Source organism: Tenrec ecaudatus, chromosome 4, assembly GCF_050624435.1.
Source record: "Tenrec ecaudatus isolate mTenEca1 chromosome 4, mTenEca1.hap1, whole genome shotgun sequence".
Lineage (NCBI taxonomy): Eukaryota > Metazoa > Chordata > Mammalia > Afrosoricida > Tenrecidae > Tenrec > Tenrec ecaudatus.
Genome location: NC_134533.1, coordinates 55,746,418 through 56,034,775, shown reverse-complemented (window position 1 = coordinate 56,034,775; position 288,358 = coordinate 55,746,418). Strand labels below are relative to the sequence as shown.

General features: G+C 42.2%; 2 protein-coding genes and 1 pseudogene across 2 annotated transcripts; 2 read left to right on the top strand and 1 right to left on the bottom strand.

Moving 5' to 3' along the window:
- Positions 1-80,551: 80,551 nt before the first annotated feature.
- PDE3B (phosphodiesterase 3B) lies at positions 80,552-230,492 on the top strand. Its single transcript, XM_075546017.1, has 16 exons — positions 80,552-81,572; positions 182,077-182,127; positions 184,737-184,985; positions 188,676-188,818; positions 202,484-202,590; positions 206,579-206,789; positions 207,593-207,663; positions 210,541-210,692; positions 211,491-211,628; positions 212,432-212,543; positions 215,668-215,781; positions 220,357-220,556; positions 222,509-222,712; positions 226,014-226,175; positions 227,700-227,958; positions 229,753-230,492. The coding sequence occupies exons 1-16, from the start codon at positions 80,616-80,618 to the stop codon at positions 229,965-229,967; spliced, it is 3,345 nt and encodes a 1,114-aa protein (XP_075402132.1). The 5' UTR covers positions 80,552-80,615; the 3' UTR covers positions 229,968-230,492.
- Positions 126,201-127,002, top strand: LOC142446679 (transcription factor BTF3 pseudogene; annotated as a pseudogene).
- A 15,698-nt stretch (positions 230,493-246,190) lies between the features above and the next one.
- On the bottom strand, positions 246,191-267,675 carry CYP2R1 (cytochrome P450 family 2 subfamily R member 1). The gene is made up of 5 exons (XM_075548437.1): positions 267,438-267,675; positions 255,615-255,756; positions 249,575-250,207; positions 248,665-248,994; positions 246,191-247,143 (listed from the first exon to the last, which is right to left on the bottom strand). Exons 1-5 carry the CDS (start codon positions 267,660-267,662, stop codon positions 246,968-246,970), a joined length of 1,506 nt encoding a protein of 501 aa, XP_075404552.1. The 5' UTR covers positions 267,663-267,675; the 3' UTR covers positions 246,191-246,967.
- Positions 267,676-288,358: the final 20,683 nt, after the last annotated feature.

The window sequence follows — 288,358 nt, the reverse complement described above, 5'->3', positions numbered from 1 at the left end:
GACAAACCACCAGACTGCTCCTTATAGGGAGGAATGATGAGATCTACACTTGCTTCCTTTGGATACATCATCGGGAAAGATCAATTACTAGAGAAGGACATCTTGTTTGGTAACAGACCAATGAAAATGAGGTACACTTTCAGCCAGACGGATTGACACAAAAGCTGAAATGGTGCACTCAGCTACACCACTCATCCTGAAGATGGGACTGCCCTGGGCCGTTGTACACATGGTGGCTATGAGACAGAACCGACTTGATGCCACCCAACAGCACTTCAATTGGATGGAGTTTGTAAGGGACGAGAATGCTGAGAGCAGAGCAATGATGCAGATGGAAGAGGGCTAAGCACCATGTAATATGACAGCTGCCCTGTCCCCCCGCCCCCAACAACCAAAAAACACAGTAAAATCTGTCAAACTCAAATGTTTCCTTGAAACTTTTAATTGGGGTGGTGGTGGTAGTGCTAATTAAAGGGTTGAGTTTTCCTCTTGGGTTTAGAGCAAAATAGAAATAGCAACACTGAATGCAGATAGATGCCTGGAAATGGAAGTCAGAATTCTCAAAAAGCAGAGGAAATCTGCATGCTACCCAACAGTGTGGAATCAGGTAGTTGAGGTGATCACATTTAACTTATTGGTCAGGAAGGCCCCAGCTTTCATCTGGATTACAGCAGGGAATAAAGAAAACACATAAGACGGCCTATGAACCTTGATCCCAGCATCCCTGACCTTTCGGCTGGCCTCAGGAGTCCCTCAACACTCAGGAGCCTCTCTGCTAATCTATCCTGTGTCTGAGGCTGGCTCCCTTGGTGTTTCTACCCTCTCATCTCCAGAGTGGCCCTGTTGCTTGTCACTTCAGTTCTTACTGCCACCCAAGGAGTGTCACCAGGAGATATGTAGGGGAAGAGAGACTTCAGAGGAAGCCTGGTATGTCCCTAGGGGAGGCCACATTAAGGCAAGAGGACAACAGGCAAAAATAGGGTCCAGACATAGAAACATCTTTGGGGAACAGAAATCAAAGGTCTACATAGCATTTAGAGCATGGTAGAGACAAAAGGAAAGAGTGAATCTAGGAATTTATGTCAGCAATTAGATCTGTTACTGGAACCCAGGCTCTTGTCTTACCAGGAGAAAGATTTACTTTGGGAAGACATATAGCATCACAAGAGAATTTTATTAAGAAACTTCTAGAATGAAATTCTTCCCAGCCATCATGGCAGGTCTCAGTATTTCTTGTCTCCTGCATGTATGCTCAGTGTCTTTAAGAGTTTGACTGGGTCCCATTTGTTTTGGGGGAACTTCCAACAGGGATAGCAAGGGGTTCTGGGAAATGTCGTCTCAAGATGTTGTCAGGGATTCAACACATGCCCTCTCCAAATCTCTACCTTCACTCCTGTGCCCTCTCTCAGATCTTATGAGCCAATTTGGTGGTACGTCCAAAAAACAAGGAATGGAGAAAAATGGGGCAAGAAACCCAATGTCAAGAGAGAATATGCACGGGAACAGAGTAGAAAGCAGTGCCACCGTAGGAACAAAGCAAAAGTATGGATTTCTAGTTGCAGTGCTAAGCTGTTTGGGGTCCCTTCTTCTGAACGAGTGGTAAAGGTTGGGGTGAGGGTGGGGGAGGGGCATGACACAAATATATGTCCAGTCCATCGAAGTGTACCTTTTTACTATCCTTTCAAAGTTCCTAATTATCATCTTGTCAGGTGTGTCCCTAATCGTGCCTCTACTAGGGTTTCAATGACACCAACCCCTCGTTGTTCATTTGCCGCTGGTCTGACTGTCCGCTCGATGGGATGCTTGCAGTCAAGCGGAAGGAGGTCCACTCTCTCCCCTCGGTTGTTTCCGCTACTGTTGACATTTCCCCTTTCTGGTCCCCAACCTCCATCTCCACTGCCAACGCCCTCTGTTTAATGGCCACAGCCCTCACCACGGGTTTCTCACGATAAAGTTGGAACCTTGTGGGAACAAAGGTGTAAAGTGTGGGTAACATACAGGTCAGTTTGGATAAGTATTGACCGGAGAGATAGAAAATTATTTAAATAATATAGTTGATTTTTTTTCTCCCATGTGAAGGCATTTCAAAAAGTTTGTGGAAAATTGGAACTAAAAGATGATGGATATATATATTTTTTCCTTAAGCGTTTTCATTCTCTCTCATGTAAATCCTGTAGTACGTGAGTATGAACTTTCAGCCTGGTGGGCCTTCTACGTCATGGCCTTGGGGATACCGGCACATCGCATGCTCTATCGATGCACCTGCTTCCGGAGGAAGTTGCCAGAAGCCCCCGTACAATGTTCTGCTTGTCTTGATGGACAGAAACTTAGCCACGTGGCCACATTTAGCTGCAAAAGAGGCTGGGGACTTTCCCACAGCCGTGTGGCCTGCTAGAAATTAGGAATCCTATTACTATGAAAGAAAGGAAAGGTGGCTTGCAGGAAGGGGTACAATTAGGATGCTTTGTTGCTGAAGATGTTTATTGTAAAGAGCGGAGCATTCCATTCATCAGCACTGACTATTTTTGGTGCGGTTCTTTTAGAGATCACTAACAGGACACATAGGGAACCAAAGGTGAGAAGGCTACATCCCCTGAATGAAGAAAAGTGGCTTTTATTTTACCCTGTGGTCATCGTGAAGATGCCTTCTTGTCTAGGCACCGTGACCTGTGAGCACTGACTCACACAATTCTAAGTTGCTATCTCCTCCCCAGATTTAAATGAGTGAGTTTTGATGGGGCTTTCCTTGGCTTAAGCTTATCTCTGGTGTTCACTGTGAATCAATCCATGCCATTTGGTAATGTGGCAAGGCAGACTTTCAGATTGATGTTCCAGCCAGATAGAGTCTCTGAAAGGGGAGATTTTCAAAAGACATAGATACCCCATTCGCCATCATGGGAAGGGTTTCCTTTTGTATAGCAATTTCCTCTGTCTGAGGCCTGATCAAACCCATCTATAACAGCGGTTCTCAACCTGTGGGTCGTGACCCTTTCAGGGGGGTTGACCGACCCTTTCCCAGAGGTTTTAGGAACCGAGACACCGCTCCTCTGTCCATCTCCAGTAGGGTCCTCCCACATGCAGATATGCCCACATATGAGGACCCATTGTGAAGACCTACCCATGCTACACCATGACTCAAGACAAAATTTCACTTCTTTGTAACTAGAAATAAATATTTCACAATATATACTTACATATTGTTTCTGCGATTCGTCACTATGCTCTGATTATGTTCAATTTGTAACAATGAAAATACATCCTTCATATCAGATTCATATTATGATTCATAACAGTAGCAACATTATAATCATGAAGTAGCAACAAAAATAATTTTATGGTTTCGGGTCATCGCAACATGAGGAACGGCATTAGGAAGGTTGAGAAGCCCTGCTCTATAACATATTGTGACTTCCCCTCTGTCGTCAGCTCCTATTATGACGGTGGTACAGACAAGTGCCTGGAGGATCAGATTCTTTCCTGTTTGAACTATTTTCTGCATGGCTCTTCACCTGAGACGCATTGCATGATCTCTTCTACAATAGGGAGCTCCATCCCCCACAAATCCTCCAGGGCACATCAGTCAGTACAAAAGACATTGGCAAAACTGACCAAGTAACTGGAAACCCCTAGAACAGATTACCCAGAATCACTGTTGCCACCATAACCCAGTCTAATGGCCATTTGGAGGCAATTTTAGTAGATCACATCTCACCTTTTGATTTTTTCCTATTGAAATCTTATGCAGTTCTTTTGAGAAAGGTACTAGGAGCTGCTGTACCATGTCTGCTTCTATCGCATTGGCCAGCACTTAGTCAGATGGCCACCCTTAGCTGTAAGATCACAGTCGTTCGTTACAATAAGTGAAAGTGATCCGAGCAGAACGAGCAGGTCTGGCCTGTCGAGGGAGGGGTGGGGATGGGGCATCTCAAACTCAGCCCACCCCGAGACTCTTGTCTCCCATCTGTGCGTAGAACCCAGCTCACTCTCCTGGTCTCAGTGTGAACATTCTGAGCCCCTTGTTTTAGGAGCAGATCAGATAAAGGGGAAAGAAAAGGGCTTTGGAACCAGACAGGCCAGATTTCAAAGATCGAACTCTCCCTCTTTCTAGCTGTGTGACGCTTGGACCTCAATTTTCCTGTTTGTAAAATGAAGAGGATATAAATTGCAGATAATTCTCTTGTTGTGAGAATTTAAGTGGGATTATGACTCTAAAGTTCCAGCAGAGAGCAAGTTCTCAATAAATGTCAGCTTCCTTCATTTTGCTGCCTTCCCCCACAGCGCCAATGCAACAAGCACACATCTAACAGATGTGTGTCCCCGTCACGCTGGCCACTCCTATCTACGTGGGTATGCATCTACGTCGGTGCCTCAGAAGTACAGGTCACCTCTGTTTGTTTCAGGCAGCTAGAGATGATTGTCGTTAGTGTAAACTGTCCCTAGGCTTTAATCGAGTTAATGAAAGCCCTATCAGATAAGGTTGTGGCATAATATGGGTGCATGGAAAGGCTTCTTTTGTTTGAAAATATTTATTAAAGAAAAATTACATCTATTAGTCTGGCTATCACAATCAGAATCTGAAAATTGTTGAGGAAATAAAGAATAGTTTCTCCTGCTGACCAGTTTGGGCACAGAAGCCCGAGTACCTTCATGCTCAGAGAAGGTACTGTGGACCACTTTATGTAAAGGTCAAATTGGGGGGAGGGAAGAGGAACAGGACCAGAAAGGCCAAACAGAGGCCAACTCTCTTGGGCATGGATTTCACAGACATCTTCACAAATAGGCCAGCACAACCCCCGTATTTGAGGGAGTTTACTAGTTTCAGTTCCAGTTGCAGAATTAGAGAGCGAGACAAATAGATAATAGCTATGAGATGGAGAATCATAGCCTCTCTAAAGATCTCAGTCTCTGAGATCCATGAATATGTTACATGATAAGGGGGAACTGAAGTTGGCAATGGAAATAAGGTTGCCAATCAACTAGATACTCCTCGGAGTGCGGATGGGGAGACAGGAGAGAGCAGCCCTTGGACAAGGGTTGAATGTTTGGTAAAGTGGAGGGGCAGCGAAAGAGAGGAAGATCCTTGATGGAATGGACTCGCATCGTGGCTGCAACAGTGGGCTATAACAACCACTGAGGTTGCTGTAGGACTGGGTAGCGTTTTGTTCTGTTCTGCATGGGGTCGCTATGAATCAGAGCAAATGATGAATACGCCAGCAACAAGCAGATGACACAGGATCCTGGTGACTACAATAGTCAAGAACAAAGCTGTTCACTTAAAATGTCAGTCATTCAAACCGATCAGTGGCTTCAAATGGGAAAAGGCCCAGCAATCTACCACTGTAGAGATTCTGGCCTAGGAAACCCGATGGGCAGCTCTGTTGTCTACTAGAGCACTAGGAGTTGCTATCAAGTTGTCTACTTGATGGCAGACAACAACATCAATAAACTGACATTAAAATGAGGTTAATGTGAAGGCTGAGCATGATAGTGGGACAAGAGGAAAGTAAAAGGAAATAGAGGAAAGGACTAGGAAGCAAAGGGCATTTATAGAGGTCTAAATACAGGCATGTACATATATAAATATATTTATGACTATAGGGAAATAGATCTATGTGCATATATTTATAGGTTTAGTATTAGGGTAGCAGATGGACATTGGGCCTCCACTCAAGTACTCCCTCAATACTTTGTTCTATTAAACTGGCATTCTATGATGCTCACCTTCCCAACACAATCGCTGAAGACAATGCAGGTGAATAAGCAAATGTGGTGAAGAAAGCTGATGGTGCCCGGCTATCAAAAGATATAGCGTCTGGGGTCTTAAAGGCTTGTAGGTAAACAAGCAGCCATCTAGCTTGGAAGCAACAAAGCTCACATGGAAGAAGCACACTAGCCTGTGTGATCATGAGGTGTCGAAGGGATCAGGTATCAGGCATCAAAGAACAAAAAAATCATAGCATTGTAAATAAGGGGAAGTACAGAGTGGGGACCCACAACCCATCTGCAGGCAACTGGACATCCCCTTATAGAAGGGTTGTGGGGAGGAGATGAGCCAGTCAGGGTGCAGTGTAGCAATGATGAAACATACAACTTTCCTTTAGTTCCTAAATGCTTCCTTTCTTCCCTCCCTCTCCCCAACTACCATGATCCCAATTCTGCCTTACAAATCCAGCTAGACCAGAGGATGTACACTGGTACAGATAGGAATTGGAAACACAGGGAATTCAGGACAGATGATCCCTTCAGGACCAGTGGTGAGAGTGGCGATACCAAGAGGGCCGAGGGAGGGTGGGGTAGAAAGGGGAAACCGATTACAGGGATCTACATATAGCCTCCTCCCTGGGAGATGGACAACAGAAAAGTGGGTGAAGGGACACATCGGACAGTATAAGATATGACAACATAATAATTTATAAATTATCAAGGGTTCATGATGGAGAGGGAAGAAGGGAGGGGGGGGGGGAATGAGGAGCTGATGCCAGGGGCTTACGTGGAGAGCAAATGCTTTGAGAATGATGAAGGTAAAGAATGTACAAATGTGCTTTATACAATCGTGATGAGTTGTATGAGCTCCCAATAAAATTATTTTAAAAAATTAACCTGGATTTTCCAAATGGGTCCAAAGCAATCACCTCTCTCCTTGTATATGGAAAAGAAAGGCTGCGAGTCTATGTCAGAGAAGGGAATGGGATGCCAGAACAGAGGTTGGAGAAAGGCTCAGCCCACCATTGGCTTTGGAGATGGAAGGAGGGCAGCCTAGAAGACTAGAAAAGGCAAGTAAATAGATCCTTCCTGGTAGGCACCTGAAAGGAGCACAGCCTTGCCAACACTTGGACATTTTGGTCATTTGCCCCTAGACCTGTAAGATAGCAAGTTGGTATTGTTTAGCCACTGAGTTTGTGATAATTTGTTACAGCATCAATGCAAAATCAGCACAACGGGCGATGCACAAACACTGGGGCATTAGAGAGTGTGGGGGTGGGTATCAGTGGTCCTAGCTGGGAGACACCGAGTCTTACAGAAGGGGGGTGGGGTGGGGAGGGAGGGCAAGGCTGTGTCAAGGCTTCCAGTGGCTAATAGCCATCTCTCTGGCTCATTGGTACAAGGGACTGTTAAAAAGTTTGTGGATAAATTTGTCCTAGGTTTTAATAGTTTCTGCTTCCGTTTCGAGTGAGGTTTTTAATCTGTTTTACTTTTCTATTCTTGTTAGGTTTTTGTTGCTGTTTGTTTATTTTAATGAAATCTAGGATAAGTAAATCTCTAGAGATGTAGCTGGATTAATCGTTCCCCAGGGGAGGGTGGGAGGAAAGGGGGAGCTCATAACGATGAGTAAAGAATGAAGAAAATGCTGTAAAACTTTGCTGATGATTGTACAAGTCTTCTCGATGTGATTGAACTATTTAATTGTATGATATGTGAATGGTAGGCCAATAAAATGGTTGAAAAAAAGGTAAATGGGATGAAAAGATAATGCCATTTTCCCATAAACTTTGTGAAGCCACTGTAGATGGTTCTGGAGACGGTCATTTCTCACCACCTGGACCTGTCCCAGAAGTCGGGCAGCAGGCACTGGGCAAACTTCCCAAGGCTTTTCATGCTTATCTTGGGGAGCTATCCTATGGTCTCTTGAAAAAAAATTATTCATTATTTTATGGTGGGGGGCGCTCTTACAGATCTTAAAACAATCCATAATTCAATTGTATCAAGCACACTTGTGCATATGTTGCCATCATCATTTCCTGAACATTTTCTTTCTACTTGAGCCCCCCTCCCTCGTGAATCCTTGGTCAATTATATATGATTATTGTTATTTCATATCTTACACCATTCTTTGTCTTCCTTCAACCACATTTCTATTATTCGTCCTCCTCGTGGTGGTGGTAGGGTGTTAAAATCCAACCTTGTATCCTGCGGACTACACCAAAAAAAAAAAAATCCAACCTTGTGATCAGCTCCCCCTTTCTCCCCTTTCTCTCTACCCTCATGGTATCACTACTCCCACTACTGTTCCTGAGGGGTTTATGTGGTAGTTACATAATCTGGTAACAATTTGAGGTAAGAGTGTAGGGGTGGAGTCTAGTCTGTCAATCAGGTCCTAGCCAATGAGGCCTCTGTGTGGGCATGGCCTTCCCCTGAGGATTCTGGGAATCTCTGTATTTCCTCCTTGGAGCCAGGAGACACTTTCTCTGCTCACTTTCTGAGAGACGCTCTACTGACAAGACACATGGCACTATGCTGATAGACCCCATGCCCTGGGAACTGGAGGAGCCACATGGAAACTCCTGCCAGCACTGAGATGCTTACAACACCACTGGATCCATAAGGCTTTGTCTGTGATCTTCCTGCATTTGGCATCATTGCATGTGTTTTGTGAGTCTGAAGAGGACATTATAGATTGATATTGGACATATGGGCTAATCTTGGATTTATGGACTTGATCTGGACTGGGTTGGGATGCTTTCTCAATACTCAATTGCTCTTGTATATAAAGCTCTTTCCTATACATATGAGAATGTCCATGAATTTGTTTCTCTAGTCTACCCTAACTAACATAGTTTATCTGTCCTGGATTCCACGTGTTGAGAGATCTTATCTGTGCCAATGTACCTGCTCTGGTCTAGCCGGGTTTGTAAGGTAGAACTGGGGCATGGTAGTGGAGGGGAGGAAGCAATCAAGAACTAGAGGAATGCTGTGTGTTTTGTCGGGGTTAGACTGCACCCTGGCTGAATCGTCCCTTCCTTGTGACCCTTTTGTGAGGGGATGTCCAATTGTCTACCGATGGGTAAATGATTGATCCCCAAATCCTTATCTTCTAAGGGGTCCTGCAGCCTTCCTGACACCTGTAACAGTAGGTTTGGTTTTTGGACACAGACTCACAGGATTCTGTGAGTTCCTGCCTTCCTCATAAATTCTCAGAAACTCAGTCTATTTTGCTTCCTTTCTCAGAACTGAGAAAAAAGGAAATGCATTATCATGTGCAAATGCATACCACAAGGTGATAGTAGTATTCATGACAATTACAGATCGCACTTGAGTTTTCTAAGAACACTTACAAAAAATTGACAGACTTAGTTTGTTTGAACCACCATAATCTCATATTGTGCATACAATTATTATCTACACTTTACTGCTTGAAAAAAATCCATCCCTAAAATTAAGAACTGTTAAAGAGTCTGCCCAAGATCATAGAGGTAGTAAGTCGAACTCAACTCATTCTTATTCCCAAGTACTTTCCTACTGCTTTCACTGTTTTAAGTACTATATTTGGTGACCCTATGTGTGTTAGTCTGGGTAGTCTAGAGAAACAAATCCAGGGAGAATCATACGTGTATAAGAAAGAGCTTTATATAAAGAATTATTGCATATTAAGAAAACAACCCAGCCCCGTCCAGTCCAGATCAAGTCTATAAGTCCGACATTAGCCTATATGTGCGATACCAATCAATAAAGTCCTCTTCAGACGCATGAACTCATGTAATGATGCCGAATGCAGGAAGATCACAGGTCAGTCCATGGGAAGTCTTGTGGATCCAGTGGTGTCATAAGCATCTCAGTGCTGGCAGGGGTCTCCATGTGGCGCCTCCAACTCAGGGCACTAGTGTAGCTTCATGTGTCTTATCAGCTACAATGTCTTCCAGGGAGTGAACCCGTGTCCTTCCTTTAGCAAGCAGTACCTCCAAATGAGGTCATCAACCTGTGACCTGTTTGACAGGCTAAACTCCACCCATTCACTCGTAAGTCTCAAATTGACACCAGATTGTGTAACTACCACACCATGTGTGGGGTTTTAAGGCTGTGAAATTTTGTGTCATCAGGCCAGTCATTTGCGATATCTGCATGGATTTGAACCTGTAACCTTTCAGCTAGTAGTTGAACAATTACACACTCAGGGACTCCTCCATACTATACTACTTTTACAGAACTAGCTGCAGTTTGGGAACCTCCTAGCATCCTATAGTTCTTCCAGCACAAGAGCACAGGTTTTAACTGAAAATTGCTTCCAGAAAAATCAAGGTTATAAACAAAAAATATGCATCCGAAGTCTGGTAATATGCTATATTGGGATAGTCCCTCCTCTGTTAAATATCCACCTCTTCCTGGCCTGACTTCTCATCCTCTTTCTAGCCCCTTCCCAAACCAATTTGCCATGGCTGATGGAGGAGAGCAGAAGGGAAAAGGAAATGGAGCAAGGGAAGAGGAAACGGCTGGGCAGGTAGAGAGGTGACAATCCTGAGCCCTATGCAGGGCAGGTTGAGAATGGGCAGATCTTGTGCCCAGCACATCCAGAAGCTGAAGCCTGAGGCCCTTTGCTTCAGAGCCAAGACTAGATCCCAGCTCAAGTAGTATGCCTCATTTGCATGCCTCATCCCCTCTTTTTCTACACACTTCGACTTCATCCTGCCTGAACCTCCTGGGTTCATCTTAACCACAGTGAACAGGTCTTCTCTAAGAGGCACTATTACGTGAAATAAGAAAAGAAACAGTGAGGTTTAATACCGTGCTTTCAGATCAGTGTCATTTATCATCCCTGAGGACCTGCTCCTAAAACCTCACCTCCGCCAGCGTGGCTTCATGGAACACCTGTAAGCCTTCCACTTGTCCCTGGTCGACCTCACAACTCACTCTTGCTCTGGAAGACAGTTGTTAATGCAGGGGCCTTAGTATTCATTCAACCATTCTCCTTCATCACCAGAGTTAGACCAGATACTGCTCTAGGTGCAGGGGACTCACAGGTAAGCCAGAAAGATGTCCCCCTCAAAATGAATCTCTTGGGATTATGCCTGAACCAATGGAATCCAGGAAGCCTCCGTACAATGTCAGTGGAGACAACTCGGGGCCATCAAACAACTCGATTCCTGAAAACGGACGGGGCAGCTGCTTAGACTTACAGTTCCGTAAGCCTGGCAACTAAGATTTCCCGCAGACCAGGCTGGACTTTAAAATGAACCGGTTCATCAGGGAAGGAAGACAAGGGCTTCATCTCAGATGTCAACTCTGGTCAACTGGTGGGGGGTGTCTGGGTCCTGTTTGAGAAAGATTCTGCGCTCGGCAGGCAAAGAAGCTGTGATAGATGACCAACATCGACCACATATATATAAGAGATGAGGGATGGTGAGCACATCCCGTGTTACCCTCTGCGCCCCAGGGCAGGTGATTTCACTCTTTAAACAGTTGTTTCAAACCTGGTCATTTCTCAACTCTGCAGCATGTTCCAGGGAAGGCAGCATTTTGCAGGGAAGAACTCTGGAAGCTGTACAGAGGATCTTTTCGTTTTCGTCTGAAAGTCAACATGGTGGGCTGGGGTGAACACAGGATGCCCACGCGCAGAGCGGCATGGCTACAGATAGAGCTGGACGCTCTGCTCTTCCACAGATGGCCGGGTCCTGGGCAAATCACTTGACTTTTGGGAACTAAAATTTCTTCATGTATAAAACAAGGGTACTGGTATAAAAAATAAACAACAACAAGAACACCAAGCCAGTTGCTATCAAGTTGATTCAGACTCATAGCTATCTTATAATCCTATACAACAATATAATCCTTGTGTGACAGAGTAGAACTGCTTCGTAGAGTTCCTGAGGCTGTTAATCTTTATGGGTGTGAGGCCTGGTGGCATAGTGTGTTACCCATGGAGCTGTTTACTACAAGGTCAGTAGTTTGAAACCATGAGCTGGTCTGAGGAAGAAAGATGAGGCTTTCAACTCTCCTAAGATTTACAGCCTTGGAAACCCACAGACATAGTTCTATTCTGTCCTATGGGGTCACTGTTAGTCAGAATCAAGTCGATGGCAGTCAGTTTGGAAGTTGTTTTTTGTTTGTTTGTTTGTTTGTTTTTATCTTCAAGTAAGCAGACGGCCACATCTTGCTCCCTCTGAGAGCCTAATGGGTTTAAACCTTAACCTTTCAGTTAACAGCTGAGTGCTTGCCAACTGTGCCATCAGAGCTCCTTGGGGCATTGGCACCCCCATCCTACAGGCAAATGCTTAGCATGATTCCAATTCATCATTCTAGTTTGTGCAGTCTCCCTGTGTCTTTGAACTTTTCACCTTCTGTGTTTTGTCTTCCAAGCCCAATCCTGAGAGTTAAATTGATACTGAGCCGCCTCCTGCCAACGACACCGACACCCTCTATACCCTGATGGAAAACCTACTCATTCTAGCTCAAATAGAAAAGGAGGCATTTTGAAAGGATACCAGGGGCCGTCTCCTGGGGCACTAAAGTGCAGGGTCAGCGCAGACAGGCCAGCCTGGGAGGGGACCGAAACAGGAAGACTGAAAATCAGCCCCATCCCTCTTGTGTCTGTCTGCAAGGCCTGCCATTTGCGCTTCTCCCGGAGCGAGTGGCTGCTTCCCTTTTCTGCTTCTGGAGCAGATGGGTCGCCTCTGCTTTCTCTGGCCTCCTTGCCGGCTCCTCAGTTTGGCTCATGTGGAGTTCTGGCTTCCACAGGGCTGGCTTCAGCCAGGCTTGAGCTGGCTGGTGTCTGCCTGCTGGTTTTGTCTGTCCGGCACCATGCTCCCACTTCTGGTAACCGAGGGGCTGGCTGTAGCTCTGGCTCCAGGGTTCCCTGTGTGTGACCGAGCTCTCTTTTTGTGGTTGTGAGGTTTGCTAACCATCTTCCAGCCCTTCGGCCCCTGCGCGGGCTCTCTCTCTCTTTCTGCTGCCTGACGGCTTTGGTTTGCTCAGTGCGCCTGTTTATTCATGGGCTCTGCTTACTCAGGAGGGCTGACTAAAGCTTTCTCACTGTGTATTGCCGCTCCTGTTCTCACAGATGTTTTTTTCCCCCTTGTCTCTCCAATTCTGATTCTCAAAAAGAAAAAAACCATGTATTACTAGCATTATTAATGGCCATTTATGTGGTCAGAACTTTTATGCCAGGAAATCCTATAGGCGAACGTCTGGCCTATAGATCCTCATGTACATGCCCATCATCGTCCACCAAGCTGCGGCCAGGATTACAGGCACAGGAATGGTATGCTGGGTCATGAATGTGCCAGCTGTGTCTCAGGATCCGTCTCAGGCTGGTGATCTAGATTCTTGTGTTTTCTTATACCGCATAGGCGGTCTCCAAAGAGAGCCGATAACCTATGTTTACACTCGACTCCCTTCCCAGCACTCTACTGCTCCCCTCTCCTCAAGCCACACTCCCTCTCATCAGACTTTCATCGGCACCACTGCTCGCCACTCACCTGGCCACTCACCTGTTCGCCGAGAGCCAGTGGGCGTCTTGGAAAACCTGTCCAGGTCAGCTCATTCCTCAGCTTCGCCTCCTGGAATGGCACCCATCTCCCTCCATGTAGAAGCCCAGTCTTCATCGGACCTCTCCTTCATCCCTTTCCCCTTGACCTATACTGTGCGTAGACAGCCCTGGAGGCAGGTGAGGGACTGGGTCAGTGATCTGAAAGTAGCAGGGCAACGAGGCTTGCTTCCCCTGTAGCGATTTCACAGCCGAAGGAAATGCATAGGGCAGTTCTCTGCCGAGTGCTGCTGGGTTGGGCTCCACTTCGTGGCAGGGAGGTGACCCATTTGTCCCTGCACTCCAGCCACACTGGCCTCCTGGCTTTTCCTCAGACACTCCAAGCGCCCCCACCTCAGGCCCTTTGTTCCAGCTGGCCTACATGTGTGGAACACACGTGTTCTTTTTCCCCAAAATAATTTCGTTACAACGCAATCAGGTTGTCCTACCATTCAGTGGTTCTGTCCTGTCAAGCAGTGTTCTGTAATTGCTACCACAACCCATTGGAAAACATTTTCTTCTTTGTGTACACCTTGCTGTAAACTCTGCACGACCTTCCCCTCCCCTCATACCCACCTGGGACCTTTAATCGAGTAATTGTCTCGATAGATTCACCCACCCTGGATTTCGTGTACCAAAAAACATAGACTAATACATAACAGCAAGTCAAGAAGGCTACCATCAATAACAAAATACAAAAGAGATAAACCCCAATTTGGAAACTAAACAAAACCAAAAATATTAAAAATCAGATCAAGTTCAAAGTGTATCAAAAGGGCGATCAAATGACAAAGCTTTGAGCACTTGAGTCAGAACCTTCTGTGTAATTTACTGTGATCCTGTCTCCAACGCTCTCTGCCTGACAGCCCTGTTCTTCCCAACCCACAGGTGTGGTCAGAGAAACAGAAATCGCCAGTGGCTTATTCCATGTGTAGAGCCTGAAAATTTATTAGGGCTTCCCCTGTCATCCACAGCCTTCTACAAACCAGAATTTAACCATTTAGACTCTGGTACCCTTCCCTCCTCTGATTTGGATTATATTATTTACAGTCCTTGGATGTCGGTGTGCTTCTTCCATGTGGGCTTAGTTGACGTCTTACCTAGATTGCTGCTTGTTTGAAAACAAGTCTTTAAGATCCCAGACACTATTCTTTCTTCTTTTTCTATTTTTAAAAATGATTTTGTTGGGGCTTTTATAACTCTTATCACAATCCATGCATCCATCCATTGTGTCAGGCATATTTGTACACTTGCTGCCCTCATCATTGTCAAAACATTTGCTCTCTACTTGAGCCCTTGGTTTTGGCGCCTCATTCCCCTCCCCCACATTCCTTTCCTCATGAACCCTTGATAATAATTTTTAATTTTTTTCATGTCTTACACTGACCGATGTCTCCCTGAACCCACTTTTCTATTGTCCGCCCCACCTGGGAGGGGGTTGTATGTAGATCACTGTGATTGATTCCTCCTTTTTCCCCCCACCTTTGCCTACCTTCCCCGTATTGCTACTCTCAATATCAGTCCTGAAGGATTTATCTGTCCTGTTTTCCCTGTGTTTCCAGCTCTTATTTATATCAGTGTACATCCTCTGGTCTAGCTGGATTTCTAAGGTAGAATTGGGATCATGATAGTGGGGGAAGGAAGCATTAAAGAACTAGAGGAAAGTTGTATGTTTCATCAGTTCTATACTGCACCCTGACTGGCTCAACTCTTCCTTGTGACCCTTCTGTAATGGAATGTCCAATTGTCTACAGATGGGCTTTGGGTCTCCACTATACACATTGATATGAATTTTCTCTCTGGGTCTTTGATACCTGATAACTGATCCAGTCGACACCTTGTGATCACACAGGCTGGTGTGCTTCTTCCATGTGACTTTGTTGTTTCTCAACTAGATGGCTGCTTGTTTATCTTCAAACCTTTAAAACCCCAGATGCTACATCTTTTGATAGCTGAGCACCATCAGCTTTGCTCACCACATTTGCTTATGCACCCATTTTGTCTTCAGCGATCGAGTCAGGAAGGTGAGCATCAAGGAAGGCCAGGTTATTAGAACAAAGTGTTCTTGCGTTGAGGGAGCACCAGACCCTCTTCTTTCTGATACTCAGGCACCGTCTAACATCTTCACCACACCTTCGCCGTAGCACTGATATAGTCCATGTTTCCTTCATGAAGGTGCGTATCGAGCAGAGTAATGTCATAAGAACCAATTGTTTTTAGATTGGAGATAAGATTAAGTATGAACCCCAAATCCATCCCTATATCTATGTTTTCTAATTGCCTCTGGTTCACCTTAAAGACAGCCCAGTTGAGAATCTTATCAATCATCTCTCTGGAGCATAACATCCTTCTTCTATAGTATTATTGATTTAGTCCATGGTAATGTATTTTTTAAAGTTTTTTTTCTGCTTAAACATTTTATTGGGGGCTCTTACAGCTATTGTAACAATCCATACATCAATTGTATCAAGCACATTTGTATACATGTTGCCATCATTATTTTCTAGACAGTTATTTTCTTAAAAAAATCATTTTATTGGAGCTCATACAACTCTTATCACAATCCATTCGTACATCAATTGTGTAAAGCACACTTATACATTCATTGCCCTCGTCATTCTCAAAATTCGCTTTCCACTTGGGTTCCTGGAATCAGCTCCTCATTTTCCTTTTCCCCTTCCCTTCCCTTCCCTTCCCACTCCCCCCTCCCTCATGAGCCCTTAATAATTTATAAATTATTAAGGTAATGTATTTTAAACACAACTGAGAAAAGGAAATTTAACAAGTGTAGGCTAACTGCAAATCACAATACATGTATTATTGACTTGTACAGATCAAATCCAATGAGAGTTGGTGGTCGGGGAAAACTTACCATAAAATCCACTGACAATGTCAGACCCAGCTCTGCCAGAATAATACATATCTTAATGAAGCAAGTAGTGAGTAAATGTTAGTCTGCCTACCAACACTCCAATACTTTGTTTGGCTGTCTTCTTACAGATAATTGCTTGGCTGACACCTTTTGTTCTTTATTTCAATTTCACCTTCCCACAAGGCATATCTGGCAATCCTACTGAATACTATAGCTGTATTATTAAATGAAACATAGTAAGTGTTATAGTATTAAGTACTACAATTTCTTACATACCATTTGTTCTCAATCTTCAGCACTCCCCACCCCTACCTTTATCATATTGTGATATTTTCTTCTAGCACATTGCATTTGTTTCCTAGGGGTGTTATAACAAATGATCACAACTTGGATAGCTTAAAACAACAGACATTTATTCTTTCACAGTCCTGGAGGCTAAAGTCATGAAAGCATGGGGTCTTCAGGGCCCTGCTCCCACTGAAGTTTCCAGGGAAGAAACCTTTCTTCCTTTCTCCTTCCGGTGGTTGCCAGAAACCTTTGGCATCCTTTGGCTTGCACTTGTATCACTCCAGTAACGACACCCTTTATCATGTGGCCTACTTCACTGTTCTGTGTCTCCAGCTGTCCCTCTCTTTGTAAGGTCACCACTCCTTGCATTTAGGGCCCGCCATAGCTCCGTGTGACCTTGTCTTAGCTTGCTTCCATTTACAAAGACCTTATTTCCAAATAAGGACACAGTCACAATTTCGCATCCTTTTAAGGACACAATTTGGCCCACACACATATTATATTATGTTTATTATTTATTGTCTGTCTCCCCCAGCTAGGACGTAAGCTCTACAAAAGTCGGGATCTTGGTTGATTTTCAGTGACTGACCCAAACATTCCATAAATGTTTTGTGGGATTGGATTTAATTCCTTGGTGGGGTGCATGAACATGGTAGATACACCAAAGCCCTCCGTATGAGAAATGAAATATCTTTTTCAGAACTAAATGCATCTATTAGAGAAGAAGAAAAGTCCCAGTGAACTAGAAGAAGAGCAAAATAAAACTAAAGCCGAAGGAAGAAAATAACAAAGATGAGAGGTGAAATTTCAGTGAAGTTGAAAGAAAAGGACCAATAGAGAAAATTAATGAAATAAAGTGCTGGATCTTTGAAAAGAACAATAAGATTTATAAAAGATTCTGGAAATAATAACCAAGAAAGGACTAGACACAAATTACTAATTTAAAAAATGAACAGGATATCATTATAAGTCCTACAGACTGTGAAAGTATAGTAAAGAAATAATATAAATAACATAAAATACATAAATAAAACAACTGAGATAAAATGGATCCATTTCTCCAAAGAACACAAATTATCCAAGCATACACATACACACAAACACACACGTACACACAAACACACACATACACACAAACACACACATACACACAAACACACACATGCACAGTACACATATACACAGGCACACACACACACACACAAAAACACACGTACACACAAACACAAGGCTCACACCGTATGTGAGCAGTACTAAAACTATTAAGGAAAATCACTGCACATCTATTGTAATGACTAGAATTTAAATACCATGCTGGTAAGGACACAGGGGAATCACATCACTCATGCAATGCTGGTGGGAGTTTTGGTATGGCTACTCTGGAAAACTGATAATTTCTCAAAAAAGAAAAAAAAGGACCATAAAAGTACTGTACAACCAAACAAGTGCACTCGTGAGCACTTATCCCAGAAAATGTATACTTAAGTTCGTACAAAAATCTGTGCAAAGATGTTTGTAACAGCTTCATTCATATGGCCCCAGACTGGAAAGAATGCTGATGTAGTTCAGTGGGTAAAAAATTAAATACACTGTGTGTGTTAGACAGGGTTCTCTAGATAAACAAAACCAGCATGCTAATAATTATAAATAAATATATATTTATTCATATAGATATGTAACACAAGAAATAAACAGTTAATTAAATTATAAAGCAGTACAAATGGGTCAGTGCAACTCATTCCCATGAGACAGTTGTGAGACACTGGCAGTCCTTCAAGTCTTGAGGGCCACCGGGTAGTCCTCTGTAAAGCAATTCAGGCTATCCGGGCACAGGCAGCAAACAGCAAGGCAGGTCACCAACAGTCAGCTAGATGACAGGGTCTGACAGTTCCCAGATCAAGAAAAGTAAATTCCAATGGTGCGGTGAAGCAGGTCCTGAAGGAACCTTCAATTACAGCGACACAGTCCATGGGTTAGCTGTCCCACAGGTAGTGTAACTTGCAAATTGAGGCACAGGACAAACAAGGCAGCCACACACTGGTCCGATGATCAAAGAGCAAGAGACAAGAAAGGCAAGGCTTGCTGAGCCATTTATCTATCTACCCTTCAATTAATCCTACATGTGTTTATCAGCCAGCTTGACACAATAAACTAACTACCTCACTGTGGTATAACCATAACATGGAATTCTACTCAGTAATGAGAGAAAGAACTAAACTACTAAAACATGAAAAACCTGATGAGTCTCTAGAGAATTATGCTGAGTGAGAAAAAGCTGAAAGTTAGTAATATTGTATGACCCATTTATAAAGTATTCTTTATAAATAATAGAAATGGAGAACAAATGGTGATTTCCAGAGTTGAAGGACCAGGTAGGGCTGGAGAAAATAGGAGGGAATTGGATTTGATTATAAAAGGGCAGTATAAGTGTGTTAGTCTGGGTTGATTAGAGAAATCCAGAAACACTCATATATGTGTAAGAGAGAGTTTTATCTTAAAGAGTAATTGTATATTAAGAAAACATCGCAGCCTAGTCCAGATCAAGTCCATAAATCCGATATTAGCCCATATGTCTGATATCGGTCTATAAATTCCTCTTCAGACTCAGGCAACACATGCAATGACACCAAATACAGGAAGATCACAGGCCTTGTGGATCCAGTGGCGGTGGAAGCATCTCAGCGCTGGCGTGGGTCTCCATGCGGTTCCTCTAGCTTCAGGGCTCTGCTTCCATCAGTATAGCTCCATGTGGCTTGCCAACAAGAATGTCTCTAAGGGAGAGTGTGTGTCCCACCTCCTGGAGGGGAAGACCAGAGTTCCCAGAATCCTCAGGAGAAGGCCATGCCCACACAGAGGCCTCATTGGCTGGACCTGATTGACAGACTAGACTCCATCCCTTCATTCAAGTTGACAGTAGATTATGTAAGTGCCACAATGAAGGATCTTTGTGATGATCTGTATCAATGTCAACATCCTGGTTGTGATAATGTGTTATAGTTTTAGAAAATGTTGGGGAAAGGAAGTCAAGGTTCCAAAGGATCTCCCTGTATTATTTCTTACAACTGCATGTAACTCTACAATGATGTAAGCACGAAAAGTTCCAATTCAAAAGGCATAAGCCTGACTTGAACAGTTAAAACTTGTCAGCCGATTCCTCCTATGATGCATGCTGGACTTGACTGGTTTCCCAAATTGTATGCATTTTTTTATTGTATTGTTTTACTTGGTTTTTAATTGTACATATTAAGGGGCATATCAGAAGTGTTCTGTTCTGGGGGTCACCCTCTTTTTGGTGTATAAACACCAGGACTGATGAACCTATAGAGTCAGCAAGTAGAATAAGGGTTCTGGCAGGAAAGGGGCACAGAGGTGGGGGCAGGGTGAAGGGTGATGGCGTCCAGGGGTCCACATTCTTATACGGCATGTTGGGAAACTGATTGTGGTAGCAAATGTACAATTCTGCTGGATGTGATTGAACTATGGAATGATTGAATATATGTATTAATCCAAATCAATAATAAAAAATAAAACCTCTCTCAATTCTCTACCTGATAGCACCTAGCAATGACTTTCTTTTAAGATACCAGGGAGTACATTTAGTTCTAACTATTTTGGAGGGAGAAGATAAAAGCATAATAAAATTTAATAATTGATTATAAAATGCATCTCAATTTTAGAATGTTAAAATATGAAAAGTTATAGCTTAGAAACCAGGAAAAATAGTGAATATACATGATTTATTTGCATAATGACACATATCAGACACTGGAAACAATTTGGAAGAAAATATACCAAAATAATAATCATCTCTAGATGGTAAGATATGGATATTTAAAATAGCATTCAAATCTAAAAGGTAAGATTATGAACACTTGCAAATATTTTTAGTTTATCTGAAATTTCCACAGTGAGCACATATGTATCATTTTAAAATTACACTATATTTTTGAAGACATTGCTTAGAATGGGGTGGGGAATTATTTTTTCCTGCCAAGGGCCATTTGGCTATTTATAATATCGTTCATGGATGGAATGATTTAATATCCTCTGATAACAATTTTAAACTAAGCTGTTACATTTGATCCAACATTTAGTAACATTCATCCTGAAGTGATGGTGGAAACGGCTTTTTTAGATGAGGTGTGAGATGTTAGCTGGGATTGATGCTTTCTCAAGCCGTATGCGGCCCGTGGGTCGGACAGTCCCCTTCTCTGGTTTAGATCAACCCTTAATCCATTGTTTAACACATGCGACGAATCATTTGTCATCTTGGCCGTTGATGTCATGGAACCCAAGGTCCTTCAAAGCAGCCCAAACCAAATCCCTGATTGGATTCCAACTCACGGTGAGTCCATCAGACTGAGTGGAACTGCTCCATCTGCCTTTCCAGCCCATCACCTTTACAGGAGCAGGTTGCCAGAACTTTCTGCCCCTGGAGCTGCTGGATGGATTACAATCGCCAACCTTGTGGTGAGCAGGAGGGTGCTTAACCACTGTGACGTCAGGGCTCCTGCTCAGGCAGCACTAATTAGTAGAAATAAAGAGTTATTGAAGGTTTAAGGGCACAGATTCAGCCCCAGAGCCAGACGGTTATGTGGCTTATTCAGGTAGGAAAACCCTAAGAGCAGACAGCCCGTGTGCCCCACAAGAACCAGGTATGAATCAAGCATTGCACACGGAGACACGGACCTGTGGGAGGGAGCAGGTGCTGACGGCCCCTTCTTGCACTGGACAATGGCACGTTTCCTCACATGGTGTTACCGGCAGGAAACATCGCCGATCTTAAAAGATTTGTGACAACAAACCCTTAGGAAGGAAAATATACAATGCCTTCTCTTAACCAGTCAAGGCCTCAGGTCCCCATTAAATACTTTAATATCAGTCTAATAAAGAACTGTTATAAAACTATAAAACCTTAGTGACCCAAAGAAGGAAATCAGATTAGATGGCTCATGCTGACTCATCACTGGAAAAGCTAAAGAAATGATATTATGCCCTCCGTACTCACAGATTACATGCAATGCTGATCAATGGCGTAGTAAAAGTTTCATAAAATAGAACCTGACAAAAGAATGGCTAATGAAAAGAAGGTTAGTGTTCTCGGAGGCAAAAAGGGTAACCTTCCGGAACTTTTTCCTGAATTTGAAAGCACTGTAACATTAGAAAACAGCTATAGTAAAACGCTTGGATACTTCAGCTGCTGAAAGGCGAGGCTGCTCTGAGTCAGCATGGTAAGGACAATGTAAGGGAGGAGGCCAGACTAAAGACATTCCGAGACAACGGCTGTTCTGTAAAATCCGCTACCACCGATGTGGCTCAGCCTCATCTCAACTCCTCTAGGGGAGTTCAAGGTCGTGAATCTTTGCAGGAGCAGCGAGCAGAGAGTGGGTGTGAGCCTTGCATCTTTCAGTCACTGTCCAATGCTTTACCCAACGTCGCTGCCAGGGAGCCTTCATGTTTGTCAACAAACCACAGGCTACTGCCGTCCAACAGTTTCCAGTTCTGCTCCATAGAGAGGACTTCCAAGACCTTCAATAGCTTTATGGGAGCAGATCGCCTCAATTTTCTCCTCAGGAGAGGCTGGCGGAGTTGAGCTGCTCGCCTCATTTTTGGAAAAGAGGGGTTAATCAAGGCCATAGCAAGATAGCTTACTTCATCTAGGACCAGAAACAAAGAGCTCTCTTCTACCCGTCAGAGCCCTTCCCGGCATGCCTTCCCCCAGGGTCTGATACTCCCATAGCCCTCAGCTCCAGCCCCGGGGGCAGTGGCTGCCCGGGCAGCATCCAGACCACCCCAGCCACTTGTCTTCTCCTAGCCTTAGAGATGGAAGCATGCTCAGCTGAGTCTCTCGCTAGGTCCTGGCACCGCGCCCACACTCATGGCCAGTTCACAGCCAAGGGCTAGTTCATGCTGTGGATTAAGCATCTGACTACCCAGAGAGGCTGGTCTTTGTGCTGGGCTCCTGGGAGAGAATCTCTCCCAAGGCATTGAAGTGTGTTGGGTCAGGCCTCTAGATCAAACCGAGGGTTTTATTTTAAGGAGGTGCTGCTTGTGGGAGAGAGCGCGCGCGCACACACACACACACGGCCAGACAAACCCACCACAGAGGGCATCTGATACAATTAGCCAGGCCTCTGTACGAGGCTCCAGGGGAAGCTCTGCACAAGAAAGCTCTGTGGGCTTCCTGGTTGGTGACCGAGCTCAGTGCACGTGGGAGGGGGACACATCCCATTTGGGGACACGCTAGTGCCCTCTCTCCCACGCGCTGTCACCCTCCAGACCCTGCTTTCTTCTTTTACAATCGTAACCTTCACTATAGCATGTTCGGTGACTTCTTTGAGTCACGCTAGTAAATGATTGAGGCCTGACGGTCAAGGGAGGGGAGCTCTGGACACCCCATGTCTTATGCTTGGCAAACTGAAGGGGGCTTAGTCGGAAGACAAAATTTATAGTCAGCAAGTCAGCATCTCCACGGGAGAAAGGCAGGGTTTTCTCTGAAGAGTCCCAGTCTCAGAAACGCACAGGGGCAGGTCTATCCTGCCCTGTAGAGCTGCTGTGAGTCGGCATCGACTCGATGGCAGTGAGTTTTGAGGGTTTTTTTGCAGTTAGAAGTGAAGCTGTGGTGGGGACTCCCAGCCTGAAGTGAAGGTGTGGTGGGGCCTCCCAAGCTAGTGGCTGACATCTGAGGTCCCTTTCACCGGTGACCTCTGACCTAGCTCCAGGTGGGAGGAAGAAGTGTTGTGCACGAAGCTGGTGTCAGAATGGAAGGAGACCAGAATAAAGAGTGAATTGATTTGCAGTGATGAACACACCTGGTGACTGGTCAGTGGGGTTGGAAGAATGCCCACTCTCTGCCCTAGGCAGGACGATTCCCCAGAGGCACATCTCCCTCTGCCCAATCCTACTTCATTCCTCTCTGAGTCTTGACTCTCAAGACACCCCCGCATGAACTTAGGGGTGCAAATCTCCATATCAGAGCTGCTTGCCAGAAACTTTATGTGCCACACCTGCAGGAAGGATTTGTGTTTGTTTAAGCAGACACACTATGACTATTCAACACTTACCCCAAACCTAAAGTGTGTGACTGTATAGAGAGATGAAGCCTGGGTGATCTATGTCCGGAAAGCGCCCGAATTTCGCATTGATGATCTTTCTTCACCTCCTTGGGATCTAGCTTTTCCAGAGTCCATCGCATGTGCCAAATACCAGCAGCATCTGGGAATCTTCTGGGTTCTGCTCTTCCGCCTTCTGGTCATCCTTGTCTCCTCAGTTTTCTGGTTGGGTCAGGCCCTGAATCTTTTCTGGAAGCCACTGGTCCCGCTAGCTGTCACTTGTCTTCTTCCACCGATAGTCAACTACGCTTTAGGAGTGTGAGAGTCTCTTTGGTGTCACCAGGAGGAGGGGACAGACATTCCTCTGGCTAACAGTCCCGGTCTAGTTTTTCTGATTCTTCCTCTGACCACATCCCTTTTTCTCTTGTGATCATAGTTACTTCCTGACCCCAGTGTGCTTTCCAGTGCCTCTGCCTGTCAACGCTTGTTTTCCCTAGAAAAATCCCTGCATTCGTGACTTATTATACTTTCAAAGTTCCGAATGACTAAGCCGTAAGTGGTAACTAAATCCTTTCTTTTGCCTGCCTTCCTTCCTTCCACACATGTTTCTTGATCACCCCTGAGCTGAGTCATCTCTCAAGTGAAGCTATGCTCTACCTACCACCTTTAAAGGTGGATTTTAGAGTTGATTTTCACCCCTTCTCAAGCCCACACTAGTAGCCCAGGTTAGCAGTAGATTGCTGGGCTGATGGAGCCTGGTGGCAACCCCACCTGAACAATGACCCAAAGTCTATGCTGTGGGGTGGAGAGTGTACTAACAGCACCAGGGGATGAACAGCATGTGTGGGAAAGCCTCCAAGTTTCGTGAAGGCTCACCATTCAGTGCAGGAAGCATGGACGCCAGCCAGGCTTCAAAGGCCAACTGCATAGAAAGGCTCAAAACCACAACTCAGCCCCTTCCCCAGTGGCTACTTTAAGACATCAGAACCTCTTTCACGGTTTCTAAATCAAAACCCACATAACATTCTAACTTTTCCATTCTCACATTGTAGCTGACCTTGGTTGTGAGTCCTGACATATTCCTCTACCTTTCTCCAAGGTCCAGGTTTCTGACCTCAAAATTACTTCCTTAGATATTGCCTTGCTTTTCCCCAGAGCCAAGGGAGGGGCAATCTGGGGTTAGCACATTATCCCCAAGGACATCACTCCCCATGAATGTCATGACTCCTCCCTGACAGAGGGTGTCTTGTTTTGCACATCTTTTGTATTTGATATCGGCACCATGTCTCCAACCTTCACTTCGATTTTTAATATCTCATTTTTGGTTGTTGGAAACATTTATTTATTTGTTTGATAACACTTTTTAAAACAATTTATTGGGGCTCATACAATTCTTATCACAGTTCATACATATACATACATCAATTGTATAAAGCACATCTGTACAGTCTTTGCCCTAATCATTTTTTTCTCCTCTTTTCTTTTTTTACATTTTATTAGGGACTCATACAACTCTTATCACAATCCATACATATACATACATCAATTGTATAAAACACATCCATACATTCCCTGCCCCAATCATTCTCAAAGCATTTGCTCTCCACTTAAGCCCCTTGCATCAGGTCCTCTTTTTTTCCCCCTCCCTCCTCTTTCCCCCCTCCCTCATGTGCCCTTGGTAATTTATACATCGTTATTTTGTCATATCTTGCCCTATCCGGAGTCTCCCTTCCCCCCTTCTCTGCTGTCCCTCTCCCAGGGAAGAGGTCACATGTGGATCCTTGTAATCAGTTCCCCCTTTCCAACCCCACTCACCCTCCACTCTCCCAGCATCGTCCCTCACACCCTTCGTCCTGAAGGTATCATCCACCCTGGATTCCCTGTACCTCCAGCCCTCATATGTACCAGTGTACAGCCTCTGTCCTATCCAGCCCTGCAAGGTAGAATTCGGATCATGGTAGTTGGGGGGAGGAAGCATCCAGGATCTGGGGGTTTAATATCTCTTTTGAACCAGAATTCATGTTTTATTATATGATTCTGCTACCTCTGGTAAACAGATAAGGTCTCTAACTGCCTATGACGACCCTACTCCAGCAACTATTCAACCCTTTATCCCTCTTTCCCCTCTTACACTGTTCATTATCGACTCCCGCCCTCCCGTCTTGCCTTCTCCATTCCTTCCTACATTCCTAAAGGGTTTAAGATACAGAATTCAAAGGTAGGCGAGGATAGGTCAGAGTAAACATGAACTTCATGTTTTGCTTTGATCCCCATAGAAATAGCATTATAATAACAAGAAAATAACTTCATTAACTGAAATCCGCAAGAGTAAGATAGCAGTGGAGAAGACAGGACAGGAGGTAGAAATAATATTTTGGAAGTGGGAAAGCAGAGAAGAATTCATTCTGATGGAATAACTCAGAGAAAGGTGAGGGAAGCGTGAGAAATCACATCACCAAACTCACTCTACACCCACTGACATTAAGTCACTTCCAACTCATCGTAACCCTCCATAGGATCAAGCAGCTAGCCTCGACTTTCTCCCAAGGAGCAGCTGGTGCTTTTGAACCACCAGCCTTATACATCATCACCCAGAACCCTAGAAAACTAAACTTGGAGGCACCAGGTGTCTCTGAAGAAGGGGCCATGCAGTGAGCCTGTAACAGAAGATTGTTGGAAAGTTTTCATAACTAATTAGACCCCAATATAGCCCAAGATACTGGAAGAAGCCTGGAAGTTTGTCTTGAAAGGCCAAGTCAAAGTCTCTGGGCCTCTTACAGCAGGCAGAGCTAAATATAGAGGAGTTACATGGAATTCTGAATCATTAAAACTGGCCCACACTCCCTCCCCAAGCAGTTCCCCCTTGTTTGTAAACTCCCAGGCCAAAGGATCTCTTGGAAGGGACCTGAATTAGTTTGAAAGACCTTCAACTCAACAACTCGACTGGCTGTCACCGAGTAGATTCTTACTCCTTACTCCTCGCGATCCTAGCGTGCTGAGTAGGACTGCCCTGTGGGGGTCCAAGGCTGTACATGTGTAGTATAGCAGAAAACCTCCTCTTTCTCCAGAGGAGCAGCCGGTAGGTTCAAACTACTGACCTTAAGATTTGCAGCTCAAGGGTAACCCACTACACCACCAGGACTCCTTCCGAACAACGAAGAACTGGACCCTGCTATGAAGTCCAACAGCCAACAAGCTCTGCCCACACGCAGAGTGCATTTCGTAGTCCCATTCCTAAATCAAAAGAGGCAAGGCCTCAGGAAAAGGCACTAACAAAGACAAGCAAAAGAAATTCAGAGGGAAATGAAAAGGTCACAAACAGAAGAAAACTTTGGAAGCAAAACAAAAAAGGACAAACCTTCTAAGCATTGTCCTTCAAGAGGTAAAAGAAAATACTGAATTTATGAAACAAGAACAGGTTGTTGCTTTAAAACAAAGCAAAGCAAAAACCATGGGGGTGGTGTGGGGAAGGAATCAGAGAAACAGAAAAGGCTTCTGGGAAAGAGAAGAGACAAGAAATATAAAAATTCAATAGGGAGGTTAGAAGATAATGTCAGGGCCGTCTTCAAGAACCCAAAATACAATGACACAAAGGAAAAGTGAGCGTGGGGCGAGGGTGAGCCCGAAGGTCCAGTCACGTGATTCAACGACCGAATTTGCAGTGCTGGAAAGGGAGAGCAGAAAAATGCATACACACACACATATAAATATATACGATAATTTCTCAGAATAAAAGGAAATGTCTTTTCAGTTAAAGAGCCCGTTTTGCTAAGAGCCCATTCCATATAATGACTAAAGAGACCGATCCCAAGGAAGAGCATCCTGATATATCAGGACAACAGAGATGAAAAGAAAAACCTTCCTGTGAGGACAAAAGCAAACCAACTCCAGGTCCCGCAGGAAGTGTTAAGACCACCTTTCCCAGCGGCCCTATGGACAGCGAGGGGACAAAGGTGCGTGCCTTTACAATGCTGGGGGAACATGATTTGCCACCTAGAATTATGTACCCATTCGAGTGTGTTGATAAATAAAGACATTTTTAGGCATGGCTGGTGCCAACCAATTTAACTTCCCATGCTTTTCATGACAGGAAACCATGGCAGGATAAGCTCCCCAAAGCAAGTGAGTCAATCCAAAGGAAGACATGAAGTCTGGGGAACCGGAGCGACACAGAATGAATGCCCCAAAGGAGGAAACAGATAAATTTCAGGATGAGAGCTGGGCAGCTGACGTAGATGGCGACCAGAATCCAAGAACAAAGCTTCAGGTGACACCTGGAAGAGCTGTCCGTGTGAAAACAAGGAGAACCGAGAGAGTGAGCGATTTACAATTCTGTCAGAGGGGCTGGGGACAAATCGGTGATTGTTGAAGGACAACTGACATGAAATAAAGACCATTAGTAACCTATGGGGAAACAAGATGACTGGATGACCTAGGAAGTGCATCCTTGTGGACAGCATTTCTAGAGGCATGATGATGTGAGCATTGAAAATGGATTTTACCAACAGGGGAAGTAATTTTACTGCGCTAGGTGAAGGATGTGTGCTGTAGACTGTGGTGTCGGGAGAGCTAACAGCTCCTCTTCCACACAGGCAATCGAGAGCTACGATCCACAAGAGGAAAGCCAAGGAAAGGGAAGAGTCACAGCACCAGAAGAGAAGGCTACACGGTGGGAAGATGGTCGGTGCTGCTGGGGAGCACCGATTGGAGCTGGAGAGGAGGAGGCAGGATTCTGTTTTCAATGTCAAACGTCTCGTATTTTGCTCTTTATAGGATGTTCCTGTCTATTTTCATTTTAGGTTTAAAAATAGGTTAGAGAGGAAGTAAGGGAGAAGAGAAAATTAGAGTAGGGGGGAAAATCAGATGAAGTCAGAATTAATATTAGATCCAGTACACATCATCGCTAAAGATAGGCTGAAATTTCGGTTCAGAGCTTTTTAGCAGCCAGGACAGAGTGGGAAATGTAATCATTTATACAATTTCACAATGTCCACGAGATAAAAACAAACCACTCACTCAGGAGCAATGCATCTATTCCTGGTACTGGACGCTGAGGAACATTCTCCCCATCTGCCCTCTTCAAGAGACCACCATGTGACACATTGAACCACATCCTTATCAACTTGCCCACAATAGTAAACGCACGAATCCGTGATGTGGAGATTTCTTATCATGTCCTGCAACATAGGTCGATGGCAAGATGCCAGCGCAGAGTCCAGCAAAAACAATTCTTCCACGAGATAAAAATCAGCTCACTTCAGAGAGGCAAGGAAGCCTTGTGGTCAGTGCAAAGGACTGGGTTTCCAACTGTCTCTCAACTACTGATTGTATTCACTTTTATCATCTATAAAAGGCACCTCACCAGGTTTTGTGGGGATGACTTGAGTTGAAGCATTTAAAATGATACCTGGCATATAAAACACTAGGAGCGAGAGAAAAGATAGCTCCTATTTTTTTTTCTTTTTAAAAAATAATTTTATTGGGAAAATAGCTACTATTAAGGAAAAATATTATCTACTTAACTATGTACAAGTATAACATGGACATTTCCATGCTAACCACTTTCTAGTGTATACCTCATTAACATATAATGACTGTGTTAACATAATGACAATTATATGTTACACTCATCGTGTTTTGCTACAGCCAACAATATCCATTTCCAAAGGTTCTTCATCAGCCCAAACTGGAATGCAGGATCCCTTAAGTGATGAGTCTCAGTTCTTCCCTCTCTCCAGCCCCTGGTTACCACAGATAAACTCTTGTCCCTCTGCATTTGCTTATTTTGGATTTTCTCATAGGTGGGATCAGGTGGTATTTACCCTTGTCTGCTGATTTTCTTCATGCAGCATACTGTTTTCAAGATTTCACCTGCAAGGTGGCGTGCCTTAGAATTTCATTTCTCTTTATGGAAAAATGAAATTGCATTGGATGTTTGCATTTGTGCAATATTGTGCTTATGCATTCAGGAAATTTTATAAAATGGGTCTTATCAGCAAAGACCACAATAATCAAAACAATGGCATTTCTGGCAGAGGGATGTCCACATAGATCAACGGAGCAGAATAGAGAACCCAGAAATACAACAATCCAAGGAAGGCCAACGGACTTTTTTTTTTAAGCAAAGGAACAAAAACAATTAAATGCAGGAATGCATTCTTTTCTACAAGTGGTACTGGATTAGACATCCCTAGTAAAAGACAAAAAATGAACTTCAACATGAATCTCACACCTGGGGTAAATATGAACTCGAATGGATCATAGATTCAAATATAACATTTGAAACTATAAAACGTATGGGTGAAAACATCAAGACTAAAAGCACAGTCCAGAGGAGAAAAAAATAGATTAATTGGCTTCAACCATCTTAAAAGTCTTTTACTCTGCAAAAATATCCTATTAAAAGAATGAAAAACAAGTCATAGAGGCAGAGAAGGTATTTCCAAACCAAGTATCTGACAAAAGAGCCAAATCCAGAACATATAAATAACTCTCAAAAATCTGCATTCTAAAAACAAAAAGTCTAATCTGAAATTAACAAAAGACATGAAAAGGGATTTCAATAAAAGAGATATGAAAAAATCTAAAAGGCAAGCAAAATATACTCAACATCCTTAACAATTAAGGAACTATAGATCAGTCACAAAAACTATAACTACACCCCTATTAAAAGAGCTAAAATGAAAAAGTGAAAATACCAAATACCCGAAGAGGAGATGAATCTTCTATACAGTGGTGCCAATGATGTAAATTGAGGCTGCTATCCTGGAAAATAGTTTGACAATTTCTTTAAATGCAAGATGTTCATTTACCACATGACCCAGCAATCTGGGCACTTGCCTGGAGGATAAAAGTTATGTCCACAGAAAAATGGATACAAGAGTGCTCACTGAAGTTTTATTGGGAATAGCCAGAAATCAGAAACAGCCCAAATGGTCTTGAATGAGTGAATGGTTCAACAAACTCTGGTACACCTGGACCATGGAACACTACTCAACAGAGCAGGAAATGAACTGTTGGATCAGGCAACGACTTGGATGGGTCTCAGGGAATTATTTGAATGAGAAAAAGCCAATCTCAAAAAGGTTACGGAAAATGTAATTAAAATAAAATGGAATTTCCCCACAAATTTTTGAAGTCTCCTTATATGACTCCCTTTACACAATATTCTTTTTTTTTAGGAATTACCAAGATTTATTAAGTCAGTTTCAACATATTTATAATATATGTGTATTATACAATATAATATATTTTAAAAGTTTAATTACTGTATATTGCTTATCCTTCTTCTATAGGTAAAAACCTGAGGCAAGCTAAGGATAAATAATTCAGCTAAATAACAAACATGCAAATAAGAATTGAAATTACAATTTGAATCAAAGTTGGTACTTGATATTAAAGGTTCAGAGAAAACAAGAGCTTTGCACCAAAAGGTCCACAACTTGTTGTAGGTCTTCAACTCAACACTACAGGTATACAGATATAAATATGGGGGGAAAACACCATGAACAGCTCAACATGCATAACTAAAATCCAATTTCAATTAGGTAAACTTATTTTATAAGCATTTAAATGTCAATCACAGAAAGTACAAATCACTAACTGTTATATGTCCCTGTAAGGAGCCTGGTGATGCAGTGGTTAAGCACTTGGCTGCCACCCTAAGGTCTGGTGGTGTGAACACACTAGCTCCTCTGCTGAAGAAAAGACCTGTAAGTCAGCCCTGGTAAAGATGCCAGCCTAGGAAACCGAATGGGTTTACTCTGTCCTATGAGTCAGCATGGATATTCTTAAAATAACAAAGCTACAGAGCTAGAGAACGCACTAGTGATCCCCAGCCATCAGGGCTGGGAGGAGGGGCAGAGAGAGGAGCCTGGGTGTATCTGTAAAGGGTAGTGGGAGGGACTCAGGGTGGTTGGTGCTAGAGCAAGCGTATAGCTTGTGAAGCTACACAAATGATAAAATTGTGTAAAACCACACACACGCATGCCTATAAAGCTGATGAAATCCGACAGATGCATCAGTAATCTAGTATAGGACAGGCAAGTCCATGACATTGCCTAGATGAGAAAAACCCATGAGGCAAACGTGTATATCCACTACTTAGCTGTCAGTTGGCTGTGCTGTGGCGTCCTAGGTGCTGTGATGCTGGAGGCTCTGTCACTGCTATTTCAGAGGCAGCGGGGCCACCGCAGTGAACAGGTGTCAGCAGAGCTTCCAGACTAAGAACAGACTGCGGAGAAGGTACAGGCTGGTTACTTCTGAGGAATTAGCCACTGGACACCTGATGGACAACATGGAAACCTCGTCAGATACTGAAAACCTCAGGAATAGAAGCAGAGTGTTGTCAGGGAGAGTGCCCATCCTCAGGTTGGAAGACACTCAAAATATGATGGAGGAAGAGCTGCCTTCTCAATGTTAACCAGATGACCGGGGCAGAGGAAAGCCTGTGGGAATAAAACTTTCGGGACCTTAATTTGCTGATGGAACGCACTCAAAAGAAGAATCAACCACAAACATCAATTAATAATCAGAACCTGAAATGTACAAAATATAGATCTAGGAATATTGGAAGTTGTAAAAACCGAAATGGAACACATAAAATATCATTGTTCTGGGCCAGTGCTTCTCAACCTTCCTAATGTCGTGCATGACCTTTTAGTACATACAGTGCCTCATGTTGTGGTGACCCCCAACCATAAAATTATTTTCATTACTACTTCATCACTGTCATTCTGCTATTGTTATGAATCGGGCAACCCCTGTGAAAGGGTTATTCGACCCCCAAAGGGGTCTCGACCCACAGGTTGAGAACTGCTGTTCTAGGCATTAGTGAGCTGGAGTATTGACCATTTTGAATCGGAAAATCATATGGTTGGACTATGACGGGACTGAAACAAGCCAGGGAAGGGCGTTGCATTCATGCCAAAAAAGACATTTCAAGCTCGATCTTGAAGGATAACGCTGTCTGTGATTGTCTGATGAAAGGAGGACAAGTGCATTATGAGGAGAACTTTTCTACACCTACCCACTGATCACAGCCACTTTGACGCATGTTTCCTTTGGAATAACCCCCTGCACATATGGACAGGACCCACCCTTGTACGTCAAGATTTATTGCAAGGAAATTGCTTACACAGGTATGAGGCTGGCAAATCCCTAATCTGGGGTCTGGCGCTTGGGTGGATGTTTCTTCTGACCCACAGGGTTGCATTGGCTGACAAATCCAAGATCAGTAGGTCAGATGGCAGGCTGCTGGCAAATCCCCAAACCTGCAGGCTACTGACTCCAATTCTAGGAACTGGCCGGCAGAGCACAAAAGAGAGCGCAAACTTGGCCAGAATAGCCATATAGATTGAATGCAGGTTACATTCCCAGGGAAACTGGTTGGCTTTCAATCGATGGATTGCTCACATCAGATCACGAAATAGAGGATGATTGCGTTTTATTACTTTATGGAAGAAAAATCAGACCAAGATCTGCCAAACCTCTGGGAATCATAGCCTAGCCAACTTGACACATAACATTAAGCATCATGACTTATATCCTTAAACTATTCACACATGTGCATCAAGCTTGGAAAGTCTGCCCACCCACCCAAACACTGAGCATACTTCTCTCAAGTTTGAGCTTCAGGTGCCTTGGACTGATTCATAGCCTTGTGTCGCTCCTCTTCCTGTCCTGCATAGGCTTCCTGATATGGTCTTGCATTCCTCCTGCTCCTGAACTTCTGTTTACTTGCTGCTTTTAGTACAGCAGTTTCCCCTTAGATCTCACCTGCGATACAGCCACTCTGTGACTGACCTTTGGTCCTCTTCCGCATTTGCTATTCTGCCTTTGCCCGGCCAGGCCCTGTCATGCCTCCAGCTGGCATTTGCACTGAGCCAGGCTGGGGTCCCATGACAAGGAATCAGATGTTAGTCTTTCTGTCTCCTTTCACATGGTTAAATGGTCTGGGATTATTTACTACAGGGGAAAACAACTTTACACGCCACAGGAACCCCTGGGGTGAGATTTATACTGGCTGGGGACGTGGAGAAGGTTACAGAAGATCTTAGCACCATTGCAGAGGGCAGAGTGTAATTGAGTAGTACAGAGATCAGCTCTCCGAGGAAGGTCAATTACCATTTTTATTGATTAACTGGGTCACAAATGCTTCTTTGGAATTGCCAACTTTCCAAGCTTCACAGCTAGGTCCCTTTGTGGGCCCCTGTCATATCCAGAAGGAGAGTTGATGGGGCAGTGGTTAAGCTCTTGACTGCTAGCACAAAGGTTGGTGGTTCAAATTCACCCAGTGGCTCTTCAGGAGAAAGCCTAGGCAATGTGTCTGGGAACGATTACAGTCTAGACAACCCTGAGTGGCAGTTCTCCTCTGTCATACATGGTCATTATGAGTTGAAATCAACCCAGTGGCACCACACCACCAATTTGCCCAGGACAGATTGCATAGATGTCTTTTTTCTCTCTTCCTCTTGCTTCTTCCCTTCTGATTCATAACTTCCCATCTTGTAAACTTTTCTTTTTTTTTTAATCGTTTTATTAGGGGCTCATACAACTCTTATCACAATCTATACAAACATCAGTTGTGTAAAGTAACTCATCATTCTCAAAACATTTGCTCTCACTTAAGCCCCTGGCATCTGCTCCTCATTTTCCCCCTTCCCTCTCCGCTCCCCTCTCCCTCATGAACCCTTGATAATTTATAAATTATTATTTTATCATATCTTGCACTGTCCAATGTCTCCCTTTACCCCACTTTTTGTTGTCTGTCCGTAAACTTTTCTTTCTGCCTCAATAGGCCCATTTCTTCATCTCCATAAAATATTTTTAAAGGTTAGTTAATGATGTAGTGGACTAAACATTTTGGCTACTAACTGCCAGGTCAGTGGTTCAAACCCACCAATTGCTCTGGGGGAGAAAGATGAGGCTGTCTACTCCCCCCAAAGACTGACAGTCTTGGAAGCCCTGGAGAGCAGTTCTTCTCTGCCCTACGTGTTCTCTGTGAATTGTATTCTACTCAATACCACTGAGAGTTTGGATTAGTAAAGCCTAAAACTACAGGGACACAGTCTATATGTAGGAAAAGTATCTTACACATCTCAAGGGGTAAAGGGAACAAATACCCTTAAAAGTATCATTTTAGAAGCATGGTCACTCGTGTAAAGCTGTAAGAGATATGGCAAAGGATGAATCATGTATAATAAACACTCCAGTGAAGTACAAACTTTTTGGTGCCATGGTAAGAATTTCAGAGAACCCTGGACAATCTTATGTTCTCAGTAACCCAGCCTTGCCTCTGTCCAGCTGGATTGTCCCCTATCCTCTCTGGAACACACCTAAAAGCCAAGCATTCTCTGATTTGCAGGCAGACATTTTCTTCCCTCTTTCTACCCCTCCTGCTTACCCTTTGCTCTGTTCTATTTGCCCTGGACCTACGACCACGTGATGTCAGTTAGTGCCGTGATCCTTAATTTTGGCTAGATGTTAGAATTATCCAGAGAACATTTAAGAAATTCTGATGCCAGGCCCAAATACAAGCAAGTAAATCAGAATTTTGGAGGCTGAGGCCCAAGCATGGATTTTTTTTCCTTCCCAAATTTTATTGTGAAAAATTTCAAGCATATATAGAGGTGACCAAAATGTACAGGTTTCTTTTGTACCTATCATTTAGTTCTACTATTAACATTTTGATCTCTATGTGTGTTCATCGAGGAATCTTGATGGCGAAGTGGGTTGGATCTCGGGTCACTAACCACAAGGTCACTAGTTTGAACCCACCAGCCACTCATGGGAGAAAGAGAAGGCTTTATCTCAGACTTTGTCTCAGACGCACAAAGGGCAGTTCTACTGTGTCCGTTGGGTTGGTTTGAATCAGAATCAATTCGATGGCCTTAACCTCACTGCTACTGAGTTGATGCTGGCTCATAGCAGCCCTGTGACAGGGTAGAACTGCCCCTGTGAGTTTCTGAGACTGTAACTCTTCACAGAAGTAGAAAGCCCCATCTTTCTCCTGAGGATCAGCTGGTGGTTTCAAACTTCTGATCTCGAGAGTTGTTTTTTTTGGTCTATCTATCTATTAGGGATCCCTAGTGGTTAAGCATTTAAAAGACGAGTGGTTTGGACCCACCAGCCATTACCATCCGCTTCCTTAAAGACAACGCTCTTGGCAAGCGTTTGGGGCAGTGCTCATCTGGGACTCTGCAACGGGAAATCAATGCAACAACAATGGGACCGGATTTGGTTTTGTCTACCTCTGAGTTAAAAAACCAACAACACATGCTTCTTGCTCCCCATGTAGCATAAACAGTGAGTACTCACCGGGAGGTTCTCAGCTTAAACCCAACCAGCAGAACTGCGGAAGAAAGGCTGTGATTGTCTCCCATCAGGGGGTAGTCAAGAAAGCAATACGGAAGGGTTTACTATGCGTAGGAATTGACTCCTTTAAAAGCAAATTGCAGATCATAGTGTTTGAGTCCCTGGAGTCTGTTGCTAACTCTGTGAGTGGGCTTCAAACCGTTCATGGAAAAGTTCCATGATTTTTTAATTAAAATTTCCACACATTCTTAAAGTTCCCTCGTATTTATGAACCCAGGCAAGGTCCTTAGTGTCCTCTCTAAACGGAGGGTTGTAACGATTCATTGGGGGTGCTGTGCGCGATCAGTGATAGATTACACGGAAAGCACCGGGACCGCAGTCAGGACCCAATGAATCCTTGCTGTTGTTCTTAGAGGCTGTCCAGTCGGCTTGGGCTCATGGTGACCGCATGTGCGAGAGAACAAATCACTGCCGTCCTGCACCCACTCATCATTGTTCTTATGTTTGGGCCGAATGCTGCAGCCACTGCGTCAGTCTTTCTCGTTGAGGGCCTACCTCTTTTCTGCTAACCCTTTACCGGACCAAGCAGGATATCCTTCTCCAGGGATGGTCTCTCCTGACACCAGCTCCAAAGTATAGGCGCTAAAGGCTCACCAAGGAGCATTCTGGCTAAGTTCTTCCAAGATAGATTTATTTTGTCTTTTGGTCATCCATGTTACAATGAATAGAAGCCTCCATTATTGATTGATAAGCAATCTGACAACATGGACATATTCTTCTTTGGCCCCGTGTTTATGTAAAAGTGTTTGCTTTCCAAACTCAGTTCACCAGCCACTTTTTTGAGCTATGTGATAGCAATTGTAAAAAAGCATTAATTCTAGAAGATATGTCCAAAATACAGTCCCTGTCTTCAATGCGCTTCCAGTTTAATGGGAGTGAGAGACATGAGAACAGTTAAGCCTATAGAAAGTCAAGCTGACAGACACTAGGAACATTGGGTGCCGTTTCAGAGAGTAGGTATCTGCTGGCTATGAGGGAAGGGAATGCTCTAGCAAAGAAGGCAGCGTCGGGAACTCGGACATGAACCTGATGGTAGGTTATACTCATGCCTGTACATTCAGAGCACAGTTCATTCAAAGGGACATTTGGCACCTTTGAAAGAAATATGTGAGAGGAGACCTAAAAGGAGACATTGCTATCCTTGCCAAACTGTTGGGCTTGGACTTAATCTACAATTTGAAAAATTGGGGAGAGGATTGATTTGATCCACCAATGACTTATGGAGCAAAAATGTTCTACATCTTACTTTGCTGAGAAGCAACTTGGGTCTTACAAGTTTATGAGCAGCTGTAGAAGGTGCAACTATTAGTCTCTCCCTGTCTGGAGGGGAAAAGAGTGATGACAATAGGGGACAGGTGAAAATAATTAATCCAGTAGACTAAAGGACCTTGTGGACATCAGTATCTACAATCCTGAGGCCAGAGAAAAACTGGATAACGTTTGACTAGCAATTACTCTAAAGGGGATTACATTAGAAAGTCCTGGATAGAGGTGTGGGGGGTGGAATTCAAGATCATAGAAGAGTCCATCTTATTGGCCAGATAGAGGCTGGCAGGACACTGAGACTATGGCCCTTATTCACCTTTCAAGTTTAGAATTGAACTCACCTTCAGGGGCTCAGTTTTCAGGCAAATAATAGAAAGGTCTATAAAGGAACAACACTACTAGCGAAGTACATACACCCTAGAATAACCAATCACTTGGGATCAAGGGCGCAGCATTTGCCCACGGGCAGGATTGGGATGGCTGGGGAGGAAGGACCAACGGAGACAGGAGATACAGGGAGGAGGGAAGGGAATGAGTGGTGCCACCTTGAGGGCACTGCAGTGAATACGAGGAAGCAAAGGTGTGTGAATTGTTGGATGCAAAATGGATGCTCGGCCTGTAACCCTTCACCCAGTTCCCAAGAGAAAGTTTTTAAAAAAAGAGGTTAACATACATAACATATTCAATGAAACAAAATTACTCTCTTAGGACTTTCGAATTGGTTTTTGGGAAAAAAGAGTTTGAAGATCAGTGCCAAGTCAAGACCTTGACATGTATCAAGTATTTTTTTAAAAAATTAAATGAACGACTGTACAAAACACTGCACATTAAAGATTTTCTTGGACTAAGTCACCTTCTTACAGTAACTCCAATTAAATAGCACTATTAGACTCCCTTTTTCTCAGGCGAGGAGACTGATTGACAGAATTTATACAGCTGAAAAAAGAGAAGACAGACCCAGATGGAAATCCAGATTATTTGAGCTCATAGCTCGTTCTGTTAATTTATTTGGCTCTTGGACTTTCGAGAGCCTCCTGAATCTACCTTCTACAAGAGTGACAAGCGTCTTCAATAGTGCCCGGACTTTGTTTGCCACGGAGTCCTCTCTTTCGGTGGAACATTGCCAAATTTTTATGAATATACTTTTGGAAATGCTGCCATGTAGTTTGTAGCTCATTTGATCCAGAAGTTGATGGAACATTTTTTTTTTTTTTTTGCTGGCCATTGATGTAACTGTAGGAATCTCTTGTGTCCTGCTATGGCTTATGCTTAAGAGATGGGGGTGGGGAGAATAAAGGGTGGGATGAGGAAATCAAGCCCTGTTAAGTAGGAAGCATTGGGCTGTTAATCCTAAAATCGTTGGTTCAAACTCACCAGCTACTCTGCAGGAGAAACATGAGGCTGTGTACTCCTGGACAGAGTTGTAGTCACCGAGCCATAATGGAGCCGTCCTACTCTGGCTTACAGTGTCCTTGGGAGTTGGGATTGCCTCCACACCACTGGGTTTGTTCCCAAGACCCCAGTTACCAACAACTAAAGCAGGATGTAGAACACTGTCTTTAGCTTGATTGACCTAGCTGTCTCCTAAGACGATGATCCCTAGCCCTCAAACCTAATATCTCAATCCCAAGAGATCCTGCTTAAACTAAGAGGTTTCCATGACTGTGCCCTTGTGCCCTCTATTATATATATGGTGTGCTAAAGCCTTTTTAGGTTTTCTGTTACTTGTAGCCAAAGCAGCTCAACTGATACAAGTAGGAAATAGTTATTCAAGAAAGTGAAAAATCACAAAGGCAGGCCAGGCCCGAAGCAACTTTTCATTGTCCTGAAATCAAGGGAAGAGGAAAGGTGTCTAGGCGAGAGAGGGGAAAGGCGAGCCAAAAAAGATGGTGCTGGTAAGAGAAAGGCCCCAAAGCCACCTGAAGATCACCTTTCCTTCCCTCAAATGTGTGATGGTTTCGCACGTGGGCTCGAGGTCACACCGAGAAGCAAGCCTGCAGCTCCTCGATGGATGGCAGACAGACGTTGGCGATGGTTTACTGAAGATCTGCTCTCGCTCTTCCTCTTTTCTACCCGAGCCCTGCATGTGCTCCCCCTTGTCCTGCGCCCGTCTGTCTCCCCTCAGCTCTGTGCTTTCCTAAACCAAGCCCGGTCACTCACTCGTCTCACCAGCTCATGGTGGAGAAGGGGAGGCGTAAAGGCAATGCGACATTAAGGCAAGTTCTGGGGACTTCTAGAAAGAGTCTGTTCATGGACAAGAGAAACACAGGAAGAGGTATTGTATCTGCACGTGACTCCGAGGCCTGGGCACTGAACCAGCCTAAGAATGTCAGAAGAGAAGACTGCAAAGAGCCTGGATTCCTTGCGCAGCCAACTTACATCCTCATCTGGACGGCTTCTAATGTTATTATATGTGATAACAAATGTTTTTCATTTTCAGTGCATATGTGTGATTTAACATGGTGGTTTAGGCGAAAGTTGACAAATCAGTTTCCCGTTCGGGAATTTAGACCCAGAGAATTCTGGACATTGGTCGCAGTCCCACAGTACAGTCCTATTTGCACCTTGGCAGTCCATTTTCCAGCCTTCTTAACTTTGCTTTTGGGAAAATACTGTCCTTTTGGTCTGACCCTGTATATACTTGAGTAAAAGCCAACCCGAATATCAGCCAAGGCACCTAATTTTACCATGAAAACTGCATCAAAATGTGCTGAAAAACTCAGCTTACACACGAGTATATACGGCAGATGGCTGATTGTCCAGAGGTGCATGAGCCTCTTGGGTGTTATTGTTCAATTTTCGGCCTGAAAAGTGATTTCTAGGAGGAACTTCTGTTTTAAATTAGAAGGCTGTCTAAGGGCTGCTTTTGGCGGGACAGTCCCAATTTTTAACAATTTTTCCCGCATCCCACGGCATTTTAAACAAGTCCCAATTTTTGGAAAGAATGCACGACAAGCTAGGGTATATGGTTTTCGGCTGCCATGTGGCTATTTCACCAGGATATGAGTTTTATCAGTGGTGTCCCGCTTTACCGATGTTAAAATCTGGTCACCTTATTGTAGTCTCCAGGGTCCCACCAGCCTCTATCACACCAGTAACTCGGTTCTGTTTTTATGAATTTGAATTTTGTTCTGCCTTTTTCTTTCACTGTCCGATACCTTGTTTTATGATCCTACTCAAGGGTAGTGCTATCTGGCACCATCTCGTTCTTCTGGTCTCAGGTTAGTGGAGGCTGGTGTGGTCCTTAAGGCCTTTAAACGAATTGTTTTCTTGAGACTTTGGTTTTCTTCAGACAAACGGAGACCAACTTGGATGGCTACTCACATGCTCCTAAGACCCCAGTTACTAATGACTAAAGTAGGATGTAGAGCATTGTCTTTTTGTTTTTAAATAAGTTTATTGGGGGTTCATACAATTCTTATCACAATCTATACATCCATCCATTGTGTCAAGCACATTTGTACATTTGTTGCCATCTTCATTCTCAAAACATTTACTTTCTACTTGAGCCCTTAATATCAGCTCCTCTTTTTTCCTCCCTCCTCCATCATGAACCCTTCATAATTCATAAATTATTTTTATTTTGTCATATCTTACACTGTCTGACGTCTCCCTTCACCCACTTTTCTGTTACCTGTCCCCCAGGGAGGAGGTTATACGTAGATCCTTGTAATTGGTTTCCCCTTTCTACTTCACTTTCCCTCCACCCTCCAGGTATGGCCACTCTCACCACTGGTCATGAAGGAGACATCTGTTCTGGAACCCCTGTGTCTCCAGTTCCTATCTGTACCAATGTACATCCTCTGTCTAGCCAGATTTGTAAGGTAAAATTGGAATCATGATATTTGGGGGAGGAAGCATTTAAGAACTAGAGGTAAGTTACATGTTTCATCGTTATTACCCTACACCCTGACTGGCTCATCTCCTCCCCACAACCCTTAACTAAGGGGGTGGCCAGTTGCCTGCAGATGGGCTTTGGGTCTCCACTCTGCACTCACCCTCATTTCCAATGATATGATTTTTTGTTCTTTGATGACTGATACCTGATGCCTTCGACATCTCGTGGTCTCACAGGCTGGTGTGCTTCTTCCATGTGGGCTTTGTTTCTTCTGAGCTAGATGACTGCTTGTTTATTTTCAAGCCTTTAAGACCCCAGATGCCTTATGTTTTGATAGCCGGGCACCATCAGCTTTCTTCATCACATTTGCTTATGCACCCATTTGTCTTTAGTGATCATATTGGGAAGGTGGGCATTGTATTTAGGTTGATTGACCTAGTTGTCTCCTGAGACTATGATCCCTAAGCCCTCAAACCTAATATTTCAGTCCCAAGAGATCCTGCTTAAGGCTAAGAGGTTTTCATGACTGTGCCCTTGTGCCCTCTATTATATATATGGTGTATCAAAGCCTTTATAGGTTTTCTGTTACTTGTAGCCAAAGCAGTTCAACTGATACAGGGAGGAAAGAAACTATTCCTATTCCCTCAAATCACACGTCAGAGGATGGTGTGGGGTGCATTTGGAAGGAGCATAGCACCACTGAAGAAGCCCAAGTAAAGAGATTCTACACGATGTTGGGTGAAGGACACTGATAAATCTAGGAAATTGGTAGCACAGGGAAGGCCTTATATTTCTCTTATGGCTAGGCCAAGCCATGTAGCTTCCCAAGCAAAACATAATTTAGCATTTTCACCCATTATTCTATAAATAGTTTAGTGTTTATTTTATATAGATGAGAATGACTGATTGCCCATTCATTTGTGCTTTGCCTTAATCCCTGTGTCACAAAGGTTTTCTGATAAATGCCTGGGGCAAAGCACTCTTGACAGAGAACTTCCTGCCAGAAGATGCTCAGCTTTCTCATTCATGGGGTTGGCAAAACTAGCTAATCAGTTGGTCCCTGCTGCTGCTTTTCTTGTGACCTTTCCGACGCCTTAGCGCTCTCTCGTAGTAGACGTCTAGGAGGTTCTCAGTGCAGAGAAGTTGGGTCTGAAGGGCACACTCTTTCTAGTTCGCTTCTAGTGAGGTCCTCCCCACCAACCTCAGGGATTGGCTCCCTTTAAGCTTGGAGGGATGAGGAAACTGACAAATCATCTAGGCGGGTTTCGTGTTCTTTATTTGCACATTGCCGTCCCCTGAACGGGTTTCATGCACCTTACTTGTATTAGTAAGCTGTCTAATTCCTTGTGTCCTTTTATCCCGGCCCCATCTAATCGTTTTGTGGGGTCACAAGACCATAGCTAGAAGAGCAGTACAAAACCCATTCTGGGTTCTGTATTCCCCACCCCATGCTATCCGCAGCCAGTTTGTGAAATTACATAGTGCGTTAATTTAGGCTCCCGGAGGGGCAGATGCTAAGAAGGAACTAACCACGTAAGAGACTCACTGGGGAAGGGAAGAGAAGGCAGGAGAAACCTGCAAACCACATGCAGGTTTGACAGCTGTGGAAGAAAAAGGGAAGACGGGGGAGTGGGTTGGAAGGCTCTCAGACAGCAACGCAGTTCCTAGAAAGCTTCAACCTGGATCCTGGGGAAGCCATGAGCCAAAGATACCTGTTGCAGGGCTTCTATGTTTCATGGGCATGGATCTGCTCCAGTCCCTTGCTGTCCTCAGTCATTTTTTAGAGAAGCGGACCAGCAGGGCAGTTCTCTGACTGCCGTTGAGTTGATTCTGCTTATGGTGACCCTATAGAACTGAGACTGTAACTCCTCAGGGAGTAGACAGCTTCATCGTTCTCTCTCAGAGCAGCTGGTGGTTTTGAACTGCTGGCCCTTGTGGTTAGCAGCCCAGTGTCTTACCTACTATGCCACTAGGGCTCAGGGAATAGAAAAGCCCAGGTTAGAGGGAGGAGTGTGCCAGGCATGTTTCAGACACAGCAAGGAGGCCTGAGTGGCCGGAGCAGAGCAAGCAAGTTGGAAGCTGGCAGGAGATGAGCTGAGAGGTCAGAGAAAGACCCGACCAGGTAGGCTTTTCCTTGGATGAGATGGGAAATCCCAGAAGGGTTCAAACAGAGGAGCGAGGTGAACTAACAAGGTCATCCTGGGGACTGTGTGTGGTGTGTACGGGGTAAAGGACAAAAGAAAGAGAACTGCTTAAGAAGTGATTTCAATAATCCAGGCAAGAGATGACAGCAGCCTGGGCCTCGGTGACAACAGTGGGAAAAGTGACAAATGATTGGGTTGGTCACTTTTAGGGACATTTTCTAGTGTCTAGAAATCGTGAGCCTAAACTTACTTGGCAGAAATCTCTCATCAAGAAGTCGCTTTTCCCTTTCCGTGCTAGAGAGCCACCGTCACACTTCTGAGTCACCTCAGGGCTTAAATTCTGAGCACAAGGCTTGCAGAAGCCCTAAACCCATTTTGAAGTCTCTACGTGGCTCTAACCTGAGAGTTCTTTCTGACCCTTGACTCAAAAAACTCAACCCACTGCCATGGAGGGATTCTGACCCATTGCAACCCTCCATAGGCGTCTGAGGCTGCTAATCTGTATGGGAGCAAGTAGCTCCATCTTTCTCCCTTGAAGCCACTGTGGGGTTGAACCTCTAACCTTGTGGTTTGCAGCCCATTGCTTATCAGGGCTCCTTAACCACTGACCCAAAATGTGAACAGCCTTGCCCTCAGGCAGCGTGTGTGTGAAAGTGGATTATTACACTCCTCTAGCTAGCTTAGAGAGGGTCAGCTTCACTCAGTTGTCTTGGTCCTAGGGCCAGTACCAATCTGGTAAACTTTTCTAATCTGCCTCGGTGGCTGAGTGGGTATGAACTGGGCTGCGATCCACAAGGTTGAGAGTTCAAAACCATCAGCAGCTCCGGAGGGGGGGGGCGGAAGGGGGAAATGGCATTTTCTATGTCTGTCAACAGTTACAGTCTCAGAAACTCACTGGCAGTTCTACCCTGTCCCATAGGGTCGCTGTGAGTCAGTAGTGACTCCCTGGAAATGAGAGAATCTGCAATCATGGTCTCTTTGCTGCCTTCAAGAATCGATCAGCAACCAATCATAATTTTGTGACAATTTCTTTAGTTCTGTGCGCCTGACCCAAGCCATGGTATTTTCAGTTGCTTCATCTGCATGTGGAAGTTGGACTGTGAGTAAGGAAGACTGAAGAAGAATCGATGCATTTCAGTGATGGGGCTGGCGAAGTACCATGGACTGGCAAAAGAACAAACAAAGCAGTCTTGGAAGAAGTACAGCCAGAATGCTCCATAGCATCATGGATGGCGAGACTTTGTCGCGCATAGTTTGGACAGGTTATCAGAAGAGATCAGTCCCTGGAAAGGACACCCTGCTTGGTAAAGTAGAGGGACAGTGGAAAAGAGGAAGAAGGCCTCTCACAAGATACTTTGATAAAGTGGTTGCAACAATGGGCTCAAACTAAGAGCAGTTGTTCATACGTTCAGGACCCAGCAGAGGGTGGCTATGAGTTGTAATCGACTCGAGAGCACTAACAACGGAATGACAGCAACACTCTAAGTCTCTCCTACACTGTTTCCAGAGTTATGATCTTGGTGGCAGCAGACTGGTAACATCTTCCTCCTGAGGATGGGCCGGTGGGTTCTCAATGAGCAGGTGAGAGCTTATCTGCTGTATTACCAGGGCTCCTCCATCATCCTGAGGTGAAGACCTGAATTAAAGCTGCTTTTGACCTTGGCTCATTAACTGCACTCAAGTAGCATTTCTTTTAGCTACCTATTTTTCTGCAGGCCCGACGTGTTACACAGTTCTCTCCTTTTCTCCTGCTAACGCTTCAGAATTATATGGATGTATGCATGCAGTCACAATGGCCAACCAAGCCATGTAGGGCTTTTACTGGCTGGCGTCCCTGAGAGCGGACCATTCGCCTGCTTCCTGAAGCCTCGACTATTTGAAAAATGATGGAGAACGAGAAAGGAAGAGTAGAGGTCATTGCCCTTTAACAGGTGTGCTCCTTCTGCATCTCAGACGCATCACAGTTGCTTCTCTGCTGGAGGGGAGGTAGGGACGGCAATGGACACGGGCCAGAAGGGTCACGCTCATGGATGTTTCCCCATATGGCAGACAAATTCAGGAGTCGAGAATATGTGTTTCTCCATGAAACTCTGTAAAGGATGAGGCACAATGCCTGAGATGAAATTAGGACTCCATAAAGGTTACCTGTTATAGTAGAAAAATTACTTTAAATGTTGCCATGGGATATTTACAGAAATAGCCAAGGGGGAAAGCCAAATGACAGAGGTAGGAAAACCAAGTGAAGTAAGTCTACAGTAGTGAATTTTTTTTCCGTAGAAGTTTTTAGAATAAAACTCTGTGCCCTGAATCGTCCTTTTAATAATCATTTGTGAAACGATATACTTCAAATCTTGAACCAGTTTCTAGCCAAATAAGCATGGTTCGGTCAATTTTTCCCCTTGGATCTCAGGACTACATAAGCGAATTCATGACATATATCCTCCCCATCGGGTCTCTCCTCTGCCTCTCCTCCCCCTGCTTCCTCCCTCCCTGTCTTGTCTCCCTCTCTGCCTTGGCCTGCTTGCTCCCTAACTTGTCCCCTCTTCCGGGGAGTCATATAACATCAAAGCTTATTTGAAGTGGGATAGAACTTTGGAATTCTCTTATCCCAATTCTTTCCCCCTTCCAGGAAATTGTTTTTCTTTGTTGTGCTGAGTTTGGAGTTTTAATAAACATGGAAAGTGACAGATTTGCCACATCTGGAGGAAAGGAACGGATTTCTTTTGGTTTCCCCCAGAATTCTAAGTGCATCGCTGAAGCTCGAAGGAAGGGTGTGGTTTTGTCTCACACTTTGCCCTGTTTGTCAACCTCAGGGAGTCTGGGTTGAGTTAGGGGAATGTAACAAAACCTGACCATAGGCAAGTCTGATGTGGTTAGGAGTGGTAGTATGAAACTGCTGCATAGTTCTGCTTCTCTACCCAGTGGTGTCATAAGAAGGCAACCCAAGCACTCAGTTCAGCGTTTTTCTAACCATCTGTTTAGTATTTAAACATGTACTCCGATTCTTAATTGTTTTATTTTAAAAGGAGTGTCCATTCATTAGGGAAGAATTAGATAACACAACCATTAGGAAGAATGCAGCGTGAAGACGTCGGGGGAGGGGAATTAGGAAGAAGGAAAAATCATACATGGAAAAGTTTCTTCATAATTTTATGAAAGCAATGGATACGGTGCTTGGTGCTGGGGAAAGTTTACTTTCTGATGAACACAGATCACGCCCTCTCAGAGAGAAACATAAATAACATACCAAACACGCCACCGACGGACACTGGGGACATAAATCTGACTCATAGCAATCCTGCATAGATTCCTAGGCTTCGTAAATCTTTGCAGAGCAGACAGCCTCCCCTTTCTCCCACAGAGTCGCTTCTGGGTTTGAACTACTGACCTTCTGGTTATCAGTCCAACATTTACCAGACAGTGTCACCATAAATATGCAGCAAAAGGTTAAAGTTTGCCAAGTGTCCTCAGCACTACTGAATGCTTCTGTTACCTTTAGCACAGTCACTTAGAGGCAAGCTCTGTTTACCCAGATCACGTGATCTGTGAGTCCCTGGCCGTGTCCTGGTTCAACGAGAGGTCCCGTTCTCTGCAGACCACTTATTTCTGCACTTCCTTCTCTGGAGAGTCGGGAGAGAGAAAGAAATATTTGTACTTTTTACAAGGGCTGCGAGGCTAGTGGGGACCCACGTAGAAGAGAGAGAAACTACATTAATGTGAAGGTATATTAATAACTCATTTCAAATTATATAATAAAGGCAACCACCAAAACAAGGCACTTTTTCCTAAAGTTATTTTGAAAAAAATTTTTTTTAAGATTTTAATAGTCCGATTAATAATTTTGCAGTGCATTTGAAGAATATTAAGTGGCATTGGTCATGTATAGGGTTGAGTAAAAATAAAATAAACTTGTACTACTTGAGCCTCATTATGTGATAGATTTCCATTGGCTTTGGAGAATGAGAACTATTTCTAAGGCTACAAAATAATTTTTCTGGGGACTATTCAAAGGAAGTGTAGTTGGGGGACCCTATGCCTATGATCATTTAGCATAGCAAAGATTATAAGAAAAGGACTTCCCTTCTTCTTAAATAAGATTAAAAAAATAAATCATTTATTGGGGGCTCTTACAGCTCTTATAACAATCCATACGTCAATTGTATCAAACACAATTATATATACGTTGCCATCATCCTTTTCAAAACAATTTCTTTCTACTTGAACCCTTGGTATCAGCTCCTTTCCCCCCTTCGCCTCCCCTTCCTGAACCCTTGATAAATTATAAATTTGAATTGTTTTCATATCTTACACCATCCACTGTCTCCCTTCACCCATGTTTCTGTTGTTTGTCCCCGTAAGGGGTAGGGGTGGGGGAGTGGTATACACTGATCCTTGGGATGAGTTTTTCTTTTCTCCCTCTTTTCCCCTCACCTTCCCCCTACCCTCGCGGTATCGCTACTCCCATTCCTGTTCCTGGGGGTTTATCTGTCCTGGGTTCTGTGTGTCAAGAGGACTTATCTGTATCAGTGCTTAAATAAGACATTTATGGCAGCTGGATCCAAGAGAAATCGATAATTGCCCAATCTAGATCTTTTCCACTGAGGAAGCATAGCAAAACCAGACAAGTGCTAAGTCTCCCTTGCTTATGTTTTTTACATACTTGGATATGCATATCAAACTCATAACAAAATGACACCACTTTCACACAACCTATTGCTTTCATTTGTCTGTTTCCCCGTTCTTCCATTAATATAGTAAATATTTATTAAGTATCTACTATGAAGAAAACCACTATACTGAACACGGTGTTATCAAATGCTGCAATTGAAGTATAATTGCATGTCATTGAGGTACCTGTCTACATGATAAAATGAAGCTGCTATCACAGAGTAAGTGATTTTAAATTTGAAGAATAAATAGCACTTAGTTTTTTAAGATGAGATTTTGTTTGTTTGTTTGTGTTTTAACAAGCAGCCATGTAAGTGAAATGTCAAGTAAGTCCACATGGAAGAAGCACACCATCATCAGTCACTGGAGATTGGTAAACCATATAATCCGAAGTCGAAGGAGCGACTAATATCAGAGCCTAACTTGTGAGAAACCGCTGCTCGGAGGGCTGAGGTTGACAGTGGGAGCCCAGCATTCATCTGTGGAACTGCATAGAAACTAAGTCTCCAGAGCACGCCCTCGTCTACAATTGAGGGACGGGAGAACTTTGGAGCGATGAGTATAGAAGATCAAAGGCATAAATCTGACTTGAACAGTTAACACGTTGTCAGTAGATCCTCCCTGTGCTGCAGGCTGCACCTGATCTGGTTTCTAAACTGTGTGTATCTTGGTGTGTGCTGTTCTGTTTGGTGTTTGCTTGTCCATATTAGGGTGCATCTCAGAGGAGTCATGTCATTGGAGGGCACCCTCTTGAAGTTGTGTTACATGTTTCCTGCTTTTCAATATATGAAACCCAGGATGGATGAACCTATAGAGACAGCAAGTAGAAAAAGGGTGTTGTGAGAGAGGTGTTCAGTGGTGGGGGGGTGTGGTGAAGGGGACATGGTGTCAAGGAGTCCATGTAGAAAAATAATGTTTGGGAAATGGATTGTGGTAGCAATTGTACGATTCTGCCTGATGAAATTGAACTATGGAATGATATGATGTGTGTGTACATACATATATATATGTAATTTTTAAAAGAACATTCTTAAGCTACCATATGATTCTGAGCAATGAGTTTCTCTTGCTAATAAGCAAATGAAATACCCTTATGTAGTAAGGCGCATAAGCAGTGGATTTATTTCTGACTCTCGTTGCAATCATTTAATTACAGAAGGAGCCCTATTTTACCTTTGTTCGTTACAGAGTGGCTTAGTGAAGTTGCTCATAGTTAAGAACCAGAACCAGTAATAAATGCTGTTGCTAGGGGCCCCTGAGTTGCTTCAGACCCATGGCGCCCGGGACAGCAGAATGAAACACTGTGCAGGCCTGCACCCTCGCACATTGCTCCTGTGCCTGAGCTCATTGTGGCAGCCATGACGTCACTCCTCCTTGAGGGCCTTCCTCTTTTCACTACTCCTCTACTTTACCAAACATTTAATATATATATAATATTTAATATAACACATACAATATATACCATATACGCGCTTCAAAAAGTTCATGGCAAAAATTGAAATGAAAACGGAAAAATAGAATGAAAAGATAATGGAATTTTCCACACTTTTTTTGAAGTCCCCTTGGACGTGGAGAGAGAGATTGACATTTACTTCAAGGAGTTGGCTCGTGTGTTTGGGGAGAGGGAGAGGACTGGCAAGCCCCAAATCCACTAAGTTGAATGATATACTAGAACTCCTGCTGACTATGTCCCCAAATCCAAAGGGTAGGTATTAAGAAGAGTGAAGAATAAGTGTGTTCTGGGGAGAAAATGTCTTCGAAGGGGGGTGGTGGGTTATGCATTGGGCTGCTAACCACTAGGTCAGTAGTTTGAGACTGCCAGCTGCTCTGTGGGGGAAAGATGAGGCTTTCTACTCCCACAAAGATCTATGGTCTGGAAACCCAAGTGCCGCTGGACTCTGTCCTATGGGGTTGCTGTGTGTCAGCATGGACTCCTGGCAGTGAGTTTGAGAAGGCTCCCTAGGGAAATTCCCTCTGTGCTCTTAAGGCCTTCCGCTGATTGGCTGAGGCTTGCCCAATCACGAGAGGTCATCTGCTTCCATAATGATTTATTGGGTAAATCTGTTGCAAAAAGATCTTTTGAAAGTGCTAAAAAAATGTTTTTTAAAGCAATGGTGTCACTTTGAGAATTCACATGGGCCTGATCTAAACCAGGCTATTTTTGCATCGCCTCATATGCATGTGAAAGCTGGACAATGAATAAGGAGGACTAAAGAATAATTGAGTAATATCGGATATACTGTGGATTGCCAGGGGAACATACAAATCTGTCTCAGAAGAAGTACATTCAGAATGCTTCTTAGAAGTGAGGATGGTAAGACATCTCACGTATTCTGATCAGTTTATTAGAGGGAACAGGTCCCGACAGAGAAGAACATTATGCCTGGTCCAGTAGAGAGTCATCAAAAAGAAGGCGCTCAGCAAGATGGATTGGCACAGTAAATGCCACAATAGCTCAAGTACGTCTAAGTGAGCTGTCAACTCACTCCACATGGAAGAAGCACGCTAACCTGTGTGGTCCAAGGGTTATAAGTAATAAAAGCCAAATCCGGAGAAAGGAACAGGATTAGAACTTAAATTCTGAGCATCCAGTTTGCAGAAAGCTTTGTTTGCAGGGGCTCCGTGAGGATTAAGGTTTTGGCCATAGTCCAGAGATGTAAACAGGCTTGCTGTCAGACAGAGAGTGTTGTAAAGTTGATTGTGGACGATGTAGTTACCGTAGGTTAAAATGTAATACCTTATCATTGATCTCCCTTTTGACCCATTTAAATTTCTTTCAGTTTTTAACATCTTATGCTTTCTTTTCCATTGAGGTTTTTCTCCATTTTATTTCCTCATTATTTCTAATTTTTTGTGTGTTGATTTTGGGTAGTATTTTCTCTGGAAATGAAATCTGGGAGAGGTAAAGCTATAGTCAGTAACTGGATTAAAAATTACCTAGGGGCATGCCAGGGGAGGTTGGGAGGAGCTGGGGGCCTGGCAATGGGTGCAAGAAAGAAAAGGTCCTAAACCGGATTGTGGTGATGCTTGCCCAACCCTTCTCAATCCGATGGGACTATTGAATTATATACGTGAATGATATGCCAAAATAAGAACATTAACAAACAGCGAACTCAAGTGGAGTCGTGATGGTGAGGATGACACAGGGCAAGGTCAAACTTCATGTTATTGTACGGGGGGGGGGGGCCACTAAGTTGGAAAAGACTAGACCACACCTGATCACCACCACCACCACCACAGCATTCTGCTCACCTGAGCCCAGTGGAGTTCATCCTAGTGAAGTGGGCTATAGTATCAACAAGACAAGTTTTTACTACATAGCCTGGCACCACAGCTGGCCAAACTAGCACATAAAATGAACGACAACATAGAGCTTGAGTAAAACCTGGTGACTACGTCTTACATAGGTGACATATAAATTGGTGTTCCCAATCCATATGTGTAACCTTTAAATCTTTCTCTAGAGTCCTGGGCTTATAATGTAATTTACCAACCAGACATTTCCCTTTAAATGGGCCACAGGCACAGCAAAGGCAGAATGTATAAGACTGAATTCCACATTGGAGTCACCCTCAAATCTCCAAAACAGAACCAAAAACTCACTGCCGTCTGATTCCGACTCATAGTTACCCTATGGGAAAGAATAGAGCCACCCCTGGTGGGTCTCAGAGTCTCAGAGACTAATTCTTTATCGAGGTAGAAAACCTCTACTTTCTCCTTTGGAGTAGCAGATGGTTTTGAACTGCTGACCTTGTGATTACCAGCCCTACACATAACCACTTCATCACCAGGGCTCCTCCCACAAGCCTAATCTTCGTGCATTCCCTTTCCTATTGATAGTACCACCATCGGTGTTGCTTTTGCTTTTCAAACTGGAAGGGGGATTCTCATCTAGAGTCTGGCCCTTTCTGGTACTCCTCATAGCTCTTAAATCCTCAAGGTGTGTGGGTTGTATCTCCAGAACATGTCTCTAGAATTCACTTTGCTGCCACTTTTGTACCACTCATCTTCATCTTACGTGAATAATTACAGACTTCCAAAATGATCTTCCTGTCTCTGGACTCTCTCACTCCATGCATCATTCCTTGATAGCCATTAGAACCATCTTTTCCTAGCTTAAATATGCTCAGTTCACTCTGTCCTTGAAAGTATTTGAATGCATCCTCATTAACTACAGGATTCAATGATCTTAGCCTGGTGTTTAAGAACCTTTAAAATCTGATCCTTTCTTCTCAGGCCCGTCCCTCCCTAAATCTCATAGACCTCTGCCAAATGGGACTGCGCGTCTAAATATACCAGGCCACGCTCTTTTTATATCCGTGAGCTATTGAATCTGCTATGCCTTTGCCTGGAATGTCCTTACTTACTTCACCCGGTAAGTCCCTACTTCCCCTTCAGGACCTAGCTCAAAGATTACTGCCTCTGAAAGATCCTCCTTGGAGCCTTCGGGAAGAGTCCGTCTCTTTGCTCCCGGTGCTCAGTGAAATTTTACGTCTGCTCTCGATCCCTTATCCACCCTCCTCTACCCTGGCTTGTGCCCCAATAGGCTGACATCTTTGGTCCACATGAGGTGGGTTTTCTTGCCTTCTCCTTTCTGATAAATGTGAACAGTGGGAGGCTCGGGAAGAAGATCACAAGGAGAAGACAGGGAGGGTTGTAGTAATGTGTCTCCAGATCCCTCACATCCAGGCAGATGTTTCATTAATAAAGCTGAGGCAGTATTCTTGTTGGGACATCTCCTAGAGGCGGAGCTTTTAATCAATTTTTGCCTAATTTCCTTCCTTCTGTCTCTTCAAGTGGACTGCTAATTGCAAGGTTCAAACCCACAAGCAGCTCCAGGGGAGAAAGGTGGAGGAAGGTTTCTGCCCTCTAATAATCTACAGCAGTGGTTCTCAACCTGTGGGTCGCGACCCCTTTGGGGGGTGTCGAATGACCCTTTCACAGGGTTACTAGATGCCTAACAGTAGCAAAATGACAGTGATGAAGCAGCAACAAAAATAATTTTATGGTTGGGGGGGGGTCACCACCACATGAGGAACTGTGTGAAAGGGTTGCAGCAGGAGGAACCACGGATCTAGAGCCTTGGAAACCCACAGGGGCAGTTCTGCTCTGTCCTGTAGGGTGGCTGTGAGTCAGAGTTGACTTAACCACAGTCGGCTTGGTTTTTGGTTTCTTCAAGAGGACTGAAGCAATTTCTCAATATTGATACTTCATTGACCCTCGCCCTGCCTCCTTCTTTCTAAGTCGATAGTTTATTAAACACTCTTTGGGTGTGCAGTTGGAGTCCTCTTCGCGCTGGTGTACTCCTGGGGGGGGGGGCACCATGTAGGTATCTCTTTAATTCAGCTGAACTCAGTGCCTTCCGTTTATTTTTGTCTACCTGTCTGTTTCCCTCAATAAGCTTTAAATTCCTTAGGGGCAGATTAGAACCCACAAAAAGAATTTACTTGGAAGGAAGTTTGCAATGACCAGAAGAGACACGGGGAGGTCAGAGCAGTGGGTGGGAAACCTGAGGGACACGGAAGTGCTCTCAGAGAAGCAGGTAGGGAGCTGCCTGCATTCATTCCCCATGAAGATCAGAGCAGTCAATCTGGTTGTAAAAGGTGTCTGTGCTGAAAAGGGAAGTCAGAACCCAGGGACTACGAGGGACTGACCCGACTAACTAGGTTTGCCAGCCTCCTCTAACTTGGGTTCAAGTCTGATGCCCTTGGCTGGCATTCCACATCCACTGAGAGAGGCTTCCAGATTCCATAGATTAAAGGGGCCAAGAATTACAGACAAAAGAGCAAGGACTCCAAGAGCTGTGTAAGATGGCTTCGACATCCACAACCATCAGAGGTGAGGATATGAGGATCCCGATAAACAGCACTTCTCCATTTGGGCGAAGTACCCATCAAATTGAGAAATGAACGATGAAGACAGTTGGAGGCCAAAAATATAATGATAACAGTAACGAGAGGCCAGGCGTCCAGAGCACTTCCTGGGCACCAGGCACCATGTGTGCTCTGCGTACATAGCTCACTCCGTGCGACCGACAGAGGCATGACGAACCGGCGCTTTCCCTTCCATTTTCTCCAGGTGGGGAGACGGGAACATTGAGAGGGTAAGCAACTCACCCAAGGTCACGTGGCTTTTAACAGACAAATCTGGGGTGTGGACCAGCTTAACGCCAGAGACTATTAAGTACTTACCACACGACACAGCCATTCTTCGAGAGAAATAGCACATTGTTAATAAAACTGATGTCGGGGAAGGTATCTGACATCTAGGAGCCACCGAGGTTGCTAATGGTGAACCTCGGGTCAGAAGAAGTACTGGACTTGTCCAGGCTTCCTTTTCGGGGCGGAGGTGGGGGAGGCCCCTGAGGGCTGGGGAGAGAGCGCACACAGCGGTCACTGCTGTAGGTCCACTTTCTGTTTCCAGACTTACAAATCAAATAAGCCATGTTCTCTCTGCAAAGGAAAGCGTTGAAGGGGAGAGGAAGGAAGGCTAGCACACTAGTGGCGTCCTCTGGAAAGAAACACCCGGAACTGGGAAAGGTGTTTTCCTCCCAGGTCACTTCCCCGTGTTTATGACTTTCTATGGCTTCGAAGTTCCTGATGTCAACCCCACCTCACACCGTAATTACTTACTTGTCTGTCTCGACCTCTTCTTGCCTCTCTCGACGATTGGGCACACTAAGCACAGAACTTCTTTCCCCTATTAATCACTGTACAGCTAGTAACGGGCACATGGCAAGCACTCGATAGTGGCTTGTTTAACGAAAGAATGCGTGGACAGACAGTTCTAATTCACAGCAAAGACAGAAGTAAGGATTTAATATACCCTCGGATTAGGTTTTAGCTCAAAGATGAATTAGCTGCTTCAGAATTGCAGCTCCTTGGTTTAGTTCAACCTTAGCTTCTTTATTTCCTGACCTTTTTTTTTTTTAATGTAAGGGCTTAACTGAGCTGGGCAAGCTGAAAGCTTCCTTCTGTCGCCTCTGCAATTCACAGCTCTACTGGAAGTGCAAACAGAAGAGACAGCAAAAAGCAGCTTAGCAAGGCAGCATGGCCTGTCTCTTAGTGACTCCCTGCCTGGCAGAAAGGAGGACAGTCAAGAACATGGGCTTTGGTGTCATCTAACCAGGCTTTGAAAACCTGCTTGGCAGTTTCCTAGCTTGTAACCTTGGACAGAGTAGGCTGGTAGCGTATGAGCTATAGTCTAGTAGTTTCCAGGCAGTTCCTTTCTGTGAGGACGTCATCTGCTTTTCAGAAGGATTCCCACTTGACCGCTTTCACGGAATGACTCATGCCCTGGACCGTGGCCTCCTTTTCCATGTTTGAAATCTGCCTGCTTTATCTTCCAGACATCAGATTCTGCTGCCTGATAGCATGTGACTATCTAGAAATGCGATTATTCCTTTTATTTCTTTAATTTGTCCTGTTTTTCTAGTTTGTGATTGTATCTCAATTAACCATTTCCTTAGTTACTGATTGACTTAGTGGAATCCGGCTTCATTGACATAATTTCTGAACTTTGGCTACCACTCACATCTATTGGAGCCACAGTAGCTTGTCAAACGGCCCTGATATTTTTATTGCCTCTTCTAGAACCACTGAAGCTTACTACCAAAGGTAACTTCAAAATGCGTCAGTTATTTTTTGCCTCTCAGTCATTATCCAAACGTGACATGTGTTTCCTTGGCCAATCAAGCCTGTGTATTTTGTATCTGGTAACATGTATTTCTGGGCAGGCTACATCAAGTTATTAAAATTCTCAGCATCTAAAGATAGAGTCCTTTATAAATTAGGTACTGAAGCAAGTCTTTGAAGAAGACCTCTTAGAAAAGCCTAGTTTTCCCCCAACTGGACTTTCACTGTCTCACAGGACTTTTATTTTAACTGCTTCCATTTACTAATTATTACACGGGCCTCCTATTCCAATGAGCCAAGTTTATTCTTGTTTTCACGGATTGTTGATTCACAAATTCAGCAACGACTCCCTGAAGGCTGCAAAATAATAAGCAATCATGACATTTGCTCGAATTTATGTAGGATTTCACCATTTATCGAGCGATTTCACATGCATCCTCTTAGTGGATGTGCGTTCTAGACAGAGGATCTCTGTGCACAGTCACTGTTGAGTGACTGGAATCGTGGTGCTTCATTTGAGATCGGTTGCATCCTCGGTGTGTTTCTGCTACTAAGGTCATTGCTCATTACTAATTACTCAGTTCAACTAGCAGGTACTAATCCCCCTTTGCATCAAACACGGTGCTAGGGAACACTGGATTTTGCATTTAAACCAACAAAAAATGTATAAGAATTAGCAACAATGATGTGTAAGGCCATAAAGTAGATTTATTTATACAAAGGGACACAAGAACATAGCAGACAAAGAGGTGAGTCTGTCCGTTGGTAGTAAAACCTCAGAATAAAGTAAGAGTAATTGAGATTAACTTCCGTGGGTTTTGTTGTTGTTAACAATAACATCTATCATAGCGCCATATCCCCCCCCACCTCCCACTTTGGAGGCATGGGGATGGTGTGCCAGAAGGGGCAGTTGTGAAACTTAACAAACAAGACAGGGTGTCATAACTTCAAAGAGGTTGGAAATCATTGCCTTAGAACCTTAGAAGCTCAAGCATTAGATTTCTCAGACCTTGCCATATATAATTCCTAGGCAATAAATATTGGGAGAAATTTGGGCCAAATAAGTAGGATTGAATAATAGCGATTATTAGTAATCATGATAGAGGTGACTCCCTGGCATTGGACTGAAAGCTTATTTCCTATTCCACAAATAGAGACATTTTAAGTTTTATAACTGAAGACTACTGAGCAAACATTGTGAATTCTCCTGTCCCTAGCAGTGATGACAGCAGCCATGAGCCATCTACTTGATTACAGATAAGTTGTGTGTGTGTGTTTTAGGCATTATAAAATGCCAGATTTCCTTACTTACAAGCTCTTTTTAAAAAATCAACTACAAAAGAAAGAACAAACAGGATTTCCTCTCGAACTAATATTGACTGAACTTTATAGGGTCCCAGGCCTGAACTCCTCTATTTATTCATGAAACACATCCAGGCTATTGGTCCACTTGGATTTACTTCCAACCCTCACAGTTCAGACTGTGCAGCCAATTTGAGTGCTGGTCCTTCAGGCGACGTGACTTACAAGGGCTGTCGAAAGGCCATAGCAGTGCTGAAGAGGTTGCGAAAGAAACCCTTGCCCTGGCTCATGGCCTAGCAGACTAGAGTCCTTCAGCAAAATTGGTTACACCTGGGAGTTACCCCCGAGGCAGCCTTTGTCTCAAACCAACTGGGTGTCAAGAGTGCTAATAAGTAACTAACTCATTGGCAAAATACACTCAGCCTGCTGGTTCGGTTCTGTTCTGGAAATCTCTGTAATGACAGACCTGCCGGCAACGAGGCCTTGAAGCAGTTTCCTAAGTTCTGATGTTGCCTAAGTGTGGCTGGCGGTTGGCATACTGAGCGCTGAGAGGAGAACCGGAACCTTGTCACAGTGGCTCAGTTCTTCTTGTAGGTGGAAGTTAGTCTGCGTAGCTCTTGTCTAACAATCGCTTTCCCACTTCTCCCGAAAGTAGCCAGTGTGGACGCCTTCTTAGAAACCCAGGACAACCATGTCTGTGTCTCTCACTGTGACGGCTGCTGGTAAGGTTCAATGCGCCTTGGCAGTTCCCCGGGCATCATGAAGATCATTTCAGTTTGACCACTAAGCTCATGCCAGAGGAGAGCTGCTTTCAGCCCTTTCTCTCCATCACACTGTTACATAAGAAAAATGACATTTGTCCCAATGAAAACGGCAAGTGCACTTTTTTTTAAAAGACAAGTAGACCTTTAAGGAATGGAAAAGGTCGCTTTTGTCAGGTGGCCACTGTGGACACAAACACATGCACTCCCTGTGTTTCAAGATCATGTTTCCCATCATTCGAGAGAGACATTGGTCACGGATTTCAACTTCAAAACTCCACGCATTATCTTAAGTTTAGCAAAACTGGCAGTGAATTGACACACGATGGCCACCTTCCTCCCTCCTGCCCGTGAGCTTAGCTGCCAGTTTCTGTAAGTAATTATTTCTTTCCAGATTTACAATAATTTCTTGTTCCAGTTTTCTTTGGAAACATCACAGGCCCTTTCACTTTCAAAGACAACGCATCCATTTCGTAGTTCAAACTCTGTTTATGGACTGAGCTTTATGTCAGCTCTCTTTATAATATCTGATGGCCCTCTACAGCCTCGAAAATGATATTGACAAGAGTTACTGGGGGTCAGCCACTGTCTACACACTTTACATTTTAGTAACAAATTTAATCATAATAACCTTAGAAGTTAGGGTCAGCTCACCCAGACCAACCTAAATCGATTCCAAATTCGCTTCACCCCCAGCTATTACAATGAGACATCTCAGAAACAGAAGCAGGGAACTATCATCCAGGAAGATGAGCCAAGGGTGGAGCAAGTCCCTTGGACCCCACGGTCCCTGCACACTGAGCTTCCTTGGTCCTGGAGACAGAGCTGAAGCACTAGGGAGTGGTAAAGGAGCAGCAATAGCAGAAGCAACAGCACAAGACAGGTAGCGGGCTTCCTGGCTCATGGAACAAGGAAAGCTGAGTGTCTTTGGATAGGGGGCTTACTTGTGGAATGGGCTGCCTCTAGGCCAATGGTTCTCAACCTTTCTAATGCCTCGACCCTTTAATACAATTCCTGAAGTTGGGGTGAACCCCCAAACAGAAAATTATTTTCTTTGCTAGTTAACAACTGTCATTTTTCTACTGTTCTGTATTGGGTGACCCCTGTGAAAGGGTGGTTCGACCCCCAAAGGGGTCATGGCCCACAGGTTGAGAACTGCTGCTCTAGGCCCTTCCTTGGGGGAGCTAGGAGTGGTGACCCAAAGCGTGCCTTCCCCTGAGGCTTCCTAAGTGCCGAGTGGAGAGTCTTGAGGCATTTATCAAGAGTGCCAAGGAGCTCAGCAGAGACCAAAGGGCCACTTGGCTGCGAGGCCAAGGACCAGAGAGAGACCTATCTTCAGGCATGGCTGAGAAGTTTTCCTAACGGAACAATGGAATCCTGGCCATCTTTGACGCTGAAGTGTAACCTGCTAACTTTCCTAAGAAACTCAGAACTGAAAGTGTTGTTTGTGCATCCTGTGTGGCTGTGCCACCATTAACAAACCCAGCAGAGAAGCGGAGAGTGCATAGGAGGGGTGCTTGCTGTCAGAACTTGTAAAGATGGCTGGAGGGTAGCGCCTGCCTGCCCCCCACCTTAGGAACAGACCTTGGGTGGAGGCTGGATTTAGTTCTTTTTACCCCTTTTGAAGGAGCCTGGGGATGAGGCAGTTTCTCATTGGGTTGTGATCTACAAGGTCAGCTGTTCGAAACCGCCGGAGAAAGACGGGGCTTTCTGCTCCTCTCACGAGGCACAGCCTTCCACTCTCACAGGGCAGTTCTAAAGGGTCTTATAAAGGGTTGCTATGAGTTCACATCAACTGGATGGCAGTGAGTTTGACTTCAGTTTACCCCTTTGGAAGTCAGATGGGCTCCTCCCCAGACCGTTTCACGTGAACTTTCTTCTAAGTTTTCCCTCAGGTGGAGAGGCCAGATCATGGAAGAGATTGGTTCCCCAAGTGTGCCAAGTCAACCTTCCAGGTGCGGACTGTGACTGAGACACCGCAGAAAGTGTGCTGCTCAATTCTCTGCTCTGCAGACCGTCGGTCGCTGCTCATTACTCACCGTTTAGACTCACTGTTTCTGTCCTGGGACAACACTTCCCTGGGTCGTCCTGGGGGGCCACCGCAGCTTGGCGGGATGCCGGCACAGGCCTAATCTTGTGAGAAGAGGGATTCCTTTAAAGGGTGACTTTAGCTGTAGGATTCCCACTGGTCCGGTGGGAACTTTTCTCAGAATGGTGCTGTGTCCCAGGCTTATTTCGCCCCAAACTCCCTCCCTTCCCTAGCTCTTTGACGGCTGTCACACCTGCGTCACGCTCCGAAGTCTCTCTTCTCTTTCCCAGCTGGCCCCTCCTGCACAGACACGGCCCCCAATGAGCTCTGTGGATGTCTAATAGCATGTTGGCCGCTTCCTTTCAGAGGCTGCAAACTCAATGAGACCTTCGCTAAGAAGAACATGGGCGACCCTAAAGAAGACTTAGGATCTGCCCTCTCGTACTGGATCTTTGGGAACCACTCTTACAATGATTGCGCTGTCATCTGAGAATGCCAGTCCATAATTTCTTTATTTATTTTTGTTCCCCTGAGTAAAGAGGAAGTACCAGCAAAAGAAAAACAATCACTTCCTCTATCTTTAACTACACTTTACGTTTTTTTTCTATTTGCATTTTTTATTATTGCTTAAGCTGTGGTCCATCATACAGTTGGTATCCTACAAGTTCAGTCATTTGGAATCTGAGGAATCGATTTCCACTCGCAGGAAACTACTCAAAAATGCCTCTCTGGATGGGCAAAAATCATAATCTTAATCCATATAAATGGGATTTTATTATTGCTTATCCAGTTGCTTGAGAAGAGAATGAAAGGTGAAAAACCTTATATAATATCTGTTCTCATCTTTGTTATTAATACTTGGACACATAGCTTGAATTCCTGAACCCATCTCCTTTCTCATTAGAAAAGAGGCATAAAGGTATTTATTCCCTAGAGCTGAAGACATTGCCCCCGTTTGGGTATTTTATAGAACCAGGCTTCATGGTGTGTGTGTGTGTGTGATGTAATCTTTTTTTAAGCTTATGATTCGGAGAGTCAGACAAGCTGAACTCAGCTGCACAGCTTGTATGAAACCCAGCTAGGCGAGTCCTCCTGCCTCACTGAGCCTCTTGCAAAGTTCAAGTGCAACAGAGCATGTGAATGGGCTTTGTAAATTATAAAATGCCATATAGATGTGAACCTTTATAAGAGTGATGTAATTGAGGGATCTTCTTTGGGACAGCTCCTGATATATGACAGATGAATATAGCTTAAGGTATGCAGGAAGTTAATTTAGCTCATCATATCATTAAGTATATTCAAGGTCATTCTGGGTTCTACTCAGTATTGCTGCGGACTACAATGTGGTGCCTGGACCACACAGTAGAAGCGTGGCAGAAATGCAGATTGTTCGACCTCCACATTGCAATCACGGAACCCCCATGTTTGTGGGTGGAACTCTGCACGTTTATGATCTAGGTAGACATGGTCTAGGTTACTCTCCTGTACCACAGGCCAAGCACAGAAGGGTTTTGAAGGCCCACCCCACTTATCAAATTCTGTCTGCACTAGCTGTGTGATCTTGGCAAAGTTATTCAATCTCTCTGTGTCTCAATTTCCACATTTGTAAGATGATGATTGTTACTTCCTGCAGATGGTGATGAGGACTGGGGGTGGGAGTGGGGCGACTGACATGGAACAGCTGCTTTCTAATATTTTCATTTTTACCTTTATTCATTACTCTACCAGATGTTCTGATAAAAAAGTGGATCCACGAGCACTTCATTTGCTCTCTTCGCTTTCATGCCCCTCCCCCGCAACGCTGTCCTTTCTTATCTCTAAACTAACGATTCTTCGAGACACATAATACACATAACACATGTCACCTTTCCTGATCCCCAATTGAAATCCAGCTCTCCCTCAGAGTATTCCTTTTTGCGTGATAGTTATTTGTGGACGTCTTTTCCCCCACTGCTGGTGACAGCAGACCCAACCCCGCCACAGCCGTAAGGACGTCCAGAACACTGCCTAAATTAACAAGTGATTGCCGAATGGAGCCCAACCCAGGAAGGAGATTTTTTTTAAGCTGGTTGTCCTGCTAAATTCTTCACAAAATTCTGATTCTCCACGTTCATATTATCTTCCAAGTGTTCATTCTTTCAGCAATCCACGGTTCGAACATATCAGTGCTCCCCTCTCGTCCTTCGCCAACGTTGGCAGGCATATGCAGTGACTGGAAAGACCATGGCTGTATTTCTCAGAAGTGCAACTAGGATTTTCTTAGCAGTGACGATGGTAACATTTCAATTGGTTTAATTGGGCTTCAGGAAAGACCAATTATTAGAAAAGGACAATATAGTTGGTAAAAGGTCACTGAAAATAGGGAAACCCTCAGTGAGCTGGATTGATACCAAAGCTGCAACAAGAGACAACAACGTGCTGATGACCACGAAGAAGCCACGCGTCAGGGGCATTCTGGTTTACCATTAGCAAGGTTGCCGTGAGTTAAAGCCGGTTCGGCAGCAGCCACAACGGCATGCCAATCATGTTAGAAGTGGCTCCGAATTTAGAAGCTGGCACTGTTCAGGAAAATTGGAAACACCATTTGAACCAAAGGTAAGCCTATGTAAAAGATGAAGGTAAACCTTTATTTCATTCTCACACCCCTCGAAGCTAGTAGAAGTGGAATTCTTAGTTATTCTGACTTGCGGTGTAGCTCAGGAAGAGTAGAGAGGTTACAGCAAGTTTGATGAAGGTTGAAGGCATTTTGGTTGTTAGAGAACCTATAAATTATTTTGACATTGTTTTTAGTAAAGGTTTAGTCAGGTTCATTCTTTAGATTGTTTCAGAATGCCTACTCTATTTTATAACGTGGTTATTTCATCTAACTATCTGTCTCAGGTTGTTAATGAGCATTCTTCTAATTCCATATCTGAGTTCTCCATATAGCCTGGCTTCATGGATTATTTGCTCAGCAGACAGACTGAGTAAGTATGATGAAACGGTATCACTCTGGCACACATCTTTCCTGATTTCAAGCCAAGCAGCATCTCCATTTTCTGTTCAGACAACTGTCTCTTGGTCTATCTACAAGGTTCCACCTGAGTACAATGAAGTGTTGTGGAACTTCCAGTCTCTACAGTAGCATTCATAATTTGTTATGACCCATGCGGTTGAATGCCGCTGCATAGTGGATGGAGCACAGGTGAACATCCTTCTAGTATTCTTCTCTTTCATCCAAGATCTGTGTGACATCAGCAATGCTACTACCTTCTGTTTCAGTCCTCGTTGAAATTTTACTTGAACTTCTAGTGATCCAAGTGCTGCTGCTCCCATTCAAAAATGATCTTCAGCAATAACACTTACTTGTGTGTGATAGGAATAATATCTTTTGATAATTGCACTTTCAATTGGATCGTCTTTCTTTGGAATGGGCATGGAAATGGATCTCTTCCAGTCAGCTAGCCTGGTAACTGCCTTCCAAATTTCTTGGCACAGGCAAGTGATAAGCAGATGACACAAGCCTTGAAGCACTTACTTGTGGGGGTCAAAGACTACATCGCCTCCTGTAGTAAACATACAGTAACATAAAGCAAACAGACGTTCTCACAGGGCACCAATGAGCGACTTCATGGTAAATGGAAGACAGATTGAAGTTGACAAGGATTCCATTTCACCGAGATCCACAAGCAATGCCCATGGAAGCTGCAGTCGTACACACCCACAGTACGTAGAGCCTGGGACACATTGGTTTGAAAAATTCTTTGTAGTGTAAAAAGCAAAGGTCTTGCCCTGAGTTCTAAGGTACATGTGACACAACCGTGGCATTTCCAAGTGCCTCAAATGCACGTGGAAGCAGGACAGTAAGTAAAACTGGAGACTAACTGATGCATTTAGAGTATGGTGCTAACTGCAGCCAACAGCTAGGGAGGTGGACATAGCTGACCCTGACCTGCTCTGGCCTCCCTATTGCTCTGAGGCGGAGGCTAGGTGTGCCTCCTCGCTGCATCCTTCTTCACCTATGCTGACACCACCCATTCTTCCCACAGCACTCCACTTCGCTGCTAGGGTTGGTAATCTGCTGCAATGACCGCACAGAACTGACAGATCACACTCATCATCAAGTGAGGGAGCCCTGGTCGTGTAGTGATTGTCAGGTGCAAACCATGAGGTCAATAGTTTGACCCCACCAGTTGTTCTGTGGGAGAAAGACAAGAATTTTTACTCTTGTAACAAGTTATAGTCTCAGAAACCACAGTGGCAATTCTGTCCCGTCTTTTAGGGTCACTTTGAGTCCATGGCAGTGAGTCTTTTGGATTAGGGGAGTTCGTACATACCCACAAATCGGGATCGGCAAATAGTAAGGATACCATTATTGATTTACAGCAATACCTCTCCTCAGCAGGTGCCAGGTTTCTCTCTCATCTGCCGTCTCTCAGCCATGTGGTCCCTTGGCATTTGTTTCCACGGCCCAGGAAGCCAGCCCCTCAGTCACTCTGTTTTACAATCCCACAGCCTCAGGCCAGATGAGACGGTCCCAGAGTCTCAGTGCGGCTACTCCGAGTCTCTGGGGCATCTGGTCTCAGTGGCTTCTGCCGCTTCAGACAGAGATCTTACTCTTACAGCCATGGGTAGCAACAAAAACCGGACCATTTCCTTCTAGGAGTGTTACACAGGCCATGTTGGCATGGCCCCACTCCATCATTCGGTGGGAGGTACAGAGACTTGGGAAGTGTCATATTGAGAAATATCACACCACCATCCGGGCAAAGAAGAACCAACAAATCTGTCTTGGAAGACGTACGGAAGTTAGCATGGTGAGACTCCATCTCAAGTGCTGTAGCAACGTATCAGGGGGGCCAGTCCCTGGGGAAGGACAGCGTGCTTGCTAAAGTGGAGGCTCAGTGAAAACGAGGAAGGTCCTCCATGAGATGGACTGAGGTAGTGGCCGTCACGGTGGGCTTCAGTGTCTCAATGGCTGTGAGCGTGGTGCAGGACCAGTCAGGACTTTTTGTTCTGTGTAAACGGAGTCACTGTGAGTGGGAACTGCCTTGACATGACAAAACAGTGTTTAGAGCACGACAAGTTCTCATGGTTTCCTGCCTGGCCGGTATTTGTTGAAAGAGAATGAGTTGCTGGTCTGGACAATATTTTAGATGTTATAACGAAAGGAAATCTGATGTAAACCTTTTCACCTGCTAAAAGGAAGGCTCATGAAGGCATACAACTCAGCCATAACCATGACATTTCCTGGTTAAAAGTCATAGTTTTGGCTTGTTTAAAGTCCTGTTCATTGGGTGAATGCTACTCATCCTTCCGAACACTGTTATGTACCACAAAAGGACAATATTAGAGCTTTTCATTTACATAAGGGTTGTTGTTGTACTTGGAAGGTTTGAACTTACTTGTAAGTTATCAAAGCAACCACCCATATCAGAGTTGCCACTGAAAGCAGTCCAGACATAATTCCAGTGAAGACTGATGATAGGTTAAGATATGGAACATTGCAGTTAATCCCAGCTACTAAGCAGGAAAAGCACATAAAATACCCTTGATTCTTTTTTTTTTAATCTGAATTATTGGACCAGATTTTTAAAAAAATCCCTGTCAGAGGAAGCCAGCCTGCAACAACTGAAAGGCCAGTAAGTGCAGGTGTACAGTGCTAATATATGAATATTATAGTGACATCATAGAGGGTAGGAAAGATAGGAGAATACAATAAAGGAGTCAGAAAGGACAGGAGTGGAGTCTAGCTTGTCAATCAGGTCACAGCATGGTGGTACCTCCTTGTGGGCATGGCCTTCTCATCAGGAAAGCCCTGGGAACCTCTTACTATCTCTCTGCCTTCATTCCTGCTGCCTGACCCCGATGGCTGCAAGAGCTCCGGTGATGTGTACACAGCCATCGGATCCACACGACTTTGCACCCACTGGCCTGTGATATTCCTGCATTCGGCATTGTTTCATGGGGCTTTGTGAGGCTAGAGAGGAACTTATGGACTAGTGTAGGACTTAGGAACTTGAGTTTGCCTTGGCTGGGATGTTTTCTTCATATATAATGCTTCTCGATAGAAAGCTCCTTCTTATACACACATGAGTGTTGCTGGGTTTTTTTCTCTAGTCAACCTGGCCTAACACACTCACTTTCATCTTTTTTTTTGTAGAGCTACTTAGCTTTTCATGTTTATTCTGCTGAGCCTTATATATTATTCCCAAAATTAAAAAATTTAATGTAAAAAAAAATAAAATAAAGGAGTCAGACACATTTTAGGGTAGCATGCTCACCTCAGCCCCTCTTGATGGTCCACAGGCAACTGGGAGAAGAGAGAGAGCCTTTACTTGCTTGGGACGTTTATAGGTAGCCATAAGACATGCGTATTCAGTAGTTATGTGTGTCATAAGGTGGGTGGTATCCGCAGTAAGGCCCCTGAGCTCACAGGTGAGGAAACCCACTACCTGCATTGGGGGAAGGTATGAGGCGGGTTGGGTGGCAGGCAGGAAGAGAGAAAGGGATGTCTGCTTTTGGAGGGACCCAGGAGGCTGGTTTCCTCTGACCGTCTATTTCTACAGGGAGATAGAATCAACCACGTGCTCACTGTAAGGCAGCATAGCTGTTAGGGGAGAATCTGTAGGAATGATATTTAAAGCAGGATAATGTACTTGGACTTTACCTCTAACTTACCTAAGTGGAGGCTCTCTACCGTGGAACACCAGCTTTCCAGATTCCCTGTGTTTTGTTAGGGAATAGAGTCCTCGTCGCATTTCTCTCAGTGTTAGTTTCCCATAAATGTACAAAACCATAACTAGTTTTTCATGAGTAGATCTAATTACTTGTTTATCTACTCATGAAACAAACAAACAAACAAACAAGGGAGAAGCATATAGAAGCTAAAAGGACAAACCTATCTGTATTGGAAGAAGTTAGGCCAGAGTGTCTCTTGGAGGCAAGGATGGCAAGACTTTGTCTTACACACTTTGGACATATTGTCAGGAGACACCAGTCCCTGGGGAAGGACATCCTGTTTGGTATAGCATAGGGCTAGTGGGAAAGATTGTGTTAGTCTGGGTGGACTAGAGAAACAAATTCAGAGACACTCATGTGTATAAGAAAGAGCTTTATATCAAAGAGCAATTGTATATTAAGAAACATCCCAGCCCAGTCCAGATCAAGCCCGTAAGTCCATTATTAACCCATATGCCCAATACTAGTCTATAAAGTCCTCTTCAGGCTCACGCAACACATGCAGTGACACCAAATGCAAGAAGATCACAGGCCAGTGGATGGAAAGTCTTTTGGATCCAGTGGCAGTGGAAGCATCTCAGCACTGGCAGGGGTCTCCACGTGGATCCTCCAGCTCCAGGGCTCTGGCTTCATCACTGAAGCTCCAGGTGGCTTGTCAACAAGAATGTATAGCAGGGAGAGTGTGTCTGGCCTCAGTGAGCTATTTATCTCCTTCGTGCCTCCAAATGAGGTCATTAAGCTGCGACCTGATTGACAGGCTAGACTCCACCCCTTCCTCAAGGTGACAGTAATTTATGTAACTGCCAGAAAGCAGAAGGTCCTCTATGAGATGGATGGACACAGTGGCTGTATCAAGGGGCTCAGGCATAGGAACAATTGTGAGGATGGCGCTGGAGTGTGAGATGTTTCGTTCTGCTGTGCATCAATTCTCTATGGGTTGGAGCGCCTAACAACAGATCTGGTGGCTTGTTTATTAGGTATGAATATATTAAAGCTTGAAAAAGGATGGCAAATAAACCATTAAGTGGTCTTATTATATGAATCTTTTTTTAAAAAAACAAAACACCAAGATTTCTCATTGATGTCAAAAGGGTACAAGATAAAAGGCTTGGACTAACAATGCATAAATTAATGAATCTGGATAATAACTTTCTATATTATACAGAATCTGTAACTTTGCTGTTATACTTATTTGTAGGACACCACTATGATTTCTAATAGGTGCTGGTTTCTAATATCTAATACCTTTTTGTTAAAATATAGGGAAGACTTATAGATACACCAATAAGGGGAAATGCTTATGTCAAATCTCCTTTTTATACAGAAGAAAAACATGTGGGTGTATGGCTCTTATATTGCATCAGGTATTTTTATCTTGCATTCATAAGTTATTTCTGTTTTTAAATGAAAATGAATCAAGGTAATGGCGAAATTACAGGTAAAGTGGTTTCTTGCCTATTTTTTTTCTAGAATGGAATGGTCTATTCTTAGTGTCGACATCGACCATCATTCATTTCTTAATCCACTGCCCTGCGATGGCATTGTGCCAAGTTAGGTCACGAATAATAATGACCTACTGTGGACCCTTCTCTGGCCTCATCTGAGAATCTGGCATTTTAGGTTTCCAGTTCCTCTTCTTGACACACCCCAATTTGGTGTGTGACATAACACTTGCCTGCTGCTCTTTCTAACTTGGACACTTCCTTCGCAGTCCTCGTCCCTTATGTGTCGGTGTCCCTCAGCACCCCGATGTTGACCCTCTCCCCATTCCACATGACTTATTGTATTCTTCTTGAGAGTTCCACACCTACCGATACACTACAGGCTCCCGTTTCTCCAGGTCTGGTTGCTTTCTTGAGCATCAGAACCGCCCAGACACAGCTCCACTTGGATTCATTTAGCTTGTTCGAAATGCAAATTATAATCTCTTTTAATTACTCCTTATACTTTTTTCCTGGCTCATGGTCCCATGAGGAACTAATCAAGTCAAATTCCGTGGAATTAAACAGAATGCTCTGTTACAGCCTGAGTTTCAGAACTTTATCCTTCATTTGGTCTATTTTAGTTGTTTTGTCATTCCCCCTCCCCCCCCTCAATTTTCTCTCTGGCTTTAGTCTTAAATTCTTCCAAACTATTCTTCCTATAGAATGAGTATTGAGTTTGGAAATTCACAATTAAAATGTATCTCTGTGTCCCCACCCATAACCCACCCTCCCCCAAACACACACACAATGACCATCCCGTGGTTAAAAACCTAACTGCTCCTTATCACCCACAGACTAAGTCTAGGCTCCTCATAATGGTCTACATAGCTTCCCATGATTTGGATTGTACTCTTCTATCCAGCCTCATTTCTCCCTGTCCATCTTCTCCCCACTTTAAATCACACTAACCTGGTCACAACCCCCCAAATGCCAACATTAATTCATGCCCACATGCTGTACTTGAGCTTAAATTCTCAAGCACTTGGTTTGGGAAGGTTGCAGTTTATGGTGGGAGCCATAACTTCATTTTGAGACTTGGCATAAGATGAGATTCCACTGGAGTTCTTTCTGACCATTAACCCGCAATGTGGCAGCTAAGCCCTCAGGCAGAATGTATTTGAAGTAGATTACAACTGGGTGTGTCCTTAATGATTTACAGATGTATGTCATCTAAAGTTGTGGTACTGGCAGCTATGACATAGAGACTCATGGTCATGAGTCAAACCCTGGCCACTGAGTAGCCAGGTGGTCCCAGCCCCAAAGCCAATCCTGCAACTGGTTTAAATCTGCCATCATGTGCACATCCAGTCCTGGCCAACTCCCAACTTCTATAGTCCTGCTTGAGACAGCGATGATTGATCTTCCACCAGACAGGATTTTGTGGTGGTTTCTTTTGTTTTCCTTCAGCTATAATTAGCCCCGTGGCTATAAATTCACTTGGAACTCCATCTTGTTCTTATGCTGATGGTTTGCCTAATCTGAATGATTTGTTTTGCTTGTCTGTGTTCTGTTGTAGGCTTAATAAAAGGACCTGAATAGCAATGGCGCTGAAGGTAAGCATTGGATTGCTAACTACCGATTTGGTGGTTCAAACCCAAGGTTCGAATCAAAGGGATCCAAGGGAGAAAAATGAGGCTAACTGTTCTCAAAGAGATTAACAGCTATGGAAACCTTATATCAAACACCAAACTCACTGCCATCAAGTTGATTATGGTTTCTGGTGACCCTATACAACAGAGTAGAACCGCCCCTGTAGGTTTCTGAGACTGTAAATCTTTATAGGAGTAGAAAGCCTCATCTTTCTCCCTTGGAGCAGCTGGTGGTTTTGAACTGCTGATCTTGCGGTTGGCAGCCCAACGTATAACCACTATGCCACCGGGGCTTCTTGTCACGATAAACTGGAATCAAATTGATGGCAGAGAGTTTGGTTTTCTGGTTGGTTATAACAATTAATTCCACCCATTAAAAATGGTGAGAACATACAACAGAGTACTGTGCATCGCTACAGAACTGCGATGACACTGTGAAGCCCCTCGTGGCATAGATGGGCTTGGAGAACATCATCCTGGGATCCCACTGTTGTAAAGTGAAACCCAAGACAAAGGTGTTTGTGCCAAAAGAAACATAACTGTGTTGGTTACGGGGATGTGGGGACAGGTGGGGCGGGGGAAGGTGAAGCACTAGGCTGCAGGGAGACAGGTACTAATTTGGGAGAAAGGCAAGATAGTATTCTACAAAAGAAAGAAGCTGGAGTGAGGAGGGCAAGCTATTGGGAAGGTCAAGTATTTTAAGGTATTAAATACAAAATTGATGATCTGAAATGTATATCCAAACCTGATTCACAATAAAATAACATTTTTAATAGTTAAAACAAGAAAACATTGATGATTATAAAAGCCTACTCACTCCTTCAGCATGTGCCAGGTCCCGCCCTCTATAAGACCAAAACCAATCTCACTGCCATCGAGTCAATGCTGACTTGTAGCAGCCCCCCTGCGGGTTTCTGAGACCGCAACTCTTTACAGGAGTAGAAAGGCCCTACATGTAAAGGGTACGAACATGACTAAGCTATCGCCCCTGCCCTCAATTTGCAAGAGAAAAGATGCAAGCAAAAGCAGGACAGTGGAAAGGTTCTACAAATGCTTTTCACCATGTACAGTGTGGGACAAGGAAGCGTCTAGAGCTGAAAAGGCCCCAAACCAGCTACCAAAGGAAAAAAATAGGGATTTCCCCTGTAGACCCAAGGGAGGTGTAGCACTCCAAAGAAAGAGTTCTGAAAGGATGGGGGAAGAATAAAGAAGGTAATAAGATGTGAGAGAAACACCCCACAGCTACATTTACTGGGCAGTGACTCATTATTAGATACTTTGCAGGTATAATGTTACCTAGCCCACCACACCCTGTGAGGTTGGCATTTACTCTAGATGAAGCGATGGAGGTGGAGGCATTCATCAAGTATTGCATTTGTATGAACAGATAAGTTTTTTTGTAAGCCAAGAGCCCTCCTCCCGTTAGGCGCTTATGTGTGCTTTGCACATCATACTGGGAAACACTGGCAGCTTCCAGTCTTGTCATTTGAAAGTGGTAACCAGATCCGAGTGAGGCTACACATTGCTTCCTTCACGTGGTGCTGCGCTGTCTTTCAGACAAACTCCCCAGACAGCTGTGCTGGTGTATGCAGCCTCGTAGAGCGTACACACAGGCACACTATTTACTCCTCTTCCCAATGAGCCTATGTTGGTGGTTCACTTACAACCCAAACCTACTGCTACAGAGTTGATTCTAATGCGGAGTCAACCCTACACAGGGTTTCTGAGACTGTAAATCTGGGTGGGACCAGATCACCTCATCTTTCTTCCTTTGGGTGACTGGGGGTTTGTAAACAGCAGGCTTGTGGCGAGTAGGCCAATGCCAATCCAACAATGACACCAGGGACATTGAGTGATTCACTTAGCAGAAAACAATGACATAACTGTAATTTTCTTTCCTACCCCAATGTCTACTTTAAACGTTTTACTAATGTCACATTAATCGATAACATTACTGAATGAATTGCCTGGATCTTTTTGTCCATCTCTTGCTACAGGACTTGAACATATTTGTGGCACAGTGTTTCAGTGCCAGGCTGTTCACTACAAGATGACCAGTTAAACCCCCAGCCCTGCTCTGTGGGAGAAAGAGGTGGCAGTTTGTTCCATCTTTGGAAACTCTACGGGATGGTTTTACTTTTTTGCCATGTAGGGTCTCTATGAGTCAGGATCCACTTGATGGCAATGGAAGGGGAGCAGACAAAGTATGCTGCAAATTTTCACTCTGGTGTGCCCTGCCGCTGGCTCTACTTGGAACCCAGAAATGACTGCAGTCTTGGGTGAAAGGCAGTTTGCTCTTGCTGCCTCCCATAGATTGCTTGGCCTGGCAGTTTGTCACTCCCCTGGGCAAGTCTCCAGTTTGTGGTAGTGAGGTGGTTTTGTGGCAGAACTCCACAATTAACCACAAGTTCAGTGTCCACGGTAGGCTGCCACCATCGTGGCTGGGATCCTTCAGATCTGCTGGCTTAGCCGGAGCAGAAGAAACTACTGCTTGTCTAAGGAGGGAGCAGGAAAACTTGGAAAGAGTGTGCATTGCTGTTTATTGTTCAAGGTTCAGGTTTTAGGCTTAAGACCTGAAAAAAATTCAGGAAATTTAGATGAACAGATTAATAGAGATCTGATCCTTCTGTCGTCCCCTTCTTCCCCCCACAGGCTGTCATATATTTCAAAGTACAGGGTGTTGGTGTTGATATAATTATTGCACTGAAAACTAGAAACATAGAAAGGAAAATTCTAAAAGTACTAGAATATACTCTTTCATACCACAGGAAACCCAGGTGCCACCTGAGTTAAGAAAGAAAAACCCCTCCAGAACAAAACAGAAAACCTCCCACACATCTCTTAACCATCTATGTTGGAAATGAAATCAGACTTAGACCTCTGTATAATGTTTTTTGTAAATTTCAGATTTTACAAGGTTCTGTATATCTATTTCAGTGATAGTTATCTGTGCATGTGGGTTGTTAAGAAAGAGTCTTCAATGAGAACATAGTACTTTCCCCTGGCAAATTGCATTATTAAGGATTTCTATTAAAAGTCATTAACCACTAAGGGGGAAAAACCAAATGGCATACAATGAAAACAATGTGAATATACTATTGCTTATCCACTGTTCCATCCGGGCTTCTTTTTACACACACACGCACACACACACACACCAATCTTAGAGCACTCACTGTGCGCTGGGCACTGCTCTAAGTTTGAATAAGAGCAATTCCTGTGTTTGAAGAGCGCCGTGCAGAGATAGCCATATAAATGAACACGTAGGATAACAGAACACACAACTTTACCTGAAAAGTAAGACCAAGCTCCGGTTCCATTCAGCTCCATTCAGGCCACACCGCCTCTCTAGCTCACTCCTGCTCTTCGTCCCTTGATAGCGTAGCTCCACGTGCACAATGGCTGCGGTCCTCCAGATGTGGGCACACGGTTGCTTCCTTTACATGATGACCCTTTCTCCCTACTGCTTTGTTTCCAACTCACCTTTCTAAACCTAGCCCAGAAATCACCTTCTCCAGCTCCCCGGGGATCCTTACTCCTTTCCTATGACTCCCACCTCTACCTGGATTAGGCAGGTCCTCTGCTGAGCTCCTTGGGTGGTGATGGTGGGGTCGTGGTGGTGCGCGGGCTTACTTACCGTAGTCCTTCACTATTGTGGTTTCACTTCCCTTGGTGTCAGGGGCTCACGGTCCACTGGTGGCCAAAATGTTCAATGAGTATCCTGATGAAAGCTCATGTCACCCCGCTCCATGGTGCCTAGGAAGTCAGCCAACCTTCGGTCCAGAATATCCATGATTGTTGGTTATAACAATGAATTCCATCCACTGTAGCATTAAAACATTGTGGAAACATTGATTACTGCTCTAGCCATCAGTCATTGTTGCTGATCTCTTACAGCGCCCCTTAGGTATTGTTGTAGATCGCTTCCGGTGCCTAATTTAGAAATTACCCTGTATCGTATGTATGTGTAGTAAGCATCTCGGTGGCACAGTGGGTAAAGTGTTGGCCTACTAACTGTAAAGGGAACAGCTCAAACCCGTCCATCACTCCTCCGGAGAAAGATGAGGCTGTCTATACCAGTAGGGATGCACAGTCTCAGAACGTCTGTGAAAGTTTTCCTCTGTCTTCTGCAGTTAAAATTCACTCCATATGGCAGTGGGTTTGGCTTTTTTTTTCTTTTGCTTATGTCTGTATAAGATAGAGTAGTCTAATAGAGTTCCCTTATGTCTGTGTAAGACAAAGAGTAGTCTAAGAGAGTTCACTTATGCCTGTGTAAGACAAAGAGTAGTCTAAGAGAGTTCACTTATGTCTGTATAAGACAGAGTAGTCTAAGAGAGTTCCCTTATGTCTGTATAAGACAGAATAGTCTAATAGAGTTCCCTTATGTCAGTGTAAGACAAAGAGTAGTCTAAGAGAGTTCCCTTATGTCTGTATAAGACAGAGTAGTCTTTGTAGGGTTCTGTACTATCCATGGTTTTGGACATCATGGGGGCCTAGGCACATATCCCTGAGGGTACCCACTGCCATCAAGTTGATTCTGACCCATAGTGGCCACATATAGGATTTCCAAGGCTGTAAATCTTTATGGGAGCAGACAACCTCATTTCCCTCCAGCCGAGTGGCTAGTGGGTTTGAACAGCTGACATTTCAGGAGGCAGCTCAACCCGTAACTTATAGTGTCTCTTGTCGCACAGCTCCTAGTACAGCGAGTTTTAGTGGTCTTTGTGCTCTTCAAGCTTCTACTGAACTATAAACCCTTAAGGGCAGCATGGTGGAGTGAAGTTGCTTAGGAGGGTTCTTGCAAGCATCATCTTTGTAACTCTCACTCAGTCACTAGTTGGGAGTAGGCAAACAAGGTGTAAAAGACTCTCACTTAGTGATTGGTCAGTTTTGCGATTTCTCTGAATACAAATGAGTCATCTCAGAAGCAGGAGGAGAGGAAATTCTTAAGCCCTTGAAGAAAGAGGACCCACTAGCAAAGCCTGTGAGCAATCCCTGCCTGGATTAGTGGGGGCACAGGGACACCCGTGGTCACCGCTGTATGGTGAGACCACAGACAGAGCAGAGGAGTAGAGTTGAGATAGGCTGGGCAATGGGTTTCCTGGGCCACCGAACAAGGCAGACAATGTGGCTGTGAGGAAGCTGAAGACTAGAGAGAGACATAGCTGTTGACAAAAGACTGCATCTTTCATGGTTTCTGAGGGCGACTTGTGGTAATTTGCTAATTTTCCTAATAACCCCCCATAAGTAGTGTCTGCGAAGCCATTGCAACGGATTACTGAATGCAGCAGAGAAGTAGAATGCCTTGGAAATGGGTGATGTAGTTTCGAATTCTTCTCCCTACTGAAGGAGCCCTGGTGGCCTAGTGGTTAGGCATTGGGCTTCAATTTGTAGGGTCAGCAGTTTGAAACCAACAGCAACTCCATGGGAGAAAGACTGGGCTTTCTACTTCCATAAACAGTTACAGTCACGGAGATCCAGAGGGGTGGCATTAACTCCATGGTGGTGAGTTCTCCCTACTGAAGCCAGAGAAGGTCAGATGTGGCTCCCATGCCACATCTCAGGTTGTGACCATGCCTTCCCTCAGTGTATCCCTGTCACCGAGCGCAGTACTTAGCACAATGCCAGCCATGTGCAAAACACTGAATGCATTCGTTAGGGGAAACGGGTTAAATTCTGGTAGAGGAGAGTGGTACATGGATGTGAGAAAGAAAATTAAGTGGAAGAATTAAGTGTAGAGATTTAATTGAAATGAAAGAGAAGTGAGGGGCGAGGGGAGGAGGGAGAAAGACAAGGAGAAGGATGGGAGACAATAAAGAAATGTAACTGGTAAAAGAGAAATCATGACATCAAAAGAGACTGATTCTTTCAGAACAATGCTGAAGCACTGCTCTTAACAGTGTTCCTTTATTCTTTTGTTCTCTTTAATAGACACTATAGGCACTAGCCCTAGCCCTCAGAGAAAGCTGCAGCTCTGGGAAAGCTGGGAAGTGCTGGGGGCAACTCTGTTTCTCACGAGTGTTACAATATCCGTCTGCCTTCCCCTGAATCTCAGCCTCACTTTGGGTCTCCCCTTGGTTTATCCCAACACGTATTTATTGAGTGCCTCTATTTGATCTGCACGTCGAGGGCACACACTCAGTAAATGTGTTGAGGGGAACGAAGGAGAAAGTCAAAGTGAGGCTCAGCTTTGGAGCTTTTATTTGGAAGGCAAAACAAGCATTGTAACCCGTGTGAGTTACGGAGTTGCTGCTGGCACTTGGAGCGTGGTATGATCCTTTGTGTATGAGACACTTATTTTCAAACACACAGTTGTGAAAGTTGATTCTTGCATGACTTGCGTAAGATTTTCATGTAACTTAGAGACTGACCCTAGTTTTAGAATTCTAGATTCTCAGTGGTACTGGTTAATTTAGAGAGTGATCCTGAAAGTTTCCTTGATATTTAAAATTTGTCCAAGTACTTTATATCCTTAGCCCTGAGGAGTTAGGGCCATTTTATTTCTGAATCTTGGAAGACTGCATGTAAAAAGAGTACTCACTTCTTCCAGGCGTTCTTGCAGGTCCAAATAAAATCCATTTTAGTGTCTATTTCAGAGGTTCTTGTTTCCGTTCCTTTCTTTCTTGTGTTTTGGAGCCCTCGGGATCCTAAACAGGGCTCCAGGGTAGAAGCTGTCAGCTAACTGTAGAGTTGTCAGGCTCAGAGCCTGGACACCTCTTTTCAACCAGAACAGTGTACTTTGATCTGCGTCACATTTCTTTTGAAGAATGTTTTTTTTTTTTTGAAGAATGTTTTAAAACCTTGGTTGAATGATGACAATGTAGACTGGGAACAGTAACAAAAAGTCCTTTAAGAGCTGGTAACCACCATTTGGTGGTTTTCAATAAATCTTTAGAGGTTTCTCCATAAATCATCCTGAGAGTCCCCCAATCATGAGTCTTTTGTGTGACCAGTGATCCTGCCTGACCCATCCTAATCCTCATCTACCCGCCTGTATGTGTGAGTTAGGCTGGGTTATCTAGAGAAACAAATCAAGTGACATTCATCTATGTATATGAAAGAGCTTTATATGAAGAAGTAACCTTATCTCCAGAGAATGTCTCAGCCCTGTCCAAATCCAGTCCCTAAGACTGATGCAAGCCAGGGCCTTCTTCAGACTCACATAGATGCAGGTTGATGGTGCTGAAAGGTGAATCTGTATGGAGGAAGATCACAGGCCAGTGGGTGAGGAGTCAACTGAATTCAAAGTCCGTGGAAATGTGGCAAAGCACCAAGAGCTCTCAGGGGTGGGCGGCCCACTCGGGACAGCCCTTGGAGGCCGGCAGAGACCCAGCAAGCATGAACGTAATGGCAGAGGGAGAGAGAGGGAAATTCCCAGTTTCTCCCTTATAGGAGATGGCCACACCCCCAAAGAAGCATCATCAGTGACCTGACTGACAGGTTGGACTCCCCCCCCTTGTCTGGAGTGTCTAGTTGACATAAGATATAACTACCACACTCTCTCCCACCTCTCTTATGCCTCCCGCCTCTCTTATGTCCCATTATATTAAGTCCAGAGAATAACCAATAGGTGGCGTGATAAGATTCACTGAAAATATTTAATTTTAGGAAAAAGATGTATGAATACTATTCTAGACATATTTTTTTTACATGTTGGTTGAAGAGTTAGGGAATAATCCTGTTCTTCTTTTCAAACAAATTGAAAGCATGGATTGTGATGAGTTGTATAAGCCCCCAGTAAAATTATTTTTTTAAAAATTGAAAGCACACAGCATGGGAGTAAGAGTGTTATTTACCAGAAGACCTCTGACATAAGGAAGAAGAGCTGACCCTAATATGAAACTCATCCATTATTCTGGCTGCCTTGAGAATGAAGATTCTGGAGAGGGCAAGGAGTTGAGGAAGGAGAGTGATTTCCATCTAGCAATGCTTAGTACCCGAGGCCCTGGATAAAAACGTAAGTTCTAGCAGTTGGGTTGAGTCCAGTAATGAGACATCTCAACCAATGCTTGCAAGTTGACAGGTGGGAAGGCAGGCTGTATCTGGACTGTCCATCAAAGATAACAAGGTTATCAAAGCCACCAAACCTGTGCTTAGAGATACAAAGTCAGGGCCTGTGCCTAATAAGATTTGGGCAGGGTTTCATTTCTTGCAGGAGAGCCCTGGTGGCATACGAGGTTATGTGTTGGGCTGCAAACTGTAAGGCTGGCGGTTGGAACCAGCAGCCATGATGAGGGCAAAAGATGAGGCTGCTGCTCCCATAGACAGTTACAGCCTCAGGAACCACGGATAGGGCCATTACGAGTCAGAATTGACTTGGTGGTGGGTTTGGTTTTTAGGTTTGTTCTTTCCAGTGAACTTGGGCATTTGCAGCTTATTGGTGTGGGTACTTAAAATGTGGAAAAAGGCAAAATCCCCATCTTATAGAATAGGCACATGGGAAGACTTGATCATTGGAGCTTCAGGGCAAAAACCCCCACCAACAGAAATGAATAACGTATAGGGGATGCTATATGACCAATAGATAGGTACTGAGCACAAGATCACAAGACTGTGGAAGGGTATTTCTAGGTGGTGAAATCACAAGCAGGGAAGACAAATGAGTCTGGGGTGGAGAGGTGCTGAGAGGACGCAAAGGTATATAGAGACTTTAGATCTGTCCCTTTCCCCTTCAGCTCCCCCCAGCATCTAGATGGCCATAAGAACTTGAGCCCAAAGACAAAGGCTAAGTAATTTTATTGGCTTTGAGTCTGGCAGGAAAATAATTAAATAATTTGACCTTTGAGAAATGTGGCCTAGTAATAATCTTCAACAAAGACTGTAAACAAAGAAGGGAGTTGCTATAAACATAACTTGCTCGTTCATTTTGTGCATATTTTTAGTTAAGTTCAACTTCTGAGGGTCTTTGGTCACATCCTTACATTTTATTTTGGAATCCTCTCAGGTGCTGGGTTGGCATTCGGAGGGACCTGCTGCCGTGCTGAGTGCGAGAGTTGGGCTTTTAACCACACAAGGACCTGGCAGGACAGAAGCCTGAAGAATGGGCAATGTAAGAGAGTTTTCGGGAGAGGGCTTTGGACTTTTATCTGTCACTGATACGAACGCCTTCATTTTTATTGGTCAGCCCTGAGAGTTTGGTTTAATTTGGTGGTACAAATAACTCCAAGTTTGCTCTTGGCACCCTGAAAGGTGGATCCTGAGGATGCCTATATATTTTTGGCATATCGAAATTATAGCTTTCTAAGACTGGAGGGGACCTTGGAGGTCATCTAAATTAAATTGCTTCATTTGACAATTGAGAAGAGTGAAGTCTATAAAAAGTAGGTGACTTGCTTAGGGTCAGGATGAGTGGCAGGGCTAGAGCTGGAAGGCACTGGTTCAGTCCACGACCCTTTCCATTACTATGCCTCTATTTCCTATGGTAGTCCCAGGTTACCACATAATGATTAGTTTGCGCTAATTTTCTAATCAATGTATGATGTTCTACGAGTCTATAATGGGCATTTTATTAATGCTGGTGCTCAAGTTTGTCATGCTCTTATGTGCAAGCCCTTAATGGATTTACTGAATTTCCTTCCTTCATCTTTGACTGGTGGCGATGAATTGGTGCATTTTGCTTTAAAATATATTTGTAAATTTTGCAGAAATTATATATGTACACTTGGTTTTCAATTTTCAAGGTAGAAAAAGAAGGCACAATGGATTTTTCTTTTAGGATGAGAGTTTGAGAGATCAATTTGAATACAATTTTTTCCTCCTTTATTCAATATACAGAAAAAGGAGAGGCGTTCTGTTTTTTAAATTTTGGTCAAATTCTTTTGCTAATTTTTCACTGATTTCTACTTACATGTGCACCGTGCCCATATACGAAAATGGTCTGTTTTAGGTTATGCTGTGGGCAGAGATTAATTGGTGAAAAATGGGCCTGTTTGTGGGATTTACCACACAGTAAGGTTTCTCATCTCCCTGGAAAAATGTGCAATTAGCTCTTTGAGCAATGCAGGTCTGTCATGAGGTTGGAGGGAGCGTTTTGGTGGAGGGAAACACAGTTCACTCTCTAAGGCAGTTATGATTGGTCCGATTCCAGAACAGCCCCATTGCAACAGCTGAGTTCCTTTCTTCCCGCTTTCAAGTCCTGCGCGCCGCTGGTTTCATCACAGATAGCATCTTAATTGGGCTTCTTTCAAAGATCAGGGATCCAATGGTTTGGGGGGAATGGTTTTGGGGAAGAGGCCTGCTCTCCTCCCCACTCCCTCTGCTCTCTAGAAGGGCTAGACGGAGTGAGACAGCGTGAACTTGGCACGGAGTGAGTTTGTGACAGTCCATTTTCTACGCAGCATGGTCAGAGGCGCGCGCAGACGTGGGCCAGGGATTATGATGGCTAGGGTGCAAATCAGAGGATGGGATGTTGGATCCTCACCTGTGCAGATGGTTCCCGAGGGAGCCGGGCTCGCAAAGGCTTGGGTGGGCCCAGAGAGCAGTCCACGTGCGCTCTCCTCCCGTCAGAGCCCCTGCAAGCGGCCGGGGCCTGCTCCGTGGCCCGCGAAGCCACATTGCAACGGAGGGCGGGCGGGCAGACCCAACCGCAATGCTGAAGCGTTTCTCTGTGTCCCACAGCTCGGCTGGAGCAGTCTGGGCGCCCACCCCAACGGCCCTGAGGCCAGACGTGGCATCCCTTCTCAGCCGGGTCTGCCCCCAGGCAAAGGTCCCCTTGCCCCGCGAACTGTTGGATCTTGGTCTAGTGTCACAGACTTACCCCCGAGGGGAACCTGCCCGCCTGGGAGCCCAGGAATGGCGGGCTCGCCCGCTTCCACCCGGAGGGGCGCCCCGCGCGCAGCTCCCCCGGCCCCGCGAGTCTTCGGGGTGCCGCGCCGCGCTAAGTCGCGCGGCCCGGCCGGAGGCTGCGCCCGAGGCGGCGGGACCGGCGGCGGGGGCGCGGGGGCGCGCGGGCGGCGGGCGGGGCGCGCGCCCGGGAGGGGAGCCGCGCGGGGGAGGAGCGCACGCCTCCAGCCCGCCCGCCCGCGCGCCCAACGGACCAGGCTGCGGCCGCGAGCTAACTGTTGCCGCGCCGCGGGAGCCGGCCGCCACCGCCGAGTCTCCCTCCAGTCCCGAGGGGCGGGCCACGGGGGCGCGGGCGCGAGCGGCCCCGGAGCGAAGCGCCTTCCGTTCCCGGCGTCCCCACCATGTCCCGGACCCCGCCGCTCCTCCGCCCGCGCGGCGGGGACCCCGGGCCGCGGCGGCGGGCGCAGCCCTGACGCGCTGTGGAGCCGGGGGGCGCGGGGCGCCCCGAGCGCCAGGGCCGGGGGTCCCGGAGCGCGAGCGGCCGCGGCGTCCGAGCCGGGCGCGCTGAGAGCCGGCCATGCGGAGGGACGAGCGAGACGCCAAAGCCATGCGGTACCCGCCGCCTCCGGACGGGGCCGGCTCGCCCGGCGAGAGCCAGCGCAACGGCTACGTGAAGGGCTGCGTGAGCCCCCTGCGGCAGGACCCTCCGCGCGGCTTCTTCTTCCACCTCTGCCGCTTCTGCAACGTGGAGCTGCCGCCGCCCGCGCCGGCCGGCCGCTTCTCCCGGGCGCGCCTCGCGCTCGGCGGCGCCTTGGCCGCCTTTGTCCTGGCCCTGCTGCTCGCCGCGGGGCCCGGGGGCTGGGCTGCGGGCGCCGCGCGCCTGCGGAGCCTGCTGGGCGTCTGCTCGCGCAGCCTCAGCCCCCTCTTCAGCATCGCCTGTGCCTTCTTCTTCCTCACCTGCTTCCTGACCCGGCCCCAGCGGGGCCCCGGGCCGGCCCGGAGCGGCGGCGGCTCCTGGTGGCCGCTGGCGCTGCCCGCCTGCTGCTACCTGGGGGACTTGTTGGCTTGGCCCTGGTGGTCTCCGCCGGGGGCGCGCGGAGATGCCGAGCCCCCCGAGCCGGCGGCGGCGGCGGCGGTGGCGGGCAGGCTGCTCCTGGTGCTGAGCTGCGTGGGGGTGCTGTCGCTCGTGCCCCCGCTGAGGCTCCGCCACAGCATCCTGGTGCTGCTCTTCGCCAGCTGCGTCTGGTGGGTCGCCTTCTCCGGCCTGGGCGCGCTGCCCGCCGCCCTCCGGCCGCTGCTGGCCTGCCTGGTGGGGAGCGCCGGCTGCCTGCTCGCCCTGGCGCTGGATCACTTCGTGCAAGTCCGGGCGGCCCCCCACCACCCTCGGCTGTCCAGCGCCGCCGAGGACAAAGTGCCTGTGATCCGGCCCCGGAGGAGGTCCAGCTGCGTGTCGCTCGGCGAGACCCCCGCCGGTTACTACGGCAGTTGCAAAGTGTTCAGGAGACCCTCGTTGCCTTGCATTTCCCGGGAGCAGGTACGGGACCCCTAGGGGAGGCTTGGTGGGGAGGGGAATTCGAGTCGGGTGAACGGGTTTGCCAGCGAGCGAGCAGGTCAACTTTCAGGGAAGAGGGGCGGGCGGGGTGGGGGGGTGTGTTGGAGGAGAAGGACGGGGTGTGAGTTGATAAGCTTTTTATACGGGATAGAATTCCCCCAGCACAGACAGTTTTACAAATATGTTGAAGCAAGGACCGTTTGCCTTGGGAGTGCACCGTCCCAGGACACTTTTCCCAAGACTTTGTTTCTGCAGCAGCTGAGTTCTCAGGAGAACGAGCAGGATTATCTGTGGTGTAATTGCTGCCTCCGACTTGTGGCCCAGACACATGCATGTGTTTGGGGGGGGCGGGCTCTGATCTGTGATAAAATTAATTTCTTAGAATGAATTTATATAAATATGAGTCTACATACACAGATTTTTAATCAATGTGGTTTTGTTATAACTAATAGGGGGTTGGAGAGCCTATAATTAGAACATGGATATGAACGTTTGAACTGAGACCTGTTAATTCAGAAGAAAAGTCTATTCGAAAGAATTTTTATTTTGGGAAAAAAAATTTTCCCCCCTTAATTCATTTAAGCAATATAGGCAAATGCGATCTTTTATAAACTCATGGCTCCTGTTAGCTTGTTGCATAATTTGGAGATATTTTTTCCCAATACAATTTAACCTTTAAACTTAGTAATGCCTGGACAGATGTCAAAAGCATTTTTAATTTGCTTTTGTAGTTTTAAGTTGCTTTTAAGGGAATTGAAATCGTCATCAGGGAGTGAGCATGTTTACCTAACCTTGGAAAATAGACCTGTTTTACTTCATGTGCAGTACAATCTATCACTTGTATATGGTCTTTCTGGCTGTAGTCTTGCAAATCCCATCAAAGGATTTCATAGAAAGAAGAGCCAGGAGCGGAGTTTATCCTTTGGATCTGGAATCCCTGTGCTGAGAAACTCCTAGACTCGGGACAGAGAAAGAACTTAAGTAACATCAGAGGTGGTGAGCCAGGGACAGCGGCAGAGAAATGACAGCAGCAGAGGCAGTGGAACTAGGAGAGGGTCAGGACATGGTGAGGTGGCCAGCACACAGATGAGGAAGCTAAGTGTCTTCAGGATGGAGGGTTGATGGCACAGTATGGTGCTTCCAGGCACTTGGTGGAGCTAGGCTTTTAAACCCACAACCCATGGGCCTTCAGGTCATAGACTGTTTGGTAGAATGAGGTGCCTTTGGGATTACATAGGGAGAACTAAGAGGCTTTGCAACACTTACCCAAAGGGAGGCCAGTTGGCCCCAAAGGCTGAGAGTCAGAGGGCCAGGGAGATGCCTGCCAGTGGGAACAACTGATAAGCTAGCTGTCTTGACCAAAGAACTGTACCCTTAATCATTCCTGATCCTGAATTGTACACTCTTACTTCACCAGTAACGCACATAATCGTGAGTATTATCTGGGAGTTCTGTGCAGCCATTGCAATGGATTTTCCAACCCAGCAAAGTAGAGGGTGCCACGGAAGGGACAGTTGGTGTCAGAATTGGCAAAGAAGACTGGAGACAGGAGATGTATTTGACCTCTGCATCACAGGAATTAACCTTGGGCTGATGGTGGTAGTGATTCTTTGGTCCTCATGAGGAATTACAGGAGGTCAGACACCCTCTGTCATGTTATTTTCACTTCAAAGAGTGCAAGAAGTATAACCACCGTTCATTGATTATTAAATACAAATTGTTTTGCTTATATTCTTGGAAATCTCCATAGGAACCCTGTTTGGTAGATGACATTAACCTTATTTTAGAGATGAGAAGTGGAGAGATATTGAGATTACCCTGCTTCGCACATCTATTTTTTTCCAGTTCTGCCCAACAAAAAGGTTTTCTTTAAATAATACTCTACTATAGACACCATTAGTTTTTCCCTTTTAAATTTTTTAACAGTTTTATTGGCACTTCGTCCACATATCATACAATTCAGTGGTTTAACCCTTTCAAGAAGAGTGTTCAGTCGTCACCACAGTCAACTTTAGAACATTTTTTCCTTCTTTGTACTCAGTTATGATGTGATTGTTATTATTTAATTGTGGCAGAGATACACACAACAAAACCATCTCCAATTCAACAACTTCTACATGTGTATTTTCGTGCCAGTGGTTATATTTTTCGTATTGTACAACCCTTATTAAGCCCTTTTCCAAATTATTCCACCACCATTTACACGAACTCAGTGCCTCCTAAGCAAAATCGCTTCCTCCTTTACCCCTGATAACCATAGGCCAAGTTTGGTTTCTTTCTTTTCCTGTAGTTTTCTTGATATAATGTGCACATATCATACACTTCCATAGTTAAATCGCTTTAAAAAGTGTTGTACACACATCCTCACAATCAGTTCTAATGCTCCCGCTCCCCCACCTTCATTGTTTGCTCCCCAACTCCCCTCACGCTTCCATGCCCACTGTCTGTATCAGTTATCGTCTCTGTGTGTCCACTCGTGTGCATCATAAACACCAATAGTTTCATACTCTTTAGTGACTGGGTTTTGCCCCAGAACCAGAATGTTTGAAACAAGTTTCTTGCCCTTAAACTATAGCCAATGCTTCTTTCCCTCTCCTCCCCTTCCAAATAATCTGCAGGCAGGCTGCCGCAGTGGTTGTTCTGACATGGCGGATTCAGAAAAACCCTCCGAGTTAGACACTGACCTGCCCTCTTCCCTGGGGAAGACACTTTCCTGTTTGAAATGGCTTTCGAAGCCCCTTTTGTTGTACTCACTTGGCCAAGTGCTTGAAAAACATTCTTAGGCTTTTTTGGTTTCTCACTTTCCTACTAACGATAACTGACAATGCTTCGATAAATGTGTCGGAGGAAAACTTGTGAGGAGTCACTGCGGAGCAAAACAGTACCAGCTGTTTGTATGGAATGGACTAGCATTTGGCATTTGGCTGTTTGTGACTAGACTGCATTTTTTTTTAAAGACTGGAAAAGTGTTTAAGTGGAGTTCCATCTCCGTGCAGGCCATTTCCTGGAGTTGTGCAGCATTACAGTAAAAACAAAGCTTTCATTGCAGTTCATTGGTGCGGGCCCTTATGTCTGTTCTCTTGCAGATTGAAATCCCTCGTCTTCCTGGGCCTAGTGGGATGCTCTTTCAGTCACAGCAGCCTCTCCAACCTGTAAACTAGAGCTCTTTGCTGCTGTGCTAGGTGGCTTCCTCAGCCCTAGCAGAGGAAGATGCAGTCTGCGCTGCTAAAACGCACATTCTCTTAGTGCAGAAAAGTCTTATTATTCACACTCCATTCTGAATGGGAACATTTTGGGGGGATCTTAAAATACACACTAACAGTTTGGGGGTGTATGTAGGTCACAAAATAATAATACTCTGGCATGCAAAGAAAAGAATATTTTTAACCTCGCAGTAGTGGACATAACTGGAATTTTTACTTAATGTTTGTTTCATATGAAGTGCATCAGTGGGTCTGTGGTTTGTTTGCAGGGCATATTCATGGCACAGAAGGGCGTTAGGAGATCAGTACTTTCATGGAACTAAAAGACCAAGAGACTTGCTCGTTTCCAAACTGCTAGGCTTTGTATCTGACAGTGGTAACAAACAAACAAACAAACACCACAACATTGTCTCACAACGTGTTTTTTGAAAGTCCTTGGGTAGAACCTTACTTAGGAGAAAATGCCCTGAACTCATTGGACGATCGAGGGTCAAGTCCTGGCTTTTACTGCTTGTTATCTGGACGGGCCAGGAACCCTTCTGTGCCAGATAGCCTGTCAAACTGAATTTATTAGCTTGCATTCTAAAAGGACTTTCACCTCCAAGATACATTCATTTTCATCCGTTTACACTTTTTGCAAAGTATAAACACAACTTCAAAAAGTATCGTTGTTGCAATTTTACTTACGTGTTGAAGGTTATATCACTAACCTCTATTTTCCAATGTGTAGTAATTGGAAAGTGAGCCGCTATTTTTAAATTTCTGGATAGAACTTTAAAAAGCGTATGTTGTTAGTGGCCGTTGAGTTGAATCCAATTCATGGGGCCTCAGCGTGCAGAGAAGAATTGCTGTGTTGCCGTGCTAGTGGTAACTTCACCTTAACCCAGGAACCTTTTAAGAAGCACAGGCGAACTCATTTTTGCCAGGATTACAAAATTATGCCTGTATTTGCTTAAGAATTAAACATATTCATTCGCTTTTTAGAAAACCACCTGGAAACTCATCACTGTCATTATTTTTTGTTGTATGAGAATAGATGTGAAGTATTCACTAGGATTTATGTTGGGCATGGGTGGGGGCTTCTGTGTTGGAGTCGACTTGATGTGAGCTGGAGAGTTAGGGACCATATGGAAACATAAGGACACACTTAGAAATCATTACGTTTTCATGATTAGGTTGATAATACATGCTGAAGTTGCTGTTCATGTTCAGTGCTTCCCTTCATTAAAAAACATTTTAATCAAAGGATTTTGAGAGTCCAGGTCTAAATCTGGTTCCTACTGACTCTGCCCTCCTTTGTGAGCTAATCCAAAACCATATGGAAGGAAGCATTAGTTTGTAGTATGTTTGTCAGGAGTCGGCTGAGATGAGTGAATAGGAAATTAAAAAAAAAAAATCGGTTGTCTGAATAGAAGTTTTGACCAGAACTTTAAAACTACATTTTCTGCCATTTTAATTGTATATTCTACAACTTAATTTTCAGCTTTCAGCCAGATCATTTTACGTGTGATCGAGTAAGTAAATATGAGGTTTTGAAAGACATAAGTTAGTGTGTGAGATATTTTTCTATACCTAAAATGCTAAGTGCTTTCTAAATGGTTAGGTAAATATTTAAAAGTTCTGTGGCCTTAAAGCCTGTAAATATTATTTAAAGTGTTAATTTTATTTGAAAAAGGTGCACACATGTAGTGTGCAGGCAAAAAAATAAAATTAAAGTTTAAGTCATTTTCCTGCCTCCTACCCAGAAGAGTTTACAAGGCACGTCATACATATCCCACGGTGAATTTTGAAGAATACTATAGTGTTGGTGAAATGTTTTATGAATTCATTTAGTTTTATTCAAAATCATGTCAATATTAAGGACAGGGTAGACCTGCCCCTTGGATTTCTGAGGGTGTAATTTTTTACTTTGGAGGAGAAAGCCGAGTCTTTCTCCTGAGGAGCGCCCGGTGGGTTTGAACTGAGGACCTTGTGGGTTGCAGCCCAATGCAGCGACCACGCCACCAGGACTCTGTAAAATGTCAGTTTGTGTAATAACCTTAGATTCTGCCTAGTAGCTATTGTATGTACTGTTATTGTTGCCTTTCAAAAACAGATTTGACCAAATAATTTCTTCTGTCTTATGGGCTCATTGTCCACAGGTTAACATTCATGCCCTTGAGCCTGGCTTCATAAACAACCTTTAACTTTTTTTTTTTTTAAGCAGATAAAAACCTTTTCATCTCCCTACATTCATCCTTTGCTCTAGCTATTCAAAGGCAGCTGTTACTACTGAGCCTGTGAATTTTTACCTTTTACTTCGCATTCCCACTGGTTACATTTCCTTTTAGGGAACCCAGGAGATGAAGAAATCTTACCCATCACAGTGATACGAATATATATATATTCACTGCCAGCCAGTCAGTCCTGACTCACAGAGACGCTATAGGACAGAGTACAGCTGCTCTCTAGTTTCCCAAGGCTATCCTCAGTTGTGCCGGCTAGCTCCAAATATATGGTAAAAGGTCGTACCCCTGGGTAAAGGAGGTAGGAGAGAGGCAGAGGAACAAAAACAAAACAGAACAAAAAACCCTTTTCATGTAACTTAGATAAAAGTTGACCGAACAGATCACCAGTTTTATATTCAGCAGTTCATGCACATTTTCTTTGAGCTCGTCCATTGCAGTCCCCTCAGTGGACCTTCACTTACTCCATCTTCTCCCTGGGTTCTCTGCTTCCATCCCTCCTTTCCTAACCTGCAATACTCTGTCTTTGGATAAAAGCAGCCCTTTTGATCTTAAATGGTTGGTTATTCTAATGTAGGTTGAGGGACAGGGGGAGTTCAGCTCAGACCTGACCGGTGACTAAGAGCCAGTCTTAGGGATGTCACCGGTCTCTGACCAGGAAGCCTCGGCTCTTAAGATCTGGGTAGTGTTGTCCCACCCGTTCCTCCCACTCTAGCCGGGACCTGTGGATGCAGTGTCTTTCGGAGCAGTTGGGGATGGTAGCTGGTTGCTATGGGTTGGAACTGATGTGATGCACCCAGCCACTACCACCACAACCAATTTCCCTAGTTCACCATCTCTTTTATTAAGTTTCATTTATTTAGTATATGCATTTATGTCCCTTTTTCGAAAATGACTTTTTAAATTGTGAATTGGGTGGAGGCCGTGTACATTGCAGACCGTCAGCTCTGCATTCAATAGCTTAAATCCCTCAACATCCCACCCTGACCCCATCCTGTATCCTGATCCACTGCTTCATCTTCACACCCCGGCCATTCCTCCCTCGGGAACCTTCCAAGACTGTGTTCCTTTTGGCATATATCTTTGTCTTGGTTTTTATCCTTACTGTAGGGGTCTCCTATGATACCTCTGCTTTTATGATTGACTGATTTCACTCAGCCTGAAGTTCTCCTGGTCCATCCATGTCATGAGGTGTTTCCTGGTTTCACCATTGTGTTTTAGCGATGTTTTTAGTTTTTTTACTATTCTCTTCTTTATCCATTCTTCTACTGATAGGCATTTGGACTTTTTCCAACTTCTTGCTCTTGTGAACAGTGCTGTGGTGAACACAGGCATGCATATGTTTGTTCTTGTATGGCTGTGTGTGTTTTTTGAGGGTAGATACACAACAGAGTGCTGGCTGGTATAGAATTTCTATTCGGGCCCTATTGATTCCCACAATGGCTGTACCTGTTCCCTTTTTTATTCCTTATGTTGTTTGTGTCTTTTGTTTGTTTCTTCATCAGCCGTGCTGGAAGTAGGCTTCCTTATTTGTCTTTAAAAACAACAGCTCTGTAGCTGGGTTGGTTTGTTTTCTGTTTTATATACTTCAAGTCTTTGTTTTCCCTTTTTGCTCCAGGTGGGAAAGGCCAATAGTTGCCGCTAGATAACTTTGTCTTTGAGGACTCTGGTATGCCAGTTGACCTCCTTGTTCCCAAAGGCGATAGTCATTTTGGCAACTCAGTGGACACTCTGTCAATTCCTGGAGCCACGTTTTTCACCACTGCTCTCAGTACCGCTCTGAGCAGCTTCTTGCAACATCAGCCACTCTTGATCAGTGCAGTCTCCTTAAATGGTTGAACATTAATTTGTTGTTGTTGTTGTTGTTGTTGTTGGGGAGAGGTAGTGCCATCTTATTTTGATCCTTCTATGTCATCCATGGCTTTGCCCATAGAGTTTTTCAGTAATGCAACTGGAGGCTTGAATTTTCTCTTTGGTTTACTTCAGCTGGAGATATGCCAGTCATGTCCTTACCTCGTATTTTTTTAATTCCAGGTTTATGTACATTTCATCACCTTCCTTCGTCTTCTCAAACGGTGTGTGTGTACACACACGCTCAAATACTGTTTCCAGACTCACCTATAAGAGGATGCATTAAAAAACAGATAGGATGCATTACTTGTTGATATGGTTTTATTTATAATTTTAATTCTTTCTGATCACATTTGTATATTATAGTTTGCTTATATTGTCTTTATGATTGTCATAATTACTAAACTTTTTTTTCCTTTTTTTCAGCATTGCTCTATGATAGGTGCTCTGGGAGAAATAGGGGGATTAAACGTAATATCTTTTTAAAAAATCTATTAGGCACATATGGGTAAACTTGCTTACTATGAGAGAAAATTAAATTAATGCTATATTTCCAGTCTGAGTACCTTATTGTGGGAAGGGAAACACATGATTGATTTTTAATGAGCATGTACTGAAAATCTTCCTAGAGGAGGCATTTGAAGGATATATAGGACTTGATTAGGTAGAGACATACATATGTTGTGACTGATAAGAAACAATCTGACGGTTAAGAAGAAGTTCATGGCTTTCTTCTGGACAGCTACTAAGTAAGGGGACTAGGATTTATGTTGGAATGTTACAGGAATAGAGATGGGAAGATGGCTGAGTAATGTATGTAGGGGCTTGAATGCTATCTCCAATTTTTAATTTTACTTTGTTGGCAGTAGAAAGCCATTGGAAGATTTTCCTTTATCTTGGGGAGATTACTGACAATGTGGAGGAGAGATCAGAATCAACATTTTGAGGTCAGGGAGGCTCGCTACGCATCCACATGAGAGCCTTTGAGGACAGTGGAAGTGAAAAGGTGTGGTGACTGGTGAACTAAGGGGTCCTGAAGGTCGTGTTCCATGTGTGGGGAACTGGAAGGTGGTGGTGGTAGGTGGCTTCATGCTGGTCTGACTCAGTGACCCTGTGCACAACAGCAAAGCACTGCAGCATGGCTAGTGGGGCTGTTAGCGGGGCTGATCGGGAACATGAGAAAAAGCCAGTTTGGGAAAAATGACACAGAGTTTGATTTTCTTGATTAATACATGCTGCTTTTAAATGCATGTGTTTGCTTTCTCTAAATAAGCTCCCTGAATACAAGGATCGAACATTTTGTTCTAGCTTACCCACCGTGTATTCATAATGAATATCTCATGTTTACTCTTACTGTCATTTCCCGTAGTAGCACCAGGTTAACCTTGGGTGAAGGAAAGAACCAGGAGTAGAGACGAGTCCTGCTTGATTACCCTCTGTGGCATTTCATTAATAATACGCAGTGTTGCACAATGGTGCAGCCAGCCACCAGACTGCCTGAGCTTAAATGATACCACGGCCATTTTTTAAGTTCTAGAAATGGCTATGCCATTTAATTTATTTGTATCTCAGTTTCTCTATGTATGAATTGGGAACAATTAGCAGTATTTACTTCATTGAGTTGCTGGGTAGATTAAATGAGTTGATAATTTGCAACATTAGTATTTACTTCATTGAGTTGCTGGGTAGATTAAATGAGTTGATAATTTGCAACATTCTCAGAACCTTGTGTGACATCTGGCCAGCTTCCATTTGGTTAGCTGCTATTGATACTATTATTGCTGCTCTTATTAGAAGTTGAAATAATTAGCCTCAAATTACTTGGTAGCTTATACCAAATTACTGTAAAATAAGTGATCAAATTATTCGTTTTCTCAGACAGTTCCTTTTCATTGTCTTTATATTTTCTTCCAACCAGTATAAAGTTAAAATGCCTTTTTTAGAGGGGGCAATTCTTTCAGCAACTTGTCAGTAAAGAAATGTGATGATTTCAAGTGTGGTCAAAAGAGTTAATTTAGATACCTTGTCTTTGGGAAGTTCAGAGTTGAAGGGGAAGTAGCTTTGTTCGTAAGAAGAACTATTTGTCAGCTGCTACCAGTGTAGCTCACTGCCTCTTAAGCTGATTGCCCCAGCCTGTCGCTCTGGTGCTGGAGGTGTGCTGGGGCTTCACACTGTCACCCTGTAGGGTGATTCTTGCTTCCTAGTTAACTGTCTGCTAAACTTGTCCACTGTGCAGCAGCCCCACCCCAGGGATGGCAGGTGAGAGATAGGAGAGAAGGGACTGATGGAGCCCCTCTGCCTCCCTGCCTCCCCGCAGTGTTGGGCATCTTGTAGTGCTTGCTGAGCTGGGTGCTTAGATGGCACTTTTTTTTTTTTATTTCTAGAGAAAACAGTATCATCAGTGAAAATTTACTAGTTCTTATAGTTTGCCAAGGAATACGATAGTAGTAAATTTTTTAGCCACAATTATCTAACAAACTGCAAATGTCCTATTTTTAGTAAAGTACATCCACCTGCTCACCCAGATATCTACCTGAGGAATGCCTTTTTAGTTTAAAGATACTTTTTTTAATGATTGTGTTTTCTTATCATGTTTATACCTGTTTTGGCTTACTGAGCAGAATTTACTATTTCCTCTGCTTACTGAACAGGTGAAAATGATTATTTTCATGCTACACAAATGTTTTCATTTTTGACACAATGTATCTTTTGTGCTGTGATACAACGATGTCTTAATTGACTTGTGAATGGTTTCTGTATTGTTAATCTCAACTTCCTGTGTATTTTGAGTTCTTATTTACCTGCTTTTTAAATAGATATTTTCTTTGTTACTTGCTGTTAGCTGAGGAGCCCTGGTGGTGTAGTGGTTACAGTTGGGCTGCAATCCCATGGTTGGCAGTTCGATGCCACCATCCGTTCTGAGGGAGAAGACTGGGCTTTCGACTCCCTTAAGCAGTTCTAGTCACGGAAACCCACAGGGGTCGCTGTGCGTCAGCATTGACTGGTTGGCAGTGATTGCTGTTAGAGTCTATTTCATACTGTCACCCATCTCTCATAGACTTTCTCTTTCCTAGGTTGTTATAGACTTTCAATAGTGTGTCAGGAAACTAGTTAACCTACCTAATTAGAGTTGGTTGTAAAAATAGGGATGAAAGGAATGAAAAAGTGTTTCTCAGATGTAAGACTTAGTGATTTTGTAACATTTATTTCAACTACTCAGGTCTATTTTGCTTGTTTTGTTGAAGAATTTATAGATAGAAGAGGTGTTACCTAAATTATTTCAACATTTGTTGCCTGATATTGGTTTATTTTCTTCTTTATTAGGGAGATATACTTACCATAAAGCATACAGTTTAACGAATGTTCACATATATATTAAGAAGCCAAACTCACTGCCAGGGACACGGTTCTAACTCACAGAGTAGAACTGCCCTTTTGGGTTTCCATTACTTTACATCTTCATAGGAGTAGAAAGCCTCATCTTTCTCCTGTGGAGTAGATAGTGGGTTTGAACCACTGACCTTGCAGTTAGCAGCTCAATGTTTAACCCATCACACCACTAGAGTACTTTCATGTAATTAACCACTCGGATTTTGAGCTGAGACCAGAAGTATCAGAGACTGAGGCATGGAGACTCAAAGAAGCAGTGTTGAGACTATGGGGTACCTTCACCTCAACTGGCCCAAGGCTATGGGACCTTGAGACAGAATGACAGTGGGGCTGGCTTCCTAGCCCACAGAGGAAAAAGCCAAAAGACCACGTAGCGGAGAAGCTGGGGACCAGGGAGAGACTTGCCTGCTGGTTGAGGAGAGGTGTTGCAGTGGTCCAAAGACTGTGCCCTTACTCTTTATTGATCCTGACTTGTAGCAACCAATTAACTTCTCCAGTAAACCCCATAATTGTATTTTCTGAGTTCTGTGTGTCTATTGCAATGGATTATTGAATCCAGCATAGAAGTGGAGTCTTGTGGGAGAAACGCTTGGTAGTCAGATTAGATCATGAAAGATGGAGCGTGGAGGCGTGTCCGACCTCTGCCTCATGGCAATAGGGAAGCCAGAGGAGATGGCCCTCCATGCCGTTTACTGCAGTTGCTATTAAGTTGGCCTTTGTCTCATGGTGACAATGGGATTGGACCATTGTGATCCATGGGATATTTATTGGCTGATTTTTGGAAGTAGACCACCAGCCTCTCTCCCTAGTCTGTCTTAGTCTGGAAGCTCTACTGAAGCTTGTTCATCTCCATAATAACATGAATCTCTGCTCACTGATGGGTGGTCGCCTCGGTTGAGGTGTGTTGCTCAGGAATTGAACCCAGTCTCCTGCATGGAAAATGATAATTCTACCACTGAATGACTTTGACTTTGTGCAGTGGCAGTTTATATTCCTTTTTATTACCATTCCACCATTCTTTTGATGTAAACATTTGGCATACTTCTAGCTGATGGCAGGCAGGATGTGAAGCTTCTATGGCACTGGCGGACATAACTTCGTTTTAATAAGTATAAACGTTCCCAAATTTTAGATAACATTTTTTTTTCATTTTGAAAATATTGCAAATAGATCTTAGGAATGAATCATTTGTCTTCTTAGCTGGACAATTCTTAGAACTTATTTATCAGTCTGCTGATCTATTCCTTTTTCAGAGACCTAGGTACCACCCACATTTTTTTCTGACAGCCGTGTTCTTAACTACTTTTATGCGCTGGTGTGTGAGCTGCATGGTCTGCAGTTCGAAGCCACCAGCGGCTCCTCGAGAGCAAGACTGGTCTTTCTCCTCCCATACACAGTCACAGTCTTAGAAGCCCACAGGGGTCGATAAGAATCATCATTGACTCGATGGCAGTGAGTAACTTGATGCAAGCTCCCTGTTGTTTCCTTCAAGAATTTACTCGATGTTCTGTGCCTCAGATACCGAACACGCAGTGTCTGCTTTCACATGACTCTTACAGATGCATTGTTCACACTCCAAATTTCAGATTCCAACTGGAGACCTGTTCTCATCAACGATGGTGTTGAAGGAGAAGTGACCTTATGCAGACCTTATCTTGTCAGGCAAGCTCTGAGCAACGCCCCTTATCATGTTCTGCACACAATCACAGATCATGTGAACTGCTGCTGGGTCTTTTTTGTTCCTGCCATTTGTGAACTGAAGCATCTTGGCCGTTCCCAGGAGTCTGGAGGTGTACATTGATGTCATTGAAGTCTTGCTTTATGGATCCTCAGGGGCCCTTCCCCCTAATCCTGCGTCGTGTCAGAGTGATGTCAGTGTGGTTGATATCTCAGGCGTGGACTCCATTCTCCCAGCAGTTGTGGCAAAGTTCTGCACTCTTTGATATGTTATCAGGACTACATTTATTGGGCATGCTTGCATAGCCCTGGCTTTGGAAAATACTACCCGCCAGCATTCTAAGATAATTTTACCAGTATGCACACCCACCACTACTGTAAGAGATTTCCAGTGTTTTTGCTAACCCTGTGCAAAAGGTGAGGAGGCCAGGCTTGATCTCCTCCAGCCTCACAGGGAGAAGGAGAACCCACCTCCTCATCAACCCAAGGTGATGGACACAAGCAGAGGGCAGGCATGCCTCCACCCTCCATCCTCTTTACCCTACTCTAACGCAGCTGCTTCTTCCATGGCGGCACTCTACCTCTTTACTGGGTTTGATACGTGATCGTAAAGAACTCACTGACAATACTCAGGATTAAGTGGGTTTATTAGGGAAGTCAGGATCTATAACCTGTAAGAAGACGGATGGCCTTTGGTCCACAGTAATACCTCCCTTCAGCCAGCAGCCAAGTCTCTGTAGTCCTTAACCTCTCAGCTATATGGGCGCTAGGCCTCTCTGCCTCTCTGGACCAGGGAGCCAGCCGGACGCTATGCCTCACAGTCTGATGGTCTGTCTCTGTCCCCTGGTCTCCATGCAGCAGCCCCTGGTGCCTCTGGTCCCTGCCCTCCCCTCTCAGACAGGATTTTAAATGCACTCCACAGGTGGCCCTTTCCCCTTGTTGGTCCAGGGATTTCTCTCTGTTCCTGCTTCTGAGGCAGCTTATTCCTATAGTCAGGGGAGTGGCAACTAAAACAGACCATTCCCCAATTGTTACTTGTTTGCATCGTCCCACTCCATCATTTGTTGGTTGTTACAGAGACATGGATCAAAGAACCATGTTAATAAATTTCACTTCCCCACACACTTTTAATTCTAGCCATTCTGGTGAGGGCAATAGTATTCATTATGAATTTAATTTGCCTTTCCCTAATAATGCATATATTAAACATTTTTTTCTGAGTTTAATTTTCCTTTCCCTAATAATGCATATATTAAATATTTTTTTCTGTGTACTTCTTAGCCCCCAGTACTCCCTTTTGTAAAGTGTGTATTCAGAGATGGTCTGCTGTTCCCTCTCCCTCTCCTTTTTACTTTTTAAAATATTGGACTTAACAATTTTTTTTGAGTTCTATTTTATATCCTGGATAATGAGTCCTTAAAAAAATATGTTTTACAGATATCTTCTCCCACTTTGTGGCTGCCTTTTCACTCCCTTCACGTTGTCCTTGTGGAGCAGAATTTCTCCATTTAGTGAAGTTCTACTTATCGGTATTTTCTTCTGTGTTTAGTGTTTCTGTGGTTTAATTAAGGAATGTTTGCCTGACACTGTTATCTTCTGAGAACTTTATCACTTTAACTTTCACATTCATTTTGAAGTAATTATTGTGTGTGACATGAGGTCGTGGTCAGAATGCATTTATCTCCCAAATGGATACTCCATTTTTTAAGGGCCATTTCTCATCTGTGAATTCTGTGATCCTTTTGATCACAAATTAGGTAACTGTTTATACCTATTTCTGGGTTCTCTGGGCTCTGTTGATTTATTTTTATTCTATGACTATGGGAAACTTTTTTTGCTGGAGTTTTATAAGATGTAACCTCTAATGGTGTATGTAGATCTCCAACTTTGCTGTTCTTGGGTCTTTTTGTGCCCATCCAGGTCCTTTGCATTTCTTCCTACCTTTTAGAACTAATTGGTCACCTTCAACAAAACATTTACCCACTTGTTGGCTTTCGTTTCTCCCTACAATTATATCTGGGATTATTTTATTTCATGCAGTGCAGGCCTGATGGCACAGAATACTTTCAGGGTTTGATTAAAATAACTTAAAATTTTTTCACCTTCATTTTTGAAGCATATTGTCACGAGGAATAGAATTTAGGTGGGCTGTTGGTTTTTTCTTTCAGTGCTTTAAAAAAGCCATTCCTTGTGTTCTGGCTTCTATAATTCCTGATGCTTCTTTGAGGGACTGTGTTCCTGCCCCCACCTTCGCTGTCTCTGGCTGCTTTTAAGACTTTCTCTTTGGTTTTCAGCATTTGACTGTGATGTTCCTCATGTGGTTTTCTTTGTATTTATCTCCTTTGGGATTTGTTACAGTTTAATTGAAGGATTTATATCTTGCATCAGTTCAGTTTTTAAAATTCCTCTCTTCAAATATGACCTGCACTGCTCTCTTCTTTCTCTTGTTATGATTTTTATTTGTATTTCTCTTGAATTTTAGCATACTTTTAAATTCATTTCTCAAATTTGCCTAGTATTTCCTCTTAAGGAGCCCTGGAAACAGAGTGCGATGTACGTCAACTGCTAACCACAAGGCTAGCCAGCATTTCGAAACCACCAGCTGCTCCACAGGGGATAGACGAGGCTTTCTGTTCTTGTAAAGATTTACATGCTCAACAGCCCAAAGGGGCAGTTTGACTCTGTCCTGTAGAGTTGCTATGAGTCAGAATTGACTCAAGAGCAGTGAATTTGATTATTTTCTCTTCTGCAGTTTTTTCATTTTTCTTTTATTTTCCAGTTGCTTAATAAGAAATTATATATATGTGTTTATATCTATATCTAGAATACTTGGTCTTAGAAAAAGGTTTTCTAATTTGAGTGAAGGTTTACAAGCAGATCATCCGTTGTATATTCTATCATTTATTGTTTGAACACATCTGTTTCAGTCCCATCAGTGTCCCATTCTTATACCACTTCCGTCCAGCAGTTCCTATTTCTATTCCTCCTCCTCCAGGAACCCTCTGTTCTTGTGTAAATGGTTGCTTATTCTAGGAGGGGCATGAGTTCCGTTCCTGCCCTGAAGAAAGGGGGAATAAGGGGTACAGTCCAGGGGGGCCTCCAGTCTCTATCTGACCAGTGAGCTTGGTCACTTTTATGATGTTGTGTTCCACATTTTCTCCTCCTCGATCCAGGATCTTGTGACCCATTTCAGAGCAGCTGGTCGTGGTATCTGAGCACACTCGTTCTTCTGGTTTCAGGGCTATGCTGAGGTATGCCTTCATTGCCCATTGTTCTATTGCACTGTTTCCAGGTGCCTTTTGAGTTTCATCATTCTTTGCTTCACATGGGGAGAGACTCCTAGTTGCATCTTAAATGGCCGCTCACGAGCTTGTGAGACCCCAGTCAGTGCTCACTGAAGTAGGAGGTAGACCACTCACCGTCTTTGTGAACACTGCTATGCCAATTGACCTTGGTTTCCCAGAGACTGTGGTCTAGATCCCCCAGGCCCATCAACTCATTTTCTATTCTATTCTATATGAAGTTTTTACAGCATTGTCCTGTGTATACTCCAGTACCTGGAGGGATATATTCACCGCAAAGGTAAAATACACATGTGCAGTTTCCTCTGCCAAACCTATAGATGTATTTATGGTTATATTCCCGCTCGCCCTCCCACACCTGTGCAGCCATCAGGTCTACCTGTCCAGGCATCTCCCGGTAGATCACCACGACTGTAGCAATGTATTTGTCTCGGTTGCCTTGAGCTTTTGCAAGCCCCCATTGTCTTCCCTTGCCTCTATTATTTTTCCCTTGTCTCCCTCTTACTAACGTTTCCTTCACTCAGACACGAATATTTTTTGGTTTTATGTTTTTCAATGATCTTTTCTCAGTTTGTGACTTGTCTTTCTGCGTTATTTATATGTCTAAGTTAAATTTGCTTATCTTGGGCTCTTTATAGTTACATTAGTGCTCTTTATATTTGGGTAAGCAATCCTTTCTAACCCAATGGTCATAAAGATGATATTTTTTCATTAAAATTGTTTGTTTGTTTTTTATGTTTATCTTTGGTGTATTAGGAATGAAATTTTGTTTATAGTAAAAAACAATTAATTTTCATTTCATCAGTCAATTATTAGACTTTGGATAAATTTTGGGTTCTGTATACTGTGCCAGGTTTGTAGTTGCATGCTAATACTATTTTGTCATAATTACCATTTTCTTAGAAAACATGTCGATGTCCGGCAGGGCACATGGCCTCCCTGCTCTGTTCTTCACAGTGAAATTGGATACTCTTTGTCCTTTGCTTTGATCAAATTTCCCAAAATAATCCATCGAAATTTGGTTTGATGTTACATTTGGTTTATGATACTAGCTGTTCTTTTGCTGACTTCCGGGAATAAAATAAATTTTGATCTCATATTTTGTTCCTGTCCAACCTGTTAAACTCATATTATTTCCAATACTGGTGTGTTGATTTCTTGTTTTGTTTTGTTTCCGTTTTCCATTCGTCAATGTATACACATTTTGTTTCATAATTCTTGTTGAAATTCCCCGAGAGTCACAGCCTTCTTCCCACTGCCCGGGTTCCCTGTGTCCGTTCTTCTTTCTCCCATGCCCCTGCTGCTCCTGGAGCTTTGCTGTCGTGCACGGCTCTCCCTCTGGCCTTGTGTGGCTAATGGTTCTGAGGTGTCTGTTTCCCGTGAGTGTCGCTGTTCACTGCATAGGTCTGTCTGTTGTTTGGACTAACAGTGTTCCCGGAGCTGGGTTCATTTCCAGGTTAGGGGGATATCTCAGGGCTGTGGTCTCAGAGATTCTACTAATCTTCACCAGAGTCTAGTCTATTTAATAAGATTCTGAGTTATATTCTTAATTTTTCTCCAATTTTCTACCAAACATGATATGGTCTCAAACAAAGCAGTTGGTAGTGGCAGCCAGGCACCGTGTAGTTCCACTGGCCACCAGGCAGTGGAGGCTGGGGTTCATGTGATCCATTATTGATTTGGACTAATTGTTTTAATTTTTCCCTCTCCCTTACTCTGGTGGTGACAGTTGTTACCCACCACAATAGGACATAGAACATTGTCTATATTCTATTTTTTGCCAGTTGACCTCGATGCCTCCTAAGACTGTGTTTCTCAGTCCACATGCTTCTCAGTGCATTCTTTCAAGGTGTTTTGCTACAGCTAAGACATTCTTGTAACGTCCCCCCTTGTTTGCTCTGCTGTATACACTTGTATATATTTGCAGCGCATACAGCGTGTATGTAGAAATATTCCCTGCCAGACCTATATTAGAGGACTTCAAAAAAAGTTCTTGGAAGAATCCCATATCTTTCACAGTATCCACTTGCAGTCTATTGATTGTTGCTTGCATATTCAGTGTAGACAATCATGCTTTGTCTCTCCTTTTCCAAACTTGTTCCTGTTATTTCTTCTTCATGTCTTTTGCCACTTAGCACTCTACAGATTTTCAGAATACAAACAGTAATAAAGGGCGTCTTTGTCTTGCTTTTTATTTATGTCTGTTTCACAAATTGTGGTAAAATGTACACAACATAAAATGTGTCATTTAACTGTTTTTAAGCATACAATCCAGTGGGGTTACTGTATTTTTACACAAATAATTGGAACTCACCTTCTGCATTTGTTTGCTAACCGTGTCCTCACCCCGAGAGGTATTTTCATAAGTGCTCTGGGTGTTTTTATATGTTGCTGTAAATAATTTCACCGAGCACACTTCTGAAAATACTTGGATGGCGTATGCATGTGTGTTGGGGGCGGTGGGGCGTGGGGTGGGGAGGAGGTTGCAGCTGGCAAACAAATGTAGAAAGTTGGCATCATTTGTCGTAAAAATATGGTAGTCATATTCACAGTGTTATTCAAACATCACCATTATTTGTGGCCAAAACTTTTTTTTATCACCCCAAACAGAAATACAGAAATGCGATAGCTCCCCATTTCTTTCACCCTTCGAGCTCATAGCAACGCCTAATTTCTCTACATACATTGACCTAGATATTTTATTTAAATGGGATCCTACAATATTTGTCCCTTTGTGCCTGACTTAATTCACGAAGCATAATGTTTTAAGGTGCACCCATGGAGTAGCATATTTATAACTGTTTTCCTTTTTGTGACTGTCTAGAGACGTAGTGGGTTATCCACGGGGCTGTTAACCACAAGGTCAACCAGCCACCAGCCACAGGACGCTTTCTGCTCTAGTAGAGATTTATAGCCTCAGAATCCCAAAGGGCAAGTTCTGCTCCGTCCTGTAGGGTCTCTATGAGTTGCAGTTGATTTGATGGCAGGGATTGTGGAGGTTTTTTGCTTTCGTTTTGTTTTTTAATGGCACGTGTGTGCATTTCCATTGCATGTACAGTTGACCCATGATCAGGGTGAGGGTTAGGAAAGCAGACCCCATGCGCTTGAACATCCACACATTATTTTTGACTCCCTAAAAACTTGACTACTCATTGCTCACGGTGATCCGAAGCCTTACTGATAGTAGAAACAGTCAACTAACACAGTTTTTCTTTGCTGTATGTATCACATACTGTGCAAAGCTTCACTTTCAATAGCAGAGTAAAAGATCTTTTGTAAAAGGTGCATCGCTGCAGTGACAGCTTCATGGATTTCCTTTTTCTTTCTATTTTTGCAATGGTTTAGTGCTGGATTATATCTTGAAATGGCAGGCAACCACAGCTACAGACCTCAGTTTATGTTCCATAGTCAAACAACGCAGCATCATGACTCCTCTGCTCAGGGAGCACTTCTCCTTCACTAATGGCACTCTCTGTGGCCCCATAGTGTTACTAAACTCTGTGACAAGTATATGATCTAAACTCTGTGACAAGTATATGAGAACTGCTGACGATCACCTGGTATTTTGATATACAACTTACTGGAGAGATGAGCAGCTCACATGGAGATGAGAAGTGTGTTACACAGCATTCTTTAAGAAACCCACATAATAATGGACTTGCATCGGTCAAGGGCCCAGGGCACATACTCCACATTTTGTTTTGCCTTTCATTTGTTGATGGACACCTGGGCTGTTTCTACCTTGTGGCTCGTGTGAGTTACTGCTGCCGCAATGGACCCTGGTGTCGAAGTCTCTGTTTCAGGCCGTGCTTGCAATTCTCTTGGGTATATATGAGGAAAGGAATTTCTGGGTCATGTGGTAATTCTATGTTTATCTTCTTGAGGAACCACCAAACTTTTCCGTAGCAGCTGCACCCTTTTACATTGCCATTGGCAATAAACTAGGGTTTTCATTTCTCTACCTCTTTGCCAGTACTTGTGATTTTCTGTTTTAAAAGAATAACCTATAGTGCTCTACTGTACCCTGATTGACTCATCCCCTCCCTGCAACTTCTCTGTGGGGGGATGTTCCATTGTCCATAGATGGGCTTTGAGTCAATCGGTGCAATAGAGCACTAAAGGGTCACTCAGTATACTTCTGATCCCTTAAGACCGCCTCACCCCCGGCTATCATGACCCCACTGCCACTTCCCAATCTAGACTAGACAGGAGCATGTACATAGGTACAGGCAAGAGATGAAACTCACAACATGGAACCCAGGAACAGGAATGGGAATAGAGATACCAAAAGGGTAGGGAGAAGGTGGGGAGGGAGGGGGGCACCGATTACAATAAATGGCACATAACCACACACCCAGTCAGGGGGAAGAACAAAAGAAACCAGAGGGGAAGAGAGACAGCAGTCAGTGTGACATTTGAAAATAATTAACAATCTACAATCTATCAAGGGGCCACGAGGGTTGGGGGCGGCGAGGAGGGAGGGAAAGAAAGAGGAGCTGATGCCCAGGGCTCAATGGAAAGTAAATGTCTAGAAAAGAACGATGGAATATATGTACTAATATGTCAGGATACAATTGATGTATGGATTGTGCAACGAGTTGTAAGAGCCCCTTATAAAATGATTAAAAAGAATAACCTAGTCGGTGCGAAGTGGCATCAATTTACATTTCTCTAATGAACAATGCCATTAAGCGCCTTTCATGCGCTGTTGATTCTTCTGTACAGTGTCTTTGGAGAAATGTCTGTTCAGATCCTTCACGCATTTTGATTGAGTTGTTTGTATTTTTATTGTTACGTTGTAGGAGTTCTCTGTGTATCCTGGAACTCCTATGTGATCTATGATTTCAAAATATGTAATCTGGCTCTTTTCACTTTCTTAATAACACCCTCCGACGCACATCAGTTTCAAATTTGGCGAAGTCTTAATTTATCTCGATTTCTGTTGCTCATTCTTTCAGTGTCTTATCTGAGAACTTTCAAATAGACACCCCTTTGCTTTTTCCCCAGGATTTTATACGTCTGGCTCTTATGTGCAGGTCATTAATGCACTTTGGGGTTAATTTTTTTATATGGTGTGAAGTAGGTGCTCAAGTTAATTCATTTGCATGTGGAAATGAGTTGTTCCAAAATGACTTAGCCATGGAGGAACCTTGGTATGCCTTTGGTGAATTAAGTGACCATCGATTTATGGGTTTATTTGTGTACTCTCAATTTAGTCCATTGCTCTATATGTCTTTTCCTATACTGTTTTGGTTCCTGTGGCTTTGAAGTGAAGTGTGGATACTCCTACTTTGTTCCTTTTCAAGATTGTTTTGGCTGTTGTTTACAGTTTTTAAAGAAATTGCTTGTAATGTTAGATCATTAAGACTGGTATTAGTTTTTTGGTAGACATGCCATTTGCATTATTTTTAGTTTATGAAGATTTTTTAGAAGTCATAAATGGGTATTGAACTTTATAAACTTCCTTCATCTGGCAACCTGTGAATTATCCTTTAACATAGATTCATTTGGTAATTATATTATTTAAATTTTTAAAATCTTGAACAGTTTACATTCTTGAGATAAACTTAACAATGATGAATTATGTTTTTAATAATGTTTATGTTTACAAATATTTTAAGATTTGTTTTTCTCTTTGCTAGTGAGTAAGCCTTACTTGAAGTTCTTGTTCTGCACTGTAAGGTGTCCTGGTGACGTACTGGCTTGGGCCTTGGACTGATGACCGCACGATTGGCGGTTCAAACCCACGAGCCATTGTGTGGGAGAAAGATGAGAATGTCGGCTCTGAGACTGATGTAGAGGCGCAGAGGCCTTAGGGAGCAGTTTGACTCTGACCCACAGGGCCCTTCATGACTCGGAAGATGGCACTGGGTTTGGTTTGATTCTATCTTCAAAAGGCTTTACCATTAAGTTTGTATAGGTCTCATAGTATGACTTGATGAGCATGTTCACAAGAGGAGTTTCTACAAAACAGGCATCATCTCTGTTCCCTGAATTTTGGGCAGAATTTGCCTGTAAATTAATATTAGAGATTTTTGCATTTCCTTCATAAAATATAGAATACCACTTTGTTTTTCCATGCATAGTTTCTCACCAGTGGCACTGTGTACATTTTGGGCCAGATAATACTTGGTTGTTGAGGGCTGTCCTATATATTGTAAAATGTTTGAAGCACTCTCGGCCTCTGCCCACTAATTGCCAGTAGTCCTTCCCCTTAATAAGACAACCTCAGATATCTCTAGATATTGTCAAACGTACTCTGAGGAGTAAGGTGGCCTTTATTTATATTGGTTTGATGGTTATAGAACTTAGGCGTTCTGTATCCTAGTAGATCTAGTTAGAGATCATATGTTTCTGTGACCTAGCTTTACCTTGTAAGGTACAGCATGTATGTAGGGTAGGTACAAGGGTAAGAGAAACAGAATTTGAAATTTACAAAACCAGAAGCTAACCTGTGGAAAATGTTTTCCAAATCTGGTAGCTCATAAAAGGAAGAAAGAAAAAGGAGAAAAGATAGGTTTCTCTAAATTTGACAAGATCACAAATATTTCATATGACATTACCAGTACCACGGGTGGAACTAAGAAAAGACAGTTCTAAAATGTGAACCGTAATTTAAGTTTTTTTGGTTTTTAAATCTGTATCTTTAACAGTCCTTCAAGGTTTTGTTTAACTGGAGTCCTCAGACCGTCCGAGCTGCCTGTTTTCGAGCTTAGAGAAACATGGACACACTGAATCCTAGCAACTGAAGGCAGACAGACAGCTACGTCACTGCCACCCCGAGGTCAGCAGTTTGTCCTGTTTGCTTGCGAGCGCTTTTGTCTTAGCGGTGTGTTTACAATGAAGTCTTTGAGTGGACTGGGGCTACCTGACTGAATACGTGCTCTGTATTGTCTGACTGCATTCTGTGTACAAACGCTGAGACATGTGGAGGACCGTGTTTATTGTTTTGTAGTCATTTGCCACTGGCAGCATATTATATTTAGTCAGAGGCCATATGGTCATATGAACATGCCCTACTTTTCTTGACACTGCAAGTATGTGTATGTGGGTAAGAAAGGGTAAGAGAAACACAACTTGAAATAAGCAGAGCCAGAAGCTGGTCTGGAGAAAAACTCTTCCGAATCCAATAGCTCATACGTGGGAGAAAAAAAGGATATGTTTTGCAAAATTTGGCAACACCACCAAAATTTGACATGGCACTACCAATAACAACTTACAGCTATAAAGGAAACATTTCTGAGATATAACACAATTTTAAATCTTTTGAAATTTGAAATCGATGTCTTTATTACAATGCATTTTCATAGGGAGAGGTGATTTAAAAATTTGCTAGAGAAATATTATAGAAGTATGCCAGGAAGTTTTTGATAAAATTATTAATGTTATTTTTCTGATGAAAAATTTTTTCTCATTGTTCATATGCACGAATATACTTAATTTCATACGTGTGGTTTTGCATTTTCGTCTTCAATAGGACTCCTTAAACTGTATAAACATCAGGCCCGACTTCCTAGAAGGAAAGGTGTAGAAACACAGAATCATGGAAGTCAAGAAATGTAAAGATGTTCAGTTTTAAATGATGCGTTGAGGTAGGTGAGGAAGGCAGTCGGATTAAGGGACTCTTGATAACCTTCAGAGTGAATATGAGTAGGGGAGCTAGGTGTTAAGGGATAAGTGAGAGGTGAAAAAGTAGCGATTTCATATTTTCTAAAGAATGTAGCAGTGGAGTAAAAGAGGACCAGTATTGGAGGGGTGGGGGCAGCAAACATGGGCGAGAGAAGCTGTGTGTCTTTAAGGTTAGGTGGAGAACTAACTACACGAGCGAGGGAAAGGGTCCCTACAACACAGTCAAAAAACAGAGACGAACAAGAGCGATTACAACAGAGCTGGATCAGTAACAAGGGCAGAGAAGCTGACACAGGAGAAGACCACAGTGCATTCCGTGACGGGGGCAAACATCCATGTCGACCTACACCCGCCAGTTGCTCTTCGGTCACTCAGTGCTTGCCCTTTGCTCATCGCGCTCAGTGTAGTAATTGCTTTTCCAAAGGAAGGCCCCAAGCTATTGGTGCTAGAAATGACATATTTCTTGGCTTCAAAATGATACAAGGTTAAAAATATGTCTATTCAGATGGTCAAAATTAAGTTTTTTGAAGATAATTAATCTTAACATGTTAAATTTAGTCTTCCAAATTATTTTTGACTACAGAGAGTGGTTGGCCAAAGGCAGTTTAAAAATATGTTTCGAGTTGTTTGCTGATAAGGTTACATAAACTGTTATAGAGATCATGAAAGAAGGTTATTTTATCTTAGTCGTAGAACAAGATAAGGCCTTGATGGTCAGGCAGGATATTTTTCTTTCCATTCAACCGATATTTATTGGGGATCCGTCTTTATTATGTGCCGGTCACAGGTCTCAGTCCTGGGGCAGAGCAGAGAGAACATGGGCCGAGTCTGTGCCCTCCCGGCCGTTCACATTGGTGGGGGAGAAGAAGAAAGAAGCAAATCAACCCGTAAGCACATAATGCATCGCCAGATAGTAATGTGTGCTACGAAAGAAAAGAACAATATGCATTCACACACCCGAGGAGGTTTCAAAGAGTTTTTGGAAAAATTACATCATCTTTTCAATCCATGAACTTTTGAAGCCCCTTGAACACATTCTGCTTGATAGTGACCCTATAGACAGGGTAGAACTGTCCCTGTGGGTTTCCGAGGCTGTAAAACTTGATTTTTATGTTTAAAAACAAAAGCTTGTTACAAGCCATCATGAAGCTTCCAAAAAATTGCCTCCTGCTTCTCTCACCTTGATAGGGGCAAGGAATGACCTTGAAACACAGGCCAGTCCAAGTTGGACCGGTGACAACTACTGTGAGTCAATGGACTGACACTTTAGGCGCACCAAAACATGGAACACGTGTACCTTAAGTTACAGGCCGGTCTTCAGAAGGACAGTCAGTGTTCACTGCAGCTGATGGTGCCAAGAAAGTCACAGGCACCACACCGAGAACACCAGACCACCACCACGTCCAGATGAAAGAATGAGTTCTGCTCGAGTGAGGGCTGAGCTAAGACTGAGGGCAAGGCCGGAGGAAGCCTCTCTTGCACTTGGAGGCACGTGCTCTGGACACAGAGTGCTCACGGGGACCCCGCGCCCTCCGGCTGAGAAGGACTGGGAAGAACGTGGCACAGCAACAAGAACAGCCGTGTCTGTTCTCCCCTGCCCCCCAAGGGAACTGGGAAGACGGGGGATTAATAGGAAATCTGACAGAAAACATGTATTGTGAGCATAGATGTAAATCTTCCATTATGACAGGTATGGACATTCAGCCAAGGTTATGCAGGAGTTCCAGGAGTTAAGAGGACACGATGTTTTTGGAAAGAAAATGTAGGTTTACAACACAGAAAGCCCATGTAATTTAGCCAGAGCTCTGAAGCTGTCACTTTTATTTTAGTGGGTAGAGACCCCGTGCCTCACCCCAAGGTTGACTTGGCTTCTGGCTCCTATTTTAAATACGACCACTTTTACAGTCTTTTTTTTATATGGAAAAAAAAATCAGTTGCTGTCGTTTTCAGCTGTTCTGTTGCCTGTGTGTTTGGAAATAATAACAATACTCTCCAAATTAGCAACCTTTCCCTCTCTTGATTCAGGATTAAAGAACACAATGGCATTCCTACAAAGATGTCTGCCGACCAGACATCGCTGCAAAGTGAGTTTAAGAAAGAAAACACACCTTTAGCAGACAGGCTCAGAAGCCTTCTTTCAGCTCACTTCACTTTAAAAACTGAACGTCGGACGTGGATCCTTGAAGACTGATAGTCCCCCCACTCCTCCAGTGCAAAGGGAGCAGGCTGGCACGGAGTGGAGGAAGGAGAGAGGAGCCGAGGTTCCCTGTGTGGCAAGCACGACCCGGGGCAAGTGAGAAGAACCCACAGGGCATTTCGTATGTTTTCCTTTGCAAAAGTATGTCTGGGGTTGCCCCCCTTTGAAAACAGACGCATGGTGTGGCAGACACTGTGTTAAAAGCATGAAGCACAGGCCTGTCGGCCGGTCTTCAGTTGGTCCTCCTGAGCAAGTCACATCCCCTGCTTCCTAACTTGTGCAACACGAGGACGGGGCTGCATGCCTTCGAAAGCCACCTTCCGCTCTGTACCTGGGAGGCTGAGGCTGTACATCTTTGGGGGAATAGAAAGCCTTACCTTGTACAAAAGGAAAGGACAGTCGGAAAGCTGTAGCTGCAGCTACACCAGCAGACATGAAAACCTCCTACTTTTAATGAAATAGCCTTTTACCCTATTTTGAAAAATGTGCTTGTATGTCAGTGTAATGTTTAATGCATGTGAAATAAAGAAGTCAGTGCTTAACGCCTCTATGTTTGGGGGAAGATTACTGGTCAACGGGAGGCTTACTACTGGTTGAGCTTTTGAGAAGTCAAAAATTCTATGGAGATTTTCAACTGTTGCTGGGATTAGTGCCCTCCCTCCATCCCACTGCATTGCTCAAGGGTCACCTGTACATAACAAGGGGCTTCAAAAGTTGGGGGAATTTTGAATTAATAGATAACGGAATTTTCCCAGGAACTTTCTGGAGCTCCCGTATGAGTGTGTGTGCGTAACCCTGTTGGTGCTGTAGAGTAAGTGTAGACTGCTGGTTTCAGGATCAGCAGTTCAAAGCCACTAGCTACTCCATAGGTGAAAGATGACGCCACCCATTCCTGTAAAGATTCACAGTTTTAGAAACCCTGTATAGCAGCAGTTCTCAACCTGTGGGTCGTGACCCCTTTGGGGTTGACCGACCCTTTCATAGGGGTTGCCCGATTTATAACAGAAGCAAAGTTACAGTAATGAAGGAGCAACAAAAATAATTTCATGGTTGGGGAGTCACCACAACATGAGGAACTGTGTGAAAGGGTCGCGGCATGAGGAAGGTTGAGGACCACTGCTGTAGAGGGTCCCTATGAGTTGAAATTTACTCAGATGGTAGTGGGGTCTGTATGTGTGTGTCTGTGTGCAGATAAATAGATAGACGAATTTAAGGGATTGATTCATGCAATTATGGGGACTGGAAAGTCCAAAATTTATAGGTAAGGCAACAGGCTGGAATCTTCTGTTGGCTTGCATGTCAATAGCAATAATTGAGCGCAGAAGAAAAAGAGCGAAGCTCAGTGAGTGAGCTCTGCCACACTATTTAGAGGATAAAGGAAGGCTATGTGCACCCCAAGGAACTGCCCTGTCAGCAGTTGATTATGTCGTCTTAAATTCTAGGAAAAACAAACAACTCATTGCCATCGAGCTTGTTCTGACTCAGAGGCCCCTACAGGATAGAATGGAACTGTCCCTTTGGTTTCTGAGGCCGTACATTGTTAGGGGAGCAGAGAGCTTCAGCTCTGCTCCACGGAGTGACTAGTGGGTTCAAACTGTGGACCTGTGGTTAGCACCCCAATGCATAATTCACTTGCCACCAGGCCTCCTCACATGATAAATGGCGATTTCATTACAATGCATTCGACTGCATTATGGAACAGCAGCTATAGTCTAGTCTGGTAAAACCACATATAGAATTGGACGCATGAAATGAACCATAAATTTTATCAAATAAGTTGCATACGCAATGATTTTAGCATTTGTTTTGTTCGTTGAGTCTCTTTTGAAGGTTGATCCAATATTATAGTTTTGGAGTAAATCCTAGTCGGTCATGTTTATTGAATTAAAAATATATATGTATTTCTGGAATTGATTTAGCTAAATTTTTTTTTGGGGGGGAATGTTACCCATTTTCGTGACATAACGGTTTGCTTTTTTTCCCCCCTGTCAGATGTTGGTAGTAGGGTTATACAATCACTTAGTTAGGAAGTGTTCCCTTATATGTTTTTTCTGAAAACATTGTGTAAGGTCGGTTTCTGCTACCTTAAATTTGCATGAGTCTCTCTTAAAGCTCACGAAGGTGGCCATCAGTATAGCGTGTGGCCGTCATCTTTTACTGTGGAGGAAACAGTTGAGATAGCTTGGAGAGATGAAATAGGCTGAGGTGGCGGCTGGCGGACACCGATCTATTAAAAACCAGCTCATCTAACTTCAGAGCACATGCTTTGTAGAGCACCTGGAAGAAGAGGACTGGCGTGATGTTTCTGTGGAGCTCTGAGGACTGGGCAGGGAGCCTCGGTGGCGTATTGGTCACTTGTTGGCAAGGTCTGAAGCTCGAAACAACCCGCCGTACCGTAGGGAAAAGATGGGGCTTTCTACTCCCGTAAACACTTAAGTCTTGGAGACTCATAGGGCAGTTCGCCCTGTCTTAAGGGGTCGCTAAGAGTTGGCTTCAACTCGATGGCCGAGCGTTCTGGTCAGGACTGGGCAGTGTTTCGTTCTTGGTACTGCAGGTGGATTTGAGTCAGAACGGGACTCCGTGGCACCTGGCAAAAACAGCAAGCACTAGGAGCCCTGCTGGCACAGTGAGCCCTGCGTTAGGCTGCCCCCCCAGGCCTGCCGCTGGGCCCACCAGCGGTTCTGCTGGAAAAAGATGAGCCCTTCTGTTCCCATAAAGATTACAGCCTTGGCAACTCAGGGGAGCAGTTCTTCCCTGTTCTGCAGGGTCATTCTGGGTTGGAACGAGCAACACGGAAGGGAGTGTGGTTTTAGTTTTCAGAAAGATTGTCCTTTTGAGAATGGAGGTTGGTACTTTCTGCCAAGCACGCTCTTGAGTGCTTCTTGGTTGTTTGTGAGGGTTTCCACTAACACTTTGTTGGCTCTGTCGACCGAGAAGCCCAGGATTCGAAAAGTCAGCTTTATTTCACTGTGGGAACAAATGGCTGCTTGGGATTTACCAGGATTCCTCATTTTCCAAATCCATATAATCATGGCAAAAATCCTCTGGCTTGGTAGAAGTTCGCATAGTTCCAGCGTTCCCTTTTATAATGGGCTCGGGGGCTCAGCTCATCCTAGGTTGTCAGATCCTGTGGGGAAACGACAAGATGATTTTTAAGATTTATATGGTACCTCATCTTCCTCCAACATCAGTCATTTTTTTTTTTTAGAGAACTATTCTTTCTGGTTTGTTTTTTTTTTTGAGAACTTTTCTTATAAAAAGATGGTTTAACTTTATGTAGTATTTTTACCTTCTGTTCAGTGATGCCACAAGACACACAAAGAGCTAGGCCTTTTCTGTTGATTACAGAGTTCGAGCTTCAAGCAATCCTTCATCACTTCTTATTCTACAGATATTTAAAATTGTTTTTGAGGGTGGCATTAAAATGCTCAGCTCCATTTTTTACCATTGTAATGCTGTTCAGTCATTAAAATTTTTACTATGCCAATGACATTATTGAAATCTCAATAAGTGCGTCTCATTTCCAGTTAACTTAATTAGAAAGTCTGGCTCCCTTTGAAACAGCTTCTCATTTTTAAAGCACCAAGTCTTCTTTAGTAACACCTGTGAAAGACTAAGGCTAGAGAAGACAGTACTTTCTAGCTGACAATTTTCTGTTAATGTAAACCTCAAAATAGTTTAGAGCTAGAAACTTTATGAGTTCCTTTAATATTTAATCCATGTACTGCTGTTAGTGATATTGTTCTCTAAATGGGACTTTTCCATTAAATATTGTATGTAATGCTTTTTATCATTTATTAATTATAGACATCTTTAACAAAGGAAATACAAATTTAATTTAAATAAAAATGTCATCTTTTTAGCTGTGGTCACCTTAAAAATTCAAGTTAAGATATTAACCTGCTGGATATTTTCCCTTCCCTTAAGTTCTGCTGGTCATAGTAGGTCTTTATTCTCTTATTTTTTGGTTTCATTGGTTTTTATATGAAGTATGATAATTAGTAAGATTAATTATTAGTATGTAAAGATTTACATAAAGCTATGTATGAATGGACTTGGTAAGCAAATGATTATGTTGAACATTAAAAGTATAATTTCTGGAAGTTCAGTATGTCAATGGAATTAAAAAGACTGTCTTAGAAGTTACATTGAGATTCTGAGAGAGAAAGAGGGAGTGGAATTTTGTTAGAATAATGGTGTATAACAGGAAAAACAAAAATGTATCAAGGTGAGCTGCTAAGAGTACTTAAATGATGAATTACTTAGGAACTGACAACTGTAATTCTTTGCCTAAGATTACAACCAGAGTAAAGTCTTTAGAAAGATCTCTGTAATAAAGGCTTCCCAGCCCCAACCATGAGGAGGGAGCGGGGGGGTGGGGGGGGGAGGCCAGCAGGAAATGGGGCGCCAAGGACAAGGAATAAAAAATAAAAGCCCTTGCGTTGGTTGTAGTGATGGTGGCACCAGTGTGATTGAACTGCTGCAGTGTGTGACAGGAGACTTCTATGTAACAAACACAAACACAAAAAGCATCGCTACACTTTCAAGTGACATTTTCCCTCCAAATAAGCTTTCTGCCTTTCTTCTGTGTGTCTTCACTTCCAATATTCGAGTGGCAGTAGGTGTGGGAGGCTGCAGCAGACAAGATCTTCTAATGGAGAAAATTCACTCTATTCTCTGATGATGGCTGCCATTGCTCCCCTTTCCTGTGGTTCATCCTGGCTCATTAATTGCATGGGAATCTCTCTGGGAGTGAGAGGGCAAAAGTTCAGCTGGGAAAGGGGGAAAAAAAGGCGAAACTGAAACTAAAAGTGGTTAAATGTGTACTAGAAACTAGATTTCTTGTGTATTATCCGTTGTAAATTTTAAATTTTCACTGTCTTTTTTTGTGTGTCCCAGGAAGGATTCTGGTTCTTGGTTTCATTCCTTTGGTAATATAGTTAGCTGATTTGAATGCCAATTATATACATACATTTCTGTGATTTTTCTGTTCACTGAATGTGCAAAAATGACTAATTTATTTTAATATTAGTCATAATTTTATTAACCATAAAGAACTTAATCTAACTCACAAATTTTACATCTTATATTTTAATGGTAAGAGTAAATGGATTCCCCCCCCCCCACTACATACAGCTTCTTTCTATGGGAAGGAAGGAATAGGTTTAACATTATTTTCTGTTAGCATTTTTTGAATGTGTATTGAATAAGATTAATTCAATGAATAGGTACATTAACTGTATGGTGATTATCTGGGTTTCAGTTATTTATAATATTACCTTTATCATCGAAAGTGGTTTCAAAAGCTTGACGATATTTATTGTAAGTTTTTATTCCTTTTGAAGCAACACATGCATATACCCAAAACCCAAACCCAACTCACTGCCGTAGAGTCGATTCCAACTCCATAGCAACCGCAGCAGAGAGCCTTAGCTTTCTCGCTTGGAGAAAGTTTGATGGGTTTGACGTGTCAACCTTGTGGCTAGCAGTCCAGTGCTGACCCAGCAGCGGCCACCAGGGCTCCTTCATGTATGCAGTCAAATCACCTGATGCTAAAAGACATGAAATACAAACACAGTCCCCTCTCCAGCTCTTCCCCACTTCTCAGTCGTGTTCTCTAGTGACAGGCCTTCCCGGTTCTTCCCGGTTCTTCCACTGATTCTTAGGGTATTGAACTACACAATTTAAGATTATATGACTCCCTAATTTATTTATGTAAGCAATTCCTTTATGGCAATTGAGGATTTTATCCTGCTACTATGGATGTATCACAATTAAAAAATATTTTATTGAGGGCTCATACAACTCTTACCACAATCCATACATCCATCCATGTGTCAAGTACATTTGTTGCCATCATCATTCTCAAAACATTTTCTTTCTACTTGAGCCCTTGGTATCAGCTCCTCATTTTTTCCCTTTTCTCCATCATGAACCCTTGATAATTTATAGCTAATTATTATTTTTTCAGGTCTTAAACTGTCTGATGTGTCCCTTCACCTGCTTTTCTGTTGTCTGTCCCCCAGGGAGGGGGTAATATATAGATCATTGGGATTGATTGCCCCTTTCTCCCAACCTTCCCCTTACCCCCCTGGTAATGCTACTGTCATTCTTGGTCCTGAGGGTTTTATCTGTCCTGGATTCCCTGTGTTTCCAGCTCTAATCTGTACCAGTGTACATCCTTTGGTCTAGCCGGATTTGTAACGTAGGATTGGGATCATGATAGTGGGAGGGGGGGAGCAGCATTAAAGAACTAGAGGAAAGTTGTATGTTTCGTTGTTGCTATACTGCACCCTGACTGGCTCACCTCCTCCTGGTGACCCTTCTGTAAGGGGATGTCCAGTTGCCTACAGATGGGTTTTGGGTCCCCACTCTGCACTACCCCTCATTTACAATGATGTGATTTTTTGTTCTTTGATGCCTGATAACTGATTCTATCAACACCTCGTGATCGCACAGGCTGGTGTGCTTCTTCCATGTGGGCTTTGTTGCTTCTGAGCTAGGTTTGCCTTCAAGCCTTTAAGACCCCAGACACTATATCTTTTTATAGCTGGGCACCATCATCTTTCTTCATGACATTTGCTTATGCACACATTTGTCTTCAGTGATCCTATCAGGAAGGTGAGAATCATGGAATGCCAGTTTAATAGAACAAAGTATTTTTGCATTGAGGGAGTACTTGAGTGGAGGCCCAATGCCCATCTGCTACTTTAATACTAAACCTATAAATATATGCACATAGCTCTATTTCCCCATCACCATATATAAATATATTTACATATGTACATATTTGTATTTTGCTTCTTAGTTCTTTCCTCTATTTCTTTTTACTTTCCTCTTGTCCCACTATCATGTTCAGCCTTCATTTGGCTTTCAGTATAATTCCTCTCGGTTACATTGTCCTTGATCATGTCCCACCAGGCTTCCTACACCCTCCTGGTCATTGATTTTGGATCACTTGTTGGCCCCTTGTCCTGGGTTTGTTAACACCCACTTCCTGCCCGCCCTCCCCTTTCCCATGTCCTCCATTTGTTTTTCCCTTCAGATTGTTTATCCCGCCTATCTTATGTAAATACACCTGCAGAAATAATATGCACAAAAAACAAGACAGGAAAACAAAGCAACAAAAGAAAAGAAAACAATAAAAAAACCAATGACAAAAAATAGAGAAGCCTGTAAATAGTTCACGTCCTTTAGGAGTGTTTTCCTGTCCAGTCTGATGGGGTGCCTCGCCTTGGCCCCAAAGGCTATTTTTGGTATTCCCTGGGGACTCTGTTGCTCTGTTCCCCTTGCTGTTCTGTTGCATGCCCTTAGTGTTTCGTCTCAGTGTGCTGGGATCAGTTCAGGCACAATTCCTGCACTGTGTCTCCAGTGTTGTCCCCTGTAGCACCATAGGTTAGTGAAGGACATCTTGTCTCGTGGTGGGGCCGGCCCTATGGTTCTCTCTGTGCATTGGCTGCTCTGAGGAGGAATACCGACTTCAGGGTTTGGCGGGCCAGAATGTGTTCCACTCTCTTCCTCCCCTCTTCATTTGCTCCTTGTGCCCTGATGAGGCTTGTCCCTCTCCCTGAGCTGTAGCTTCAGTGCTGTCCTCTGAAGTGAATTCTGTGTGTGTGTGGGGAGGGGTGGGGGTGGTGGGGGGAGGGCTGTCCACGTAGTTGGGACTGGGGCCAGCCCCTCAGACCTTTCTATTGGCACCATTTTAAAATTAGTGTTTGGTATTTAAGTTCTTTGAGAATGACACTAAGGTTTGCTGTTGAACCAAGCACACTTTTCTGTTGGTTTTTCTTTAAGCACCCAATGTTACTATGGAAACTTCCCATAGCTTTCTGACTTCGCCTGGAACTTTAGGAATTACCCCTAACCATGGTCTTAGCACATTTTATGGTGCTACCCTTTGGTGTGTGTCTTTTTGTGCTACTGTGCTGGACAGTTGATGGGCCTTCAAAGCCCTGGTGCCGTAGAGGGTTTCGCTTGGACTGCTGACCACAAAGCCGGCACTTTGAAAACCGCCAGCTGCTCCACAGGACTGTGGCGGGGCTCGACTCCCCGAATCATGTATAGTCTTGGAAGCCCATAGGGCACTTCCACTCTGTCCCATGGGTTCCCTGTGAGACAGGATCGACTCGATGGCAGTGAGTTTGTTTTGGTGGTTAGCAGCCGAGTGCTTAGACCCCTACACCACCGGGGCAACTGGTGAGCTGGTGAGTTTGGTTTCGGAAGGAACCTTGGTGGTACAGTAGGCTGCTAACTGCAAGGCTCGTGGCTCAAACCTACCAGGCACTCCATGAAAGAAAGATGATACTGTTTGCTCCCGTAGACGGACATCCTCAGAAGCACTAAAGAGCACTTCTACCGAGTCTCGTAGGAGTGTCAGGATTGACTTGTGGTCAGTGGACTTTTATTTAGGAGATAGGGATCTGTTTGGCAAATACTTTCTGTATTTGGGGGAGTAATTTCCCTCCTCCCACCCTGCATTACTGCCTTTCTTAACTTCCTGTGAGTTGGACACTGTATCTCCTCGATTCTCTAGTTTTTAGAACCCTTTTCCCCTCACGGTCCATCTCTGAGGCTTTGTGTCTTGTTTCTAGCTTTCATTCACTCTATCTTCCTGTCCTTCTACTGAATTACAAGTTTTTTGTTGCCGTAATTTTTATTTTGTGTAAGGCTTACTGTAACTGCTCTTTTAAGCTTTTTGTTTATTAACCTGAATAAATACAGATTTATTTTACATAGTGCAGAATAAGTGAGGCAAGGCAAATCTGGGAGTAAAACTGGAGCCTTAATGTTCTGTGATTTCATTTAAATCCATATGGATGGTTACATTATGTTTGAATGGCGGAGTATATACCCAGTCTTGACTAATTTGCAGTGAAATAATTTGACCTCAATTGTGACGCTACATATGTCATAGTTGCATTCTTTGTGTTTATAATCGAGACTATCTGATAGCCAAATTAGGTGGAAAAATTATACACAATTAAAAAAACTGGGTGGTTAATAACCACTTTGAGTCTTTTGTGAGCTTTTTAAAGCGAAGAGCACATTAAGTATTGTTTTGTACATGTTGAATTAGGTGCTGAGCAAGCTAGGATGCACTGACTGCTAATAGATGCCTACGTGCTGAATACGGCACTCCAGGACTTTTCACTGTTGTGGAAAATTTGCAGCTAATTTGCTAACAATTACCTTCCTGGTGATGGCTGTTGTTGTTAGGTTTTGTCAGTGGACTCCAACTCTTAGTGACGTCATGCCCAACAGAATGAAGCAGTGCCTGGTCCTGTGCACCCTCAGGATTGCTCTGTGTTTGAGCCCATCAGTGTAGCCACCGTGTCAGTCCAGCTTGGTGAGGGCCTTCCTTATACTTTTCGATTTCTTCTAATTCTCAATCGCAGGGGGTTCTTTCCATTTAAGATTTGCATTTGCTTTGGCTTGTGACCTGGGCTCACTACCAGCATGAGACTACTTTAACTGAAATTCCAGATTGCCCTCGGCTTACAACAGATTCGTGTTTCCATGAACTGCGTTTAGGGCGGTCCGTTTTCTGTTGATGTTTTTTACACGTTATCTTTAATAATATATACTATGCAGCATGTTGCGGTGCGTAATTTCCTGATAGTCACTCAGAGATGTTCATGTCTACATTTTGCTGTTTGAAACCACTGCGTAGCAGAATATGGATATGTACGCACACACATACTTACATAGGTGGAATTTGCTGTTAGGTCAGAATTAACAACGGAATGAGTGGTCAGGATGGAACCCTGCTGTCCTATGAGCCAAGGACTGCTGGTTTAAGGTTGAGTGTGTTTTTTTACTGCAGTGGTAGGGTGGATTCATTTTACAAATCCGTGAGCGTTGTGGCTGGTGGTTCAAATTCATAGGGGAGATTTTACTCTTCCCTCTACCTAAGGTCAAAATTGGGAAGGTCAGTTTCTGTGTCATTGCTTTCCATTTTCGTACGTATACCTCTTCTGTCAGAACTTTATTCTGGTGCGTCTCATTATAGTCCTCATCTTGGACATTTATTGTGTGTGTTGTGTGCTTACTTATGGAGACATATATAAACAATCACAACGAGGCACATTTCCCCTCTTGCTAGCGTTCACATTGTACCTTTTAAACACGTGCTCCTGATGGTATGTTCTTTCTCTCCATGGTCTCACAGTATCTTTAGCCTGGCCTGAGCTAGCATTCCAAAAGTAAAATAACATCCAACTTAATGTAATTCGAGTTCTCTGAGCCATTTGTTTTGGGAAGAGGCTGCTCTGCCTCCCTCTGCAAAATCCACAGTGATTTGGGGTTAGCGGAACGTTCGTATGATAGTGTAAAGCAGGCTCGCCACGAGCTGGCCTGGAGGTGATGGCAGTGAAGTGTGGCTTGATCGTAAATTACATCAATGATTGTACGGATGCTCTGGAGATAGCGCTGGTGCTGCGTCGTTTGCAGCTTAGCTCTCCTGGTTGCTTGGTCTTCCTGAGCCTTTGTTTTCTTCTAGAGATGGGTTTGTTAATGTTGGCATTGATGTGAATTGCCGTTGACTCAGCGGTGCCACAAAGAGACCATGTGTATCACAGAACAAGATGCTTCCCCGCCCTGCGCCGTCTTCCTGGTTGCTGCTGTGCCTCAGTCCATTGTTGCAGCCATTCTGTCATCTCACTGACCTTCTACTTTATAAAACATGATGTTCTTTTCTACTAATTTGATCTTTCCTGATGAAACGTCCAATGTTCCTTGACCTCAGTCGTCAAAGTCCTGCTATTCTTGCGTCGAAGGAACGTTGGAGTTGTTTTTCTTCTAACATTGGATTATTTGTTCTTCTGACACTCACAGTCTGAGGTGGCTGTCGAAAGTTTGTGGGAAAATTAAGTGATCTTTTAATTCCATTTCCCCACCACCAATTTTTATTTTGGGAAGCTTCCTAGTATATCCAAAGAAGTATTTTTAACAACACCTCAATTCAAAAGCATTCCCTTTCTTCCAGGCTTTAAAAATTTTTTCCTATTGTCCATTTTCACATGCGTATGAGGCAATTGAAAAGAATGTGTTTGTTGAGCATTAGTACTTAACGTACTTACTGATGAACATCAAGGAATATAGACTTCTATGTGAATTACACCTGACTGTGAAGGAGCTGACCCATAATAACGTCATGACAAATGGAGAAGAAATATTCTCAACAGTTTCAATCTATGTGATCAAAAATTAACATCCATGGAAATACAGGTCAAGCATACAAATGATGGAAAAAATTCTTCTGCAAAAGACTTTAAAGCTCTTGGTGGTTTTTTTTTTTTTTTTTTAAGGTTTCTAATGAGATAGGATGGTGTAGTGGGCTCCACATTGGGCTGTTAACCAAAGGTTAGCTCTTCACCTATCAGCTGCACCTTAGGAGAAAGATAAGAGTATTCCCGGAGAGATTTACAATCTCAGAAACCCTAGGTAGGGTTGATTTAAGTCTGAACTCACTCTACGGAAGTTACCTGTGTGTGTGTGTGTGTGTGTGTGTGTGTGTGTGTGTGTGTGTGTGTAGTTTAATAAGAAAATGTACGGATAGGTGTAGAGTGGTGGATGGCACAGATGCAGTGCTGAATAGATGGTAATTTTATTTTTTGTGTTTGTGGACTTCGATGGCTCTTTGTTTTTGCACAGGACATCCCCTGCGGCCCAGTCCCTCTCCTTTCGGAATTATAGCTTGCCTGCCCTCCATCTCCCAACCACCAAGAGAGGTGGGCATTCTTCCTGGCCAGTCTTAAGCTAACCTCCTCAATGCAGGTCTAGGTGGACAGGGGTCCAAATCTATCAGAGTGCTTTCCAGGCAGGGGTTAGTACATAGGTCTTGGGGAAAACTCTCCACTGGGATCACCAAGGTGAGATTAAGTTTTTGGAAAGCTGTTGGCAACTGCCTTCTGATTCTGTATGGAGATCTGTTTATCTAAAGAAGGCGAGGGTAGACCAAATAAGCAGGGGAAGAGGGGAGTGGGGGAGAGAACGAGAGAGAACCCAGGTCCCTCCTGGGAGGCCTTTCTTCCTGCAGCTGCGCTTTCAGAGTTTCCTCGCTCTGTGATCCCATAAACACTTTCTTTTCTTCTTAAGGAAGTTTAAGTGGACTTTCTACCACTTGCAACAAAGAGATCTGAGTAATAAGATGGTGATACTATTTGCATATTGATCCATTCTTGCCCAAAGAACTGCCATTGCTTCTGTGCTAAGTAGTCAAATACAAGTGTGTAGGCCACTGAATGGAGGATTACTGTGTGCAAAGAAATATGCTTTTCTCTTTTTTGATCATTTTATTGGGGGCTCATTCAACTCTTAATCACAATCCATCCATCCATTGTGTAAAGCACATTTGTACATTCGTTACCCTCATCATTCTCAAAACATTTGCTCTCCACTTAAGACCCTGGCATCAGCTCCGCATTTCCCCCTTCCCTCCCTGCTCCCCACTCCCTCATGAACCCTTGATGATCTAGAAATTATTATTTTGTCATATCTTTCCCTGTCCGACATCTTCCTTCACCCACTTTTCTGCTGTCCAACCTCAGGGAGGGGATTATATGTAGATCCCTGTCATACGTTTCCCCTTTCCACCCTACCCTCCCTCCACCCTCCTGGTATTGCCACTCTCAGCACTGGTTCTGGAGGGATCATCCTTCCTCGATTCCTTGTGTGAAATATGATTATCTTAGGAACATCCTAGAGTTAAAAGTTGTTCTCCTCTATGTAATTCCTGTCCCCCCCCTTCTGAATCCAGCTTGTATGTCACAAAAGAATCTCAGCCCATTTCAGTTTTCCTTTTCCCTTCTTTTTATAGCCACTCAGACCAAAGTTTAGATCAGAAGGGTGAGGACTGGGGGGCGGGTTTCAGGTTGTGACCCCCCCCTGTCTCTTTGAAAAAAATTGACTTTGTTTTTGTTGATTTCTATATTTGTTTATTTTCCCTTTTGCTTGTGGAATATAAGAGATACAAAGAAAAACGGATTCGGTGCATTTGCACAGCCCATGTCCCCGAGTCGGGGAAAGTCTCCTATGAACCCTTCCCATAGGTTTATTTCCCCCAGCCCCTTTCAAACTCTCCTCCCTCCTTCCCTTCCGGTCCCTGGCCTCTGCCCCTGCCCTCCCTGGACCTGGTCTTTTCATAGTCTTTAAAGCCTTATCCAAACTGTCTCGTCTAGGGCCTGTCTCTTTACCACTGCCCCTCTCCCAAGCATGGTGCCTTCTCTAAGGAGTAGTCTCGCTCTTGACAATATGCCTAAGTGTGTGAGACCAAGCTGGTCATCCTTGTCTCTAAGGAGCACTCTGGTCTGCTTCTTTCAAGACAGACGTGTTAGTTCTTTGGGCAGCCATGGCATTTTCCGTAGTCTTCACCAGCAACGTAATCCAAATGCATCGATTGTTCCATCATTCTTATTCATCGCCCAACTTGTACCATACCTTCTAGAGGAGCCCTGGTGGCATAATGGTTACACATTGGGCTGCAATCTGCAAGGTCAGCAGTTCAAAACCACTAACCACTTCCTGGGAGAAAGACAGGGCTTTCTACTCCCATGAAGAGTTACAAGCTTGGAAACTCACAGAGGCAGTTCTGTCCTGTCCAAAAAGGTTGCTATGAGTTGGCATCGATTCAGTGGTAGTGAGTGTCCCCTCTTCTGAGTCTGACCCGAACCTCTGCCAGCTCCCTGTCCATGTGCTGCTGCAACCATTGTTGGATGATCCTCAGCAAAATTTTACTGTCATGTGATATTAATGTCACTGTTCTATAATTTGAGCAATCTGTTGAGCTACCTTTCTTCGGAATGGGTATAAATATGGATCTCTTCTAGTCAGTTGGCCAAGTACTTGTCTTCCAAATTTCCTGGCACAGGTGAGTGAGTTCTTCCAGTGCTTCATCAGCTTGTTGGAACACTTCAAATGGTATTCCATCAATTCCTGAAGCCTTGTTTTCGGCTAATGCTTTCAATGCAAGAACTTCTTCATTCAGTACCATAGGTTCCTTGCTCATGAATTTATCCTTGTATTAAAACCTGTAGTTTGTCCCTGTTTTCTCACTGATGGTCTTTATAATTCTAGGGTATATGTTTAAGTTTGCAATTAGTTCATCTGGAGTTTGCTTCTGTACATGGTTTGAGGTATTGGTCCCGTTTCGTTCTTTTGCAGGTGGAGATTCAATTTCTCTGGTACCTTTTATTGAGAAGGTTATGTTTTCATATCTATCATTATACAAATACCAAGCTGTTTTGATTACTGTGGCTGAGTAATAGGTTTCTAAACTAATTTTTAACTTTATAGTGGACACCAGGGTACAATTATTAGCAAAGTGAAACATTTTTAGGTATTCATAGATCTAACTTTTGCTGTCTTTGTTTCCGTGAGATGATCTGAAGTAGACGTTGGGGCCCATAGTGCGTCTGAGAAGACTGGAGGGGTGAGGAAGCAGTGTCGGCATCCGTGGCTGGGGAAAGGTTTTGTGTGTTCTCAGTGAGGAGAGTTAGTCTGGACAGGGGCCAAGAATCACAGTGTGGCCACATTCACATGGAAGTTTGTAATTTGATTAGGACTTGAGAACGTGTTAGGGATGGAAAATGTTCCTCTAGAATCATTGTGCAGACGGAAAACCCATGTAACGAGAATGGTAGGTTTTAGAAGCTGTATACATGACATGGCAGAGGAGGCGTGTCACCTCCTCTTCATGATGGCAGAGAATCACCATCAGCATCGGTGCAAAGCTGATTCCTTGACATGCTGCTTCTCTGCTGTGGTGGATCATGTTTGCAGTGGCCACACAGAACTCAAAGATGATACTCGGGTTCTGGGGTTTATTAGGGAAGGAGTAAGTTACAATTCAGCTCCGGAGAGTCTCTCCCCGACTGTGCTGCAGCCAACTAGCTGGTCCTGGATTGCTCAGGCAAGTGTTCCAAAGCTCTGCTCATCACGGATGATCATCGGGTCTTCTCGTCGAAGGCACTCTGCTTCCACAGCAGGTCTCCTGCCTGAAGGCACTGAGCTTTCCCAGTCGATGGACGAGAAGCTCCACTTCTGTTCTCGTGCTGCTGCTGTCTCCAGTGCTGAAACGCTTTCTCTGTCTGTCTCTGGATCTAGACGGTTTCTGGTGCAGGTATCTTGGATCTCCTGGATCTGGGATCTCTCTTCTAGCTCTTCTTTTTTGGTGGCGTGAGATTCTCCTTTTATCTTATACCTAGTGGGATGGCATAATGGACCAGTCCCACGTTAGGATTCTGTATGCCTCATTTACATAATCCCATTCCTACAAGAGTGCCATGTACCTTATCGGCATCATTATACCAACTAGCTCTCCAATTCCCTTGGTGGGCTACAAGCACCTTCCATCTTCATGGTCCTACCCATGATGGGGGCCATATTCAATGACTCACTGCACCACAGATGTGAAGAAAAAGTTCAGTTATTTTTCCAAGTCAAGGTTGGGGATGTTTTTTCCCCCTGCCAATGGCCATTTCGAAATTTATATCATTGGGTTTGGGCTTTACAAAATTATCAACTTAAAAATTTGCCTACTCTATTTGGGCAGACATTTAATTACATAACCCACTCATTGGGCTGCTATTCTTGAGGTCAGCAGTTCAAAACCATCAGCCACTTCTTGGGAGAAAGAGGAGGCTTTCTACTCCTGTACAGAGTTACAATCCTGGAATCCCATAGGGACAGTTCTACTTTGTGCACTGTTGTTGCTCTGAGTTGGTATCAACTTGATGGCAGTGACTTTAATACGACGGCCGCAACTATTTCTGTTGGTGATGCCTGTGATGTTAGCTGCTACTGATGATTTTGAGGGCCTTAGATGGCCTGCAGGCCGCCGGACATTCTCTACTCTTGCTCTAAGCTAAGGGGTAGCTGCATTGAGATGGTAGTGTAAGGAGTGCATTTACCCTTGTGTTTAGAGGCTCGTTAATTGTTATGGGTTAACTTGTGTTCTCATAAATACATGGGTATTTGGCTGAACCATGGCACTCAGTGGTTTGACAGGTATGCGACGTGGTCGTTATGTGATGGCCCCCCATACTGTGACCTGCGAGATAAGCCAGTAACAGAGTTAGGGATGGGATGGAACACCCTTAATCCTTTTTTAAAAAAAAACTCATTTTATTGGGTACTCTTACAGATTCACAACATTCCATAGTTCCGTCACAGCAAGCAGCATCCTATGATTGCCACCACATCGGATTCAAAGCATGCTATTTCTTCTTCAACTCCTTGACATCAGCTCCCCTCCATCCCCTCCCTCCCCTATCCTTCCCCCCAAGAACCCATCTTTATTTTATTTGCTGCACCTTACACCATCCAATACTCTGACTCTTAATTTCCATCACAGCCCTAATTTTATATAAGAGAAGTTTCTCTGGGACGTGGCCTGCAGCACCTGCTATTTTATGAGACATAAAAGGAGATAAAAGTTAGCATTGTGAGAGGGACTTATTGCCTCGGGTAAAGAAGACCCAGGAGTGGACTGGGCCCCTTTGACCTGGAGTCGCTGCACTGGGAAACTCCTGAATCCAGGAAAGATTGATGCCAAGACACATGGAGCTATATATATGAAATTCTGGGCCTAGAGGTTGAAAGGAGATAGGTCCTTTCCTCAGTTCCAGAGATAAAGCTGTCTCCTAGAGCCAGCACTTTGAATTCGGACATGTAGCTGGTGAGGTAGGGGGTTATATTTTGGACTGCTAACCACAAGGTCAGAAGTTTGAAATGAGTAGCCACTCTGCAGGAAAAAGATAGGGCTTTCTACTTCCATAAGCAGTCAGTCTCAGAAACCTCAGGAGCAATTCTGTCCTATCTTGTAGGGTCGCTATGAGTCAGACTTGACTCAATGGCAGTGAGCTGGACATTGCTTTGGGGTTTTATTGAAACGGGGAGAATAGATTTCTCTTTGTTTCAGTTTTCAATCTGTGGTGTTCCTATTCTAGTAACACTAGATAGCTAAGACAATTAGTATTTAAAATTTACCCAAGATTGGAAAAGTGGCTTATCTGGATAAGCCTTTAAGTTGATGCTGACTTACATTGACTCTCTGGGACTGGGTAGAACTGTCCCCATAGAGTTTCTTAGCCCGTAATATTTATAGGAACAGCCCATGGTCGTTTCAGACACATGCTTTTCAAAGAGATGCTAATCCTGTGGATTGCTTTAGCTAGCTGTCTTTGCAGGTGATTGCTTTGGAGAAGTAGAGCCCTCCTGCTATTGTCAGACATACTGTTTTAATAAATGTCTTAAGTACGGAGCTGCGGTACAGGCTGTCCCATGACCCCTTTAATGTGCCTCATAAAATTGTACACAAAGAACAGGATCAAGGTCTTTTGCTGTCTGGTTCATAGTGTTCTTTCATTTAGTATTTATGTTTAAAAAACTGGAATAGCAATTATATGTAAGGCCTAAAGGATAATGAAGTAGTGTTTGCCTCAGGAAGATTATATTCTCATAGAGATAAAATATTTACACCGTATCTGTAACTCAAAGCACTGTAAAAGTGTATTCAATGTCTTGTGCTGAGTGTGATCTGTATGAAGGTCTGAGGGAAAGATATTATCGGAGTCCAAGTGAGCTGACCAGGAAGATGTCGCCCAGAAGGTAAAGTTGAAACCAGGGGTGAGCTAGTATATAAGTCAGATTTAAGTCGATAAAGGTTTTGTTTTTTTTTTTAAAGCAGAGGAAATACTCTGTTGGATAAAAGCAGTCTCAATGTCACTTGGCCGGGGTTCAGGGTGCTTCTACAGCTCTACTACGTTTAAGAGGATTTATGGGAGGATGCCAGTTTACCACCACTTTATATACATAGGGGACTGTTGATAGTGACGATGCTTTTGTTTGTTTTTCATTGCTGTGGTAGGTGACTAGATTATTAATGAAAGAGAAAGCCTACTTTCTCAGCATCCTAGCTAATCTGTGATCTCTGATAATCATTTACCATGCTCTAGTCAGGGGAAAGCCTCAGAAAAAGGAACTTGATAAATGAGTGTGTGCTTGCATGTATGTGTATGCATGTGTGACTTTCTCTTTGCATCGATTCTGATAGATTGCAAACTCAAATGAATATGAAGACATTCTTTTGTTGACTCCAATTAAAAAAGAACAAGCCGAATCAATATAGAACAACACCATATAACAACAAATATGCTATTTAAACTCTTTCAAAGTGTGCAACTCACCAACGTTAATTATGGTCACCCGGCAGAGAAGGGGTGTGAAGGGAGACTCCAGATAGGGCAAGATATGACAAAATAACAATCTATAAATTATCAAGGGCTCATGAGGGAGGGGGGAGCGGGGAGGAAGGGGGAAAAAAAGAGGACCTGATACAAAGGGCTTAAGTGGAGAGCAAATGCTTTGAAAATGATGAGGGCAAGGAAGGTACGGATGTGCTTTATACAATTGATGTATGTATATGTATGAATTGTGATAAGAGTTGTATGAGCCCCTAATAAATTGTAAAAAAAAAAAATATGGTCACCATGCTGTACAACTGTCACCACTGTGTCCTTACCCTCCTTGTAAGCATGCTTTTGTGTTTGCGGCTCTAAGTTAGAGTGGCAAGAGTTCACACAGTTTGGAAATGATATGTTGTTACTTGAAGATTGAATTGCTTATTGTGAAAAATTGAGCATGTTATTTCCTGGGATGATCCATGGGCAAACGTGATGCTTTTAGAAAAATGGAGAGTGACTTGGAAGAGCAAGGTCCAACAGAGCTTTCGGCAATGGTGCCAGTGTTCTTTAATTCTGCGCTGTGCAGTATGGTGGCCACTAACCTCTTGGGGCGACTCAGCCATTGTAATAGGAGTTTTGAGTTCCATGTGGCTAGTGGGTGATTTCTGATGACCTACCTTGGTGCCGGGAGTCAGTTCCAGGGAATTTAAAGGAATGGTTGGTTGAAGTGTCCTCTAAATTCTTCCTGGGTAAGGTTAAAATTTGGACCTGAAGCATTGTTAGAATTGCAGAAATCCAGGCATCACCCCAGATTCACTAACATCTGAATCATAATGTGTTCACCAGGTGATTTCAAGCACTTTAACATTTGAGAACCACTGTTTATAGACTGTTAAGGGAAAAAGAGATTCCAAATTAAATAAAGCTTATAGAAACCCATTTATGGGGGTCACTTCCGGCCTCCCTCTAGCTGCCATCTTGCGTCCCCACGTGTGTGCGCCTAATCTCAGCTGGTCTGCCAAAGACCCCCTGAGCGCCAGCCCTAGCCCCCCGCGCGGCCCCATTTCCACTCCGACAAGATGAAAGAGACGATCATGAATCAAGAGAAACTCGCCAAACTGCAGGCACAAGTGCGCATTGGTGGGAAAGGAACTGCCCGCAGAAAGAAGAAGGTGGTTTACAGAACAGCCACAGCAGATGACAAAAAACTGCAGTTCTCCTTAAAGAAGCTCGGGGTCAACAATATCTCTGGTATTGAAGAGGTGAATATGTTTACAAACCAGGGAACAGTGATCCACTTTAACAACCCCAAAGTCCAAGCATCACTGGCTGCGAACACCTTCACCATCACCGGCCATGCTGAGACAAAGCAGCTGACAGAGATGCTCCCCAGCATCTTGAACCAGCTGGGCGCAGACAGCCTGACTAGCTTAAGGAGACTGGCTGAAGCACTGCCAAAGCAATCTATGGATGGAAAGGCCCCACTTGCTACAGGAGAAGATGATGATGATGAGGTTCCAGATCTTGTGGAGAACTTTGATGAGGCATCCAAGAATGAGGCTAACTGATTTGAGTCGGCTTCTGGGAAGATGAAACTTGAGGAAGTGACTTGGAGCTGCTATTTTATATGACTGCTTTTTAAATTTGTTTTGTGTATGGATCTGATAAAATCTAGATCTCTAATATTTTTAAGCCCAAGCCTTTCGGACTTTGCAGCTCTTTTACGTTTCGCTTATACATGACTCATTCTTTGCAGCCAGATACGCTGAAGAAGCCTGGGAATAAAAGTTGAAACAGAGGTTAATAAAATTCTTTGCCTAGTTAAAAAAGAAACTCATCTATGAAGTCTTAAATAGGACAAAGACAATAAAGATAAAGAAAAGCCACTTGATAAAGGAGACCATCAACACAAGGCCATAATAGCATCTGAGCACCCACAGCCACTCGACCACGTATGTGAGACTTGAACAGTAACGACGACTGTCACAAAATCATGATCAGTGGCAGATTAATCTATCACAGATGTAGGTGGGACTACAGAAGCAGTAAAGAGATCATGATTGGGACACACACACACACACACACACACACACACACACGACTGTGGATTGGTCTGGGGCCCTATGAACAAAGCAGTAAGGTAGTAATTTACTGAGTCAAGAGTATGGGACCTTAGTATTGTAACTTCCTTTAAGTGCAAACCCAGGCAAGTAAGTTCCTGAAGGCTTCACTGTGCCTCCCCAGACTTGTTTGTAGATGGTAGTACCTAATCCATTTTCAAAAACACTTTGCCTAAAGCAAAGTTCTTTATGTTGCGGGGAAGAACTTAGTGGACACTTAATCTGTGTGGAAGCTGAGAAATGGATTTAGGGGTCCCGTTGTAAACTTGCTTTCCACAAATCTAGTGCTAAATTTCAAGCTCTAGTACAAGACCATCCCCTTTGTAAATGGGTATATTAACCAGAATTTCGAAGTGGGCAATTAAAGATGAACATTCCTGAAGAGTGTCAGAGATGAACCTACTTTTAAATGGTTATGTAAAAATCGATAGGAGAGATCTTTTATTATGAGCCAGCCCTATAGGTTGCACAGATGATGTTTTAAAAATATATGTGAACATGTACATAGCAAATTAGTTTCCCATTGAACATTTTTGTACAGAGTTGTGCTTCTTCTTGCCATCTCAACTTTGCTTTGGGGCAGATGTTGATTCAGGGAGCACATTTCTCACAAGTACTGTTTACTTCATAAGCTAATCTATTATTTGAGTGAAAGGAGACTTGTGCTTTGAGGGATTCCAGTAAGTCTGATATTTGGGGGGAATTTGAGTTAAGTTCTCCATTTCTCTCTCATTCTACCTGGGACCTTCTACTGTTACCCTGGTCCGAGCAGTGAGTGGTGGTAGATGGGTACCATCTACTCTTACCTTGGGCTGGGAGGGCCTGTGGTGTGGGTAGCGAGGGCTGCGATGCATCCGAATCTACTCCGTGCTCGTGTGTTTGATTTTTTGCTTTTAGTTTGGTGGACTAGGTTTGTCGTCGAGCCCTTGATTTCCTTTACTCTCTTTTGCCCCAGATGGAAAGAGATTAATAGTTATTTCTTAGATGGCTGCTCATCAGCTGTGAAAACTCCCAAGTGCTTCTCACCAAACTAGCATGGAGAACGTGCTGACCTCTGCTATGCCAGTTGACCGAGTTGTCCCACAAGACTTTGGCCACAACCCCTGGAGCCCAGTAGACCAATCCCGGGAGGTGGTTCAATGTATTTAGGACGTCTCTGTAACTGTGCCCCTACTGTTCTTTACGAAATACGTGAATAGATAGAGGGGGATTCTAAAAAGTTCATGCAAATGTGGAATGAAAAGAGTGGAATTTGCTCATAATCTTTTCAAAGCCCCCTCGTGTATGTAGCGTACCTGAACATGCATATATGTGTGCCTACACAGAATTTTAAATGAAGAGAAAAGTATGTGCCCGGTGTAACTTGCTCAGGTGGCAGATTATTGCTTGAACCGTAGCTTAAGTACACAATCATATCAGATGCTAGTCATGCAATACGTTAGCAATTCTGTCAAGCTGTTTTCTAGCATCTTTTCTAGCCATACTTAAATTTAAAAATATTTTTAAAATATGTGTTCAACATAGTAATATTAAGTTATAATAATTTACGGATTTTTTGTTTGCTCCCTTTCCCTGAAAGACAGGACTGTTAGACTTTAATTTCTCTCTGCTCCATTTTTAATTACATGCAATGCATGTCTGAAGTCTAGAAGTATATTGCCATATGTCTTAATGAGAAAATAGCCATGCAAAATGTAGTTAAAGAAGTCTGTTAAGTAGATTTAATATGCCATGATTAGCGAGATATTTGAAGACATAATATTCAGAGCCTGGAAATTTTATTTGGGTTTTAAACATTTTTAGGTAGTTCTTAGTTTCAGTCAGAGTTGATTCACTAGCAGTGAGTTAGTTTGCTATATAAACATCTTAAGCATATCTGCTTACGTGAATTACATACTTAACTATATTTTGTGTGCCTCGTTTAATTATTAAAAGCCAGTGCAAACTCTAATAATCCACACAGTGAACCAGTGTGCAGCATTTCTGTTTTACTAACTTCTCAATAAAGGTTCTCCTCCCCCAAATCTAAATGTACTATTTGATTAATAAGAGTCAACACAAAGCTGATTCCAGTGAGGCACAGGCTAAGCATGTCTCAGACTTCCAGTTTCTCTAAGCCGCGGCACCACGCTGTCATTCCTGACGTCAACTACTGTCTGTCTTCCATCACTTCTTGTCTTTTTGATCTCCTGGGTGTGGAAAGTACAGTGGTGAGTTCTGTGAGACATTGTATTAGTAACTACCATGGCCTCCCTAAGAGTGGGTCACTTCTTGCTGTCGGGACTCCGTATTCTAGTGCTTCTGTGTTCTGAGCATCTAAGTTGCCCTGGCCTTTGGGCTGTTTCTTTTAGGATGATTCTTGATTTCCAGGTGTTCACATTTCCTGTGTCTTCACCTGGACTACTCTTCCACCATCTTTACATCACTTGTTCCCTTACTTGATCCTTCTCTCTGTAGCATATATTTGTTCTTTATCTCTCTCCCTTTCTAGAGTGCAAAGACTTGGTTTTGTTAATCTTTGTATCCCACTGGTGTAGAGTGGTATCTGGCATGTATGACGAGGGACTTCAAAAAGTTTATGGAAAAATTCCTTTATCTTTTAATTCCATTTCCCCACAAACTGTCTGAAGCCTCATCTTAATTATGTGCATGTGAAGTAGTTAGTTTATTGTGCCAACCTGGCTGATAAACATGGGGGGTGGGGTGGGGTGTATTAATTGAAGGGTGGAGGGATAAATGGCTCAGTGAGCCTCGCCTTTCTAGTTCTCAGGTCTGTTGCTTTCATATGGTCGGACCAGGGTGCAGCTGCCTTAGCCAGTTCCCTGCTTTAGCTGGTAAGGCTCACTTCCTGCAAGACATCCCTGAGGCAAAGACACATGAACCTACCCCGATGCAGCCCTGGGTGCTGGAGCAGCTGCGTGGAGACCCCTGCCTGCCAGCACTGAGATGTTTACACATTCACTGACTTGGCTTTCCTCCTGCAGTCGGCGTCATTGCATCTGTTTTGTGAGACGGAGGAGGACTTTGTGGATTGGTGTTGGACATGTGGGTTAATGGGTTAATGTTGGACTTGTGGGCTTGGGCAGCACTTGGTTGGGATGTTTTCTTGAAGCGCACTTAACCTTTATATAAAACTTTATTATACTTGAGTTTCTGTGGATTTGTTTCTCTAAAGCACCCAGACTGACACAGCATGCAATCAATATTTGTTAAAAACAAATGGCCCTATCAACCTAAAGCTAAAAGGAAAACTCAAGGCTGAAATGTAAAACTATGAATCCATAGCAAACATTATCCTTTAAACCCACAGGACTGGATGAGAGAATCAAGAGACAATGTGGACTCAGAGCAGAAAGGTGGAACCTAGATTCATGCCTTGGAACACAACTATTTAGAACTCACATTAGGAAGACCCAGCAAGGCTGGAGGAAAATCAGGAGAGAGGTGTCGCTGACATGAAAAGAAGTTTTCCAAGATCCCTCCTGGTTGTGTTGAATGTTGATGATAAGTGGACTAAGATGAGGTTGGCAAATTCACCATTGGATTTGATAAAATGAAGGTGGCTCAGTCATTCAAAGGCGTCGTTCAGTGTAGCGCTCCGTATGGAAACCAGATTTGGATAGGAAGAAGGGCAGGGAAGAGATAGAAGGCCAGGTAACGATCTCAGGGAAGGTACAGTGTGAACGGGAACAGATGATTAAGGATTCCTCAAGGGAAGAAATGGAGTGACGAGAGGGCATAAATATACCTCAGAAGTTGGGAATCAATCCATTTCGTTATCTTATATTGAGGACCACTCATCAGCTAACTGGAAAACTGAGACTTGAGAATACTTTTTTGCAAGGTGGCTGGCAAAGCTTAGCATACTCCTCAACCATAGTTCTACAAGATATGTTTCCTTGGTCGTTAGCGTATGATTCTTGTCTATCTGAATGAGCGGTAAAGTTGGCTGCACAGCTTCTCAGAAGGAATCATTGTCCGTGTTAAAGTTGAAATTTCTACTTTTCTTGCTGATTTTATTGTCCTGTATATAACAACCATCATAGTTACACATTTTGTCAATAATCGCAGTAATAATAATATTAGGTCCTAACAAACACTCACCAAACTATTGGCAGTGGGCCAGCTCTGTCTCACGGCTACTTGGAAGGAGAGAGTAGAGTGGCCGCATCAGGTTTCCAAGACTGTAAATCCATATGCGAGCAGACGCCACAGCTTTCTCCTGTGGAGCAGCTGGTGGATTCAAATCACTGCCTTTTTAGTGATTAGCCACGTGCGTTCACCAGTGTGTACTCAGGGCGCCTTATAGATGCTAGCATTTGTCAACATTGACTGTTGAAGAGATTTACATGCATATCATGATTTACTATTCACAATGGCTCTGGGAGGCAGGTGCTATTATTATTTTCAAGAGAGGATCCAGGGAGAGAGTTTAAGTAATTTTCTGAAGATTAGTGGCTGGAATATGTCTCCAGGCAGGTGGCTATCGAGCTTTTGTTCATAATCAACATGCTATTCCATCTGTGCAGTAGCAAAGCAAAGGTCTCATCTTCTAATTGTTTTAAGCAAATACACTTTCGCAAATCATTTTGGTAAAGCCAAGAGTTTACTTTCTTTGCTTTTATATTTTGGACCAGGTTGTTGACAGATCCATTATTTAGATAATAATCAGGTTTTAAAGATAGATGGGACATTTAATTAAATAATGGCTGGAATAAAATTTGCTAATTAGGCAACTTGTTTCCTAAATTACACATTTCCCTGCCTCTTTGTTTTTCCATCTTCTGTTAACTGTGAACTTTAGTTTCAAGTTTGTTTGTTCTTGCCACAATAAGCGCTATTTATTCCTTGGGTCGTGTGGGTAACCTTACAAGGCTCAGCCTTCTCACAATGCCCGAGTGGCTGTGTCAGCTGTACACTCCTTACGTACAGTCTTGTGGATTCATGACATTCCATATGGACTGTGATGGAGAGCACGTTCTTAGGCACCGTTGAGAAGAAAGGCTAGAACTGTTTATGGGCACGTCCTTTGGTTTATCAAATGTAGAAAAGTCAATCAACATGTGTACCAGATAGCTTACATGTGTATTTTTACAAGGCTGATTATTAGCAGTACTTAAAGAACAAACAGAAAAGAATTTTCAGGAAGTCAATTTGAGCCTTGGGTTATTTCAAATTACCTCTTTTATTTCGGGTAATTGCCACAATTAAGATTACATTTCATTAGCGTCACTAGCACTTGTAAAATGACAATAGTTTAATTCTTGTTGAATAGTACAGAGATTCAGAGAACCTAGCTGTCGTCAGTGCTGCCATGCTAACATCGTAATGGTGTGGTGGGGAGGGGCTGAGGGGTGTCAGAAGGAAAGAAGAGGAGGTAACGGTTGTTTTGAGAACCTGTTGTGCTCTTCCTATTAGCTACTGTCAACTGACCTCCAACTCCTGGAGATCCCCTTCACAATGGGATCCGACCATTGTGATCCACAGGGTATTTATTCATTGGCAGGTCACCAGCCCTTTCTTCCTAGTCTGTTTTAGTCGGGAAGCTCTATTGAAACTTGTTCAACATCACAGCAATACACAGGCCACCACAGGCAGACAGATGTGTCATGACTGAGTTTGAGACCCAAAGCCTTAGCTCTCTGATGATGGAAGGCAAGGAGTCTACCGTTGAACAAACTCCGTGCTAGACGTTGAGTGTGTGCTATATTACTTAATTCTCACAGAAGCCTTGCAAGGTAATATTATCATTTCCCTTTTACAGATGAGGAATGTGAGGTTGCAAAAGATAAATCACATGTTAAAGACTCCATAGATAACAGAAGGAGCATTCAAATCCAGATCTACATATTTGATATTTTATACCCAGTCTGTACCCTTGCTTCAGGGAGTAGCTCTTGGGTCTTAGAAAGTTCCTCTTTCTGTGTCAGCGCAGAATCTTTATACAGGCATGCTATTTACAATTTAGGTCTGGCTTGTTTAGAATCTTATTTACCAAACACATCAAGATATATTGGTATTTTTATATATGCCTGCAGCTGTTCTCGGATATAAGTAGTAAGCTGAGTAGTTGACTCATCCATTAAAGTGCCAGAGAATAAGAAATAGTTGAGTGTTTTAAGTAAATAGTAATAGCACTTGCAGTTGTGACTTTTTTCCAATCTCAGATTTTGCTTTATTGTTTAAGCACATAAATTATCATGCAGAGGATGGTACTTAATTAAAAAAAAATTGTGCATTAGGTGAAGGTTTGCAGAGCAGAATCACGAGTTTTGAATTCAACAACTCATACATATTTCAGCTCATCCATTACAATTCCCTCAACGTACCCCCCCCCCCCCTTACTCGGTTTTCTTCTTGTTTCCCCATTTCCATCCTCCTCCTTTTCAAACACTCTGAGCATGGTCACGAGGTCATTGCTGCCTGTTTGACTTCCAAATGGTGGTCATTCTACCACAAGGGTGAGCTCAGTTCCAGACCCAGAGGATGACTAAGACTTTCTTACGTGATCCTTTTCAGAGCCGTTTGTAATGGTCACCGGCACCATCTAGTTACTCTGGTATCAGGGTGTGGACACTCATATTTGTGTGGTCCAATTAGTCTCTTGGACGAATTGTTTTCATATTGCAGGGTCAGTGAGTTATTTAATGTGACTCTTCTGGCCCAAAGTCTGTAACTACCAGCAAGTGACCTTTCCCTGCATGGGCCTGGTAAGAAAGTGGGGAAAGTTACTGATAGGATTCACCTGTGAGTAACTGTGAACAGGATTCCCTGCAGTGCCACCCTGACATGCATAAAAAGAGCCCTTGTTGAAGCAGGAAGCGGGAGCTCCTTCCCAGCAGGAGCTGTAAAGCAAAGCATGTCCTCTGGACCTGACAGCCCTCAGCCATTGAAGCCATTAGGATTCGTGACACTCGATATACCTCAGGATCATTTCTAAGAGTACAGACTTCCTACCTAGGAGGGGTACCCCCAAAACTGGAATTTTCTTTTCAAAGCTATGTATTTAGAATTTTTTCTTCTTTTACAAAACAACCTTTCACCTTCAAAGTGTTCTCCATTACACTTAATACATTTGTCAAATCTGCAATTCCATTCTTGGAAACATTTTTCAAACTCATCTGTTTGGATGGCTGACAGCACCTCCCTCCTTTTTTGCCTCACCTTGTCTGCGTTATCAAATCACCGTCCTTTTGTGCCCCTTTTCATTTGTGGAAACAAAAAGAAGTCGCAGAGAGTGAGGTCAGGTGAGTAAGGTGCGTGGGGCAAGAGAGGCATGCTGGTTTTTTGGCCAAAAACTGGAGCACAGAGATCGCTGCATGAGCAGGTTCAATGTCATGGTGGCAAAACCAGTCCCCCATCTGCCATAAATCAAGTCTTTTTTTGTTGCACAGTCTTATGCAATCTTTTCAGAACCGCTAACTAGAAAACTTGATTAACAGTCTGGCCTGGTGGAACGAATTCCAAATGCACTTTGAGTTGACATTTCCATCTCTTTGGGAAGTTGACAGACATCCAGAATGAGGTTTGCCATCAGCTGACATTTTACCTTTTTTGAAATGAGAAAACCACTCATACACTTCAGCTTTTCCCATAGTGCTGTCCTTGTAAGCTGTATTCAACATCACAACAGTTTCTGTGGCGTTTTTCCCAAGCAGGAAACAAAATTTTACAGCCACACGCTGTTCTCATAAATCAGCCTTCACAAAAAGCGGTTTGAGCAAAACAGTTTTTACAAAAACATTCACTGTGACCAGAGAGAACCTTCCTAGGCAGAGCTACTGGGTGCACCGTGAGTTGCTCTGTGCTCACTTTAGTGGGGGAAATGCATGCTTCGAATTCTGCCCAGCACAATTCCAGTTTGGGGGGGTTACTCCCTTGGGTGATACAAACAACATATTCGGCTCCCACTGAAAGATTCAGGGCTTCAAGTCTGTCCAGGGCACCTTAGAAGAAAGGCCTTGCGATCTATTAAAACCATCCACCAACAACTTCGTAGTTCTACTTTGATACGAGTGGATGTGTTTGCCATGAATTGGAATCAACTCGATGGCACCCGGTTTTCGTAATAATCATAATCCTCTTACTGTATCTAAGGGCACTCATATTGTAGAAGTTTGGTTTAGGGTCTCTTTGGGTCAGTGTTCACAGAATTTTAATCTATTTTGAAAATTAAGAAAAACTCACATGCCGTTGTTTACTTTGAGAGGTCCACTGGCAAATTCCCTTTCATCAAGCCCCTCTTACAGAGTTTCTGTTCCTGAATCAAGAACAGAAAGCCTCATCTTTCTCTTGAGTGGCTGGTGGTGTTGAATGTTGGACCTTTCAGTTAGCTGACTAAAGGCTAACTTCTGCATTAATAGAAGTGTTGAATGGAGTACGTTTATGGTTCTGCCATCTCTGCTGGTTATTTCAGTGCTACAACCCATTAACTGTGGCCAACAAGTTGATTTCTACTCACAGTGACTCTGGAGGACAGAGCCGAACTACCCCACGAGGCTTCGTGGCTGTACTGCTTTACAGAAGCAGACTGCCACATCGTTCTCTCAGAGTGGCTGGTGGGACGGACTGCTGATCTTTCACGGTCCGAAGCCAAATCTTTTTTAACTACTGTACCACCAGGACTCACTGCTTTCTAGGCACTACTGAATCAGATCAAGGATTTTCTCAATGTATTCAATTTTAAAACTATTTTTCTGCATTTAGATCAGGCTCGTTAAGGTTTGGGGCGGGGGGTGGTCTTTAAACCACAGTGTCAAGGTAGATCATTAATAGTTGCTGATTAATATTTAACATAGGAGAAGTCTTGGTGGCGTAGTGATTACGCACTGGGCTGCTAGCCAGAAGGTCAGCAGTTTGAAACCACCTGGCTCTACTGGAGAAAGATACAGGCTTTCTAACTAGTGCAAAGATTTACAGTCTCGGAGACCCATAGTGTCCTGCGACCTTGCCCTGTGGGTTGCCTTAAGTCAGAACTGACTGGGTGGCAGTGAGCTTGGAGCGATTTCAGTGTCATGTTAGGACTTTTTGTTAAAACTCAGTGCCATCCAGTGAATCTCGACTCATAGCAACCCTATAGGACAGAGTAGAACTGCCCCTGTGGATTTCTGAAATTGTCCACACTTTATAGGAGTGGGCATTCTCAGCTCTTGCTGCTGGTGATTTTTCACTGTTGGTGTTGTGGTTAACAGCCCAACTCGTAACACCCTGTACAATCTGTTGCCGTCCTTAATTGTTACAACAAGCTTTAGGGGTGCAGGTACTGTTATTCTCCATAGGATTATAACTATAAGGCACAGTTGCAACTTGGTCAGGGTCATAAAAATGGTTAAGTAGGCACCCAATCAGACTTGACTGGAAAACACTCAGAAAGGCCAACAAACAGACCTTGAACTATTTATAGGCATTTCCATTTTTGTCAGTGGCTTTCTTCTTGTTGTTTGTTGTTGTTTTGTTGGTCTTGACTTCAACTTATTTATGTATCTGCATGTCTGTCTAGATAAGATAGGTGGGATAAATAATTCGGAGATGAAAAGAATGGGACCATTGGTTCCGGGGGTGGGGGGTGGGGAATACAGGAGAAGGGGAGGTGGGAGAAACGAAGAAGGGTGGGGTGGGAAACCAACCCAGGGACAAGAGAACAACAAGTGAACCAAAATCAATGGGGAGAAGGGCGTAGGATGCCTAGTGGGGCTAAATCAAGGGCAATGTAGCAGCCAGGAATTACTAAACCTGAATGAAGGCCGAACATGATGGTGGGACAAGAGGGAAGTAAAAGGAAATAGAGGAAAGAACCAGGAGGCAATGGACATTTATAGAGGTCTAAATACAGGCATGTGCATATGTAAATACATATATAACAAAAGGAGAATAGAACTATGTATTCATATCTATGTTAAGAATTAAGGTTGCAGATGGACATTGGGCCTTGACTCGAGTACTCCCTCAACACAAGAACACTTGGATTTAACAATCTGGCATTCTGTCATGCTCACCTTCCCAACACAATCGCTGAAGACAAAATGGGTGCATAAGCAAATGTGGAGAAAGCTGATGGTGTCCGGCTATCAAAAGATGTAGTGTCTGGGGTTTTAAAGGCTTGAAGATAAACAGGTGGTCATTAGCTGAGAAGCAACAACGCCCACATGGAAGAAACACGCCAGCCTACATGACCACGAGGTGTCCATGGGGTCAGGTGTCAGACCCAGAACGAAATCATACCCAATGTGAATTGGGGGAGGCAGGCATGGAGTGGAGACCCAATGCCCATCTGTAGACAATTGGATATCCCCTCACAGAGGAGTTACAGGGAAGAAATGAGCCAGTCAGGGTGCAGCATAGCAACGATGAAACACACAGCTTTCCCTCTAGTTCTTTGCTGCTTCCTTACCCCCACTATCATGATCTCAATTCTACCTTACAAATCGGATTAGACCAGGTCATGCACACTGCTACAGATAAGAGCCCCTGACACAGGGAATCCAGGATAGATTAAACCCCTCAGGGCCGACAAGGAGAGTAGAGATACCAGGAAGATTAGGGGAGGGTGGGAGCAGAAAGGGGGAATCAATCACAAGGATTAACCTATAACCCCCTCCTAGGGAGGACAAACAATGGAAAATTGGGTGAGGGGTGACAGAGGATTATGTAAGATATGAAAATAATTATAACTTATCAAGAGTTTGTGAGGGGGTGCGGGTGGGGGAGGAAGGAGGAAGAATTGGGGAGCTGATATCAGGGGCTCAAGTGGGAAGAGAGTGCTTTGAAAATGATGATGGCAGCATATGTGCAAATGTGCTTGACACACTGGAGGAATGTATGGATTATGATAAGAGATGTAAGAGCCCCCAATAACAGTATTAAAAGGAAAAAAAAAGGTTAAGTATCAGAATTCGGATTTAAACTCTACGTGGGAAACCTTTACTTTTTACTCCATTTCTACCACTACTATTTCTATTTTATGACTGTTTTACAGATGAGGGAATGGATTTACATAGAGGAGAAGCAATTTAGCTTCAACTACTTAGTTGATAAGTTGGCCTACCTGGTAATCTTTGACATAATCGTTTCTCTACAGCTAATGCAAGTAATGTGCTGCAGTTTATGATTCTGCTAAATGTATAGTGGTTCACTAAATTTAAGTACTTTGATACCTTTTACGTATGTAGACATGATACAAAAGTAAACATGTTGTTTTATGAGCATGGGGCTTAAGAAACCACTAAGAAGATCGTAAAGAAGCCTCTATTTTGTGTCACTCCTGTTTAAAATGGCATTGCTCAGAGCCTAATTTGGGTCTTGTTGGGAATCCCCAAGGATTATCTTTAGTAGACATCTCTAAGAGATGATCTCTGCTTACGCAGTTCTCTCCGCCTGAAACGAGCTGCCGTGCTCTGCCTGCCCATTCTATTCCCGTCCTTCCTCCGCTTCTACCTCTCCCACCTTTCTTGTTCTGGCCCACAAACCCCATTTGTGTTCTCCTCTGGCTCCTTAGAGACAACCTTTTCTTCTTCTGCACTTCTGTAATAACTCAGGACTTCAGTCTTCTCTCTTGCTGGTGTACTCCTTATTTTGCCCAAGTATGTCCTTGAGTAATGTTTTGAAAGAAAGGGTGTGTGAAAGATAGGCCTTCTGAGTTCTTGACCACCTAAACGGGACTTTATTCACTCCCAAATCTGATTGATATAGAACATGTGTAATTTCTAAGTTCCTCAACATTGTTTTTACGTGGAAATATGAAGGCTTGATGGTTTTCTCTTCAACAATGTGGCCCTAAGTGTCATGCAGTCTTGATTTTCGGTAGGTGGTCCTTTCCCCTCTCTCTCTCACTCTCTTTTCTTCCTCTCTGAATGGAGGCAGGGTTGGTCAGGACCAGAAGTCCCTACTTCTTAGTCGACAGGAATGTCTCTGAATTAGTATTAATTGCTTTACATTTGATACTCTAGTAAATCCCTCATAACAGAGAAGTAACATAGAGCAGTAATTAAGGCACACATTCTGGAATCAAACTGCGCAGGTTAACATGTTCTGTGACCTTGGGCCAATTACTTTGTTCCCTTGTACCTCGGTTTCACTGGCTTTAAAATGGGAAAGATGGCAGTGGTAACGCTTGCCACAGGAGTACTACGAATAACAACACTACAAAGTATGGGAATTATAATACTCAGGTGTGTTCGTTCATGGATCAGGAGTGGGATTTTCTTTTAATGAAGAAGGGAATATTCTGTGGTTTAAAATTGGAATAGGTGGATAGTAGGGTTGTGTACTTTGGCACTTACCCGTACCCTGGATGTGACAGCAGTTTAAGGAAGACTCATTAGCAACCTACAATATGCAGATGATGCAACCTTGCTGTTTAAATATGAAGATAACTCGGAGCACTTGCTGAAGATGCCATGACGCCAGCATTGTTGCAGAGTACCCCTGAGTGTGAAGAGAACAATTCTTACAACTGGGCCAATACACATCACAGTAAGCGGACAAGAAATTGTTGTTAAGGATTTCAGTCTACTTGGATTAGCTATCGGTGATCATGGAAACCGTAGTCAGGAATTCAAATAACACATTATGTTGGGAAAATCTCCCGTAAAAGTCATCTTTTAAGTTTCAGATAGCAAAGGTGCCCTTTTGCTGACTAAGGTGTGCCTGACTCAACCCATGGTTTCTATCAATAGTCACCTCATAGACATGGACAACACGGGCAATGAAAAGAAGGCGGCAGAAGAAGCAGCGATGCTTTTGAATTATGAGGCCACTGAAAAGTGTTGAGTACTGTGGAGGTTGAAGTATACTGCCAGTAGCAAAAACACATCTGTCTTAGAAGAAATATAGCCAGAATATTCCTTAGACACAAGGATGGTGAGATTTGGACTCATTTACTTCGGAAATGTCAACAGGAAAGACCAGTTGCCAGAAAAGAACACCGTGTTCGTAAAACAGAAGGCGGACGAAAACAAGGCAAACCTAGTAGACTCAAACCATGAAGATGGCACAGGAATGGGCAGCCCTCATAGCTGACAACACTAAAAACCATCTCCAACTACTTTCTGGGAGAAAGACGAGGCTTTCTAACCCCATAAAGATTTACAGTCCCCGAAACCCAAAGGGCCAGTTCGACCCTGCCCTAAAGGGTCACTGTGAGTCAGAATCGACTCGGTGGTAAGTGAGGTTTTTCGTTTATACCTACTGCCATTGAGTCCGTTCTGACTCACAGTGACCCCTTAGGTCAGGGTGGACCTGCCCCTCTGGGTTTCCGAGGCCGTAGCCTTTAGAGGAGCCGCATCCCTCCTCCTCCTCTTGCAGAGCAGCTGGTAGAGTTGAAAATGCTGACCTCTCGCCATCGGAGTTCCTTACGACAGCCTATGGGGTGTTCGAATGACTTAGCATTTGTTGATACTGAGAATGTGCCAGGTACATAGTCATAGGAATTGGCAAGCTATGGTCCATGGGCTAAATACAATGTATAATTTGCTTTTGTACTTACATGTCGGGTTGCTAACCACAGGATCAATCATTTGAAACCACGATGGGATAAAGATGACGTCTTCAACTCCTGTAAAGAGTTACAGGCTCCAAAACCCACCTGGGCAGTTCTGCCCTGTCCTGTAGGGTGGCTGTGAGTTGGACTTACTCTGTGGCAGGGGGTTTTGGCTTGATGACCTAAGGGGACCTTGTGGCACAGTGGGTTACACATTGAACTGCAGAGCTCTGGTCGTTCTGTGGGAGAAAGACGAGGCTGTCTGCCCCTGTAAACATGTAGTCATGGGAACCCAGAGGGAGCCCTTCTTCTCTGTCTTATAGGGTTGTCTGTCCTATTTTTGTCGAGGTGACTGGATGGTGGTGGGTTTTGGTGAGCCTAGAATGATGTTTACATTTTGAAAGGATTGTTAAAAAGAAAAATCAAAGAAAAATATTCATGGTGTAAAACAAAATGTTATGCTATCCTTTATAGAAAGAAATTTCCAACCCCTTAACACATTTTTTGTGTTCATTTAAAAAATATAATATCAGTTTCAGAAGAATGAGGAAGACAAAAAGAAGCTTTTAAACAAAGTCTCAAAATCTTTTGACTGTCCCTTCAAATTGCTATTTCCCCTAATTTGTATTAAACGTTTAGCTTTATAACTTAGGACACAATTAGAGTAAGCACCATTTTATGAAGAAGTATATTTTAAATGACGCAGACCCACATAGAACCAGTTGTTCATTCACCTTTTAGCTTTCTAAGAACTAGACCCTTTATTTGGCTCTCTCTCCATCCTTAGACAGGGCTTGGATACCTTACTTGACTAACAATCCAACATCTCTCTCTTCTTTGTCTCTCTCCTTGCATTAGAATTAAAGTTAAATTCATAGGGATTGTGGCAGGAAAAACATTAAAGTGAAATCATGAAGCATTGTCATTGCAGAGAAGAAATTAAAAATGCATATGTCTTAGGTGTAATGGCTGAAAAAGCAATACCCACTCGTGTCGCGGAGAGCTCTGTGCGATCAGCTCGGGGCTCACAGGAAAGCCATACAAGCACAGAAACAACCAGGAAGGGGTGAAGTGAGACTGGCAATAGCAGTGCACCACCAAGACACTGTCTCTTGTGCCTTTTGGGCAACTCATTGGTTTAAAAGAAAAAGTTGTGGAAACCACGTCCGCTTTTCTCCTAGCCGCTTTCTGTGGAAACAAACAAACAAACAAACAAAAAACCGGGTGACTACGATGGCTCAGATTTAGTGTTTTCTGAAATATGGTGTTCATGCTTGAAATGTGCCATTGTGGAATAAAGTTCATTTCTGACGTAATATATCTGACCTTCCTCAGCGTTTGGCATTTCTGTTTTCCTAAAACACGTGTTTGTCATTACTCTGTCTTTTTAAAAGTCTGTAGGCATTCATCCAGGAAAAGAAACTCAAAGTAACAAAATGAATCTGGATGATTGTATAAAATTAAAAGAAAATTAACGTTTGTAGCTGTACCCTGGAAAATCTTTCTATTTCCCAATCGCATTTTGCATCAGAAAACTTTAGTGCAAACACAGTTATGGCTGTTGTTAGGTGCTGTTGAGTCAGTGCCTGTGTCCAGCAGCCCCATGCTGGTTCTGTGTTCTCCTCTCCATCACTGTTGTTTTTGAACTCACGGGTGCAGCCACCGTGTCAGTCCACCTTGGTGAGAAGCTTTCTCTTTTTCAATAACTCTCCACTTTACCAAACATGATTTCCTTCTTCAGGAACTGAAGAGTTTACTTTGTCTGAATTACACGAAACAAAGTCGTAACATCATCTCCTCTAAAGAGATTTCTGGCTGTGCTAAGACAGGTTTGTGTATTCTTCTGGCAGTTTGTGGTAGTTACTAGGTGTCAAATCTGGTGTCAGTTTGGGACTTAATAGGATTAAGAGTGAAGGGGTAGAGTCTAGTCAATCATTGTATAGCCAATGAGGCTTCTGTGTGTGCATGGCCTTCCCCTGAGGATTCTGGGAATTCCACCTTGGAGGCAAGAGACAAAATATCTCTGCTCACTCCCTGGGAGACGTTGCAGCTGACAAGAGACATGGAACTACACCGGTGCCCTGAGCTGGAGAAGCCACGTGGAGACCCCTGCCAGGGCGGAGATGCTTCTTCCTCCACTGGATCCACAAGACTTTGCACCCACTGGCCTGTGATCTTCCTGGATTTGGCATCATTGCATGTATTTCATGACATATGGGCTAACATTGGACTTATGGACTTGATCTGGCCTGGGCTGGGACGTTTTCTCAATATTCAACTGCTCATGTATATAAATCTCTTTCTTATACACACATGAGTCTCTATGGATTGATTTCTTTAGTCTGCCTGGACTGACACACAGTCCATGGCACATTTAGTGTTCTTCACCAACACCATAATTCATAAGCATTAATCATTCTTTGGCTTTCCTTATTCATCGTCGAGGGTTTGTATGTTTATAAGGTGACTGATAAAACTCATGGGTTGGGACATCTTTGCCTCTGAAGACTTCAAAGGGGTCTTTGGCAACACATTTGGCCATTGTAATATGTCATTTTATTTCGTGACTTCCATGGACATTCATTTAGGCTAAGGAGAGTGAGCTCCTTAACAATTTCAATTTCTCCTCTTTTTATTACATTGTTGCTTACTGACCTAGTTTTGAGGATTAAAAAAATTTATGTTGAGGTGTAATCCCTATTTGGAGGCTGCGTAGTATTTTTCTCATCATCAGGAAGTGTTTCAAGTCCTCTGTCTGCATTTTTGCTTGTAAAATCCTCCAGTATTGGAACTCGAGGCTTCAAAGCTACGTGTTTGCCCATTTCTCTATCAAACTTTGTTTTTTTATTTAAAAAAATTTTTTTTCAAACTTTGTTTTTTTAAGCTGCTCTTTGAAATTTTCTGTTCAACTGTTTTACGTCATCGTTTCTTCTATTTACTTCTCTACTCTTAAGGGCAAGTGTTAGAGTCTATTCTGACGTACCGCTTGTTCTCTCATTTTTCCTTTCCTACCTTTTGTGTGACCGACCGCTTGCTTTCTTTATGCATGATGTCTTTGATGAAATCCCACCGTTTGTCTTGTCTTCAATAATCGGTGTTTAGTGTGTCTAGTCTATTCTAGAGATGGCCCCCAAATTTAGGTCAGGTATGCCCAAAAGCGTACTTTGGCTCGCATGGCCTTGTTTAAAACATTTCAGCTTCAACTTGAACTTTGATTTGTACGATTAATGACCTGTTCTGTTGTTGGCCCCAGGCCTTGTTCTGACTGGTGGTATTGATAGTCTCTTTCGTCTTTTCCCACCAATGTCAATTTGATTTCTGTGTATTCCATCTAGCAAAGTCCACATGGACCACTCCTGTTTATTTTGTTGAAGCTGTGTTGCATTTCCAACAAAAATGGCTTGCAAAGTTCTATCTTGTGGTCCCTGGCGTCATTTCTATCACCAAGGCTACATTTTCCAGCTACTTAGCCTTCCTCTTTGTTTCCACTGTTCAAATGCTGCTCACTAGTTATTATCAGTGCAGCTCAACTATACATTTGATCCATTTTAGACTGTAAGAACCTTAGTTTCTTCATGTTTGCTATTAGTGGTTGATGTGTAAATTTGGGCAGTAGTCATCTTAATGGTCTTACTTGCATGTGTATAGATAATATCTTCTTGGTGATGTATACTTTAGGATAGATCTTGAAAGAAATTTTACAGTGAATGCAACCTTGTTCTTCTTCAGTTTGGTATTCTTGGCATAGTACACCATCTGATTGTCCCATTCGAAATGGCCAGTACGAGTCCATTTCAGCTGACCACTGCCTTGGACTTCTGTAAGTGTTCTGTTTCATTTTGAACAGTTTCCAGTTGTCCTAGATTTGTGCTTTGTCCATTTTCACATTTTAATTAATAATGGATGTTTTCAGCTATTCTCATTTTGAGGCGTGCTTTATTAGCAAATGAAAGTTCCAAAAATTGCATTCTATGTCATTAATATTGACTCTACTTTGAGGCACCATCTCTGCCACAGTTGTATTTTGATTGTGTTCCCGGCTAAGGAGCTTACCTTCTGGCATTATATATCAGGTGGAATAAGTATAGTAGAGTTTCTAAAAACAGACTAGTTTTTGAGAAGTTTTAGATTTACAAGTGAATTGTAGGCTGAATAGGTTTTGAGAGGGAGCGTGGGAATAATGTGTTAGTTTGGGTTGACTAGAGAAACAAATCCGGAGGTACTCGTGTATATGAGAGAGCTTTATATCAAAGAGTTATTGTATATTAAGAAAACATCCCAGGCCCGTCCAGATCAAATCTATAGGTCCGATATTAGTCCATATGTCCGATATAAATTCCTCTTCAGATTCACACAACACGTGCAATGGAAGATTACAGGCCAGTGGGTGGAAGCGTCTAAGTGCTGGCGTAGGTCTCCACGTGGTTCCTCCAGCTCCAGTGTTCTGGCTCCACCAGCATAGCTCCATGCAGCTTGTCAGTAGGAAGAAGAGTAGTGTGTATGTCCCGCCTCCAGGGAGGAAGACAGGAGTTCCCAGAAACTTCAGGAGAAGGCCATGCCCACACAGAGGTCTCATTGGGTATGACTTGATTGACAGGATAGACTCCACACCTTCCTTCCTCAAGTTGGCAGTAGATAATGTGAACGCCACACTCATGCATGGTTTGAGGATGCTTGTACATGTGTATTTACCTTTGCTTCTGAAAATATAGCCATGCATGTGGTGGGGCACACAGCAGGCAAAGTTATGCAAACTTCTTAGATATTGCCAATGTGTTAATCTGGGTAGACTAGAGAAATCCATGGACACACATATGTGTATAAGGAAGAGGTTTTTATACAAGAGCAACTGAACATTGAGAAAACATCCCAGCCCAGTCCAAGGCCATAAATCTGATATTAGCCCATTTGTCCGATACCAATCTATAAAGTCCTCTTCAGACTCATGAAACACATGCTATGAAGTCAAATGCAGGATGATCGCAAGCCAGTGCGTAGAAAGTCTATGGGTCCAGTGACGTTGTAAGCATCTCAGTGCTGTCAGGGGTCCCTCTGTGGCTTCTCCGACTTCTGAGGTCTGGTTGCATCCATGTGGCTTGTCTTCTGCAATGTCTCCCAGGGAGTGGCAGAGAGAGAGAGTTGTCTTCTGCCTCCAAGGAGGAAGTACCAGATTTCCCAGAATTTTCAGGAGAAGGCCATGCCCACACAGAAGTCTCATTGGCTAGCTCCAGATTGGCAGCCTAGGCTCCACCCCTACACTCTTAATCCTTAAATTGACACCAGATTAGGTGACTACCACAGCTACATACCTTGAAGGAATATGTTTCTGGTCCTGGCTGCTCAGGACCTTGGTCTTGGGAGACGCTAGTCATGTGATGTAATGCGGTAGGTTCTGTAATTCTCGAGGGAGATAGTCAAAAGATGCTCCTAGACAGAAACTGTTCATTGTGGGTAACACTATTAACATAAAAGGGAAAGTTTCAGTTTTTATCTTAAGCTATTTTTCTCTGTATAAATTTTTAAAGAAACATTTTGCCTGAATACACCAAAAACCCTACTCCCTGCCATCGAGTCAATTCTGACTCAACGATCCCATGAGGCAGGGCTTCTAAGACTGTAGCTCTTTACAGGAGTAGGAAGCCTCATCTTTCTCTTTTCTGAAAAAACAAACAAACAAAATAAGCCGCCCAAGACTCAGTGGTACTGGTTTGGGGAGAATGGTTTAAAAAAATAGAATTTCTTTTAAAATCTCTATAATTTTTTTAACATTCATGATTTTAAGAAATTGGTTCAGGGGCTTAAGTGGAGAGCAAATACCTTGAGAATGATTGGGGCAGGGAATGTATGGATGTGCTTTAAAATGTAAAAGAAGAAAAGAGGAGAAAAAAATGATTAGGGCAAAGACTGTACAGATGTGCTTTATACAATTGATGTATGTATATGTATGAACTGTGATAAGAATTGTATGAGCCCCTAATAAATTGTTAAAATTAAAAAAAAGAAATTGGTTCACAAAAAGTATAAACATGCAACAAAAATGTTTTCTAAGTAGGAAATCTTTAAAATAGATGTCTTTTTATAAAGAAACCAAAACCAAACTCACTGCCATCCACTCGATTCCGACTCATGGCACCCAATGCCTTTTTATAGATGTGTTACAACCCTTGTGTTGCAGATGAAATACTTTTAAAGAAATTGTCACTCGCTGGTTCAATGCAGATGTGCTGAAGGGGGAAAAAAAGTGTAATCTTATTTTCATTGTTCAAATTTTATATTTAAAATTTTATACCACATACAGCATAACATAATTTTTTAGCATTGGTGTATTGAATATTGCAAGCGAGTTATATAGCCTAAATGTTTCAATTTGGCATGGGCCTGACATAAGACTGTTACACAGTTTGCAATTTGCTTTAAACTATTGAGACCGTTTTATTCTAGTTCCCCTTCGAAGCCTCTAGCCTCAAAGTTGGTTGCATAATGGCTTACTGTCCTGTGACTTATTAATTGTTGTACTGGGTATGTGGCTGTTTATGTTTCAGACTGGCCACCATCCCAGTTCATCACTGGCAGCTGTTTTGATCTGAGGCAGGTGGCCTGAAGAAGCAGCATCCATAAATTAAAACCCTGAATGCATTTTCTGTGTGCTTTTAAATCTTTCTCAGAAACCTGAAGGTGTTTCAGTACAGAGGTAATTTCAAACTCATAATGTTCTTTGAAGTTTCACATCATCAATATTTACTAAATTTTGAAATATAACAAACAGCATTATTTTCAGATTTGTTAAATAAATACTTGCTAACTAATTTGAACATAGAGATGAGCTAAAAAGATCCCAATTGTAGGTTTACATAGAATGTCTTATAACATAGTTTCTGAAATCTGGCTCAAATAGAAGAAAAGTTATTCTATCCTCACCAGTTAATTTGTGTCAGTTCTCTTTTTCTGTCATTCATTATGGCCTTGGACAGTCTCCAGGATAGCTACATTTACTAATTATATTATTATTAAAAAGACAGGGAAATGTTTTTCCCCCGTCACTGTTCCAAATATCCATGTTAAAGGAGAGGACTAACAAAAGACGCTAACTTCATAAATGTATAAGGAATTCCCCATGCCTTAGAACAGTGCTTCTCAACTTTCCTCATGCCGCCACCCTTAAAACAGTTCCTCATGTTGTGGTGGCCCCCAACCATAAAATTCTTTTCGTTGCTACTCCGTAACTGTAATTTTGCTACTGTTCTGAATCGCAATGCAAATATTTTATATACAGAACATATTTTCATTGTTACAAATTGAACATCATTAAAGCACAGTGATTAATCACAAAAATATGTAACTATTCACTGTGAAATATTTATTTCTATTTACAAATAAATGAAATTTTGTTTTGAAGCACGGTGTAGCATAGGTAACACTCTTAATACAACAACAGTAAACTATATTGCTACATTTTGCGACAATATGTGGGGTAGGTGGGGAGCCAACGTCAGTGTGAAGGTTGAGATAGCTTCTTACTCACCACATCAGAAATTCTCGGGGCTGTCTTTGCAAGAGCACAACAAAGACCATCTTCCACAAGTCTACCTCTGTAGTTAGACTTGATAACCAACAAGCTGGAAAACCCTGTTTCACAAAGATATGTTGTTGTAAATGGAAGAAGGTGCAACACTGGCTCAGACAGAACAGGATGTAACTGCAAGCACTTGATCCAGAATTTTGTAACTGGCATTGTAGAGAAATCAGTTCTTGATGCATAGCTGTTAATAAGTTCAATTAACTCCTCTTGCGCTGTCTCAGGAATATCTTCAACTTTGAATGTAAATGGGCTTCTGGCAAGGGCAAATGGGGTGTCAAATAGATTTGGAAAGTACGATGAAATTTTGTCTGCAAGTATGTGTGAGTGTGCTTTCACAGAAATTATCAACGAAATCCTTTTTTTTCTGGTTCAATGTCAAGTTTCTCAAAGAAAGCAGATAAGGTAGGCAACATACAATTTTTATCCTTTTTTTTTTTTTTGGCCAAAGCTGAAGTTTCATTTGGAATGATTGGATCTTTTCAGACAAATTGAGGTATGTTGCATTTGGTCCTTGCAGTGATAAATTTAACTCACTCAAGATGGCAAAGATGTCAACCAAGTGAGTTGTTTTTATATTTCACTTTATCGCTGAAAAGTGCTCAAACTGCAGTCTTACATTCTGATTAAAAAATGTTTTGAGTTCATCACAAAGCTCAAAAATACATTTTAAAACTTTCCCTCGTGACAACCATCACACTTCAGTGTGAAATTAGCAGAGCATTATTCAGTGCATGCAACTCATTGCACAGTTGCGAAAAAAGTAGACTGTTTAAATTGCTCCCCTTTACAAAAGTGACAGAACTTAGGACACTTTTCATTACTTTTTGTAACTCTTGTGGCAGCGTCTTTGTTGCTATTATTTGCCGATCAATCATACAGTGAGCTCTGATGACCTTTGGTGATTCATTCAGTACCAAACGTTGAAATCCAGATCGACATCCTAGCATAGCCGGAACACCTTCTGTGCAAACACCACACATCTTTTCCCAAGAGATCTTATGTTCTTTGAGAAATGAACTGTATCAGATACATCACATCCAGTAGATGTTTGAAGAGGTTTGTGAAAAACTCATCTTTAAAGTTGTCATCATTAATACACCCACGTAAACCAGTAACTGTGAACAGTTTGCATCATCTGTAGATTCATCAAGCTGGATGCTAAATGTTGGAAGTGGAGCAGATTCAATTTCCTGGATTACCTGATCAAGTATCTCAGCAGGCATGTCATCTATTCTGTGGACTGTGCCATTAGATAAGGAACTTGCACTCCGTGTTGTAACAAATTCATCTCCAATCATAACTCGAACAATGTCGGTGGCTTCTGGCAACAGTAAATCCTCAGCAATGGTGTGAGGTTTCATAGCTCTGGAGATACTGAGTGCCACCAAATATGAAGCTTCAATGGCTGCTACGTTTTGTTTGTGGTATTTGCCACCAGTGTCAAGTCTGGCTTCCTTGAGTCCGTCAGCTTTGCTTCTAAAATAGTTGGTATCCTTGCCAGCAAGGCTCGGATGCTTGCTATCAAAATGGTGTTTTAGTTTGTTTGGCTTCAAAGATTTGGCTGATAGAACTTCAGAACAAATCACATGTTGCAGTTTCTCAATTCCTGCTGTAATTATTAAGGGAAAACCATACTGTAAAAAATCCTCACTATTTTTCTTTTCTTAACATTCTTTTATATACCATCCATTGTCATGGGATGGTTGCTAATGAAAATAATATATAACAATAGTTTTAATGATACAAAAGATGATACATGGCATAATTCAGTCAATACAGTTCATTAAAGTTTCCTATGATTTACCGTTCTGTTGTTTTTTATACATACCCATTACTATCACAAGGGGGCAGTATTCACATCACCCACATCTGAATATAAAAAGACCAATCAGCATCAGATTAAGTTCCCATGGTGTGTGTGTGTGTGTATGTGTGTATATATAGCAGTAGTTGAGGATTTTACATTTACTCAGTTATTTTAATTTATGAAGTGTCATTTTACCTCCAATACTGCTGCTTTCAACACAGTAGCTGCTTTTAACAGAGTAGCTACTTTCAACACAGCAGCTGCTCTCTACACAGTAGCTGCTTTCTGCACGTGTGACTCATCTGCATAAATACATTATGACGCCAACCCTGTCACATACACCTGTATTTGTACAGGGTGTATGTATGTGATGGGATTGGCGAGATGATGTCATCATGCCGGTTACTCATATGTGGGTGTATCTGCATGTGGGCGGACCCACCTGGAGACAGAGGAGCTGTGTGTCTTGGTTCCTAAGACCATCAGAAATATGTGTTTTCCGATGGTCTCAGGCGACCCTTGTGAAAGGGTTGTTTGACCTCCCGAACGTGTCAGGACCCACAGGTTGAGAACCGCTGCCATAGAAGCTTTATATGTTAACATAAAACTTACTTTCTACCTAGGTTTGTACATATGTAAATGAGAATAGAATATTCGTCTTCACAGAGAAGTGAAAGACCAGGCAGTCTGGCCTCTTAGTACTTAAATTTCCTTGAACAAATTGCCTAGTAAGCTAGCTTATGAAGCAGAGACTGGTCCAATGTGAGTATCACCGTTTCTGAAGAACACATTCTCTCTTTGCTTTTTCAAAAGTAAATACGTACACTGAACCAGAGTCTTTCTTGTTTCTTTACGTTTTCATCCATTGGTACTAGACTTTCTACGTGGTTGGGTATTGGCGGTTGGTGGGTTCAAACTGATGACCTTTTGGGTTCCAGCCGAGTGCTTTAGCCACTGTGGCATGATTCTTGCCAAACAAAACCACAGTGTAGTATTAACACGACTGGCAGTTCAAACCCACCAGCTGCTCAGAGGGAGAGAGGTGATGCTTTCTGCTCCTGCAAAGATTCACAGCCTCACACCCTCGGAGCACTTCTGCTCTTCCTGATAGGGTCCCTCTGTCTTGGCCTTCTCTTTGATGGCAGTGGGCTTGATGACTTTCCACCAGTAAAAACCACAAATATTTTTGTGTCCCATTATAGTTATTGGAGACGTCTTGAGGTATTACCACTCATTATTTAATACGTTAATGAAGAACATATATTGGATCACAAGCTTGTTGTAATTACATTTAGATAAAATGGTAATTTTGTTGATTAATCAGTTTGTTTCAGAATTTTTTTATTTAAAAATATTTTATTATATTATATTTATTTTATTATTTTACAATCCACACATATGTCCATTGTGTTGAACATATCTGTACATATGTTGTCATCATCTTTTTCAAAATAGTTTCTTTCTACTTGAGTCCCTGGCTTCAGCCCCTCACTTTCCCCCTCCCTCCCCCACTGTTCCTCCCCCAGGTCCCCTTGATGATTTATAAAGTATTCTTTTTTTTCCATCTCTTACATCAACTGCTGTCTCATTTCACCCACTTTTCTGCTATCCGTCCCCCTGGGAGGGAGCCATACGTTGATCATTGTGATTGGTTCCTTCTTACTCCCCTCCCACCCTATTACCCTCCTAATATTTCTGCTCCCCTTATTGGTCCTCAGGGGTTTATGTGTTCTGGATTCCATGTGTCGTGAGCTCTTATCGGTACCAGTATACATGTTCTGGTCTAGCCAGATTTGTAAGATAGAGTTTTTTCATTTTTACCTTTTCAGAAGGACTCACCTTTATTTGGTTCAAATACAATACCTAACATTTGCCAAACATGGCATTGCACACTGATTTGTCACATTTCCACAGGTACTCAATTCACAGAACAGGGCCCATCCCTCACCAGCTGGCAGGATGGGATGTAAGAGAAGGCCTGGGTAGCCTGCAGAACCCGCCAACTATCTTTCGGTTGTGCAGGGCTCATGGACCCAGGGTGCCAGGAGGCCCTTGGTCAGCCCTCTGGGGATAAGGACTCAGATGTGTCATTTACTCCATTCCTACCTCTTCCAGGGGTAGAGCCCTGGAAGGTGGTACTTGGGGAAGTGGTGCTCTCTATGCCATGGAGCACAGTAAGGAAATGGAGGCTTCAACAGGGAGGTGGCTAGTCAAGGCCAGGCAGAGGAGGAGGACTCACCAGACACAGCCCAGACATTGCAATGCAGCCACCAGCCCCTATCATGAGCCTGGGATGGGAACCCAGATGAAAACACCAACATCACCGCGCAGGTGGGCATTCTATCCCCGACACAAACATGGCAACAGAGAAGGAGCTACAGTATTGTTCCCCACAGGATTCCTCAAAAAGAGCTGACTAGCATATCATTGTAGGGATGGTTTTGTCCCTCTTCTCCCCCAATGAACTTTGAACCCAAATCATACCACCTATTACATTTCGTAACAAGAAAACAATGCTTACCAACGGGCAACAGTACTGTGATTTTTTTCTTGGCCTTGGAGTTGACTCTGGCCTGACTTGCAGCTTTCTTTTGAGACCACAGTTGATTCCTGAGCAGGCAGATTGTGGCTCAGAGGGCACTGGGCTGAGCATGGGGAGTAGGTTTCTGGTGAGCTGCGAGAAGCAGTTCTTGCCACTGAGAATAATGTTGGCCACTGTTTTCGTGTGTGTCTATGTGTGTGTGTGTGAGTGTATCTCCTTTATTATGTTGAGAAATTACCTTCTATTCCTGTTTTGTTTTTATTTTAGCAGTTTTACTGGCATATACTTCACATTTCAAAAAACTGAGTAGTTCAATCATATCAAGGGGAATTATACAGTCACCACCACGTCTATCTTACAGCCCTATTTTAGTGAATGTTTTTAAATTATTATTAAAAGATCATTTTATTGGGGCCTCTTACAGCTCTTAACAATTCATACATCACGTGTTTTTAGCATATTTGTATGTTGCCATCAGTATTTTCTAAGTATTTACTTTCTGTTTGAGCCCTTCGTATCAGCTCCTCTTTTTCCCCTCCCTCCCCCTCCTACCTCGTGATCTCTTGATAAATTATAATTATTTTCAGATCGTACACTGACCTCTGTCTCCCTTCCCCCATGGTTTCTGTTTTTCGTCCCCCTGGGGTGTGTGTGTGGTTATGCGTCGATCGTGCGATTGGTTCCCCCTTCCTCCCCTCTAATCCCCACCTTTCCTCCACCCTCCTTATATTCCATTCCGTTCCCATTCCTGTTCCTGGATACCGTGTGAATGGGGTTTTTTGTTCTTAATCATTTTATTGGGGGCTCGTACAATTCTTACCATAATCCATACATCCATCCATTGTGTCAAGCAAATATGTACATTTGTTGCCATCATCAGTCTCAAAACATTTTCTTTCTACTTGAGCCCTTAATATCAGCTCCTCGTTTTTCCCTTTCCCCCTCCCTCATGAACCTTCATAATTCATAAATTATTATTTTGTCATATGTCCAACGTCTCCCCCCGCCCTTTTCTCTGCTGTCCATCCCCCCAGGGAGGAGGCTGTAGGTAGATTCTTGTAATCGGTTCCCCCTTTCTACCCCACATTCCCTCCACACTCCCAGGCATCGCCACTCTCACCACTAGTCCTGAAGGAGTCATCTGTCCTGGATTCCCTGTGTTTCCAGTTGCTATCTATACCAATGTATATCCTCTGGTCTAGCCAGATTTATAAGGTAGAATTGGGATCATGATAGTGGGAGTGGGGGAGGAAGCATTTAGGAACTAGAGGAAAGTTAATGTTTCATTGTTGCTATCCTGCACCCTGACTGGCTCATCTCTTCCCCACAACCCTTCAGTAAGGGGTGTCCAGTTGCCTACGGATGGGCTTTGAGTCTCTACTCTGCACTCACCTCATTTACAGTGATATGTGCTTTTTGTTCTTTGATGCTTGATACCTAATCCCTTCAACAGCTTGTGATTACATAGGCTGGTGTGCTTCTTCCATGTGGGCTTTGTTGCTTCTGAGCTAGATGGCCACTTGTTTATCTTTAAGCCTTTGAGATACCAGATGCTACATCTTTTGATAGCCGGGCACCATCAGCTTTCTTCACCACATTTGCTTATTGACACGTTTAGCTTCAGTGATTGTATCAGGGGTGTGGGCACCCACTGATATGATTTTTTGTTCTTTGATGTCTAATAACTGGTTCCTTCTACACCTTGTGGTCAGACAGCCTGGTGCTCTTCTTCCATGTGGGCTTTGATGCTTCTGAGCTAGATGGCCGCTTGTTTATCTTCAAGCCTTTAGACCCCAGACGCTATCTCTTTTGATAGTCGGGCACCATCGGCTTTCTTCACCACATTTGCTTATGCAAACATTTTTCTTCATCAATCATGTCGGGAAGGTGTGCGTCATGGAATGCCAATTTAATAAAACAACATGTTTTTGCATTGAGTAAGTAGTTGAGTGGAGGTTCAATGTCCATCTGCTGTCTTAATACTAAACCTATAAATATATGCATGTAGATCTATTTCCCCACCCTCCTATATAAATATGTTTGCATATGTACATGCTTGTATTTATACGTCTATAAATACCCTTTGTCACCTAGTTCTTTCCTCCTTTTCCTTTCCTCTTGTCCACTATCATGCTCAGCCTTCATTTGGGTTTCAGTAATTTCTCTCGGTTACATTGCCCTTACTGAATCCCTACCAGGCTTCTCACACCCTTCCTGCCACTAATTTTGGATCACTTCTTGTTCCCCTGCCCCTGGATTGGTCAGCACCACCTCCTTACCCCTGCCTCCCCCTCTCCCATGTCCCCTCGGAACCATTGGTCCCTTTGTTTTCTCCTCCAGACTATTCTTCCAGCCTATCTTATCTAGATAGATCTGTAGAGATAATAATATGTACCAAAAATCAAGCCACAGCAAGGTAGGCGACAAACGAGAACACAGCTATGACAACAAAAAGGAAAACTAATGACCCATAAAAATAATAATTTAATTAAAGGACAAAAAGAAATTTTAAAAAGAAAGAAAAACCTATAAATAGATCAAGGTCCTATTTTTTATCTCTAGGCATATCCTTCCCTCAGGTCCAATGGGGTGCCACGCTCTGGCCCCAGAGTCTGTCCTTTGTACTCCTTCAGGGGCTCCCTGCTCTGCTCCTACAGTTGCCCTGCTGCACGCCTTTAGCGGTTTACCTCTGTGTCACGGGGTCAGTCCAGGCCAGTCCTGACACTGAGTCTCCAGTGTTGTCCCCCTCAGGAGGTTTTTGTTTTTAACCAAGAATGCTTTTTATGAGAAAATGCTTTTTCTGCCTCAATTGACATGATCATTGAATTATTTTCCTTTGCTTTATATGGTAGATTAAATTGCTTATTTTTCTAATGTTGAACCATTGGTCATGATATATTGTTTTTTAAACATGGTGTTGAACTCTTTAGGCTATGCTGTTGGGTAAGCTTTGGACTTCTAAGTGCAAGGTTGGCAGTATAAACCCACCGCCCACTCTGACGGAGAAAGACAGGTGATCTCCATCCATAAAATCTACAATCTTTTGAAAGCCAGGTACCATCAGCTTTCTTCACCACATTTGCTTCGTGCGCAGATTTTGTCTTCAATGATTTGTGCCAGGGTGATGTTAGTCTGGGTACCTTAGAGAAACAAATCCACAGAAACTGATATGTATAAGAGAGAGTTTTATATAAAAGGTAAGTGCACATCAAGAAAACATCCCAACCCAGTGCTGCCCAAGTCCATAAGTACAACATTAGCCTATATGTCTGAAACTGATCTACAAAGTCCTCCTCCATCTCACAAAACACACACAATGACGCCGACTGTGGGAGGAAAGCCGAGTCAGTGAATGTGTAAGCATCTCAGCGCTGGCAGGGGTCTCCACACGCCTGCTCCAGCACCCAGGGCTGCATCAGGGTAAGTCCATGTGGCTTGTCCTTGGGGATGTCTTTCAGGAAGTGAAGCCTTGCCAACTAAAGCAGGGAACTAACTGGCTAAGGTAGTGTCACCCTGGTCCAATCATCAGAAAGCAAGAGACCCGAGAACTAGAAAGGTGAGGCGCACAGAGCCATTTATCCCTCCGCCCTTCAATTAACCCCCCATGTATTTATCGGCCAGGTTGACACAGTAAACCTTAAGTATCTCAGATGATGAGCATCACATAATGCCAGGTTGTTAGAACAAAATGTTCTTGCATTGAGAGAGGGCTTGTGCACAGGCCCAATGTCTGTCCAGGTCCTCACTGTATTGCCATATGTGCCTATGCCAGTACCTCTATTTTACGAATTAATGTATTTACATAGGTACACACCTATGTTTATACCTCTATGCATAGCTTTGCTTTCTAGATGTTTCCTTTTACCTTTCTCCTGCCCCACCATCACGTTTGCCCTTCTACCTCTTACTAATTCCTCTCAGCTAGATTGCTGTTGCTCAAACACCCCCAGGATCTCTATGTCCTCTTCATGGTGGATTTTAATTCCCTAGTTGTTCCCCTGTTGGTGGCATTGTTTGCTCCCTTCTGCCTTCTCCTCCCCCAAAGTCCCTCTGGAACTTTCGATTCATTGCTTTCTACTTGGGCTTGCTTCCCAACAGCCTAACTATCCAAAGATATAGCGTCTGGGGTCTTAAAGGTTTAAAGTTAAACAAGCTTCCATCTACCTGAAAAGCAACAAGCCCACATGGCAGAAGCACACCAGCCTGTGCGATCATAAGGTGTTGACTGGATCAGGTAATAGGCATCAGAAGACAACAGACAAACAAACAAACATTGTTGAGAACGAGAGGGGTCAGAGGAGAGACCCCAAACCCATCTGTAAACAATGGGATATCCCCTCACAGAAGGGTCACAAGGAAGGGATGAGTCAAACAGGATGAAGTATAGCATCAATGAAACATACACTATTCCTCTAGTTCCTTGAGGCTTCCTCACCCCCACAGTATTGTGACCCCAAGCCTGCCTTTCACTGCAGTCTAGGCAGGAGCATGTACACAGATCCAGATAAGAGCTCAGGACACACAGAATCCAAGTCAGATAAACCCCTCAGGAACAAAAATGGGAGTAGTGATACCAGGGGCGTAGGGGGAAAGTGGGGAGAGGTGAGGGGAAGAAACCATGGGGGAAGGGACACTGCGGTTGGTGTAAGATATGAAAATAATAAAATTTATAATTTATCCAAGGGTCATGAGGGTGGGAGGGAGGGAGAAAAGAGGAGCTGATACCAAAGTCTCAAATAGAAAGTAAATGTTTAGAAAATAATGATGGCAACATATGCACAAATATGCTTAATGCAAGTGATATATGGATTGTTATAAGAGCTGTAAGAGCCCCAATAAAATGATCTTTAAAAAATTTACAATCTTAAAATCCTTATAAGTAGGATCACTAGAGTAAAATTTTTTTAACATACTTGATTTATTCTGTATAAAAGGGTTAAGTTTACAACCAAACTTTTATAAAATGTTTAGCATGAATATGAACATCATTACACTTTTTTTAAGAAATATACTTCTCTGCCACTCTACAAGAAAACTAGATTTCACAAGGTTAGCTATATGTATATATGTATGTGTATATGTATGTGTAGCTAGATAGATGCACTTACACACATCACTCAGTAGGCTTGCATGAAAAGGGTAGTTTCTGGCCAAAAAACTTCATTTAAGTAACTGAATACTGGAGCCTTCTGGTATTCAAGCTTCACCTTTGAAAAAAGATAAAGTCTGCTTAAATTGGGTGATTCCTTGTGATTTTAATGTTTTCCCCTCCCTACGGTGGGAATAGCAGATAAAGAAATCCTTCCAACTGCAGAAAGGACATTTAAAGTTCTTATTCATAAATAACTAGTATCTGTCAGGTCAGACACACCCGGGGTCGTTGATCACTCAGTTTTCCTTCCCTTTTTTTTTAAGGTCTATTCAATTTGCTGTCCTCCTCCCCTGTCCCCTGTGAAAGGGTTGAAGAAATTAAGTTCAGCACCTTAAAAGGTTCTGTGAATTTGTTGTTGTGGTGTGTAAAGCAGGAAAAAAGAAATTAAAGTGGAGTACATCATTGCTTAGCTGCAGAGCACATGGCTTCCATTCGATTTAACTCAGAAGCCTGTCGGGACAGAATGCTGATGTCTGTCTTTAAGGTGGTCCGCTGCAGCCTGGAAGCCTGGGTTCAGGGTCTGGTGGTGGAGGCTGACCTGTGGGATGCGAATCCATGGTGGTCTGCAGGTCCAGGATGTAGTCGATGACCTGCTGCGGCATTTTCATCTGGCTTACCTTCTTGTTCTGGGGGGTGGGAGGGCGATGCCGGGCACCAGTCCTTGAGCTTGGGGTAACTGTTCTTCATGTTGTGCAGCCAACTCATGGAGTTTTGCTCCAGGAAATGCCCAGGCTGTAGTCCAGAAGGCTGTATTTTTGTTCTTATGGACCTCACTGGACAGAATGCTTTCATGTTGAGTGTTAATGGAAAGAAAGACCGAGCTGAGAAGGAAGCGAGTTCCTGTTGAGCAATGGCCGCCTCTGCTGCCTGCTGAGCTACCCCTACTCGGCAAAGAGCTCCGCTCAGAATCTGTGAGTCCAAATGGGCTTAATGACAGTGGATAGGATTTTTTTTTTGCATCTCTGTTTATAAGGCACCCTTTTAAAAATCCACTACCATTGAGTTATTCCTGACTTATAGTGACCCGATAGGACATAGTAGAACAGTTCCTTAGGGCTTCTGACACTGTAAATCTTTAGGAAAACAGACAGTCTAGTCTTTCTCCTATGGAACAACTGATGTGTTTGAACTATCAACCTTGTGTTCAGCAACTCACAATCAGTGCTCATGGAAAAAGCAGTCAAGAAGTAAAATAACTTATTGCGTTGGGAAAATCTGCCGCACAGATCTCTTTAAAGCGTTAGCTCAGATGTCACTTTGAGGACTAAGGCGCACCTGACCCAAGCTTGCCATGCTATTTTCAGTCCCCTCCTGTGCATGTGAAATTTACACTGAATGAAGAAGACCAAAAGAGAACTGATGCCTTTGAATTTTGATTTGGAAATAGAATTTTGAATATACCATGGATTCAAGAAGAACAAACAAATCTGTTTTTGTAGGAAGTACAGCCAGAATGCTCTTAGAAATGAGGGGGATGAGACTTTGTCTCGCTTACTTTGGAAAAGATAACTTGTTCCTAGAAAAGGACATCATTCTTGGTAAAATAGAGGGTTGTCTTAGAGCTGGGTTATCTAGAGAAACAAAACTCGTGACGCTCCTATGTGCGTAATCAAGATATTTATGTACAGAGAATGGCCCACACAACCACAAAGGGTTAGCCCAGTTCATCTCAAGGCCATGGGTCAGATGCTCATGCTAGAGGCTCTTTCCAATTTGTACAACTACCAGCTGATAAGAAGGAGGCAGAAAAAATTAACCAGGAGGCAGTCTGGTGGATGTAGAGTATAGTGTATTCGATTTTGCTTGCAATCTAATCCATGGCCAGCTGCCGACAGCTTCCAGGGCCTACACATTCAGTCCCTAAGTTCCAGATGCAAGATCCAAACCAACGGGAGGAAGGAGAGGGAGAGCCAGTTCTCCACAGCACCTCCTAGCCTGTCAAGTAGGCCACGCTCCAAAGGAGACAGCAGGCTGTGAACCAAATGAAAGGCTGAACGACACCCATAGCTTCTTTCTGGGGCCAAGTTGACACAAAACCTCACTATCACAAAGGTCTACGGAAAAGAGGAAGACTCTCAATGTTGGGCTGACACAGTGGTTATAACAGTGGGCTCCCACATGACAAGTGTGAGAATTGGTGCAGGCCGGGGCAGTTTCTTGTTCTGCTGTAATAAGGTCTCTACACACTGGAGACAACTTGATGGTATCTAACAAAACAACAGCAGCCATGCTATTTTCTCAGTGCCAACCGAACAGTTCATTTAGGCATTTCCATTCATCATTGCCATGCCAAGAAAAATTTACTTGGGTTAAAAAATCTAGTTGGGTTATTTTTAATAGTTTTGTGATCCAATTAAAAGAATCATTACATGAATAACAATGAATACAAGGGCGAAGAAAATGGTAGAATTGATTGTGATGATTGAACCACTCTTCTGGATATGATTGAACTATTGAATTGTATGACATGGATGAAGTGCCAATAAAACTGTTAAAAGAAAATAAAATAGTTTGTAATCAAACGTTAGCACAAGTGATAATTGTACTGGACTCACTAATCTCAGCAAAACTCTAGGTTGGTGTACATTTTCTTTAATGAATGAGCAGCCATTAATTTAGGGCGAGAAAAAAAAAAGACTTACTACAGGATTCAGACCACCAGGAGGCGGTTACCATGATAAAAAGATCATTCCCAATTTTTAACTTAACTCTGGTTTCTGTTTTTATGTGGGCTAGAACTACTGATAGTAACTAGTTTAATGTCTGTGAGAATAAGCTATTCCACACTAAACTGCAGTTGTTTCTACTTTAAATAGGATCTCTGGAAGCTACTAAATATTCATGACAGATACATGCCAAGTAGCTACCAAATATGGACAGCAACTCACAATAACAGAAGATACTTGAAGTTTGATTTTAATACTTGTTTCATTAGCTGATCCATTTCACATTGTAGTCAACATAGCATTAAACAATCCTTAGGTTTGTACATGTTTATGCTGTTTTTGTGTATGAATAATAAGTTTTCTTAAAACATGTTAAAATTTTCTGTTAAAGTAGGTTGAAATAATTTTTGTCCTATAAAACATTAAAATTATATTACATTTGCATTTCTTCTAATAAGTTTAGAATACTATATTTATCTCTAGGGGATCCTATATTTTTTTCTTAAATAGGGAAGAAGTTTCCAGTTTTCATTTTCAAATGAAGTTACTATGGGGCTAGTATCTTTGTTTGCTTAATTTTAAGCTCAGTTACCATGACAAAATTTATTTATTCAGTGTCTAACAATGTCAAATAGATACTGCTGGCAACTTGACTAATTGTTCCTGGACCATTAACATATCCAAATAAAAAATAGAAAATTTGAAAATTGCAAACATGAAAAATAGCCGTTAGTTAGTAATAATTAATTTTAAGTTTCTTCCTTGGCTAATGAAAATATGCTTTAATTTCTTTTATAGTCATTTTTCATTAAGACCTACAGTATAATCCCTTAAATGTAATGCTGAACACGAAAATATGTGGGGCAAAGATGGAGCCTTCTACTCCTGTGAAGAGTTACTCTTTTTTCGGGAGTGAACAGTGGCGGCAGGAGGGGGAGGGAGCCCCCGAACGGGTCATGATTGTGTCACTCAGTTTAATGGCGGTATGACCATGGTGGGAGGAGAGCTCTCAGATAGATGTGGTGGTGATTGCGCAAACTCCCCGTGATGTGATTGAACAATTGAACGGTTCAATTGAGTGATAACGTGAATCATGTGCCAATAAAACCGTTGGGAAAAGAATAAAATACATTTTAAAAGAGACAATCTAGGGGGGAAACATTCTCAGAAACTCATAGGAGTGTAGTTCTCACCTGCCCTATAGGGTTGCTGTCAGGCAGCAGCAGCTTGAAGGCAGTGAGTTTTGCTTGTTTTGACCAAAATAAAAGCAAGTAAAGGACTTACAATGGATCTGTTAAATATTTAAAATGTTATCCATGGAAAGTTAATTTTTAATTTTATAGGAATTGATGAGAAAATATGCCTGACCTGAGCGTACCTGTGCTACTTTTCCATGTAGTCCTACTTGTCGAAGATGTCTCATGGTAGAATCAAGTGATTCCATTTTTGGTCATGAATCTTTACTGTTTTGACAATGTGCCTGTTCAAAATGAACGTGTTTGTCATTGTTATTGTCTGTGTGATTTTACACTTATCATTTCTAAAAACGCCTTGTTGTTCCAGGCATGTTTCGATTTTTGTCTGCTAAATAGTTCTCTTGTGTTAAGAGATGAGATACGTTAAATGGGAGTAAGGAATGAGCAGCAATGAGTAGGAGGAGCCATGGAAGACAGGAAGCGGCGAGTAATTGTAGAAAGTACGAAGCAGAATTTTAAAAAATTATTTTATTGGGGCTCGTACAATTCTTATCACAATCCACACATATATCCATTGTGTCAAGAACATATGTACATTTGTTGCCATCACCATTCTCAAAACATTTGCCTTCTATTTGAGCCCTTAATATCTGCTGCTCATTTTCCCCCTCCCTCCCACTCCCCCCTACTTCATGAACCCTTCCTCATTCATAAATTATTATTATGTTGTCAGATATTACACTGTCCGATGTCTCCCCTCCTGCCTTCTTCTCTGTTGTAAGATATTCTCTGGCTGGCTTGCGAGCGGGTGCTAGATGTGAATTTGGTTGAGAAGATTAGTTAGTAGAATTAGAAAATCAGAAAGATAAATCTGAGTGTTCCTGGCGATATGTGACAGAAAGCTTGTCTCGCTTAGAACCAGATAAAACTGTTGTTTCATTTGAATGCCTGCCTACGTGTTATTTTAAATGACTCTTGTCTCTTTATCTGTAAAATGAGAGGACTAGAATTGCTTACTTCTAAGTTCCTTTGGCTCAAATATACTCTGAATGTGTTGTACGAGGGTAGTATGGTACAAATGCCTTTGAAGATTGGTTTTATTTATAAAGTGCATAGAAATCTTGGAAAGGAAACTAATTGGAGGAAAACTGATATTGATCTAGATATGAGGTGATAAAAATGTAAACAATATGGGGATAGAATATGAGAAATATAAAGACTTTATTTTTAGATTGAATTAGAATAATTTGGGGGGCGCGGAATTCACTGCCATGAAGTCAGTGTTGTCTCCAGCTACCTTTAGGGCAGGGTAGAACTGCCCTTGTGAGTTTCCGAGACGGTAACTGTTCATGGGAGTAGAAAGCCCTGTCTTTCTCCCAAGGAGTGCTGGTGATTTTGAACTGCCAACCTTGTGGATCACATCCCAATGCGTATCTACTATTCCACCAGGATTCCAGGGGCAGTTCTCCCCTGTCCTGTAGGGTCACTGAATTGGCATCAGCCTAATGGCAGTGCGTTTGGAGATATGGGAAAGGAGTAGAGTAATTAAACAAACCAACCATAACTGGAGCGGTTTATCCATTTAACAAGTTACTTACTCTCACTATGGTTCACTGTATATAAAAACTATTTTTAAAATGCTGATCTCAGAACAAATACAGAAGTGGAATGTGGCAGTATATTTACATTGGCAAATAATTCCTTGCTTACTAAACACAAGTTTGCATTTTCACTTATTGCCTTCATTTTGCCAGAGTTGGGGTTGCCTCCCATCTTTGAGCTAGGGCATAATGTCATTTATGTTTCACATATTTTCTTCGGAAGATACAGTTGCTGGTGGGAATGTCCCATGCCGGGGGTGGAGGAAAAAGTTTGTTCATTAATATCGTAGAACACAGTTGATGGGAGGCACAAAGAGAGGACAGAAGCAAGTAAAGACAACTTTTTTTTGTTTTTATTTTATTTTTAAGTCATTTTATTGGAAGCTCTTACAGCTCTTATAACATTCCATACATCAGTTGTATCAAGCCTATTTGTACATATGTTGCCATTGTAATGTCCCAGAGATTTTTCTACTTGAGCCCTTGGTATAAGCTCCTCTCTTTTCCCTTCCCTTCCCTTCCCTTCCCTCCCCTCCCCTCCCCTCCCCCACCTCCCACCCTTGTGAATCCTTGATCAATTATATATTATTATTATTTCATGTTTTATCCTGTCCATTGTCTCCATTCACCTACATTTCTGTTACTCATGCCCTTCGGGGTGGGGGTGGGGGCTATGTAGCTAACCTTGTGAAGGTTTCCCTCTTTCTCCTCCGCCTTCCCCTTCCCCGACCACTCCCCTACCCTCAGGATATCGCCACTCCCATTACTGTTCCCGAGGGGGTTATCTGTCCTGAATTCCATGTGTCCAGAGCTCTTATCTGTACCAATGTGTGTTCTCTGGTCTAGCCAGATTTGTAAAGTAGAACTGGGTCATGGTAGTGGTGGGGAAGAAGCATTGAGGAACTGGAGGAATGATGTGTGATTTGTTGCTGCTGTACTGCACCTTGGTTGAATCATCCCTTCCTTATAACCCTTCTGTGGGGGGATGTCCAGTTGTCTGCAGATGGCTTTGGGTCTCCACGCTAACCCCCTCGTTGGTATCATATAGTTGTTTGTTTGGCTTGTTTGGATCCCTGATACCTGAAACTGTTGACACCTCATGATCACACAGGCTGGTATGCTTCGTCCATGTGGGATAATTTGCTTCCCTGCTAGATGGGCTGCTTGTTTAACTTCAAGCCTTTAAAAACCCGGACACTATATCTTTTGATAGCCAGGGCACTGTCCACTCTCTTTACCACATTTGCTTATGCACCCATTTTGTCTTTAGAGATCATGTCGGGAAGGTGAGTGTCAAAGAGTGTCAGGTTATCAGAACAAAGTGTTCTTATGTTAAGGGAGGCCTTGAGTAGAGGGCCAAAGTCTGTCTGCTATCTTAATACTTAACATATAAATATATTACATTGGCCTCTATCCCTTTCATTATAAATGAATATATTTACATATATAGATGCCTATAAGTTATACCTCTAAAAATAGCTTTTTATTCCTATTTCTTTCCTCTATTTCCTTTCACTTTCCTCCTATCCCACTATCATGCTTACCTTTCATTTGTCTCTCAGTATTTTCTCTGGGATACATTGCTCTTGATCAAACCCCACCAGGCATGATATGCCCTCCTTGCCATCAATTTTAGATCTTTTGTTGTTCCCTTATCTCTGAGTTTGTTGGCTCCCCACTGCTCCCTGTCCCATCCACTCCCATGCCCCCCTGGAACCGCTGGTCCTGTTGTTTTCTCCTCCAGATGGTTTGACCTGACTTTCCTATATAGATAGACACAGGGTGAAAGAAAAGGAAACAAAGAGAAAAATATAATGAAATGAACAAACAAACAAGAAAAAAGAAAAACAATAGATAGTTCTAGGTCTGTCTGCTGCTCTTACTCTGTTGGCCCGTCTGATGAGGTGCCAAGCCCTGCCCCTCAAGTCAGAAGTCTATTTTCAGGATTCCTCAGGGACTTGGTTACTTTGCTGCCCAGATGCACTCCCTTCTCATTTCACCCCATTGTGCGTGAGACAGAGCAGGCACACTTTCCACACGACGTCTCTCATAGCTCTATAGGTCAGTGAAGGAACTTCTTGTCTCGTGGTGGGGCCGGCTCTATGATCCACTCTATGCCTTGGCTACTCCAAGCAGGGATGTAGCCCCTGGGGGCTTGGTGGACCATGATGAGGTTCACTCCCTCCCTCAGTTTGCTCTGTGTGATCTGGACAGACCCACCTCTCTCCCCAGTGCTGTCCTCTGTATTGCCTTCTTCTGGGGAGAGGTAACCATAGCTTGGCTTGGGCCAGGCCGGTCATCCTCTCTGTTAGTTTGTTGCTCCATGCCAGTGTATTGCCCTCAAGGCTTGGCCTTCTGGGATGGGGTAAAGAAAATGCTTAAGGAATTTTGATGTAGCAGTAGCAAAGAAATGGGATAGTGGGTGGATGGAATATGATTAAGAGAAGGGAGGAGGAATTAACCTTGACCTCTCTCTTCAAATTTCACTTTCTTGTTGGTGATTCCCGCTAGCCAAGTGCATAGCTCCCAGGGGAATCTAGGTGATGCAGTATGTAGGGGGAGCCTCCCCAGGTTCCAGAGCAGGCCAAACGTATCTTAGAGGTAGATGCAAAACACTACATACCATCACGAAGCCTCAGCCTCTCCACATATCAAATAGGACTGCTTGGAATATTGGTATGATTTTACATGTGTCTCCACTAACACACAGCAGTGTCTAGTAAACAATACTACGATAAGATGGCGTAGCATAAGTGTTCATAACACATAAAGCTTTGGAATAAGGCAGACCTGGATTCCAATTCTGACTCTGCCACTTGCTAGTTAAATGACTCTGGGCACGTTTCCTCACTTTTCTCATTCTTGTAAAGATTCAAGGAGACACGGAGTGGCTAATATAGTGCAGCTACATAGCACATCATCTCAGTCACCACCACCATCATATCTTTGATTAGCGAGACTCAAAGACGAGATTCGTTTCCATGTCACACTCATTCTCCCTGCACCTCTCCCTTCTCTCTGCTTCTTGGTTTTTCTTAACTGAGTCCTCCTTGCCATACAAGGCCCAGGTTGCTGTCTTTAGCACTTTAGACTATTTAGAAAATTCAGGATTAACTAGTTAAACTTTTTGGCTATCCACATAGCTTCTATTTTAAATTTATATTAAATAAACACAATCAAACAGTTCAGTGAGTTTCATCATTGGGCCTTAGTTGGAATACGTTAAAATAGAAAAAGCTGAAAGTACTGATATTTGTCCAAGTTCAGTCGGCTAGGTTTGCAAGCAAGTTGAGAATAAAGGGTTTTGTAGTAGCAAATTCACAGCTGTATCATAATAAGTATTCTTTTAAGTTCGCAGAAATGCAGCAATGCTATGAGTTTGATTTGAGGACACGTATGTGTTTTTCGTCTCAGCTGCATAGGGAACAATGAAATAAAACCTCATTGACGTAATTGAACTGGATAACATCTCCTGGTTGTACTGCTGATGTTTCACTGTGGTTTTCGTGGTTTTGTAGCGCTCTGTAGAGCATGTTAGACTTATAAACATATTCAAACAGAAACTTTTTATCAGAATTCAACTTTGAAACCACAAAGAAAAGTTGTGTTTTTTAAAAGTCACAGTTTTGGGTTCCCTTTCTCAAACCAACTAATAATTTTTTAACTTGCATATACTTCGTATGCTACTTAACAGAGAAAAAATACTATTCTTAAAATTAACTTTTAAAAATATCATCTTATTGGGGGCTCTTACAGCGTGTATAACAATCCACACATCCATTGTGTCGAGCACATTTGTACATAGGTTGCTATCACCCTTTTCAGAACATTCTCTTCTTGAGCCCTTGGTATGAGCTCTTCATTTTATTTCCTATCCCCCCTCCCACTCTCATGAACCCTTAATAAACGATACCTTATTATTTTCATATCTTACACTATCTGCTCTCTCCCTTCACTCATGTTTCTATTGTTCGTCATTCTGGGTAAAAATAGCTTTTAAACAGGTACCTAGAGTTGGTTGAAAATAATTCTGATGGTGTGGATAATACTAGAAACTCCTAAAAGCAGCAAATTAAAATTCAAACTTATGTGAAATGATATTTGTAAAAAATTATAATAAAACCACTGTTTGAAATGATATCATGGCCACAGTAGCATCTATCTGCCCTTCCTTCCATCTTTCTCTCTCACTGCTATTTTAGTGTTTAGCTCTATCTCAGTTCTTTGTTTACCCTAATTTGATCACCTTTCGTATTGGGGTTGAAGTTGCTACCAACTCCATTTGCTCTTGAGTGGATTCCAACTCATGCTAGCCCCGTGAATGTTAGGGTTTAGCGACCTTAATAGGGTTCGACATGGCTGACCAGTAGCGGTACATCAGCAGGTGACTCCAAGTGGCTCCTGGGTGAACTCGAACCGCCAACCTTTCAGTTAGCAGATGAATGTGTACATCATACAGACTGAAGTTTAAATACCTAGAATTTTGTTGACTTCAGAACATTGTCTATTCAGTGCCTGCTGTGTACCTCTGAATGGTGTTTTCAAAGAGCTTCGTGATTATTATATAGGAGGAATGACTTCTTCATCCAAAGTTTCTTCGTAATATCCATGCGCCACTCACGATGCATTCATTATGCATTTAACCACCCACCAATTTTAGGTAAATGTGTACATACGATCACCATGTTTTTAAATGAGAAAAACAAAAACAAGTATGATGTTTTTATACCAGTGACTGTTGTTTGCTATATTCAGTCCAATGATGAATGCCTTGTACAGTGTAGATTCAGTCTATATTCAATCCAATACAAATCCTTTCTTAAATTAGAAAAATCTAGCCAGAGTTTTAATTTATAAAGGAAAGCTGCAAGTGTTGCTTGAATACTGAGATTAAATTCAGAATTGTGAATCATTGAGATACTTCAGGGCTGTGTCAGTTGCTAAAGTGATGGGCATGATTACGTGTAAGGATCCCTGGTGGCCCTGTGAGTTATGCTTTGGGTCACTAACCAGAGGTTGGGGGTTCAAATCCACCGGCGCTTGCATACGGGAAAGACCAGGTTGCCTGCTTCTGTAAAGAATTACAGCCTTGGGAACACTTCTGCTCTGTCCTTTGGGGTGGCTAGGAGTGGGCCTCTACTTTATGGCAGTAGGTGAGTTTATGTATAAAAGCTTGGGATATAGAAACTCTTTCACAAAAGAAAGTATTTTTTAATATTTGTTACTTGTTTTTAATATTTTTCCTTTTTATAGCACACTGAATAATATATCCTTATGGGTAAACAAAGTGAGCGCATTTACATATATGCTACCTCTTTCAGCACAATTCTACCCAGCACTCATGTCTTTGCTTTGCTGTTTGCTATGAAGGAAGCAGTTATGTAGGTTTGCAGGGTGGCAATTCTCTCACTGCTTAGCAAAGTTCTTTCTTGCTGTACAGATAAGTGGTTGTCTCTCAGAATTGATTACAATGCACATTTCTAGCCTATATCATAGTAAACAAAACTATTATTCAACAGAGAAGAAAAATAATCTTTTGTAGAATGGATTTTTGAGTGATGCCCAGATAAAAATTGCCAACCATTCTTCCTCATGTGTATCGCTTTGACACCAAAAGCTGGTGTGGATTCTGTACAGTAGTATATTTATCCAGCAGTCAAGTAAACTATCTGCTTGTTCACACAGGCAATAGTCACTGCTCCTGTATACCACATGCTACACTGTGAGGTCCTAGTGTGATGCATGCTAAATACATTCTAGAAACCGTTTGATCTCTGTTCTCTTCCAGCGTAATGTTTACCACTTGAGTGGATCATTTTACAGGTCTCAGCAATAGCTTATCTTTTGAACTGCTTTGCTACGGGCAAAGAGGGGCACAGAGTTGAAATGTTTTTGTTTATTTCAGGGACAAAGATCCTGAGATGCGTATGAGGGAGCAATTTGTGTTTGCTCTAGAGAAATTCTGCAGGCAGTCAGTTGCTGGGCTATGTAACAGAGATCCATGGCTCAGTCTGTCTTTAAGTTGATTTGCAGCTTCAGTTGAATACCAGCTTTTGGTTGGTAACTGTCCAGTGAATGTCTCCTCGGTAATATCTTGCTCCTCTCTCATCTCTTCTCGTTTCAAGGAGATGAAAGTCTTCGTCAGCCTGTGGAAACATTTCACTTAATCTTCCATCAATTCCTAGCGCCTTGTTTTTTGACTAATGCCTTCCATGCAGTGTAGACTTTAATACCACTGGTTCTTAGCCATATGCTGCCTCTTGAAATCGTTGCTAGTCAACTAGATAGTTTTAGTACAGTGACTTTGTTTATTTCTTCCATTTTCTTTTGGTGCTTGCTGCTTTGGTTAATATTTTCCCATGAAACCTTCAATATTTCAACTCAAGGCTTGAGTTTTCGTCAGTTCCTTCAGGTCCAGAGATGTATGCTGTGCATGTTCTTCCTCTCTGGAAGTAAGCTTCCATCCCAAAGTCCTAGCGCAGAGACGTATGGTCTTGGTGTGTACCAAAAGGTTTTCATGCTTTGCTTGGAAATATTATCAAAATTTTCATGGCTTCTTGCCCTTACTTACTGAAGTTTCAAAGAAGATAGTGTGGAGAATATAGAATGATCAGTCTATGAAGAAGGTAGAAAAAAAGATGCAGCCTGGGGAAAATCATGTATGCCCTAGTTAACATTTTGTTTTTATGCGTTTGTGTGATACCACATGTGTAGATTTGTATTCTCTTTATACTAGAGACCCACTCTTGATTAGGGCGTAGAATTGTTCTCAGTTATTTCTGTAACTGTTTTTACCAGTATTCTAGGATTTCAGAAACCCAGTTTAGAGCATTCTTTTCTTTTCTTTTTTTAATTGGGGACACATGAAAACAATGAACAGTTAATAGATGCAAAAATTATGTTCAAGGGAGGAAGGAACGGGTAGGGAGGGGGAAAATGAGCTGATACCAAGAGCTCAAGTAGAAAGAAAATGTTTTGAGAATGATGAGGGCAACAGATGTACAAATATGCTTGACACACATGGATGGATTGTGATAAAAGTTGTATGAGCACCCAGTAAAATGATTTAAAAAATATATGTTCAAATGACACAAAATACCTTAGCTAAGATGATTTCTCTCTCATTATGCAACAGTGTAAACAGTGTCCAGGTTTTAAAGAATAGAGTCATGGTTAAAATTATGATGATGACACACTTTATGTGGAAATCAGAATCAATCTAACATTTCATAATTATGAAATGTGTGTGAACTAATTTGTTTCCTTTTTCATTCTCAATACTAATCACCAATGAGGAACAACTAGTTCCTCACAAATCATTCATTACTTTGTAGAAGTAGTTAACACTCTATTACAATTTCCTAGTTTTCATGTTTGCCTAAGTATTGATATTATATACAGCAATATTTCCATTAAGGATTTCATTCTATGGTTCTAACAGGGATCTTCAAAAAGTCTGTTAAAAATTACATGATACTTTAATTGCATTTTTTACATGAACTTTTTGAACCTCTGTTGTATTTAATGCCAATTCTTATGAATATTTCTCCTTTTCTGGTTCATTCCTATCACTATGCATATTCTCTAGAGATTTTATGTTAAAAACAATGTATTTACATTCTGTTTTCAATGGTTGTTTCATTTCATTCTTCCCTATACAGCAGTTTCTCACAGAAAAGTTTTTTGTAGATGCTATCTCTACTTCCTTATCTTCTTAAATTCTTTCTAATTAAAGTTAAAACTGAACAAATACAGATACTCCCCAATTTACGACATACTTGAGTTATGAAAAACTACATTTATGACCAACCTGTCTGGATTTTTAATTTATTGGCTTTTTAAAGACATGTTTTATGTTGCAGTGCATAATCTGCTGATGTAATCATTCTCAGATGTTCATCTGCAGATATTTAAGGACCAGCTTTATAAAGATAATGGTAAAGACGGCTTTTAAAAAGAGCTACTGGACTTGGCCAAACTGACGTACAGTGGACTCTAGTCGGGGACTGCCTTTGCTCATAAGATATGTGTAAAGCAGGAGTGGGGAACCTTTTCCTGCCAACGGCCATTTGGAAACTTATAACATCATCTGCAGGCCATACAGAACGATCAACTTAAAAATTAGTCTGCTCTATTTGGTTAAACATTTAATTCACGCACCCCTAATGTGATGGCTGAATCGGCCTTTCTTTGGTAAGGTTTGTGATCTTTCGAGTGTAGATTTCTTGAGCCTTGTATGGTGAGGGGCCTAATGTAAAGGACGCAGACTCGGGATAACGGATACTTTACCTTCTCTTCTCGTTAGCTTTGAACATGACCATTAACATTCACGTGCCCTGGGTGCCCTTCCCAAACCCACAGAGATCATTACCATCCTGAATTTCTTTATAGTTTTCCATATGTTTACATTCCTAGGAAAATGTTCTAAAATTGATTGTGGTAATGATTGTTCAACTTTTCTTGACTTGACTGAATTATTGAAATGTATATGTGCCATTAAAACTGTTTAAACAAAAAGGAAATGCCAGAAACCCAAACTCACTGCCAATAAGTCAATTTGGACTCAGAGCAACTCTGTGGGACAGAGTGGAACTACCCAAATGGGTTTCCTAGACTGTGAATCTTCTTAGACGTGGAAAGCCTCGTCCTTCTCCTGCATAGTGGTTGGTGGTTTTGAACTGATGATCTCTGATAAGCAGCCCAACTTGTAGCCCATTACACGACCATGGCTTCTACCTCGGAAGAGGCTTTCTAATACGTATTTTATTTTACACTAATTAAACGATAATACACGTGTTCTTCTGTGACCTGCTTTTCTCATTCAATGTTACGTTTTGGGGACCCATTGTGTGGTGTCTAGCTGTTCTACAGTTTCATGCTTTATTTCTTGTTATAAAGGAACCCTGGTAGCTCAATGGTTAAAGCCCTTTCCAGTGAACCAAGAGGTCAGCAGTTGAAAACCACCAGCTGCTTTGTGGGAAAAGATGTGGTGGTCTGTTTCCATAAAGATTTACAGGTCGAAAACCCCCGTGATGTAGTTCTGCTCTGTCCTGTAGGATAGCTGTGGGGCAGCACTGACTTGACATTCTTGAAGGACATTCAAGTTCAGTGGGTTTTTTTGCTATCTCAAGATGTGCAGCTTTGTGCATTCAGGTTCGTATTCTGACGTCAAACTGTCTGTAGTGAAAGGGCATACTTTTTCTCCCCTCTGCCCCCCAATCGATTGTGGAGGGGAATATATATATATATGTATATATATATATAATTTTATTGGAGGCTCTTTCAGCTCTTATAACAAGGCATACATCCATTGTGTCAAGCACATTTGAACATGTTGCCATCATCATTTTTTAAACATTTACTTTCTACTTGGGCCTGTGGTATCAGCTCCTCTTTTTTTCCCCTCTCACCCTCATGACCCCTTGATAAATTATAAATTATTATTATTTTCATATCTTACATGGACTGTTGTCTCTCTTCACCTACGTCTCTGTTGCTTGTCCCCCTGTGTGTGAATTGATATTTTTATAAAATACAAGAAAAATATCTTAATAGTGTAGAAATGCTACGAAAGTTTCTCAACATTTATTCTTAATTTTTACGTTTATCTTGTGAACCAAACTGTGAGATACAGTTCCCAAAGATACATACCTAGCTTTGAGGTTCTTAGGGCATATAATTTTACTACCCAGTGAGAAAATTATATTTTCTAAAAATGACTAATAGGAATAAGTTGTTGTTCAAGATCAGATTCAAAGCCAACTTAGGAAGTACAAGTAAGAGAAATCCATGGTAGTGAGATGAAAGGAAGGCCAGGGAAGGGTACGTTTAACCAGGGGGAAAGGAGTCTACAGTACAAAATGCTATAATAGACCTAAAAGGAGTGATCATGGAGAAAAACATTGTGTCAGGTTTCCAGAGACCTTTAGTCTCTTTCTTTGTCTCCGTCCCTCATTCCTTCCATCTCCTCTTTCCTCCCTTCTTTCACTCGCTACCAAAGAGTCAATTCTGACTCATAGTGATCCTGTAGGGCAGGGTAGGACTACACTACTACCCCTGTGAGTTCCCAAAGACCATAACTCTTTTTTTTTTTCAGAAGAAAACAAGATATAGTTTTATAAACTATACATACAGAAGTTCATTAAAATTAAAAAGCCATAAGAGGAAAATAGTGATAAATTTGACCACTTCAGAAAATTTTCATATTCCCCAAAGGCAACAAAATTATCATTAATTGATAAGAAAAATAATGTTTGGAATAAATGATTTAAAGTTCATAAGAAATAGAACTGTTTTCCTGAGCATATAAAAGGATGCTTCCAATTGTTGAGGGGAAGAGAAACCGAAAAACCTCCTGGAAATGGGCCAAGGCCATGAACAAGTAGCTCAGGGGACAGCAATGCATAAAGTACCCCTCCCCCCAACAGTTTTATTGCACTAAAATTCACATAGCCTACCCTTGCCTAGTTCAGTCATATTTAAAAAGAGATGTGTACACATCACCATGATCAGTTCCAGTGCATCTTCCTCCCGGACTATTCATTCACCTTTTTCTCTCAATTCTCCTCAAACTCCTGCCCCGCATCCTCAACAAGGCATTACATCAATTACTGTCTGTATACATCCTCCCCTTCTGTGCTTATATATTGGGAAACAGCAAAGATGAGAGAGGGAGGGAGGGAGGGAGAGAGAGCGAGAGGAAGAAGAAGAAGGAGGAGGAGGAGGAGAAAGAGGGGGAGGGAGGAAGGAAGGAAGGAAGGAAGAGGAGGGAGAAAGGAAAACAAAAGACCACCAGCAGCATTAAAATAAGCCAGAGAGAAAACTTTTGTTTACGAGGCCCACTGGCGGAGATGCCACCCGCGGGCGGCTTCCCTGCACTCCGGGAGATTTATTCAAATAACACGACTACGACACCTGTAACTAACTCTTCCCACTTTACCTCGGCTGCCACAAGTCCACCTAATGCCACCACCAAGGGAAACGGAGGCTCCCTGCAGTGTACGGCTAGTCTCTTCATGGTCGCACTCTCCCTTCTACATCTTTACTGTTAAGAGACTCAGGCCAAGAAACACCTCTACTTTCCTATCTTCTCTACTCAATCCGCACGGTGGCTGCAAGTTCCAGCGTGCATGGAAAACCAGATCTTCCTTCAATATACTGTTTCCGCACCTGCTTCATCGACTCAGAAGATGTTGAGAATCTCAAATTTCACTGATTGCTGATTGGAAGAACACACGAAGAGTTTGACGAGATGATGAAAGCCATTATCATGAGCTCCATGTACAAGGTGAAGAGTGACAACATCCAAAAATTAGGAGATGGGGTCTTTAAATGTGGATTAAGAATTATGGACACTGAAAACGCTACCTTATGGGGGAGGGGCGGGAAATGGTTTTTATCTTTTCTAGAGATAAATGATGGGATATGGAATTGAGGTTAATTTGTTCTTGAAATCTATAAGGCCATAAAGTGATTAGGTAATATTAAAAAAGAAACAAGCGAGAAATATTTAAACTGAGAACAAATCCAGAATGGGTAAAGAGGGAGATCCGCTGACCGGGTACTCTACTATGCCATAGTTCCATCCACCATAGTCAAGTTTACAATAATCTCTGTCAGATTGTGGGGTTATTTATGTCCCTGGCTGTGATCAGAGGGCATTTGCCGGAGGCGTAATCTGACTCGATATTCTACAGATGACTTTTGGGCTCCCACTGTCCTCCACAGCCTTCTGTCAGTTGAGCGCTCACAATTTGAGCTCTGAGACCTTTCCTTCCATCATATTTAGACTTTGTTCTTTGTCATCTTTGGATCACACGAGTGTGCTTCTTCCATGTGTAGTTGATGCCTCACTTAGATGGCTGCGTGTGTGAATACAAGCTTTTAAAACCCCAGACACTTTTATTATTGATCACCAGGCACCTGCTTTCTTCACCGCACTTTGCTCTAGTAACCTTATCTTCAATGATCTCTTCATGAAGACAGGTAACAGGCAGGTCCATGTCAGAAGAAGTAAGTGTCCTCGGGTTGGTGCTAGAATTAATGGGAGCCCAGAATCCATTCACTTGTCTACCAGTTATGTACGACTCTGGTTTACTTTATTGCTCTCATAATCATTTTATAACAAACAACATTGTCAGTTATCCCCCTGGGGCACAGGGAAATTGCATTGACTGCATCAATCATTTATCCAATGGCATAACATTTGAGACACTGTTGGTAACAGGAGGTTCTGCAAGTATAACCCAGCCGCATCGTGAGTTGATGCTTTATGCAGATTGAATTCTTAAGTGATTGAGCTCTGTTGAGATTGATCATGGGGGCTAGTGCTAGGGAATATTTCCAATAACATTCCTTTACAGGGCCAGATCTTTCCCTACCAGATAAATACATATTAAAGCAAGGAGGGTATTAAGATAGTGAATATTTGGTAGTTCTGGGACACCTTGCATTAGACAGCTGCTAAGCCAGGGATCCTGATCAAGACCAAGACTGTAACTCTTTATGGAAGTAGAAAGCCTCATTTTTCTCCCGAGGAGCAATTGGTAGTTTCAAACTGCGGACCTTTTGGTTAGCAGCCCATTGTGTAATTGCCGTGGGACCAGAGCTCCGGTCCTTCAATAGTACAAATAGAATAGGTATGCATTGTCATTTGCTAGCAGCAGATTCTGAGTTGTCGGCCTTGGAGTGGCCTCAGTATATGAGGAGCTTTCTAAGAAATGTAAGCTAAGACAGTAAAGCTTATGTGAGCAAGTGGTGTGATTTAGCCATTGGAGTGGGGCTCTAAAATTGATTGTACAATTATTCTTTATGATTGAACAGTGGAACTATTGAATTGTATGAGATGTGGATTAGGTGTCAATAAAAATGTACAAAAGAAAAGAAAAAGAAGCAAGTGGCCAGACTAGTATTTTTCTCAATCTATGTCTCATGATCACTTTTCTAAGGACTCTTTCGAAGCCCAGGTGGCAGAGTGGGTTCTGAATTGATCTGCTAAATGGCAGGTTGGCGGGTTTAACCTCTCAGGCACGCGGGGAGAGAGAGGCGTCTTCCTGCTCCCATAGTGACAGCCGTGGAAGCCCTAGGAAGACACTGTCCTGCTAGGAGTCTGAAGAGACCCAACGTCAGTGAGTTTGGGTTTTGGAAGGAGCCTTTTTCTCCTCTCTAGCTGTTTTCCATCCGCGTGAAATGTCCTCCCGTCCTCGTAGGTGTATAATCTATTCATGTACCTTGACCCTTTGGAACACACAAGCCATTTTAATATTTTTTGTTTGCTTCCAAGAAGCAATTTTCACCTTCTTGGAAGCAGTATGACCTCCTTTGTGAACGTATGTGTAAATACAAGTATGGCTCTTAGAATTTAAGTGCAAATAGTTTAAAACGTAATGTTCATTTAGTTACATAGGTGAAGGGAGGTGAGGGGGAAGGGAGGATTGATTCAATGTGAGAAACCATCCTCATGAGAGTTTCTGCTCGCATTAGTAGGAAGTAAGCTTCTACTTGGAGGAATGAAGCAGAGAAATGAGGTGTAGGCATCGGTCACAATTTAATAGAATTCTTGTAGAAGTGTGGATGGGGTTGCAGGATCCTCATGGAGTCAAGTTGCGTTAGGTAAATCTGCTGCACAAGACCTCTTCGGAGTATTGAAAAGCAAAGATGTTACTCTGAAGACTAAGGGGCGACTCATCCAAGCCATTGTATTTTCAACTGCCTCATATGCATGTGAAAGTTGGATATTGAATAAGGAAGACCAAAGAAGAATTGATGCATTGGCTCTGTGGTACAGAAGAAGAGTGTTGACAGTACCATGGACTGCCAAAAGGACAAACAAATCTGTCTTGGAAGAAGTACTGCCAGGGTGTTCCTAGAGGCAAGGATGATGAGACTTTGCCTTACATGCTTTGAAAGTGTTGCCAGGAAAGAGCCTGAAGAAGCACATCATCCTTGGTAAAGTGGCGGGGCAGTGAAAAAGAGGAAGGCCCTTAAGAACACGGAGTGATACAGTGGCTCCAACAGTGGGTTCAGGCATAGGACAATTGTGAGGCTGGCGCCCAGCACCGGGCCGTGTTTCATTCTGTTGTGCACAAGTCACCCTGGATCAGGACTGACTAGGTGGCACCTAGGAACAACAAAAGCACAGTTAGCCAAGATTGTGAGCTAAGAATGCAAGCGAACGAATCGATGCCCAGCCAGTAGGTAAGTTTTAATGACATGTCACTAGATCAGTTGTTTTCATTGTGGTCAATTTTAGAGTTTTATTAGTGAATTTAGAAAAAATATCAGCTTTATAGATATTCTGATGATGGGAGGAATTGTTAAGAGGTGACATCTTTAATTTTAAAAAAACCCAACCACCTTTGACAGACTATAATTGAGACAGAAATAAAATAAGCAGTTGGGTCTAAAAAGCAATTGTACAAGAACAGCATGAAGAAAATGGAACACAAGCCTATCCGATGATTCTAGCTTATGATCATCTTAATTTGTGGGAGTCCCTGGAGGAATAAGCATGCGTTAATGCATTAGGCTGCTAACTGAAAGGTGGTTTGAATCTAGCCCAGGGGCCTTGGAAGAAAGGCGGTGGTACACTTCGGAACAAATCATCCATTGGCACTCTGTGGAATGCAGTTCTGTTCTGAAGCACACAGAGCTGTCATGAGTCAGGCTCGATTTGATGGCAGAGTTTGGCTGCTCACTGAAAGGCTGGTGGTCACGCCCACCCAGAAGCTTTGAGATAAAAGCCTAGTGGTCAAGAAAATCCTATAGGACATTTCTACTCTGCCACATGGGATCCTATCACCTGAATGACACCAATAGCATTATCTACTGATCTGAAGAAAAACAAAGATAGGTATGTCATATGCAACACACACCTTTTGTGACTCACAAATCCTACCCTATACTTTACAGAGAAGTGTGCTGGCTCCTGACCAAGTAATGATAAATAACATTGAAGACCTTTTGCAACCGGGAGACTTCAGACCAAGGACAAGAAACAACACAGTTCAGTATATATGTTATATTATAAATGCATGAGGCTTATATGGAATATGAGGGATCAAGGCTCTTAGAAGATAGAAATTATAATTTTAAGGGCATTTAGTAAACTTTAAAGACAGTTAAGATCTATCTTACAGTGAAAGAACTGAAGAAAAAAATCAAGCCTCCAGTTGCCATATAGAAAGATTCTATGATCTAAATGTTAAACGATGCAGAAAGCATCAAAAGAAGATGGAAAGAATACAGAGTCATCAAATGAACCCCCCCCAAAAAAAACACTAGTCAATATTCCACCATATCAGAAGGTAGCACATGAGCAAGAACCAGTCGTACTGAAGGAAGAAGTTCAAGCTGCACTGAAGGCATTAGCCAAAACAAGGCTTCAGGAACTGGTACTACTGATTGAAATGTTTCAACAAGCTGATAAAACACCAGAAGCACTTAATTGTCTATGCCAGGAAATTTGGAAGGCAGCTACTTGACTCACTGATGGGAGATTCATGTGTTTGCTCCCATTCCAAAGAAAGGTGACCCAAACAGAATGTTCAAGTTATAGAACAATATCATCGATACCACCTGCAAGTAAAATCTTGCTTAAGATCGTCCAACAGTGGTTGCAGCAGGACATTGACAGGGAGCTGCCAGAGGTTCAGGTCAGATTCAGATAAAAATGTGGAACAGAGGGTATCATTGCTGAGGTCAGCTGGATCTTGGCTCAAAGCAGAGAACAGAAAGATGTTTACTTGTGTTTTATGGACTACACCAAAGCATGCAACTGTGTAGATCAAACAAAGTGTGGATAACCTAAACAACGACGGGAATTCCAGAGCATTTCATTGTGTTCCTGTGAAACCTGTAGATGGAGTAATAGGCAGTTATGCTAACTGAACAAAAGAATTCTACTTGGTTTTAAACCAGAAAAGGTGTGTCAGGGCTGTGTGCTCTCATTACACATATTCAATCTGTGTACTGAGCAAACCATCAGAAGTTGGCTTATAGGGAGAGGAATGGGGCATTAGGATTGGAGGAAGGCTTAGTAACAACTTGAGATATGCAGATGACAACCTGGCTTGCTGAAAGTGAGGAATTCTGACTTGAAGCACTTGCTAAAGAAGATCAAGGGTTGCATGCAGCCTTCAGTGTGGATTATAACTCAATGTAACTCTAAAACTCTCGAAAAACTCACTGCCATCACGTCTATGCCAACTTATAGCAACCGTATAGGACAGTGCGGGATTGCTTCTGTGAGTTCTGGAGACTGCAAATATTTCCTGGAGCAGAAAGCCTCATCTTTCTCTGCAGAACTGTTGGTAGTTTCAAACTGCAGATCTTGCGGGTTGCAGCCAAACTTGTAGCCACTATGCCACCAAAATCTTCACAACTGCCCCAATAGGTAGTATCATGATCAATGAAGAAAAGGTTGAAGTTCTCACGGATTTTGTCTCGCTTGGATCCACAATCAGTGTTCATGGAAGCAACAGTCAAGAGATGAAAAGATTCATTTTATTGGGTAGATCTGCTGCACGAGACCCGTTTAGAGCATTGGAAAGCGAAGATGTACTAAGGCGTATCTGACTCAAGCCATGATACTTTCTATTGCCTTAGATACATATAAAAGTGGGACACTGAACAAGGAAGACCGAAGAAAATCAATGCATTTGAACGGTGGTCCTGGAGAAGAATATTCAAATTACCATGGGCTTCCAAAAGAACAAACATCTGTCTTGGAAGAAGTATGTCCAGAGTGCTTGTTGGAGGCAAGAATGATGAGACTTGGTCTCACATACTTTTGACATGTAGTCGGAGGAGACCAGTCCTTGAGAAGGTCATCATTTTTGGGAAAGTGGAGGGGCAGCGAAAAAGAGGAAGGTTGTCACGGAGATGGATTGGCACAGTGGCTGTAGCAGAGGGCTCGAGAATGGGAACAATTGTGATTATGGCACCAGACTGGGCAGTGTCACTTTCTGTTGTGCACAGGGTCACTGTGGGTCAGAACCAACTTGATGGCATCTAACAACAAGAATAACAAAGACATTTAGGATTAATAATAGCTGGTAGTTATAGTTTGCTGAATTAAAGCTAATCATAATTCTTTGAACATAGTGATTATTGAATCAGATAGCAGCTAGAAATTCTGCCAGGAAGAAAATCTGGTCTAGAACTAAGAACCTATCATATAGGGTCTGTAAAGGCAATGTACATGGAGACAATCATTGGTATATCAATATGGGGGGATTGGCTTTATAAATTCACTTTTAATCTAACCATAGTATAAATGTTTTATAGGTAAGAAAATAGCACCATCCTTTGGCACTGGTTTGTGACACTAAATGAAACACCTTTCAGGAGGGGACAATGACATATTATTACAGGGTAGAAATTTACAAAACCATAACTTTTTAAAATTAAATACTTTGAGTGGGGGCTCTTAAATTCTTTTTTTTTAACAATTCATTAGGGGCTCATACAACTCTTATCACAGTCCATACATATTCATACATCAATTGTGTAAAGCACATCTGTACATTCTTTGCCCTAATCATTTTCTTTTTTTTTCTCCCCTTTTCTTTTTTTACATTTTATTAGGGACTCATACAACTCTTATCACAATCCATACATATACATACATCAGTTGTATAAAGCACATCCATACATTCCCTGCTCCAATCATTCTCAAAGCATTTGCTCTCCACTTAAGCCCTTTGCATCAGGTCCTCTTTTTTTTTCCCCTCCCTCTCTGCTCCCCCCTCCTTCATGTGCCCTTGGTAATTTATACATCATTATTTTGTCATATCTTGCCCTATCCGGAGTCTCCCTTCCCCCCCTTCTCTGCCGTCCCTCTCCCAGGGAAGAGGTCACATGTGATCCTTGTAATCAGTTCCCCCTTTCCAACCCACTCACCCTCCACTCTCCCAGCATCGCCCCTCACACCCTTGGTCCTGAAGGTATCATCCACCCTGGATTCCCTGTTTCTCCAGCCCTCATATGTACCAGTGTACAGCCTCTGTCCTATCCAGCCCTGCAAGGTAGAATTCGGATCATGGTATTTGGGGGGAGGAAGCATCCAGGATCTGGGGGAAAGCTGTGTTCTTCATCGGGGCTCTTAAATTCTTATCACAATCCATACATTCATCTATTGTGTCAAGCACATTTGTACATATGTTGCCATCATCATTTTCAAAGCATTTTCTTTCAGTAAGCCTTGATATCAGCTACTCATTTTTTTCCCTCTCCCCCCACTCTCCCTCCTCATGAACCCTTGGTAATTTATAGATTATTATTTTCATATATTACATCATCCTCTGGATTACATAATTTTTATGATTATATATTATTTTTTAGTTTATACTTGCCCTTTTAATAATAATAGATATTTGGAAGCCTAATAGAGCATATCTTAGTGATTTTATTCTTAAGTTTACTCTTCTGATTCTTTAGTTAGCTATTGGACAAAATTTGTAGAAGAATTCCATTATCTTTCTATTCCATTTTTCCATGAAGTTTTGAAGCCCTTTTATATTATTAATAACAGCCTATTAATAGTTTACCTATAAGTAAATTTTATTCTCAGCTTCCCAATTTTCTTCTAAATTTGAACTTATTTTAGCAATCTCTGATATGCTGTATTTTGTCTTTATAAATATTTGTTTTTTCATAGTTTGTCAACTAAGTGATTTTTTTTTCTTTCAGATGATTCTCTGGGATTGGGACTTAAAGCAATGGTATAAACCTCATTATCAGGTAAATATAAGCAGCATCACTTATAACCAATATCTGTAGTGTGACTCGAGACATTTAAATTAAAATGTACTTATAATATTTCTGTGCCATAAGATGTTCCTTAGTTAAAATACGTGGGACCTTTATTTAAGTAGATTTAAAAAATTCAATTTATGACTAAAATGTAATATGAAAATGATAAGCCAATCTTACGTAATTAGTCTAAACATGTTATTAATGTATTATGGGCTCAGAATAAACTAATATATCTATTATTTTCAAGTATGAAAAAGAGCCTGATGACAAAATGGGCTATGTGTTGTGTTGCTAACTGAAAAGACCAACAGTACATATTCACCAACCACTCAGAGAAAGAACAGACATCCTGCTCCCATAAGGATTTATAATCTATGAAGCCCATGGGGCAGTTCTGCACTGCCTATAGAGAGACTCTTTATGAATCTGAATTGACTCAATGGCAGTGAGTGAAGAATGAAAATATTTTCTTCTGATTGTGGACCACTGACGCACAGAGGGGGATGCTACTCTCCATCTCTTGATATGATCTCTCAAGATTTCCTATTATTCCATTAATATTGCAAATTATATTGTTTAATTTTTATGCATATGTATTTGCTTTACTTATTTTAACTATTCAAATTAGTGGAAGTTATCAGAGAGAGGTCTGGTTAATGATCTGTGGTGATATATATAGTTGTTGGTTTTAATGTTATTTATAGTAGATAAAAGCAAAAAAATAACTGGACTGTGCCACAGTAGTGGAGAACATTTTAAAATAAAAACTAACAAAAACAACATTAAAGAAAGAAAAACATATTCACAAACAGTAAGGACTTTCTTTAGGTACCATGACCTAAATGAAGTGTATAATATTTCTCAATTTGAACATGTATAGAAGATACTTAAGAAGCAGCTTTATTGTAACCTCATTAAACAATTTGAATAATTATGAGTTCCAAACATTCCCTTATAGGAATATAAGCTCAGGAAAAATGTAACAAATAGAGTAACACATTCAGTTGACTGCTCTGCTCTGTGCACTTCTTTCTAAGGGTAATTGGTTGAATGTCTTGTATGTCACATATGTATTTTCAAAAACTAAAAATAACTTGTATGCATCAATAAAATCTTTCTCCAAATTTTACTTTGTAAAAAGTACTTTTCTACTAATATTTTTGGGCTAAGCCATTGCTACTCTTTTCATGAGTTTTTTTTAACTATCTGACTCAAATCTCTTTTGACCTCGGAACTAATTTTATTTATGTATTTATTAATTTTTATAATACTCATTATAGTACCATTTATTACACTATAACTATAGGTGCTATACATTGTTTTAGTGCCCTACCTGCTTGGTCAGACTTAATTCTCAACTCACATCAACCCATACTGAGATAGATGCTATTATCCTCACCTTACAGTGGAAATAACCTAAAGAGGGTTCAGATGTTACATAACTTGCTCGAGGTCCCACAGATAAGGTTCAAGTCCAGATTTCAAGCTGCTGTCTTTTTGCAAAAAAAGCTTTGTCACTGTGCTGAATTGCCTCTTGAGGAAGGTGAATGAGAGAAATATTGTGTATCTTTAGGAGATATTTTGACATAGAGGGAAGAAAATCCTCAATAACTGAGTGAAAAGTTCAAATCATAGATTAAAAAATCATTTTATTGGGTATATATCTATTGGATCCAGCATATTTGTACATATGTTGCCATCATCATTTTCTAAACATTTATTTTATATTTAAGCCCTTGGTAGCAGCTCCTCTATTTTTCCTCCCATTTTTGGCCCCTTGATAAAATTATGTTATTATTATTTCATATCTAACACCAACCACTGTCTCCCTTCACCCTGTTTCTGTTGTTTTTCCCCCTGGGCGAGGTGGGGAGTGGGGTTATGTATGCATCGATCATTGTGATCAGTTTCACCTTCCCCCTAACTTTCCTCTACCCTCCTGGGATCACTACTACCATTTATGTGCTACCTGAGGGTTTATCTGACCAGGATTTGGTGTGTCGTGAGCTTTTACCTGTGTCAGTGCACATGCTCTGGTTTGGCTAGAATTGAACAGCAAGACTGGGCAAATCATTCATTTTTAAAGTAAGTACGGATTTGGTTTTATACCAGTTAGAAACTGTCAGTATGTCAGTAATAGATACCATTAAACATAGTGTGGTAAAGTAATAAAAAAAATTACTACTCACAGATGTATTCTCACTGTCAAAAATTTCTAAGTTAGAATTATCCTACTTAATATGTCATTTATACCATGTCCACATGAATGAAAACAAAACAGCAGAGTTCAGTCCCTGGAAAAGGACATCGTGCAGTGAACAAGAGGAAGACCCTGTGGCAATGTACTGATGCAGTAGCTGCAGCAATGGGCTCAAACGTAACCACAGTTGTGAGGATGGCACCGAACCAGGCAGTGTTTTAGTCTCCTGTCCATAGGGTACGGTCCGTTGAGTCAGCGCCAGTTCCATGGTACCCGACAACAACGCAAGTCTTCAGTTGCTTAGATACATCAAAGGCCTTGATTCAAAGAAGAGTAGGTTTTTCTTAAATATTAAGTTTCCCGTGTACGTAAGTTTATATCTTTTCTTTTCTAGAACTCTGGAGGTGGAAGTGGAGTTGACCTTTCTGTGCTAAATGAAGCTCGCACCATGGTGTCAGACCTTCTGATTGATCCAACCCTCCCCCCACAAGTCATCTCTACCCTACGGAGCATCAGTAGCCTGATGGGTGCTTTCTCAGGTTCCTGTAGGCCAAAGATTAACCCTCTCACACCATTTCCTGGATTTTACCCCTGCGCTGAGATGGAAGACCCAGCTGAGAAGGGAGATCGAAAACTTTACAAGGTCAGAGTACTGTCAACAAGCCAGTTTTCCATATGTAATATTTTCAAATGAAAGTTTGCTCTTTATAGACAATAGAATGTATGTTTCTTTTCCCCAAAGACTGCTCTCCTTTATACTATATTGAGCCTCTTGGGACTTCAGAGGTAGTTAATTAGTTCAGATCAGCCTTGATGGAAATTCAATTCTTAATCCAAATAAGAGTGCTATAATTAACAGTAATAACTTGAATGGTAACAAGTATTTATTATTCTTATTGTTGTCAAGCGCTACAAAATAAGAAACAGATTTAATTCCTGCATAAATCAGTACTCAACATGTTATTATTCTGTGGAATGCAGGAATTGTTCTTGTTAAGAACCAAGAGGAAACAATCACTATAATTTTTGTTTTATGATTTACATAGCATTTACTTTTTTAAATTCACAATTATTAGAAACCTGCCCCCTCCCCCTTCTTCCCTGGGCATTTCTGCCCATCAGAGATTGAAATAGCCTATTTGGCATTGCTTTTTCCCCTCATTAGATATAAGATTAATTTCTCTGTAAAGTGAGTTTCGCAATATGTTGCCTTTACAAAACAATACCGTTCCAAATGGATGTGTGCTTTGCTTGTTCACCACGCTTTCTCTTGTCTGGGCTGTTTATCCCCATCTTCACCAATAGCTACAATCGGGAAAATGTGTAACTAGGAACTTGTAAGAGATTAGAACTCAACTACTGTGCTCTACAACTAAGACAACTGGCCGCGAAAGAACTAAGTTCAAATCAGTTTAATTTTTTTAGTTGAACAGTTTGAAAAATGTCAAATATCTTCTTTTTCTCATAACCACTTTCTTGGAAGCTAATACAGATAGCGTCCCGTAGTTCAGTCACATCAGGCAGTATCGCACAGTGGTTTTTCCACAATCCGTTTCAAAGCATTCTCTTCCTTCCTGAGCTCCTGACATCAGCTCCCTCTAACCGCCCCCCAGCCCTGCCCCCACAAACTCTTATTCTACTTGCTGTTCTATAGGCTCCTCAATCCTGGGTTTCATGTACTGAAAAACAGAAAAATATATATCAAAAATTCAAGAGGGTGACCCCCAGTGACATGACACATCTGAGAGAAACCCCAATATTAACAAACAAATTAACCCAAAAAATACAGAAATGTTGAAAACCAGATCAGGCTTAACGTGCATCATAGGGGGAATCAACTGACAAGATTGTAACCATTCAAGTCAGGTTTATCCTTTTGCGCTTCTGTAGTCATCCCTCCATGTACCATGTTTAGTAACCACTTTCCTCCCGTCCCTCTACTATGGATAGAGGGAAATCACCGGAGGCTTATTTCCTGTGTAGATTCCGCAAATGTATCTTGGGCTCCCACGGTCATCCATAGCCTTCTGAAAACGGAATTCTCACAATTTAGTCTCTGATACTATTCCCTCCATGTTTGGGTTATATGGTTTACTATCCTTCGGTGACTGATGATGGTGTGCTTCTTCCATGTGGACTTAGTTGACATCTCACTTAGATGGCTGCTTGTTTGGAAACAAGCCGTTAAGACTCAAGACACTATTTTATTTGAAGAGTAATTCTGTTTAGTTAGTTCTCAGTACTGAGGTTCAGACATGCTGAAGCTCAAACAAGCCCATCTAGGTAAAAATAATTTGAAAATCATTATTGATCACAATCCCAACCATAGGTAGTTATGTGGTCCGTTATTTTTAATTGATTAAGTAGCAGTTCCAGCGGTGCTACTTATAACAATGGCATTTTTCAGCAATCCACCTATGAGATAGGTTAATCACAAGTCTCCAAAAAACAGCAATAAATTTATCAATAAACTAAGTATTCAATATATTACTGAATTTATATTTACTCGAATTTTCTTCCTTTATATTCCCATTTGCTATTTGGAGTAGTAATTCCTAATGACCAAAATCCCGTTGACATCAGTATTGTGCTTGTGTTTACTAAGTAGAAAGAGTGCATTGGTACATTTTAAAAATATTTCAAACAATAAAATTAATTAAACAGGAAGCCTAAATGCCTCATTTCCTGAACAGTTAATCTACTGATAGGAGTAAGTCATATAAGAATCAGGAAATAACCCCCTATTCCTTTCCCTTGTGTTTCTTAAACTCCCATTTGAATGCCATGTCTAATTTGTCCTTGCTTTTGGAAAAGACTATAAAAAAGCCTTATGTTACTTCAGAAAAGAGCAACAGTATCAACAAAAAAGATTATTAAAATAAAACAATTCTGAAGTTATGTTATAATATAAGTATAGGTGTGTTAAGAACTATAAAAGGTTCTATGGACCTAAATTATAGGCAGTGGCAGGATTGGTTTTATAAAAAACTTTCAACGAGTGGCTAACCAGGGACCTTTATAAAGTCAACATCCTTGGGAAATTTTAAATGGGAAACAGATACATATCTCTCTGTGATTGTTTCAGTGTCTGCTGATAGGGAACTTAATAGGAAACAGAAGCTATTTTATATAAATCTCCACAAAATAAATACTTATATAAACATTGGATATTTTCATTAAAGGAACATAGGGATACTGTATGATGTTTATAAATTTTAGCATAAAGATTACCAATGCTAAAGTTATTAATTTAATTATTAAGTCAGAAGGTAACTCAGAAGTATATCTTTTCTTCAGATTAACTGCTAGAAAAAAAAGAATATGTGTGTGTATATATATATATATATCGTATTGAATGAAGGGGGAAGTGCAGAGTGGAGACCCAAGGCCCAAGTGTCGGCCAATGGAGATCCCCTCATAGAGGGGTTTAGGAGAGGAGATGGGTCAGTCAGGGTGCGAGGTAGTACCAATGAAGAGCACAGCTTTCCCCCAGATCCTGGATGCTTCCTCCCCCCAACTACCATGATCCGAATTCTACCTTGCAGGGCTGGATAGGACAGAGGCTGTACACTGGTACATATGAGGGCTGGAGGCACAGGGATTCCAGGGTGGATGATACCTTCAGGACCAAGGGTGTGAGGGGCGATGCTGGGAGAGTGGAGGGTGAGTGGGTTAGAAAGGGGGAACTGATTACAAGGATCCACATGTGACCTCTTCCCTGGGAGAGGGACAGCAGAGAAGGGGGGAAGGGAGACTCCGGATAGGGCAAGATATGACAAAATAACGATGTATAAATTACCAAGGGCACATGAGGGAGGGGGGAAGGGGAGGGAGGGGGAAAAGAGAGGGAAAAAAAAGATGAACTGCTAGATACAATAGATAAAATTATACTGAAAACTATAAAACAGTTTTTTATATTGAGCTGATCTTCCCTGATCCTAAGCTGCTCCTCTGAAGTAATTTTTAAGGGAAAGTCTGTTTTTTACCCATATTTAAAATTATCCCTTGTTTCTTTCTCATAAAAGTAGGGATAAGTGTGTAGAAGAGAAGGAAAAAAGAAAACCTTACTTAAATTGCAAAGAATTCAGAAATAATTTTAACTAAGAAGAACATGAATGGATCAATTCAATATATAATATATGTAAATTTTGGAATGTGTAGAATGTAAACTCTGGAAGAAACTGGCAGACTTAGCGTAATGTTCTAGTTCTCTTAGATTAAAATTATAATGTAAAATACAATTTGAATTGACATCTTCATGTGCCCCCTTTAATATTACATAGATAGCACATTAACAGAAGAAGATTTTAACCACTGTTAAATTATTCAACAGGGGCTAAATAGTCGGAGCAGCTTGCCAGCACCACCGTTGAGGAGGAGCTCGGGAACTTCAGGTCTACCGCCTTTTGAGCAGTCTTCTTCGAGATGGGAACGGAGTAATGGCAAAAGAGCGCATCCAGAACTTGGCATTTCAAGGTAAAATCCTTCAACCCTTTTAAAGAAATCTAGATTTAATACATCTACTTTGTTTCTGTGAATAGGGTTTTAAATAATCCCAAAAGTAGACAGGAATGCTTAATAATAATAACAGTGAAAAACTGATTGTTACAAAGAACTTAATAGACCTCTGTGAAAACTTAGGTAGGTTGGGACCAAGGTGTGGTGGTCAATCAGAAGATTTAAGGAAACGAGGATGCATTTAGGGAAAGGTACTGGAAGAGCTACTAAATTGCTAGATGTGGCCATGATAGGGGTGGTCACCAAAGGTAGATGAACAGAGGATGAGTAAGTTCTCAGAGTTATCTCAGATAATAGGTGTAAAGTCGTGAGACTCTTTCAAATCCTATTCCTACCAGAGGGCTGAGGCGGATAATACATCCTATTAAGGATGTAGTTAGACCTGTTGTTAGTCATGATGGCCTTAGGTATCACAGAAAATGTTACCAGGCCCAACTCTGCCACCACTTGACTGGTGTGCTGCTGGAAGCTGTGTCACTGATATTTCACATATTAGCATTGCCCAAGTAACAGGTTTCAGCAGAGCTTCCAGATTAAGAAGAGACTGCGGAGAAGGAGTAAGCTGCTACCTTCTGAGGAGTTAGCCACTGAAAACCTTGTAGATAGCATTGAAACCTTTTCAGATACCAAGACCCTCATGAATAGACGAGAGCCTGGTTAGGGATAGTGCCAGAAGATGAGCCCTTCGTGTTAGAGGCGCTCAGAATATGGCAGGGAGAGCTGCCCTCAACGTAGAGTCAACTGCAGTGACACCGATGGAGCAAAGCCTGTGTGAGCAAAGCCTTTGGGACTTGTATTTGCTGATGGAGCAGAACTCAAAATGTGAGGAAACCACTGTAAACATCAATTAATAATTGGAACTTGGAATGTATGTAGTAAAAATCTAGGAAAATTGGAAGTTGTAGAAGACGAAATAGAACACATAACGATCAATATTCCAAGCATGGATTGGCTGTAATGGACTGGTATTGGTCATTTTGAATCAGAAAACAATTTTGGTATGCCAAGAATGACAGACCCAGGAGGAATGGGGTTGCATTCATCATCAAAAAGTGTATTTCAACATCTATCTGGAAGTTCAGTGTGATAGGATTATTATGTCTGCCACCTTCAAGGAAATCCAATCCGTGCAACTATTCAAATTTATGTACCAATCATTAAAGCTAATGATAAGGAAAATGAAGAATTATTTAATATCTTCAGTGTGTAATTTATCAAACATGCAGTCAAGATGCACTGATAATTATTGAGGATTGGAATGCAAAAGTTGGAAACAAGTGGGGAGGAACAGTGTTGGGAAATACGATCTTGGTGATAGACACGAACCTGGAGATCACATGATAGAGTTTTGCAAGATCAATGACTTCATCCCAGATACCTTTTTTCAACAAGACACAATGAGACCACACACACAGACGTCTCCAGATGGAATACACAGAAACCAAATTGACCATCTGTGGGAAGAGAGGATGGGAAGAAAAGCTCAATATCAGCAGCAAGGACCAGACCAAGGGCCAACTAACTATAAAACAGACCATAAATTGTTCAGATGTAAGTTCAAGGTAAAACTGAAGAGAGTCACACAATCATGTTAAATAGTAAGACAACAACAAAGAAAGCAAAGAAAATATTGACAAGAAAATCGACAAACAAAAGGAACGCAACACAATTATGGACCTTGGGGAGGGAATAAAGGAAAATGAGCTGATTCCAGGAACCCAAGTGGAAGGCAAATTTTGAGAATGATGAGGGCAACGAGTGTATAAGGGTGCTTTACTCAATTGATGTATGTATGGATTGTGATAAGAGTTGTATGAGCCCCAATAAAATGATTTATAAAAAAATAAATAAATAAAATTTTTGAAAGCATATAACAAAATGAATGCAATGAAACCATACTTACCAATAGTAGCATTGAAAGTCAATGTCTTGAACTCACTAAGAGACAAAGACTTAACAGAATGGATAAGAAAACATGAGGGTTTAATATGTTTTCAAGAAACAACCTCAGACATAAAGACAAACATACGCTAAAACTCAAAGGACAGAAAAATATATATCAAGCTAATGGCAGTCAAAAGAAATCAGGAGTAGCAATATTAAATTCTAACAAAATAGACACCAAAGAAAAAGTCGTAATAGACGGGGAAGGCCATTATATAGGAATGAAGACTTCAGTTGTACAAGAAACCATTACCATAATCAACATATATGCACTAAAGAAGACCTGGTGGTATAGTGATTACAAGTTGGACTGTGATCTGCATGGTCGGCGTTTCAAAACCACCAACAGCTCCACAGGAGAAAGACTGGGTTCTCTACTCCCATAAGCAGTTACAGTCTTGGAAACCCACAGGAGGTCTCTATGAGTCAGCATTGACTGAATGGCAGTGAGTTTGCTTTGGGGGCTTTTGTTTGTTTATGAACCAAATAAAAGGCTTTCAAAATACATTAATCAAATTATTAAAGAAATAGAAAGATAAATAGACAATAGTACAATAATTCTAGGAGACTTCAACACATGGAGCAAAGATAAAATCAATAAAGATACAAAAGAACTAAACACAATTTATGAACGTGATCTCTTAGATATATACAGAATACTTCACCCAACAGAAGCACAGTATACAATCTTTTCTTTTAAAAAAAATTCATTTTATTGTGCTTTACACAATTGATGTATGTATGGATTGTAATAGGAGTTGTATGAGTCCCTAATAAAATGATAAAAAAAATAAAAACCACCGGATAATTGAAGACCAAAAGAACAAAACTTAAAAATTCCTTGAAGCAAATGAGAATTATAATACAGCATACCAAAATTTTTAGGATATGTCAAAACCAGTATGGAGAGGGCAGTTTATAACAATAAATGCACACATTAAATGAGAAAAAAATTAAATACCTTAACATATTAATTACAACAATTGTGAAAAGATCAGCAGAACAAACCTTCAGACAGTGGAAGAAAAGAAATAATAAAGAACAGAGCAGAAATAACTGAATTAGAATTTTTAAAAAACTTTAGGAAAAAACAGAACCCAAATTAGCTCTTAGAAAGGATTAACAAATGCAAGCAGAGGCGGGGCCCTGTTTCCAGGGAGCGGCCAGGGCCTTTCTCCCTCCAGCAGAGAGCAGCCCGCTTCTTTTTTAACGGGTCCTTTCTATGTAACAAGTCCTTTCTACCTATCTGTTGGATACCACCGTGCACTTTGGGTGCACATTTTTTAACAATAGTTACGGATTAATGGCGGAAGGAACAAACACAGCTCCCTTACCAGCCCTTCCGTGTGTTTGCATGAGGGGCCCATGAGGTAGAGGAGTGGGCTCTACCGGGGAGCTGCACTCTGTGCCGAGCCTCAAGGAGCAGCCACGTTCCCCCCTCATCGCTTGGACACCCCACCCCACCCCCAGCATGGCTCTACACCCCCCCCCTTTTGGTCAAACCAGTAACGCAGTTTCCAGAAAATTTGTCAGTTTGCAATGCCAAAGGGGTGAGAAAAAACAAATCTGTATTTCACAATTGTATAGAATAAAGGCTTTAGTTAACATCAAAAAAAAAGAAAGGATTAACAAAATTGATAGACCTAATAAAGAAAATATGGAGTAAAAGCAAATATTATAAGAAATGAAATAGATTACATAACAACAGAACCAACTGCGATAAAAATTATCACAGTATTATGAAAATTCTATTCTGAAAAATCTGAAAACCTGGAAGAAATGGACAAATTTATAGAAATTTATTACTGATCTAACTTAGCACAGAGTGATGTAGAAAAATCTCAGCAAGCCTTTAACATAAAAAGAAATTGGTCATAAAAAACACCCAACATCAAAAAGTCCAGGACTAGATGATTTTATCATGGAATTCTAGCAAGCATTTAGAGAACCGTTAACCCCCATCCTACATGATCTACTACACAATATAGAAACACTATACTACAAAACTCATTTTATGAAGCAAGTATATCCCCAATACCTAAGGCAGGCAAAGACATCGCCAGAATTGAAAATTATAGCCCAGTATCCCTGATGAATACAGAAAATATATTTTCAATAAAATTCAACCAAAAATTCAAAAGAAAAAAAATCATAATCAAGCGGGTTTCATAGCAGGTTTACGAGGATGGCTCAATACTAGAAAAGCAGTCCACAAAATAAAGGACAAGAACCATATAGCTATATCACATGACTCAGAAGAGGCATTTGCTAAAATTCAACATCTTTTCATGATTAAAACATTCAGTAAAACCCGAGTAGAAGGGAAATTTCCCAAAATAACAAAGACCATATACACAAAACCTACGGCTAGCATCTCACTTAATGGATGGAAATTGAAAGCACCCCCCTTCGAACAGGAACCAAACAAGGTTGCCTTTATAGTCCTGGAAGTCTTACCCAGAAGTGTAAAACATCAAAAAGATATGAAAAAGCATGCATTATTACACCTTCCCGACACGATCGCTGAAGACAAAGCGGTGCATAAGCAAATGTGAAGAAATTTGATGGTGACCAGCTATTAAAAGATATAGTATCTGGGACCTTAAAAGCTTGAAGGTAAACAAGCAGCCATCTAGCTCAGAAGCAACAAAGCCCACATGGAAGAAGTACACCAGCCTGTGTGAACATGAGGTGTCGAAGGGATCAGGTATCAGGCATCAAGGAACAAAAAATCATATCATTGTGAATGAGGGTGAGTGCAGAGTGGAGACCCAAAGCCTTATAGAAGGGCCATGGGGAGGAGACGAGCCAGTCAAGGTGCAGGGTAGCAACAATGAAACATACAACTTGCCTCTAATTCTTAAATGCTTCCTCTCTGCGCTATCATGATCCCAATTCTACCTTACAAATCTGACCAGAGGATGTACTTTGGTACAGATAAGAACTGGAAACACAGGGGATCCAGGACAGATGATCCCTTCAGGACCAGTGGTGAGAGAGTGGCAATACCAGGAGGGTGGAGGGAAGGTGGGAGAGAGAAGGGGAACCGATTACAAGGATCTACATATAACCTCCTCCCTGGAGGGTGGACAACAGAAAAGTGGGCGAAGGGAGACATTGGACAGTATAAGATATGACAAAATAATAATAATTTATAAATTATCAAGGGTTCATGAGGGAGGGGACTCAGGGAGGGAGAGGACAAAATGAGCTGATATCAAGGGCTCAAGTAGAAAGCAAATGTTTTGAGAATGATGATGGCAACAAATGTACAAATGTGCTTGACAAAATGGATGTAGGTATGGATTGTTATAACAGTTGTATGAGTTCCCAATAAAATTATTTTTTAAGCACACATATTGACTCAAAAGAAACAAAAACTTTTTTATTTGCAGATGATATAATGCCATATATAGAAAACCCTAAACATTCAATTAAAAAATTGCTGGAACTAAATGAAAAAGTAGACAACCTTGTAGGCAATACAGAAATCAGTTGGATTCTTGCATATTGAGGCTGACTCCCAAATGGAAATTAAATTAACAATACCATGTACAATAGCTACCCAAAAGATGCAATATCAAGGAATCAATCTTACCAGAGAAAAGAACTATACAAAGAAAACTGTATAGATATGAAAACTTCTACAAGAAATCCTGTACAAGAAGATTATACATAGTGAAAATGTTTACATTACCAAAAACACTTTACAAATTCAATACAATTTTGCCCCAAATCCCAGCACAATTCTTCAAAGAAATGGAGACTTTATTCACCAGCTTTATAGGGAAAGGAAAGAAAGCCAAGATGGACAAAATGCCGTTACAAAAACGAAGTAGGAGGCCTGTCACATCCACATCAGGTCTTTTCACCCTTCCTGAGAGTCCTGAGATGCAAAGACAGTAAAGATTAAATCTACAAATACATAAAAATGTTTGACTTAGATACTAATTGTATCCTTTTGCCCACTATAAAGTTAAGAATTGTTTCTAAAACATATAACCATGGTGGTCTAAACAGATTGGTCCGGGTACATCAATAGACATGAAGACCAATGGATTAGAATTGAGAACCAAGAAATACAGCCAAGTACCTACAGACACATGATAAAGGGATGAAACACATTAAGTAGGGAGGAGACAACCTTTTGAATAAATAGTGCCAGAAAAATTGGATATCCACCACAAAAAGAATGAAACTGAACTCAGGGTGGATTAAAGACCTAGATATAGACCCTAGAACCATAATGACCATCAATAAAAATATAGCCACAAACTTAAGGGGCCCAATACAAGGCACAAATACACTATCAAACATAAAATACAGTACCAAGCATGAAAAAGACTAACACTGTTAGTCAAAAATAGAGAATGGACACCTGCTGAAAATACATTCATGCACGTCCGAAGACTTCATCAAAAGTAGCAAATGAGAGTCAACAGTTTGGGAAAAATATTTAGCAATGATATGTCAGATAAAAGGCTAATTTCAAAAAGAAAACAACAGCCCTTTAATAAGAAAAATACAAATAACCCAATTAAAATGGTTACATTGATGGACAATTTATTAAAGATGACATCCATGTGGTCAATAATCACATAAAGAAATATTTGCATTCAGTAGCAAGAAGGGAAATACAAATTAAACCAACAGTGAAATATTACTCATACTGAAACAAAAAGATACAGAATAATAAATGGTCCAGAAGGCGTGGAAAGATTGAGTGCTCATCCATTGCTAGTGGATTATAGACTTGAACAACCACTGTGGCAATCACTGTTGGCACTTCCTTAAACTAATGCAAATTTAAATACCCTACACTCTTGCATTCTCTCTGCTTGGTATATACTCGGGAGAAATAAAGAGCACAGCATAAAAAGACATGCACACCTATGTTTCTTGCAGAAATCTCTGTATTAGAAAAAAATATGAAAGTAGTAAAAAACTTTGTAGCGAAAAGAAAAGCAAAATCTGTTACATTCCTAAAAACAATGTCGAGTCTCTGAAACACTTTAAGACATGGAAAAAGAGAACATTATGCTCAGCAAAGTTAGTCAATCTCATAAAGATAAAAAATGTTATGACACCATTATTAGAAAGGGGGGGGAAATAAGATTTTCACGCCAAAGGATAAGACCTTAAAGACTACGCCAACACCAGGACAGGGGTGTGGGACAAAAGGAGGAAATAGGAAAGTAGGATGGGGAAGGGGAAACCAAAACATACATACAGGATGGGGGGTGGGACTCTTTACAGTACGGCCACTAATTTGATGAATTAGGCTCATAGAACATGTTCTCCTTTGGGGGAAAAAAGGGAAAAAGAAAGGAACATGTTTTCCTTTGTATGTATTACATTCCACAAAAGAAAGAGGAAAACTTGTAAGTTAACATAAATGAAGTTAAGGTGTTTTTTTTTTTTTTTTTCCAAAAGGGAGGGGAAGAGAAAGAGCAGGGTCACAGCCATCAGATCTAAACGTTGGTTACAGAAGGAGCAAAAGTAAAACTGAAGCAGACTTGGATTCTTTGCGGACACACAAGTTGATTTTAAGAAAGGGAAAGGGGCAGAACTTCGATAAGGTGGATTGACGCCATGGCAGCAATAATGAGCTCATTCAAACAATTTTGCGGTGGGCTTCAGACTGTTTTGTTGCTGTGCTGTACATTGAGCTGCAATGAGTCACAACTGACTCAAAGGCACCTAACAACACCCTGATTTCATAATGGTTGGTCAGTGTGAGTCTATTTCTGTGTCAGTTGTGTCAATGCACCTTATTGAGGGTTTCCCTTGGTTTCATTGGCTTTATACAAAATATAGATGACCCCTCCTAAGATTGACCTTTCTTGATGGCCACTCACCTATCAGTTAGTGCTGTTCTGTGATTCTAGAAACTATGGTGTGTCAGATACCATCGGGGGATCAGCAGCTTCTCAAACCCCAAACCAAATTAAATGCCATCGAGTCACGTCCAACTCACAGTGGCACCGTACCACAGAGTAAAACTGCGCCTTGAGGTTCTGAGACTTTCAACCTGTACAGAGGTAGACGGCCTTATCGATCGCTGCAGAGCCTCTGGTGGTTTTGAGCCACACTGCATAACCCACTGTGCCTGCGGAACTCCTAAAATATTCTAGGGAGAAATAATGCTAAGCATCTAGATCAGCGTTTCTCAAAGTGGGCAATAGCGCCTCCTGGGGGAAGCTGGAATATACAAAATATAATAATAATAATCATACAAACCCACACCAAAACCAAAACTGTATAGAGTTAATTCTGGCTTATCTTATTTTTTTATGATTAAGTAAAGTCAGTCAATTCTTCTTTCATTTATTCCTTAATTTTCTTTTGTAAAAAATCATCTCATTGGGGGCTCTTATGGATATTATAACAATTCATAAATCAGTTACATCAAGCAAAGATGTATACATGTCTCCATCATCATTTTCTTTTTAAAAAAATAATTTTATTTGGGGCTCAAACAACTCTTGTCACGATCCATCCATTCATTGTGTCAAGCACTTTGTACATTCGTTGCCATCATCATTCCCAAAAAATTTTCTTTCTACTTGAGCCCTTGGTATCAGCTCCTCATTTTGTGCCCTCCCTCCCAGTGCCATCATCATTTCAAATCATTGTCTTTCTACTTGAGCCATTTGATGTCAGCTTCACTCTTTTTCCCTCCCTCTCTCACCCTCCCACCTTCGTGAACCCTTAATAAATTAAATGTATGCATACATCCATCATTATTATCAGTTCCCCCTTTCTCCCCTCTCCCGTCCACCACCACTCCTCCCAGTACCCTCATGCTAATGGTACTCCCATTACTGTTTCTGAACAGTTTATCTGTCCTGAATTCTGTATTGAAAGCATTTATCTGTACCAATGCACATATTTCTGGTTGAGCAGAATTTGTGAGGTACAACTGGGGCCGTGATAGTGGGGGGTAGGAAGCATTAAAGAACTAGAGGGATGTTGTGTGTTTCCTTGGCGCTACCCTGCATTTTCAGGCTTATAGTGATTTTATATAACAAGAGTAGAACTGCTCTTGTGGGTTTCAGAGGCTATACATCCCTGTGGGAACAGAGAGCCTTTCTCCCACAGAGTGGCTGATGGTTTCGAACTGCTGGCCTTGTGATTAGCAGTCCAGTGTATAATCCACTATGCCACCATTACTTCTTGTAATGGGACTGAGAAAGCAGTTATCTACACTTTGACCTGGATTATGGTCTAGTGTATGCACATTTTTGACCAGGGGAGCACTGAGTAGTTTTTCTGAAAAGGAACTAAGTCGGAGGCCACATGAATGTGAGAATGTGTCCTGCGGGAAGTGCACCAGTGTCTGCAGCCAAGTAAGGGTGGGAGGGCAGGAGCTCAGCTCTCCTAAGTGTGAATAACTTATGAACAAAGGATCCCATAGTCTGTTCTCTGAAAGTTAGGAAAGATGGCGATCTTCTTGAGGGCTATAAGCTTCTGTTCTGTCAGTTAACTAGTAATGCTAATCAAATGCTGTTAGTGTGCATTTCACTTCAATCCAATCTCTTGAGTCTGTGTTGTACTTGGTCTCTTTGGAGCAGCAGTAGTTTCACATTGAAACAGTAGATGGCAGACTTGCATAACAGCTCTATACCCGTTACAGTTTATATTAACATTTACACGGGAAATCCTGACCAGATAATTATAGTTTTCCAGATTGGATTATTAATTTGAATCTTATATAATGCACTCAAGTAGAAGAACTCTTATTTTAAAATAAAAATTGAATAGAATTAAAAATAAAACAGGGATGGGATTAAGTATGAAGGGTACAGTTTAGGAAAATGAGGGTTAGTACCAAATTTGTGCAGAATCTAAATGTGATAGCTGGTTTTTGTTTTGTTCCATTTTTTTTAAGAATGGAAGAGAATGCATCAGGAACTAAGGTAGAATTCCTGATCCTGAGAAATGTCATCTTGAGACCGCGGCATCACTTTAGGGATATAGAAGGTGTAGACACTGGATAACATTGTCTGAGCGGCTACACCACAATGACAGTCTATAACATTTTTGTGCAGTGCTTCATTAGAGGGTTATTATTTTAATAAAAACATCCTTGTAGTTAGTGATCATGGCAAATAATATTTTTGCTATAATTTTTTTGTAAACCCAGCTTATATGTAGCAAAATACAACGCTAAAACTCAATACTAACTTGCTTGTTGAGCCTTCCAATGTCTTCTGTCCAGAACTGGCATTGTTACAGAGTTACACTGATGTTTCAAATCACACGGGCTGTGATTTTTGTTGCTGATGGACTTTTTATTGTCAATGATTTTGTCAAAAAATTTTGGTATATTAGATATAATATTGTGATAGTATTTTGTTAACCGATACCAATTATCTTTTGGGGAATGAAGTATTAATAAAGTGAAATGGAGGAAGAAAAATCCAAAAAGACTTTAACTCAGTTACTAATAATGTTGTAATGCAATGTTGAAAAATATGCACTAAACAGTTCTCTGGTTAGTATTCATATAGTTTAAGAAATTTTACATTTAAGCAACATATAACTATATTTACCATGTATTATTCTATGACTAAAGTTGATAATAAATATTACAAGAATTCTGTATGTTCTGGTTTGAGAAGGCAACTATGGGGTAGGGACATGGTGCCAACCTAGTGACCGCCTTGTCTTGAGACTTGTTAATTTTTAAAGAAATTATGAAAATGATATTTTAATTTAACAAACGGACATACTATAATGTTTCTGAGGTAAAGAAAACTTGCTACACTGACATTAGGCCATTTTTATCCTGTTGCCTAACTTCGGCAGTTGACATTTAAAAGGAAATATGATCCGGAGACAAAAAGTAATTGTTCACTCTGAAACATGCATGGACAGGTAAATGGAGGCAGCTTTTTGTCATCGTAGCAGATGTCATCACGCTCCTTTAGACAAACCTGCATACCTTATAAAAGATTTAGAGACTTGGAGAATAATTGGGGCAGTCTATGTATCTGCTTTAGAGACATTCGACTGGAAGTAATTTTCCTAGTGTATAGAAGCTAGAGCTTTGTAGTGATAGACTTCCAAGGGTACTTTAGTCATAGACAAGGCAGTTGGGGAATATTTGAAGTACTAACAACCAATATCTTTCATCGTTACATTTCAAGGACAGTACCATGCAGTAGAAATTGATGGAATCATTTATATGTGTACTGCCAACTGTGGACAGCGGCCACCTGTGGCTATTACTCACTTGAAACGTGCCCGCTATGACTAAGGAGCTGAATTGTAAAATTGAAATGTAAATAATGACATTTGACCCTTGCAACCGCATTCAGTGCCCCGCTCTGCTACTTTGTTCTGTTCAGGTCAGGCCAGGGCCCGCTGAACAGCAGACCTTTAGCCTTTGACAACCCAAAATTAATAGACTTAGGACTCTGGCGTCATGAGGCATTCACCTTGACTTATTAGAATACTTCAGAAATAAGATCCAAGGACTGAGATTGTATTCCTTAGCTTTTTGAATCTTGATTCAAACGCAGCTTTGGAATCTGATCACAAGATTTTCTAATGATGCTTTTGTAACTGGCCCAGACTACGATTTCAACGATGCCCCAATACTGCACCTTTTGTTCCCTGAGCCTGCGCCTGAAACCATATCTCTCACTTCCCTACGTGTTTTCCCTCTCTTACTGTTTCTCTGCCCTTTTTTCTTAGCACCCGGTCACCATCCTCTAGACTAGTGGCTGCTCACAGAGTTGATGTACCTGGACAACGTGGCTGTATTTTGTATCCTGTCAGGCAGTCAAATTATTATAGGAGGGGTTTTTCTACGAAAGGTTTAAAGAAAAAGGCCAGTCATTTTCCATCTCATTTGTCCCTGAGCTTTTGGAAGCCCCTCATATGATATGGGTTAGTAACAGAGACCTCTCACTCAAGTCACAGAAAAATAAACTTGCCGGTGGAAATATCTAAGGAAGGAGGGAAGAGTTGGAGAGATTCTCACTGGGAAGTAAGTCTAAATAAAATAAAAGTTGAACTAAACTAGACAGGGAATCTAGATTTATCCTTGAGCTTATGCCCAAGTACTCAGATAAGAAATTAATTCTACTAGAAGAAAAGAGGTCAGTAAATATCTAAGGAACGGAAGGTAGCTAGCATTTAGGATGACACTGGGCCCCAAAGCTTTCGTCGTGCATGCTCACTGCCATCAATTCTATGCTGACTCAGCGGCCCGATAGGGTAGGGTGGAACTGTCTCCTGTGCGTTTCTGAGAACGTAATCGTTTACAGGAGGAGAAAGCCCTGTCTTTCTCCTGCAGAGCCGCTGGTGGTTTCTCCCTTCAGACCCTGTGGATCGCAGCCCAACTCGAAACTATTATTCCACCAGGGCGCCTATCATACTGTATCATATTGTGTTAGTCTGGGTAGACTAGTAATCCATAGACACTCATATGTGTATAAGAGAGTCTTATATCAAGGGTAATTGTATATTAAGAAGGCATCCCAACCCAGTCCAGTCCAAGCCCTTAAGTCCAATATTAGCCTATATGTCCGATACCAATCTATGAAGCCCTCTTCAAACTCATGAAACACATGCAATGATGTCAAATGCAGGATGATCACAGACCAGTGGGTAGAAAATCTTTGGCCCAGGTGGTGTTGTAAGCCTCTCAGCACTGGCAGGGGTCTCCACATGCTGCTTCAGTTCCCAGGGCTGTATCAGGGTAGGTCCATGTGGCTTCTCCTTAGGGATGTCTCGCAGGAAGTGAGCAGAGAGAGAGAGAGAGAGAGAGGTGTCTCCCGCCTCCAAGGAGCAAATACCGGGTTTCCCAGAATTCTCAGAAGGCAATGCCCACTCAGAGGTCTCATTGGCTATCTCCGGATTGACAGTCCAGACTCTACTCCTACACCCTTAATCCTCAAATTGATGCCAGATTAGGTAACTACCACGCATATCCTTTAATTAGTAATAGATACATTAAACTCTATACTCTGTCCTATAAAGTAGCTGTGAGTCAAAATCAACTCAACTACAGTGGGTGTGGTTTTGGTGAATTTTAATTGCCTGTCTGTTTATAATTTCTTCATAAGAGCCCTAAAACTTACACTAAAGTATCTCAGTCATAGAATGTGTCTGGCTTGAAGGGTATTTAAGATCTTTTAAGGGGAGGAACAGTAAACAAAAAAAAAAAGCCCCTGTATCTGAGCTTGTGGTTCAGAGAGGTCCCTGGGCCAGCACAGCAGCATCTCAGACTAGTTGGAAATGCAAATTCTTGGACCCTTCCCCAGAACACTGAACCAGAAACCTTGGGAGCCGGGTCAGAATCCCAGGGTGTTGCTGATCATCTGCTTTAGGTCTGGAGTCCCTGAGCTGCTTGTTTTCATAAATAACGTGATTGGAGCGCAGCCCCACGCACGCAGGTTCCCTCAGCGGCGGCTTTTGTGCTGCAGGCGCAGAGCTGAATAGTCTAGCAACAGACCTTAAGGTCTGCAAAGCCAAGAAGTAGTCCCTGCATGATTTGTTTAAGAAATGGATTGTAGATCTCTGCTTTAGGCCGTGTGCTCTAGATAACCACTCCAAACCCAGAGTACAGAAGCAGATGTTTGCTCCCTGCATGGAAGATCATGAATAAAAGAAGTGGAAATTTCCCATGGGCTTTAAACATTTTAACTTGTGATCTTTCTCTTTCAGTCAAGGATACTATCTAAATGGACCCCTTAGTTCAAATCTACTGACCAGCCCGAAGCAGAGGTCTTCTTCTGTATCATTCACTCACCATCTAAGTCTGAGACGAGCTGGTAAGAAACCATCCCTATCCCTTAAGTCTGTGAGACCTCACAGTGTGCACTTGCAACAATCGCACAGGGGTGGAGTCTGAGTTCTTCCAACTGTACAAGTGGGAGGGAGAGGTCAGTGGTTTTGTCCAGAGCCAGTTCTGTGATGCACAGTCCAGACATGCCTTATCCTCCAACTTTCTGTACCAATTCTGATACCAACCATCCTTTATAAAGTACTCTCTCTGCTGCTGGGTTCAAAGCGCACTGCAGGAGCCACACAGAAATCACAAACAATACTCACGATGACGGGGTTCTTGGGGTGGTTAACAAGCCACGCAATTCAAGATCGGAAATGCTCAGGATGCAGTTCTGGCTGGGAGCATCTCTCTCAGCCATGCCCACAGGCACACCTTTCCCTGAACTTGAATCTCTCAGCGATGCGGCCCCTGAGCCTCTGCCCTGCTTGAGCATTGCAACAAAGCTCTGTTGGCATTGCTGGTAAATGCCCAAAGAGGATTCCCCCTGGAAGCGTTGGCCTAAAGATAAACCTAGCCACCCCTGATGGAGTGCCTGGAGGCACCCTGCTCTGCAAGCAAGCTTCCCACCGGAAGGCTTTCAGCTTTACTCCCTCCTGGGCTGAGAAGCACCCTCCTCCACCCCCACCCCCTGCCCCATCCTGTGCTCTAGTTCTTGCTTTGTTCTGCTACCATGTCTCCTCTTGCGCTCCTGGCTTCACAGCTCTGTTCTGGATCGAGGAGGGTCCATGCACAAGGATCTCCGGACCCGGAGGATGTGCTCCACTCCTGGCTCTCATTTCTTCATGACAGTGAGACCCCCCTCTTCTTACTGCGGAGATGGCTCATTTTATACCCAGTGGGATGAGCTACTAGAAACTAAGTAGCCTCACTTCAAGTTCCCTGTGCTTTATTTGCATACTCCCACCTAGTCTTTCGTGGGAGTTACGAAAACTTTGGCTAGAAGAGCAATACCAAATAATTCATTGTACCGCAACAGTAGAGCCATTTAAAAAACCATGCATTTACAGATAATTTTAATACTCTTTTAAATATTGCAAGTCAACATCTCTAAACAACTTGGACTGGCGCTATGAGTTGACCATGAGCCCTGATTGCGCACATGGCTGCTAACTGAAAACTTAGTAGTTCAAATGCACTAGCCATTCCCACTCCATGGGAGAAAGATGTGGCAGTTTATTTCCATAGCGATGTACAACATGGGAAAACTATGAAGAAGGCCTATTGTATCCCAGAGAGTTTCTGTGAGCTGAAATCCATTGGATTCCAACTGGGTTTGGGTTTAGATTAGTTTACCATTTGCTTACTCATTCAATAAACAAGTTTAGAGCATATACTATGTACAATGCTAGACACTAGAAATGCAGAATTAAATACAGGGTAGATCCACATTCATACACCCACTACAAGGGGAAATCTACATAGGCGTTTCCTTTGCAGAATAGTCCGTTTTAGGAACAAAAAGATCTGAGCTTGAATTGATGCCTGAACAGTATGGTACTGATAAAGAAGGTAAGTGTGCTGTGGACTGCTGGAAGAATGAAAAACAGATCTGTACTGGAAGAAGCACGGCTAGCGTGCCCTACCAGACGTTGAGGACGGAGAGATTGCATCTCGCGTACGTGATCCCAGGAGGAAGAAGTTCCTGGAGAAGGATGTCGTGCTTGGTAAAATGGACGGTCATCGAAAAGGAGGAAAGTCCTCAATGAGATGGCTTGACATATTGGCTGCAACAATAGGCTGAAAACACAACAATTTTGAGGATGGCGTTAGATGAGGTAGTATTTCATCCTGTTGTTCACGGGGTCAGTATGAGCGAGAACTGCCAACAGGAAGACTAAGAAAGGATTGCCGAGAGAACTTGACGGCAGCCGTCCACTGAGCACAGAGGCGTTTGTGTGCATAGTTTCTTTGGAGTAAGCCCATCCCTTTATGAACTGGAGCTAACTTTTTGTCTTAATGCTGTTAATCGCTAAAGGATGCACGTTACATAGGTATTCTAGTTAAAGAGAGGCAAGAAAGTGCTGTCATCTATCCAAGCTAATGATGCCATTATGGGAAGGGAGATGTTAGAGGAGTGTTGACCTGTGTAATATTTTTGCTTTAGCTGCAGCGATGGACATTCCGGCTATAACTGCGGGATGTGCATGAGATTCAGTGAAAGTGTTTAAAATGACGATAATGAAGCTGTACACAGAGAGTATTTCTTAGGGTGACTAGGTTTCCTTCTATACGATGTTGACCTCTCCTCAAAGCTTTTCTAGGTTATATTACATGAATTTTTTTTTCAAGGCAAAGATACCAACCAGAATTTCATAGGGCTTCCAGGACTGTAAGTCTCCACGGAGGCAAAATACCACATCTTTTTCCCACAGAGCTGCTGCTGGGTTTGAGCTACTGACCTTTTGGTTAGTAGCCGAGCATTTAATCATTGCCCCACCAGAACTTCTAACGGGAGTATGCCCTACTGTTGTTTACCCTTTATTCCCCGTGTCCTGCGCTGCCTGTTTCTCAGGTCTTTGCTCACACAGTAGTGTATTTAGAGAAAAGAGCTCTGAAAACCAACTTGCAGTCTCCCCTCTAGCCCTCCCTTTCCTCCTCTGATTAGCTATGAAATTGCATCGGCCTTAACCTTCCTTGAATGTATAGGGACCACGACACAAATTAGTCTGATGCAACAGCAGCGACAGCCCTGCAAAGAGTGTGGTCCCACAGAGTTAACTGGGTGAATTCAATGAAATTACTTCATATTTGGGGAGATTTTTCCCCCTTCATGTGTACTTCACCCACAGGGCAGTTGTGAAGATTAAATAAGATACACATCAATAACTGCCTGAAAATATGGAGGTTTTTAATAACTTACTTGATTTCCTCTCTGACCCACATTTTACTGGAATCTTTATTGTTAAATTAAGTTTAAATTTTTCTTTCTCTCAAGTGTACCCACACCGCCTTAGTTCATTCGAGTCGCACAACAGAGGTTTCTGGGGTAAATCAGCATGTGTAGAGACCCACTTTGTGTTTTCCTAAAGAACTTCCTCTCCCACGTGTTTTAGCATTAATTCCCCTGCACTCTGCAGGAGCAGCTCTGGTGGCCCAGTGGCTCAAGTAATTGACCACGCGCCAAGGATTTGAGCCCAGTCTGCCTCGTGAGCAGTGGAGACAAAGGTAGTGCCCTGGCCACCTAACAAACTGACATCCAGCCTTCGCCCGGAGTCAGACCTGCCACACCTTCCCTCCACATTGTCTAGCACACGGGGCGGGGGGGGGGGGGGGGCTCCTAAATAGACGTGAAACAAATGAATGCGCCGAAGTAGACGGTATGTATTGCTTAACGGGATATGCCAATTGTGTTCGCATATGTGCTCCACTTGTTTACTGCTATTAAGAACTTGGAAATAAAATTTGTTGTAAAGATGCTTTGCTCACCTGCACAAAATGTAAAAGTGAGATACCAGCATAGGCAAGGAAAATTTGCACCAAATATAAATACTGAAGTGGCCTACCCATTTTAATCCTACTCGGAATCCTTACCTAGCATGTCCCATCCTGCCAAAGAGCGTATACCGGCCAGCCATTGAAAATGACAGCTTTGGTCTACAGTCTGGTCTATTACTTTGCTGTCTTTAAGGTTAGTCCCAAACAGAGATTTAGTGTATCATTTAATTGTGAATCCTCTGATTTCTTTTTTCCCCTAATAGCTGACTTCATTTTTATTGTAAATGGCATTGTATTTGTTGTTTCAGTAGCTATGATCTCAAAGATATATGTGTAGAATATACAAATAGGTTTAGAAATATAGATTCACTGTGTAGGCATAAAATGAATTTTGTATATATTGTATGCTGCTTGATGTTTGTTTAGTGATTTTTCTAAAGGAGGAAGATTATTTTTATAAGTACACAGACACAGTATATAAGTATGTATGCAGATATAGTTATTCATTAATTTATCTTCTTTTTCATTTATTAAAGGTGCCTTATCCAGTTTGAGTCCTGTAAATTCTCCCAGCCACGGACCAGTGTCTCCTAGTTCTCTAACTAATAGATCACCCATAGAATTTCCCGACACTGCGGATTTTCTTACAAAGCCAGGTGTTATTTTACACAAGTCTCTGGACAGTGCAGCCCACACACCAGATGCTTATCAGCAACTGAAACATTCTGATAGTAATCTTTGTAACAGGTAAGTGCCCAGATGTTAATTAGTTTTGTTGCAAAATGGAGATGACTTAAATGAAGTATTACCATTTTCCTGGTTCTGTATTATAAATAGGTGATGGATTTAGACGATACTCTCTTATTTATGTAGCGGTTTTTATTTTAGCTTATCTTTTTTCTCATTTGCGTTCTATTGTTCATTTTCCAATGTTACGTTCTCCATCAGAAATAAAGTTGTTGGTATTCTACCTATAAGGAGGTAGCAGGAAACGCAGAGAATTATTTTAGCTGATGTTAAGTTAGTGTTTTCTCAAAAGTACCTAATCCACATGGTATTCAATCTCATTTCTGCTTCTACAGTCATAAATGCTGACTTTCAGAAATATGTTACTTATTTGAGGAATACATAAATATTTTCTGAAATGATGCCTGTTGGTCCAGTTGGGATGTTGGTTAAATATTAATAACATTTTCTGAGGACCTGATGCAAAGGGCTTAAGTGGAGAGCAAATGCTTTGAGAATGATTGGGGCGGGGAATGTATGGATGTGCTTTATACAATTGATGTATGTATATGTATGGATTGTGATAGAGTTGTATGAGTCCCTAATAAAATGTAAAAAAAGAAAAGGGAAAAGAAAGAGAAAAGAAAATGATTAGGGCAAAGAATGTATAGATGTGCTTTATACAATTGATGACTGTATATGTATGGACTGTGATAAGAGTTGTATGAGCCCCTAATAAAATGTTTTAAAAAATTTTTCTAATTAGGATTAGGTTAAAAAAGCACCTATTTATCATATGTATTTTATCTATTTTATTCTATAAGTTGTGGACATCGAATAGTGATTTCAACATCAGAATCTGAATCTGGTACAGACTGCCACAGTGGAAAATCAGGTGAGAAACACATGTCATGTGTGTTTTAAAGTTTAAGACAAAATTCCTAACTTTGTTTATTTTAGAATGAGTTTACCTCTCTGTAAAGTAAAAATTACAATCTGTGAAAATATTGTGGAACCCATACCTGCCCTCCTTCCCAAGGGAGAACGAGAATCCATCTCCTCACGGGCAGAGGTGAGACACGTCTCCACCCTCCCATCACCCTTGTTTACCTGTTCTGCCACCAGCCACACCTCCCACAACACTGTTGCCGCTGCATTGGCTGATCTGTTGCAGCAGTCACACAGAGCTCGTGGACAGAACTCACAGTTACTACAAGTCACGATCAGTCAACAGTAAGGTCATTCAGTGGACGGTGTACGATGTGAAAATAATAATAATTTATAATTTATCAAGGGTTCACGAGGGTGGGAAGGTGGGGAAGGGAGGGGAAAAATGAGAAGCTGATACCAAGGGCTCATGTAGAAAGAAAATGCTTTGAAAATGATAAATGGCAACATATGCACAAATGTGATTGATACAATTGATGCATGGGTTGTTATGAGCTATGAGAGTCCCCAATAAATACAAGTTTAAAAAGGATCAAATCATTGATCCACAACAGAGCCCCTCCTCAGCCAGCTGCCACGCCTCTCTCTGGTCCTTACCCTCTGAGCCTTGGTGTATTGACAGAGACGGGGTTTTCATCTTTCCGCAGACCATGTTCCCAATGGTCACAAAGGGTGGCGACTTGTTTCACACCCTCTAGTGTGGTGGACACTCAGAATATATCCCTCCAAAGTGGGATGATACGCACAGGCATAGAAGCTAGAATTTGAACCTAGTTTTTCAGCAATTCAAATTCAATGAGCACTTTAAAAAATATTTTAACTTTAATAGCAATGTATTTTTAAGTACACATATCACAAATTATAGCATAATGAATTTCCAAAATTTAACTTGCCTATCCAGATCAAGAACCAACATGTTCCTAGCATCCCAGATTCTCCCCTCCTTTCAGCTAAGGATTCCTGATAGCACTGTTGTGTAAGTGTTGGACTGCTGACTGCAAGGTCAGTGGTTCAAGCCTACCAGCTGCTCCAGGAGAAAGATGAGGCTGTCTACCCCCATGAAGACTGCCCCCCTTTGGAACCTTCATTGGTAGTGTGTTGGCAGTGTGTTTGTTTTTTGGTTTGGTCCTTTCAGTCATATCCCTGAGAGTATCCATCTTTCTGTTTTTCAATATACACATCTTTCCGTTTTTGAACTCTGTATAAAGAGAATGCATGTCTAGCTTGCTCGGAATTATATTTTTAAGAGTCATTCATATTATTACATGTGATTGTAGTTCATTGTCTTTTCTCTGTAGTCTTCAATTTTGGGAATAGTCCACAAAAACCCCTTTTTCACAAATATTAATGAGTGTTTTTAACTAATCCTACTGCTCCCCTTTTTCCTGCGACTTTGGAGAAAGATTATTGTTCATCACCATGGTTGAGAAAAATGATAGTGTGACTTAATTTTTTAGATGTGGCATAATGCATTCATTTCTGAATATGAATTTAAAATTTTTATATTCCAAGTTAAAGGTGTTGGAAGTGGTTTCCATCAAATTGGTAGGAAAATTTCTATTGTAGTAACTCTTTTTTAATGTTTCTCCATTTAATAAAAAAAATCCACACTTTCTTTTTTTGTATATAACAGTTTTATTGGCACATGATTTACATATCATACATACAATTCAATAGTTCCATTGTTCAATCGTCTCAAGGAGAATGTAGTCATTACCATATCAATGTTAGCACATCCCTCACCCGCCCCCATGGTTAAATTGCCTTCAAAATGAGTTGTGCAGTCAGTCAGTTCTAGTGCTCCCCTTTTCTTTGATTTATGATTAAATATAAGCCAAGTCGAATACGTGAAAGGTCTGACTTGCCTGAGCACTGGTCTCTGGGCAAAATAATGCGATTTAATAGTGTCATAGAATAATCTAGATTGAATGCCAATATGGTTCACGTTTTCTGAGTAATTTTTCATGATGACTATTTCTCTTCTAAGCAGTCCATATAGAACACCCAATTTGTGTGGGGCTAGGGGGATGGTGAGGGCCTAAAACCCACCTGCAGAACATCTGGCCAGACCGAGCCACGGACAAATCTGCTTTAGGAACAGGCAAGAGTCTCACTCAGCCTTACTTTCAGGAAGAGACCATTGTGACCTTGATTATGCTGGATCCAACTCGACACTAGGTCAGTTGACTACCCTACAGACACGACATGAATTTGTTCTGGGTGCAAGTATCTTTTTCTAGTTCTCTGACAGAAATTTCTTCTCTTGGCTTTTTAATTATGGTTTTCTAAGGGTTCCTTTCCTTCTTATGCATTGTTAGTATTTTTTACATTGTTACTATTTTTGTCTGTAAACTATTATGCATACAGTATACTATTATGTACCACTTTGACACAATTTTGTGTTTTATTGTTTTCTGTTGGGTCTCCCAGCTGTGAATCCCAGGAGGAGTGTGGATACATAATGAGAATGACTGATACAAAGGGATATAGGGACTAGAGTGGGGTGGGGGTGGAGGGAGAGAGGGAGAGAAAGGGCATTTTGGAAGTAACTAATGAAGACAGGAGGGGAGAGGGAGCACTAGAACGGACTGTGATTGCATGAATCCTCTGAAAGGCAATTTAACCATGGCCAGGGGAAAATGCTTTAAAATTGATGTGGGGATGATTGTACAGTTCTCTGAGATGTGATTGAATGATTGAACTATTGAATTATGTGATATGTAAATAGCCAATAAAACTGTCGGAAAAAATTTTTTAAATCAGTCCATATGGGGTGAAGTTTATTCCTACATGTTTATTGCTGTTTTTCTTTTCTTTTTGAAAGGTGAAGAAAAAAATGCCTTCTTCTCAAGAGACTCATTCAGACCTAAAGAGACTCAACAAGAAGAGAAGACAGAAAGGAGAGACAGCAAACAATTACTTCCGGAAATTGATAATCAACTAGGAGAAGAGGCACTGAATGAACAAGCACCAAATGTAAAAGATAAACTCTAAATATGATTATGTTAAGGTGAAATACAACACTAGTCAGTACTAGTTTCATTATTTTGCCAAGAACGGGTTTTAAATGTAATAGTGTTAAATTTTTACTGAAAAGTAACTATAAGTTGCATAAGAAACACGAAAGGAAACTCTGGGTTAAAAATAATTAAGTCTTCATTAACGATGAATGACAAGCTTTACTCTTTTTCAAATGCACATATTTTATTTTGTTATTAGTGAGGATATTTTTTATATTTGCGTAATTTCTTTCATGCATATTTTCATATCTGGGAAACATGCATAGTCATTAAAATAAACTGTCAATAACTTGCTGTGCCAATGCTTTTTAAGTTTTGTTCTGAAAATCCAAAAGTTAGGCGTTTAAGAAAATAAAGCTTTTCTATTCATTTTGGGATGTTAACCTAGTCACAAATGCCTAAATGAAAACATGAGGGTTTTTTCCCTAATATCCTTTGATGTTTATAACTTGTAACATGTGAATAATAGATGACTACACTTTTATTACTATTACATATCGTAACATTTTTAATTTATAAAAGTAATAGACTTATTAATAAGTATTCGATGCTTAGGTGACTTGCTTATAGTGGTTTGAAGAATGTATTCCAAAAAGTAAAAGTATGAATAAGAATATTTGAGAATAACTGGGATAGAAAATAGCACACACTAAATTGTAGTGCATCGGTATTGTGGTCTCCCACAGATGTGCATTTGACATTATTTACAAGAGGTAAAGTGAAGTTTGCTGCTTTATTTCTCCTCCCTGTACAGATTGAGCAAGAATCATCACTGGATTTGATCTTAATAGAAGATCAAGACTCATTAATAGAAAAGATGAGCAACTGGAATTTTCAAATTTTTGAACTTGTAGAAAAAATGGGAGCAAAATCAGGATGGATTCTCAGTCAGGTGTGTTTGAAATCTTTTTTCCTTTTAATGTGAATTCTTATATAAAAAAAGAATGTTATTCATTTAGGCACTAACTCAGCATTATTTATGGAAAAACCTTTTTTTTTCACCCCAGAGTTTTTCATTAGATGTGCGATTGAAATGTCTCCTTGGTGGTTCCTGCAGAGCAGTGTTAGATTAACCTCCTAAAATGCCACTCAGCTGTACTTACTTTAAGACCTTATTCTGAAAGAGCATAAAGAAGGCATCAATCTCACAAGAAACCTTCAGAATATAGTTTGTCATATTTATCGTCTTCTAATCCCTCGTATTAGAATGAAAACCCATTCACATGCCCATCAGTAAAGTCAAGTGAATACCAAATCTACTGCAGGGGAGTCCATTCTGACAAACACAGACTCAGTGGACAGGGCAGCGTGTAATCTGTAGGCTGTAATCTTTAAGAAACAGGCTGCCACGGTTTCCTCCCTTACACCAAACATGGACCTGAACCGCCAATCTTGTGGTTAGTAGTCTCACACTTAACCCCTCGGCACCAGAGTTTCTCTTTCAGTAAGTTAATGAAAGGAAAAATTTTAACTGGGGCATGATGCTGTAAGCTTTCGCTGTTTTTAAAATGTTTTATTTAAGTATAAGGTTTTCCTTTTCTAGTTTTTGGAAAGAATTTAGTTTAGAGAAAATTTTAGTGAATTAACTTAAAGACATACCTAGTTACCGTTACTGAAGCAAGTCATAAAACCATGCTCAGCTGCAAACAGAAATTCTGTTTTTAAAAGTTAACTTTATTTTTAATTGATACTTAGGTTATGTATACCTTGTTTCAAGACACTGGCCTGTTGGAAATATATAAAATTCCTACTCAGCAATTCATGAACTACTTTCACGCATTGGAAAATGGGTATCGAGACATTCCCTGTAAGTATCAACTTACCTTATTTTTTATGTTCAACTAATATGTTTTAATGCTGTATTATTTTTCTATTTCAGATAAACACTTTTGTTTTCTGTTTTGAGCTTAACTTTTCTATGTTCTAAATTGTTCACAAATAGATACATGCTTTTAAAGTTACATATGTAGAAAACCTAAAGATTTAAAATTAAAATTGGTACTCCACGACCTTGAGTTACTTACGACTGTTAACATGTTGGTGTACATACCTATGTGTATTTCAAATAAAACACGTCTCTGCAATCAGTAGATGACTGTAGACAGTTCTCTCAGTAACACACTTACCTTAGCCTTGCTAGGATACCTCCCCCGTGAAAGGATACTTTTTGTGCTATGGGAAAAAAATTAGTCAGATTGAATACTAGTTTTCAAACAGAGCTCAAGTGGACACCTCCCAAATAATTGAAGCTTTGTAACAAGTTTCAGGAATGCTAAGATGTGAAAACAGGGTCTGTTGATGTATAGACGTAGATGGAGCATATGTAAGGGTTTCATCATTGTTGTAAGGATACCTTTTGACTTACGCTCACATATCCTCCAACACTGTTTTCTTTCTTAGATAAATGTATGTATTATAAAATAGATAATAATAGTTATACCTATGTATAACCTGTTCTTTTCACTTTAATACTAGATGGTATTTCCATGTCAATAATAATTAATTTAAGTGCATTACCTTTGAAGTGATTGATGATATTAAATGAGATCTTTCAGAAACTTTGTGACTTTAAAATGTTTTAAATTTATCCTTGGAAGCCCTATTTTTAACTGTATTCTGATTTGTGGGATAATCTTTAGTGCCTATTTGATTTTTATGGTAGAATAGAAAGTGAGTTTCATCTTAGGAAAAGGTACAGTTTTCTCTTTGTGTTGGCATATTCTGTAGTTTCTCTTTGGACACGTTTTGTATTTGGGAAATTAATTACATATACAGAGCTCAAACTCTAAAATTGAATTAACTCATTGATAATGATATTGAATAATTTAAGATTATTACCTATTAACATTTCTACCTATAAACTATGCATTTTACAAAATAGCTGAGTTTTAGAAATGGAATGAAGTGATACTTTTATGATGGATGCCAGAAGACTGGGGGTAAAGAGAAAGAGGCAGTAGGGTCTTCTCTGTCAGGTTTGATAAGGGTTTATCAGTTAACCACATGAGTCTGAAATGGACTTTTCTGAACTTTAGCTTCTAAATTCATCAATGGAATTAATAGCACATCCCCTTGGGAAGTGATAATATAAAGTAATCTGAGTAAGCTTGTACCAGAATTCATGGTACGTAATAAATAGTCAGCAAAAGCTGTTATTCGAATCAATAATAATTAAACTCCTAGTGGGTCAACACTATGTCATTCCTATAGCCTGAACACTCAGTGTTGTGTCATCTGCTAAGGATGCCTAGAACAGTGGTTCTCAACCTGTGGGTCGCGACCCCTTTGGGGGGGGGGGTGTCAAATGATCCTTTCACAGGGGTCGCCTGATTCATAACAGTAGCAAAATGACAGTTCTGAAGTAGCAACGAAAATAATTTTATGGTTGGGGGGGTCACCACAACATGAGGAACTGTATTAAAGGGTCGCGGCATTAGGAAGGTTGAGAACCACTTACCTGGAAGGTACTCAGTGTGGGGGACCTGCCTCCATATCCAAATGGGTCCAAGTAGTGGGTGTGTAACTGACAGGTAAATTAAAGGGACAACAGACAAGACATGCAAGTGTTCATCTCTTCTGTGGCCACCAGACCAGAGTGAGGGGCGAATGTATTCTCTCACAAGCTTACCGTATGTGATCTCAGGCATGCAGGCCATGTCACACATATGTAACAGGAAGGGGACGAGCTGGGGTACACACGCAACAGGAAAAAGAGGTACTAGAGGCATACACGTGACAGGAAGAGACATGAGTAACAAGATGGGCGGGTTCTAGATTTAGGATGACAACCTAACCTTGGTTGTCTGAGCTACCTTGACCTTAAGTGAACTTATGCTCATTTCTAGGAGAACAGTGGATGATCCTTATCAGAAGGGAGTGGGCTGTGCTTAAGGTTAGATGGTCAGATTGCTTTTGAGGGCAGATATCCTTCAGGCAGGTAGCCTTCAAGAGTATAATAGCAGCCATGCGCGTGCCAACAGCACCTTGAAAGTGGCATTTTTATGGGCGACATTGCAGAAAATAACTTAGGACAGTGTAACTGGGACGTATCTCCAACCCACAAACATGAAGGCCTCCTTCCACGAGAATACTGGCCTCCCAGACGCCTTAAAATACGAGTGTAGAGAATTTGTCCACATACACGTTCTTCCCAGTCTGTTTCCCGCAACGCCTAAAGCATTTATTGAATTGGCGAGCTTCCGTTGGATGTCTACTTTAACTCTGATCGCTAGGGTCATGTAGGTTTTCTCATGTAATCTTTACGGGGAATTGTATGGTCTACCTTTTCTAGGTGTGAAATAAAAAGTCAAGGATCTTTCCCAAGGTCACAAACCGAGAAATAGCAATGCTGGTTTCAGTTTTGCATCTGCCTGACTGCTAAAGACTTTCACAGGACCTTTCCCAATAGGGGTATTTGTATAAACCAGTAGTTGATTGACCATATCCTGTGTTTCAGACACCGTATCAGGTGATTTCTTATGCCAGAGTATGTAGTCCTTATAACAATACTGAGAGATGGATATTTTTCATCTTAGCTTTGTGTGTGTGTGTGTGTGTGTGTGTGTGTAAGTATAAATATCCAGAATTTGTAACTATTCTGTTTGGAGTATAAATATGGTGACTCCATAATCCAGAATCTGTCTATATGACGTTTTTAAAATAGCAGCCTATTTCTCAATGCTTTTCACTTAGTCCTAGTTACTCTGCCTTTTTCTTTAGCTTCGTTGCCAGATTTTTATAGTGATGTATAAGGTTTTAAACACGTTAACACATCAAGACACCTCAAAGATAAATGAAGCAAACTAGAATTGTGAGATGTCAGTTGTTTTATCTTTGAAGTTAGAGTATGACTCAAATTCTTGTATTTTAAAAATGTCCTATGTGAAACATAACACGATCATTTCTTAAAAAAAAAATGTTGCTGCCTCTAGATCACAATCGAATACATGCTACAGACGTCCTACATGCGGTTTGGTATCTAACGACACGGCCAATTCCTGGTTTTCAGCAGGCCCACAATGATCGTGGATCAGGCAACGAACCAGGTATTTCCTTCCACAAATCTTTCATTTAATTATTTGATTAGAAATCATTAATTGAGCTGTCTCAGTTTATTAACTCTGTTTGATTAAAATTTTTATTAAATAACTTTTGATATATGTAAAGGACTACTATATAAGTTTTGATGTGTAATAATGGCATGGAAACTTGGAAATCTAGTACCTGTCTTAAAATTTTTTTATCAAAAGGTCATTTCATTAAAAGATCATTGGGGGAGGGAGGGGAAAAAAAAGAGGACCTGATGCAAAGGGCTTAAGTGGAGAGCAAATGCTTTGAGAATGATTGGGGCAGGGAATGTATGGATGTGCTTTATACAATTGATGTATGTATATGTATGGATTGTGATAAGAGTTGCATGAGTCCCTAATAAAATGTAAAAAAAGAAAAAAAAAGATCATTGGGGGCTCTTACAGCTCTTACAACAATCCATACATCAGTTGTACCAAGCACATTTGTATATGTGTTGCCATTGTTATTTTCTAAACATTTTCTATTTGAGCCCTTGGTATCATGATTCTGTACATTGAAAATCCCAAAAGCTCCACAACAGGAGTACTGACAGTGACAGAGGGATATGGAAGAGTGGGAGGATACAAGATCACAAACAGAAATTGATTGGTTTGCTATATACACCCGACAAGACCATGGAAGAGGAGATCAAGAAGGTAGTACCCTTCACAAGAGCCAAGAACAAATTGAAATTCCTAGGGAGAGCCAAGAAGACAAAATACTTATACAAGGAAAACTACAGGACCCTGTTACAGGAAACCAAAAGTGACTCCCACAAATGGAAGAATATCCCATGCTTGTGGGTCAGAAGACTCAATATAGTAAAGATGTCAATCTTACTCAAGGTACTATATAAGTTTAACGCTATCCTGATTCAAATACCAACAGCCTTCTTCAAAGAATTGGAAAAACTGACCACCAATTTCATATGGAGAGGGCAGAAGCCCAGAATTAGCAGAAAACTCCTCAAGAAGGACAAAGTCGGTGGGATCACTTTACCTGACTTTAACGCTTACTACCCAGACACAGTGGTCAACACAGCATGGTACTGGTAAAATGAGAGATACTCAGACCAATGGAAAAGAACAGAAAACCCAGGGAAAAAAACTGTCAGCATAAAGACAACTGATCTTTGACAAGGGCCTCAAAAGCATCAAGTGGGAGGTGGATGCCGGCTTTAACAAGTGGTGCTGCAAACAATGGCTATCCACCCATGGAAACATGAAACAAGATGCTTACCTTTCCCCATGCACAAGAACAAACTCCAGGTGAATCACAGACCTAGAAGTAAAACCCCCAAACTATCATGGCCATCAATGAAGGAATCAGACAAACTTAAGAATCTTGGCTCAGGGGCTACATAGGCTAACTGCAGTAGGGAAGGGTACACACACAGGTGAACCTGCAGTCGACAAGTGGGATATACTAAAGATAAAACACCTGTATGCATTGAACGACTTTACCGAGAAAGTAACAAGAGAACCCATGGATGGGGAGAGGATTTTTAGCACTGACACAACAAAGGGCTTATTACTAAAATCTACAATACCCTCTTAACCTACAAAAAGGGAAGAACACTAAACGCCTTGAGGAAGTGGGCAAAAGACCTGAAAAGTTTCACTAGGGAGGAGACCCGAATGGCCAATAAACATATGAGAAAATGCCCCTGATCATTAGCCATCAGAGAAATGCAAATTCAAACAATGATGAGATACGCCCTTGAGGATAGCTCAGATCAGAAAATCAGAGAGTAACAAATGTTGGAGGGGATGTGGCAAGATAGGAACTCTCCTCCACTGCCGGTGGTCTTGTAGATACAGTCAGCCTCTGTGGAAAGTGATCTGGCGATATTTAAAGCAAATGGAAATTGAGCTGCCCTGTGACCCAGCTATCCCTCAACTGAGTTATACCCAGAAGAGGTCAGAAATAGACCACAACCAGTCATCTGTGCTCCAGTGTTTATTGTGGCACAATTCACAATTGCAAAAAATTGGAAACAACCTAAATTTCCATCAATAGACGAGTGGATTAGAAAACTCTGGTACCTGTCTTAGGAGCTAGAGTATAACCAAGACTACCAGATCTACTGTGTTTTCGTCTCCATGCTGTGTATCAGAGAGGGAGGCATCTAAAGGCTTACAGCAGTAGAGCGGCTTGAGTATAGGTCTTCTTGCGTGATTCTCAATAGCTATCCCAGGAGGATCCCCTTCATCAGCATGTTCAGAAATGCATTTCAACGTGAATTCCTGGGGAGTGAAACACCACTTTGATCCAGTAGCCAGGGAAGGGGGTTATGGAATTGAGGTGACAAATGGATTGGGGGTCTGGGTTCATCTCACAGCATTAGTTCCCTAAACTTATGCATTTTCTGGATACATAGTTGGAATAAACATATGAAATGTTCATTAACTGTAAAGCCATGACTTTTCTGGGCTACTCAAAGGAAAAGGAGACTGGAAAGCAGTTCCAGGGTGGTGTGCAAGCTGCTTTTCAGCTTGGGCACAGACTCCTAGTAGACCAAGCAGTGTCGAGCAGATGGTGGTCCCCTGGGCCACTTCGGAGAGACTTTTACAAGAAAACCGGAGTGTAAATCCTCAGAGTTTTCTTGCAAAACCAAGTTTTCTTCCTCAAGTAATTATTTCTTTTTTGAAAAACAGGTCCTAGCTTTTGGGCTCTGGTAGCTTGTGAATAGTTAACCGTGGACTTACCACTGCCCTGCCCGTGACAGCCTCTCGTAACAGCCAGTCTTGGAAATCAAGGGGCCTCATTACTAGGGTGTTCAACTGATTTTGTATATTGGGCTTGTAAAAATTAGTTCTAATAGAACTATTTTGGAGTTTACTTTTTGTTTTTAGTCATTTTATTGGTGCTCATACAACTCTTATCACAATCCATACATACATCCATTGGTTCAAACACATTTGTACATTTGTTGCCATCATCATTTTCAAAACATTTTCTTTCTACTTGAGCCCTTATTATCAGCTCCTCATTTTCCCCTCCCCTCCCCCACTCTCTCTCCCTTATGAACCCTTTGATAATTTATAAATTATTATTTTCATGTTTTACACTGACATGTCTCCCTTCACCCACTTTTCTGTTGTCTGTCCCCTTGGGAAGGGATTATATGTAGTTCATTGTGATCAGTTCCCCCTTTCTTCCCCTACCTTCCCCTTCCCCTCCTGGTATTGCTACTCTCATTATTGGTCTTGAGGGGTTTATCTGTCCTGGATTCCCTGTGTTTCCAGCTCTTTTCTGTACCCATGTACATGCTCTGATTTAGCCGGATTTGTAAGGTAGAATTGGGGTCATGATTTGGGGGTGGGGGTGAGGAGGAAGCATTAAAGAACTGAAGTAAAGTTGTATGTTTCATCGGTGCTATACTGCACCCTGACTGGCTCATCTCTTCCTTGTGATCCTCCTGTAAGGGGATGTCCAGTTGTCTACAGATGGGCTTTGAGTCTACCCTGCACTCCTCATTCACTGGAGCTTTCTATATATAAGATTATATCATCTGAAGATAAAAGTTTTACTTCTACCTTTCTCATCTAGATGCCTTTTAATGCAACCTTCTTATAAATCAGGCAGCCAATTACAAGAATCACTTTTTTTCTGGAATAAAGAAAATAAGATCATTTTATATTTGCATCAATAATTAGATTTAATTGAATAATGCTTTGTTAGCTATTTTCTTATTTTTGCTTCTGATTTCATACTAGATGTTTACAGACTTGTGTATTAAAATCTAAATATGACAAGTTTATGGACTTTAAAAAGGATATCTTAAAAAAATAAGGATATCTTTTACTACTTTTGATACTTTAAGATATATTTTTGAAATTCTATTGCAAATCCAGAATATATGTAACAGAAAAAAAAGACATTACTGGTTTTGATACTAATAAGTACAGTCTTTTTTATTAGAAATGTCAGTGTTTAAATATATCCTTATCCATCTATTTGAGTATAGATTTTTTTTCTGATTATTTTGGAAATAGTTCCAGTGAGTATTTCTAAAATCCCAGTTTAAAAAAATATAACAAAATCCCACTTTAGGTTTAAAATGTAATTAAACAATATGAAAACAATGATTTATCTTTATAATTATCTTAGGATCAAGAAATTATTGCTTGTTTGCATTTAGATCGTAGGGGTGCATATTAAAGTATTTTGTTTAAAAATCCTTGGGATGGCAACTCTGGAGCATCCTGTCTGACCTATTCAGTGAATGGCTTCAGGCTCATGCTTCACACTGTTCCTGTTCCCCTCCGGTAGCGTCTACAATGAAAACAGTATATACACAGGGCTTCAAAGTGTTCGTGGAAAGGGGGAATAAAACAAGGTAATGAAATTCCTCCACGAACTATTTGAAGTCTCTTTGTACTGGTTTACGGGTATGCTTCTCAGGGTTTTTTCAAGGGTCTGTTTCTTAGATAAGCTAAGAACCATAACAACAACATACTTACATTACCTGTGGGGAGCCTCCTTGGCACCGCTGTGGGGAAGTTATGTGTCACTGTTATGTATTTTTCTGTTTTGCTGTTCCTCAGACTCTGATGGGAGAATGAACCCCGGACGACCTTCTTTCATCTCATCGAAGAGTTGTTCGATTCCAGATGACAGCTATGGCTGCCTGTCCGCAAACATCCCTGCCTTGGAATTGATGGCTCTTTACGTGGCAGCAGCAATGCATGATTATGACCACCCAGGGCGAACAAATGCCTTCCTGGTGGCCACAAATGCCCCTCAGGTAGGAAGTACTTCTCCAGAAAATCATGCTTGGAGTTTTATAGTCATGCTTCAAACCTCTTCGTAAACAATTCTTCAGTGAAATCATACTGCCATTCCTTCATACTCTTGACCCCTTAGCCGGTGGCTCTCCCTACTTGGGTTAGAGAGCTATGAACGTGCCACAGGATTTTCAGTGGCAGAATTATTGCAGACTTGTTGGAAGTGAATTACCAGGTCTTTCTTCTGAGATGCCTCTGAATGGTCCCTAACTGCCAATCTTTTAAATAGTAGCTAAGCACGAACCATTTACACCTCCCAGAGACGCCCAAGACCCTATGATGTAATTAAATGAATAATAACACACAGTACTCGCACCATGTCTGCTAGGGATTAGGAAAACATTACCTTCTTCAATTAGTAAATAGAGGAACTAGTTAGTAACTCACAGATTTGGGAAATTCTGAGGTGCAAACTATCTACATTTTTGCATTTTGTCAAGTTGATAAAACTCTTGGGCTACGTCTAAGACATACTCTTGCTAAGCCCATGTCCGGAAGCTAGAATGAAGTTTCTTTCTTTTGTTGGAATACCTAAACCCTAAGACACCTAGCTGAATATATTAGTGTAATTTGAAATTTTGAGTACAATATTATTTTTGTGTCCAATATAGTAAATAAGGCGAAAATTTCCTTTTTAGCCACAATTTGCATAAAGAGGTAGCTTCAAAACTATAAAACAGATACTGTAATTTAATAGTCTTTAACCATCAGGACTTGGAACTAAAAGTAGTGGTTTTAGGTCGAATTCAGTATTGCTGTGAATGCTTTCAGCTGATTCCTGAAGTGTCTGTTATCTGTGTTTCCAGCCTCTCGCCTCACAAAGGAAAGAAAGGGGACCAGTAATGGTCTACTGAACTGATCTGACTTCGTTAACTTTATCACTCTATGTCAGTTCTGATTTCTTCATCATCTATAGCCATTTTATGTGTTGCTTTCTCATTTCTATTTCTTTCATACATGGTCATTTTTTAAAAATGTAATACATTTTCTATTGAGAATAAAAAATGGATTCATTGTATGTGTGCATGTATGTATGAGAGAGAACGTGTAGGTAGTTCCTGATTTCCATTGATATCTTATTGATGGATTTCAATCTTGCTATTAATATTTATCCATTTTGTAAGATTTGGGGGGGGGAGAAATTGAGAAATTATACATATTTCCCCCCTAATTTCTCATTGTTAAAAATTTTCTATAAATTTTTTTTGATTGTCTGCAGATGAAGCAATGGGGAGTGATGGAATGGAAGCAAGAGTAGTTAGAGATTTTAACTATTTTAATTTATCTTTAAGCAAAAAATACAGCTTCTTTACCTAAGTCTTCTTGCTTGAACCCTTGCACCTTTCCATCTCTGGACCACACAGCAGCCAGATGAAGCTGTGAAGCTTTCTGATGTAACAAACCTCCAACTAGTGAGATCAGTAAAAGAAATGCACAATCTTCTAATTTCTTCACCATCTAAATTACCCTTTGAAATTATCAAAGAAATATAAAATGGGGCAAAGTATAGATTGATATTAGAATCTAGAAATATCCCCGCGCTGGAAACTTCAAAGGCCTGGTGAAAGTGAGAAGGGATTGAAGAAAGGCCATCTAGGTGCTGATTTACAAAAGGCAAACTCTACCTGGAGTAAGTGAATGGGGCCCCTGGTGGGCCCCAGTTAAACTCAGGGTGCACTGTGCTTTGTGGAGCCAGGGGTTGGATTCCTGGTGGTAGTTTCTCACTCTTCATTAGATCTGAGCATTCCTGTTTAATATAAATTGATGCTTTAGGAAGGATTCGTAGGATTCAAGCCCAGCCTTCCTGGGAGAAGGATTTAAAGTTTGGAAGCTTTCCATGCGGCTGCTGTGCCCCCGAATCCACTGAGTGGCAGGGAAAGCGTGCACTAATCCTATCTCTTTGCCCCTCCAGGCAGTTTTGTACAACGACAGATCTGTTCTTGAAAATCATCACGCCGCCTCAGCTTGGAATCTGTATCTTTCTCGTCCGGAGTTCAACTTTCTTCACAATCTTGATCATGTGGAATTCAAGCGCTTTCGCTTTTTAGTCATTGAAGCGATCCTTGCCACAGATCTTAAAAAGCATTTTGATTTCCTTGCCGAATTCAACGCCAAGGTTTGTTATTGATCTTAGTGCTGGGTTTAAGAATGCAGATCGTTACTGCCAGTGTTGCTGACCACAGGTGTTGCTTCATGTTCAGCCACCATTAATACTCCTGAAGCCGCCGTACGTGTCCGGTACTACATACATATATGCCTCTATATGTGTTTAAAGAGACAACATTTCTGCTATTATGGAAACAGGTCCTGAAGTGCCACTGCTCGCTGTCTTTCCTAGCTGACGTACAGATTTTACACTGTTGTGACTTTCTTTCACACAACACACACCACAATGAATTATGACAAAAGCTTTCGTGGGCCAATTTCAGAAAGTTGTATCCAGTGCCAAGTAAGGCATTACCTGAAATGAAAGATGTGTTTCTAAGAAGCCGATCTCCCCAAACCTGTTAACCTTTTTTATATTCATGGTTCTTAACTGGCTGGTACAGGGGAGGATATTTACTCCACTTTCTGTCATTTGTGATTCATTCATTCCTTCAGTAGTTGTTGGCATTGTCTACTATATTCAGTATTAAGCTAAAGTGAAACATGAGGAAGTAAAAGGTGCTACCCTTACAGAATTCAAATGCACTAGGTAATCCGGATTCATTGCCCTCACATGATAGCACTTTCAATGGAAGTCTGTTCCACCTCTTAGACATTTGGGAGTCTGAGGGAAGCATTCCCCTCTTTTGCTGGCAGGAGGCTGCTATTTTCTTAATGACTTCAGTGACCTAAAAGAAGCTGCACCTTAGGGTGGAGGGAACAGTGACATAGAAGGGCTACTAGCTTCCCCAAAAAAGGAAATCCCTAACATAATGTGATTTTGATATTTATAAAATGTATAAAATAATTAGCAAGTAAGCTAAGCCCCTTACAATGTATTATGTTGTTAGAGTAACTTGTATTTTTGTTTAATAAAAGTAAGTACTAAAGACAAGTAGGAGAAGTTTTTATAGGTGAAAAAAAAATTTGTCCCAATAGTTTTGCATCTGTGTTTCTTAGAGACTTATGTTCTCAGAGACTTCTGTCAGTGGTACAGGAATCTTTTACTGGATAAGTACAAGTCTTTCAAGAAAAATGCTTGTTGAGCGAAGTTCTAGACCTCCTACTCTGTTTCAGCCGAAAGTGTGCTTCTTTGAATTATTTCCTATGTTTATGTTCTATAAAAAAATTTCCTTGGACAAAGGGATGCAAAGAAACCAACCAGCATAATAAAACTCAAAATCACTAATGTGACTCACCCTCTTCATTTTTTGTAAGTGGCTGTTTGAGTTCCTGAACGGCATAGTCTTTGCCTAAGTGATGATGATGATGCTCATTTATTTACATCATACTGTTATGATTCATCTGCCATTTATTATGAATTAGATATTTTTCCCTGAAAATCTCCATAATAATATGATGAGTAGTCAAAACCTATTGCTACAAAACCATAGAACCCTTTCTTAAACAAAACACCCAGAGGTGCAGCTGTTACTTCTCTACCGATCCTCCGTGAAGACTGTGCACTTCTGACAGCAGTGCTCCCATCGTCTAGCCCAGCGCTTCTCAGCCTTCCTCACACCGCAGCCCTTTCTAGAGTTCCTCATGGGGTGTGGCCCCCAGCCACAGAATGATTTCATTGCTACTTCATAACTAATTTTGCTACTGTTATGAATCATAATGTAAATATCTGGTATGCAGGTTGTATTTTCATTGTTAACAAAGTCAACGTAATTATGGAGATTAATCACAAAACAATATGTACTTATAGATTGTGAAATATTTATTTCTAATTGCCAGTAAATGAAGTTTTGTCTTGAAGCATGGTGTAGCCTGGGTAAGAGTCTTCACACCAGGTACTTGTATGTGGGCGCATCTGCATGTGGGCGGACCCGCCTGGAGACGGACAGAGGAGCAGTGTCTCAGTTCCTAAGACCTTCAGAAATGTGTGCTTTCTTAGGCGACGCCCAAAGACATCGCGCCCCATAGTTTGAGAGCCGCTGGTCTTGTCCTTCCCTGAGAATCCTGTGCTCTGTGATTTACAGTAGAATGTCAAAACGGCATATTTGCCATGCTCGAGGGACTCAGATTGTGTTGCTTTGAGTTTGGGGAGCACAAAAGTAAAGATCTGAAGGGACAGGATCGAGCCCTAGGGTGGATGGGGCAGTTTCCTAATGAAATCCGCACAGGGCAACCCTCGCTTCCCTCCAAGAAGGGGCAGGAGCAGTACCGTGACGGGAAACATTTTCTCAGCACAACTTCCCTGCCCTTTTCCCCACCAGTACAGTTTTTAATTTTCTTAAAAATGTATTCATAATTAGTGCTTGTGAGCAATTCTGTGTCCTTGGAGAAAAATAATATCAAGATTGCTCCCTTCCAGTCCTGAAATATACGTGCCGTACTTTCCGAGCTGACCTTGCTTCCTGGAATTCATCTTTGAAGTCATCCCACCCTCCTCCGCCTAAAGACTGAAACGCCAAACACTGGTCACAAAGCTTCAGGGATGCAGGGTGATGTCCACTTGAGTTTTGTTAAGATTTTGACATTTGCCCTGATTTCAAACTAATTTTATTTCCTGGCACAGAGTGTTCTTCTATTTTTGTTGTTTGTTTTTGAAGACCCCTGACAAGACTCAGACAGGAGGATTCCTGAGAGGACTTGTCTGCGCTCAACTACTGATCAGACAGACATGTGAAAACAGTTTGCGTGGAGTAAACCCTGCAATTCTAAACTGGAATATTACTAGGAATACTTTTTTGATTTGCTCTTATATGATTACACTGGCATAATTTCCCCTATTTTATACATGAAAAAAAAGTCTGGGAAAAGCTAAGTAATTTTTCCAGTGTTACACACTGAATTATTAAGTCAGGCTCAGTCAGCATTTAAAATCATCAAGGTCAGCTTCTAAGACATGTGTCTTTTCAACTCTATCATGATTCCCTTTCATAACTAGAGCCAAGTTCTCCTTAGCTCGTTAAATGTCCTTTTTTGAGATAGGAATATAATTTACCTTTAGCTCTCACATGATTTATTCATCAGACATATCTATATCAATGTGTGTGCATTATATATAAAACAGTTATCTGCAGTAATCACAACACTGGAGTCAATGGTTAATGAAACATAGTTTATTATGTTTCTACGGAGTTCTGCTTCCACTGACACAAAAGGATGCGTCCAGTGGGAAATGTGATCGGCATGGCAGCGGTACATGTTATTGACTGACTGGGAGACACATTTGCTGACATTTCTTTCTGTCGTTTGCAGAGGAAACCATCTTAAGATGATTTGGTGAAAAACTAAGATCATCATCTTTTTTTCCCAAACAGGCCAATGACGTAAGCAGCAATGGTATAGAATGGAGCAATGAAAATGATCGCCTCTTGGTGTGCCAGCTGTGCATCAAACTAGCAGATATAAATGGCCCAGCCAAAATTCGGGACTTGCATTTGAAGTGGACAGAAGGCATAGTGAATGAATTTTATGAGCAGGTAAGTTAGCATGTGAGATTGTTCAGCTTGTTAAGATGCCGCCATAGGAAAAGTACGCTAAGATTTGGATATGAATTGCTTGCTACGGAGTACCTGAAATCTGAATTGCTTTGGTCAAAAGCAGTTCGTGATTGCACTTGCTCCGGCTCTTTCCACCGCCTCACCTTTGCCTTTGCTGAATAATTGAAAACCATACAGTAGCTTATTGCCCGAATTGAGTGGGTGAATGTACTCTTGAATTTAGGGGTGACGGCAGACTACATTAAGTCTCTTTTAACTCTGGAAGTATATTACCTAGAATAATTTACATACGAAGTATTTTTAAAAACGATTTAGGGTATGTGCAGAATATATTTAAATAATAGCAACCCATTTTTACTTTCTGATAAAGACTAAATACCTGGCATAGAAATATTAACAGGGCAGAAATCCAGACAGGAAAAAAAATCAGAGTCCTGGAAACAGAGACAGAGTAGATATTTAGTGATTTTCAGAAATATAAACATGCTCTTTTCTTAAATTAAAAAACCCTAAAATTTTCAGTACCTATAAAAAGCCCCTCCCCTTAATTTTAAAGCTCACTACAATGTAAAGTACACGATTTCCTCAAGAGCCTCTTAAATTGTTAACTCAGAAATATCAAAGACACTTTTTGACACTTCTTGATCCCTTAGACTTGGGATCAATTGCTGGCAATATTAAGATTGCTAGCAAGTGTGGCGAGAGCATTCTTTTCATGAAAAGTGCTACTTGTCATGAGTAGGAGTGGTACCATTGAGCCTATATAATCATGTATTCATGATTATACAATCCTAGATTATATTAAACAGCCAGTAAATGTATGATGTCTTTCATTTACTTTAGCTGAACATCTCGACACAATTATTTATACTTTGGTGTTCACAAGTTACCCAATACCATGTCGTATCATCCTGGAAACATAAGTTTCTCGAGGTCATTAAGGCACAAGGACAGGTTTTGAGCCCACCTCTGGCTGACCTCCAGTTGTGCTCTTCCGAACCCTAGAAGCCACAGTGCGGGTATCAGTAGGCAGGCGTTTGGGGCTCTGGGCCTAAAATTCTCACTTCGCTCCCAGTAGCTTTTCTTCTATCTGTTGTTGAAATATTGGCTCTCCTGATTGAGATTCATTAGGTTAACATGTTAGCAAAAGCAGGAGGAGTAGTTTGAAAGGCACTTGCAAAATTCAACTCGGCTCATTTGAATTACAACCAGAGCTACCCCCAAAAAATTTTTTTTTTACTTATTTCATCTTCTATGAGGAGAAAGAGGAATTATAGTTTGCAAGAGAAAGTTTTGTAGGTGGGTGCAGAATGTGAGAATAACCTTGTTTTGGATTTCTCAAACACTGGGGGATTTCTCGTAGTTGAAATGACAGAGTAGGCATTCGGTAAGGCTTCTTGGTAAAGGTTAGTTTGATGTAGGCTTTGTCAACTCAAACACCTCAAGATAGCTCAGTTGTGCTTCCAACAGTTAAAGTTCTTCTCTTCTTGCTAACATGATCAGGGAGATGAAGAAGCAAGTCTGGGCCTGCCGATCAGCCCCTTCATGGATCGTTCCTCACCTCAACTAGCAAAACTCCAGGAATCTTTCATCACCCACATAGTGGGCCCCCTGTGTAACTCCTATGACGCTGCTGGTCTGCTCCCGGGACAGTGGATTGAAGCCGAGGAGGAGGACGACGACACTGAAAGTGACGATGAGGAAGAAGATGGTGAAGAATTAGATACAGAGGATGAAGAAATGGAAGACGATCTAAATCCTAGTAAGAATACATGGATATTATCATTTCTTTAATGATTTAATTGCAAATGTCCGCTTAATTTGGATTTAGATCTTGGTTTCAAGACACAGATTCAGGAACCGTCTGAGTACTTACTAAACGTTCCTATTCAGCAGGCCATGTTTTGAACAACTACTGGGAACCTGACTACCCTGTCACCCAATAAGCATTCTTATTATATCTTTCTTAAAGCAACATCTCCTGCAGGTGCTCCTTCTGCATCCCCACCTATCAATCAATAAGGCTGTCACACATCTGTGAAGTAGGGGGGTCCTTGTACGAGTGCCCATTCATGTCAGCACTCCCCAATACCCAATGAGTCCCTCACCCCTGCCAGGCAGCTGAGGACCACAATTTCCAAAGGAGCCTATTAATCTTGTCCTTCCCACAAATTTGAAAACTGGATCACTGGGAGAAAAGCAAGTCCATGACCCTGGCGGGTGGACCACGCTTGTAGTATTATGGTCTACCACACCACAGTGACCTATTTTCCTACGTAAGTTCAAGTGGGAAATGCAAGAGAACGTGTGCTACCTTTGTAACTCTGGATTCCATCAGATGTCTTGAAGTAAGATTTAATTGCATCTACGGAATTTTTTGCAATTGTGCTTTAAATCAGAACAAATATACAAAGAACCTCCCACTCAAACATTTTGTACTCGAATTTAGCCTAGCAATGCTAATGTTATGATGTCATTACTATCTTGTCTCATTGGAAAGGTTGACTGGACTGGCTTTTCAAACTTAAACTTAACACAACCAATCCCCATGGAATTTGTTCCTAATTGTGTCTTTAAGAATGTATAGGTCAGTGGGATCAGAGGCATATGGTTCTTAATTAGCCTTACTTTTGTCCATGAGAAAATAACCCAGAGCCTTTTCAACAATTTAAAAGCTGTACAGGCAGCAAGTGAAGACAATTGTGATGTAGAGTTTCTGAGAGTAGGATTTTGGTTCTGTTGTTTGAAAATTAGGGTAAATTTACATAACATTAGAGCAGGGCTTCAAACGTGTGTGACTCTCCATGGAGAACTTCCTTGTTTTCCTAAGGAGCACTTGGTGGGTTTAAACCACTGACCTTGCAGTTAGCAACTCACCACTCATCTCTCAGTACTACAAGGGCTCCTGGTGGCTCTCCATCATCCTACCACTAACTCAATCTCATGCACGGGGTTCCTGTAAAGGCTTTCTACACCTCTCTCCCAATCCAGGGCTTTGACCTTTAAATCTCCCCATTCTGGTTGCCTCAATGAGTCCTCCAAATGGTCAGAATTCCGGTCTGTTACTGCTTGGCGTTAGTGGCCATGACAGGCCCGTTGGAGCTCCTGCACCAGAGTTCATAGCTCAGACATCAGGCACTTGTACCCTAAGGTCTGCCGAATCTCACCAAAACACTGGTTAACTGAGTCGAATTCTCCAATTCCATACTTAAAAATCCTGCCAATGCTGGTTGTTAAGTTTGCACTGCTATTATTCGTCATTTTGACATTTCAGCACCACGACCACCACCACCACTCTTCCATTAAACTCGCCTCTCTTTCATGTTATCCGTCATACCACCATCTACCAGCCTGGCATTCTGCTTCTTCGCTTGTCTGGGTCTTTCCACCAGATTGTGAGTTCTACAAAGGCCTGGATTCTTGGTACCTTACCGTTCACTGCTAGCACCCTAGTGACAGATAGGCACCTGTAACGGAATAGGCCCTCAGATCTTTGTTGAATGAATGGTTGAATCATGTTGCCGTGATTAGAAAATATCTGTTTTAAATCTGACAGAACCACAAAGAAGGAAAGGCAAACGGCGAGTGTTTTGCCAACTAATGCACCACCTCACTGAAAACCATAAGATATGGAAGGACATCATAGAGGAAGAAGAGAAATGTAAAGCTGACGGGAATCAGCTGCAGGTGGACAACTCTTCCTTACCTCAAGCAGATGACATCCAGGTCATCGAAGAAGCTGATGAAGAGGAAGAGCGACAGTGTGGATAAGCAAAGGCCCAGTGAAGAGGCCTGCCCCAGGGCTGTGCCAGGTGTCCCAAATCGTGGCCTCAAGTTCACTGTGCAGACGTCGGATGGACTCATTCCTGTGTGGACACGCCTTAGTACTGTGAGAGGATCCTTGCTGTTCTGGCAGTTTCCCACTCCAATGCACTTTCACCACATGGACGAGAGAACTGTTCTTAGAGCTTGGCTTGAGTTGACCCGTGTTACAGAGCCTTCAATGCCTTCTCTGGTCAGTCACAGTGCTGCTTTGTTGAATAGCAAGCTCTTATTTTTCCTGAGCTGGTGGCACATGGCTAAGTACTCGGCTGCTAACCAAAAGGTCAGCAGTTCGAACCCACCAGCTGCTCCGTGGGAGAAAGACATGGCAGTCTTGGCTGTTCCAAGGATTTCGGCCATGGAAACCACCTGGGGCAGCACTACTCTGTCCTCTAGGGTTGCCCTGAGTTGGAATCAATTCAATGGCAATGGGTTTGGTGTTAGCTTTTTAGTTTTCATGAAGGGTAGCTATAACTCAAATGAACTCAAGTGACTTACTTCCACCACAAGGTGGCCAGGACCCTCTGTTGTCACGTAAACACGATTCATAGGATGTCCAAATGTGTCTTATGCCTTTGAATATTTTTTAAAAGTCTGTGCCTATCTAAAAAGGAACCAGTGCTGCCTTCCCGAGGGATCTCCGCTCCCTTCCTCGCTCTTCTCCCAGCTAGATTTACTCACGAATATTGAGTGACCTTTGTTATTTTTAACAAAATCCAGGTGCATCAATTTCTGATGCTTTTTACTTGTTGTGTATGATCTATCGTGTGTTTCATTTGCACTCAGTGTATTCAGGTTTGCCGTGGACATCCGAAGTTTGAATCCAGTCTTGTTGACTTTATGTTCCATGGTAGAATTGTAAAGCTGTTTAGGTTCAACAGTGAAGGGGTTGTGTTCTTTAATCAAAACTATTCTTGTTTTTGCTTCTTCTCAGGATTAGTAACTTTAGGCATTTAGTTAAACACAGTACAGATTTGTTAGGGGGAAAAAAGTTCTAATGTTGGTGTTAACCTCTTGGGAAGCATAATTTTCTCTCTTATTAGATAAGACTAATTAAGCCAACAATAAAGGAGATATCTGCCTTTTGCAATAATGACGAAGCAGATGGAAGTAAGCCTATTAAAGATAAAGAACAAAAGACACAGAGTAAGCTCTAAAGCCCATGTCCGCTCAGTAAATTAGAGCATGTGGCCGTCTGTAGATCCCTGTCTTAGATGCCACGTGTTTAGTGATTGTAAAACTGACATCCACCTCTCTGTTAGTTTCCATCTGCCTCAGATTTCTAACCGAAATGACTAGCTGACTACTCAGTTCTTCTAAAGCCCAACCGCATGTCTCGTTTCTAGATAAATAGGGAACGTCCTTAATTTTTACATAGTAAGTCTAAGTATTTCAGTAAATCATTTCACACAAAAGACTCTAACTAGATAACCACAAATGATTAAGGTGATTGCAAAGAAAATGGACCGCATTTATCATGAGTGTAAATTTGTCAGGGTGTGGATATCTCCTCTACTTAGGAAAGACATTTGACAATATAAGGAGCTGCCAAAACAATAGCAAGGTGTTAGGCTAGGGCTTCCCCCCCCCCATTTTTCATGGAGACCATATCAGAGTATAAACTATTTTGGGATTCATTGTGGTTTTTATATACAGTGAAGCTATTAATTTTCCAAGGTAATTTTTTAAAAGTTTGAAAGAGGCAATGTCCTACCTGCATAGCATGTTTGGCTTATCTTGAGAGCTATCAACTAAAGAACTTGGGAATTGTTGGAATTTTGATCCTACACAGTATCCTATTTAATGAATCACTAAATGTTATTTATTAGACATATTAAGTGTTGCATTCCTTCCTGACACTTTAACTACCATTGCCATATCCTTTGTAAACTGATCTCACCATATATTCCTGAGTAATAAAATTTCAATTGATAATTTAATGAGTTTGCACTTGTAAAGTATATGTCCTGTGTTCATATTTCTCCAGAGAACTTTTTTTTGCATCCTGCATAAGTATTTCTCTGCTATTGTGTTCTCTCGTGCAAAATTCATATATGTGTATATTTATCAGCTCATACATGTTCACATCTAAATAATGAAATTCAGTCAGATTTCCATGCTTTGTATTTTATTGAAATTGCCATTGGGGGTTCTTTAAATTTTGTTTTTCAAAAGAAGAATGTTTTCACTTTACTGTAGATACTATTAGACTAAAAACTCGTTATTAAAATTTTAAAATAAATTATTTAACCCTTGCTAATTTATTAATGTACACAACAAGAGCTACCCCTAAAAAATTGAAAGGTATCCTTGCAGAAATTCTTACTTCATAGTTTTATTGAATAAATGTGAACCTCAAATGTACACAGTGCTAGTATGTGGCATCTTGAGAATTTGCTATAAACCATGCCACAGATCCTACTTTGATTACAAATGAATTAGATATTTTATTATAATGATTTTCATCAGACTGTGCATTTTAATTCACTGATCTTGGAAATAATCTTTCAGAGACATTGATATTTTCCCCATAAGAATGCACTTTGCAGAGTTCTTTCATAATTTGAAGGCTTGGTTCTGTTATTTCCATCACTAACTTTGCTGGTGCTGTTGGTTTCTTTACTCATTTTTATAAGAATTCTGGTAATACTTAAGTAATCAGAAATATGCTATTTTTCTAGATTGCATTATCTCACAGAAAAGGACTTCATATAAAAGATGAACATGCCCAACTCTGGTTCCTTTATTATGTAACTGAGGCTGATCTGACGGTCACAAGGGTTTGTGTTGGGGCAGGAAGGTGGGTAAGAGTTGTAGTTGGAGCCGGGAAGAATAGTTTCTTAGAAGAAGGTAATTTTTAAGCTGAAAACTGGAAAATTGGAATTTTCTTAGAAGTCCTTGCTTATAGAGACTAATGATACATGTAGAGAAAGCATCCGCATGGGAGAGGAACCAAGAAAGACTTAAGGTGGCTGGAACATAGAGTGCGAGAAGGAGCAGTAGAGCAAAGTTGGTTATTATAGGGCTTTGTTGTAGACCATGTCATTTAAACTTCACAAGGAGAAGAATTTTAACCTGGGAGAGTGACATCATGAGATTCACACTTTATAAAGGTTTTTGAAATAACATACTATGTTAAATGGAAGAGCAATACTACACATAGGGGAGTAAATAGAATTGAGAGAGATCAAAGCTGTAATATCAGAAGCACTGGCCATTCACTGGATATGGTAGTAAGAGAAAGCTGACGAGGGTGATTCCCATTAGCTGATTTGAGCAGCTGTCACTGACATTGACCAAGATAGACTGTGTAAGGCAATGAGAAGATTTTGGGTGTGGCAGAGGGTAAGGAGACTTACTGCATATACTCAAATATAAGCCGACCCGAGTATAAGCCGAGGTACCTAATTATTACCTGGGAAACCAGAAAAACTAATTGACTTGAGTATAAGCCTAGGGTGGAAAATGCAGAAGCTATTGGTGAGTTTCAATAATCAAAACAAATGAAAATAAAATTACTAAAAATTGAGACATCAGTGGGGTAATGTGTTTAAATATTTATTTTAAATAAAAACATAAATACAAGGACAAGTCATTTAACATTAGTAAACCAGCACAGTAAGTGGAAAATAGGTTCAACAAAAACAATAAGGTATCAACAATGATACCTTAAGAGTATTATTCCCTGAGCTCAATCAGCAACCAAACTAAAATGTAAAGAGTTAAAATCCTTCAAAACTGGATTACTCATCATTATCCGTATCCCAGTGCAGAGATACCTCAGCTGGTGTGAGGTCATCATAGATGCTGTCCTCACCGAGATTGCCGTCATCACCATCACTGCTGTCATTTTCATAAAAAGCGCAGTCTTCACTGCCATCCATAGCATTACTAATACTACATTTCTGGAAGGCACGTCGCACCATGTCCTCTAGAATGTCTTCCCATGCATCTTGAACCCACTTTGCTATTAACTCTATGTCAGGCTTCATGAGATTTCCTCTTTTTTGTTAGTCGGGCTTGACCAGATGACATCCATTCATGCCATATCCTTCGCACATGGTCTTTAAAAGGCTTATTCAATGATACATCCAGAGGCTGCAGTACAAATGTAAGCCCACCTGGAATAACGGCTAAAGTAACTATACTAGATTTTGCCAATTTTTTTATGTCATCCAATAGGTGGGCTCTAAACATATCCCAAACAAGTAACGATGGCTTTTTCTTTAAGGCTGCTCCTGGTTGTTGGTTCCAAATTTCTTCCAGCCATTTTTTTGTTCCGTCTTCATCCATCCAGCCTTTAACATGTGCACACACAGTAATTCTTGGTGGGAAATTGATCTTTTTAGGCAAGATCTTTCTTTTAAAAATAATGACAGGACACAGCTTAGTTCCATTAGCCAAACATGATAGAACAACTGTAAAGTGCTTTGTTTTTAATTCCTGTGGTTTTGAGAAAAATGGTTTTTTCTCCTAAACTTGCCACAGTTCTGTTGCTTGGGAGATCAAAAGTCATGGCAGTTTCATCCTATTCTCAATATCTGCCAGGTCATAATTATAAATCCTTCTTTGTTTTATAATTAGTGACTGGAATGACATAATTTTTTCTTCAAGGTCCTGTGGCAATTTCTGGGAAATCTTTGTTCTTTGTCTCAAACAGAGTAGGCCAAACCTATTCATGAGGCGGGTACACCATCCTGCTGATGCAGCAAATTTTTCAATGCCTGGTGCTTTATATTTGTCATCCTTAGCCATTTGTAGAGCACGTTTGCAGATTCCCATGCATGTTACACAGTAATCATTTTGACGACACTCCATAACCCATTTATGCAATTCACTCTCTAGAGCCCCATAAAAAGACGTTAAACCACGATGCGCTTTTTTTAGCTCTTGGAATCTGTTCCAAGTCAGCCTTTGTTTTCCACCACTCCCTCACTTGCTTTTCGTCAACACAGAATTCCCTACTTGCAATACTGTTATTGCTCTCTTCTGCTCTTGACACAACCTTAATTTTGAAACCAGCCTCATATGACCAGCGTTTTTGTTTTGGTTCAAGAGTATCCATTTCTAATAGGATAAAAAAACAAGACTTTGAAAAAGAACGTTCATGGTAATGCCTCTTCCCCCGCCCCCGCAGTGTGTTAGCCAAGAGGAGTTGGGGAAGTCCATGTAGGCGAGGGATGTAGGATGTGAATTAACACAGAGACCAGAGAGAGGAGTGCAGCCACAGACACATCCTTACCAGGTCAGCTGCCAGCATAAGTGAATCACTACGGGTGCTTCTGTGAATTGGAGCCGTTCACGTCATAGGATGGCTCTGATTGGTTAGATGTGAGTAAACAAACATTCAAAGCCCTGCAGTGTCAGTGGGGCTTTGAACAGCGGAGGAACGGCAATCACCCGCAAGATAATGGGCGCTCGTCCCGTTACTTTGGGGGGGGTGGGCAGCGAGATGTTACACTTCACTGGGGTACCACTGACCCGTGTATAAGCCAAACCCCAGTTTTTCAGCACAAAATATTCAGCACGAGTATATACGGTACTCAATTTGAGGTAGGTTGAGGATGAGGATCTTCTGAGACATGTTGGGGCTATAGACTAGACTTGGTAGTAAAGAGTCTAAAGCTAACAATGGAACCTATAGGGTGAAGTCAGATTACACATTTTCTTTTTTTAGAGTAATAAGAGTCCAGTTTAGAACTCTGAAAAAACATCAACCCTGGAAGGCAGAGGAAATGGAGTCTTTTTTTTAAAAATCATTTTATTGGAGGCTCATACATGTCTTATCACAATCCATACATACATATATCTATTGTGTGTCAAGCACATTTGTTGCTCTCATCATTATCAAAACTTTTGCTTTCTACTTGTACCCTTGGTATCAGCTCCTCATTTTCCTCCTCCCTCCCCACCTCCCCTCTTTCATGAACCCTTGATAATTTATAAATTATTATTATTTTGTCATGTCTTACACTGCCCATCTCCCTTCACCCACTTTTCTGTTATCCGTCCCCCAGGGAAGGGGTTATATGTAGATCCTTATAATCGGTTCCCCATTTCTACCTTCCCTCCACCCTCCTGGTATCACCACCCTCAACACGTCCTGAGGGGTTCATCTCAGGTTCATCTGGATTCCTTGTTTCCAGTTCCTATTTGTAACTGTACATCCTCTGGTCTAAATTGGGATCATGGTAGTGGGGGTAAGGAAACATTTAAGAACTAGAGGAAAGTTGTATGTTCCGTTGTTGCTACACTGCACCCTGACTGGCTTGTCTCCTCCCTGCGACTCTTCTGTAGGGGGATGTCCAGTTGCCTACAGATGGGCTTTGGCTCCCCACTCTGCATTCCCCCTCATTCACAATGATGATTATTTTGTTCTTTGATGCCTGATACCTGATCCCATCGACACCTCCTGATCATACAGGCTGGTGTGCTTCTTCCATGTGGGCTTTGTTGCTTCTGAGATAGATGGCCACTTGTTTATCTTGAAGTCTTTAAGACCCCAAACACTATATTTTTTGATCGCTGGGCACCATCAGCTTTATTCACCATATTTGCTTATGCACCTGATTTGTCTTCAGCGATTGTGTTGAGAAGGTGAGCATCATGGAATGCCAGTTTAATAGAAAAAAGTGTTCTTGCATTGAGGGAAGACTTGAGTAAAGGCCAATGTCCATCTGTTACCTTAATACTAAACCTATAAATATATGCACATTGTTCTATTTTCCCATCATCATATATAACTATATTTACATATGTACATGCCTGTATTTGGACCTCTATAAATGCCTCCTAGTTCTTTCTTTTATTTCCTTTTACTTTCCTCTTTTCCCACTATCATGTTCAGCCTTCATTTGCATTTCAGCAATTCCTCTCGGTTACATTGCCCTTGATCAAGCTCTACCAGGCCTCTAACACCCTCCTCACCACTGATTTTGGATCACTTGTTGTTCCCTTGTCCCTGTGTTTATTAACACCCTCTTTCTTTCCCACCTCCTCCTCTCCCATGTCTCCCAGAACCATCAGTCCATTGTTTTCTTCTCCAGATTGTTCACCCAGCCTATCTTATCTAGATAGACCTGCAGAGATAATAATATGCACAAAAACAAGACAGAGCAAAACAAAGCAACAAAAGAAAAAACAATAACAAGCCAATGACAACAACAAAAAAGAAAAGCCTGTAAACATTCAAGGTCTGTTTGGTGGCCTTTAGGAGTGTTTTCTGGTCGAATCTTATGATCCCCAAAGTCTTATTTTTGGCATTCCCTTGGGACTCTGCTCTGCTCCCCTTGCTGTTCTGTTGCACACCCTTAGTGTTTTGCCTCGGTGTGGTGGGTCAGTTTGGGTGCAAGTCCCACTCTATGTCTCCAGTGTTTTCCTTTGTTGGCCTATGGGTCAGTGAAGGATGTCTCATAGTGGAGCCAGTCCTATGGTCCTCTCTGCATTGGCTGCTCTGAGCAGGGATATTGTCCTCAGGGCTTGGTGGAATAGAATGCGCTCCACTCTCTCTTCCTCTCCCTTCATTTGCTCCCGTCTGCTCTGATAAGACATGTTTCTCTCCCTGAGCTATAGCTTCAGTGCTGTCATCTGAAGTCAATTCTTCTGCGGGGAGAAGCCGGCCCCTCAGACCTCTCTACTGGTTCCCTGCTTCATGCTGGTATGATGCATTCACATCTTGGAGCACGGGGTTGAAGTCTGGTCCCTTTTACCCTGTGGAGATAGACAATACCCTCTTCTTGGGTGGGTCAGTGACCTGTTCCCCCGCTACCGGAAAATGGAGTCTTAATGACAAGTGGCTATGAAGCTTTGAGGAAAAACGGAGGGTAAAATGTGACAGAAGCCAAGCTAACAGTTTTCAAGAAGGAAGAACAGCCAAGAATGTCAAATGTTTCCTAAAAGATGGAATAATAAGAGGCCTGCATATGTTTCCATTGCTTTTAGCAACAAGGATGTCATTTCTGTCATTAGCAAAGCAGAGTAGGTAAATATAAATCTTTGTAAAGCATGTCATTTAAACTTGAAATTTTAAAATGAAGGATTTTAATCTGGGCGGGTAGCATCATTAGGTTCACATTTTAAAAGGATCTTTCAAATAGCATACCATGTTAAATGGAGTGAACTAAATGTTTCCAGGGGTGTACAGTGAATTAAAGAGTGAGGGGGAAAACTGAACGATGTAAGCTTTTGGCACTATAGTAGATGAGAGAAAGGGCCTTCCCACCACAAACACTGAGGTACATTACTACCTCATAGAAATACATCTTTGAATTAAGCAAACAACAAAAGAATAAAGGAAATCAGAGCAAGGGCAGTAAGGGGTACACCACATCTAAACTCAAGGTTAATCAATGCCAGAACAGAAATATGCCCGTAAGTCTTGGGTCTATAACAATCTGAAGGAGCAGAGTCTGAGCGTTCTTTTTTGTTTGTTTTAATCATTTTATTGGGGCTCATACAACTCTTATCACAGTCCATACATACATCAGTTGTGTAAAGCACATCTGTACATTCATTGCCCTCATCATTCTCAAAATATCTGGGTCTGAGCATTCTTTATGAAGACAAAGGACCTTCTGTGGTCATTACTATTGCTAATCTGAGCGTTCTTAATTAAGCCAAAGGACCTTCCGGGGCCAAAATGATGCCAGGTGAGTACTTCATATAATGCATTTATATTATTTTTTAAATGCAAATAACCATGCATGAAATGTTTAAAGAAATTAAAAAATTGAATGACAAAAAAATGAGCAAACAATAAGAATGCGTTATGGTCAATTATGTGGCCCTTCTAGCCATGGTCCTTATATTAGATACAGTAGATCCCCATACCTTGATGCTAATCTGTTCTAGAAGGAGCGTTGAGATGCGATGCAGTCAAGTTCCGAATCAATTTTTCCCATAAGAAATAACTGAAAACGGATTGATCCACTCTCGACCACCCAAGTTTTTTTATACAAAACATTACACAGAAATTTCAAAGTAAGTTAGTTCAGTGTTAAATAACATAATTTAAATAGTAAACACAATACTTAAAAACTTTTTAACTACAGTAAGGCCCATACCTTGAGATTGATGAGGATCTGGATCTGTGTTGGCTGGCTTCCCTTGAGAGACAAAGGTGAGATGTTGCAATGCCTGTAAGCCAAACCTTAGAAATGACATCATTTTCACTAGACTACATTGGTTACCCAGATCCACTTTGGTTCACAAGATTGTGGATACCAGAAAGGAGCTCACTCATTGACTCAGTACGGACTCATAGCAACCTTATAGGATAGGGGAGAACTTTCCCTTTGAATTTCCCAGATTAGGAGAAAACAACGGACCGACGGTTCGGTGGGATGTGGGAGAGGGGGAGGCGGGGAAAGGAAGGGGTGTACCATCAAACCCAGGGACAATAGAACAAGTGATCTAAAATCGATGGCGAGGAGGGTGTAGGATGCCTGGTGAGGCTTGTTCAAGAGCAATGTAGCCAAGAGGAATTACTGAAACCCAAATGAAGGCTGAACATGATAGTGAGACAAGTGGAAAGTCAAAGGAAATAGAGGAAAGAACTAGGAGGCAAAGGGCATTTATAGAGGTCGAAATATAGGTATGTACATATATAAATATATAACAATAGGAAAACATCTATGTACGTATATTTCTGTTAAGTATTAAGGTAGCAGATGGACTTTGGGCCTCTATTCAAGTACTCCCTCAACACAAGAACACTTTGTTCTAATAACCTGGCATTCTGTGATACTCAGCTTCACAACACAATCGTTGAAGACAAAATGGGTATGTAAATATGAAGAAAGAAAAAAATTAATAAATAAAAAAATAAAAAATATGAAGAAAGCTGATGGTGCCCAGCTATCAAAAGATAGAGCATTTGGGGTCTTAAAGTCTTGAAGATAAACAAGTGGCCATTTACCTGAGAAGCAACACAGCCCACATGGAAGAAGCACAGCAGCCTGTGTGATTATGAGGTGTCTATGGGATCAGCTATCAGGCACCAAAGACCCAGAACAAACAATCATATGGATGTGAATGAGGGGGAGTATGGAGTGGACACCCAAAGCCCATCTGTAGGCAACTGGGCATCTCCCTACAGAAGGGTCACAGGGAGGAAAAGAGCCAGTCAGTACAGTATAGACCTGATGAAACACAACTTTCCTCTGTTCTTTAATGCTCCCCCCTACCTCCCTATCATGACCCCAGTTCTGCCTTAAAAATCCAGCTAGACTAGAGCATGTTCACTGGTACAGAAAAGAGCTGGAAACACAGGGAATCCAGGACAGATAAACCTCTCAGAACCAGTAATGAGTAGCGATACCAGGAGGGTAAGAGGAAGGTGGGGGAAGAAAGGGAGAACTGATCATAATGTATAACTCCCTCCCAGGGGGATGGACAACAGAAAAGTGGGTCAAGGGAGACATGGTTGGTGTAAGACATGAAAAAAATATAAATTATCAAGAGTTAATGAGGGAGAGAGGATGGGGGAGGGGGGAAATGAGCCAATACCAAGAGCTCAAGTAGAAAGAAAATGTTTTGAAAATGATGATGGCAACATATGTACAAAAGTGCTTGACACAATCGATGGATGGGTGGATTGTGATAAGTCCTGTAGGAACCCCCATAAAGTGATTTAAAATAAAAAGAAAGTCCACCTACCCCCCTGGTGGTTTCAAACTGATGGCCTTGATGATGGCAGCCCAACTCATAACCACTACACCACCAAAGCTCCCTAGATTATTGGACGCTATTTTGAACTAGACACCACATTGTGTATGTAGGTTTTCCATTTGTTTTACACTCGTTTAAACTATGTAATTTCAGAGCTTTTGTTTAGTGCTATTCAGTAGGGTCTAACAATAGTGCCTGACCGTCTGTGTACACTGGACCGGAAGGCAATATTGTGCAGCCCTGCCTTCTTGCCCTATCCTCACAACCGTTGCAGTATTTGAGGTCAGTATTGCAGCCACTGTCCAACCATCTCATTGAGGAGTCTGACTTAGGTTCGCTGACCTATCGAGCACGACGCCCTCCAGGGACTGGTCCCTTCTGATTATGTGTTCTCACTATCTACCCATCCTTTTTAAAAAAATCATTTTATTAGAGGCTCATACAACTCATCACAATCCACACAATGTCAATTGTGTAAAGCACATTTGTACATTCATTGTGCTCATCCTCAAAACATTTGCTCTCCACTTAAGCCCCTAGTATCAGCTCATTTTCCCCCTTCCTCCCTCATGATCCCTTGATAATTTATAAATTGTTTTGTCATATCTTAACTGTCTGACATCTTCCATCACCCACTTTTCTATTGTCTGCCCCCCAGGGAGGAGGTTATATGTAGATCCTTGTGATAGGTTCCACCTTCCACCCCACCCTCTCTCCACCCTCCCAGTATCGCCACTCTCATCACTGGTCCTGAAGGGATCATCATCCTGGATTCCCTGTGTTTCCAGTTCCTATCTGTACCAGTGTACATCCTCTGGTCTAGCCAGATTTGTAAGGTAGAATTGGGATCATGATAGTGGGGGCGGGGAAACATTTAGGAATCAGAGGAAAGTTGTTTCATCGTTGCTACACTGTACCCTGACTGGCTCATCTCCTCCCTGCAACCCTTCGATAAGGGGATGTCCAGTTGCCTACAGATGGGTTTTGGGTCCCCACCCCACACTCCCCCTTATTCACCATGATATTTTTTTCTTTTATGCCTGATACCTCATCCCTTCAACACCTCACGAACACACAGGCTGGTGTGCTTCTTCCATGTGGGCTTTGTTTCTCAGCTAGATGGCTGCTTGTTTACCTTCAAGCCTTTAAGACCCCAGATGCTATATCTTTTGATAGCCAGACATCATCAGCTTTGTTCACATTTGCTTAGGCACCCATTTGTCTTCAGTGATCATATGTCTACCCACCCTTCTAATGAGCATTCTAACTACACTTCTAAGACAGAGCTCATTCGTTTTATAGTTAATAGCATATTCAAGATTCTTCACCAATATGATTTAAATGCGTCCATTAGTCTTCTTTCTTATTCTTTGTCCAGCTTTCACATGCATACGAGGCCACTGAAAATATCATGGCTTGAGTCCAGTGCATCTTAATCTTCAAAGTGCTTTTTTACACTGTAAAGAGGTCTTTTGCAGCAGATTTACCTAACACAATACATCACTTGATTTCCTGACTGCTGGTTTCCATGGATGTTAACTGCGGTTCTAAGTAAAACAAAATTCCTGACAATTTCAATCTTCATTTATCATGATGCCGCTTATTGGTCCAGTCAGGAGGAATTTTTTCCCTTTATTTTGAAGTGCAATCCATATTGAAGGCTGTAAGCTTTGATCTTCATCAGGAAGTAGTTCAAGTCTTTTTCACTTTTAGCAAGCAAGCAGGCATTGTCTTTCTGCAATCCAGAAGACACCTGTAGGCCAGGTTTGGGGATTATTTGCCCAGCACACAGATTGAATACGCATGGTGAAAGGATACAACCCTAACACACTGCTTTCCTGACTTCAAACCATGCAGAAGTCCCTTGTTCTGTTTAAATGACCGCCTCTTGATCTATGTACAGATTCTGCATAAGCATGATTAAATGTTCTGGTATTCCCATTCTTTGCAATGTTACCCACAATTTGTTATGGTTTGCACATGTAGAGGATTTACTAATTCTTTAAACAGCTGTATAGTATTCCACTGTGGGGACAAATGAGTACTGTCATTTATTTCCATTCCTCTAGTAAATGTTTCCTTTTCCCCTTACACTACAAATAATGCTTCAGGAAATAACTAGAAGGTAGGCCTTTTCTTGTGTGTCAAGTGCAGATTCATTGGAGTTTAAATGACTCCACGTCCACGAGAACGAATGTTTACCATCATAGTTCCTGCTGGCCCGGCCGACTGAATAGAACTCCCCGTGAGTTTCCAGACTGTAACTGTTTACAGGAGGAAGTCCCGTCTTAATGCCTCTGAGCGGTTGGGGCATTCAGGGTGAGGGGAGAATGTGCTATTTATTTAATAGCATGTAATAGATTCAAGTATTTTCTGCAAAGTGCCTGCTGATGTATAATACAATTAATAACGGTTTTTAAAACCTTAGCATTTTCATAAGCCGTGTAAAATTATCCAACTAAGTCCTTCTGCTTCCCATATATGGTAATTTGCTACCATCGGTTAAAACACACTTTAGGAGATCCCACTTCTGCCTTCAAATTAGTATTTTCCCATTACTTTGAAGCGAGTCATAATCCTGTGTGCAGAGTGCCCATGCAGGCTCATTCATCACTCACGTAATCATGGCACTGACTTCTGGCTAAGCAGTACAAGTTCAGTCTGTCCACTCATCAAGACACTAGGAGATGCATGTGAAATCATTTGCATTTTTATTGACTATTGGTGCTCCCCGTGACCTTAGCTTGGGACAAGTGTTCTTGCATAAAGGCTTTCGGTCTTAAAGAAGTTTATTTTCTCTGGGTACATTTCCTTGGCTGCTTCAATCCAATGTAACTGAATTAGCTTGCCATTGCAAATGACTTCCCTCTCCCTGCTAACAATTGAGACCCTCAGAAATTTACTTGTTTGCAGCTTCATTTTCATATTACCTTTTGTGAAGACATTCCGCTATTGGAAAGCACCCGTTTTAAATGTTCTGATTTTTCTGACCACTGGTTTCTTAGGAGTCAGGAAGACTGTGCGTTTAGACTGGTAATGCTATGGTGCTGTGTGTTCTTTTTGAGCCATCCAATGTCGCTGCAGAAAAACAATGCCTAGAACAATCCACACTCCACGGTGCCTGGAAAGCCTGGCACTCACAGTCCACCTCTCTGCCCCTGGGCTACACTGGGGAGAGAACGCTGCTCCGGGAGGGTGTGCGTGGCACCAGCAATGCTGTCCGTTCTGCCTGGGCTGCTGACGTGAAGTGTGCCCGGAAGCAATGCTCAGATGCGCTCAACTCTGCCCTCACAGCAGGAAAGCGGCTGCAGCCTTTACATGAAGAGATAGGTGTGGCTGTATTCTGATAAAACTTTACTTACAGGCACTACAATTTGAATTTCATAGAGTCCGTGTCTTATAACTATTAGAGAAGTGTGAACAGGCACTCTTAGTTTTGGGCCGTATCAAGCCGGTAGCAGGCTGGAGTTAGCCTGAGAATTATACTTTACTGTTCCTTGATTTAATGTTTCTTGGTGTTTTTTTCCCCCAAAGAAGCAATTATTTCGTTATTTATGCCGTTTTCCATTTGCCTAACTCATTAATTTCTGCCTCCCAGGAATTAATTTCTCTTGCTTTCCTTTAATCTATATTGTCCTTATTGTTTATCCTATTCATTTAAATAGGGTACTTTATCGAGTCTCATTATTTTGTGTTTCACAGAAATAAACAGTAGAGCTATGACTTGCCTTTGAGCACCAGTTTAACTTTTTTCCCTAGATTTTGAAGTTCAGAGTTTTTCATCATTTCCTAGAAAGTCTGCAGTTTGGGTTTGCATTTCCTCTTTTTCCAAAGATTGTAGTTTTTGTTGTAGGGGTGGTGTTAATTTCAAAGTATGAGCATTTAGGTTTTCTGGTTTTATTGTGTTATTCTCATTATTGTTGCATTATCTTCAGAGAAGGAAATTTGTATTATTTGTATTTTGGGAATTTACTGAAGTTCACTACTGAACCATTATACAAGGAGGTACCCCCCTCCAATTGGAACTCTCCCCTCCAAATATATGTATTTAAATTTTTTAAAAAGGAAAGCACCTTATCACCTTCAAAGTATTCACATAATGCATTTGGCAAATCTACCATTCCATTCTTGGAAACATTTTTTAAGCTCATCTGTTTGAATGGCTGACAGCATCTCCCCCAGTTTTCTTCACCTCTTCTATGTTGTCAAATTGCTGTCATTTCATGCCCCTCTGCATTTGCAGAAACAAAAAGAAGTCACATGGAGCAAGGTCCAGTGAGTAAGGTGAGTGGGGCAAGAGAGCATACCCTTTTTGCCCCAAACTGGCACTGAGGTGCTGTGTGAGCAGGAGCATTGCCATGGTGGCAACACACCCCCCCCCCAATTCTGCCACAAATTGGGTCTTTTTTTGTCACACACTGTTACAAATCTTTACAGAACCTCTAAATAGAAAGCTTGATTTAACTGTCTGACTTGGTGGAACAAACACCAAATGCATTATCCGCCTCACATCAGGAAAACAAATGAGCACTTCTTATGAACATTACATGCACACTTGTAAAAAAAAGGGTGTACTCTACAATCCGTAGTACACTTTGATATACAATCATCAGACTTAACTGTGTGGTACAAGAGGCTTCCGCCACCAATGTATCCACAACTTCCCACCCACTGGCCTGTATCTTCCTACACTTTGCATCATTGCATGTACTGTGTGAGTCTAAAGAGGAATTTGTGGTCTGATATCGGACATATGGGCTAATTATCAGACTTATGGACTTGATCTGGACTGGACTAGAGATTTACTTAATATATAATTACTCTTTGATATAAAGCTCTCTCTTATACATAAAAAGACTTCTATAGGTTACACGTACTGGGTTTTTCCCCCCTACTTGATTATTTGTGGAAAGTAGAGATGGCAGGGATAATATCTGTTTACAGATAATTAATAGTCATGCCATTTCATTCCAAACATGTTTTTGTAATTTATTATCTACTGAACTCTTGCTCTGCAGATGGGTGCTCCGGAATCACAGGGATCCCATTTACAGGACGAATGACCACCTTGTGGAAGATGTAGCTGGGAGAAAGCTGAGAACACACTCACATGCTTCCCAGTAAACAACAGATAAGATAGTTCTGCTACCACGCCTACAGTACTTCTAGTCCAAAATAACGTATCTGGCTCTAAGTTCTCCTTTATCCCTCTACTGAACTGGGTTGGCACCACACAGTCTATTACTGATCAAGAGGTAGCTGGACCCTGGAAGTAAATGCTCCCAAGGGCATGGGAGCAAGATGGAGTCAAGAAGTCATGATGGTACCTGCATCCCAGCAACTTGAAAAAATTCAGTTAATACTTGACACTGCTCTGGTCCACTTTTTTGCTGGTTTGAAACGAACTTGTATGCCACTGAAAAAAGCCAAGTCCATGTCAGTTTTACTTTCCTCTTTGATAGCCACTCAGACCAATGTTTAGATCTAAAGAAGTAAGGCATCTGGAAGGTTTTTAAGTCTTTATTAATTTTTTATTTATCTATTTGTTTTGTTTTATAAAGAAAAACTCTTCTGTGCAGTTGCTCTGCCCATCTCATCAAGTCAAATCAGTCACTGCACACCCTCCACAAATGTGGTGGTGTTGACCTTTATGTACTTCCTTTTGCTCTCCCACCTCTCCATGCCAGCCCGCTCCTCTTCCTGCCCCTGCCCCTTTCCTGGATGCTTCAGTCTTCAAAGTCTTATCCTTTGGTGTGAAAACCCCTTTCTTTTATTTTTCTACATAACAAAGGTGTCATTAAATATTAATCTTTATAAGATTGACTGATTTGCTAAGCATAAAGCTCTCTAGCTTTGTCTTTCTTGGGGTGTTTAACAGAGTCGTCATTGTTTTTGTTGGTGCACAGTATTTAATTGTATGAAAGTACCAGTGTTCCTAGTCCAAGTCTCAGGGTCACATCTCTGCTCACTTGGTGCCCCTAGATGGCGCAAGTGGTCAAGCACTTGTCTACTGACAGGTGACCCTTAGAACCCACCCAGAGGGGCCTGGAAAGAAAGGGCTAGTACGGTGCTTTTGTAAGTCACAACCTCAGCATTTGCTCTGCGGCACTTGGGACTGCAGTCAGTCAGCTTCCCCTCAGCAGCAGCTCTTTAGCAATTGTATTATTTTAATGCTCACTTGGCTTTATGATCATGTGATCTTTGTCCAAACACACATGATTTTCAATGCTTCAAAGGTGAGGCAAACAAACAGCCTGGCTCTCTGAAGCGGCCAGGCATGTTTAGCGTCTTTCCGCACAGATGAGGTAGGGCTGGGGTTGCAATGTCATGCCTAACCTGGGCTTGAGATTGGGAAGTTGTTCGTGTGGAAAATGCAAGTGAAACCTCTGAAGCAATGCAGTAAAGAACAAGAACATTTCCATCCGAGCCAGCTGTTCTCCAAGACAGTGTCTCTTTCCTGAACAGACAAACAAAAACATAGGTGAAGGTAAGTCACAGAAGCACAGAAACCTTTATTAAACAAAAAGATAAAATTCTGACGCTGTTAGTTCTCAACAAACCTATCATCTAGGTTTACACACACCTGAAGGCTGTGTTGCCATCTCTTTAACTCTTCCCCCAAAGAACTCTGTGTTCCTCGGTCTACATAACCTATGAGCTAACCTCTCTGCTTTAATTTAACTGGCTCAGCACATCTCAGAAGCCACTGTTTTGATTAAACAGACAAACTCACTGCCATTAAGTCTCTTCTGATTCATTGTGACAAGGTAGAGGAGGGTAGAACTGCTGCTGAGGACTTCTGAGGCTGTAACTATTATGGGATAGAAACCCATATATTTCTCCTCTGTGTTGATTAAACCTTAAACCCTGGTGGCACCGCAGTTTAGGTATTGAGCTCCTAGCAGCAAGGTTGATGGTTCAAATCCACCCGCTGATCTACAATGATGAGATTATCTGCTTCCACTAAGATTTACAGTCTCAGGAAGTCTATACTATGAATCAAAGTCAACTTGAAGGCCATGGGGTTTGGGGTTTTAATGAGACTAAGACAAGTGCATTAATGAAAGAATTTGTTTGTAGCTATCCACTGATTGCAGGGATATATTTAAACACATTTTTGTTTGGAATAAGCAGTTATGAACTGAAGCCCTAGTGACAATACCTTTTGATAAACCCTTCTATAATACTTTCAGAAACTCAAAATAGTGATTACAATTCATGTCTAATATTTGGGTGCCATTCAAGGAATCTGGAGTTTAAAGAAAGAGGGTATTAGTGTTAATTCAAGGATTCTCTCAACCCTCCAAAAATAAAAAATCAGACCTCGGCTTCTAGAACCCTTTCCTTTACCTCCTTCCATCAGTCATGGACTTTTGCAAACTTACTAGTCTCATCTCCCATTGTCCTCGCATGGTATCTCAGAGCCTAAGGTACGCCATTGGAGATCTAAATAGACGTGTGACATCTAAATGGAGGTTGTTGATCCAAGAGAACTCATTCACGCCAGCTGTGTGTTCCCTTCCTCAGTCAAAAAGAATTCCCGTTCCATTTTCCATGTATGGGGTTTGTGATCTATTCACTTTTTCCCAGCAAAAAGATTTTCCTATTCAGAGGTAAGCTGGCAAACAGGAGCAATCGTTAGTACTTTCGCCTCCGATGACCATATCGTGACTCTCTGTGTCTGTGTCTCCAGCTGCCTGTTACTGACTCTGAACCCCTCAAGTTTTGTAAAAAATCAAAACCTTTACTTTTTACAGAGAAGTAAAGCTTTACAACAGCTTAGTGCGAGTAATTAATTAGGCATATTTTGTTTTTCATAGGAACAAGCGTTAATGATCTTGAATAAAAGGAACTCTGTCCGGATCCACACGATTCTCAGTATATTTTATTCTACAGAAGGGTGCTTCACATTAAGACGTTATAGATGAAGCATCATTATACTTTTCCCAAAGTTCCGCCTCGGTGAGAATTCTCTTACCTAGTGAAAAAGGAATCAAAGCGTCCTTCTTGGCAAAATGTCCACTGCTGTCCAGAAATCGCTCAGGATAGAACACGTCTGGGTCTCGCCAGTACTTGTCATCAAAGTGCACAGAATAAAGATTTGTAATTACGGTTGTGCCTTTGGGAATGGAGTAGCCTCGTACAATTGCATCCTCCGAGGTTGCGTGGAAAATCCCTAATGGAACTATGTTACAGAATCTTAAAACCTCATGCAAAACTGCCTCAGTATAAGGCATTTTGCATTTGTCATCCCAGGAAGGCTTCCCATTGGGGTCCACAATTAAATCAATTTCTTTCTGAACTTGTCCTGTCAGAGAAAAAGTGTTCATGTCATTATGCGATTCTTAGTTACATCTAGAGAAAATTCCCTTAGGGATCAAACCCAGGATAACCCTTAAGCCAAAAGGGTACGGGTAGTATATCCAGACTCAGATTTGCCAGGAATTAGGAGTTTGACATACATGCTTACATTTTGTACAATCGGTAGCCAATGTTCTGAGTAACTCTGGTTTCACACCCATGAATATGGATATGAATAAAGATTTATTGTCAGAAGACCATCACTCTCAGGAAGGTAGTGAAGCATCCCATTTTGCCTCCCCAAGCCCTTGGGTTCCCCAAACTTGTAGTGGCTGGTCTTGTACAAGGCAGCCACTCAGCTTTGTCCCCATTTGAAAATAGGCATAGAAAGCCCTATCTGAGGTTTTGTTACATGAATCGAGTTAAGAGTTTTAAACATTCCTTGAAATTATTAAATAACCTTCTTCTCCTTGCCTGGCACAGCAGGAGAGCCCACATAAAATGCTTTGTACACGGTCCAAGACTCCATGGCCTGGAGGGGCCCTGTACCTAAGGACGGGCCCGGAGGCTGTCCAGAAAGCCCGTACCTTGGATGTTAGGGTAAAGGGCCATGTAAAGAACCGCCCAGCGGAGAACATTGGTTGTCGTTTCAGTTCCGGCAATTATGAGTTCACCCACTGAGAAAATGAGGTTCTCTCTAGAGAAAGTAGAGGCAGGTTCATTTTCCCCTCTGTCCATCTCATCTAAGTAGGCATCCACAAAATGCTGGGGTAACTGAGGCTTCCGGTTCACCGACGCTTTTTCAATAAGGCTGGACAGAAAATCATAGACCACAGAAGCATTTCTAAACAGCTGTTGATGTTTCCCAAAAGGCACGATACCAATCCATGGGAAGGCATTGAACAGGAAGACCGAGGCACTGGCAGCCAGTTCCACATTTTCACTGAATAACTCAATCATGTGCTGGAAATCGGTATCTTCATAAGTGAATCGCTCTCCAAAAAGGATCAAGTTGGTTATGTTTGAAACAGCCTTGGTTGTTAATTGTTTAGGGTCAAAAGGTCCACCTTTATATGTTTCAACAGCGTCGATAAAAATTTTGGTTTCTTCTAAGATTTTAGATTCAAAAGACTTTTGGCCATATCCGAAATAGCGAAAGCTATTTACAGCTAATCTCCTGTGATCCACCCATCCCCGGCCGTATCTGGAGTTGAGTAAGCCTGAGGAAAAGAAAAAGGGATATTAAAGGTATTTTATTTTTCTTACCTCTCTTTTGCTAAGAGCTGAAAATGCCACGGATTGAAAAGAAACAAATGGCTGTCACTGCTCTCCGAATGATCTATCAGCGTGTGTGAGCGTGGCTGAACGTGGGTGAGCGTGGGTGAACGTGGCTGAGCGTGGGTGAGCGTGGCTGAGCGTGGCTCTTTACTACTCAGTAGGCACAGATCGTCTGCCTCTTGTGGTCTTTGGCAGAAAGGACTCCACATGACGCTGGTTGTGTGGAATTCTATTGGGGTGAACTCATCAGTCTAGTTTTACAGAATCCTGTAAGCCTGATAGTACATTTCATAAAAAAAACAAACAACCTGATCTTGGACTAAACTGTAACTCACTGCCATCAAGTCAATAATGACTCACAGTAACCCCATGGGTTTCTGAAACTGTACACGTTGAGGGAATAGGAAGCCCGTCTTTCTCCCTCCGACAGCCGGCAATTTTGAACGGCCTTTCAGTCTAGATGGGAGACCATTTGAAGGGTTTGGTTTGTTGGTTTGCATTATTGATTTTTCTTTGGGAAGTTATTTATTGGCTTCCTATCTAAAATAACCCACTGCCATGGAGTGGATTCTGCCTGATACCAACCCAGGAGGGAGGGTAGAACTGCCCCTTTGGGCTTTCAAGGCTGGGTGTCTTCACTGGCAGAACACCTTTGTGTGTGTGTGTGTGTGTGTGTGTGTGTTTGGTGGGTTCAAATTGCTGACCTTGCATTTAGCAGCCCATTATCGAGCCTACTCTGCAGCAGGGTCCCATTTACGAGTCTCCTCACCTGGCTCAAAGGTTTTTGTGTTTTTTTAAACGCAACAATCATTTCCTCCATTTATAGGCCCTCCATAGTTTCCTTATCCCTTTTTTCAATAATTTTTGTTACTACTTTTGATCTAAACACTGGCCTTAACATCTATTTAGTTCAGAAATTAAAGTCCTGTTACAAAATGCAGAACAAAACCAACTTCTTGGCTAAGTAATTTCATTCTTCCAAGAGTACATTAGTTTTATGATAGCACAGTTGTCTATTATATGCCATAATTTAAAATGTGTGACCTTTAACAATGTAAGACTAATTCCATGAATCAGAAGAAACCCGCAGCAATGATGAGCTTTGGGAGTATGTCGTAGACAAATACACTCATGCTCTACCTTCTTGACACATAGAACAGCCTACGCTGTGTTCCTACCTCAACACAAGACACTGTATCCTAAACATCAGGACAACTTATGAAAAGGTCAGACTTTGAGACATTAAAACAATAGTAAATGACTAAATGGGAGCTAGGAGAGGATGCTTCCAAAACTTTAAAATACAGTGGCTTAACAGTAACCATAGCAATGGCTAATATAACAAAATAAAATAAACAAAACCCCCAAAAAACAACAAAAAAAGAAAATCCCCCACCGAAAAAACCCAAAACAATAAAATCATATGGAAGAATCTGACACATCAGATGCCAAATACGTGGATCCAGTCAAATCAGAGAGTGTCCAAGTAGCTCAGTGATGGAAAATTATTTTCTTTTATAATTCAAAATATAAATAAAAATCCAAAAAGGGACCTCAAGGCGTTAAAAAAGCCTTGCCAGATACTTCCACAACGTTTTGGAAAGCCCAGACTAAAAACTAGATTAGTAAAATGATATACTCCAAGTTTAAGGCTAATGAGCAGGGCAGTCACAATAAGAACACAGACAAGAATTTGGTTTCCTTAGCATTCAGCACCTCCTGAAAATTTTTTATGGGTCAGAAATCGGGTTATTCCAGGGGTGTTTCATAGGATGGCACAATCTTGACAATCATACCACTACAACCACCATCACTATAATTTTTATAACTGAAGCATAACCATATGTTATTGACATACTTTTAAAATTAAGAATTTGAGTAAACTTGATAATTCTATAAGATGTAAAAAAATTCCTTTGGACTTTCTTTATATTCAGTAATATCAGCAAACAAGATTTTTGTCCTTTCCCATTAATTATTCATTTTGTTTCATGTCTAATTACATTAGATAGAATTTCTAAAACAAGAGTAAACGATAATGGTAAATGTGATGTTATTTTGATTTTATTATCTATTTTTAAATGATATATTGATTTTATCTTTATCTTGTGATGTAGCAAAAATACCCTTCTAGTCACAATCCCTATGTGGTCTATTGTAAGTCTGGACTCTAGGCCTGTGACTGTAACCCCATTGTAGAGGGAGTTCTCTGCTATGCACATGGACACGATTAGGAAGAGGGTGTGAACCAACCCTTTTCCTTTGGGGCATCTTTCCACTCCACCTTAGTAGAGGGGGACTTAAGACACCATTCTTCATTTTTCTTAGAGGGACAGTTGGCTAAAAACCACACCTCCTTCACCCGGATCTGATCCCACCACACCGGAGCAAAACACTGAGGGTGTGGAACAGAACAGCAAGGGGAACTGAGCAACGAAGTCCCCAGGGAATAACCAAAACAGACTTTGGGGTCAGGGCTTGGCGCCCTATGAGACTCGACTAGAAGGCCAAAAAATAGTCCTTGAACTAATTTCAAGCTTTTCTTTGCTGGTGTGTTTTGTTTTTTGTCATTGGTTTGTTGGTGTTGTTTTATTTTGTTGCTTGGTTCTGCTCTGTCTTGTTTTTGTGCATGTTATTATCTCCACAGGTCTGTCTAAATAAGATAGGCTGGATGAACAATCTGGAGGAGAAAACAACAAACCGACAGTTCAGGGGGCATGGGAAAGGGGGAGGTGAGGGGAAAGGAAGTGGTATTAACAAACCCAGGGACAAGGGAACAACAAGTGACCCAAATTGGTGGTGAGGAGGGTGTAGGAGGCCTGGTAGGGCATGATAAAGGGTAATGTAACCAAGAGGAATTGCTGAAACCCAAATGAAGGCTGAACATGATAGTGAGACAAGAGGGAAGTAAAAGGAAATAGAGGAAAGAACTAGGAGGCAAAGGGCATTTATAGAGGCCGAAATAAATGCATCTACATATGTAAATATATATATGATGATGATGGGAAAATAGATCTATGTGCACATATGTATAAGTTTAGTAAAAAAAAAGAGGACCTGATGCAAAGGGCTTAAGTGGAGAGCAAATGCTTTGAAAATGATTAGGGCAAATAATGTATGGATGTGCTTTATACAATTGATGTATGTATATGTATGGATTGTGATCAGAGTTGTATGAGCCCCTAATAAAATGTACAAAAAAGAAAAAAAAAGTTTAGTAATAAGGTAGCAGATGGATATTGGGCCTCCACTTAAGTACTCCCTCAGTACAAGAATACTTTGTTCTATTAAACTGGCATTCCATGTTGCTCACCTTCCCTACACGATTGCTGAAGACAAAGCGGGTGCATAAGCAAATATGGTGAAGAAAGTTGATGGTGCCCGGGTATCAAAAGATATAGCATCTGGGGTCTTAAAGGCTTGAAGGTAAACAAGCGGCCATCTAGCTCAGAAGCAACAAAGCCCACATAGAAGAAGCACACCAGCCTGCGTGATCACGAGGTAGCAAAGGGACCAGTTATTAGGCATCGAATAACAAAAAATCATATCATTGTGTGCTCACCTCCCCGATACAATTACTAGCGTTTGGGGTCTTAAAGGCTTGAAGGTAAACAAGCCGCCATCTAGCTCAGACGCAACAAAGCCCATATGGAAGACGCACACAGCCTGTATGATCAAGGGATGTCGAAGGGATCAGGTATCAGGCATCATCAGAACAAAAAATCTTATCATTGTGAATGAGGGGGAGTGCGGAATAGAGAACCAAGGCCCATCTGTAGACAATTGGACATCCCCTTACAGAAGGGTCGCAGGGAGGAGACGAGCCAGTCAGGGTGCAGTGTAGCAACGATGAAACATATAACTTTCTTCTAGTTCCTAAATGCTTCCCCATCCCCACTATCATGATCCCAATTCTACCTTACAACTCTGGCTAGACCAGTGGATGTACACTGGTACAGATAGGAACTGGAAACTCAGGGAATCCAGGACAGATGATCCCCTCAGGACCAGTGGTGAGAGTGGTGGGCGATACAGGGAGGGTGGAGGGAGGATTGGGTGGAAAGGGGAACCGATTACAAGGACCTACATATAACCTCCTCCCTGGAGGACGGACAACAGAAAAGTGGGTGAATGGAGACATCATACAGTGCAAGATATGACAAAATAATAATTTATAAATTATCAAGGGTTCGTGAGGGAGTGGGAAGTGGGAAGGGAGGGGGAAAAATGAACTGATGCCAGGGGCTTAAATGGAGAGCAAATGTTTTGAGAATCATGAGGGCAATGAATGTATAAATGTGCTTTACACAATTGATGTATGTATGGATTGTGATAAGAGTTGTGAACCCCTAATAAAAGAATTTTAAAAAGATTAAAATAAACAAATAAACCACACCTCCATGAAAGCCATTCCTCAGTGTATAAGAGCTTTCTAGGACACAAAGAAAAATCCCAGGATCATTTGGAGTAGCATTTCCAAGAGCTCTGTCTGAAGCGGTAGAAGCTGTTGAGACCAGATGCATCCGAGTTTGTGACATGGAGACTCCGAGAAGACTGCAGGGCACCTTCTCTTCTAGTTCAAGACTGTGGAACTGGGGACAGAGTGACAGACAAACTGGCTTCCTGGTCTACAGAGGCAAAAGCCAAGGGTCTGTGTGGTCAAGAGACTGAGGGCCAGAGAGACTTGGCTATGCTGTGGACCAAGGACTGTGTCCTGTTTGCTGACCCTGACTTGTGGTGACCTATTAAGTTCCATAATGAACACCCTTAATGTGAGTATTGTCTGTGAGTTCTGTGAAGCCATGCGATGAGTTAGCAGACCCAGCACAGGTGCGGAGTGGTGTGGGAGAAATGGTTGGTGTCAGAATAGGTAAAGAAGGATGGACCATGGCGGCATGTCTGAACCTCACCTCATGGCAACAGGGAAGCCAGAGGCCTGGTCTATCCTCCTCTATTGCCCTGTACCACACAGCAGTACACAGAGCAAGATGTTACTTTGAATAAATTATTGAAAGAATGTATGCACATGTCCTCAACTTGTTGAATAAAAGTTGCACGTATTAAGTATTAATGCATTAAAACAGTACTTATAAATTTATTAGAACTTAATCATAATAGAACTAGCATGACTTGCATAAAGATGAGTTGGCATCAACTTAATGATGGTGAGAGTTTGAATGAAGATACGATTGGAGACCTAAATGTTTTCTCCATACTAGGCCTATGAATAAATAAATATTTCCCCATTAATGAATGCAACAGAATACAAATTCTACTCAACTTACTTAAAACAAGGGGTGTGATTTAAAATAGTTTGGTATATCCTTCAAGAGTTGAAAGTAAACATACCTCCCATTTTTGTCATCTTCATGAATAACGGGAGGCAGGGTCGGTCTGCAAAAATTTCACTTTGATGAACGAGGCATTCCTTCACTACATCATAGCCATTTAGAACCACTGTCGATATGCCTCCCAGGTCTAAACTGAAGATCTTTGAGGAGAAGAAGAAGAGCATTTGAGTAGCAGACGGTATGGAGTACTATAATCATGGAAATTCACAGGAATGGCGTCTAACTTAACTACTATTTGTTACTTCTCTGAAAACGTGGATGTTCAATGCTTTGAGGGCCTTCTCTTACAGGATAGAAAGCACTGAGATTCGCTAAGCTCCCCAGTGCCTTGGAACCATGGAAACAGGAATTAAAACCTCCACGCATAAAGTGAACTTCCACTGAAAACCACTGGCATTGATGCTAGATTCAAAACAAATGAAATTGCTACCAACCTATTGCTGCTTTGTTAGGTGCCCTCAAGTTGGGATGAAACACATCCTCAAAAGTGTTGGTGTAGTTGAACCCACTGTTGCCCAATCCACCTGGTTGAAAGCATTCTTTTACAGTCCTCTCCACTTTACCAACCGTCATGTCATCCTACAGAGATGGTGCTACCGGATAAACTTACAAAGTATGTGAAACAAAGTCCTGGCCTTCTCACTTCTAAGGAGTGATCTGGATGTACTTCTAGACAAATCAGCTTGTTTTTCTGGTAGTTGCTGATACTTCCAGTATTCTATACCAACAACATAATCCATATGTGTACGTTCTTCTCCAATCTTTCTTATTCAGTGCCCAGTTTTCGCATTCATATGAAGCAGTTGAAAATACAATGTCTTAGAATAGGTGCATCTTGGTCCTCAAAATGACATCTTTGCTTTTGAATACTTCCAAAAGTTATGTTCTTTTTGGGAAATTTGTCCTTTGATTTTCTGACTGCTGCTTCCATGAGCATCAACTGTGGAGCCATGGAAACTTAATCCTTGAAAACTTCAATTGTTTCTGTGATGTGTAGTTGTCTATTGCTCAGTTGTGGGGATATTTTTTTCTTTATATTGAGTTATAATCCATTCTGCAGGCTACCATCTTTGATCTTCATTGGTAAGTGCTTCAAGTACTCTTCCCTTGGATCAAGCAAGGTATGGCACCAGCATATTACAATCCATACACCAGGTTCTTAATACATAATCCATCTTCTTGAAGTATAAACTCAGCATACATATATATATATATATGCCACATTGAATGAAGGGGGAAGTGCAGAGTAGAGACCCAAGGCCCAAGTGTCAGCCACTGGAGATCCCCTCATAGAGAGGTTTAGGATAGGAGATGGGTCAGTCAGGGTGCAAGGTAGTACCGACGAAGAGCACAGCTTTCCCCCAGATCCTGGATGCTTCCTCCCCCCAACTACCATGATCCGAATTCTACCTTGCAGGGCTGGATAGGGCAGAGGTTGTACACTGGTACATATGAGGGCTGGAGGCACAGGGAATCCAGGGTGGATGATACCTTCAGGACCAAGGGTGTGAGGGGCGATGCTGGGAAAGTATAGGGTGAGTGGGTTGGAAAGGGGGAACTGATTACAGGGATCCACATGTGACCTCCTTCCTGGGAGAGGGACAGCAGAGAAGGGGGGAAAGGGAGACTCCGGATAGAGCAAGATATGACAAAATAACGATGTATAAATTACCAAGGGCACATGAGGGAGGGGGGAGCGGGGAGGGAGGGGAAAAAAAGAGGACCTGATGCAAAGGGCTTAAGTGGAGAGCAAATGCTTTGAGAATGATTGGGGTGGGGAATGTATGGATGTGCTTTATACAATTGATGTATGTATATGTATGGATTGTGATAAGAGTTGTATGAGTCCCTAATAAAATGTAAAAAAAGAAAAGGGAAAAAAAAAGAAAGAAAAGAAAATTATTAGGGCAAAGACTGTACAGATGTGCTTTATACAATTGATGTATGTATATGTATGGACTGTGATAAGAGTTGTATGAGCCCCTAATAAAATGTTTAAAAAAAAAGAAAGCAACTAGAGCATTAAAATAGTAAATATATAGTTAAAAAAAACATTTGCCTTCTACCTGAGCCCTTAATATCTGCTGCTCATTTTCCCCTCCCTCCCCATTGCCCCCTACCTCATGAACACTTCATCATTCATAACTTATTGTTTTGTCATATATTACACTATCTGACATCTCCCCCGCCTTCTTCTCTGCTGTCCCTCTCCCAGGGAGGAGGCTATATGTAGATTCTTGTAATCAGTTCCCCCTTTCTACCCCACATTCTCTCCACCCTTCAGGCATCGCCTCTCTCACCACTGGTACTCGTCTATTTTTAGTCTGTCAGTTCTTCAGAAACCTGTCAACCTTGTATTAAAAATACTAGTGGAATACTTTCTAGCATCCTAGCAACAAGCAAGCCACCACAGTACAGCAAACTGACAGAGGAATGGTCGGCTACCAAGTTTTAACAAAACCATTGCCATTGAGTTGCTTCTAGTAACCCTTGCTATATAACCCCAGTGAGTTTTGGGGGAGCAGCTGGTGGGTATGAACTGCTGACCTTTCATTTAGCAGTTCAGTGCTTACCTGAAAGTACCACCAGTTTGAAGTTGCAACTAAACATTAGCAATAACACAATAACTGCCATTATGTTATACCAGGTGAAATTACAAGAGGAAATGCACATACATTTTTAACACAAAGAAAATCAAAGATTTTGACTGGACAACATATTTTTGTGACTCATAACACATGACATAACCCTTAACACTTTTTTCTTAATCAAGCAGAAACAAAATTTTAATGGCTTTCCACAAAATTTCAAAGTTGTTAGGAGTCTATCATAGGTCACAGAGAAAGAATACTTATGTTATTTAACCTTGGATTTCAAAGATAAAAACCTTAGCTTCCCTCCTCACCCCCAAACCCATGAGGCTTGATTTTCAACTCAGGAATTTATTCTAAAGAGAGACCAAACACTTACTCCCTTTAATGAGGATTGTCCAAAGCAATTATAAAAAAGTCTATCTTAACAGATAGGATATAACAGTGATATTTCCAATTTTGTGCTATTTGACATAAAAGCTTTTAAACATTTTTATAGTTCATTAAACCTTTAGCAAAACAGATAAAAGTTTTATTATAGTATTTTTTAAATGAACCTTGTCAATTTCAACTTTTGTTTTATATCTCTTACAGTGCAAACCTTTAAATGGCAATAATGGACATATTCATCAGCAGACCCAACTATCTCACAAGTGTGTGTATGTATACACATATACAATGTATATATGTATACACATTCATATATATGAATGTTAATTTATCCTTACAGATATTATTGTTTTAATTCTGCCAGTCTTTGTGATATGTAAGCAAAAGTATAGAAACTTGAATATGAATTCAACTTAATATCAATGTTACTTAAAGAACTTGCAGGTCATTTTAAGTCTACATATCACAAAACATAATTACTGTTAATGTTTCATTAAACAGTCTATAACTTCACTCAAAGCTTTACATTTCAAGTGTTTCATTGTAATTTCTATGCTTTGACCTGTTAGCATTCCTGTACAATAGAGAGGACTTGTTTACAGTTCTTTTAGGATGGGAATTCACCCAATCTCTGATAACTACAGTAAGACAGTATTGATTGATTTTTGTCTTAAAAGGTCTCCTTCACAGAGGTCCTAGAGCCACAGGTACTCAAAGGCTGGGAGTTATGCAGGCATAATCCTGTCCAGCTATTCCTAGATGTAAGCTCATCATCAAAGACAAGAATTGGCCAGTTACCTTACATATGCGTAAGATGGCCTAGATATTTGGAAGGCAGAGGGTAATCAAATTCTTGCCCTTTCACTATAGTCTTGGTCAGCAAATTTGTCTTTTCTTTATCACAAACTTTAATACAGAAGCGCTTAATCAATTTTGTAAATAAACCCATTAGTTATTGATTAGCTTTTATTTCTACTAGGTTTGTTCTGTGCCTTCCCTTCCTATTTTGTAATTACTAGTTTTAGAGTAGGAAAAAATTACTCTTTTTTTCAAATAAAGCAATTTTTGTATAATATCTATCTTAAGTTACTTAGGAAGATTTGCTTTTAAGATTAACAAAACCAAAACATAATAACCTTTGTAAGAATAAATTCACTTTTATCAATTTATGGAAAGATTTAGACCATTAAATTTATAGAATTATTTATTATTAAAATAATAGAGGTAGTGATTTGAGGAAATAGTATAATCTAATGTAATGAAGATCTAGTGGTTAAGAGTTGGGCAGCTAACCACTATGTCAGAAGTTCAAAACTATTAGTGGCTCCATGGGAGAAAGATGAGGCTTTCTACTTCCGTACATAGTTATAGTCTCACAAACCCACAGGGGCAGTTTTCTGTCCTACAGGGTTCCTGAGTTGGAATTGATTCAATGGCAGTGTTTAGTTTTTTGGAGTTTAATGTAACGATACCACCCAGAGGTAAGCTATTATTGTATTTTCATAACCTTGTCTTATACATGCTTTATAGGCTCCTTTAGAGAAGCAATTGAGAATAACTTGTCCCTTTTGAAAGGTGGGCTACTCCCGTAATATGGCAGGGACCAGGCCAAATCCAGGGATACATATGATAGCCAAGTAAAAGGGGGGGGGGTGAAAATAATTGGGTAGAGGGGGCACAGGGCACTGACCCACCGAAGGGGAGGGTACTGTTTTTATCTCCATAGGGAAAGAAGGACCAGACTTCAAGCCAGTGCACCAAGATGTGAAGGTAACATGCAGGCATGGAGCAGGGAACCAGTGGAGAGGTCTCAGGGGCCGTCCCCAATGGCAACTACATAGACTCCTGCCCCTCCCCCCAGAAGAATTTATTTCAGAGGACAGCACTGAATCTGCAGTTCCGGGAAAGGGCCATGTCTGATCAGAGCATACAGGAGCATATGAAGGGGGAGGAACTGAGAGTGGAGCACATCCTGGCCCACCAAGCCTTGAGGATGATATTCCTGCTCAGAGCAGCCAATCCCCATAGAAGACCATATGGCCAACCCCACTATGAGACACAACATCGCTCCCCGACCCATAGCCCTACAGGGGACAACACTGGAGACACAGTGTGGGAATTGCACCTGATCTGATCCCACCACACTTAGGCAAAACACTAAGGGTATGGAACAGAACAGCAAAGGGAACAGAGCAATGAAGTCCCCAGGGAATACCAAAAATAGATTTTGGGGCCAGGGCTTGGCGCCACATCAGACTCAACCAGAAAACACCCCAAAAGGCCAACAAACAGTCCTTGAACTAACTACAAGCTTTTCTTTCCTGTTGTGTTTTGTTGTTTTTTTGTCCTTGGTTTGTTGGTGTTGTTCTATTTTGTTGCTTGGTTTTGCTGTCTTGTTTTTGTGTAAGTTATTATCTCCGCAGGTCTGTCTAAATAAGATAGGTTGGATGAACAATCTGGAGGAGAAAACAATGGACCAACAGTTTCAGGGGGACATGGGAGAGGGGGATGTGGGGGGAAAGGAAGTAGTGTTAACAAACCCAGGGACAAGGGAACAAGTGATCCAACTCGGCGGTGAGGAGGGTGTAGGAGGCCTGGTAGGGCATGATGAAGGGTAATGTAAATAAGAGGAATTAATGAAACCCAAATGAAGGCTGAACATGATAGTGGGACAAGAAGAAACTCAAAGGAAATAGAGGAAAGAGCTAAGAGGCGAAGGGCATTTATAGAGGTCTAAATAAAGACATGTACATATGTAAATGTATGAGGATGTGGACATTGGGCCTCCACTCAAGTACTCCCTCAATCCAAGAATACTTTGTTCTATTAAAATGGCATTCAATGGTGCTCACCTGCCCGACAACCACTAAAGACAAAGCGGGTATATAAGCAAATGTGAAGAAAGTTGATGGTGCCTGGATATCAAAAGATATAGCGTCTGGGGTCTTAAAGGCTTGAAGGTAAACAAGTGGCCATCTAGCTCAGAAGCAACAAAGCCCACATGGAAGAAGCACACCAGCCTGTGCAATCACGAGTTGTCAAAGGGATCAGGTACCAGGCATCAAAGAACAAAAATATATCATTGTGAATGAGGAGTGCAGAGTGGAGCCCCAAAGCCCATTTGTGGGCAATTGGACATCCCCTTACGGAGAACCAGTCAGGGTGCAGTGTAGCAATGATGAAACATACAACTTTCTTCTAGTTCCTAAATGCTTCCTTCCTCCCCCACCCCCTACTCCCTCTATCATGATCCCAATTCTGTCTTGCGGGTCTGGCTAGACCAGAGGATGTACACTGGTACAGATAGGAACTGGAAGCAGGGAATCCAGGGTGGATGATCCCTTTAGGACCAGTGGTGTGAGTGGTGATACTGGGAGGGTGGATGGAGGGTGGGGTGGAAAGGGGGAATGAATTGCAAGGATCTACATGTGCCCTCCTCCCTGGGGGACGGACAGCAGAGGAGTGGGTAAGGGGAGATGTCAGATGGTACAAGATGTGACAAAATAATGATTTATAAATTATCAAGCGTTCATGAGGGAGGGGGGAGGGAGAGGAAAAAATGAGGAGCTGATGCCAGGGGCTTAGGTGGAGAGTGGATGTTTTGAGAATGATGAGGGCAATGAATGTACAAGTGTGCTTTACACAACAGATGTATATATGGACTGTGATAAGAGTTGTATGAGCCTCTAATAAAATGATTTTTAAAAAGTTATAGTCATGGAAACTCACAGGGGCATTTATAGGCCCCTGTCCTATAGGGTCCATGTGATGGCAATGAGTTTGGTTTGGTTTTAGTTTTTAAAATCCTTGTTATGCCAGTAAAAATAAAGAAGCTATTCCTTTTAGATTTTTTTTGCAACCTTTTAGATTTTTTTAATAGATTGATTTATGTCCAAGTTTCTCCGAATAGCTGCTAAAAGTCCAAATCATAAGACTGATTTATAAACCTTCTTTCTTGTAACTGAAAACAACTGAGATTTTAGATAGCCCGTGATAAACACCAGCAATGGCCTTTACCCTGATATAGTTCAGCCCAGACAAGCCCTCAAAACAAAATGAAACATAGAAAACACATAAGTAATCAGTTTGCAAGGTCAGCTTAAAACCCAGACTTAGGCAGTTTCACACAAGACAAACATGGAGAACTCAATTTCTGAATGTGTACCTGCCAATTCTTGGATGCAACTGACTTAATTTAACAGAAAAACAGATCCAAGACACTCAGATGCAGGAAGAACAGAACCTCTGACAAAATTTGAGCATGAAAAATAAAGTATCCCACAGGAAAGAGAGGACAACACAAATGGAAGCTAATTTTCCAATAATGTTGAAAACAGAGTAGATGAAAACTCATTGTCTCAAAGTGATCACTAAAATTCCAAATGACCTCAAATATACTCAGTTCATAATGCCTTTTTAACATAACCCCCAGTCACCATACTGGTAGTGGGAACATAGGCTCATTTATTAAAGATGTTAAGAAAAAGTTCTTGATCTCTAAAGTTAAATAAAATTCTTACAAGATTCTAGGATTCCTTCATAACTATCACACAAAACCTGGTTTAATTCCTTCTGAGCTTGCTGAATTCGTTCTGTTGACTAGAGATATTCTCTTCTTTTAAATGTGGTGGGTTAAACAGTGATTACTAGTCACAAGGTCTATAGTTTGAACCCACCAGTTGCTCCATGGGAGAATGATCCCTGAAAAGTCTCCAAAACTCAGGGGACAGCTCTCCTCTGTCCTGTAGGGTTATCAGGAGTTTGAATTGACATGACAGCAAGTTTGGGTCTTTCCAATTGGAGAGTACCAAACAAATGGCCACTGTTTTAGCAAACTGTCATGAAGCAGTACAAACAAAAATCTAAATGTAGCAAAACCAGATCAGGAAATTATACAGAGCTGTAATTCAAAGACAATAATATTTCCAATTCAAGATGTTAACTACTTGACAGCATCTCATCAGAGTTCATGGTAGGGAGGAAATCTGGACAATTTATTAGAGATGCTAAGAGCCTGGATCCTCCAATCTTTGGGGGTTGCTGAAGGCAATGTACCCTTGAATCTCACAGATTTGACATCACAGATGTAGAACATCTAACACTGTTAGGGCTAAAACAAAATTAAAAGAGTTCAAGAGAATCAAAGAGCTCAAACCAGGCAGCCTGCAAGTGATCCCACCATATTCTTGGGTGAGCTGGGGTCAGAAGATGATTTAAATACAGAAATATCAAGAATGACCCGGCAATTTTTTGAATTGGCTGATATCTATAGAATTTTGTGTAACCAATCCCAAAGTTATCAAAAGAGCCCAGAAATTTCTGTTGCTAGACCCTAAGTTTCACAGTAACTGGTTTTTCTTTCTTTTCTTACTTTATCTACATTTATGTTCTTTTAAACGTGAGCTAATAATCACCATTTTAATTTATATGTTTGTTATTTAATATACTAGTTGTACTTTAAAAATACTTTTATTGGGGGCTCTTACATCTCATCACAATAACTGGTTTTTCTAATCTGCAGACATCTTGGGACAGCCATGGATAAGCATTTTACAAAATTAGTTTTCCAGGGCGCCTGGCATAAGCATTCCTTCTCAGAGGGAAAGAGAGAGAAAGAGTGTGTGTGTGTGTGTGTGTGTGGGGAGGGGGGGGGGTCCGCGGGGGTAAGTTTCCTGGAATGATTGCTATCTAACTACATTCCAGACTCCCACTCTTATTTTCTAAGGTAATTAAAATTTTGCAGATGTAAGAAGGAGAAATCAGGCTAAAGACAAATGGAGTCTAAAGTTAAATGGACAATTATTCTAAGGGAAGTTATCACAAAGTAATAATAGTAACAAAACCAAATTTTACTCAGCATATACAGCAAGATGAGAGGTAGAAAATGGACAGCTATTGCATTAGAACATCTGCCAGACACCAAGAATATTAGAAAACCAACAGTCTATATAAAAATAAGTAGAGGCTTTATTACCTCCATCAAAACCAGCCAAACATACTGCCGTTGAGTCATCTCAACCCTGTAGGACAGGGTCGAACTGCCCCTGTGAATGTCCAAGTAGAAAGCTCCTCCGTTCTCCTTCATTACTTCCATAGATGTTAAATAACATCGATTGCTCTTCAGAAGATCATTGGACAAGTTTTCATTAAGTCAGGAGGGTCTTTGTTGATCCAAAGGACAGGAATCGGTTATAAGAGAAATGCAAGAATTGCCCTTTATCTATACGGCTTAGGAGCCCTGGTGACATAGTGGTTACACATTGGGCTGTGCCTGCCACAAAGGCAGCAGTCTGAAACCGCCAGCTGCCCCTGGAAGAGAGATGGGACTTTCTACACCTGTAAAGTGCCTCAGAAACCCAAAAGGGCAGTTCTACCCAGTCCTATAGGGTCACTATGAGTTTGCATCAACTTGATGGCAGTGAGTTGAGATCTGTATGTCTTCATTCTAAAGTAGTCAATATCTAAGCCAAGGTCCCTAGTCCTTGGTATATGGATTAGTTAACCTGTCCACCTCTCATGAAGGCAAAAGAAGCCCTGGTAGAGTAGTAGAGTAAGCCATGGGCTGCTAACCTCAGGGCCAGCAGTTTGAAACCATAGGCCTCCCTGTGGGGCAGGCCTCCCTGTGGGGGAAAGATGGGCTTTCTACTCCTGTGAAGACTTTTAGTCTTGGAAATCCACAGGGGCAGTTCTAGTCTATAGGAGAAGCTTCTCTCTTGTGTCAGAATAGGCTCAATGTCAGAGAGTTTGTGTCCTGGAATTTGTTCCGTGGTCAGGAGTGTGGCAAGTCCTCCAGGTAGTGTTTGGACTCCTTTGGGTGGCTCTGCCTGTGGAGCACTCCCTTGTGCAAACCAAATGCCTTTGGGTTTCAGACACTAATGTATCTGAAGGTTACGGTGGCTGGGAGAGGAACTGATGCCTCTTCATCATGTTGTTGACAACACGGACAAGTACCATGGAATGCCAGAAAAAAAGAAAAAATCTGTCTTGGAGAAAATATGACCAGGATGCTTTGTAGAAGTGAGAATTTCAAGATTTTGTCTGGTGTATTTTAGACATATCACCAAACTCATTCATTCTTTCTCAGTTAATTACAGTAGAACCCCCGTACTCGACCACATCAATACTCTACATACTCGAATTTTGACGTGAAATGTCGAGAAAATTTTGGATGAGAGTGCTAACAAAACATTGGAATCCGACCTGATGCACGTGATTTTTTTAAACAAAAGTAATTCGTGTTTTTGGTCACTGGGTGTGAGTTGGCGTTATTAGTATGCGTTGTTTAAACCTTCTGCGGCTGTGTTCCCAGCGTTTTGCTAACATTTTCTTAGTTTTTGTGGCTTTTTGTACTATTTTTAGATTAAAACAAAACATGGGTTCTAAGAAAATTTTGAAAAGAATCATCATGATAAGGAACTGGTGAACCGTGTTATCTATATTGTGGATAATTTAGTAAACTCTTTTAGAAAACAGTTAAGGAAATGCCAACAGCAGACCACATTAGACAGATTTTTTTTTTTAAAGAGAAAGCCTTGTTGAAAAAGGCAAAGAAAGGAAAAAACTCCGGAAAGCAGCTACCAGTTGATATTCTGGAAGGGGATTCCCCTTCCAAACAATGACCCTCTCCATCCCTCCTCCCCACATCCACGTCCACAGATCCAGATCCTCATCGATCTCAAGGTATGGGCCATACTGCAGTTGTTAAAAACCTTTTTAAATGCTGTGTTTCCTATTTAAATTATAGTATGAAAAGGCAAAGTTAGGGTAAAAAATTGGTGGTCGAGAGCAGATTATTTCTTATGGGAAAAATTGATTTGGAACTCAACTGCATCACATCTGGACGCTCCTAGAACGGGTTGACGTCAAGTCTGGGGTTCTACTGTACAAGGGCCCAACTTTAGCGCCAAAAGGACAAACCAATCTGTCCTGGAGGAATGGAGAGGCTTGGTCTCATATACTCAGGAGACCAGCCCTGCAGGAGGACATCGTGCTTGGTAAAGTGGAGGGCCAGCGAAAAGGAGAAAGGCCCTCGATGAGATGGAGTGACACCGTGGCTGCAAGGAGGGCCCTGAGCAGGACACTCGTGGACATACGGGCAGCGAAGGGCTGAGCAGTGGTCAGAATCAGGGCACCTACTGACAACAACTCCAGGCCAGGGCCTCTGCTCGGTGCTTGCTTTTTAACCACAGCAAAAATCTACATTACGTCCTTCCTCTGAACAGCAGAGAATCTCCTTCCTAGATTTCCCGGTTGTCCTCCCGAGAAGCCGTGCTTTGGAACGCACCTTCGCGTGAAGAAGGCGGCACTGCCGGCTGGAGAACTGGGGGTGCCGGGCTGGGGTGCCTGTCGGGGGCGGGGGTGGGGACGGCGAACGCGGGGGTTGCCGGCCGGGAGACTCGCAATGGGACCCGGTGGCTAGGCGCTGCCCGCAGTGCGCTGGCGCCGGAGCAAAAGCCCGGACTTTTCCTGGGCGGGAAACCCGGGTCCCTGCGACGCCGGGGGCGGGGAAGGGGGGGCCGAATGGGGCTAGGGCAGGGCTCTCGCGGCAGGGGGCGCTGCGCTCTCCCGTCGGGAGCGGGTTCTGGGGTTTGAGGGTTGGAGGGGTTGGTTTGGGGGCGCCGGGGGCGAGGCATCGGCTGCTGAGCTCCCGGCGCGCCGTGCACAGCCGTCGGCCGCTGGGCCCCAGAGCGACCAGGCCGGTTGCGCCGACGCCGTGACCGGGTTTCCCCTCACGACCCCTCGGCAGACGGGGCAGAGTCCCACCGCCAGGAGCCCACGGCGGCCGGGCGGGAGCAGGGGGGACGGCGGCCCTCCCGGCCCGGGGCCCGTCGGGGCCGTACCTCGCCGTACACTCGGCTCTGCTGGCTCATGTAGACGTGGGGGAGCTCCGGCGAGGCGGCCAGGGAGTAGATGTTGCCGATAAACGGCAGCCCCCGCGGCCCTGGGGGGAACCCCAGCGGCCGCCTCTGCCTCAGCAGCTGGCGCACCCCCAGCGCGAAGAGCAGCAGGCAGAGCGCGCCGCCGAGCGCCGCCGCACTCGCCTCCGCTGCCGGAGCTCCCCACATGGCTCCCGGCTGCGGCCGCCAACCCCGCCGAGTCCTGGGCCCGCGCGCGGCCGCCAGCCCCGCCGTGCTCCCATTGGCCGCGCACTCTGAGGTCCCGCCTTAGCTCTGTGTCCGCGAGCTTCTGATTGGAGGACGCCTGGCTTCCCGGAATAATCGCCTCCTACCTGGACCTGCCCAGAGCCCTCTTGGCGTAGAGGTTACGCGACGGACTGCCAACCGCAAGGTCAGCAGTTTGAAACCACCAGGCGCCTCCAGCGGAGACCGGCGATCCCGAAAGATTGATAACCGCGGAATCCCTCAGGGTCAGTTCTACCCTGTCCTGTATCGATGGCAGCGACTTTGCTTCTTTCTGTCTCTTGAGTGTGCAAAGTTAGTGGGATGTGCGACCCACGGGGCACCGAGCCACCAAGCCTAGAGGCCCTTTTCCAAAGTTGACACCTGGTGGTTAGGACATCTCTCTCTGGGCCAAATAGATGGCCTGCCTCTCTTGGGACCAACCTGTCTTAAGGAGCCTCAGCCCTCCCACATCTCCTATTTCACAAGGAAACTGGACAGGTTATTGTGCAGGCTTTAACGCAGTCTCATAGTTTCCATCGTCTCCATTTACGTCACCGTAGTCCTCTCTTATCCGTGCCTTCCGACCCCAGGGGCCCATCCTCGGGCACTGTCTCCAATAGGGTTCGGCCTCTACTCTGTAGGCCTTCAGTAGCTCACAACGCTTCCAAGCTGTGCATAGGTTTTCAGTGGTTAATTCTTCCCCGTCCTATGTATACATAATCTCCTTCGATTCACTTAAATAAAGGAGCATTCCTTCTTTGGCAGTGTTCCCCTGGCTACATTAGCAAAGGAGGCCTCACAGAGTTATGGTCTCTGGCTTTGGACACCCCCTGAAGACAATGCTGATGAGATAGATGCCTTCTCTCAACCCTTGGAGGAGGTGGAGGTGCTAGTAATAACTGAAAAGTCTTTAAGGACACAGAGCCTCCCATGTAATCATTTATCACACTCTCTCAGTGCTGAGCCAAGAGAAGTCGCTTCCTGAGTTCCCCTGCCCTGTGTTTGCTCACTGACATGATCAATACTGTTTGTGTGTGGCTTTTATCCCGGCAGGATATTTGGTGACACAGGAAGTGAAAGGGTTCGCTGTTTTGTGGCTGGGATCCCATCTTCAATGGGCAGGTGCCATGTCAACCCCCTGTAAAGAACGCCGACATTGCCGATGAACAGGAATGGCTTCATCCCATCCGAGAGCAGTGATGCTGTGTCCCAGTGAGCATTCGTTCTAGGTCCTTGGAAACCATTCCTCCAGAATTCGCCCTAAGAGGGCAGGGTCAGCTCTCGTGGGCTCCCTGCCTGTTCCTGGATAGAGACGCCCTGCCTGGGCTCTGGGTGCTCACCCCACAGAGCTCCCCCAGCACGGAGTGATGCAGCCTGCACAATGTTTCCTCCTCTGCCGCTCCAAGACCTGAGACTGTGGAGTGTGACATCAGAATGGAGGGAAGTGAGAGTCACAGGCAGAGCTGAGCAGAACTACATTGCAGCCAAAGGAAAAGGAGTAATCACCAATATACGGATGCGGTTTTCATTTAAAAAGTTGACATCTTGTTCATCGTGGTACTTTTACATTTAATTTTATTTTAAAATGTTGCATTAAAATATGCTTTATTCTGATAGTGCCCGACTATCAAAAGATAAAGTGTTTGGGGTCTTAAAGGCTTGAAGGTAAACGAGCAGCCATCTAGCTCAGAAGCAACAAAGCCCACATGGAAAAAGCACACCAGCCCGTGTGATCACGAGGTGTCGAAGGGATCAGGTATCAGTCATCAAAGAACAAAAAATCATATCACTGACAATGAGGGGTAGTGCGGACGAGACCCAAAGCCCATCTGTAAGCATTTGGACATCCCCTTATGGAAAGTTTGCAGGGAGGAGATGAGCCAGTCAGGGTGCAGTGTAGCAACAATGAAACATGTAACTTTCCTCTAGTTTCTAAATGCTTCCTCCGGACCATCATGATCCCAATTCTACCTTACAAATCTGGCTAGACCAGAGGATGTACACTGGTACAGATAGGAATTGGAAACACATGGAATCCAGGACAGATGATCCTTTTGGGACCAATGGTGGGAGTAGTGATACTGGGAGCGTGGAGGAGGAGTAGGGTGGAAAGGGGAGCCGATTACAAGGATCTACATATAACCTCCTCCCTGGGGGATGGACAACAGAAAAGTGGGTGAAGGGAGATGTTAGACAGCGTAAGATATGACAAAATAATAATTTATAAATTATCAAGGGAGCATGAGGTGGGGAAGCAGGGAGGGAGGGGGAAAAAAGAGGAGCTGATGCCACAGACTTAAGTGGAGAGCAAATGTTTTGAGATCGATGAGGGCAATGAATGTACAAATGTGCTTTACACAATTGATGTATGTATGGATTGTGGTAAGAGTTGTATGAGCCCCTAATAAAGTGATTTTTAAAAAATATGCTTTATTTTCGTGACTGATCTTTTGGTATCCTCTTCAGTTGTGTTTCAGTGGTGAATGCCTCACTCCTCCTACCATGCTCCTGACCCTGGGAGGGAGCAAACTGAAGCTATATTGTGATCACAAACTGCTCTGCAGCCATTGAATTTCCGAAATTTGGAGTCTCACGTTTCTCTTGGAAGTCAGGTACTGAAATGGGGCCGACAGGGCCATGGAGCATTTGGGTGGTGTGATAGGTAAGTTTTGTGTCAACTGGATTGGGCCAGGCTCCTCTGTAGTTTGGCAATAAGGCCTCCGCCATAATGGGAACTAACAATGTGAACAACTCCAGGTTGCCCTGAGTAGTCAGAAACCCCTTACCAGGTCACAGCCTGGTGATACCCCCTGGGTTGCGGCCTACTTCATATACATAACGCTGTGGAGAACACTCTTCTCTTTGCTTCCTGCTGGCCTAGATCAAGCCTCTGGATCCCTGAGACCTGGGCTGGTGGCTCACCTTGTGCTCTGGGAACTACCATATTGCCTGGTGTGTTAGTCTGGGTACTTTAGAGAAACAAATCCACAGAAACTCATGTATGAGAGAGTTTTATATAAAGGTTAAGTGCACATCAAGAAAACATCCCAACCCGGTGCTGCCCAAGCCCACAAGTCCAAAATTAGCCCATAAGTCCAACACCAATCCACAACATCCTTCTCCATCTCACAAAACACATGCAAATGATGCCCACTGCAAGCCGAATCAGTGACAGTGTAAGTATCTAAGCACTGGCAGGGGTCACCACACAGCTGCTCCAGCACCCAGGGCTGCATTGGGGTAGGTCCATGCAGCTTATCCTCGGGGATGTCCTGCAGGAAGTCAGCCTGGCAAGCTGAAGCAGGGAACTGGCTAAGGCAGCTGCACCCTGGTCCGACCATCACAAAGCAAGAGACCCAAGAACTTGAAATGTGAGGCTCACCAGCCCTTTATCCCTCTGCCCGTCAATTAACCCCACATGTGTTTATCAGCCAGGTGGCCACAATTAACTACCTCGCCTGGTGACCCGGGGAGCCTACCACCTGACTTGCCTTTGCATCTACCAGTTGGCATCTTCATGCTTCATCTTCCTGCATTGCCCTCCTGTTTCATCCTCCTGCCTCCTGGTGTGGCTTTCCCGTTCCCTGGCCCGGCAGCTGAGTGAGCTGGGAAGAGCATCGGCAGCACTGGGCTTGCCCTCTCTGTGCTATGTGGGCTGCTCTCTTGATGTAAAGTCTTTCTTATGCATAGATGAGTGTCACCGGCTTTGCTTCACTAGAAAACCCAGACTAATATAGGTGGGATTTGAAGAACTTCATGAAGTTTTGACCGATAAAAAAGTACGTACTTATATCCTTTACTGCCTGTGGTTCAATTGTTACCAATTAATTTCTAAGAGTTAGCCATCCCAACAGGCTGAGGAAGACAGCGCAAACCCTGTTGGCAGGAGGGCACAGTGGTGCGAGTCCCTGATGCAGTACGCAGATGTGATGGAGCTTGTCACAGGGAGACAGGCAGCACAGGAAGCATGATGGCTGATTCTGTGCAGGTGATGGTATCGTGGTGTAAGGGGGAGGGGGACGGGGAGGGAGTGGGGTGGTGGAAGGAATGAAGAAAGGAAACGAAAATGTTTCCCACTTCACAGTTTTTCTAAATACCTGGTCCATTTAGAGAAATCACAATTCTCCCAGGAGCCATTTCTGTCCTTCCCTCAGGCTGCGAAACAAAGCAGCCTCTGTCCCTGCCTCCTCCTCCTCCTCCTCCTCCTCATCCTCATCCTCACGGGACCTGTAGAAAGGTAAAAGTAGGTGACTCCTTAGGAACTATAAGGTTGACGACCCTCTTCCAAATGGGAACCTTCGGATCAAAGGAAGTTTAATGCCAGGGTCCCACCAGATGGCACCAGTGCAAACAGAATTCTGCGCTTTACACTTAGCCCGTGTCCTTTCAATCGTTCCTTGCCAAATTCGTGAGCATCTACTACACTAGGAGCTCAGAATGTCATGGTTAGTGTTTGCGCTCAAGCCCCAAAGAGGGAGAGACTCCGTATAGGTCGAGGTGGAGAATCCAAAACACTGGCCTGAATCCAGCTGACAGACATCTGTTTATTTGCACTGAAGAGCGGACACATGGGACAGGCAGTACCACCTCCAGCAGAGGCTGGTGGCCAGGAAAGGCCCTGCTAGAGGGGACTGGTTTAGCGACTTTGAGAGGTGGGTTGCTGAAACTACCTCACTCATTGTTATCTTTGTGATTAGAGGGTAGGAGGAAGCATTCACAGTGCCTCTGGCTACCTGCAGCTGAGGGTGTGCTCCAGGTGGACCTAATACACAGGGAATGTCTGCTTAGCTGAAATGTGGTCATTTTGGAGAGTTAACGAATGTCCCTCTACTCTAGCCCAGTGCCCCTAAATGGGGCCTTACAATATTACATCAATCGACAGCATTACCCTCAGGCCTGGTGTGGGGAGCCAGTCTCCCCACCACCGAAAGGGTCCAAGGGGAAGTTGTGTAATTGAGGGATAAATTAAGGAGATATCAGACAAGAGACGCAAGGGCTCACCTCTTCCATGGCGACCAGGACCAAAAGGAGGCAGTAATGTATTCTCTCACGAGCTTGTATAACCTCAGGCATGCAAGCCACGGTGAGCACAGTCATAACAGGAAGGGGCTGTATGAGAGCAGCGATTCTCACCTGTGGGTGCGACCCCTTCAGGGGTCGAACCTCCCTTTCTCAGGGGTCGTCCGATTCATAAGAGTAGCAAAATTACAGTTATGAAGTAGCAACAAAAATAATTTATGGTTAGGGGTCACCAAAACATGAGGAACTGTATGAAATTGTCTCAGCATTAGGAAGGTTGAGAACCACTGTGTTAGAGGTAAACACATAACATGAGGGGGCACACTAGGGGTGTACACACAATAGGAAGGGGAGGCACTAGAGGCAAGCATGTGACAAGAAGGTACATACACAACAAGATGGGCCGTTCTAGAGTCAAGATGGCCACCTAACCTTGTTTGACTCAGCTGACTTGACCTAAGGGCCTCTGAGCTCTTCTCCTGGAGAACAATCTCTGATCCTTACCTGAAGGGAGTAGGCCGACTTAGGGTGGGACAGACAATAGGGGCTGATTGTTTTTGATGGCAGACAACCTTCAGGCAGAGAGCCTTCAAGCAGTTAACCTACAAGGGTATATAGTAGCAACCACGGACTCGGGAGCTTCTTAAGACTGGCTTATTATGGGAGGACATCGTGGGGAGTAACTTTTACTTAGGCAAAGGGGATGGGGACACATTTCCCACCACGAATGCCAAGGTCTCCCTCTGAGGGTGCGAGCATAGAGAATTTGTCCCCAACATTCTCTTCCTGTTTCTCTTTCCCACAGCCTGGAAGTTGTAGGTTTGCAGCTAGATGCAGCAGCAATAAATTGCAGCAAGAATGACCATCCCAGGGCAAAGAAGTCTCAAGATGGACAAGGATGCAGGATGTCCTGCAGACTGAAAAGAATTAAAGTGAAGCAGAGAAAAAGGTGGGAGTGGGCTGTTGTATAGAAATGTTATCTTGAAAGGGTGGGGGGACACCAGAAGCCCACATTGTTTCTTCTAGTCTACTAGGCACACCCAGGCACTGGTATTGGCCAGGGCATCTTTCCACAGCAGGCTGACTGCAAAAGATCTTGGTATTTCTCCTCACATCCCCAAAGCAAACTCACTGCAGTTGAGTCCATTGAGATTCAGGGTGACCCTGTAGGACACAGGAGAACTGCCCCTGTGGGGCTCCTGGTCAGCAGCCCAGCATGTAACACCTCCAGGCCTCCTCAACAGTCCGAGTTATTTCTCACATCAGCAATCATGGTGGCCCAGTTGGCAAGGAAACAGAACTGAATACACTAAAGTACTGGATACTCAAAATGATACATAACATGGATAAATCATGACTGTCAAGTAAAATACATGAAGTGGCGGTGTTGTTTCTGGAGTGGTTTATACCTGTTCTTGCTTTGCAATGCTGAAAAAATTCTGTAGGAAAGAACACTGAGGGAAATATGACTAGGCCTATATATATATATATATAACAGAGGGAATCTGGAAAGCTAGTTTTCCACAGTAGGAAAGCCTCCAGTTTGGTAAGTTAGAGATAAAGTCCAAGTACATTATCCTGCTTAAATATTCCCACAGATTCTCTCCTAACCACTATGCTGCCTTAAAGTGAGCACATGGGTGATTCTTTCTCCCTATAGAAGCAGACATTCTTTGGTCATCTCCTCCCGCCGTGGCACCCATTCCCCTCTCATGTCTTCCCCCAGTGCAGGTATTGGGTTTTCTCACCTGTGAGCTCAGGGACTTGACTGTGGTTACCACCCACCTTGTGACGTATGCAACTACTGAATATGTATATGTTATTGCTACCGACCAAATATTCCAAGAAAGTAATGACTCTCTGCATGGACCTGGGTGCTGCGATCATGACTGTCCTGGAGGTGAGCATGCTACTCCTTTATTTTACTTTCTCTCCTATCTTCTATGACTTTACTATGATCTTTATATATTATAACCATACAATTGTGTCTATGGACCCTGTGATTGTCAGAGGCTGGTTTACTTAGACCGAATTCACACAACAGAAGCACTTTTGTAAATCCAAGTGGCTTTTATGAGGAAAGGGGAAATTTCAGGTATTCACAGGAAATCGCAGGGACCAAGAGCAGGAAATCCAGAGTGCCCTGAGCATGCCTAAACAAGAGAGGAGTCAAAGAGGGGATAAAAGAGGCTAACAGTAGATCTTCCCAGCCTGCTCCTGGCTGCTTTCATCCCCTCTGGTTGGGGCGGCATGGTTGATGGTATTGGCTGACCTCATTGACTGAGGTTAGGCCCACCTGTGTGATGTCATGTGGCTGGGCCTAGTCTGTGCACCCAGGTTGACCTCCCACCTGGATCCTGGGGGCCTGTGTCTGAGCATGCTCAGTTTGCATCTTTCCATAGGTGTCTAATGTGCCTGATTTCTTTCCAACTCTTTTGTCGTGACCCTATGCAGGCATCTGGGGAGACAACCCCCTTAGTCCCTATTCTGGCTACCTAACAGTGGTGGGAGATTTGCTCAAAGTGACCCCAGGCTGGGACTAATGCCTTTAGGGCAGTTTGGACTAATGCCATCAATACCAACAGTTCTTGATCTTGTGCTACCTCTTGAAATAATTGCTTGTTGATCATTTAGCCAATTTCAGCATTCCTTCCATCTTTTGAAGCTCCTTGTACAATATTTTGTCCATCAAATGTTTCAAAACTACAGCTCAAACTTGAATTTTTTCTTTAACACTTTCAACTTGAGATATGCCAAGTCTGTCCTTCCTGTTTGGTTGTCTAATTCTAAATCTTTGCACATTTCATCATAATGCTTTCTTTTGTCTTTTTTAACTACCTTTTGAATTTTTCTGTTCATCCTTTCTCCCATTCACTTTAGCTACTCTACATTCAAGAAACATTTCAGAGTCTTTTCTGACATTCACTTTGGTCTTTTCTTCTTTCCTGCCTTTTTAGCGATGTTTGCTTCCTTCATGTGTGATGGTTGTGTGTGTGTGTGTGTGTTTTAATCATGTTATTGGGGTCTCTTACAGCTCTTATCACAATCCATCCATCCATCCATCCATCCATCCGTGTGTCAAGCACATTTGTTCATATGCTACCATCATAATTTTCAAAGTATTTTCTTTCTACCAACCCTTGGTATTAACTCCCGCCCCCTCACCCCGTTCCACCATGTGTGATGTTCTTGATGTCATTCCACAAAACATCTGATTTGTGGTCATGTTCAATGAGTCAATATCACAGAAACCCTTATTAAACAAAAAGATGAATATACGAAGCTACTATTTCTCAATGTATCCTCCCTCTAGTTCTATACACTTCTGAAGCTGAAGTTTCCCTGTCTAACCCCATCCCGAGGAATTCTGCATTCTTTAATTGATGCCATGTAAAAATCACAGTTTTGGTATTCTTGAAGGTTCCTCTCAAATGTTTATTGAGTTTGATGAACAAAAAGAAGTCTGAAGGAGCAACATCAGAGCTATTGGGTGTTAGAATAAGATTTCCTTAGGAAATTCTCTTAGGACAAGACTTATTGCCCTTGAAGCATGAGTATATACATTATGTTGTGGGGGGGCATTTCTCAGTCCAATTTCCCTGGCTGTGTTAGTCTGGGTTGACTAGAGTGACAAATTCATAGGGACACTGATATGTGTATAAGAAAGAGGGTTATATACAAGAGCAATTGAATATTGATAAAACATTCCAACTCAGTCCAGATCAAGTCCATAAGTCTGATATTAGCCCATATCTCTGATACCCATCTATAAATCCTCCTCATACTAATGAAACACATGCAATGACACTGAATGCAGGAAGACCATAGGCCAATGGGTGGGAAATCTTGTGGATCCAGTGGCAATAGAGGCATCTCAGTGCTGGCAGGGGTCTCCATAGGGTTCCTTCAGCTCAGAGCACTGGTGTAGTTCTATGGGTCTTGTCAGCTGCAGTGTTTCTCTGGAAGTGAGGAGAAAGAGAGAGAGAGAGTCTCCCACCTCCAAAGAGGAATATTGGAGTTCCCAGAATCCTCAGAAGGCCAAGTCTGCACAGAGACCTCATTGGCTATGACCTGATTGAAAGGCTAGACTCCACCCCATTCACACTTAATCCTCTCAAATTGACAAACCATTATATAACTACCACACTGGTCTTTTTCTCATCAACAAAGTTCTTAATTTTCTTAAAACATATTCATTATAAGCCCCTGTGATTGCCCTGTGTCTGCCAAGAAAATCTATCAGTATTATCTCTTTGGAATCCAAAGAAAAAACCAATAGTTTCTATAAGCTGATCTCTCTGCCTTGAATTTAACTGGTCCCGCAGACCCCCTTCAGAGCCACTTTAAAAAATTGGACCTTGTTTTGAAGGCAACGCAATGAGACTAAGGCAAGTGTATTACTGGGAGAACTTGTCTTCATCTGTCAGTTGACTTGGAGACGCATTTAAGCATGTTTCGTGTAGAATAAATGGATGCATGTGTGAACTGGGGTCCTAGTAGCAATGCTTTCTTATTGACATCATACGCTGATACATTGTGCATATTGATATAACACAGCATTGCACTAAGGTTTATCGTCAGACTTTACAAGTCTCCCAATGTTTATTTGTGCTATTTCTCTATACACAGTATTATAATGAAGATCTTTAATACAGGGTTTTCCATGTTTGGGATCATTTCCTTGGTGCAGATTTCTGTGTGTAGAATTATTAGACCGTTTCACTGTTACTCAACAGAATCCCATTTGCATCCTCTGCTACATTGAATCTGATGTCTCCCTTTCTCCAAAGGTAAATGCCATAATTCTTACAGATAACGTCTCAATACACAGCAGGCTAGCGACCCTTTCACTTTCTACTTTCATCGCAATGGGCCCTTTGATAGAAGGCTTTTGGCTTTTTCCTTCAAAAAGAATAATCTCTGTACAGTTTGGAACACTCCATTTAATTAGATTTCCAAGTCCTGCCAAGATAGAGGAAGGGCCAGGTTTAAAAAAATTTTTTTGTTGTTCACACATGGATTGATCCCAAAGCAGTATTTTAACTTAAATTCTGAAGTACAGTTTTTCATTAACTATTATCCTTCGGGAAATGAAAACTTTGAAAAATGCATTTGGGCTACATGATATATTGCTTATATGTAGAATTTAATACCTAAGCTCTCAGTTCTGAATCTAGTAATAGCCCAGAACTTACAAGTGAATTTAAAATTAAACTGAAACCAATCATTCTGTCTGCCTTAAGTTTTATTTTTGTGTATATGTATTCTGGAGGCTATAGTATTGCATTTCCAAAGAGAATAATAATTTCCTTAAAACAAATAGATTTAACCCTTTCCTATTATTTTAGAATATATTATAAAATGAAGCTTAGGTTTATGGTTAAGTTCTTAGAATTTTCCATTATTGTCAAAATAAAAGTTATAAAAACAGTCAAATAACAAACTACAAATAAGATAGTACTGGAGGTAATCCTTTTACCATAAAATGAGTTCTTAAAAATATAAAGGGGGTCAAAATATGTATTAATAAAAATTCTGAAGTTTCAAGGGCAAGAGTGAATATGAAATTCATCTAAGAGGAAATGCAATTGATAAACATAATAAAAATACCTAGCCTCATTAATAATAATGGCAAAAAACAATTTTGAAATTCATAGCCAGTTTACTAATAAAGGCCAAGCCCTGGACATATCCCGGGGCTACCAACAAGAGAATCAATAAGTAACGAGTTTACTCATACAATGAGTCAAGAAACAAGTTGCTGTTGAATTATTTTGACTTATGGTGACTTCATGCATGTCTGAGTAGAATAGTGCTACACACTGAGAAATCCCACCGTCATTGAGTTGATCCTGATGCACAGGGACCTTATAGGACAGGTTAGAACTGCCTCTGAGGGTTTCCACAGCTGTCATTCTGGAGGAGAGGAGAAAGTCTCAGCTCTCTCCTGAAGAGTGGCAGGTGATTCAAATGGCCCACTTTGCAGGTAGCTCCTATGCCCTCCATGGGATAATAAAGCAAAACCAAAAATTTTATTGTGTATTAGGTAGGGTTAACATTTCAGATCATCATTTTTATATTCAGCCTACCAATAATTTAGACAACTTGTCACCCTCCTTGATGACTTTCCTGCCCGTCCCAACTCTGACCTCCCTTTACCCTTCATCCTACCTGTTAACAGGCAAGCCTACCACTCCCTGTCCTCTCCCTCATCCCTGGTGACCATCAAACATGGGTTTCTTTCTCTGTGAACAAGCTTCACCTTGAGTTTTTGGATTCGTTTGTATCATACAACGTCTGCTCTTTTGTGACGGGCTAACTTCACTCCGTCCAGGGTCCTCTAAATCCATCCATGCCATGATGTGTTTCACAGTGCAACACTTATCTTTTAGCCACGACCAGCATTACATTTTGTGTATGTACCAAAGTTTATTTCTCCATTCTTCTACTCATAGGTTGCTTTCATCTTCTTGCTACCACGACTAGGGCTGCGGTGCAAACGAGGGTACACATGTTTCCTCGTACTGCAGCTTTTATTTCCTTAGGGCACACTGAGGAAGCAGTGGATGGGTGGAACACTTCACAGTCTCACCAGCAGTGTCTGAGGGGTCTAACCTCTCTGTTCTCGCTCCAGCATTTGTTACTTTCTGTTGTTTTACACTGTTCTATCAGTTTGGCGTCAGGTGGTCTCTCATTGTTGTCTTGATTTGCATCTTTCCAATGGCTCGTCATCTCAGGCATTATCCGTACATATGTTTGCTGCCTCCATGTCTTCTTCGGTGAACCGTCTGTCCATGTCCTCTGCCCATTTTAAAATGGAATTCTTCTTTTTCTTATTGAAGTGTTGCTTTTTTCCTAAAGATTTTAGTGATTAGTGCCTATATCATTCCCATTCCCCCTCTTTGTCCCCCCCTTAAAAAAAGAAAATCTTTTTTGAGGAAATCTTGTGGTCACCTGAGTGTCTTTTGATGACCTAAGTCCCCTATTTTGCCTTCTGCCTTGTGTGTGTTTTCGTCATGTGTGATTGTGTGTGCGCATGCCGTGTATTAGGGCCCTTCAGTTGGTCCTTATTTTCTCATTGACAATCTTTTCAAAGAAGTAACTTCTTGTTTTATTGATTTTCTATGGATTTGGGATTTATTTCAGCTTTTATCCTTAGTATCCTTGTTTCGGTGACTCAAAGCTCATTTTGTTGCTCTTCTTCTAATTGTTGATTATGTTGGGTTAAGGTGCTATTTTATTAAATTATAGTCATTTTTATTTTTTGTACTTTCCAGATATTTAATTTTATCATCTGCAAATAGAAATAATTCTGTCTCTTCATGTCCATGTCTTTTGCCTCTAATTGTGTCGTCTGGTCTAGTTGCATCGGCTATAATGGCGAATCGGAGCCCTGGTGTGGTGTGGCACCACATGTTGTGCTGCCAACCCAAAGATCAGAAGTTAGAAGCCACCGGGCTCCTTTGAGAGAAAAAGTTGGGGCTTTCTACTCCCACAAAGATAATAGTTTTTGAAACCCACAGATGAAGTTCTACTGTATCCTACAGTGTTGTTTTTAGTTAGAATAAATTCAGTGACAGTGAGTTTTGATAATGTCCAATATGTTTCAGGCTAAATTGATGCATTTGATTATTGATACAAACATTAAATGCTATCAAGTTTCCTTTGATAACTGTGATAGTATATCCGAGGAGCTCTGGTGGCATAGGGGTCATGTGTCAGGCTGCGATCCACAAGGTCAGCACTTTGAAACCACCAGCAGCTCCTCAGGAGAAAAGATGGCTTTCTACTCCTATAAACAGTTACTGTCTTGGAAATTCACAGAAGCTGTAGACCCTGTCCTACCGGGTGGTTATGAGTCAGCATCAATTCAAAGTCGATTCAAGGAGGTGAGTTTGTTTGTTTTTGAAGCTTTACCTGACAAATTCTGGTATAATTATTAAAAAGAAAATCTTGTGGTTTTATTTGCATTTTTTATTTGATTCATGTGGGGGGAGGTCAGACCCTTACAGACATCCTCCTCAGAGCAGTTAGTCATCTGACTACAGGGTAGGCCTCACTCCCTGCTGTTAAGGACAACGGATGCCTGCAGTCATCTATTTGGTTCCTGTAGGTGGGGTTTACACCCTACTGATAATGGTTCCTATGGAGGTCCAGAGAACAGGTCAAATTAAGCTGCCATCCTAAATCTAGGATCTACCCATCTTTTCACATGTATATCCCCAATCCCTCCTCTTCCTATTGTGTGTATGTCCCTAGGCCACCCCCTCCCATTACTGTATTACCTACAGCACAGCCCCTTCCTGTGATCTATGTCCTCACCTGTAATTAGGGGGCTTGCATGTCCCCAGAGAATATAAAAAGCTTGGGCTAGCATTAAATACCTCTCTCTCCCTCCATGTGGACCACCAAGCAGGGCTGAGGTGAGCATGCTACCATGAATTGTGTCTGACTCCATTTATTTCAATATTTCTCTTCTATTTCTCATGCTCTCTGTAACTTTTCTATGATCTTTACTTATTATCGCTTTACAATGGCCCTACCGGACCCGTAATGATGTGTTAAGGGCTGGCTTTCCCTGACAATTCATGAGTTGTTTAGCAGACTGATTAAAAATTTCTAGCACAAAGAGACATAAAATGATTTTTTTGCTATTAAATGTCACATTTAATGCACTTTATTCTTTTTATTTAAATTTTAATTACTTTATTAAAATTTGTTTTGTTCTCAGTCATTCTGAGTTGTTTTTTCAGGTATATAATATTCTCCTTTAATATGTAATTTCATAATGTTCTGCATAATGGTTTTCTCAAATTATTATTTTTTCTTAAGTATTATATTTTGTTCAACATCTTTAGGTTTATTTCTTAGGAACCTATACGTAACACATAAACACACAAATACTTTGCTGGTGTTCTGTATAATTTTCTCTGAAATATTTTAACATTTTTCATAGATTTTAACTAAAAACTTCCTCCTTTCCATTTTCTATTTTCACGTGATATCCATAATGTTTTTTTATTAATAGATTTCATCTATTTATGAAAAAATTTCCAATGCTTTCTTTGGTGTGTAAGCTCTCTTTGTAACTCTCCCTGTTCCTTTTCTGTTCTGTGACCATATAATTTGTGAGTTGCTCTGAATCTAATTTAAGTTGTTCTCTTAAACTTCTGTATTTTCCTAATTAGTCTAGTTAATATACAATCTTCTATTAACAGTTTTATTGGCATGTAATTCGCACATCATGCAATTCAATAATTAATCACCCAAGAAGAGCTATACAATCATCACCACAACGAATTTCAGAGTCTTTTCTTCATTCTTGCACTTATCATTATTAACTCCCCAATTTCCCCAACCTCGCTTGACATACCCCCAAGGAATCAGTAAGCCATTTACTGTCTCTATCATATCCTGGATTTCATATGCCGAAAACATTAAAAACAAAGTAAAACAGATAAAACCCCAAAAGAAAGCAGGAAATATTAAAAACTAGAGCATATGGAAAATGCATCAAAAGGGAAATCAAATGAGAAGGTGTTAACTTGAACCCAGCTGCATCTGCAACAATGCACTTTCCGATGCGCTCTCTCTGGTAATGGGGCTATTCACACCTCGCTCGCTGAGGTCCGAGGGGGCTCCCACAGCAGGTTTAGCCCACATGTGACCCTGCGAGTGGATTTTGCGCTTCCACTAATGTTATCACTAAAAACAAAACATAGTGAGTAGATCTTCTTGGTTCGTTTTTGCAGCTTAACGAGATGTTCTGATCCTTCTTCATTTCTTTCTTTTCTGATGATAATTTTAAATGGAGTTTGACTATACTTCCCTCTTGCTTGTTTTTAGTGAGATGTGTTTTTGTCTGTACTGCAGGACCTTGAGGCTGGTTTAGCCATCTAGCTTCAAGGCTTTAGAGCTCCCCCTTCTGTCATCTGTTTGAAGTATATTTAAACCACGGAGCTTTCTGAAATGGGCTGGCTCCTCTCCCCTTTCCTTTCTTTCTTCTTCTTCTTTTTTTTTTTTATAAATCATTTTATTGGGGGCCCTTACAGTTCTTATAAGAATCCCTACATCGGAACCGATTACAAGGATCTACATGTGATCTCCCTGGGGGATGGGCAACAGAAAAGTGGGTGAAGGGAGATGTCAGACAGGTCAAGATATGACAAAATAATAATTTATAAATTATCAAGGGTTCATGAGGGAGGGGGAGCGGGTAGGGAGGGGAAAAAATGAGGACCTGATGCTGGTGGCATAAGTGGAGAGCAAATGTTTGAGAATAATGAGGGCAATGAATGTACAAATGTGCTTTACACAATTGATGTTGTGTGGATTGTGATGAGTTGTATGAGCCCCTAATAAAATGATTTTAAAAAATCCAAAAATCAGTTTTATCAAGCACATTTGTATATATGTTGCCATCATCATTTTGAAAACATTTTCTTTCTACTTGAGCCCTTGGTATCAGCTCCTCTTTTTCCCTCCCTCCCCACCCTCTTATCCTTGTGACCCCTTGATAAATTGTAAATTATTATTAATTTGATATTTTACACAATCTTCTCTGTCCTTTCACCCTCGTTTCTGTTGTTCATCTCCCTGGGGTGGAGGGTTATACATCAATCATTGTGACTGGTTCCTCCTTTTTCCCCCTGCTCCCCATACCTTTCCTCTACCTTAACTACTCACATTTGTTCCTGATGGGTGTATCTGTCCTGGATTCCGTGTGTCTAGAGCTCTTATCTGTACCAGTGTACATGCTCTGGTCTAGCCAGATTTGTAAGGTAGAAGTGGGGCATGATAGTGTGTGTGTGTGTGTGTGTGTAATAAAGAACTAGAGGAATGTGTGTTTTTTCGATGCTATAATGCACCTTGGCTGGCTCATCCCCTTCTTGTTACCCAATTTTCTATAGATGGGCTTTGGGTCTCCACTCTGTCCCACCTGATTCACATCAATATGATTGTTTGGGGTCTTCTGATGCATGATACTTGATCCCATCAAGAGCTGGAGATCACGCAGGTTGGTGTGCTTCTTCTATATGGTCTTGTTGCTTCCAGCTAGATGGCCGCTAGTTTAACTACAAGCCTTTAAGACCCCAGGCACTATATCCTCTAATAGCCAGGCACCATTAGCTTTCTTCACATTTGCTTGTGTACTCATTTTGACTTCAGCAATCATGTTGGTAAGGTAAGTCTCACAGGATACCAGGTTATTAGAACAAAGTGTTCTTGTGTTGAGGGAGTACTTGAGTAGAGACCCAGTGTCTGTCTGCTATCTTGATGCTTAACATATAAATATATGTACATAGACATCTCTATTGTTATATATTAATATATTTACATGTATACATGCCTATATTTATACCTCTATAAATGTCTTTTGCCTATTCCCCCCCCCCTCTATTTCCTTTTACTTTCCTCCTGTTCCATGATCATGTTCTACCTTCATCCAGCTGTCAGTAATTCCTTTAGGCTACATTGCACTTGATCAAACCCTACCAGGTATTCTTCATTCCTTTCGCCATTGATTTTAGATCTCTGTTCCCTTGTCTCTGGGTTTGTTGGCTCCAACCTCCCCCATTCCCTGTCCCCTCAGAACCATCAGTCCCCTTGTTTTCTCCTCAGGATTGTTTATCTTGTCTATCTTATATAGATAGATATGAAAAAGAAGAAAGGAGGAGAAGGAAGAGGGCCTATAAATAGTTCCAGGTCTTTCTGCTGATCCTTATGTTTTCTGATCGAATGTGATGAGGTGCCAAGCTCTGCCCTCATGTTTCACCCTGGTATGGCTCTCCCCTTTTCTTACCTGTTTATTGGTCTGCCTGCTGAAAATGGGAGTTTTGTCCTAGAAATGAGATTTGGACCCAGAATCAGATCACTTTCTAGTTTGTTATAATTCCTTCACACTCACTTGCAATTTGATCCTCATTATGATGATTTTTATTATTCAGTAAATCTGTCTCAGTTTGAACTATGATTCTCTGGGGAGGATACAGCTGTAATATAAAGATAAAAGATTTCTAGTGATATCATCTGCATATTTTTCAATAAGGAAAAGAAAACTACCCAATAGAAGAATGTACAAATGTAACAACTAAGGTATGTCAACTCACTGTAATAGAAAATTTAAACAGACTTTTAGCAGTTTCAGCAGAGAAAGGACATAGAAATAATTCAATATAGTAATTAGGCCCAAAAGAATTAAACTTGGCCTCTGTTAGAGGGAAAAAAACCTTACTATGTGGACAAAAAACCAGGGGGTGGTGGTAGGGGAATCTGACAAGAGGGAATTCATCTCTATTGCTATCTTTCTCTGGCCTCTGGGCCTTTCCTCACTGGTATTTCTGTATTCTAGAATATTCTATCTCTCTAATGCCTACACAGTCTTCAAGTCTTAACTGTCACTTTTTCAGGAAACATTATCCAACTCCTCTTAGAGTATGAAAGGTGGTCCTTTTATGCGTGTCTTGGCATTTTGTACTTTCCCGACTGTAGTATCTTCTAAATGCTACATTAGCAGCTCACAGAAACATCTGTCTTCTTCCACATCAGGCTAGGAGCGCCATGAACACAGGGGTGGTATTAGTCTAGCTCACCTTGATAGTTCTGTGCCTAGCACACAGAATACACTAAGAAGGGATGCAGAAGGAATTTCCTATAGAGACTTAAGAATGTAAGAGGCCCAATATGAAAAGCCTCAACAAAACTGTAGGGAACCTTATTTAGTGCACTAACGGAAAACAAAAACAAAAACCAAACTTATTGCCAATAAGTCAATTCCAACTCATAGTGACGGTATGGGTACTTGTTCGGGTGCTAACCACAGGTCAACAGTTTAAACCCCCCAGCTGCTCCCAGAGAGAAAAATGAGACTTTCTCCTCCTGTGAAGACTTACAGTCTCTGAAACCCACAGGGGTGGGTCTACTCTGTCCTAGAGGGTCACTGTGAGGACTGGAAAGGGGAGAGGCTAAAAACCTTCTAGAGCTGTGGTCTAACCTGTCTAATGTCGCGACCCTTTCATACAGTTTGTCATGATGTGGTGACCCCCCAACCCAGAACATTATTTTCATTGCTACTTCATCACTGTCATTTTCCTCCTGTTATGAATCGGGCGACCCCTGTGAAAGAGTCGTTCTACCCCCAAAGGGGTTGCGACCCACAGGTTGAGAACCACTGTTCTAAATGCTTCTTTTTAAGCTCAAGGATCGCCCAAAGAGCAAGCAGTCCCCTCCTTGGAGAACATAACCTTTTGGATAGGCATGGGGGTGTCCACCCGGTCATCACAGTTGTTGGCAGATGCCAAGAGGAAGAGAGGTGATTCCAGGAGTCAGAGATGACAAAGGAGGGTTCATGAGGACACTACTGCTGTCATCCAGGGGCAGGAGATCGACATCTAGCGGAAGTATAAATATTAATATATCCAGTATCCCATAATTGAATGCTCTAAAGGTCTTATTTCATCTCTAAATTCCAATGAAAACATAAAAATAGTTTATCTGATTCAGCACATAGGCATCAGAATAACCTAATCTGGTAATTACAAAAGAATGAATCAGAATCTTGGCATCTATCAGAGAACAGACATTATTTTGTTGAAATTCCATAAAAGAGAAAGTCAGGGGAGAAAATTGATGGCCAGACAGAATGGCACCAAAACTTCTTAAAGAAAACTTACGGGAGTTTAAGGAAACCGAGCCCAGTGGAGAGATGACTGCAGGAGAATGATAGCCCGACGGAGCAGGGACCACCTCGTCAGAGACGCTGGGTCTGATCTGGTTTCCAATGCTGGCTTTTTCTTGTTCTTCATATTGGGGCTTAGCTCTGATAGTATTTGTCATTGGGGACAGCCTTCTTGAATTTTTTCTATATGTTTTTCGGTATAGGAAACCCAGGATTGGTGAACCTATAAAGACAGCAAGTAGAATAAGGGGGTAAGCAGGAGGGAGAGTGGGGAGTAAAGAGGTGATGATACCAAGGAGTTCAAGGAGAAAGAGAAGGTTTGGAAACTGAGGGTGGTAGCAATTCTAAAAGACTGCTTGATGGGATTGAACTGTGGAATGACACAATATCTGCATTACCTCCCAATAAAAGGTTTTGGGGGGAAAAAAGAAACAAAACAAACTTTTGCATTGTGTCCTAAACCTATGTTTTCCATAAGTGATCTAGAGGCTTATTCTATCAGAATAACCTGGGCACTGGCATAAGACACCGATTGCCAAGCCCCAACAGTGGTGGTGGTTGTTGCCATTGAGCCGGTTCGGTGCCATCGCGTCGGTCCTGACCCATAGTGACCCCGTGCACAACAGAACGAAACAGTGCCTGGGCCGGCACCATCCTCACACTGTTCTTGTGCTTGAGCCCTGATTGCAGCCACTATTATTTGATGACTAGGGCGGACCAGACCCGAGCACAGACCTTTTCAGTTGACTCTTAGCCATGAGAAAGGGGGACAGTGAACAGAGAAGACTAGATGCATTTTGACTGTAGCATCTATGGAGAAGACGGAATGTCCTGCACACTGTCCTAGAGGGAATGCATATATAATCCTGGAAATATAAGCAGGATGTGCCTGAGGAGGAAGCATGATGAGATATTGTCTTGTTTGCTTTGGACTTGTCCTCGATGCTCCCCTACCCCCCCCCACTACCATGACCCCAATTCTATCTTACAAGCCTGGCTGGACCGGAGGATGTACATTGGTACAGATAGGAACTGGAAACACAGGGAATCCCCTGTGTTTAATGAACCCCTCAGGACCAGTGGTGTGAGTGGTGATACCGAGAGGGTGGAGGGAAGGTGAGGGAGAAAAGGGGAACTGATTACAAGGATCTACATCTAACCTCCCCCTGGGGGATGGACAATGGAGAAGTGGGTGAAGGGAGACATTGGATGGTGTAAGATAATGACAAAATAATAATAATTTATAAATTATCAAGGGTTCATGGGGGAGGGGAGTGGGGAGGGAGGGGGAAAATGAGGAGCTGATACCAAGGGCTCAAGTAGAAAGCAACTGTTTTGAGAAGGATGATAGCAACATATGTGCAAATGTGCTTGACACAATGAATGTATGTATGGATTGTGATAAGAGTTGTATGAGCCTCCAAATGATTTAAAAAAGAGAGAAAAATCAATAACTAGAAAAACAGGTAGTAAAGTAGAGGGTCAGTGAATTAAAATGGATTGACCCAATAATCATAACCCTGGACTTAAAACTAATGATCATGAGGACAGTCCAGGTCAGGGCAACATTTCATTTTGTTATGTATAAGGTGCTGTGCTCGTTAATTTTCTGTGCCAGCACAGCTCCTGTAGGAATATATCGGCAGAGTTTAGCCTGTCAGTCAGGTCACAGCTTGATTGGAGGGCAACTGAGATAATGGCTTTTTGAGATCAGCCTCCTCCTCTCTTTCTCCCTGGAGGCAGGCCACAACACTCTCTCTGTTTCACCTTCCTGTTGACAAGCCGATGGCAGCCAAAGCCCTGGAGATGCATCCACTGCCATTGGATCTGCAAGACTTGCACTCACCAACCAGCCTGTGATCTTCCTGCATTCTGCATCATTGAATATGGCTGCATGAATCTGAAGAGGGATTTATGGACTAGTATCAGACTTATGGGCTTG

What these genes read in the sequence shown, in the direction of transcription:
- PDE3B (XM_075546017.1), top strand. Translation starts at nt 80,616, where the DNA reads ATGCGGAGGGACGAGCGAGACGCCAAAGCCATGCGGTACCCGCCGCCT. An exon ending in CTTGCATTTCCCGGGAGCAG is followed by an intron (nt 81,573 to 182,076) that starts GTACGGGACCCC and finishes TTTTTCTTTCAG; the next exon opens with ATGATTCTCTGGGATTGGGA. An exon ending in TCTAAGTCTGAGACGAGCTG is followed by an intron (nt 202,591 to 206,578) that starts GTAAGAAACCAT and finishes CATTTATTAAAG; the next exon opens with GTGCCTTATCCAGTTTGAGT.
- CYP2R1 (XM_075548437.1), bottom strand. Translation starts at nt 267,662, where the DNA reads ATGTGGGGAGCTCCGGCAGCGGAGGCGAGTGCGGCGGCGCTCGGCGGC. An exon ending in AGAGCCGAGTGTACGGCGAG is followed by an intron (nt 255,757 to 267,437) that starts GTACGGCCCCGA and finishes TTCTCCTCAAAG; the next exon opens with ATCTTCAGTTTAGACCTGGG. An exon ending in CCTTTACCCTAACATCCAAG is followed by an intron (nt 248,995 to 249,574) that starts GTACGGGCTTTC and finishes TTTCTCTGACAG; the next exon opens with GACAAGTTCAGAAAGAAATT.